The 288358-nt window shown below is 44.5% G+C and overlaps 1 protein-coding gene across 3 annotated transcripts; it reads right to left on the bottom strand.

Annotated features, from left to right (window-relative positions):
• Positions 1 to 61191: 61191 nt before the first annotated feature.
• On the bottom strand, positions 61192 to 242724 carry S1P (membrane-bound transcription factor site-1 protease). Of its 3 annotated transcripts, XR_006773386.2 has the most exons (17): positions 242649 to 242724; positions 209996 to 210641; positions 184031 to 184182; positions 167503 to 167937; positions 167175 to 167292; positions 147247 to 147470; positions 146733 to 146917; positions 129657 to 129773; positions 125407 to 125544; positions 124813 to 125188; positions 103988 to 104550; positions 103501 to 103742; positions 96209 to 96492; positions 78727 to 78827; positions 78149 to 78297; positions 72166 to 72267; positions 64161 to 64299 (listed from the first exon to the last, which is right to left on the bottom strand). XR_006773386.2 is itself a non-coding variant. In XM_045749653.2 (16 exons), exons 2-16 carry the CDS (start codon positions 210594 to 210596, stop codon positions 64115 to 64117), a joined length of 3870 nt encoding a protein of 1289 aa, XP_045605609.1. In that variant the 5' UTR covers positions 210597 to 210641; positions 242649 to 242724; the 3' UTR covers positions 61192 to 64114. The 3 variants fall into 3 exon arrangements, 2 of the variants coding, with proteins under 2 accessions (XP_045605609.1, XP_069158297.1); XM_045749653.2 differs by lacking the exon at positions 72166 to 72267 and having other exon boundaries at positions 61192 to 64299; XM_069302196.1 differs by lacking the exons at positions 72166 to 72267; positions 242649 to 242724 and adding an exon at positions 240324 to 240455 and having other exon boundaries at positions 64030 to 64299.
• Between the last annotated feature and the right edge of the window lie 45634 nt (positions 242725 to 288358).

Genomic DNA, 288358 nt, shown 5'->3' with positions numbered 1-288358 from the left:
AATGTGTAGAGGATCGATTTGTGAGATTATGAGATTATTGCAGAAATACAGTCCACTTATCATTATACAAATTGCTATCGAAGTATATAAATTAACGTAAATATAAATTCATATAAATTAAATAAATATAAATCTCACAGGTCGGTTCCCACATTATTTGGTCATCTTCGAACCGGATGACGGATTATTTGATCCTTTGAACCCACATTTGGTCATCTTAGTACCGGATGAACCAGTTAACCAGTGGATTCATTAAATAAACTAGTGCAGTGTGATTTAAACAAAAGCCAGCAGTCAAAGACGGCAGCGTAGCCTCGTGGGAGCTCAGGAGCCTCCCTCAGCCCAGATCAGCTTCGTCAGCGGTTTCATGTACACCCACAGATTTGGTGGCGTGTTATTCTGTGAAATGACAGCGCTAATATAGAAGCCAGCCAAATTAGTGACTGTGTCTTCGCGATATTGTTCACGGATTTCGTGGTGTTACATTTCGCGAGAGATTATCTACGAATTTTGTGGACTTTATTTCGCGAGGTCACTAATAATATTTAATACTTCTAGATAATATTAGAAGTTTCATAGAGGCTAATTAAGAGGCTATTATCAATAATTGTGTATATTATTTCTTCAAAATAGAGAATTATTTAATATATATTGCACTAGTGATCACAGTATAATATTTACTAATTGCCAACCCACAACAGGGTAGGATATGACTAGTTGAACTATTATTGTTCATCCTAGTCCCATTATTACCATAGTCAGTTGTACTATATTGATTAACCTAACACCATTAATGAATGGTGCAGACCCTATTTTGGGTGTAATTTTTATCAACTCAAGTTGAGTTGTGTATATATAATAATTTACTTATGATCATTACACCTTTGAGTGATTAATTAGTGTCTCTACCATCCTAGGGTGATATAGAGGAGCTAACCTAAAGGTACTTCCAGTGACACTGGTTTATCACTCAAATCATTAGTGTGTATGATTGTATATATATAATGTGTATTAATTTTAAGTGCTAACCTCTAGTAGAGGTAGGATTATTGCCTAGTGAGTGCATTTTACCCTAGGCTACCATTAGTGTTTGTTCAGTATTATGAGCAGCCCAAGTACAAGTCCCACAAGGCTTTACCAACTAGCCAGTATGGATAATGCAGGGAGAATGAAAAGAACCCTTGCAGGTCTTAAAGGCCACTTAACAAGACAGATCAAGAAATGTGAAGATTTGTCACAACAATCAACAGTTGATTATGCTGACCTGGAAAGCTATTATCAAGCAGCTACAGGTAAATTTGAGCAAATCAAATGTCAAATAGCAACATATGTGGCTGAACTTGCCAACACTAATTTATCAGAAACAGAAATAGACGACATTATGGTTGATCTTGCGAATTATGAAGATCACACTCAGGCCACGTTACAGCCTTATGTCAAATTAATTGCCCAGAACAAGGCAACAGCAACAACAACAACAGTTGCATCTAATACGAGTCAAGCAGAAGCTCGACTCCCTCCAATTAATTTACCCACTTTCTCAGGAAAAGATGAGGAAGATTGGGACGAATTTTGGAACAAATTCGTTGACCTTGTAGACTCAAAACAATCTTTACCAAAGAGTAGTAAATTCTCTTATTTGCAAGGCCAATTATCAGGTGAGGCTAAAACAGTAGTATCCCATCTGAGATTAACTAATGACGGCTATGATCTGGCAGTAAAACTCCTCAAGGATAATTATGCTGATCCAGAAGTAAGAACATCACATTTAGTTCATGAGCTGTTGCATTTACCCCCACCGGAGGCTTCAGCTGATTCACTCCAAGTCTTCAAGCTGGAGGTAGAATCATTGATCAATGCCCTCAGCCTGACAGCAGATACAAACGGGGCTGAGTGGGTCTTGAAAATAATTGTCCAGGAGAAAATACCTAGGGACATATTGAGACAAATGAGTGCTCATTACAATAAAAGCATCTTATCCATGAATGAAATATCTGAAGGTTTAAAGTCAGTAGTTCATCAATTACGAACACATGACAAATTAAAACCACCAAGTAAACCCTCAGAAACCAATAATAGTAAACCACAGAGTACCAAAGGTACTCCAAATCAATCTAGACAATATAATTCAACACCAAAGTGGAACAGTAGCAGTGTGGGCGTATATGCAGTGGGACCCTCCAAGCCTATAGTTACTGTGTCACCCAAGAACGTGACACCAAAGGGTACTGGAAGCTATGGAACATGTTTGTTCTGCAATGAGAAACATTCAATGTACCACTGCTCTAATTTTCCTGATAGTGACGCCCGTATTGAGCGACTCAAAGATTTGCAACATTGCACGAGGTGCCTCAGGAAACATAACATCAACGACTGTGATACCCAATTACACATCTGTAATAGGTGTAACAAAGGTCAGCACCATGCAGCATTGTGCAGAGACACCAAAACAACGTCTCCAAACCCCAAGGTGGAAGATAGCATTCCCACCTCAGTACAGTACTGCAAGGTGCAACAAACAAAGAGTGTCCAATCGGCAAAGTCTAAAGGTAATACGACTTTGCCTACTGCCCAAATTACCATCCTGAATAAGAGGGCCAAGGTCCATACCCGTGGGTTGTTTGACCAAGGATCCCAGAGAACATTTGTCACTAAAAAGTTGGCAGATGAACTACAATTAAGGCCTGTAGCCCAGATGTCATTCAATATCTCAGGGTTTGTAACAGATGCAGGACCTCAAGTCTACCAGGTGGTACAACCATCAGTACGTTTAGGCAGGTACGTCTGTCGAGTACAAGCCATTGTGGTGGACAAAATACCAGTAGACCTACAAGTTCAAGGTCTGAGAGCAACAGCCAAATTCCTGAGAAATAGAGGAATAAAATTGGCAGATAATATTAAGTCTGATCACCTCACCGACTTCGGTCTCCTTATTGGGACAGACTATTGTCATCGATTCATCGGTAACCCTACTAAATATCAGGGTATAACCACGTTAAACTCTGCAGGAGGTAAATTACTCTCAGGCCCAGTATCAAGCCTGAGGAGACCTATGCCTGCAGATAAACAATACCAGTAGAAATCTAAATTTGTCAGCTGATTATATTTCTCCAGTAGCATTATACTAAGGAGATTACAGCTGACTATACCAACAGAGGTTGATGTTAGTATCATCATTTGAAGCTGAAGATGAGTTCATGAGGCCTCAGTGGCAAATCAGTGAACAGTAGCCTAAAACAGCTACAAGTCACTGCGACCAATGTCACTGAACCCACTGCAGTCTCAGAACCATACTTTACTTTAATGATGAGCTATTCAATCTTCTGAATCAATTAACTAAATTAAACCCCAATAAATCTGATGACTGATTTGATACATTTATTATTTAATCAAGATGTATTCCATGGGCCTCAGTGTTTATATATCAGTGACCAGTTACCTGAAGAAACTTCAAGTTATATCTAATGTCACTGATCTCACTGCAGTCCCTGAATCATACTTGACTGTAGTACTTGATCACATCCAGTCTTCTGGGTTAAATAATATTTAATAAGGCTTGAATATTAGCCTTTCAAGAGTTAACAGGGAAATGAAATCGCATTAGACTTCTAACCCCTGCAACTCTAGTACGGGACATCCGTCCTGTACGAACAGACACACAAATGTGTGATTACTAACTACTAACATCAAATTAATCAAATAATTCGAAGGAGGAGTATCGGTGTTCGTCTGTTCTAAATAGGACTTCGACCCGTGAGCAGCCCCTGGGGAATTATGTCGGAAAATCCGACACCATTTAATAATATACAGACAGATAATAAGTGCTGCTGTATTACCAACAAGTAACCTATAGAAAACGTAACTTGTAGTGGAATTACCGTCTAAAGAAAACGGGATATCATCACCACATACTATTATAATTCACCAGCTATTCTGCTGGGAATTATTCTTAAATACATTAGTCTTTGGACTTTACCATCATAAAAACATCTTATATAAATTAACTTAATTATCAATATTAAAGTAGAGTAAATGTGACCCTTCTATCACTTTCTGAAATCTGGACAATGTAAGCCAGGCGTCAGTGGAGGGTGAGGAAGGGGAGCCATTGTTGTGTCACATCCGAGACGCGTGGAGCAAATTCGGCTCCTATCATATCTGGACAATGTCGGCCAGGCGTCAATAGTATGGAGTGTTAGACGCAGCCATTGTTGAGACTAGACCAGAGGCTCACACGGGAGCAAATTCGGCTCCTGTTAATTTACTTGGACGTAGTGTTATGGAAACTAAAGGTGTACCATTTTCAACACGCTGTCTACAAATCAAGTTAAGTGTTCTTTCCGAAACCCATTATCTATCATTAGTGGCCATTAATGTCATTGTGTAGGGTGACCCGGTTAGATCACGAAATCGCCTCAAACTAAAGGTCAAGACGAGGAAGCAAGACTTTGTGCACCAGTTACTGGGTGATGGAAGCTACCTCAAAGAGGATAATTTGGTGTCTACACCCTAGTTATACCTGGTGGACTAACCTGCTGTACTATAAGATAAGGAACCTTTTCAATGTATGTAGTCTATTCCTGTAGTTTGATTGGCTGCATATATACAAATTTAATTAATATAAACCCCCCTAATGTGTAGAGGATCGATTTGTGAGATTATGAGATTATTGCAGAAATACAGTCCACTTATCATTATACAAATTGCTATCGAAGTATATAAATTAACGTAAATATAAATTCATATAAATTAAATAAATATAAATCTCACAGGTCGGTTCCCACATTATTTGGTCATCTTCGAACCGGATGACGGATTATTTGATCCTTTGAACCCACATTTGGTCATCTTAGTACCGGATGAACCAGTTAACCAGTGGATTCATTAAATAAACTAGTGCAGTGTGATTTAAACAAAAGCCAGCAGTCAAAGACGGCAGCGTAGCCTCGTGGGAGCTCAGGAGCCTCCCTCAGCCCAGATCAGCTTCGTCAGCGGTTTCATGTACACCCACAGATTTGGTGGCGTGTTATTCTGTGAAATGACAGCGCTAATATAGAAGCCAGCCAAATTAGTGACTGTGTCTTCGCGATATTGTTCACGGATTTCGTGGTGTTACATTTCGCGAGAGATTATCTACGAATTTTGTGGACTTTATTTCGCGAGGTCACTAATAATATTTAATACTTCTAGATAAAATAAATAAAATAAAATAAATATGTTTATTCAGGTAAGGTACATACATACAAGTGATGTTACATTAATGGATTGATATATAGATAGAGCTAGTACATACAATGCCTAAAGCCACTATTACGCAATGCGTTTCGGGCAAGAAAAACATTAATATCTAGAACTTAATACTAATTGAGCATAAAGAATAAAAAGTGTTGAAAACAGATACAAATAAAGATAAAAAAAAAGGGGGAACATGACTGAAAAAGCAGCACAAATACAATAGGTTGACAAACAGTGTTGATTAAAAAAAAAAAAAAAAAAAAAAAAAATAATAATAATAAAATAAAATAACAGACATGGGTTGACAATAAAGGAGTGAGGTGGGTTACAGGGAATTTATTAGGTAGTGTTTAGTTTTTATCTTAAACTGGTTGAGAGAGGTACAGTCTTTAACATGGTTGGGAAGGTCATTCCACATTCTGGGTCCCTTGATTTGTAGAGCATTTCTAGTTTGATTAAGTCGTACTCTAGGAATATCAAAACTGTATTTATTCCTGGTGTGGTGCTCATGGGTTCTGTTACAACCTTCAATGAAGCTTTTGAGGTCAGGATTGGCATTACAGTTCAGCGTTTTATATATGTATAATACACAAGAGAGAATGTGCAGTGACTTAATATCTAACATATTCAGAGATTTGAGTAAGGGTACCGAGTGATGTCTGGGGCCAGAGTTGGTTATTGTCCTAATAGCAGCTTTGTGTTGGGTAATGAGAGGACGTAAATGATTTTGGGTAGTAGAACCCCAAGCACAAATACCATAGTTGAGGTATGGATAGATGAGGGAGTAATAGAGAGTAACCAGGGCAGGGCGGGGTACATAATATCTGATCTTAGAAAGAATGCCAACAGTTTTTGAAACTTTTTTTGATATATTTAGAATGTGACCCTGGAAATTCAGCTTGTGGTCGATGAGAACGCCAAGGAATTTGCCATCTAATTTGTTACAAATTTGGGTATTGTTTATTTTGAGATTTATCTGATTAGAGGATTTATTGCCAAACAGAATATAAAACGTTTTGTCAATGTTAAGGGTGAGTTTGTTGGCAGTTAGCCAAAGATGGACTTTCTCTAGCTCAGTATTTACTGTGGCATTTAGAGCAAGGGGGTCAGGACTGGAGTAAATGAAGGTTGTGTCGTCAGCAAATAGAATTGGTTTGAGGTGTTGGGAGGCATTTGGAAGGTCATTAATGTAGATGAGAAAGAGGAGAGGGCCAAGTATGCTGCCCTGAGGAACACCAATGTTGATGGGTAGGGTGGGAGAAATTGTATTATTCACAGAAACATACTGGAGCCTGTCAGTAAGATAAGATTTGAGGTATTGCAGGGAGTGTCCTCTGACTCCATAATGATGTAGTTTAAGAAGAAGGTTTTGATGGTTGACAGTGTCAAAAGCCTTACGCAGGTCCACAAATAACCCAACAGGAAACTCCTTTTTATCAAGAGCTGCGTGAATTACGTTAATCATACTAATAAGTGCATCGTTAGTGCTTTTTTTGGGTCTGAAGCCATATTGACAAGAGCTAAGTATATTGTGTTTGGCTAGAAAAGAGTAAAGCTGCTTGTAGATTAGCTTTTCGAATATTTTTGACAAGTTAGGCAGGATTGATATAGGTCTATAGTTGTTAACATCAGTGAGATCACCACATTTGTAGACAGGGGTTACTCTTGCTTTTTTTAGAATGTCAGGAAAGGTTTGGAGTTCAAGTGACTTGTTGAAGAGCAATGCAATAGCAGGGGCTAGAGATCTGGAGGCTTTTTTGTAAATTAAAGTTGGTATCTCCTCGAGGGCACTAGACTTGGTTTTAAGGGAAAGGATTATTTCATTGACATCAGTGGAACTAGTAGGCTTTAGGTACAGAGACTGTGGATAGTTACCTGTAAGATAGTCCTTAACATCAGTACAGGAAGATGGAATATCATTTGCAAGGGATGACCCAATGGAAGAGAAGAACCTATTGAACTCAATAGCAGAATCAGAGGCTGAAAGCTGACCAACGTTATTGGAAAGGAGTGCTGGTTTGTTATTTAAAATCTTCTTTGATCCCAATATTTGTGAAATTGTGCTCCAAGTTTTTTTAATGTTGCTCTTTATTTGGGTAAATTTATCTTCATAGTATTTAGTTTTGGCTCGTCTAATTATTTTAGATAGCAATAACGAGTAATTCTTTGAGAATTCTTTGGAGACTGTTCCTAGCCTATACTTCTTCTCAAGGTCGTGTTTTTTGTTAATGGATTTAAGTATTCCCTTTGTAAGCCAAGGATTGTTAAGTCTTTTGCTTGTGACTTGTTTTGTAAGCATAGGACAGTGGGTGTTATAAAGGCTAAGAGTTGTTTGTAGAAAAGATTTCACTGCTAGGTTGATGTCCCCTATGTTACCTAACTCGGACTCCCAGTTGACATTATCAGCAGCAGTTATAAAATTGTTTATAGCAGTTTCATTGTGCAGCCTAAAGCTTAACTCCCTTGTCTCTAGAGGTGGTTTGCTAATGTTAGTTAAGAGAAATGTGGGGTAATGGTCTGTAGTGCTATCAGTGATTATACCTGAAGTAAGCGGAGAGGTTATGTTGGTCCAGATGTGATCTAGAGTCGTAGCAGTACTATCAGTGATTCTAGTTGGTCTAGTGATTAAGGGTATGAGGAAGCAGGAATTCATACAGTTGAGGAAGCTAACAGCAGTAGGGTGTTCAGGCTCGCAGAGGTCAATATTAAAGTCCCCTGCGATAATTAGATGGTTTTTGTTCAATCTGTTATCTAGTATTAGATTTCTAAGGTTTGAGTTGAATTCAGACACATCAGTGTTAGGAATTCTATAGACTGCACCCACAGACAGGACAGACTCGGCACCCTTGACTCTGAAACTGGCGAAGATATACTCCCCACAGCAGTCTCTAGTTCTAATTATTTTTAAGCATGTTAGTTCTTGGTGGTAGTAAAGAGCAGTACCACCACCTCTCTGCATTTGACGACAGTTGTGAATTGCCGAGTAGTTAGGCATGTTAAAGAGTTGAGTATTATCCTCTTTCAACCACGTTTCAGTAAGTATAATAAAAGAGAATTTGTTGTCAATAGTTTCAATCAAGGCACTAACATCATCGAAGTGTTTACCTAGGGATCTAACGTTCAAGTTGATTACAGAGATATTGAGATTATCTGTTAATACATTGTTTACATCATGTGCTGTAAAATATCTGCAATTTTGATCATTGAAGTGATGATTGTCATAGATAGTGGATAAGAGGTTTAGTTCTGGGTCTATACTTGTCTGCATAAAAAGGCTGATTGCAGGAAAACAAGGTAAGAATGGCAAATTACAAAATAGAAAACAAAGAAAAAAGCAGATTAAAAATTCTAAAGTAAAATAAACTTAATGGTAATTTTAAGTAAAAAGAAAAAAAAAACTTAATGGGAACTAGGAATGTAAAAAATTAACTAGAATAATTAATAACAATAGATGACCAAAAAAGTAAAAAAAAAAAAAAAAAACAATTATGAAATCTATAAGATAATAAGCTTGCTTACTATACTATTATAAGTACACTATAATTGAATACTAAAGTTACACTAAAACAAACTGAGGTAGTTTAAATAGAGATACACTCAGGAACATTGGATAATGAAGTTAATACTAGAGGACACAGGCAAAGCCAGTGTACTATGGAACATGGGAGTAAAAAGAAAAAAAAAGACAATAATAAAGATGACAATATTATTCTTTTTATTATTTTTTTTTCTTTTTTAAACTAAAGTTAAAACCTTTTGAAGGGAAAGGCAGAGCTAGAGTACACAAAGGTAGTTATATGAGATTATAATCTGAATTCAGGCTATACAGCAGCTAACCCACAGTCACTGAGGAAAGAATTAAGGTGAGCTTCTGTGGTTATTGAATAGGTTTTTCCAGTGTCAGTCCTCCTAGCTATAATTTTACCATCTCGCACAAAACAGTGTTTAATTGTAGGGGAATTTTTGCAGAAGCCAATATTCTGGTAGATAAGATAATATTAAAAGTTTCATAGAGGCTAATTAAGAGGCTATTATCAATAATTGTGTATATTATTTCTCCAAAATAGAGAATTATTTAATATATATTGCACTAGTGATCACAGTATAATATTTACTAATTGCCAACCCACAACAGGGTAGGATATGACTAGTTGAACTATTATTGTTCATCCTAGTCCCATTATTACCATAGTCAGTTGTACTATATTGATCAACCTAACACCATTAATGAATGGTGCAGACCCTATTTTGGGTGTAATTTTTATGAACTCAAGTTGAGTTGTGTATATATAATAATTTACTTATGATCATTACACCTTTGAGTGATTAATTAGTGTCTCTACCATCCTAGGGTGATATAGAGGAGCTAACCTAAAGGTACTTCCAGTGACACTGGTTTATCACTCAAATCATTAGTGTGTATGATTGTATATATATAATGTGTATTAATTTTAAGTGCTAACCTCTAGTAGAGGTAGGATTATTGCCTAGTGAGTGCATTTTACCCTAGGCTACCATTAGTGTTTGTTCAGTATTATGAGCAGCCCAAGTACAAGTCCCACAAGGCTTTACCAACTAGCCAGTATGGATAATGCAGGGAGAATGAAAAGAACCCTTGCAGGTCTTAAAGGCCACTTAACAAGACAGATCAAGAAATGTGAAGATTTGTCACAACAATCAACAGTTGATTATGCTGACCTGGAAAGCTATTATCAAGCAGCTACAGGTAAATTTGAGCAAATCAAATGTCAAATAGCAACATATGTGGCTGAACTTGCCAACACTAATTTATCAGAAACAGAAATAGACGACATTATGGTTGATCTTGCGAATTATGAAGATCACACTCAGGCCACGTTACAGCCTTATGTCAAATTAATTGCCCAGAACAAGGCAACAGCAACAACAACAACAGTTGCATCTAATACGAGTCAAGCAGAAGCTCGACTCCCTCCAATTAATTTACCCACTTTCTCAGGAAAAGATGAGGAAGATTGGGACGAATTTTGGAACAAATTCGTTGACCTTGTAGACTCAAAACAATCTTTACCAAAGAGTAGTAAATTCTCTTATTTGCAAGGCCAATTATCAGGTGAGGCTAAAACAGTAGTATCCCATCTGAGATTAACTAATGACGGCTATGATCTGGCAGTAAAACTCCTCAAGGATAATTATGCTGATCCAGAAGTAAGAACATCACATTTAGTTCATGAGCTGTTGCATTTACCCCCACCGGAGGCTTCAGCTGATTCACTCCAAGTCTTCAAGCTGGAGGTAGAATCATTGATCAATGCCCTCAGCCTGACAGCAGATACAAACGGGGCTGAGTGGGTCTTGAAAATAATTGTCCAGGAGAAAATACCTAGGGACATATTGAGACAAATGAGTGCTCATTACAATAAAAGCATCTTATCCATGAATGAAATATCTGAAGGTTTAAAGTCAGTAGTTCATCAATTACGAACACATGACAAATTAAAACCACCAAGTAAACCCTCAGAAACCAATAATAGTAAACCACAGAGTACCAAAGGTACTCCAAATCAATCTAGACAATATAATTCAACACCAAAGTGGAACAGTAGCAGTGTGGGCGTATATGCAGTGGGACCCTCCAAGCCTATAGTTACTGTGTCACCCAAGAACGTGACACCAAAGGGTACTGGAAGCTATGGAACATGTTTGTTCTGCAATGAGAAACATTCAATGTACCACTGCTCTAATTTTCCTGATAGTGACGCCCGTATTGAGCGACTCAAAGATTTGCAACATTGCACGAGGTGCCTCAGGAAACATAACATCAACGACTGTGATACCCAATTACACATCTGTAATTGGTGTAACAAAGGTCAGCACCATGCAGCATTGTGCAGAGACACCAAAACAACGTCTCCAAACCCCAAGGTGGAAGATAGCATTCCCACCTCAGTACAGTACTGCAAGGTGCAACAAACAAAGAGTGTCCAATCGGCAAAGTCTAAAGGTAATACGACTTTGCCTACTGCCCAAATTACCATCCTGAATAAGAGGGCCAAGGTCCATACCCGTGGGTTGTTTGACCAAGGATCCCAGAGAACATTTGTCACTAAAAAGTTGGCAGATGAACTACAATTAAGGCCTGTAGCCCAGATGTCATTCAATATCTCAGGGTTTGTAACAGATGCAGGACCTCAAGTCTACCAGGTGGTACAACCATCAGTACGTTTAGGCAGGTACGTCTGTCGAGTACAAGCCATTGTGGTGGACAAAATACCAGTAGACCTACAAGTTCAAGGTCTGAGAGCAACAGCCAAATTCCTGAGAAATAGAGGAATAAAATTGGCAGATAATATTAAGTCTGATCACCTCACCGACTTCGGTCTCCTTATTGGGACAGACTATTGTCATCGATTCATCGGTAACCCTACTAAATATCAGGGTATAACCACGTTAAACTCTGCAGGAGGTAAATTACTCTCAGGCCCAGTATCAAGCCTGAGGAGACCTATGCCTGCAGATAAACAGATTCAGATTCAGATTCAGATTCAGATGTTTATTCAGGTAAGGTATATACATACAAGTGATGTTACATTAATGGATTGATATATAGATAGAGCTAGTACATACAATGCCTAAAGCCACTATTACGCAATGCGTTTCGGGCAAGAAAAACATTAATATCTAGAACTTAATACTAATTGAGCATAAAGAATAAAAGATGTTGAGAACAAATACAAATAAAGATAAAAAAAAAAAAGGGGGAACATGACTGAAAAAGCAGCACAAATACAATAGGTTGACAAACAGTGTTGATTACAAAAAAGAAAAAAAAAAAGAAAATAACAGACATGGGTTGACAATAGAGGAGTGAGGTAGATTACAGGGAATTTATTAGGTAGTGTTTAGTTTTTATCTTAAACTGGTTGAGAGAGGGACAGTCTTTAACATGGTTGGGAAGGTCATTCCACATTCTGGGCCCCTTGATTTGCAGAGCATTTCTAGTTTGATTAAGACGTACTCTAGGAATATCAAAACTGTATTTATTTCTGGTGTGGTGCTCATGGGTTCTGTTACAACCTTCTATGAAGCTTTTAAGATCAGGATTGGCATTATAGTTTAGCGTTTTATATATGTATAATACACATGAGAGAATGTGCAGTGACTTAATATCTAACATATTAAGAGATTTGAGTAGGGGTACCGAGTGATGTCTGGGGCCAGAGTTGGATATTTTTCTAATAGCGGCTTTGTGTTGGGTAATTAGAGGACGTAAGTGATTTTGGGTAGTAGAACCCCAAGCACAAATACCATAGTTGAGATAAGGATAGATAAGGGAGTAATAGAGAGTCACCAGAGCAGGGCGTGGTACATAATATCTGATCTTAGAAAGAATGCCCACAGTTTTTGAAACTTTTTTTGATATATTTAGAATGTGTCCCTGGAAATTCAGCTTGTTGTCAATGAGAATGCCAAGGAATTTGCCATCTAATTTGTTACAAATTTGGGTATTGTTTATTTTGAGATTTATAAGACTAGAGGATTTATTGCCAAACAGAATATAGAAGGTTTTGTCAATGTTAAGGGTGAGTTTGTTGGCAGTTAGCCAATGATGGACTTTATTTAGCTCAGTATTTACTGTGGCATTTAGAGCAAGAGGGTCAGGACTGGAGTAAATGAAGGTTGTGTCGTCAGCAAATAGAATTGGTTTGAGGTGTTGGGAGGCATTTGGAAGGTCATTAATGTAGATGAGAAAGAGGAGAGGGCCAAGTATGCTGCCCTGAGGAACACCAATGTTGATGGGTAGGGTGGGAGAGATTGTATTATTCACAGAAACATATTGGAGCCTGTCAGTAAGGTAGGACTCGAGGTATTGTAGGGAGTGCCCTCTGACTCCATAATGATGTAATTTAAGAAGAAGGTTATGGTGGTTGACAGTATCAAAAGCTTTACGCAGGTCCACAAATAACCCAACAGGGAGCTCCTTTTTATCAAGGGCTGTATGAATCGAGTTAAGCATACTAATGAGTGCATCGTTAGTGCTTTTTTTGGGTCTGAAGCCATATTGGCAAGGGCTAAGTATATTGAGTTTGGCTAGATATGAGTAAAGCTGCTTGTATATAAGTTTTTCAAAAATTTTTGACAAGTTTGGCAGGATTGATATAGGTCTGTAGTTGTTAACATCTGTGGGATCACCACATTTGTGGACAGGCGTTACTCTCGCTTTTTTTAGAATATCTGGAAAGGTTTGGAGTTCAAGTGACTTGTTGAAGAGCAAAGCAATAGCAGGGGCTAAAGATCTGGAGGCTTTTTTGTATATTAAAGTTGGTATCTCCTCAAGGGCACTAGACTTGGTTTTAAGGGAAAGGATTATCTCATTGACGTCAGTGGAATTAATAGGCTTTAGGTACAGAGACTGTGGATAGTTACCTGTAAGATAGTCCTTAATGTCAGTACTGGAAGATGGAATATCATTTGCAAGGGATGAACCAATGGAAGAGAAGAACCTATTGAACTCAATAGCAGAATCAGAGGCTGAAAGCTGACCATCGTTATTAGACAGGAGAGTCGGTTTGTTATTTAAAGATTTCTTTGATCCCAATATTTGTGAAATTGTGCTCCAAGTTTGTTTAATGTTGCTCTTTATTTGAGTAAATTTATCTTCGTAGTAATTAGTTTTGGCTCGTCTAATTATCTTAGTTAGCAATAATGAGTAATTCTTTGAGAATTCTTTGGAGACAATTCCTAACCTATACTTCTTCTCAAGGTCGTGTTTTTTGTTAATGGATTTCAGTATTCCCTTTGTAAGCCAAGGATTGTTAAGCCTTTTGCTTGTGACTTGTTTTGTAAGCCTAGGACAGTGGGTGTTATAAAGGCTAAGAGTTGTTTGTAGAAAAGATTGCACTGCTAGGTTGATGTCCCCTATGTTACCTAACTCGGACTCCCAGTTGACATTATCAGCAGCAGTTATAAAATTGTTTATAGCAGTTTCATTGTGCAGCCTAAAGCTTAACTCCCTTGTTTCTAGAGGTGGTTTGCTAATGTTAGTTAAGAGAAATGTGGGGTAGTGGTCTGTAGTGCTATCGGTGATTATACCTGAAGTAAGCGGAGAGGTTATGTTGGTCCAGATGTGATCTAGAGTCGTGGCAGTGCTATCAGTGATTCTAGTAGGTCTAGTGATTAAGGGTATGAGGAGGCAGGAATTCATACAGTTGAGGAAGCTAACAGCAGTAGGGTGTTCTGGCTCGCAGAGGTCAATAACCTCAGAGGTCAAACAATACCAGTAGAAATCTAAATTTGTCAGCTGATTATATTTCTCCAGTAGCATTATACTAAGGAGATTACAGCTGACTATACCAACAGAGGTTGATGTTAGTATCATCATTTGAAGCTGAAGATGAGTTCATGAGGCCTCAGTGGCAAATCAGTGAACAGTAGCCTAAAACAGCTACAAGTCACTGCGACCAATGTCACTGAACCCACTGCAGTCTCAGAACCATACTTTACTTTAATGATGAGCTATTCAATCTTCTGAATCAATTAACTAAATTAAACCCCAATAAATCTGATGACTGATTTGATACATTTATTATTTAATCAAGATGTATTCCATGGGCCTCAGTGTTTATATATCAGTGACCAGTTACCTGAAGAAACTTCAAGTTATATCTAATGTCACTGATCTCACTGCAGTCCCTGAATCATACTTGACTGTAGTACTTGATCACATCCAGTCTTCTGGGTTAAATAATATTTAATAAGGCTTGAATATTAGCCTTTCAAGAGTTAACAGGGAAATGAAATCGCATTAGACTTCTAACCCCTGCAACTCTAGTACGGGACATCCGTCCTGTACGAACAGACACACAAATGTGTGATTACTAACTACTAACATCAAATTAATCAAATAATTCGAATGAGGAGTATCGGTGTTCGTCTGTTCTAAATAGGACTTCGACCCGTGAGCAGCCCCTGGGGAATTATGTCGGAAAATCCGACACCATTTAATAATATACAGACAGATAATAAGTGCTGCTGTATTACCAACAAGTAACCTATAGAAAACGTAACTTGTAGTGGAATTACCGTCTAAAGAAAACGGGATATCATCACCACATACTATTGTAATTCACCAGCTATTCTGCTGGGAATTATTCTTAAATACATTAGTCTTTGGACTTTACCATCATAAAAACATCTTATATAAATTAACTTAATTATCAATATTAAAGTAGAGTAAATGTGACCCTTCTATCACTTTCTGAAATCTGGACAATGTAAGCCAGGCGTCAGTGGAGGGTGAGGAAGGGGAGCCATTGTTGTGTCACATCCGAGACGCGTGGAGCAAATTCGGCTCCTATCATATCTGGACAATGTCAGCCAGGCGTCAATAGTATGGAGTGTTAGACGCAGCCATTGTTGAGACTAGACCAGAGGCTCACACGGGAGCAAATTCGGCTCCTGTCAATTTACTTGGACGTAGTGTTATGGAAACTAAAGGTGTACCATTTTCAACACGCTGTCTACAAATCAAGTTAAGTGTTCTTTCCGAAACCCATTATCTATCATTAGTGGCCATTAATGTCATTGGGTAGGGTGATCCGGTTAGATCACGAAATCGCCTCAAACTAAAGGTCAAGACGAGGAAGCAAGACTTTGTGCACCAGTTACTGGGTGATGGAAGCTACCTCAAAGAGGATAATTTGGTGTCTACACCCTAGTTATACCTGGTGGACTAACCTGCTGTACTATAAGATAAGGAACCTTTTCAATGTATGTAGTCTATTCCTGTAGTTTGATTGGCTGCATATATACAAATTTAATTAATATAAACCCCCCTAATGTGTAGAGGATCGATTTGTGAGATTATGAGATTATTGCAGAAATACAGTCCACTTATCATTATACAAATTGCTATCGAAGTATATAAATTAACGTAAATATAAATTCATATAAATTAAATAAATATAAATCTCACAGGTCGGTTCCCACATTATTTGGTCATCTTCGAACCGGATGACGGATTATTTGATCCTTTGAACCCACATTTGGTCATCTTAGTACCGGATGAACCAGTTAACCAGTGGATTCATTAAATAAACTAGTGCAGTGTGATTTAAACAAAAGCCAGCAGTCAAAGACGGCAGCGTAGCCTCGTGGGAGCTCAGGAGCCTCCCTCAGCCCAGATCAGCTTCGTCAGCGGTTTCATGTACACCCACAGATTTGGTGGCGTGTTATTCTGTGAAATGACAGCGCTAATATAGAAGCCAGCCAAATTAGTGACTGTGTCTTCGCGATATTGTTCACGGATTTCGTGGTGTTACATTTCGCGAGAGATTATCTACGAATTTTGTGGACTTTATTTCGCGAGGTCACTAATAATATTTAATACTTCAAGATAATATTAGAAGTTTCATAGAGGCTAATTAAGAGGCTATTATCAATAATTGTGTATATTATTTCTCCAAAATAGAGAATTATTTAATATATATTGCACTAGTGATCACAGTATAATATTTAATAATTGCCAACCCACAACAGGGTAGGATATGACTAGTTGAACTATTATTGTTCATCCTAGTCCCATTATTACCATAGTCAGTTGTACTATATTGATCAACCTAACACCATTAATGAATGGTGCAGACCCTATTTTGGGTGTAATTTTTATCAACTCAAGTTGAGTTGTGTATATATAATAATTTACTTATGATCATTACACCTTTGAGTGATTAATTAGTGTCTCTACCATCCTAGGGTGATATAGAGAAGCTAACCTAAAGGTACTTCCAGTGACACTGGTTTATCACTCAAATCATTAGTGTGTATGATTGTATATATATAATGTGTATTAATTTTAAGTGCTAACCTCTAGTAGAGGTAGGATTATTGCCTAGTGAGTGCATTTTACCCTAGGCTACCATTAGTGTTTGTTCAGTATTATGAGCAGCCCAAGTACAAGTCCCACAAGGCTTTACCAACTAGCCAGTATGGATAATGCAGGGAGAATGAAAAGAACCCTTGCAGGTCTTAAAGGCCACTTAACAAGACAGATCAAGAAATGTGAAGATTTGTCACAACAATCAACAGTTGATTATGCTGACCTGGAAAGCTATTATCAAGCAGCTACAGGTAAATTTGAGCAAATCAAATGTCAAATAGCAACATATGTGGCTGAACTTGCCAACACTAATTTATCAGAAACAGAAATAGACGACATTATGGTTGATCTTGCGAATTATGAAGATCACACTCAGGCCACGTTACAGCCTTATGTCAAATTAATTGCCCAGAACAAGGCAACAGCAACAACAACAACAGTTGCATCTAATACGAGTCAAGCAGAAGCTCGACTCCCTCCAATTAATTTACCCACTTTCTCAGGAAAAGATGAGGAAGATTGGGACGAATTTTGGAACAAATTCGTTGACCTTGTAGACTCAAAACAATCTTTACCAAAGAGTAGTAAATTCTCTTATTTGCAAGGCCAATTATCAGGTGAGGCTAAAACAGTAGTATCCCATCTGAGATTAACTAATGACGGCTATGATCTGGCAGTAAAACTCCTCAAGGATAATTATGCTGATCCAGAAGTAAGAACATCACATTTAGTTCATGAGCTGTTGCATTTACCCCCACCGGAGGCTTCAGCTGATTCACTCCAAGTCTTCAAGCTGGAGGTAGAATCATTGATCAATGCCCTCAGCCTGACAGCAGATACAAACGGGGCTGAGTGGGTCTTGAAAATAATTGTCCAGGAGAAAATACCTAGGGACATATTGAGACAAATGAGTGCTCATTACAATAAAAGCATCTTATCCATGAATGAAATATCTGAAGGTTTAAAGTCAGTAGTTCATCAATTACGAACACATGACAAATTAAAACCACCAAGTAAACCCTCAGAAACCAATAATAGTAAACCACAGAGTACCAAAGGTACTCCAAATCAATCTAGACAATATAATTCAACACCAAAGTGGAACAGTAGCAGTGTGGGCGTATATGCAGTGGGACCCTCCAAGCCTATAGTTACTGTGTCACCCAAGAACGTGACACCAAAGGGTACTGGAAGCTATGGAACATGTTTGTTCTGCAATGAGAAACATTCAATGTACCACTGCTCTAATTTTCCTGATAGTGACGCCCGTATTGAGCGACTCAAAGATTTGCAACATTGCACGAGGTGCCTCAGGAAACATAACATCAACGACTGTGATACCCAATTACACATCTGTAATAGGTGTAACAAAGGTCAGCACCATGCAGCATTGTGCAGAGACACCAAAACAACGTCTCCAAACCCCAAGGTGGAAGATAGCATTCCCACCTCAGTACAGTACTGCAAGGTGCAACAAACAAAGAGTGTCCAATCGGCAAAGTCTAAAGGTAATACGACTTTGCCTACTGCCCAAATTACCATCCTGAATAAGAGGGCCAAGGTCCATACCCGTGGGTTGTTTGACCAAGGATCCCAGAGAACATTTGTCACTAAAAAGTTGGCAGATGAACTACAATTAAGGCCTGTAGCCCAGATGTCATTCAATATCTCAGGGTTTGTAACAGATGCAGGACCTCAAGTCTACCAGGTGGTACAACCATCAGTACGTTTAGGCAGGTACGTCTGTCGAGTACAAGCCATTGTGGTGGACAAAATACCAGTAGACCTACAAGTTCAAGGTCTGAGAGCAACAGCCAAATTCCTGAGAAATAGAGGAATAAAATTGGCAGATAATATTAAGTCTGATCACCTCACCGACTTCGGTCTCCTTATTGGGACAGACTATTGTCATCGATTCATCGGTAACCCTACTAAATATCAGGGTATAACCACGTTAAACTCTGCAGGAGGTAAATTACTCTCAGGCCCAGTATCAAGCCTGAGGAGACCTATGCCTGCAGATAAACAATACCAGTAGAAATCTAAATTTGTCAGCTGATTATATTTCTCCAGTAGCATTATACTAAGGAGATTACAGCTGACTATACCAACAGAGGTTGATGTTAGTATCATCATTTGAAGCTGAAGATGAGTTCATGAGGCCTCAGTGGCAAATCAGTGAACAGTAGCCTAAAACAGCTACAAGTCACTGCGACCAATGTCACTGAACCCACTGCAGTCTCAGAACCATACTTTACTTTAATGATGAGCTATTCAATCTTCTGAATCAATTAACTAAATTAAACCCCAATAAATCTGATGACTGATTTGATACATTTATTATTTAATCAAGATGTATTCCATGGGCCTCAGTGTTTATATATCAGTGACCAGTTACCTGAAGAAACTTCAAGTTATATCTAATGTCACTGATCTCACTGCAGTCCCTGAATCATACTTGACTGTAGTACTTGATCACATCCAGTCTTCTGGGTTAAATAATATTTAATAAGGCTTGAATATTAGCCTTTCAAGAGTTAACAGGGAAATGAAATCGCATTAGACTTCTAACCCCTGCAACTCTAGTACGGGACATCCGTCCTGTACGAACAGACACACAAATGTGTGATTACTAACTACTAACATCAAATTAATCAAATAATTCGAAGGAGGAGTATCGGTGTTCGTCTGTTCTAAATAGGACTTCGACCCGTGAGCAGCCCCTGGGGAATTATGTCGGAAAATCCGACACCATTTAATAATATACAGACAGATAATAAGTGCTGCTGTATTACCAACAAGTAACCTATAGAAAACGTAACTTGTAGTGGAATTACCGTCTAAAGAAAACGGGATATCATCACCACATACTATTATAATTCACCAGCTATTCTGCTGGGAATTATTCTTAAATACATTAGTCTTTGGACTTTACCATCATAAAAACATCTTATATAAATTAACTTAATTATCAATATTAAAGTAGAGTAAATGTGACCCTTCTATCACTTTCTGAAATCTGGACAATGTAAGCCAGGCGTCAGTGGAGGGTGAGGAAGGGGAGCCATTGTTGTGTCACATCCGAGACGCGTGGAGCAAATTCGGCTCCTATCATATCTGGACAATGTCGGCCAGGCGTCAATAGTATGGAGTGTTAGATGCAGCCATTGTTGAGACTAGACCAGAGGCTCACACGGGAGCAAATTCGGCTCCTGTTAATTTACTTGGACGTAGTGTTATGGAAACTAAAGGTGTACCATTTTCAACACGCTGTCTACAAATCAAGTTAAGTGTTCTTTCCGAAACCCATTATCTATCATTAGTGGCCATTAATGTCATTGGGTAGGGTGACCCGGTTAGATCACGAAATCGCCTCAAACTAAAGGTCAAGACGAGGAAGCAAGACTTTGTGCACCAGTTACTGGGTGATGGAAGCTACCTCAAAGAGGATAATTTGGTGTCTACACCCTAGTTATACCTGGTGGACTAACCTGCTGTACTATAAGATAAGGAACCTTTTCAATGTATGTAGTCTATTCCTGTAGTTTGATTGGCTGCATATATACAAATTTAATTAATATAAACCCCCCTAATGTGTAGAGGATCGATTTGTGAGATTATGAGATTATTGCAGAAATACAGTCCACTTATCATTATACAAATTGCTATCGAAGTATATAAATTAACGTAAATATAAATTCATATAAATTAAATAAATATAAATCTCACAGGTCGGTTCCCACATTATTTGGTCATCTTCGAACCGGATGACGGATTATTTGATCCTTTGAACCCACATTTGGTCATCTTAGTACCGGATGAACCAGTTAACCAGTGGATTCATTAAATAAACTAGTGCAGTGTGATTTAAACAAAAGCCAGCAGTCAAAGACGGCAGCGTAGCCTCGTGGGAGCTCAGGAGCCTCCCTCAGCCCAGATCAGCTTCGTCAGCGGTTTCATGTACACCCACAGATTTGGTGGCGTGTTATTCTGTGAAATGACAGCGCTAATATAGAACCAGCCAAATTAGTGACTGTGTCTTCGCGATATTGTTCACGGATTTCGTGGTGTTACATTTCGCGAGAGATTATCTATGAATTTTGTGGACTTTATTTCGCGAGGTCACTAATAATATTTAATACTTCTAGATAATATTAGAAGTTTCATAGAGGCTAATTAAGAGGCTATTATCAATAATTGTGTATATTATTTCTCCAAAATAGAGAATTATTTAATATATATTGCACTAGTGATCACAGTATAATATTTACTAATTGCCAACCCACAACAGGGTAGGATATGACTAGTTGAACTATTATTGTTCATCCTAGTCCCATTATTACCATAGTCAGTTGTACTATATTGATCAACCTAACACCATTAATGAATGGTGCAGACCCTATTTTGGGTGTAATTTTTATCAACTCAAGTTGAGTTGTGTATATATAATAATTTACTTATGATCATTACACCTTTGAGTGATTAATTAGTGTCTCTACCATCCTAGGGTGATATAGAGAAGCTAACCTAAAGGTACTTCCAGTGACACTGGTTTATCACTCAAATCATTAGTGTGTATGATTGTATATATATAATGTGTATTAATTTTAAGTGCTAACCTCTAGTAGAGGTAGGATTATTGCCTAGTGAGTGCATTTTACCCTAGGCTACCATTAGTGTTTGTTCAGTATTATGAGCAGCCCAAGTACAAGTCCCACAAGGCTTTACTAACTAGCCAGTATGGATAATGCAGGGAGAATGAAAAGAACCCTTGCAGGTCTTAAAGGCCACTTAACAAGACAGATCAAGAAATGTGAAGATTTGTCACAACAATCAACAGTTGATTATGCTGACCTGGAAAGCTATTATCAAGCAGCTACAGGTAAATTTGAGCAAATCAAATGTCAAATAGCAACATATGTGGCTGAACTTGCCAACACTAATTTATCAGAAACAGAAATAGACGACATTATGGTTGATCTTGCGAATTATGAAGATCACACTCAGGCCACGTTACAGCCTTATGTCAAATTAATTGCCCAGAACAAGGCAACAGCAACAACAACAACAGTTGCATCTAATACGAGTCAAGCAGAAGCTCGACTCCCTCCAATTAATTTACCCACTTTCTCAGGAAAAGATGAGGAAGATTGGGACGAATTTTGGAACAAATTCGTTGACCTTGTAGACTCAAAACAATCTTTACCAAAGAGTAGTAAATTCTCTTATTTGCAAGGCCAATTATCAGGTGAGGCTAAAACAGTAGTATCCCATCTGAGATTAACTAATGACGGCTATGATCTGGCAGTAAAACTCCTCAAGGATAATTATGCTGATCCAGAAGTAAGAACATCACATTTAGTTCATGAGCTGTTGCATTTACCCCCACCGGAGGCTTCAGCTGATTCACTCCAAGTCTTCAAGCTGGAGGTAGAATCATTGATCAATGCCCTCAGCCTGACAGCAGATACAAACGGGGCTGAGTGGGTCTTGAAAATAATTGTCCAGGAGAAAATACCTAGGGACATATTGAGACAAATGAGTGCTCATTACAATAAAAGCATCTTATCCATGAATGAAATATCTGAAGGTTTAAAGTCAGTAGTTCATCAATTACGAACACATGACAAATTAAAACCACCAAGTAAACCCTCAGAAACCAATAATAGTAAACCACAGAGTACCAAAGGTACTCCAAATCAATCTAGACAATATAATTCAACACCAAAGTGGAACAGTAGCAGTGTGGGCGTATATGCAGTGGGACCCTCCAAGCCTATACCCGCCAAACACACACTGAAACTACGACGTTGGTACAACGTTCGAACAAGTTTTAACACCTCCTAACCAGTTATAACAACCAATATAGCAAGTTGTAACAACGTTCTAATACGTCATGAACACGTTAAGCCAAAATGTAACAACTTTATTACAAGTTGTAACAAGCGGAAAATAGAGACAGTTTTGGTTTGTGTTTCCAGGGTAGTTACTGTGTCACCCAAGAACGTGACACCAAAGGGTACTGGAAGCTATGGAACATGTTTGTTCTGCAATGAGAAACATTCAATGTACCACTGCTCTAATTTTCCTGATAGTGACGCCCGTATTGAGCGACTCAAAGATTTGCAACATTGCACGAGGTGCCTCAGGAAACATAACATCAACGACTGTGATACCCAATTACACATCTGTAATAGGTGTAACAAAGGTCAGCACCATGCAGCATTGTGCAGAGACACCAAAACAACGTCTCCAAACCCCAAGGTGGAAGATAGCATTCCCACCTCAGTACAGTACTGCAAGGTGCAACAAACAAAGAGTGTCCAATCGGCAAAGTCTAAAGGTAATACGACTTTGCCTACTGCCCAAATTACCATCCTGAATAAGAGGGCCAAGGTCCATACCCGTGGGTTGTTTGACCAAGGATCCCAGAGAACATTTGTCACTAAAAAGTTGGCAGATGAACTACAATTAAGGCCTGTAGCCCAGATGTCATTCAATATCTCAGGGTTTGTAACAGATGCAGGACCTCAAGTCTACCAGGTGGTACAACCATCAGTACGTTTAGGCAGGTACGTCTGTCGAGTACAAGCCATTGTGGTGGACAAAATACCAGTAGACCTACAAGTTCAAGGTCTGAGAGCAACAGCCAAATTCCTGAGAAATAGAGGAATAAAATTGGCAGATAATATTAAGTCTGATCACCTCACCGACTTTGGTCTCTTTATTGGGACAGACTATTGTCATCGATTCATCGGTAACCCTACTAAATATCAGGGTATAACCACGTTAAACTCTGCAGGAGGTAAATTACTCTCAGGCCCAGTATCAAGCCTGAGGAGACCTATGCCTGCAGATAAACAATACCAGTAGAAATCTAAATTTGTCAGCTGATTATATTTCTCCAGTAGCATTATACTAAGGAGATTACAGCTGACTATACCAACAGAGGTTGATGTTAGTATCATCATTTGAAGCTGAAGATGAGTTCATGAGGCCTCAGTGGCAAATCAGTGAACAGTAGCCTAAAACAGCTACAAGTCACTGCGACCAATGTCACTGAACCCACTGCAGTCTCAGAACCATACTTTACTTTAATGATGAGCTATTCAATCTTCTGAATCAATTAACTAAATTAAACCCCAATAAATCTGATGACTGATTTGATACATTTATTATTTAATCAAGATGTATTCTATGGGCCTCAGTGTTTATATATCAGTGACCAGTTACCTGAAGAAACTTCAAGTTATATCTAATGTCACTGATCTCACTGCAGTCCCTGAATCATACTTGACTGTAGTACTTGATCACATCCAGTCTTCTGGGTTAAATAATATGTAATAAGGCTTGAATATTAGCCTTTCAAGAGTTAACAGGGAAATGAAATCGCATTAGACTTCTAACCCCTGCAACTCTAGTACGGGACATCCGTCCTGTACGAACAGACACACAAATGTGTGATTACTAACTACTAACATCAAATTAATCAAATAATTCGAAGGAGGAGTATCGGTGTTCGTCTGTTCTAAATAGGACTTCGACCCGTGAGCAGCCCCTGGGGAATTATGTCGGAAAATCCGACACCATTTAATAATATACAGACAGATAATAAGTGCTGCTGTATTACCAACAAGTAACCTATAGAAAACGTAACTTGTAGTGGAATTACCGTCTAAAGAAAACGGGATATCATCACCACATACTATTATAATTCACTAGCTATTCTGCTGGGAATTATTCTTAAATACATTAGTCTTTGGACTTTACCATCATAAAAACATCTTATATAAATTAACTTAATTATCAATATTAAAGTAGAGTAAATGTGACCCTTCTATCACTTTCTGAAATCTGGACAATGTAAGCCAGGCGTCAGTGGAGGGTGAGGAAGGGGAGCCATTGTTGTGTCACATCCGAGACGCATGGAGCAAATTCGGCTCCTATCATATCTGGACAATGTCGGCCAGGCGTCAATAGTATGGAGTGTTAGATGCAGCCATTGTTGAGACTAGACCAGAGGCTCACACGGGAGCAAATTCGGCTCCTGTTAATTTACTTGGACGTAGTGTTATGGAAACTAAAGGTGTACCATTTTCAACACGCTGTCTACAAATCAAGTTAAGTGTTCTTTCCGAAACCCATTATCTATCATTAGTGGCCATTAATGTCATTGGGTAGGGTGACCCGGTTAGATCACGAAATCGCCTCAAACTAAAGGTCAAGACGAGGAAGCAAGACTTTGTGCACCAGTTACTGGGTGATGGAAGCTACCTCAAAGAGGATAATTTGGTGTCTACACCCTAGTTATACCTGGTGGACTAACCTGCTGTACTATAAGATAAGGAACCTTTTCAATGTATGTAGTCTATTCCTGTAGTTTGATTGGCTGCATATATACAAATTTAATTAATATAAACCCCCCTAATGTGTAGAGGATCGATTTGTGAGATTATGAGATTATTGCAGAAATACAGTCCACTTATCATTATACAAATTGCTATCGAAGTATATAAATTAACGTAAATATAAATTCATATAAATTAAATAAATATAAATCTCACAGGTCGGTTCCCACATTATTTGGTCATCTTCGAACCGGATGACGGATTATTTGATCCTTTGAACCCACATTTGGTCAACTTAGTACCGGATTAACCAGTTAACCAGTGGATTCATTAAATAAACTAGTGCAGTGTGATTTAAACAAAAGCCAGCAGTCAAAGACGGCAGCGTAGCCTCGTGGGAGCTCAGGAGCCTCCCTCAGCCCAGATCAGCTTCGTCAGCGGTTTCATGTACACCCACAGATTTGGTGGCGTGTTATTCTGTGAAATGACAGCGCTAATATAGAAGCCAGCCAAATTAGTGACTGTGTCTTCGCGATATTGTTCACGGATTTCGTGGTGTTACATTTCGCGAGAGATTATCTACGAATTTTGTGGACTTTATTTCGCGAGGTCACTAATAATATTTAATACTTCTAGATAATATTAGAAGTTTCATAGAGGCTAATTAAGAGGCTATTATCAATAATTGTGTATATTATTTCTCCAAAATAGAGAATTATTTAATATATATTGCACTAGTGATCACAGTATAATATTTACTAATTGCCAACCCACAACAGGGTAGGATATGACTAGTTGAACTATTATTGTTCATCCTAGTCCCATTATTACCATAGTCAGTTGTACTATATTGATCAACCTAACACCATTAATGAATGGTGCAGACCCTATTTTGGGTGTAATTTTTATCAACTCAAGTTGAGTTGTGTATATATAATAATTTACTTATGATCATTACACCTTTGAGTGATTAATTAGTGTCTCTACCATCCTAGGGTGATATAGAGGAGCTAACCTAAAGGTACTTCCAGTGACACTGGTTTATCACTCAAATCATTAGTGTGTATGATTGTATATATATAATGTGTATTAATTTTAAGTGCTAACCTCTAGTAGAGGTAGGATTATTGCCTAGTGAGTGCATTTTACCCTAGGCTACCATTAGTGTTTGTTCAGTATTATGAGCAGCCCAAGTACAAGTCCCACAAGGCTTTACCAACTAGCCAGTATGGATAATGCAGGGAGAATGAAAAGAACCCTTGCAGGTCTTAAAGGCCACTTAACAAGACAGATCAAGAAATGTGAAGATTTGTCACAACAATCAACAGTTGATTATGCTGACCTGGAAAGCTATTATCAAGCAGCTACAGGTAAATTTGAGCAAATCAAATGTCAAATAGCAACATATGTGGCTGAACTTGCCAACACTAATTTATCAGAAACAGAAATAGACGACATTATGGTTGATCTTGCGAATTATGAAGATCACACTCAGGCCACGTTACAGCCTTATGTCAAATTAATTGCCCAGAACAAGGCAACAGCAACAACAACAACAGTTGCATCTAATACGAGTCAAGCAGAAGCTCGACTCCCTCCAATTAATTTACCCACTTTCTCAGGAAAAGATGAGGAAGATTGGGACGAATTTTGGAACAAATTCGTTGACCTTGTAGACTCAAAACAATCTTTACCAAAGAGTAGTAAATTCTCTTATTTGCAAGGCCAATTATCAGGTGAGGCTAAAACAGTAGTATCCCATCTGAGATTAACTAATGACGGCTATGATCTGGCAGTAAAACTCCTCAAGGATAATTATGCTAATCCAGAAGTAAGAACATCACATTTAGTTCATGAGCTGTTGCATTTACCCCCACCGGAGGCTTCAGCTGATTCACTCCAAGTCTTCAAGCTGGAGGTAGAATCATTGATCAATGCCCTCAGCCTGACAGCAGATACAAACGGGGCTGAGTGGGTCTTGAAAATAATTGTCCAGGAGAAAATACCTAGGGACATATTGAGACAAATGAGTGCTCATTACAATAAAAGCATCTTATCCATGAATGAAATATCTGAAGGTTTAAAGTCAGTAGTTCATCAATTACGAACACATGACAAATTAAAACCACCAAGTAAACCCTCAGAAACCAATAATAGTAAACCACAGAGTACCAAAGGTACTCCAAATCAATCTAGACAATATAATTCAACACCAAAGTGGAACAGTAGCAGTGTGGGCGTATATGCAGTGGGACCCTCCAAGCCTATAGTTACTGTGTCACCCAAGAACGTGACACCAAAGGGTACTGGAAGCTATGGAACATGTTTGTTCTGCAATGAGAAACATTCAATGTACCACTGCTCTAATTTTCCTGATAGTGACGCCCGTATTGAGCGACTCAAAGATTTGCAACATTGCACGAGGTGCCTCAGGAAACATAACATCAACGACTGTGATACCCAATTACACATCTGTAATAGGTGTAACAAAGGTCAGCACCATGCAGCATTGTGCAGAGACACCAAAACAACGTCTCCAAACCCCAAGGTGGAAGATAGCATTCCCACCTCAGTACAGTACTGCAAGGTGCAACAAACAAAGAGTGTCCAATCGGCAAAGTCTAAAGGTAATACGACTTTGCCTACTGCCCAAATTACCATCCTGAATAAGAGGGCCAAGGTCCATACCCGTGGGTTGTTTGACCAAGGATCCCAGAGAACATTTGTCACTAAAAAGTTGGCAGATGAACTACAATTAAGGCCTGTAGCCCAGATGTCATTCAATATCTCAGGGTTTGTAACAGATGCAGGACCTCAAGTCTACCAGGTGGTACAACCATCAGTACGTTTAGGCAGGTACGTCTGTCGAGTACAAGCCATTGTGGTGGACAAAATACCAGTAGACCTACAAGTTCAAGGTCTGAGAGCAACAGCCAAATTCCTGAGAAATAGAGGAATAAAATTGGCAGATAATATTATGTCTGATCACCTCACCGACTTCGGTCTCCTTATTGGGACAGACTATTGTCATCGATTCATCGGTAACCCTACTAAATATCAGGGTATAACCACGTTAAACTCTGCAGGAGGTAAATTACTCTCAGGCCCAGTATCAAGCCTGAGGAGACCTATGCCTGCAGATAAACAATACCAGTAGAAATCTAAATTTGTCAGCTGATTATATTTCTCCAGTAGCATTATACTAAGGAGATTACAGCTGACTATACCAACAGAGGTTGATGTTAGTATCATCATTTGAAGCTGAAGATGAGTTCATGGGGCCTCAGTGGCAAATCAGTGAACAGTAGCCTAAAACAGCTACAAGTCACTGCGACCAATGTCACTGAACCCACTGCAGTCTCAGAACCATACTTTACTTTAATGATGAGCTATTCAATCTTCTGAATCAATTAACTAAATTAAACCCCAATAAATCTGATGACTGATTTGATACATTTATTATTTAATCAAGATGTATTCCATGGGCCTCAGTGTTTATATATCAGTGACCAGTTACCTGAAGAAACTTCAAGTTATATCTAATGTCACTGATCTCACTGCAGTCCCTGAATCATACTTGACTGTAGTACTTGATCACATCCAGTCTTCTGGGTTAAATAATATGTAATAAGGCTTGAATATTAGCCTTTCAAGAGTTAACAGGGAAATGAAATCGCATTAGACTTCTAACCCCTGCAACTCTAGTACGGGACATCCGTCCTGTACGAACAGACACACAAATGTGTGATTACTAACTACTAACATCAAATTAATCAAATAATTCGAAGGAGTATCGGTGTTCGTCTGTTCTAAATAGGACTTCGACCCGTGAGCAGCCCCTGGGGAATTATGTCGGAAAATCCGACACCATTTAATAATATACAGACAGATAATAAGTGCTGCTGTATTACCAACAAGTAACCTATAGAAAACGTAACTTGTAGTGGAATTACCGTCTAAAGAAAACGGGATATCATCACCACATACTATTATAATTCACCAGCTATTCTGCTGGGAATTATTCTTAAATACATTAGTCTTTGGACTTTACCATCATAAAAACATCTTATATAAATTAACTTAATTATCAATATTAAAGTAGAGTAAATGTGACCCTTCTATCACTTTCTGAAATCTGGACAATGTAAGCCAGGCGTCAGTGGAGGGTGAGGAAGGGGAGCCATTGTTGTGTCACATCCGAGACGCGTGGAGCAAATTCGGCTCCTATCATATCTGGACAATGTCGGCCAGGCGTCAATAGTATGGAGTGTTAGACGCAGCCATTGTTGAGACTAGACCAGAGGCTCTCACGGGAGCAAATTCGGCTCCTGTTAATTTACTTGGACGTAGTGTTATGGAAACTAAAGGTGTACCATTTTCAACACGCTGTCTACAAATCAAGTTAAGTGTTCTTTCCGAAACCCATTATCTATCATTAGTGGCCATTGATGTCATTGGGTAGGGTGATCCAATTAGATCACGAAATCGCCTCAAACTAAAGGTCAAGACGAGGAAGCAAGACTTTGTGCACCAGTTACTGGGTGATGGAAGCTACCTCAAAGAGGATAATTTGGTGTCTACACCCTAGTTATACCTGGTGGACTAACCTGCTGTACTATAAGATAAGGAACCTTTTCAACGTATGTAGTCTATTCCTGTAGTTTGATTGGCTGCATATATACAAATTTAATTAATATAAACCCCCCTAATGTGTAGAGGATCGATTTGTGAGATTATGAGATTATTGCAGAAATACAGTCCACTTATCATTATACAAATTGCTATCAAAGTATATAAATTAACGTAAATATAAATTCATATAAATTAAATAAACATAAATCTCACAGGTCGGTTCCCACAGAACGAGAGCACACACGACGGCCGTTAGGAGAGCGATGGACATCCGCCCGCACTGACAGGCGGTGGGGAGAGCCGATAGATGGAGGAAGAGGATGGGAAGGAGGATCGGAGGGGGACGAGGAAGAAGACACAGGAGACACGACAGACCGGGTAGAAGGAAGGGGAACCCCAGACAGAGGACCAGGAGGAGGATCCTTCGGGAGAGAACCCAAAGGAACGAAGGAGGGGGCAGTGGGCGCATCAGGGTCCAAGGCCTGGAAACAGTTGTGAGTCTGAGGAAGGCGGGAAGGACGAGGAGAGGAAGAGCGCAACACGCGAGCATAAGAGATATGAGCAAAAGGCGGGAGCCGGCGAACCTGGCGCCTCGCCTCAGGAAAAGATAAACGCTCCCGGTGCTTCAAGTTGAGGACGGCTGCCTCAAGCTTGTAATGGACACACGCACGGGAGAAGGTAGGATGGGCCTCACCGCAGTTGAGGCAACGAGCCTGGGGAGAAGTGCACTCCGACTTAGAGTGACCTTCACTCCCACACAAAGGACAGAGAGAGACAGTCCCAGAGCAGCGGAGGGCACCATGCCCAAACCTCCAGCACTTGTTACAAAGTCGAGGAGAAGGAATATACTCCTGGACAGAGCACCTAGCACCAGCAAGAATGACAGAGGATGGAAGGGTCCTACCATCAAAGGTGATCTTCACAACCCGGAGGGGTTGACGGCGACGACCACGAGGGGGACGAGTAAACGAGTCAACCTGGAGGACAGAATGGCCTTGGGCATCAAGGATATGCCGAATATCATCGTGGCAATCCTGCAGATTCCGAACACCGGTTGCAACATGGGGTGGGAGGAGAATAGGCCAACACTGGCATTCATCTGAACGTTCTTGGAGACCCGAACAGGGATCTCGCCAAGGCAAGATAAGGCAGCCAAGCGGGAAGCCGCATCCAGAGAAGGAGCAGCAACGACACGTGTACCGAGACGAGTGGGGTTGAAAGTAACAGACGCATCCACGGAATCTACAAGATGCCGATGGAGGGAGAAATCGTCAGGAGGCGCAGAATCAAGAGGGAGGAGATCAAAGTATTTGGCCCATGAAGCAGGACCAAACAAGGCCTGATACGCATCAGCACGGGAAGGAATCGAGCGAGTGCGGTTGGGGCGCGAACGGCGTTGAGAACCCCTAGAGAGAGAGGGGTCAAAAGGCGCAGTAGTCACAACGAAAGACTTAGCCACACCAGGGGACGAAGTGGTCACCACCGGGGGCTGGAAGCTCGACCCAACCACAGAGGAGGGAGGGGAGCTGGGGGAAGAAGTCAGGACGGTCAAAGGAGGAGCAAGGTCGGGGCCCAACGCAGCGGGAGCTACAGAGCCTGGTCTTCCAATACAGGCCGACTCGGGGGCTTGGTCGCCCACCCCACGAGCCTGAGAGGGTACAACGGAAACATTCAACGACATAGAGACGAAAAGTGACAAATTCATCCACGAATGTGCCCCCATACCCACCATGGAGCCACAATTAGAGGCAGGACACCCAACAGGAAGCTATCGCCGATCATGCCGGGGCCCCCTAGGGGTGCGTCGTGAGTATACGCCCCACAAACGCCACCTTAAGAACCGTCAGTCCGTCGAGATCGGGTTCAGCGACGAAAGGGGGATTGACAATAAAAGGTTCCCCTCGCTCGAGACGTTGGGTACTACAGTTCTACGGGTGCAAGAGTATGCCTCCTCCAGCACCCGGGCGTCAAAATAGAAGAAGTCCAAAGAAAGAATCCAAAACAAGCAAAAGGTCGGCAGGAAACGACAAGCAGATAGGAGAAGAGGGGAGAAAAACGAAACATAAGGAAAAGGAAAAGCGATCCGGCACAATTGGAGAAGACAGCAGCAGGAGTGCAAGGCCAGAAAAGGACAGAGGACTGCCCAACGGAGCATTGGAGGGCTTGAAAAATTGCAGAACGAAGCCTTGAGGATAATCCTTGGGTGCCCTCGTACCACAAAAATACTTAATATGAGAAAGGAACTTAATATTCTGAGCGTTGTTGATCGTGTTACTGAAATTAACTGTCAAATTGGTATAAAAATGCTTAGGCTAACTCATCCTAATCCTTGCACAGAAGCCCTCCAGAATTTCTTTATTGAAGATCAGCATTGTTCCAAATGGATAACAAAAACTGGAACTCAACTCAGAATGTATGGGGTTCATGATTTGTACCAAGAGAAACAATAACAGCACTTTCCTGCACCGTGGGAGGTTACACCCTTTCCAGTTTTAATCCCTCCCTTTCCACCCAAGAAGCAAATTAGAGATCAGCCCAAGCTTCGTCTTGAGGCAAAGCTCAACGCCTTAAGCCATATTGATGCTCTGTCCACAGAGCATTCTCTCTCTCAAATCATATACACTGATGGTTCCCTACACCGCACCACGGGTGCAGCTGGAAGTGCAGTTGTTCTGACAATGGGCGATGGCTTGTACTTTGAGTGGGGAGTCCGTATAAACAACTGGGCCTCTACCCTTTAGACTGAACTATTTGCCTTGATCCTTGCACTGAAATGTGTACAAGTCTCCAAACTTGATACATTAATTGTAAGTGACTCCTTATCATCCTTAAATGCTCTCAACTCTTTAAGACATAACTGTAACATGATCGTGTCCGAAGCTAGACACAAATGCAACAAAATTATTAAGGATGGTAATTCAGAGTCCATTTCATGTGGTCTCCATCTCATGTTGGCCTCCGAATGCATGATAGAGCTGATAAGTTAGCCAAAGAATCTGCCTTTAAAGGAGCCGTTGAGTGTAACCTTGGATTGTCAATGAGCAATCTGAGAGCAGCAGTACACCGAGAACTTCAACAAGATCTTGTAGATCTGAGGCAAAGTGAAATTGACACCAGTAATTTCATCTATCATCATACTATCATGCAAGAGGAGCCACACATCTATGGATCATCCAATAAAATCAGCAGACTTCTAGATGTTACTACTGCTCGGCTTAGACTCGGTTACAAGTATCTCTGGGAATTCTCATTATCTGCTGATGTAGACCTGACCAAATGTAAACTGTGTCAACAAAATTATTCACACACCCTCCGTCACTACGTGATGGAGTGCGATAAGATACGTGAATTTAGAGACAATTCTATAACCAATGTTCCAGCGATGTGTAAATATTTCATTCAAAATGATCTGCTACCAGAAATTTTAGCCAAATATCCCCAGTTTGCTAACTGTAGGTAGTAACTGAGTGATTGTAACCTATCCACCGCTGCCCACTGCATGGATGGGGGGGGGGGGGCGGTGTGCAGGACAAACATATAAATTTTGACACTAGCTCTCCACATATGTCAGTTGCTTAATTTAGAATCTGTACTTGAGGTCGATCTCGAACCCATTGTTGATGTGACGACTTACATTGAATTTTGTAACTAGCTCATCAAGATTGTAACTTGCTTAGCTAAATGAATTGTGGGGTTTAGTCCCTGAGCCCATTATGTGCCTCTGTAACCCTTACCACTACCGCCCACAAGTTGGGTATGGGGTGCATAATAAATGAACTAAACTAAACTATCTAGCCTACTCACACAAGGGGTAATGGGAGGGAAAATTGATCTACCTTACATTCCTGGCTCACGACACCTGTCCCTCGATGGTGTGAGGTTCCCACGCTTCCTGAGTCGATCTTTGACGATCCAGGAACGTTCCACAGGTCTTCTGGTGACGTGAGGCCTTCGCGTCGTCGCCGTTCCAATCCCAGAGATTCAGCTATCCCAATCCTGGTTCACCAATGGGCACTGAGCTAATCACTATATTCACACACTTGTCCCTTCCACAAGGCGTTGATCCTCGTCCTAGGAACGGTGTCGTCCCTCAAAACCCTAAGTGGACGTGACCCAGTCACAGCTAGGCGTGCCCGCCGCGCCTTCCAGACCTCATCGTCCAGCGGCGCCGCCCAGCGTCGTCGCCGACTATTTTCCAAGTTTGGCACTCCTCTGCTCAATGAACTTGGTTCCTTTTTGCTTCCCAGAAGCGCAGGGTCTCCAATAACTTATGGTGGGCTGCGATGGCTAGTTTAATCCACTGAATAAGGCTTGTAGAGCCTCAAATCCTCGAGAGCTGACCGAGGCGCATCCTCTCGCCTCCACAGTCAGGTCAACTCTGACGTTGGCGCCGCCCGGGGCACTCGGTGACGTCACGGCGGGCTCTGATTGGTCGCCCGCGACCTAAGTCGGCCAATCTGCGATCGGCTAGTGTCCCTTACAAAACGTCATATCTGCAGTAGGGGATACTCTTTCATTTTATATCAGGGCGCCACTTTCCCCTTACCTACAACTTATAATGTAAATTTCTCCCTTATCCGGCGGCCGGTCTGGTCGCCACATATATCAACAGACTCCCTGTACCTCAGAGAATCAGTAGGGAGAGCTGATATGACTCTTAAAGCAGGCAAACGAAAGAAATAGGAGAGGGCACCATAACAATATATATAGCACAAATAACTTGGGCCCTGGTTTGCTGCATCCAGGCGCGGCTGCGTTGTTGACCCAGTGATGCCACCGCCAGAGTCCTCAGTCTTCCTTGAATACTCCCTCCCAGTACTAGGAGCTGGGGCTGAGAACCCGTTACCGGACGGGCCCTTCGTAGAGGCAGGCACGATGAGCGGCGGTGAGCAGGCCAAAACGATTTTAGAATACATTAGGAGAACGTAACAAAGATAACGACAATGTGCCACAGATTAGGATTTTTGAAAATGACAAATTTAATACATGAAAATACGCAATAATCCAGTACTATGAACTAGGATAAGGATAAGCGCAAATACTGACAGTCAGTCAGGTGCTGTCACAGTGAGAGGTTGTGTTAGCTGGAGCTCTGGAGTAACATTATTATTGCAATAATGGAAGGATTAGTGAATGATTTGGTGAGTTTGGTTGGAGCTCTGAGAGCAGAGATGGATTCCCTGCGGGAGGAGGTACGACGGCTGAGACTTCGAGAGGAAACGAAGGAGGAGACCAGTGTTGACGAGACCTCATCGTGGAGAGTAGTGAAAGACAGGGGTCTTAAGAAGACCTTGACAAGGCCGCCTACAGACGCCCTAAGGACGGCAAATTCATTTGCCGTGTTGGAGGACGAGTGCTGTAGTGCGCCTGCAGCGAGGAACGGCGGAGCGCAGGTCCCTCAGGCTGCTCAGAAAGTTAGGGCGGTACCGAAGCGAATTTTGGTTGTGGGAGATTCCCAGGTGAGGTATTTAGACAGAACGTTTTGTGCCAGAGATAGGGGGAACAGATTAAGGGTTTGCTATCCGGGAGCTGGAATTGGTGATATTGTTGAAAACATGAATGATATTATGACGGGAAATGGGAACAAACCCATTATTTGTATTAGTGCAGGGGGTAATGATGTTGGGCGAGTTAGGAGTGAGGAACTAATACAGAGATTCAGGACAGCCATTGAATTAGTTAGGAGCAAGGGAGGAATCCCGATCATATGTGGCATTCTTCCAAGAAAGGGAGTGGGAAATGAATGGATGTCGAGGGCACTTGGTGTCAATTGCCGGCTGGAAAGATATTGCAAATCAAATGCAATATCTTTCATAGACAACTGGGAACGCTTCTATGGAAGAAATGAAATGTATGCTCGTGATGGGGTGCATCTATCGAAGACTGGGGTTGTTGCTGTTGCGAACTCGTTGGAACCAGTGGTTAGAGGTGTTTGTTTGGGTTTAAACTGTTAGTAGATAGTGGTATGGGAATTGATTTGGAGGAAGGAGGTAATAAAAGTATGTGTTCGTGGGAGAAAAGAATTGGCAAAATGATCAGGGAAAGAAAAGGGCCTCAAAATAACAATTCACTTAGGATATATTGCACTAACAGTAGAAGTCTAAGAAATAAAATTAATGAATTAAATGCTCTTGTCTGCACAGAAAAAATAGATATTATTGCACTTACCGAAACGTGGATGAATGTAGAAAATAGAGAACTATTAGCTGAATATCAGATAAATGGATTTAAACTATTTCACACAGATAGATATATTAGACGAGGAGGGGGAGTAGCCATATATGTTAGGGACAATTTGAAATGTATTCTCAAAGAGGGAATCAAAACTGAGCCACACACAAACTATTTGGATAGAATTAAACGAAAAAGCAAATAATATTATAATAGGAGTTATATATAGGCCACCAAATTTAGACAGAATGGAAGCAAAGCATCTATGGAATGAAATATCTAGAGCATCTAGATCTAACAGTATTTATGTCATGGGTGACTTTAATTTTAGTGGAATAAACTGGGTGAAGAAAACAGGGAATAGTGAAGCAGAAGATTTTTTAGAATTAATTGACGATTGCTTTCTTACGCAACACATTAAGGAACCAACGCGGGAAAATAATATTTTAGATTTAGTGTTAACTAACAGGGAAACACAAATTAATGACATCGAAATAGGGAGTGAGCTAGGGAACAGTGATCACAAAGTAATCAGATTTAGCATAGAATGGAATAGACCTGTAGGAGAAAATTCTGTTAAAGTGCCAGATTTTCGAAAAACTGATTTTAATAGCCTAAGAAATTTTTTGGGTCAAATAGATTGTAAAGTCTTGGGTATGGGGTATGGGAACCCAGCGACAGGTGACGTAAAAGGGGATTACGATGTGGATTTAATATATAACTTATTTAAGAATATTCTAAACAAAGCACAGGAACGTAGTATACCATACAAATTGAATAGATCGAATACTAATGACCCAAAGTGGATAACAAATAATTTAAAGAACCTTATAGGTAAAAAGAGAGCTTGGTACAAAAGGATTAAGAATGGGGAAGTCAGGTTAGAACAGGAATTCATACAACTGGTTAGAATTGTTAAAAAAGAGATTAGAAAAGCAAAAAGAAACTATGAAGTTCGCATAGCAGAGCAAGCAAAGTCAAATCCTAAAGGGTTTTTTCAGTTATATCGAACTAAGACTAGGGAAAGGATAGGTCCATTAAAATCTGAGACAGGTCAAATAACGGATAATGACAAAGAGATGAGTAGTATTTTTAACAAATATTTTATATCTGTATTTACTAAAGAAGAACTTAACAATATGCCTTCAGCCGAACAAGTCTATGTGGGTGGGGATGAGGACAGGTTGACTAGTTTAGCAGTTACCAGGGAGGATGTAATTAAATAATTAGAAAAACTAAAACCAAACAAATCCCCAGGGCCGGATGAAGTGTTTGCCAGGGTGCTTAAAGAATGCAAAGAGGAGCTTTCCGAGCCACTGTCTACCATAATAAATAATAGAGTCAGGCAGAGTGCCAGAGTCATGGAAGGTAGCTAATGTGGTACCAATTTTTAAGAAAGGAGATAGATCACTTGCGTCAAACTATCGGCCAATTAGCCTAACATCTACTGTGGGAAAGTTACTCGAATCAATAATTGCAAATACAATTCGTCTCCATCTTGAAAAATATAAATTAATAAATGAGTCACAACATGGTTTTACAAATGGCCGTTCATGTTTAACAAATTTGCTAACTTTTTATTCCAGCATAGTTGAGGCAGTTGATAGTGGTAAGGATTGTGATGTTGTGTACCTTGACTTTAGCAAAGCTTTTGATACAGTGCCACATGAAAGACTAATTAAAAAAATAGAAGCTCATGGTATTGGGGGTGCTATAACAACTTGGATTAGGGCATGGCTATTCCAAAGGAAACAGAGAGTTAGTATAAATGGGGTTAAGTCAGAGTGGGATAATGTTGTTAGTGGAGTACCTCAGGGCTCTGTCCTGGGACCTCTGTTGTTTATAATATATATAAATGATTTAGATTCAGGTTTGAGTAGCAACATTTGCAAATTTGCCGATGATACAAAAATAGGTAGGGAAATTAATTCGGAGGAGGACTCGCTATCACTTCAAGTTGATCTAGATAGGGTTTTGAAATGGTCAAATGATTGGCAAATGCAGTTTAATGCTGATAAATGTAAAGTTCTGAGGCTAGGTAATGATGATAGAGTTACAAGATACGAGCTAGATGGTGTTGAGATTGCGAAGTCGGATTGCGAAAGGGATCTGGGAGTTATGATTAGTAAGAATTTAAAACAAAAGGATCAATGCATAAATGTTCGTAATAAGGCAAATCGGACACTTGGATTTATTAATCGCAGCGTTAGTAACAAGACACCTGGTGTGGTTCTCAAGCTATATCTTGCTCTATTTAGGCCCCATTTAGATTATGCAGTTCAGTTTTGGTCGCCATATTATAGAATGGATATAAATTCACTTGAACGTGTCCAGCGTAGGATGACTAAGTTAATTCCCCAAATTAGAAATCTTTCACATGAAGAAAGATTAACAAAGCTTAAGTTGCATTCACTGGAAAGGCGAAGAGTTAGGGGTGACATGATAGAGGTTTACAAGTGGGTGAATGGACATAACAAAGGGGATATTAATAGAGTATTAAAAGTATCAACACAAGACAGAACACGAAACAATGGGTATAAATTGGATAAGTTTAGATTTAGGAAAGACTTGGGTAAATACTGGTTCAGTAACAGGGTTGTTGGTTTGTGGAACCAATTACCGTGTAACGTGCTGGAGGTGGGGTCCCTCGATTGTTTCAAGCGCGGGTTGTACAAGTATATGAGTAGGATTGGGTGGTTATAAATAGGAGCTGCCTCGTATGGGCCAATAGGAAAAGTGATATTTACCCTAAATGAGTGGGATATAAGGGAAGATAAGTTGGAGGCACCCTTGGGAATGAGTGATCACAGTGTTTTGATCTTTGAATACCTTTTGGTACAATAGAATGGATATAAATTCACTTGAACGTGTCCAGCGTAGGATGACAAAGTTAATCCCTCAAATTAGAACCCTGTCATATGAAGAAAGATTAACAAAGCTTAAATTGCATTCACTGGAAAGGTTAAGAGTTAAGGTGACATGATAAGAGGTTTACAAGTGGATGAATGGACATAACAAAGGGAATATAAATTGGGATATATATTAAAAGTATCAATATATATTAAAAGTATCAACACAAGACAGAACACAAAACAATGGGTATAAATTGGATAAGTTTAGATTTAGGAAAGACACAGGTAAATACTGATTCGGTAATAGGGGTTGTTGATTTGTGGAACCAATTACCTCGTAAATTGGTGGAGGTGGGGTCCCTCAATTGTTTCAAACGTGGGTTGGACATGTACAGGAGTGGAATTGGGTGCTTATAAATAGGAGCTGCCTTGTATGGGCCAATAGACCATCTGCAGTTACCTTTGTTCTTATGTTCTTATGTCATATTAAAAAGGTGCACAGCACATGGGTTCAATCACTTGAGCTCATAAGCCTACAGAAAACCTTTAGTATGAATAGAAGGCACTGTGTTACATTGGAATAAATGAGTATCAAGTACTTGACTGAAGAGCTTTAATATGCTTCCAATATGTTTTATCTTCTGATAAAACAAAAACATACAGGCTATAATTTAAAAAAGATCAATGTGTTAACATATTGATGTTACACTGCTGGAGATTTATTTACAGAGATGACATTACTGAAATATGCATACAAGAGTTCCCATTGTAATCCAAATACATAAGATAACCTCTATCAATTGTAGATAAAATGACAATGAGGTAACCTTCCCACGAGTATTCTACAATATCCCCACAAGCAACATATCACACACAAGGAAATATTAACACATTTTATAATTCAGTAAGGTTTCGGTTTGAAGGTTTAGTAAACTTTCAAGTGAAAAATATTGTTCTAGTCTCATGACCATCAAGAAAACATTTCCTTGAGTCTTAATTTGAATTAGATTTATTGATGCTGACAAGGATTTATCAGGCTTTATAAATTACATTTTATTGAATAGTCATACAATCTAAACTATGAAAGACTGCTGCAGAAACTTGTCTTAACAAAACAAAAATTTTGAGATTGAGGTAATTCTCAGTCAATCTACGATGAAATATTGTAATCTTAATAAATATCAGAGGAAAAAATCCTGTTTCCCTGGAATAGACACCTTGTGACCTATTTTCACAGTACACACACATGATATTTATACATGCATATACAATGCAATGTTCATTTAGGGAATTTAATCAAACCCAGTAAAATTGGTCATTATAGGCAGCAGGCTAGACGAGTTTAACTACAAATGAAAAAAGTACTGTGCTTTAAATACACCAGTTTCAAATTAAATATTCTTTCATCCAAGAAACTAAACAATGGCAGTATAAACCTTAAACAGTAAAATAAATTGTTACATTTTATTTCTTAATATAAGGCAATCAAATGATGCTTCGTACATGCAACATTTATAATTTGTTGCCAAATGTTACAAGTACTTAATGTGTGATACTTACCTACATGAATTTTGAAAGAATGTAGAGTGCAAACAAGCAACATATAGCAATCACTGTTGACATTTTTGGTATATACTGTATAGGCATTAATGTGTACTGTATATACTATATTATTCACTAGAGTAAAATATTTGCCAATTTGGTCGCCCATCAATGCTTTTCTTCAACCTGTCATAATCACTTTCTTAAAGACAAGAACTACCATACTGTACTTGCTAAATGTTTTGGCAAGTACTGCATTCAATTATTTTTTAAATACCAGTTAACTACCATTAGTGCTATTTTGATAATAAATAATTCACACATATAAGGCAGCACCAATTTAAAGCTGCTTAAACTCATTCATGCACGCCTAACCAACAATTACGCTACATAGCAATTTGTTTCATAAATCAACAACCCTGTTTTCAAACTAGTAATTACCTAGATTTTCCTGTATCTAAACTTCTCCTATTCATATAAAATATCTTGAGTGATAATTTGTGATGATATACTGTACTTAAAATCTAGTTTATATTCCCCTTTGTTATACCTTTTTGCCCTGGTATACTGAATATTCCATTATCCAGGAAGGCGGCCTGGGTATACTAAAATAGGTCCTTTTCCATCAGGACAGCTCCAGGTATACTGAATATTTTGGTAACCAGCAGGGCAGCCCCTGGTATACCAAATATTTTATTATCCAACATGGCAGCCCCTGGTATATTAAATATTCCATTATCCAGCAGTCCAGCCCTGGGTATACTGAATATTCCATTATCCAATAGGGCAGTTCATGGTATACTGGACGTTCCATTATCCAACAGGGCAGTTTCTCATATAGAGTATTAGATACAGGCTACATAAGAAGCTTTCTGTATTACTTTTACATTTTTAAACATTCATATTTGAACTGCCCTAATCATCTAAATTTACAATTCATTAATTTTCATTTAATTTTTGTTCTTTCCCAATTTTTGTTGTTACTTGACTAACATATTCTTTTATGAGGGCCTGAATCCTTTCTGTATCTATTACAGTATTTCCAAATAGGAGAAAGCCATATTATAGCCATATTATAAAATTATACACACACACACATCAGGTTTTGAGTTTTGGTAACCTCATCTTCCAAACTCATACCAATGACAGCCTCTTCCTTGTTATCACAGGTAAATGAAATTCCAGTAACATGCCGAATTATGGATGTATTATGGATCCTGGTAGTGCAGTCGGCTTGAGGTTGTTCTCGACTCACAATCAAGAATTCTGGGTTCGAATCCTGGGAGGGACAAAAATGGTTGGGCACATTTCCCATCACCTAATGCACCTATTCATCTAGCAGCAAGTAGGTACCCAGGAATTTGTTAGCTAGCTTGTTGTTTGGTTACAACCTGCAGGGGTCTGTAAATCAACCTTGGGGGGGGGGGGAGGGCCTTGTCATAAGCCTAACATGTATAAACACACATTGGCTGCCTGTCCCCCGACACAATGAATTATTAAGTATTATTATACATGTCATAGATATACTGGGATGTTTCCTCACTTAGCTCTGATGCTTGGAATTGTTCATAAATTTTTTTTATTTTTGGTCCTCTGGTAGGTTAGGAGAGGGGACTTTAGTACGCCAGTTTCTTGACACGGAAACATTAGGAGGATGGGCTGGGGAAAGGCACCCAGAAAATAAGAAGGACAAAGTAAACCACTGCTGGCTTAAAATGAGACTGTAGCCTCTAGAACCTACAAAAGAACTTCTCAAACAATGTAAACAAACTATCAAAATCTCTTGAAACTAGTGCAATGCTCATTTGGTCCACTTATTTGTGGGGAGGAGGGAGACAAATTGAAAGAAGGCAGAAATGAAAGACCATCAGCCAGAACCCAAGAAGGCTGGAGGTGAAAAAAACATGAAATAGCTCACGAAACGGAGAAGTATCAACATTCAGGGTATCAACCCTGAATGCCAGCTGTAGCAGCACCGTCAACACTGAGAGAACTGGAACAAGGAACAAAGAATGCACCAATCCAGATACAAGAGGTTGAAGAAGAACCAAAAAGCCCAGGAAGGCCTGGTTTTTGACCGGGGAGAAAGCAGAGTCGACCACGCCAGATGATACCTAATCCGAGATGACCCGACGGAGGCGAGGAAAGGAGGCCCACCAGGAGCAATCTGAACCCTAAGAAGAGGAAGGGAGCAATGAACCGCACTGCAAGACATGGGAAATGAATAAAATAAAAAAAAAATGTGGGACCAGGAGGCAGCAAACTGGGTGAGCTGCCCATTTGATGCCCTGACATACGGGGAAAAGCGAAAAGGCCAGACACCTTGAACCTGAAAGGGCCAGACACCTTGCACCTGAAAGGGCCAGACACCTTGAACTTCCATTATTAGTGAGAAAAGACCCAAATGCAAAAGAAGCAAGAGTCCAAAAATGAGGCGGAAACTGAGTCATGGAGGTGAAACAGAAAAAGCACCACATGAGCCATTGGAACAGGAACCTGAGAGGCAGGAACCTCCAGAAGGATGATCTTAACAAGCCTAAAAGGATGAAGAATTGAACTACAGGAGGGCCCCACACACAAACCAAAAGCACACAAGGAAGGTGGTTATGAATACCCACACCCACTCCCTGCAATAAGGACTCTTGTCGAGTTGAACAGGACCCAGCCCACATCCAATACCCCCAATCCCCGGAAGCCACAGACAAGGGTGCCAGGATGGAGCCTGCGTCCGTGCCCACTGCCTGGTACAGAAAAGTGAAATCCAAGCAAAGTCTTCCAGAGGAGGGGTTGACTGAAAATAAAGCCTAGAAGCCCCGGTGGGACAAGCAGATTCAACTTCCTCCACACTCAAATTAAATGAGGCAACACCCTGAGCTGCCCGAGCCACATCCTGAGCTCAATCCAGTCCCCCTAACAGGAAACACTCAGATGCCCCCCCGAGACAGAAACAGGGGGGGGCAAAATACAAGAGGGGTGAACCCCCCATCTATGAGGGAAGAAGAAGAGGTACAGATGGAACCAACATAGAAGCTACCAAACACTCTGAAACCCAGGTTCCTAACCACCAATGAGGCAGCTCTGGGGGAACCAATAGGACACAACTCAGACTGCTATAACTTAGAAAACTCAAGACACAAGAGTGATCGCTGCCTAAGAAGCCCCAGCAGGTGGGCCACAAGGAAGAGTCATATTGGGAGAAGAAGTCCCAACAGGACTCAGGCCAAAGGTGCCACCGACCTAGCAGGCAGCACAGCAGAGGCAGATGGACTGAACACCGTAACATAGCATGGATGATAAGTAATCCTGAAGCTTGCACAAGGTGAGAGAAGGTTTGGTGGAAATATCTAAAGGACCATCTAACCTGCAGAGGATTTCCAGGGGCTCAAAGGAATTGATCAAGCAGGACACCCAAGCATGTGGGGATGTGATGCTGGGCCTACAATGAAAGGAGTTGTATGAAACTACATTGAATATGAAAATAGAAATGATAGTAAGCCAACAGTAGCTGCTCACATGGTTTCAAGGGCTTACCACAGCATTGCTATACTGTAGCATGTGAATACCCAGTGCACCCAATGTCACTCCCGACTCAAAAAAAAAAAAAAAGTAGAAATATCCCAAGATACCTGACTCACCCTGGGCGAGTACCACCTCAAGCAAGGAGAACCTCTAAGGTAGTGACCCCTGAACACCTGACGGAAGTGCAAGGGGCAGTAGTAAGGAAAAACAAGTAAGATAATCCTGCACACATACAGCTCCAACTCCTCATGATGTCCAGACTCTTGCAACACTGAACAGTGTACAAAAATGCTCACAAAGGTATAAACCACCACTTAGCTGTACGAGCAAAACACTGGAGTCCAAGCAGAGAGGCAACCAGACGCACAATATGATGACAAAATTACACATCAGAAAATGAAGAAACAACGACGTTTTGGACCCTCCTGGACTATTATCAAGTCCTGTGATAGAAGGACAGGCAAATAAATAGGGTAAGTGTGAGATGAGAGGTGAGGAGCAGGTAAGATAAAAAGGTAAGAATAAGATGAAAAGTAAGAACAGGATGAAGATAAAAATAAAAGGAAGGTAAGAATAAGAGGAGAGGCAAGAATAAGAAAAAGATATGAGAATAAGATAAAGAGGCAAAGTTTTAGTCAGATCACATTTCTTAAGAAGGTTAGAGCACTAAAGTATGTACTACAAAAGGGAAGTCAACAACAACAACAGATACACACACACTACACACATCAGCATAGAACCGAGGGTGAAGGAGCTGGCTGATTAGGAGTTGCCTCCTTCCTACCTGCAATATGAGTGGGGGAAGGTGGGGGCAAATAAGCACTGCAGAAGTTTCAAAATACAGTATTTTAATCGATTGTTTACGTTGTTGGGAGGACTTTTTTCAATGGTTCTCGAGGCTGCAGTCTCACAAGACGCCAGCAGTAGTTTGTTTTATCTTGCTATCTTTCTGAGTGCCTTCCCCAGTGGTGGTATAAATAAATACTATACATATATGTCACCACTCCCTGCACATCTGAGGGGGATGGTGGGGGGGGGGGGGGGTTCAGGTTCTGGTGCTGGTCCCTGGTAGGTCTATACAACTCTGTGGCTGATGTGATCTACTAGATGGTACTCTCATTATCAGTGATAGTAGCTTCAGGAAGCCACAAGGGGCTTTACCCCCCTGAAAAAGTTTTAAAATAAGGAAATATTGATGAATTTTTAACTTATCAATACTGTCAATACATAACATTTTTACAGCAGAAATTTTCTCCCAAATTAACACCTATGTAATATGATCATAAAGCTTGTAATGCAAGAAAACGTGTCTAATGTGTATCTTATTGCAAACATTATGACCATTAAAACATAATTATCCTTAAGGTGTATACTATACAATACATTACAGTACATGCCCCTATTTAATATGAAAACAATTTTCACCTTATATTTACAATATCTCAATTTACAATATCTCAATTTAAGTGATACAAATTTTGCTAGATATATTAACACCATATTTCCTATCCTAAGAAAGAACGTCATAAATATAAATCCCAAGCATTACATTAAAGATATTTTGACATGCACATTTGTAAGAAAAAAGTAACTTGATACTTTGAATCATGTGGTACCTATTTCACACTAATCAATACAAAATAGGTACATGCATATATGACCATTATATATATATATATGTCGTACCTAGTAGCCAGAACGCACTTCTATGCCTACTATGCAAGGCCCGATTTGCCTAATAAGCCAAGTTTTCATGAATTAATTGTTTTTCGACTACCTAACCTACCTAACCTAACCTAACCTAACTTTTTCGGCTACCTAACCTAACCTAACCTAAAAAGATAGGTTAGGTTAGGTTAGGTAGGGTTGGTTAGGTTCGGTCATATATCTACGTTAAATTTAACTCCAATAAAAAAAAATTGACCTCATACGTAATGAAATGGGTAGCTTTATCATTTCATAAGAAAAAAATTAGAGAAAATATATTATTTCAGGAAAACTTGGCTTATTAGGCAAATCGGGCCTTGCATAGTAGGCTGAGAAGTACGTTCTGGCTACTAGGTACGACATATATATATATATATATATATATATATATATATATATATATATATATATATATATATATATATATATATGTCGTACCTAATAGCCAGAACGCACTTCTCAGCCTACTATTCAAGGCCCGATTTGCCTAATAAGCCAAGTTTTCATGAATTAATGTTTTTTCGTCTACCTAACCTACCTAACCTAACCTAACCTAGCTTTTTTTGGCTACCTAACCTAACCTTACCTATAAATATAGGTTAGGTTAGGTTAGGTAGGGTTGGTTAGGTTCGGTCATATATCTACGTTAATTTTAACTCCAATAAAAAAAAATTGACCTCATACATAGAGAAAAGGGTTGCTTTATCATTTCATAAGAAAAAAATTATAGTAAATATATTAATTCAGGAAAACTTGGCTTATTAGGCAAATCGGGCCTTGAATATTAGGCTGAGAAGTGAGTTCTGGCTACTAGGTACGACATATATATATATATATATATATATATATATATATATATATGTCGTACCTAGTAGCCAGAACGCACTTTTCAGCCTACTATGCAAGGCCCGATTTGCCTAATAAGCCAAGTTTTCATGAATTAATTGTTTTTCGACTACCTAACCTACCTAACCTAACCTAACCTAACTTTTTCGGCTACCTAACCTAACCTAACCTATAAAGATAGGTTAGGTTAGGTTAGGTAGGGTTGGTTAGGTTTGGTCATATATCTACGTTAATTTTAACTCCAATTAAAAAAACATGACCCCATACATAATGAAATGGGTAGCTTTATCATTTCATAAGAAAAAAAATAGAGAAAATATATTTATTCAGGAAAACTTGGCTTATAAGGCAAATCGGGCCTTGCTATGCAAGGCCCAATTTGCCTAATAAGCCAAGTTTTCATGAATTAATTGTTTTTCGACTAACTAACCTACCTAACCTAACCTAACCTAACTTTTTCGGCTACCTAACCTAACCTAACCTATGAAGATAGGATAGGTTAGGTTAGGTAGGGTTGGTTAGGTTCGGTCATATATCTACGTTAATTTTAACTCCAATAATAAAAAATTGACCTCATACACAATGAAATGGGTGGCTTTATCATTTCATAAGAAAAAAAATAGAGAAAATATATTAATTCAGGAAAACTTGGCTTATTAGGCAAATCGGGCCTTAAATATTAGGCTGAGAAGTGCATTCTGGCTACTAGGTACGACATATATATATATATGTATACAGTATTATATATATATATATATATATATATATGTATATTATATATATATGTCGTACCTAGTAGCCAGAACGCACTTCTCAGCCTACTATGCAAGGCCTGATTTGCCTAATAAGCCAAGTTTTCCTGAATTAATATATTTTCTCTAATTTTTTTCTTATGAAATGATAAAGCTACCCATTTCATTATGTATGAGGTAAATGTTTTTTTATTGGAGTTAAAATTAACGTAGTTATATGACCGAACCTAACCAACCCTACCTAACCTAACCTAACCTATCTTTATAGGTTAGGTTGGGTTAGGTAGCAGAAAAAGTTAGGTTAGGTTAGGTTAGGTAGGTTAGGTAGTCGAAAAACAATTAATTCACGAAAACTTGGCTTATTAGGCAAATCGGGCTTTGCATAGTAGGCTGAGAAGTGCGTTCTGGCTACTAGGTACGACATATATATATATATATATATATATATATATATATATATATATATATATATATATATATATATATATATATATATATATATATATACTGTATATATATATGTCGTATCTAGTAGCCAGAACGCACTTCTCAGCCTACTATGCAAGGCCCGATTTGCCTAATAAGCCAAGTTTTCATGAATTAATGATTTTTCGACCACCTAACCTACCTAACCTAACTTTTTCGGTTACCTAACCTAACCTATAAAGATAGGTTAGGTTAGGTTAGGTAGGGTTGGTTAGGTTTGGTCATATATCTACGTTAATTTTAACTCCAATAAAAAAAAATTGACCTCATACATAATGAAATGGGTAGCTTTATCATTTCATAAGAAAAAAATTTGAGAAAATATATTAATTCAGGAAAACTTGGCTTATTAGGCAAATCGGGCCTTGCATAGTAGGCTGAGAAGTGCGTTCTGGCTATTAGGTACGACATATATATATATATATATATATATATATATATATATATATATATATATATATATATATATATATATATATATATATATATATATATATATATATATGCGAACAAGCCTGAATGGTCCCCAGGACAATAGTTATATATATTTATATATATAAATAGTTAGTTAGTTATATATATATATATATATATATATATATATATATTATTAAATATGACCGAAAAAGTAAGATTAATAATTCTAACACGAATTTTCTCAATCTTTCGTACATTACGCTTCACTGTTGGAGGCAAATCAAAAATCACTTCTCCAAAATTCATTTTTATTTCTAGTCTGACGCGACACGGGCGCGTTTCGTAAAACTTATTACATTTTCAAAGACTTCACAAATACACAACTGATTAGAACTTGCGTTTCCCTGATTTTATATCTACATTTGAGTGAGGTGGGAAGGGTGATGTGGCATTAACACAAGACAGAACACTAGGGGATATTAATAGGGTATTAAAAGTATCAACACAAGACAGAACAGAAACAATGGGTATTGAATAGAAGTGTTTGTAGAAAGCCTATTGGTCCATATTTCTTGATGCTTCTATATTGGAGCGGAGTCTTGAGGTGGGTAGAATATAGTTGTGCAATAATTGGCTGTTGATTGCTGGCAATCAACAGCCAATTATTGCACAACTATATTCTACCCACCTCAAGACTCCGCTCCAATATAGAAGCATCAAGAAATATGGACCAATAGGCTTTCTACAAACACTTCTATTCAATACCCATTGTTTCTGTTCTGTCTTGTGTTGATACTTTTAATACCCTATTAATATCCCCTAGTGTTCTGTCTTGTGTTAATGCCACATCACCCTTCCCACCTCACTCAAATGTAGATATAAAATCAGGGAAACGCAAGTTCTAATCAGTTGTGTATTTGTGAAGTTTTTGAAAATGTAATAAGTTTTACGAAACGCGCCCGTGTCGCGTCAGACTAGAAATAAAAATGAATTTTGGAGAAGTGATTTTTGATTTACCTCCAACAGTGAAGCGTAATGTACGAAAGATGGAGAAAATTCGTGTTAGAATTATTAATCTTACTTTTTCGGTCATATTTAATAATATATGTCTACAGGAAAGACTGCTACCAAAATATACTAATATATATATATATATATATATACATATATACTGTATATATAAAACACACGGTATATTTTTTCTAAGAAAAACAAAGTTCTTTGGTTTGATTAAAATTGTAGACAAAACAAACTCCTATGAAAACACAGAATACAAATACTACAACACATACCAAATTGTAAATCAATTATTCCAGTGTAGGTAGAAAGAAGCTTAACAATAATTTAATTCAAATTAAAATGACTCGTGTACAAAGCTCTCCCAATGGATAAAGACATTTACATTATTGATTAAACTCTTATTAAATAAAAATACGTAGTGGAAGTATCACCTCTTACATTACTATGCACACTGAGCCTGACCAGTTAACATGCCATAAAACCTGGGCATCATTATCAAGTTTCAAACTGACTTCACATCAGTCATTTTCTTGTACAGTACTGTAATCCAAACTTAACTCACAAAGATGAGAGAAGACCCAACTTTATTCAGGTATGCGACATCAGGCAACAGCTACACCTAACATCAAACCTCAAATCACAAACTAGACAAGTTAATAACTTGCTTTGCACATGTATAAATATGATAACAATAACATTGCACACAAAATCTTCCACTAGATTGGTCAACATCAGCACCTCATTGGTTTCCTAGCTGTTGGACCACACTATACCACTATTGATTGATATTTTCTACTTCACTTTGCAAATAATTTTTGTCATCGCTTCAGCTTTACTACCATAACCTGACCATACAGGAAACTAATTAACAAAATACATTGCTAGAGTTGTTAGCAGTCAACAGTTCACTATCCCATCTCACAAAATGGTAGATTTATTTATTAACTTTAGTGCACCAAAGACACAATACGAGTCATCTGTGCTTATACTGTAAATGTCCCGGAAGATGCTGACACATGTCATCTGATTGCAAAAATTTGAGGCTTCACTTCCTTAGCCATTTTATTTGCATTTACATGGCACAAATCATTTGAAATATACCAGTAGAGTGCAAGTGGAGCTACAGTTACTATCTTGGGCATGAGGGGACCAACCACAGAACTTCCTGTTCACCCATGGGGCTACACCATGTGGGTGTAGCCCCATGGGTGAACACCACACACTACAGACTTCCAGATTTTGCTCTCGTGATTCCAAGTGTCTTTTTGCATCACTTGCAGTATATTTTGAACTGGACCTATTGTGATACTCTAAATAAAATAATAATAGTGGGCAAAGGTTAAAATGTATGGGAAGAATTATCAAGAAAGTGAAGGGTACGAGTCCTCGAAAATGCCTTTTGCCATGAAAACACATGCCTCCAAGAAAAGCTTGACTCCATATAAGATTTCTCTTACACTGTAAAAGAAAGTTCAAATTCAGAAACTCAAGAAAGCAAAGCTGACTTTTGTGACAGCAGTAATGATAAATCGCAAACCTCATCAGAAGAGGACGAAGCGTCCAAAATTTCACCGAGATTGAAATCGTCTTGTTGTATGGGTTCACATTCCTATCTGAATACATGTTTAAGACATGAACAAGTACAACTTATGAAGAGTATGTGCCTGTATTTATACCACAATAAGAAAAGAGCTGGTAGGATGATGAGTGATTCCTTCCCCAATCTCCTCCACCATATAACATCCAAGAGCACCAACAATATCTACAACTACTGTAATTGAAGATGGTGGAAGGACATGCTTAGATGCTTTGTAACATCTACAGGTAACAATAGCAAACAATTTGTTTTTATCATATTATGGCTTGTAGTATTTCTATGAACATATTTCTGTGAATAGTAAGCAGAAATGTGTGGCTGGAAAATGTAAGTTTTAAGTGCATGGAGTATATTTTAAATATTAGCCACACAAAACTGTCTTGAATAATTCTTAATTTTACAAGATGTAACCGATTGTGAACATTTATAAGACGGTAGACCTCTTCGGTGCAGGAATTATTATTTTTCATCTGTTATAAGAAATTTTAATGATTTCTCAAGATTTTTTCATAAGAAAGTATAATCATTTGTAGACGCACACATGTAAAACATCAGCATTGAATGTAATGAAATGCTTCATTCTGGAGGTGCCTCAGTGGCTCTATATTGTTAGCCACACTTTTGTTAGTTCAACACCTTATGATTCCTCAATAGCCTACCAGAGATTAGAGGCCAAAATCTGACCCCTGTACATAGGCACGGGGAGAAGGGGATTCACGATCATGCTCACCGAAGAAACAAACCCCCAGAAAGGAAGCAAAACAAAACAGACAGCTGCAAGGTTACAAGAAAGTAAATAACACAGCAGATGATCCACTCAAAAGTTAGGTCATACCCACTCATAGTAACAGCTGGCCACTACCAGGTGGCAGCATCACAGTGGGCTGCTGGCTCCAAATGTCAACAATCATCAGTCCATATTCTAAGAAAACCCAGCTGATGCACCTGGTAGGGAGAGGAGGATGCAAGGAGCCACCAAGCTCCTCCCTAAGTAAAAGGTGCTTCATTACATTTAATACTGGTTTTCTGAAAGGGCAGAACAGTTACTCTGTTGTTAATGTTATGATCTAATAACAGTCCTTTCCGGCCTCAAGAGTCATTTTTACCCACCTAGAAAGATCGTAGATGGCCAAACTGTAATTTAAGTTGAAAAGGTGCAAGTCTTAACCAATGCACTGCGCAACGCACCTGGAGGCTCTCGATGGGTGGTGCACAACAAGCCTCAGGGCTCTCATAGGTATAGCGTATCATTCAAAACTCCTGTGGCTACACGGGGTTCACATCAGCTTCCTCAGAGCTCTTCCAAACAGATACCATTTTTTTTTTAAATTGTTGTCAACATTCCCAGGTGTGAAGACCTCAGAACTGAGTGGGCAACCAAGGCTGGTGCACGCAGCATGAGCTAACAGCATTACTGCTCAGCTTGTGACCACAGCATAACCTAAAAATGTTAAAATAAATATGTATCTGGTATTATTTAGCCATGATAGTAATACAAAAAGAGCCACACTCTGATAAAGACTGTGTACAAAGTTCAGATATCAGTGAATAAATGCTGTTCAAGATGTTCACAGCACTAGCCACAGCACACTGCCATTATTTCGTCCATCTAAAATTCTTCAAACGACTTCTCATGTTCCTTTACAAAATAAACATGTAAAAAGTTATTCATTTACATGATTTAGTAATCAGGATTCTGATAGTAGCAGGATTGGGGTGAGAATTAGCGATGTGGGGGGAGGAGGAGGGGTAGTATTGTTGGCAAGGGAGGGACGGAGATAGTGTAGTCTGCTAGTTGTTGTGTGGCAACATGTTATTGTCTGGAATCACCATACCAGCTTAGTGGTTTGCTATGGTGAACACAAATGTAGATACTAATATAAGTAAGTAATTATCAAAAGAAGGCACCAAACTGGGATACTAATATATATATAACATCTGTATAGTGTAAAATAACAGCAAAAGGAGTTTGTTGGGAGGAGCCATTTTGGCGAGGGAGTGAGGGAGTCAGTAAGCCTGTTGTCTGCTGGCTGCTGTGTGACTTGTCATGCAGTGGCCACTATGCAGTTTGGACATCATACCAGCTTAGTTGTACAGTTATGGTGAATAAAACATGTAGATACTTACATATATAATATGTGTATATAGTATAACACCACCACAAACAGCATGGATGTGGAGGAATGTTAGTGGGTCTGACCTTGAACGAGTGAGGGAGGCAGTCGTTAGCTGAGTGTGTGTGTGGGGACGACCTCTCTTATTGCCTGAACTCGCCATACCAGCTTAGTTGCACAGTTATGGTGAACAAAACATGTAGATACTTATATATAATGTGTGTAATAAAAACAATAACAGTATGGTGGGAGGTGGAATGTTTGTGAGTGGGTGTTGGAGGGAGGTGCTGGCTGCTGTGTCACAGTCACTCTTATTGTTTTGGGCTCGCCATACCAACTTTGTGGTTCGTTATGGTGAACACACATGTAGATAGGTATATACAATGTGTGTATATAGTGTAATAACAGCAAAAACACAGTTTGATTGATCATAGAATATAATATAGATCATAGAATATAATATATGTGTCACATATATGAGCCCCATAATTTTGAGCATAGCGATGTTCCACACACATTAAACTATATAAATTATACAAGTTACACACGTTGAATAATATTACAGCAAAAAACCAGAGAAGAAACGAATGAGAAACATCTAAATAATTGTGAAACATTATATTTGCAGCAACTGCCGCCCCACGGGGTGGCGGGGCCTAGTGACCTTGAGTGGTTCATTGCTCAGTGCCCATAATTTATTCAACTTCCCAGCTCCATCGCTGTTAAAATATGTCCCATACAATTTTTTTTTTAGTTTCCCGTAATCAGGACTGCATTTTAACAATATAAAAAGAGAAAATAATTTTTTGAAAGAATTTATTTTTGGCGCATCACAGGTTTGTCATATTTTAATGCAGAACAGTGCAGTGGTTAAACACAATCTTGCATAAATATTTGAATGTAATTTTGTGGCAGATTGCAAAACAAAATGGCACCCAGGTAGGCGGTGACACATCCGGGAACTTTTGGGTGCAACGACACATGTCTAGAGCTCATGCAACGAGAGGGGTGAGTGGCAGTGGATCAGGTGCTCAGCCAATCAGCAATGAGCTTTCTGTGACGTCATCGGCGGGCACCGAGCCCGCCCCCAGGGAGTGGAGCCAAGCTCACTGTCCAGCTAGACTTCAGACGGGGAAGTTGTGACCTTTGGCACTCTCTCGAGGATTGGCAGATTTGGATCTTAAGTGGCAAGTTGAGCCTAGGAGAGAGGCAACAGGACTCTGGCCATATTGCAGTGCCAAGGGAACCTTTCTGGATAAGGTCGTATGAGTATCATCGACAAAGGGACCTGCTGAGAGTAGAAGAGACTCAATAGCATACCAGATTCAGTGGAGGGAGCTGCAAGTACCTTCATTTGGATGTTAGTGGGTCAACGTGAATGGACTTACTGATGAAGCCTAATGACAGTCCCGACCAGTGAGCATTGGAAAAGGTAACGACTCAGTGTGTGTGAATCCATAAGTAGCTGTTGAAGAGGCTATTGAAGACATGACCTAGGTCATGGTAAGCAAGTGCACTTTTTTATTTTTGCCTGTGAAAAGGCAAGTAGAATGTTGGCTGTGACCCTGGAAAGGAAGTGCTTTATTTAACTGTGCCAACGAAAAGGCTGTGGACAATCGTGCATTGATGTTAAACAAATTTACATTAATCAGTGAGGTGAGCATATGTGGTACAAATTGATATCTCTGGTTACCCTATAAAGACAGTGAATACAGTGAACAGACTGCGACCCCGTATCGAAACTGTTCCAAACAGTGAAGTCGACAGTCGTAATATCTTCTTCCATGGCAGTGAATCAGTACACTGGGCACTGACATAAGGCTGCCAAGACACGGTACATCCCGCGAAGAGAAGAGACTCGAGGGAAATCTCGTGTCGACACCAGCTTTGAACACCCCACTGAACGTGTTCCCCTAGTGTATCTAGAGGATCTGTGCCACATTTGTGTTAACCAAGGAAGGAAGGACTACATGTGAGCATGTAGCAGCCAAGGATGTGGTGATGGAACTTTAGTGAGCTGGCAGTTCATGGAAGCTACAAACCACTGAAGATATTCAGTGGTTTGTGGTTCATGGAAGCTACAAACCACCACATCATTTCCTAGCTAAGTAATCTGCCCTCCACTCCCCCCCCCCCTTGTTGAATAGGCAATTCCCAAATGAACCTGTAGGAATTTATTATTATACATGTATACACTCATGTGGTAGGATACTTTGAGACTATACATGTGAATCAAGTAACGTTAGTGTTAATGAAGGTCGAGAGCAGCCATAGATGGCAGACTTGATTGAGACTATCCAAGACAAATCATTATTTATTTTTGTGAAAATTTTTGGTCATTAAATATTCTTTTTAGTTTTAAATGCTGTGTTTATATAACTTCATAATGGTTATGCAACATCACATATATACTGTATGTGTGAAAGCCTGACAATAGGGTACTAGCCACATGAGTACAGGAATAAAGGCTAAATGAAACTGGGGAACGTAGCCTCATGTTCAAGAGGACTAGAGGGAAGTATTGAAGTCATTTCTTCTGCACTAGGCGTAGGTGAGAATCCCGATGATTGCAGGAATGGCTGGATAACCAGGTGTCTGAGATAGACACCTGCCACTGTACCTCCAGCTCCCTGGGGGACAAAGTAGCCTGGTGAGTTCCCAGAGATGCTGTGAGGTCTGTGGGTCTGGTGTACACGGGTTAAGTGTTGACTTCATCATGAAGGAAAGTAAGTACAGATTCATCACTGCTCCCTTTACAGTAAGAATACTGTAAAGAGAGCAGTGACGGAGGTCACTGGTGGAGCTCGACGAGGCTCTGCCCTTTGTCTTCCCCTGTGACACTAACCATAGAGAATAGGGAAGGGAACTATCAGGGGGAAAGTTCCAAACCATTACGACTATATAGCACAGGGAAGGAGCCAGGATAAGGATAAGGGATGGGACGGGGAGAAAGGAATGGTGTCCAACCACTTGGATGGTTGGGAATAGAACGCCGACCTGCAGGAAATCACAGAATAGAAAAACTGGACTCACCAGGAGAGGAGTATAAGATCAAACCCCAAAGGGGAGGAGACCAGGATTTAAAACCCTCTTAGACCTCTAAAACCCATATCCCCTGACATGAGCCCAAGACATGTTATAAAATACAGTGTCAAAGTCGCAAACTTCCAAACTTCATAGACCTGACGATAGATCGCAGGCTGGTAAGATTTTAGGGTACTGTGGACGACATGAAACAAATGAGCCTAGGAATAGGGTAATCATAGAGACTGGATCAATAGTGTCCTCTGAAGCAGGCCAGATCATGTACAGAGGTAGCAGCAAATAGCCGCAACTGGACACAATAAATGATGCACCCTGGCTGAGCAAACTAATAACCAAAGTACCCACCTCCGAAAACAAACCATCACATTCTTCGCCAGAAAAGGAGAAGTATTCCCTTCGACAGGGTTTGACTTGGGAGGTTGTTTTGGTTTCTCTGGAGCCAGCTCTTCTGCTGCAGCTGCGATAGCTGGGTGTGGACTTCAGGAGCATTTTGCTGGCTTCCTATTTGGGTTTTTCAGGGTTCGGTTCCCTGGTGCCTTCCTCCACCCTCTCTCGATGTCTTCACAGATGCTTCTGATCTTGGTTGGGGTTTTGTGACCAGCTCTCACCAAACTGGTCAGGGGCCATGGTCCCTTTGCCTTTGTTAGGCTCACAGCACTGTGTGGGAGATTGAAGCCATGTGGCATGTGCTTAAGAGGGTTCGGATCCCTCTGGGCTCCAAAGTCCAGCTCCATTCAGACTGTCTATTCATGGTTCATTGTCTGAACCTGAGGTTTATTTGGTTCCCTTCTCTTTGGAGCTGGACTCTGCATGCAGTTCGTCTTATGGTTACTCGGGATTTAACTCTCCATGCCATTCACATCCAAGTGATGTCCAACATCCTGGCCCATCACATTGGATTTGACCGTCAATGCTGACTCCTTCCTTTGGCTTTGCCAAACATTCTTGTGCAGTTTCCTGACTGCGAAGCTACTTCGGTAGATGCTTTTCGGCTGGACTGGTCGAGGTCCTGGTGAAATTACTCCAGCTCTTACTCCAGGTCCTGATGAAACTGAAGTCCTACATGGGAAGGGTGATCTTTCTGGTAGATGGCCCATCCTTGGTTTCAGGCACTGCTTGTTCAATGTCTAAACTTGGCTATTTTCCTGCAGTTCCACCTCTTTCAGAAGGTAAGTTCAGTGATGTACCTTGCTTGTTTCACCGCCTCCTCCAACCTTCATGGCTAGAGTTTCTGATGAGTGTTTATTGCCATCTCTATGGTGATCAGGTGGCTGATTTGCTGTTGATATCCTATCTGCAGTTCTCCTCTCGACAACAGAATGAAGTCTGTGTGCTTTTTGTAATTTCTTCTCCCATTGTTGTTGCTCTGCGGTGTTAGTTTCAGTTGTTTTTTTCTCTTCTTTCCTGGCTTTTTCTGGATCGGCATCTTATGCCAAATACTGTCGCCTTGTATCGTACAGCGCTGATGGAGCCTCTTCAGCTTGCTTTTAGGGTTGATACTTCCTCGGCTCTGTTTTGTAAGCTTTCTTAGGTGCTGTTTCACCTCTGGCCTGCTCATGCACAACCTGAGCCTACTTTAATACACACAGAAATCACAATAGCGTGATACATCAAATGAACAAATCCACAAAACCTGGTAACACATCTGGAGAGAAGGGACTTCGTGACAAATCGCCAACATGGATTCAGGGAGGGTAAATCTTGCCTTACAGGCTTGATAGAATTCTACGATCAGGTGACACAGATTAAGCAAGAAAGAGAGGGCTGGGCGGACTGCATTTTCTTGGATTGTCGGAAAGCCTTTGACACAGTACCGCATAAGAGGCTGGTACATAAGCTGGAGAGACAGGCAGGTGTAGCTGGTAAGGTGCTCCAGTGGATAAGGGAGTATCTAAGCAATAGGAAGCAGAGAGTTACGGTGAGGGGTGAGACCTCCGATTGGCGTGAAGTCACCAGTGGAGTCCCACAGGGCTCTGTACTCGGTCCTATCTTGTTTCTGATATATGTAAATGATCTCCCGGAGGGTATCGATTCATTTCTCTCAATGTTTGCGGACGATGCTAAAATTATGAGAAGGATTAAAACAGAAGAGGACTGTTTGAGGCTTCAAGAAGACCTAGACAAGCTGAAGGAATGGTCGAACAAATGGTTGTTAGAGTTTAACCCAACCAAATGTAATGTAATGAAGATAGGTGTAGGGAGCAGGAGGCCAGATACAAGGTATCATCTGGGAGAGGAAATTCTTCAGGAGTCAGAGAAGGAAAAAGACTTGGGGGTTGATATCACGCCAGACCTGTCTCCTGCAGCACATATCAAGCGGATAACATCAGCGGCATATGCCAGGCTGGCCAACATACGAACGGCATTCAGAAACTTGTGTAAAGAATCATTCAGAACTTTGTATACCACATATGTCAGGCCAATCCTGGAGTATGCAGCCCCAGCATGGAGTCCATATCTAGTCAAGGATAAGACTAAACTGGAAAAGGTTCAAAGGTTTGCCACCAGACTAGTACCCGAGCTGAGAGGTATGAGCTACGAGGAGAGACTACGGGAATTAAACCTCACTTCGCTGGAAGACAGAAGAGTTAGGGGGGACATGATCACCACATTCAAGATTCTGAAGGGGATTGATAGGGTAGATAAAGACAGTCTATTTAACACAAGGGGCACACGTACTAGGGGACACAGGTGGAAACTGAGTGCCCAAATGAGCCACAGAGATATTAGAAAGAACTTTTTTAGTGTCAGAGTGGTTGACAAATGGAATGCATTAGGAAGTGATGTGGTGGAGGCTGACTCCATACACAGTTTCAAGTGTAGATATGACAGAGCCCGATAGGCTCAGGAATCTGTACACCTGTTGATTGACGGTTGAGAGGCGGGACCAAAGAGCCAGAGCTCAACCCCCGCAAACACAACTAGGTGAGTACAACTAGGTGAGTACAAGGGCCCGTGATGAGGGTTCGAACCCGTGTCTGAGATAATCCCAGATGTACCTTAGTCGATTGCACCACGACATAGTCAAAAGAATTGCAAGCGGGAGTGCTACTGCCCTCACATTGATCCTGCAGCCTCTCCGAGACAAACCAGCGTTTTACACAATTCCCCCCCATGTACCCGGGTTCTGTCAACATTTGATGTACCATTAACATTTGATGTATCACGCTATTGTGATTTCTGCGTGTACTGAAGTAAGAGCGAAGAGGTAGAGCAGCTTGTTGACAGAGCCTGGGTGCATGGGGGAATTGTGTAAAACCCTGGTTTGTGTCTCGGGGAGGCTAAATCCTGTAAATGAATAATTTTCCACAAGTTTATTTTGTAAAGGAACATGAAAAGTCATTTGATGATTTTTAGATGGACAAAATAATGGCAGTGTGCTGTAGCTAACGCTGTGAACATCTTGAACAGCATTGATTCACTGATATCTGAACGTTGTACACAGTCTTTATCACAGTCAGGCTCTTCTGTAATACTATCATGGCTAAATAATACCAGTTATATATATTTTTAAATTTTTAGGCGATGCTGTGGTCACAAGCTGAACAGGAGTGCTATTAGCTCATGCTGCGTGCACCAGACTTGGTTGCTCACTCAGTATTGAGGCTCTCACACCCGGGAAAGTTCCCTGCGATTTTGTTCTTAAATAGTGTCTGTTTACGAGAGCCCTGAGGAAGTTGATGTGAACCCGGTGTAGCCGCGGGAGTTTTGAATGCTACGCTCTACCTACGAGCACCCTGAGATGTCTTGTGTACCACTGATCGAGCGCCTCAAGGCGCGTTGCGCAGTGAGGTGATTAAAGAACACCATGACTGATGGCACCTAGTAGTTTGATACTATATCAACATTGTAGCTTCAGGGAGCCACTGGGGCTCACCAGAAATAGGTGTTTCATTACATTCAACGCAGGTTTTTAAATTGTTTTTTTCTGTGATCAGGAAGAAGATTTTGACAAATAATAGAAAGAAAAAATTTGGAAATTTTTTCTTGTGCACAGCAGCATTATCATCTATAAACAAAGGTGCTGTGCAAGGGGTTAAGGATTTGCAAGGGCTGATGTGATAACTCCACACCTACACAGTAGGTGTGGAGTTATCTCAGTGTGGCTAGCTACAGGGAGCCACCATTTGGCTGCTCCAGAAAGTGTTTATATATGACTAATCAAATCCTTGCCAAGAAAAGATCTGAGAAAACAGTTTTTGAAGCATGTCATGGCATACACTCCGTAAATTCCAGTCTAAATTACTAGCGACTTTGCAAATTATTTGATAGAAAAATTATGTAAGTTGAATTTATTTTAATTTTACAGTTATAATGATCGATCATGTTCACACATTTCTATTTTGACACCAAATAAATGTTTTTAACCCCCAAAAATAACTTAAAAAACATAAAAGTCATAAACATTTTATGCATCGTTAATCGGGGTCCCAAGAAACCTGGTTAGGCACATGGTGAGGGACCGGAACACTAATGTTTTAACTGGCAAATCACACAGCTGATTGGTGATGGTGAGCAATCAGCCATTCACTAATTGATGTCCATCTAAATCATGTCTCACAAAGACAGTATTTGCACATTATGTTTCACAACAAATGCATGAATCTGAATTAGATAGATCATTAATTCAGTGCTTGATTTTTTGTGTGTATTAAATGACCTACGGCAATAGTCAGCGATACCACATTTGATATTACAAACAACTGGCTTTCTGCCCACTAGTTTGTCTTCAACCATTTTTGTTAACAGCCAGAAATATACATGGTTAATATTCCCAACATCTCCAGCAGCCATTAACTGATTATCACAATAACTATCACTCTTGGAGGCAAAACAAAAGAATCTATTAAAATTTGTTACAAATCAAAGTATTTATCACCTTGACTTTTGGATAATAATTTTACAATGATATTTTCTTAAATTGCCTAAAATAGACTTGGTCACATCTGGTTTGTATAATAATTATTTACAATTATTTATTAACTATTCTCTACAGTATTTACATTAATTAATATATCTTTACCGGTATGAAATTTATTAAGTGAAACACATTGATGATTCACACAAAATCTAATAATGATAAGTCAAATAAGATTCTTTAATTAAACAATATTTAATTGCTAGCAAGTAAAAAATAGTGTCAAGTGTAATGAAATTTTTTAGTTCATAATGAGCCTGAGTCCATCTAGGACTTGTAACTCCTCCTAGGCCCTCGTTCACTTTGCCCTCAGCCACATTAACTATCTTTTTGGAAAATGAGTTCACAAAGAAAAGGAATTAAGGAAAGCAGTGGCAAGTCTAACTCAAGCCATCACCAAGGAGCCAGTTCGCTATTATGACGTATGGAAGAGTGGAACAATAGTTTCAACATCATCTGCAACAAGGAATGCCTATTACTGTACAGCAAACTAACAAATATGATTAAGGAACTAAGCTACCCTAACTTCAATCAGGCTACTGCACCCATCATCTCAACAGAACTAGTGAAGCTGGCAACCTCATTTTAAGTCACTGAAGGAAGCTCAGCCAAAAGAAAACAAACTAGGCAGGAATGGTTGAATCTGTGACATAGACTTGGAAAGATGTTTTACTATACTGAACACCCTATTTCTGAGTGGAGGCTTCTCACATGCTTCCAGAGCATGCACCTAACTTACACTAAGCCACAGCTTAGTGTAAGTGTATTGGAATATTGTATTGGACTTGGTGTATTGGAATAAGAGGCAGGGAGTGGAAGACCCCCGTGGACAATAGACAAACCAGAGTAGACTCGACAATTAACCAGCCGCCCAACAGAACCCAACAAAGACAAGCAGCCCAAGGCTACAGAGTGACACCAAGGCAGGAAAGAAAGCCATAGAAGTAACAAAAATTTCAGAGGTCATGAAAATGCAGGTAAGCACGGGAGCTGACTAACCCTAGCCACCTGGCAGAGAAGCTGTGAGTGGCAAACCTTGGAACTAGATGCCAATATGCATGACTTTAAAAATAGTGGCAGAACAAGAGGTGTGAGAAGCCAGGAATTACTGGCATAAAATGGTCAAGGGAAAAAGGGTAGTATGTACAGTATATCAGGGAGATTGAACCATGTTGCAATGAGACGAAGACAGAATACAGCAACCCATTCTTACTCAAGACTGGAGGAGGTGGTGGTGGTGGTGGTGGTTTCAGCCGCACAAACTTGTCACTGAGACCAAACGACAAACCCTCCAGCTACTGAAGAATAATATCAAGCTTGACAACTGAAGTACCATTGGGTAAGAACAAACCGATTGGAGGACAAAAATCTAGGATGATGTTCAACATTAAAAAAAAAAAAAGGGCTCTTAAGGAACACAGGAGGGATGAATGCAAAATAATATATTTCCCCAATTTAAAAAAAAGAGAGGACAGATCCAATCTAAGCAAGAGATATGCAATCAAAATAACATATTGATTAACCAAAAAGAGCCCTAAGATCTGGAACAAGCCAACCTTTTTCAGTTTTAGAAGGAGACTACAAAGTATTGAGACCTAAAGACACAATATCAAACCTTGTCAGGAGGAAAAAAAGAAAAAAAAAAAAAGAGCCCAAAACTGAACCACTGCCTGATATGGAGCAAAACAAAAAAGAAGGTATGGACAGGATTGACATCCACACCCAATGATATTCACAGCCACAGGGTAAAAAATAGACCCTACAATCAACAAGAGGATTAGAAGAGGCAGTAAGGATGAGTGCCTGACTCATGAACCTCAGTGTTGTACTTAGGAAACTTGCACATAACAGAATATGACTCAAGAACAGTGAAACAAAATCCAGTGCCCAAAACAGATCCCAGGGAGAAAACCCATTCATAATAGATGTGTTCTATTATAAGTACAGTACATTTACCCTACCCTGTACAACAAAGAAAAGGTAAGGTGAAGACAACCCAGGGTTAAACAAAAGTTACATTACACACTCAACTATCACCCGAAAGATTAAATCTATCTCACAATCCTCGCATATAAAAGAGTGGAAAACATTCTCACTAGTGTTTGTCTCCTAAGAAGAAAGCTCAAGCCTTAGGTAGAAACTATAAAGCATGGAAATCCCTTGCTACGGTAAATCTCAAGAAAAAACAAGGAAAAATCTCAACTCTCTCAGCCTTGCAGTGTCAATAAGATATGTTTGTTGGTACCAGAGAGCCCTAGAGCTTTGTTGCTTTGTTGAGCTTTGTTGAGAGAGCTTTGTTGGACTACACATAAGGGGCATAACTGGCCGACCCCTCACAGTGTTCAAGAGAGAACTGGATAAGCACCTCCAAAGGATACTTGATCAACCAGGCTGTGACTCATACGTCAGGCTGCGAGCAGCCGCGTCTAACAGCCTGGTTGATCAGTCCAGCAACCAGGAGGCCTGGTCGACGACCGGGCCGCGGGGACACTCAAGCCCCGAAAGCACCTCAAGATAACCTCAAGGTAACCAGACCACGAAGGGAGGTTGTTAGCTTCACCAAATCAGTTTTGGTGACAAGTCCTGTCACCTGGTGGTAGCTTAGTTAATCAAGCAGAAATTGTCATTCATCATGCTTTCAATTACAGTATTAATTTCAGGAGCAATGAGTGTTGAAAACAATGCTCAATCATTTGTACAAGAGCAAGCTGGTCTCTCAGTGGTGGCTTGAGTTAGACTTGCCACTGTCTCCTTTTTCCCTGGTAAGTCCATTTACAAAGATATTTGTCACTTAGGGAACAAGATCAAGGTGATCCCTAGTGATAGATTTCAGTCCTACATCGGCCATAATGGCTCAGACTCAAGGAGCATCTGAGAGAAATAATAATTTTTGAATTTTAACTACAAAAACGGAAAACAATAATAGAGTGAAAAGTCACTATAACAATTAAAAATTATGTAATAAATTAACAATTGCTTTTTACATTTAATATTTATAAATTAAGATACTGTACTGCAAACCATGCCCAACACATTCTTAATACATGTGGGTGGGGTCACACCGATGGCAGACGACCGTTAATGGCAGCCATGACCACTTTACGTAATTTGTTGCGTCTACGCTTAGGGCGGTGGCGTGACCTGTACCAATAACACACTAGTAGCACAACCATCAGCACGGACAGAACAGCAAATGCGGGAATCCTTTCAGTTGAGTACGGGAGAGTTCCCAATGCACCACCTACAAAAATGTAAAACAAAACATTTGTTTAAAATGTTAAACATTTTAAAATGTTTAAAATGTAAAAATGCACACAAAAATGTATAAACATCAATTATTGAAGTTTCACTAATAATAGTCATTAATTGGATGAAAATTAGATACTTGAACTATTGTGATACAACATACAGTATTATCAACAGAACCCAAAAAGAAAATACATTTTTGACTTGGCCATATTAAAACACTAAATTTCTGTGGGGAGCCCCTCTGGCTCCCTAGAGCTAACAGGCTAATATGTGATACATTAGACCTGGGCATTATTCAATTGAGTTCAGCTTACTGGGGACCACGACCCAGAACCTGGCCTCCTTAGAGAGGCACAGGGAGCAATGGCCCCTGGAAACCCCCCTGTGGTTGGCGGTTTTCCTTACCTGCTATCGACCGGGGTTAGGCACCAAGAAAGGTAGGCATAACAAAACAGACCCCACATGGTAAGAAAATTGCAAATGAAATCGGAATAGAGAGGCAGAACTCCCTCAAATCTCAAGGAAACACGCAAACAAGAAAACGTCACACCTCGCCGCTCATCCATGCAGCCTTCCTTTCCCCGGGAGGGGGAGGGGGGATTCCTGCCTCCCCCGTCGCTAGCTACCCAGCAACTCCAGTTCATTGGCTAATGCAATCCAGGGTGGTCGTCAAATCTGGCCTTGGTTTCCTGGCAGTGTTTTGCCTTAGTGGGTGTCCTCTGCTGTTCCTGGTGTGGTGACCAGGTGTACTTAAGTGTAAGGAGGCTGCATGTGCTTAGTCCAGCCTTCTCTAAGTGCCCTCTGAGTACTAACCTTGGGGGTGTCAGGGTTCTCTTTCCTGGTGCTTTCGGGACGCCATTTTCATAGGGGTTTTCGCTGCTTGGCATATACCCCGCCCTTGGGGCCAGCTGGGGTTTCGTGGTCTTTGTATGGCCTTGGTTAAGGAGTGGTATTGTTGCTGGTTGGGGTGGGATCACTTATAATATTTTAGTGTCCCTCTGCTAGGCTCCCGTGATTGAACATGTCGCAGGGGTTTCAGTGTTTTGATCTCCCCCTTGTTAGCTTCAGGTCTAACCGGTTAGCAACTTCTTGCTTGGGCTTCCCGTAGCAGTCAGCCAACGGGCGCTGGAAAAACCCTCTCAGGGCTCGGTGGACCTATGGATGCGTCTTCCTAGTTCTAGCTTGCCTCGTGTGAGTTTGAAGGTTGCTGTGTGCCCTTGTCTAAGGGTGACAGTCACCTCTTTTGCCTCTGTTATGCTGCCTGTTGGGCCCCTGACACCTTTGACCCGGAGTCTTGCAAGAAGTGCCCTGTGCATGTTCTCCAATTTACCCATTCTGATGATATTGATATTTGGGTATAGGCAGCATCTGCGTTGTATGCTAGGTTTAGGTTGCTGCAAGGCACTAGGCTGGTTGCCCTCCCGGATGCCCTGAGGCTGCCTCATTTTGGTTATGAGGAGCCCAGATTTCGGCCCATTAGCCACTTCCACTTTGGTTGTCCGTACTTCCTGGTCCTTCCCCCTGTTGTTTGTCCTGCCCCCAAGGCTTCTGGCTCCCAAACGTCTGAGAGTTTCGGAGTTGGAGTGGGGTTTAGTTGGTAATAGAAACTTCCGGGGCTGCCCCATTCGGGTTGAGGACAGAGGCATTTGAGCCGATTCCTCCTGCCGAGGCTTGTGGGTCCCACCAACAGGCCCCCCCCCCCCTTCTTTTCTGCCTTTCCCCTGGACTGCCTTTTCTTCAGGGGTAGAGGATATGGAGGACTGCTCTGCCCAGGGGTCCCAATTTGGGGGATCCCAGGGCTGGGAAGGAATTGATCTGGGGGTCTTGGGGCCCCGTTGACCCCGCTTGGGTGTTGGAGCCCTCTTTGCAGGGCTTGTTGTTGCAGGGAAAGGGGTTTTCTTACCCCCCCTTTCTTGTACAAGTATGATTTGGGGGTCGGCTCCTCCCTGGGTACGGTTCCAGGTTCCCTTGGGTTCCTCAGTTCCTTCCTTCCAGAGGTTCTCTCTCTCTCTTATCTCACCTAAGGAGATTCGGAAGGCGCTTGCTCCATACCTCCTGCGAGACCTGGATTCTGCATCTGGCTTCGATCTTGCGCCAGATAAAGGCGCCCACAGATCTGTGGGCATCAGAAGCCAGATGCCCACAGATCTGTGGGCATCTGGCTTCGGTCTTGCGCTTCTTTTCCCTTCTCAAGCTGTCCTCGGACTGGCTCGAGGAGGATGTGTGCCGGGCCGACGTCTGGGGAGCTGGCTTCAGCCGCACTGTTGAGGCTGTTTGCGCCAATTCTGAAGGAGTCGGTGTCTCTTCTTTGCTTCTCGTCTCGTGTGCCAGCAGGCTGTGCTTGCTCTCTCTTTGGAATCTGCTTGGGCCCTGGCTCTTAGGTTTTTGTCTCCGTATTGTCCGTTGCTTTTAGCAGAAACTGCTGTCACGTAATTTCTGCAGGCGGCTTCATCTAGTTGTCGTCCTTTGTCGAACTTGTTGGTTCTCCGGGGTGGCCGTTTTCAGCCTGTTCAGAAGGGTCATGCCAGGGCTCGGGGTTCCGTAGGTCCATTGGTGACAGCTTCTGAGCCAGCATTTCCTTTAGAGCCAGCGTCGTCTGGTCGGTGCGATAATCACTCTGCTCGTCGGCTGGCTTCTCGTAAGGGGCTTCAGTCCTTTCGCAGGGTCGCCACGCTGACGGGGCAATATGGGGGAGGTTCACACTGTTTACTCACACCTGGTCCCATGATTCGTGGGCATTTCGGATCATATCCTCCGGCCTGAGGTGGCATTGGGCAGCTCCTACTCCTTTAGGGGGTTCTAGGCTGGCGGGGCAGGCGTCTTTCCCTGCGCTCCATCAGGTCATCTCAGAGTGGGTGTGCTTGGGCGTGGTCAAAACGATCCCGCCCCTCAGGTGGGTTTCCCGCCTGTTTCCAGTGCTGAAACAGGACTGTATGGATCTGCAGTTCATTCTGGACTTGTCCTGTCTGAACCCCTGGATTCCTTGCCCCTCCTTTCAGATGACCACTCACTCCTGGATGGTGTCTTTGGACCTCAGGGACGCATATTGGCATATTTCTATTTATCCGGGGGTCAGTAACTAATTAGGTTTCATGGTGGGGTGTTAGGCTTACCACTTTCGTTGCCTTTGTTTTGGGTTGAATATGGCACCTCGCGTATTCACGCGTCTTACCTGGGTTCTGAATCTGCTAGGGGTTCGGGTTCTGGCCTACCTCAACGACTGGCTGGTGTGGGCTCCCAGCCGACCTGCTTGTCTGCTCACCAGGGGTGTGGTTCTTTCCACACAACTCTGAACCCAGCTCGCCGGGTTCAGGTTCCTGGTGAACTGGTAGACATCCCATCTAGTTCCGTCCCAGGTTCGGACCTGGCTGGGTCTTGTTTGAGACTCTCAGATCTCCTCCATGTCTCTCCCTCCGGAGGCATTGCTGCGGCTGCGGTCCCACCTTCAGCTGTTTTTGAGGGGGAGTGGGAGGGGGAGGGTCCCAGGTCACTCGATGGTTGCTTGAACAGTTGTGCGGGAGTCTGAACTTAGCTGTGCTGGTTTACCCGCTGGGTCAGGTTTGGCTTCAGCATCTGTTCTGGTTCCTAAGGGGACGCTCCTTCTGCCTCTCTCGCGATCACTGGGTTCGGCCTCTAGGGGCCTTGCATCAGTTGCTGTGTCACATGCTTCCTCTTCGAGGGTTTTCAGGGTTTAGTGCCTTAGCGCGATCCGAGCCCTCGCTCGATGTGTTCACGGACACGTTGTCTCTTGACAGTGGGGTCCATCCTTCTGTCAGGTTCAAAGCACAGTGCGGGAATTCGCAACGTGCTGTGTTTGGCTGTTGCTTTGAAGGGTTCGGGTCATTCAGGGTTCGGCCATCCAGCTCCATTCGAATTGTTCTCCGGTGGTTCATTGCCTGAACTGCGAGGGTTCCCTTCGGTCCTTGCCTCTTGCCTCTGGGGCTAGTCGCTTCGAGTGGTTGGTCTACTGGTTTTTCGGGGCTTGGCTCTCTGTGTGGTTCATATCCGGGGAGTGCTCGACATCCTGGCAGAATGCCTGTTTTGGTTCACTCCCCTGTCCACGGAATGGACATGGACAGGGGACCACGCCGAGACCATGCATCGGCATGGTCTCTGTGTCTCCTGATGTATATGGCGCCCTTCCCCAACTGCGGAGCCTTCGCGGTGGATGCCTTTTGGCAGGACTGGTCGAGGTGGGGTTACCTATACCCCTTTTCCCCAGTCCAGCTGTTGCTTCGGGTTCTAGCACAGTTGGAGTCTTACCATGGAAGAGTAGTCCTCGTGGTGCCTTAGTGGCCAGCCCAGCCTTGGTTTCAGGTACTGCTTGCTCTGTGCCCGAACCCAGGGCATTATCAGTGGCTCAGCCTCTTCCAGCAGATCGCACCGGTCCGGTACATGGCTGGTTCGGTCTTCCACTCCGCTCTTCGTTTCTGGTCTTTTTTAAATGGGTTTATCACCATTTGTATGGTGGTTAGGTGGCTTTGTTGATGGTGTGCCAATTGAGAGCTTTGTCACGGTGACAGTATGAAGTTTCCTGGTATTCTTTCCACCATTTTCTATTTCTTCATAGGTTGTCTTCTATTTCTGATCGGGTTGTGTTGTCCTATTTTTCTTGGCTTTGTCAGGACCGTTGTTTGATGCGGAATATTGTCACCTCATATCGTGTAGCACTGGCAGAGCTGCTCCAGCTTGCATTCGGGGTGGATATCACATCTGTTTTGTTCTGTAAGCTTTCTTGTGCTTTGTTTCACCTCCGGCCTGCTCGGGGGCCTCGTAGCCTGGTGGATAGCGCGCAGGACTCGTAATTCTGTGGCGCGGGTTCAATTCCCGCACGAGGCAGAAACAAATGGGCAAAGTTTCTTTCACCCTGAATGCCCCTGTTACCTAGCAGTAAATAGGTACCTGGGTGTTAGTCAGCTGTCACGGGCTGCTTCCTGGGGGTGGAGGCCTGGTCAAGGACCGGGCCGCGGGGACACTAAAGCCCCGAAATCAACTCAAGATAACCTCAAGAACCTCATGCGTCACCTGAGCCGTCCTGGTCCTTGGATAGGGGTGCTCATCTATCTTCTCCTCGGTTCGTGGTGGCCCCTTCAGTTCAAGATTGATTTTGTAAGGCTCTCTTTCAGTTGGCATTGGCCTCTGGGGGTTGGGTTGGTCAGCTTCATGCTCTCCTCCGGCGCAGGGGTTTCTGCTCTTTCAGTCCCGGTAATTGGTTAGTTCGTTTGTAGCCTCCTCCTTTTCAGGCGAAGAACGAGACAGCTGCTTTCCGGAGGGAACCTTGGGTCATTGATTCTTGGTTGGTCAGGTAGGGGGTGCATCATGTGTTGTGTCCGGTTGCGGCTCATCGCAGTTACCTGCACGCCTCGGCTTCTTGGCCGGGGGATGCACTTTGGGTTGATCCGGTTTCCCTCGGTTTTCCCAGGTAATCTGCAGGGTTATTAAGTCTAGCCAGCCTGCAGTCTATCTTCGTGCTCATGACGTTCAGAAGTTTGCGGCTTTTGATACTGTCTTCGGCAACATGTCTTGGGCTGATATTTGGGCACAGGGATTTTGGAGATCGAACAGGGTCCTGGCCACTGGTTATTTGATCAACATTCCTAGTCTTAGGTGTTCGTGTGTGACTTTGGGTCACAGGTTGTACCCAGTTGTTTTACCTTTGTGTTGAGGAGAGTGTGGTGGCCGCCTCCCAGGTAAGTCCCTCTTTTCCTTATCTTTGGTTATGTAGTTCCAGGGAGCCAGAGGGGTCTCCCCACCACAGAAAACCAGCGCCGAATGTAATGAAACGCCATTTTCTGGGTAAGCTCCCGGAGGCCATTGCTCCCAGTGCCTCTCTGAGGGGAAGGGGGGCCCAGGTTCTGGAACATGGTTCCTGGTAGGCTGAACTCCATTGACTAATACCCTGGTCTAATGTATCACATATTAGCCCGATAGCTCCAGAGAGCCTCCGGGGCTCACCCAGAAAATGGCGTTTCATAACATTCAAAGCTGGTTTTAAAACACACAATGAAATTGGCATAACATGGCATATCTACAAGAAATTCCTTTGAAGTGCGATGGTTCATTAGCAAGATCTCCATCTGAGGTGACCAAAGATGCTGGTTCCATCCCACTGTCCTACTCCAAAAAGAGATTTAATGAGGTTGTCTCATTAAATTAATATATTTACATAACAAAATATTATGTACTCCTTTACCTTGCAACCACTGAAGTCCAGTCCAGTCTTTAACAAGGAAATTTATGAATATAACATATACAGTACAGTGTGCATTAAATTTTTTTAAATATATTTTATGAATGAGAAAAGATTTTGAGTATGGTAGTTTCCTTCAGACACATTGACAAAACGACACATACAATTTGTACAAATACAAATACTCCACAAGTAACATTTCTCCATTGTGATACATTACCTATGATTACTGACCTAATTTTTGTGTTAGAAAATTGTTCATCAATGTCAGAAGTCTTCCTACCACCCCTCCAGCATATTTCAGCTTCCAGAACAACCTCTTGTCGTTCGACTCTTGACCTCTTAAACTCTGTCAAGTCTTTTTTTTTCAGGTCCAGATAAATGTAATCAACTCAACCATCTCTTTACTGAAAGATCTGTATGGCTCTCATAAAAACTATGTAGATTTATTACACAGGATCTTCCTGTTCAATACTATACTCTTTGTTATTATGCCATAATTTCTTTACAGGTATTGTACCCATTTGGTTTTAATGATTTTTCAGGTATTTTGACTGTCAGCGATATAGGTTTATAATGTAGAGGGGTCTTTCCTGCTACCAATTTGTTAATTGGAAAGGAACTTTGCCCTTTTTCCGTATATCTGCTAAGATTCCAGAACATAAATATGCTATTTATTTAGTGTTTCACACATTTCCTTTTCATTTCCTGTGAATCTGTTACCATTTTCAACCTCTTAGATTTTATCTTTACATGCAATTTTCTTTTAGAATATTTATAGAATAGGCCTAATTTTGTTTTACATTTGTTCACTACGCCATTCTCAAAAGTTTCTTTTTGCTTCTCTTTTCACTGCTGTGTAGTTGTTTTTGTTGATTGTACTGCAGGAATGTTTGAACACTAGGCCTCTTTAAACATTGATTCAATTTTTTGCCTTTTATTCTCTGGCCTTCTTGCAATTTCTGTTGAACCAATACTGTTTTCTAGTTCTGCATCTCTGTTTGGAATAAATATTTGTTGTGCCTTCACCATATATCTAAAAATTTGGCATTCATCTCATTTACTTCTTTGCCTAACAGGTTCTTCCATTACTCCTAGCCTAACAAGTTTTCCAATCAAATTAATTAAAGAACTTGCTAAGTTCCTCACAGTGTTCTTTCTTGAAATAAAGTTTTTCAACTGTTTCATTTCCCCATTCTCTTCTAGATTATGACATGTTGTATATTAGATTTCTGAAAGAACATGATCTCTCTTAGGAGGAAGGTACAGTACTGAATGTCAAATATCTTTTCTTGTTATTGATAACTGGTGCTCATGCACTGGCAGCACAGACACTTTAACAGAGGGGTAATTTTTCGAAGCCCTCTTCCTTTAAGATGCCTTCCAAGACAATAAGGAAAAGTGAAGAAATATTATTTATGGTTTAACCAGATGAGGCTTCACAATCATCAAATTTTTTATGTATTTATGGATGATGTTACTTAACATTTCTGATATTAATAGTCTTCTGTTGTCTACTACCTATGCAAAGACACAGAAGGCTGAAGTGCCCTGCTGGCACTCAATTCTGTTTGACATTTTTCCACAAGCTCAACTAGCATAATCTCTCATCGACTTCTCCAATGATTTATTTTGCAATAATACGTCTGGTCTGAGTTTTTAACTCACCTGTTTTTAAAGACATCATATGCTTGGCAAGTTCTTACACATTAAAAAACATTCTCCCATGAACTTGTTACAAACTTGTGTGAATCGTGCCATCTTCACTTTCTGTAATGCACATCACAAGAACATAACGTAATTATTCAAAATATAGGCAAATATCAGCTACTTAAGCTGAAACTTTGAGTTATTTTAAATAATAATAATATAATGAACAAAACTATGATTAGAATAAATTTCTGAGCAGTTCAAAAGGCAGTTCAAAATGTACCACTTAATATATCCATGTAGAAGCAAAACATACCCAAAAAACCAGCGTTGAATGTAATGAAACACCATTTTCTGGGTGAGACCTGGAGGTTTCCCGGAGCTATCCAGGCTGATATGCATATATTAGATTTCTGGCATCAGTCAACCAAATGGAGTTCTAGGCCTACCAGGGACCATGAGCCAGAACCTGGCCCCCCCCTCAAAGAGGCACGAGGAGCAATGGCCTATAGAAACTACAGTATGGCTGGAAACATTCTAAGTTTTGCCATCAACCAGGTCAGGCACCCAGAGAGGTAGGCACCCCAAAACAAACCCTATCTGGTTAAAATATTGTTATTGAAAGCCGAACTATTGGCATAACTCCCCCAAACGAAAAACAAGCAAACGAGCATGACATCACAACTGTCACCGCGCCGCTGTCTGCGCAGCTCCCCCCGACCCAGAAGGGGAAAGGGGAAGCCCCAGACCCCTGCGCCAGCTATCCACACTTTCAGTTCTGAGGCTGGATGTCAAAAAAACACGAAAACCGGCGACGGATGAGAGGGAGGGTTGCCGGGGAGCCTCCGGGTCTCATCCAAACTTTTTTTTCATTACATTCAATGCTGGTTTTTTAGGGGGAGCCCCTTCAGCTCCCTGGAGCTACTTAACCAAAGATAAAAACAAGAGGGACTTACCCGGGAGGTGGTCGCCACTCGCTCCTCAACTCGAAGGCGAGACAACTGGCTGCAACCGCCGACCCAATGAGACACATGCCCGATTAGGGCCAGGAACACTGACTGACCCTGTTAGACCTCCAAAAACCCTTGCCCAAATGTCAGTCCAAGACATATTACCGAAGACAGCAGCCAACTCAGAAAACTTACGGACGTCATGGGCATAAGGATAGACCGCAGACTGGTTGGACTGAATAATCCAGTGGACGACCTGGGAAACCCAAACTCTGCAACAGGGAAGAAGAGAAACCGGGTCAGCCCAAAGCGTGTCCCTGGCCACCGAGGCCATGGTGCACAGGTAGAGGCGAAGAGTCGCAACTGAATATAACACATGATGCACCCCTGGCAGAACCAACCAAGCATCAACAATCCAAGGCCCCCTCTGGAAAGCAGCAGTCTCATTCTTTGCCAGAAATGGAGATGGCTGCCAATGAACAAACCTAACAGGACCAAAAGACAAGAAATCCCCTGCGCCGAAAAAGAGCATGAAGCTCCCCCAACCCGACACCCAGAGGCCAATGCCAACAGGTAAAATGCCTTCGCAAAACAATCTTGAACCGAAGGGGCCACAACAAACTGAGAAGACAGAAAAGAGAACACACAGTCTAACGACCAGGAAAGCTCAGGTGGCGCATGAGCAGGCCGACGGTGAAACAATGCATGAGACAGCTTGCGGAATGGAGCAGAAGTAACATCCACCCCGAACGCAAGCTGAAGCGGCCCCGCCAGCGCCGCATGATACGAGGCGACAGTATTCGGCATATGACGATAGTCCTGAAACGACCAAGAAAGGAAGGACAAGACAACCTGATCCGAAACAGAAGCAAACCTATGGAGGGAAAAGAAATTATGAAAGGACCACCAGGTAACTTCATACTGCTGCCGAGATGAAGCCAGCAGGTGAGACACCATCAACGATGCCACCTGCTCACCATACAGGTGATAGACCCCTGTCAAAAAGACCAGACGCAAAGTCTTGAGAAGATTGAGCCAGCTATGTAACGGACTGGCGCGATCTGCTGAAAGAGGCGGAGCCATGGGAAGACCCCGGATTCGGACACCGAGCAAGCAGCACTTGAAACCAAGATTGAGCTGGCCAACAAGGGGCCAAGAGGACTACTCTCCCTTGGTAAGTCTCCAAGTAAGCCAGGACCTTGAGCAACAGCGGAACCGGGAGGAAGTGGTACAAATAACCCCACCTCAACCAGTCCTGCCTGAAGGCATCGACCCCGATGGCCTCTCAGTCGAGGAAGAGCACCACATGTATCGGTGAAACTCCTCGACTACACCGATGCAGAGAGATCCACCTCTGGGAGCCTGTATGTCCAGCAAACAAGAGCTCAAATCAAACCCTGAACGAGTTGTCATCAACCATCCATTCCGTGGACAGGGGAATGAACCGGGACAGGCTGTCCACCAGGACGTCGAGCACCCCCCAAATGTGAACGGCCAGGAGAGCCAAACCCTGAGAACTCGGCAGACAAGTCATCCGAAGTGACCAGCCCGAAGAGCCAAGGACCACATCGAACCCCTGTGGTTCAGCCAATGAACCATGGGAGAGTTGTCTGAACGGAGCCGGATCATCGATCCACGAGCGACCCGAACCATCCGAAGTGACATCCACACCGCAGCGAACTCCCGCACCATGCTGTGGACCCGACAGAAGAACAGACCCCACTGCCCCTTGCTGGTCTGGTGAGCACTGGTCACAAAGCCCCAGCCAAGAGACGACGCATCCGATCGAGCAAGGGTTCGAATAGGCACCAAGGCACTGAATCCCGAAAAACCCTAAGAAGAAGCTGGCGATGCAGCAGCCAATGTAAGGCACCCTGAGGCCGAACCCAGCGGTCGCGAAAGAAGCAGAAGTGACGTCCCTGAAGGAATCAGAACAGCCAACAAAGCCACACCCGACCCAGCGTGTAGACCATCATAGCAAAATTCAAGCTCCTGCACAAACCCTCGGGTGACAGCCATGTGACCCGGCAGCCCCTCAGGATCAGACGACGGCAGGAACGCAGGCGAAGCATAGCCACTGGAGGAAAAGACAAGGAAGTGGTCCGAGCATCCCACACAAGACCCAGCCTAGACCGAATCTGAGAGGGAGCAAAATGGAACATCCGCCATTTCAGTAGGAACCAGAGTCCGGCGAGCTGGGAAAGAACCAAATCCCTGGCGAGCAGACATGCGGACTGGATGGGAGCCCAAACCAGCCAGTCGTCGAGGTAGGCCAGAACCCGAACACTTAACAGACGCACGCAGGCAGGCAACCCCAACCCGAGTAAGGCATGAAAACGCGAGGCGCCAAATTCAAGCCTCTCAAACACTCAGACATTTGGGAGACGGAAGCAGGGAGGAAGGAGCAGGGCAAACCATGCCTACCTGAGAACAAAGTGAGGCATGGACAAAGGTCGAAGCGACCAAAGCCCCCCAAATCCTGGTCCCGAAACCCAAGCTGGGCAGTTCCAGGGCCTTCAACCCGGCAACCAACCTGGCCCGTTGTAATAATTAGAATTGAGCATGCAACGCAGCCGCTGTTTGATTACTGAGATCAACAGACAAGGAATGAGGAATTTGAAGTACAAGCGGGAAACAAGACTCCGCAAGACTTCGGGTTGTAGGTGTTACCGACCCAACAGGCAGCAGGACAGAGGCAGTACGGAAAATCGTCTCCCTGAGGCAGGGGCGACAAACAACGTTCAACTTCGCACAAGGCAAGAGAGGACTCTGAAGATGCATTCATGGTTACTGAGCCCACTGGGGTTTCCTAGGGGCCCACAGGATGAGTAAGCCCTATGGGAAGCCCAGGCACTGGGCTAGCTAAGCTGGTAGAACCCTGTCTGTCAGCAGACAAACTGACTACCAGTAGTAGCCGTGAAATCTTGGGGGCAGCAGAGGAGGACCACAACACAATTTAGGCTTGCCTAATAAGCTAGGCAGATCTCCAGGAACAAAAAGCCAAAACGTGCTAGAAAAGGAAAAACAAAACCCCTGAAGACACACAACAAACTGGCAGCCAGAGAGAAACGGCAGCTGCTGCGCGTGCAAGCTGTGCCGGGCGCAGTGCGCCCCACCCAGCCAATAACCCCCCCCCCATGGGGTAATACGGAAACCCAAAACCCCCCGATGCACTCCAAGGGCAAAGACAATGCCAAGTGACGAGCTCCTCAAACGGGAGTGATTCCCAAACGCCCCAGGAAAGATAACCCTGAAATGACAGAGTAGTACAGTACTTACAGAGCACTTAGGGAAGATAACCCTAGGCACATGCTGCTCCTGTACACTAAGATACTTGGGCACCACACTATACACAATGCTGGAACAGCCACATAGGGCAAAATCCAGAACAAGAAATTAAGGCCAAAGGTCTGACCACTGATGTGACCTCCAGCACATATTTCAAGAACTGAGGTGGTGGGCTGCCGGCTCTCCCTTCAACCTTATGGGAGGGAAGCTGGCTCAGGTGACCCCAGGTAAGCACTAGGAATGGGGGTGGGGTAGAGCTAATGAGTGCGAGTGCTAGTTTAATGAAGTCTTGTTTGTTTGGATGTACAGTGGTACCTCGGAATGCGATTGTCCCTGTATGCGAGGTTTTCGGAAGGCGAGCAGTATTTACTCCAAAAATTTGTCTCAGAAGGCGAGGGTTACTTCGGGACGCGAGTTTGTTGATACGCGTACAGGCCGACCTAGCGCGTGGTGGTTCGGCGATCGTCGCCCCTCCGCCCCGCCGCCCCTCAGTTTACCATTGTCTCGCGCTCAGTGACTACCCCCACATCAATTCTTCTCACGGATTTACAGTGTTTTGTTGGATTTTTGGTGATTTGTCTATACAATTTGTTGTTATATATCTCACCATGGGTCCCAAGAAAGCCAGTGGTAAGGATAAAGGCCAGAAAGCTCATGTGAGGATGACAATAGAGGAGAAACAAGAGATCATTCGGAAGCATGAGAACGGTACACGTGTTGTTGAACTTTGTAGGCAGTACAACAAAGCCACATCAACAATATGCACTATACTTAAGAAGAAAAATAAGATTATGGGTGCTAAAGTGGCAAAAGGAGTAAGAACATTAACGGCACAAAGACCACAAATACTTGAAGAAGTGGAAAAGTTGTTATTAATTTGGATACACGACAAGGAGTTGAGGGGTGATAGTGTTTCGGAGGCCATTATTTGTGAGAAAGCCAGGGTGTTGCACGAAGACCTTCTAAAGAATACCCCTGCAACGAGTGATGCAGATAAGAAAGAGTTTAAGGCAAGCAGGGGCTGGTTTGAAAAATTTAGAAAGAGAAGTGGTATCCATAGTGTTACAAGGCAGGGGGTTATGTGATGTGATTATGGAAGGGGACTCCCCTTCCAAACAGTAACTCCTCTCCTCCTCCCCCCTCCTCACCATCTTCCATACGCCTACAGCACTCGACAGCAAGGTAAGTAATAACTGGAACACAGTTTTGTAGGTTTATTTAGATGAATTAGGTAAATTAGGTATAAAAATTTAGTTTGATGTGGGGTTTTTGGGGTAGTCAGGAACGGATTAATTCATTTCCCTTTATTTCTTATGGGGAAATTAACTTCGGAATGCGAGTTTTCGGAAGGCGAGGCGTCTCCAGGAACGGATTAAACTCGTATTCTGAGGTATGCCTGTAGGTCCCAATTTTTACCAGATTGTAGTCCGTTTTGTTTCGTCTATCTTTCTGGGTGCCTTCCTCGGTCGATGGCAATTATGACATACTTTAAATGTAAAATACTCATAGGCCAGTGCTCCCTGTGCCTCTCTGAGGGGGGCCAGGTTCTGGCTTGTGGTCCCCAGTTGGCATAAGAACTCCTGTGACTGATGATCCCAAACTAATATAGCACATATCAGTTCAAATAGCCTCAGGGAGCTGATGGGGGCTCCCAACAGAAATGAGAAATCTACTAAAAACACAGTATTTTGTGGCTTGAGACATACATTCAAATACATGTCTCTTAGAAACCTCCTTGCTATATACTTAGAAATATGGTGTACCTGCATTGGAAGAGCCAGCAGCAGCAGCATCCCCTTGGCTACCACCTTGAGTGTCCAGGGGCAATGGCTGAACATCAACTGGTGCTACCTTCACTGCTGCTACAATCTCTGGTTGAGACAGCAACTTCAGACCCACATGGATGTTAAGACTGAAGACACAAAACATGATGCTTTAATGTTCTAAATTGTAAATTATTTTCTTATGAGCCATATTTTTATTAAATATGCAGCTTATATGCAAAGCTACTTGTTCATATATTTCTGGGTAATTTCCAAATAATCTAACATTTTCATTAGCTTCTCCAGTAAACAATGCACTCATAACATACTGTAAATGTACTACTCTTTTATGACTAGAGTTGTTCAATATAATAGCTTACTCAATCTGTTTGCACTTCTATGTTTAAAATGCTTGACTCATATCTCCAAGTTTATTATTACATATTAACTTGCTGTATTTACACAGTATTTAACATATTGAACTATCATCATAGTTCAGATGGCACGAGATCTATCATCATCATGAGAAATTTGATTAAAATATAAAATTCAAACAGTGTGACACCACAATTCCTTACTTTTTGTTGGATACATTAAGAGGCTGTGGTGTGACGGGCAGTAATGTAGGACATTCGGGCAGTGGTCGCATTTGTTCCATCCCCAGCGTGTGCTCAACAACCTGTAGAGTCGGGGTTTAGCATTAGGTATTGGGTAAACATGTTGGACAATCATGACAAACATTTGGTTTGACCATCTACAATAAGGACTGGATGATGAGGGTGATGTACAGTTGGCAGAAGTAGAGGACAATTACACCTCCCTGCACCCAGTGTGCCAAACACAACCTGGTAAAACAGTAACTATCAGCAATACATTAGCACAATACACTGCTTGAAATACTGGCCAACCTGCACTAAAAAACCAGCGTTGAATGTAATGAAACGCCATTTTCTGGGTGAGCCCCGGAGGCTTCCTGGAGCTTATCGGGCTAATGTATGTTATGTTAGACCGGGACATTAGCTAAGGAGTTCAGACCTACCAGGGACCAGCGCCAGAACCTGGCCCCTTCAGAGAGGTTTCAGGGAGCAATGGCCCTGGAAAACCCCATATGGTTGGGGGTTTTCCTTATCTGCCATCGACCGGGGTTAGGCACCCAGAAAAGTAGGCGTAACAAAACAAACCCCACATGGTAAGAAACTACAACAAAAACCGAACAGAGAGGTAGAAAACTCCCTACAATCCCAAGGAAACAAGCAAACAAGCAAACATCACACTTTACTGCCGCGCCGATCGTCCGCGCAGCCCTCCCCACCCCGGGAGGGGGAGGGGGGAGCCCCGGACCTACCGCGCCGGCTGCCAAGCTCCAGTTCGGAAGCTAAACTTCAACCAACGCGAAAAAACCGCCGACCGGTGGGAGGGAGGGTTTCCAGGGAGCCTCCGGGGCTCACCCAGAAAATGGCGTTTCATTACATTCAACGCTGGTTTTCTGTGGGGAGCCCCTACGGCTCCCTGGAGCTTCATACCCAAAGAGAAGGAAAAGAAAGGGCTAACCCGGGAGGCGGCCGCCACAAACTCTGCAACGCAAAGCCAAGACAACCGGTCGCAAACCTGCGACCCAAGGCAACAAGAACGCCCAAGAACAGACGCACATATGGATGGGCGGCCAAAAACCTGTGCGACCCACAATTCCCTGCGCCCGAAATGAGCCCGAGACGTCACCAACACAGCAGCAATTGCTGCAAACGTCTGAACAGCACGGGCGCAAAGACAGACCGCAGGAAGAAGGAAAACACTGCGGACGACCCGGGAGACCCGAGCCCTGAAAACAGGGAACGAAGGAACCGGATCAACCACAGCGCATCCCCAGGCACGGTACGCCGGCAACAGCAAAAAGCACAACTGGACAACACAGGACGCACCCCCCGGCCAAACCAAACAAGTACCAATACCCCAAGAACCCCTCCGGAAAGCAGCCGTCTCGACCATCGCCAGGACAGAGAAAGGCTGCACACCAATAAAGCTACCACCAGTACCAAAGAGGAGGAAACTGAAACCGAAGGGGCTACCACAAACTGAGGGGAAGAGAAGAAGGCACCCTGAACCAGGATGGCTCAGGCGACTCATGAGCAGGCCGGAGGGGAAACAAAACGCGAGAAAACGTAATAAACGTCATACAGTCTCCAAGACGAAGCTTGCAGGTGGGACACTGTCAACAAAGCCACCTGAACACCATAGAGATGGCGATACCCGCGTCAAAATACCAGACGCGAAGAGCCAAAGAGAAGGCCGAACCAGTCACGGACAGGACCGAGTCGGCCTGCTGAAAGAGGCGAAGCCTCAGGAAAAACGCCCCGGGTATGGACACCTAGCAAGCAGCGTCTGAAAAGAAGGCCGGGCCGGCCACCGTGGAACCATAAGGACTGTTCTCGTGGAAATGGGCTGCAACCGAGCCAGAACCCGAAGCAACAGCTGGACCGGGAGAAGAGGTACAGGTACCCCCCACCTCGACCAGGCCTGCCGAAAGCCTCCACCGTGAAGTCCTCGCAGGTGGGAAGGGCGCCACAAAACGGGCGACGCCTAGACCACGCCGACCCAAAGACGTCCATGGCCAGGAGTCCATAAGCCCAACAGAGCCAACAAAACGAATCGGCGACGACTGGCCAACCCACGAAGAGGAATGAACCGAGACAGCTGTCCACCAGGACGCAGGACACACCCCGGACACGAACCACACGGTTAACCAAACCCCCTGTGGTTCCGGCAAGAACCACCAGAGAACAGTCCAAACAGAGCTGAATGGTAGAGTACCTAGTGACCCAAACCCTCCGAAGCGCAAACCAGACAGCCATGAACACCTGAACCGGGCTGTGAGCCCGACGGACAGACAGACTCCATCAACCTCGGCCGACCTGGTGAGCACTGGTCACAAAGCCCCAGCCGAGAGACGACCCGTCCGTGAACACATCGAGCGAAGGCTCGGGGAGCTGCCAAGGCACGGAACCCCGAAAACCCCAAAGAGGAAGCTGGTGACGCAGCACCAACACCAGATCCCCAGAGGAACCCAAGGAATGCAAGAGGCGGAAGTGAAGTCTCCGTAGGAACCAACCGACGCCGGAGCCAAACCCGACTCCGCGGGCAGACAAGCACGCCGAAGTGCAAACTCCCGCACAACCGCCCAAGCAACCGCTGAGCAACCCGGGACCCCCTCCTGAACAACCAAAGGCGGGACCACAGCCACAGTAACACTTCTGGAGGGAAGACAATGAGGGGCCCAAGAGCCTGAAACAAGGCCCAGGTCCGAACCCGGGACGGAAACAGAAGGTAAAACCTCCAGATCACCAGGAAACCAAACCCAGCGATCTGGAAAGAACCATCCCCTGGCGAGCAGACAAGCGGACTGACTGGGAGCCCACTCCAGCCAGTCGTCGAGGTAGGCCAGACAACGAATCTCAGACGCAGACAGGGCACTAAGATCCGGTAAAGATGCAAAGAGTAGACAAAGTGCCCTTCACAAAATAGGGAATGCAATAAAAACAGCAAACCTGAAGCCCCACCACCAAAGCATTGTATGACAATCATATTAAGACATATTATGACATATGACAATCATTATATGACAATATGACAATTATAATCAAAGCATTATATGACAAAGAGTGCTGGGAAGACGGGACACCACGAGAGTAGCTCTCATCCTGTAACTACACTTAGGTAAGTACACATAGGTAATTACCAACCGTGCTAGCCCCAGAAAAACTGGAGAGGAACGTGCCAAGAAGTGACCTGGAGGTCCAGGTCCACCATCCATGCACCCGGCCCTAACAGAATCCGAACAGGAGACAACAGTCCTCCGAGCAGGGCAGAGGATCCAGGGCGCAGACGGAAGTAGTCCAGAAGAACTGCAGACTGGAAAAGCTCATGACTGCAAAGAGCAGACGGGAAAAGCTCATGACTGCAAAGAGCAGACGGGAAGCCCAGAAGGATGGGGCGGATCGACCACGCCCCACGCACCCACGAAGAGGAAATGACGAAGCGCAGGGAAGAAGCCCACCCCGCCAGCTCTGAACCCCCCCCAAGGGGGAGAAGCCGTCCTCCGACGCCAGCAGAGGCCGGAAGACAACCCAAAGCGCCCATCAACAGCGGGACCAAGCGAGAGGCAACAGAGCAAGCTGCTCCCCCAGCGTCCAGTCAACAGAGAAGGGAACAGAACCCCTTCAGAAAGAAAAAGTACACTACCGAAGTCATGAGGAGAGACTACGGGAATGAAACCACACTTCGCTGGAAGAGGAAGTGAGGGGAGACCTGATCACCACATACAAGATACCCAAGGGAATCGACAGGGTTGAGAAGGACAGGCTATGTAATACAAGGGGCACACGCACTAGGGGACACAGGTGGAAACTGAGTACCCAAAAGAGCCACAGATAGAATTAAAGTTTTTTTTTTTTTTTTGAGTGTCAGAATGGGAACGGGAAAGCACTAAGAAGTAATGTGGCGACTCCTCACACAAGTAACGAGGCTGACCCCCATACAATGTCACATGTAGACATGACAGAGCCCAAGAGGCACAGGAACCGATACACCTATATATGACAAAGAGTGCTGGGAAGACGGGACACCACGAGCGTAGCTCTCATCCTGTAACTACACTTAGGTAATTATAAAATTAATTACCTGTTGACGGACGGTTGAGAGGCAGGACCAAGGAGCCAGAGCTCAACCCCCACAAGCACAACTAGGTGAGGACATATATTGTAAAAGCACAAGCCGCCGACTAGTGGCAAAGAGCACTACGCCGGCCAGGCAAAGAAGGCACAAAACTGCATCAAAAGGCCCACCTCGACAGCAAAACCACAAAGTCCCAGCACAACCACAACATGTGCCAAGACCCAAAAAGCTCAGTCTGCAAGCCAGGAAGACCCCGGAACCCCAAAAGGCAGAACCGGGTCACACGAGGAAACAAAGTCCCCTGAACCCACAAAAGGGGGGCCCAAGAGGAAGAAACCTCCAGAACGAAACCAAGGAACCCAAAGGAACCCAGAATCGAACCAGGGGGAGCCCAAACCACCACATTTGCCGGCGGAGAACACCACTAAAAGGCAAAGCACAGACCCCAGCAGAACGCCCTGGGAAAACGGTCCCAACAGACCGAAAACCGAGGGGCAAGGTGTGGGAGCAAGCATACCAGCCAGGGGCACTGAGCCTAAACCCAGAGGCTCAGACCCAAAATCAACACCCAAACATTCCCAGAGGAACAGGCAACGGCAAGAAAACACCAGAAAAACAAAGAAACGACAACAGGAGAACAAAAACCCTGCAAATTTTTTGAAAACTCACCAGAGACGCTCGCTTGCACACCCAGACGCATGTAAACAAACCGCAACGCCGCCCTGGTGGCCACGCCGGGAAACCGGCAGACGAAAATGGCCGCCAGCAGGGGCTGTGACTGACGCTTAATACACAAAAACACGCCAGCAAATGTGGGTAGCTAGCAGACTGGAAGGACGAAAAACGACGCCCAACAGCAGAAAAACCCCTGAAGGGGCAAAACCGCCCCAGAACTGCTAGCAGGCAACCCCCACAGCCCCGGGAACCAACAACAGAGGCCCCGGGGCAGAGCCGTCCTCCAAGCCCTCCGCCCTTAAAGAAAAGCAAGAGCCCATGGGAAAGGCAACAAGAAAGAGCCGCTGGTAAGACCCAGAAGCCTTGGCAGGAGGCACAGGCTCAAACCTCCGTCCCCAACCCGAACGGGGCATCCCCCGAAAACCGCCCGAGTCTCTGCCGCAACTGAACCCCGCCCCGACCCCGAAACCCGCAGACGGTCCGGAGCCGGGAACATGGAGAGAAAGGGGCGAGCAGCACCTAACCAAACGGGGCGGCCACGGGGCATTCGAGTGGGAAACCAACCTAGCATGTTGCAGCAACCTAACCTAGCTTGCAACACAGATGCCGCCTGTACTCTGAACAGTAATAACATCAGGAGAGTACTGGAGAACAAGCAGAGAATCACTCGCAAGACTCCGGGTCAAGGGGTCAGTGACCTAACAGGCAGCATGACGGAGGTAAAAATGGCGACTGTCACCCGGAGACAAGGGAACAGCAACCAACGATCCCGTTCAAGACGGGTTGGAACCCGGAAGACACATTCAATGGTCCCCCGAGCCCAGACAGGGGTTTCCAGGGCCCGTAGGGTAACAACTACGGGAAGCCCGGGCAAGGTGTTGCTAACCGGTTAAGAAACCCAAACATAACAAGAGGGTAGATTATAGCACTGAAAACCCCTGAAACGTGTACAAGCACGGGGGCCTAGCAGAGGGCCGCCAAACACTACCAGTGGAACTATAACCACCTTAGGCAGACCCCCACCAGGCAAGAAAATGAAAAACAAAAGAAAAACCCCGCAAAAGTACACCGTCTCCAGAGGCAACAGAAACCGGCCGCCGCTTAGGTGGCAGGCTGCGCAACACCTTGACGCCCTAACCAGCACAATACCAATCCCTACCCAGGGCCAAACAAGGGCCCCAAGCCCCAGCTGGCCCCAAGGGCGAGGCAAATGCCGAGCAGCAAGAACCTCTACGGGAATGGTTCCCGAACGCCCCAGGGAAGATAACCCTGTTACGCAAGGGCAGTACTCACAGGGCGCTTAGGGAAGTCAGCCTCTAAGCACATGCAGCCCCGGCACTGATGAAGTACTCCTGGCCACCGCACACCACAACACACGGCAGTGAACGCCACACAAGGCAAACACCGCCTAGGAAACTGAGGCCAGAGAAGCGTCAATCCCGGTTGACATTAGCGAACGAACTGGAGCTTGGCAGCCGGCGCGGTAGGTCCGGGGCTTCCCCCTCCCCCTCCCGGGGTGGGGAGGGCTGCGCGGACGATCGGCGCGGCAGTAAAGTGTGATGTTTGCTTGTTTCCTTGGGATTGTAGGGAGTTTTCTACCTCTCTGTTCGGTTTTTGTTGTAGTTTCTTACCATGTGGGGTTTGTTTTGTTACGCCTACCTTTCTGGGTGCCTAACCCCGGTCGATGGCAGATAAGGTAAACCCCCAACCATATGGGGTTTTCCAGGGCCATTGCTCCCTGAAACCTCTCTGAAGGGGCCAGGTTCTGGCGCTGGTCCCTGGTAGGTCTGAACTCCTTAGCTAATGTCCCGGTCTAACATAACATACATTAGCCCGATAAGCTCCAGGGAGCCGTAGGGGCTCCCCACAGAAAAACCAGCGTTGAAAGTAATGAAACGCCGTTTTCTGGGTGAGTCCCGAAGGCTCCCCGGAGCTTATCCAGGCTGATATGGATATATTAGACTTTGGCATCAGTCAGTGTGAATGGAGTTTTTAGGCCTACCAGGGCCCACGAGCCAGAACCTGGCCCCCCTCAAAGAAGCAAGAGGAGCAATGGCCTAAAGAAATGCACATGTGATTTGGAGTATGCTGTGTCTGCCATCGACTGGGTCAGGAACCCAGAAAGGTAAGCATCCCAAAACAAACCCCTATTCTGGTTGAAACTACTACTAAGAGTCAAACAAGTGGACAGAACTCCCCCAAAGAAAAACAAGCAAACGAGCATGATATCACCACATTGCTGTGCCACCGTCTGCATAGCTCCCCTCTCCCCGGGAGGGGAAATTGGGAGCCCCAGATCCCTCATGCTGGCTACCCACACCCCAGGTCAGAGGCTAGATGTCAAAAACACACACAAAAACTGCCGACCAGAGGGAGGGATGCTGGGGAGCCCCCTCTGGGATTCGCCCATAAAAAGGTGTTTCATAACATTCAACGGTGGTTTTCTGGGGGGAGTCCCTTCTGTTCCCCGGAGCTACTTACCAAAAGACGAAAACAAGAGGGACTTACCCACGAAGCAGTCGGCACTCGCCCCTCAACGCGAAGTCGAGACAACTGACTGCAACCACCGACCTAGAGCGACAGGCCTGACTAGGCCTCGAAACATTGACCAGGAAGTGCGCAGCCAGGACCCTGTTTGACCACCAAAGTCCCCATGCCCGAATGTCAGCCCAAGACATGTTACTGAAGATGGTAGCAAGAGCAGATAACTTACGAACGTCGTAGGCACGGGGATAGACCGCAGGCTGGCTAGACTGAATGACCCTGTGGACGACCTGGTAGACCGGAACCCTGGAACAGGGAAGAAGGGAGACCGGATCAACCCAAAGCATGTCCCCGGACACATAAGTCGTGGTGCGCAAATAACGGCGGGGAGTCACAAGAAGACACAACACATGATGCACCCCCGGCCTGACCAACCAAGCATTAACAACCCAAGGACCCCCCTCCGGAAAGCAGCCATCTCATTCCTCGCCAGAAAAGAAAGACGGCTGCAAACGAACAAACTTATCACCAGAGCCAAAAGAGCAGAAACCCCTGCACCGAAGGAGAGTATGAAGCTCCCCAACCCAACCCCCTCAGAGGCCAATGCCAACAGGAAAAAGAGCCTTGGAGAGAGAATCCAAGGGGCCACTACAAACCGAGGTGAAGAGATAAGAGAGCACCCTGTCCAACGACCAGGATGGCTCAGCCGGCGCAAAAGCAGGCCGGAGGTGAAACAATGCATGAGACAGCTTGCGAACGGCTCAGAAGTAACATCGATGCTGGAAGCAAGCTGCAGCGGCTCTGCCAGCTCCGCACAATACGAGGCGACAGTATTCAGCATAAGATGATGGTCCTGAAACAGCCACGAGAGAAAGGACAAGATCACTTTAACAGAAAGCGAAGTATACCTACGAAGAGACAAAAAGAAACAGAAGGACTGCCAGGAATCATGTTTGGACCTAGACCCGAACCCGGCGAGCTGGGAAAGAACCAGATCCCTGGCGAGCAGAAACACGAACTCGCTGGAAGCCCAGACCAGCCAGTCGCCGAGGTAGGCCAGCACCCAAAGACCTAAGAGACGCAGAAACCTAAAGGACAGATAAGGGGCAATAAACCAAAGGCAGACCTCCCCACTAGGCAGGAAACAAAAACAAAATAAAAAAAAACCCAAGAGGACAATGTACCCAAACAGAACAGAGACAGTCACTATAATAGGTGATAACTAGCTGTGCAGTATCCCATGCCCCTACCAGTGCAAACTACCCCTTACCCTAAGGTAAACAAGGAAGGAGGAAAACCCCCCAGCACACTCAGGGCGGTCAATTACCGAGCAGCAAAAGACTAACAGAGGTACATCAAAAGGTGACTTGTGGCAGATGGCCCCAAGCCTCAAGGGCGGTACTTACAGGGCACTTAGGGAAGAGAACCCTAAGCGCATGCAGCCCGAGTACCTGTGAAGATAACTCCCAGCTTACGCACCACCCTGAAGACAGCACTAGAATATAAGGCACAGCAATGGGAACAAGAAACAGGAGCTGGAGTCACACGACCAAGCCTCATACACATCAGCAAAGAATAGGGGTGTGGGTAGCCAGCACAAGGTGTCTGAGGCTCCCCCTTCCCCCTCCCGGGGAGGGGGGTAACTGTGCAGATGGAGGCTTGGCAACGTGATGATGTCATGCTCGTTTGCTTGTTTTTCTTTGGCGAGTTCTGTCCACTCCTTTGACTTTTATTAGTAGTTTCCACCAGAATAGGGGTTTGTTTTGGGATGCTTACCTTTCTGGGTGCCTGATCTGGTCAATGGCAGACATAGAATGCTCCAAATCACATGTGCATTACTATAGGCCATTGCTCCTCGTGCCTCTTTGAGGGGGGTTCAGGTTCTGGCTCGTGGTCCCCAGTAGGCCTAAGAACTCCAATCACACTGACTGATACCAAAGTCTAATACACTCCCGACCTAACTGCTGGACCTCAATCATTTGTTTATTCCATCTATTCGTTTAAGATCCGACCAGTGACCACCTATGTAGTTTCGCGGCCGGCAACCGATGTAGCCGGTGCCGCCGCTGTTTGTTTTTGTTTACCTGTGGCGGAAGAAACCCTCCCCCTCTCTCTCTCTCTCACTGTTTTATATCAGTGCATATTTTTTTGCATCCTGCAACTAGTGTGTCTGGAAATGCAGGAAATATGTTGTTTAGGGCTTCAACTAGCAGTGAAGTCAAGAGAAAATATATTTTGATGATCTATTATCAGAGCATTCAGCTTATAAAGGATGATGAAACTGGAATGTCCCCTGTGTGGTGGTGGTGGTGGTGTGGTGTGGTGCGATAGACCTGCAGAAGAATGTGTGTCCAAATTTGAGATTGTGATTCACTCTCTCCTGACCAAATTTATAATGTCAACGAAACAATTTTGTACTGGAGTATCTTAACCTAACCAAACCCAACCAAACATAACCTAACATAACCAAACCAAACCAAACCTAACTAAACCCAGCCAAACCAAACATTACCAAACCAAATCAAACCAAACCAATGTTAACTAAACTTAAACAAACCAAAGCTAACCCAAGTAAACCTGACTTAACCAAATCAAAGCTAACCTAACCTAACCAATGCAAAGCAAACCAAACAAAAGCAAACCTAACCAGACCCAACCAAATCAAACCAAAGCTAACCAAACCTAACCAAACTTAACCAAACTTAACAAAATCAAAGCTAACCTAACCAAAGCTAACTAAACATAGCCTAACCAAAGCTAACCAAAGCCATCCTGACCTGATCTAACCAAAGCTAGCCAAACCTAACCTAACCAAAGCTAACTAAACATAACCCAAGCTACTCAAACAAAACTCCAACCCTCCCCTCAACACATGTGCCTCAACCCCCAGTTAACACCACCATACTCACGTACACATCATTCCAAGATCATAATTATTAATTATTATAATACGTAGACAAACATGTGGACACTTTGTGAGTACCCATATTCACTGATGCTGTATTACCAGTATTCTGTGGCATTTTGTTTGAAGTATCTAGTGAAACAACAATGAACTGTTACATACTTTTATACATAAAGATATTATTTTTCGTGCTACGGGGTGAATTCGACTACTTATCCAGACACGACCACATATCCAATCACAGTTGGGCCCGAGGTGTCTGGGTGATAGGGTGTCGAGTGTATATCCATATCAGCCTGGATAAGCTCCGGGGAACTGAAGGGACTCCCCCCAGAAAACCAGTCTTGAATGTAATGAAATGCCATTTTCTGGGCGAGACCCGGAGGCTCCCTGGAGCTATCAGACTGATATACACTATATAAGTCTGGGGCTTCAGTCAATGGAACTCTGCATACAGGGGACCATTAGCCAGAACATGGACCCCTCACTCAGAGAGGTGCAGGGAGCAATGGCTCCCCTAGGAAAACTCCCTTGTATTTGGGGGTATTCTATCTGCCATCGACCAAGGTTAGGCACCCAGAAAGGTAGGCATCTCAAAACAATCCCCACATGGTAGGAAATTGCAAAAGACCCAAGACCGAACAGAGAAACAGAACTTCTCCAAAGAAAACAAAGAAAACAACCAAACAGGCAGACATCATTCACCACCGCCATGCCACTTGTCCGTGCAGCCCTCCTCTCCTCGGATCCTTGCGCCAGCTACTCTCACCTCAGTTCGGAGGCTGAGCATCAAAAATGAAAGCGCCGATCAGAAAGAAGGAGGGTGCCAGGGGAGCCTCCGGGGCTCACCCAGAAAATGGCATTTCATTACATTCAATGCTGGTTTTCTGCGGGGAGCCTCTTCGTCTCCCTGGAACTACATACCCAAAGATAAGGAAAATAGGGATTCACCCGGGAGGCGGATGCACAGCGTGCCTCAACTCGAAGATGAGACAACTGCAACCCAAGGCAACACAGGAACGACTGGGACTAGGAACATTCACCAAATAATGGGCGGCCAGAATCTCCAAAATTGCCATGCATGAATGTTAGCCCAAGACGTGTACCCAAACACAATGTCTAGAGCAGCATACTTATGAACATCATGGGCACAAAGGTAGACCGCAGGCTGGCTAGACTTAATAACCCTGTGGACGACTTGAGAGACCCGAGCCCTGGGTGTTCCCTGGAACAGGGAATGAGGAAAAGCAGGTCAACCCAAAGCACGTCCAAAGCCACAGAGGCCGAGACACACAGGTAACAGCGTAGAGCCGCAACCGGACACAACACATGATGCACCCCAAGCCTGACCAACCAAGCATCAATAACCCAAGGGCTTCTCTGGAAGCCCACCACCTCAGTCTTCGCCAGAAAAGAAAAAGATGGCTGCAACCGAACAAAAAGTACACCAGGACCAAAAGAGCAGAAACCTCTGTGCTGGAGGAGACCATGAAGCTCACCGATCTGACACCCAGAGGCCAATGCCAATAAAAACGGAGCTTTCTGAAAGCAATCTTTAACCAAAGAGGCCACCACGAACCGAGGAGGAGATAGAACCCGGTCTAAGGATCAGGCTGGTTCAGGCGGCGCATTAGCAGGCCAGAGGTGAAACAAAGCACAAGAAAGCTTATGGAATGGGGCAGAAGTAACATTCACCCAGAATGCAAGCTGGAGTGGCTCCACCAGCTCCGCACGATACGAGACGACAGTATTCGGCATAAGATGACGATATCAGCATAAGAATGGACAAGACAACCCAAACATAAATAGAAGATAACCTACGAAGAGATAGGAAATGGTGAAAAGAACGCCAAGAGTCTTCATGCTGTCACCAAGACGAAGACGTCAGGTGGGACACCATCAATGAAGCCACCTGATCACCATACAAGTGGTGATATACCAGTGTCAAAAGGACCAGATGCGAAGAGCTGAGGAGAAGACTAAACCAGTCATGTACTGGACTGGCCCGATCTGCTGGAAGAGGCAGAGCCACAGAAAATGCCCCGGGTTTGGACCCAAAGCAAGCAGCGCCTGAAACCAAGACTGGACTGGCCACCATGGGGCCACAAGGCTGATTCTCCCATGGTAAGACTCCAACCGAGCCAGAACACAAAGCAACAGCTGGACCAGGAGGAAGTTGTACAAGTAACTCCACCTCGACCAGTTCTGCTGAAAAGCGACCACCGCGACGGCGCCACAGTCATGGAAGGGTGCCACATATATATTAGGAGACGTCATGACAACGCTGATGCAAAGAGGTCCACCTCCATGGGCCCGTATGTCCAACAAAGCCAACTGAAGAGGTTGCTATCTGCAAGGATGTTGAACACTCCCTGGATGTGAACCGCATGGAGAGATAAACCCCCCTAGAATCCAGCAGACGCGTCACCCGAAGTGACCAGCCCCAAAGAGCCAAGGACAGAAGAGAACTCCCGTGGTTCAGACAATGAACCACCGGAGCGCAGTCTGAATGGCGCTGGATCGTAAAACCCCCTACCAACCCGATCCCTCCGCAGCGAAAGCCAAACCGCCGCAAACTCCCGCACTGTGCTGTGAGCCAGACAGAAGGAAGGAGCCCACCGCCCCTGGCCCACCTGGTAAGCATGGGCCACAAAGCCCCAGCCAAGAGACGAGGTGTCCGTGAACACATTAGGGCAAGGGGAGGGGTCAAGGCACTGAACTCCAAAAAACCCGAAGAGGAAGCCAGCAATGCAGGAACTGACCCAAGGCCCACGAGGGTCAAACCCAGCAGTCGCGAGACAGGTGGAAGGGACGTCCCCGAAGAAGCCAGAACAGGCACCGAAGCCAGACCTAACCAGGCGGGTAAACCAGCACGGAAAAATTCAGACACCCACGCAACTGCTTGAGCATCCGCCGAGTGACCTGGGACGAACAACTGAGGGCAGGACCACAGATCACACTCGCAGCAACGCCACAGGAATGAGAGACATGGAAGTGGTCCGAGAGTCCCACACAAGGGCCAGCCAGGTCCGAACCTGGGATAGAACCAGACGGGACTTCCTCCAATTCACTAGGAACCCAAACCCAGTGAGCTGGTTAAGAACCAAACCCCTGGCAAGAAGACAAGCGGGTTTCATCCCACCTGAGGGAAGAAGTCGTCTCAACCACCCCCAAGCGTACCCACTCTAGGATGACCTGACAAAGCGAAGGGAAAGAAGCCTGCCCCGCCAGCCCCAATGCTCCAAGAGGAGGAGGAGACACCCAATGCCACCACAGGCCAGAGACACAACCCAAAACACCCACAAATCATGGGAACAAGCATGGGCAAACAGAGCAGGCCTCCCAGTCTCCCTCCCAGGCAAAGTCTGGGTCTCGCAGGATGTACGCGCTAAGGACCTCCCAAACCTTAGCAGGGAAAATCTGAGAGGTGGAAACCCTCTGGAAAGACGAAGCCGTGGAACCCAAACGAACCCGGAAAGGAACACGGGGAGGCATCGAACCCACATCAAACTCATACATGGAAGGGGGATACAAAAACTCCGAACCTCGCAACAGCAAACTCCGCCCTGAAGGCACCAAGGCATAGGCAGGATCGAACTGGGATCAAGTCGTTCCTCCCCAGCCCCAGAAGCCTCATAACCAGGCTCTGGAGCAGAGCTGACCTCCACGCCCTCCTCCTTAAAGAAAAGGCAGAGTCCAGGGACAAGGCATCAAAGAAGGGGGTCTGCTGGTAAGACCCAGGGGCCAGATTCACGAAAGCACTTACGAACCTGTACATCTTTTCTCAATCTTTGGCGGCTTTGTTTACAATTATTAAACAGTTAATGACCTCCGAAGCACCAGGAGGCTGTTTATAACAATAACAACAGTTAAATGGGACGTTTTCATGCTTGTAAACTGTTTAATAAATGTAACCAAAGCCATCAAAGATTGAGGAAAGATGTAAACGTTTGTAAGTGCTTGCGTAAGTCCTTTCGTGAATCTAGCCCCAGAAGCCTAGGCGGGAGGATCAGGCTCAAAGGCCTCCATCCTTGCATCGAATAGGGCAGCCCCTGGAGCCGCCAGAGTAGATCCCGCAGCCCTAGCGCATTTAAGCGGGCAACCAACCTAGCTCATTGTAATAACCTGAACCTAGTATGCAACGTGACAGCCACTTGACTCCCCTAACATCTCCCGAAGAAGAAAGTAATTATCCATTACTAGTTGGATAATGAGTGGGGAACGAGTCTCGCACAATTCCGAGTCGAAGGTGTCGTCGACCCAACAAGCAGCATGACAGAAGCTAAACAGATCATTGTCACTCTGAGACAAGGACAACAAACATCCCTCAAACTCGCACAAGGCGAGATGGGACTCTTAACATATCCAAGGTCACCCGAGTCCTGACAGGGGTTTCAAAGGCCTGCATGGGGAGGTGTCCCTACGTGAAGCCCAGGCAGTGGTGCTGCACAGCAAGCTGAACCCCATTTAAATACAGGGAAAACTGACCCAGGAGAAAGGGAGCAATCTCGGGGGCCGAGTGGAAGACTACCAAACGGAACCTAGGCATACCTAATGGGAAGCCAGGCGTACCTAATGGGAAGCCAGGCAGACCTCCACCTGGCAGGATAGAATCTAAAAAGAATAAAAAGAAACCCCAAGAGTGCACCACAACAACAGGAGGCCAGAGAAAGAGGCACGGCAACTGCTAGTAGGCGAGCTGCGCAGCACCATGTGCACCGACCAGCAATAAACACTCCCTACCCACGACCAAACGAAAGCACCAAGATCACTGCTAACCCAAGGGCGAGGCCGATGTCAAGCGACAGCAACCCCTACGAGACTGAGAACCCGAAAACCACAGGGAAGATAACCCTGAGACCCAAGGGATGTACTTACAAGGCACCTAGGGAAGATAGCCCCAAGCACATGCAGCCCAAAGTACCGGGTACTCCTGGCTAATGCCCCAACACACAGCAGGTACAACCCCTAGTGGCAAAATGCTGACAGGAAATGGTAGCCAGAGTAGACGTCAGCCCCAGCCGACTTCAGTCGACGAACTGGCGGTCTAGTGGCCAGCTCACTGCGGCAGGGACCTCCCCCTCCCTCTTTGGGGCCGGCACAAATGAGTGGCACGTCGGGTTGATGACGATTTGCTTGTTACCTTGTTTCTCTCAGGGGAAGTTCTTGAGCTCTGTTCGGTCTTGGGTTGGACTTTTCTATCAGTTGGGGTCTGTTTTGAGGGGTGCTTACCATTCTGAGTGCCTAACCAAGGGTCAATGACAGATATGAATATACAGTGACATCTTGGCTTATGAATGCCCCTCTTTACAAACTTTTCGGGTTACGAGCCAATTTCTTTGTAAAATCCAAATTAGGTTACGAACTTTGCCTTGGGAAATGAAGTTTGTTGATACGCGCAAGGCCGACCTAGCGCATGGTGGTGCGGTGACCGCACCTCAGTTTACCAGTGCCTCCTGCCTAGTGACAATCGTGCCAGAATTCTTTGTAAAGAATTTCAGTGTTTTTCGGATTTTTGGGTATTTGAACATAAGTTATTATTATATATCTCGCCATGGGTCCCAAGAAAGCCAGTGGTAAGATTCAAGCCAAAAAAACACACGTGAGAATGAACATAGAAGAAAAACAAGAGATCATTCGTAAACATGAAAATGGTACACTGGTTGTTGATAAGAGGCAGCTGAGGAAATGTCTTCAGGGGAGGAGGAGGCAGTACAGAATGCCCCTTCCTCAATAATTAGGAAGTGGTGTAGACTGTGGGAAGAAATGCAAACTTTTGTTGAAATGACTTGCCCAGAGCAAGCTGTAGTAGGTTCTTGCATTAACCTTTTCAATGACACTGATGCCTCACTACGGACATGTGTTACAATGAAGGGAAAACAATCCTCTATGGATAGATTTTTAGTGAGAAAATCAAGCAGTGAGCCACAAGCAGGTCCTAGTGGTATTCAGGCAAAACGTATGTGTGTGTACCCCCCAGAGAAATCATCACTGCCTGATGTTATAATGGAAGGGGACTCCCCTTCCAAACACTAACACCTCTCCTCCTCCCCCCCCTCCTCACTGTGCCTCCATACACCAACAAGAGTCATCAATAGAGGTAAGCAATAACTTGTACATACAGTACTTTAGTACTAAAGATTTGGGTGAATTTGGGATAAAATTTACTTTGAAGTTAATTTTTGGGGGAATGTGGAACGGATTAATTCAATTTACATTATTCCTTATGGGAAAATTCGCTTCCGTTTACGAATTTTCGGCTTACAAACCGTCTCTGGGAACGGATTAGATTCGTAAGCTGAGGTACCACTGTTCTAACGAGTGGAGTTTTCATAGGCCATTACTCCCTTCGCCTCTGTGAGGGAACCAGGTTCTGGCTCGTGATTCCTGGTAGGCATAAGAACTCCGTATGACTGAAGCCCTAGACTAATATAGCTAATATCAGTCCGATAGCTCCAAGAAGCCGACGGGGCTCCCCTCACAAAATTACAAAATAATAGAAGAATTTTTTTCTTGGGACATGGTTAGCTATTACAATTATATAGTGCTATAATAACCATATGTATATAAGTGGTGTACAAACTGGGCACTAATAAAGAAAATTGTAAAAGAACACTAACTGCAGTGTTCCAGATCAAGAAGTGATGACGGCCACATTTTAAGGGTTACATTTACTTGAATATGCAATACTATACACTCTTCACCATACAAGCTCACCATAGCCCGTGCTACTTGGAACTTTTTGTTCCAAGTAGCTGAATCTAAAGCAACAACAACAACTCTTTCACCAGTGTATCACCTGTTTATTAAACATCACCAAATTATCCCTGTAATTTCAACCATATGATATAATTACTTTTATCCTACACATCTTTCCATGCCATTTTCATTTCTTATTACACAGGATTCTCAAATTATAAAATACTACTGTAATTCTGAAATTCTTAATTTTTCACGTTCACATGTACACAAACTTATGCATCTCTACTCTGCACGAGGTATTTCCAAAAGTATCCCCCTTGCGTAACTTGAAGGGCTGAAGTACTACACTGTCTAAACATTCTCTTAAATTTTGATAAAGCTAGTATTTTATTTTGTTTTGTTTTATCAAAACAATAACCCTCACTCTTCTTTTTATAAAATCAGTTTAATCCTTACAATATTATTAAATGGAACTTGAAGTTCCATTTAGTATCACTATGGTTTGTCTAGTTATGTACCAACCTCTCACGCAGCCCTGATGCTACTGTACACAAATCAACAAACTTTCACATAATCAAGAGAATGTACTGTAAATTCACATATATAATATAAGACTTAAAGCATACCTTTGAATGTTTATGTAAGTTGCTATTTTCCATCTTGGTGGGTAAGTCTGTTGTTGGAGGAACTGGCAATCCAGCACTTGAAGTAAATACCCCTGCCAAGTGCCCTGTGGTGGTGAACTCAAGCAGGGCATCAAGCATCCAGAAACAATCTTTCTGAAGGTGGCTGTTGTCTAGGCAATTAGAGTCGCCATACACGACCAAGCGACCACAATGATGCTGACTGTTATCACCTACTTCTTCATTAGTGTTACCTTTGGTCTGGAGCAAACCTAAGATTGGGACATCTGAAATAAAGAGATGACTAGAAATGCACAGAACAAGGAAATTGTACAATAAATATGTTCTTAAAATTATTAGACTAACAATTACAAAATTATAAACAACATAAACCTAATATAGATAATTCCAAGATTAAGTTCATAAACAGCTTCTGCACAGAATCTAGTTCACCACTCAGCATTAAACATATCTTCACATTAAGTGCTTCCCCCCACCCCCCAAGAAAAACAAACATGGCAGAGTGATTATGATCCTCTATTATTATCAAAGCTATACAGTATAAGCTAACCACATTCTCAGTGTAAAACTTAACATATTGTAGCTCTTTATTATAAGTTACAGTAAGGTATAGCTCAATGGTAATATATTTTGCATTAAAAGCTATATTACAGTGCAGTACAACCTCGATTCAACGTACCCCGATTCAACGAATCTCCGGCTAGTTCGCACACTTTTCAGGCCGGATTTACTCACCCGGTTCGACAAACAATGATTCGCCGAAGCGGGGGATGTTCGGATTTGCTTACAACGTCGAGACAGAGTTCACAAACTGGTGGAAAACTTTCCCATTCTATCACAGATTACAATTATTAATTCCTTCATATGACAAGTTCTATCACACAAGTGGACCACACAAGTGGACTACACAAGTGGTCCACAAGCTTACGATGTTGGGACAGAGTTCACAGAGTGGTGGAAAACTTTACCATATATCACAGATTACAATTAATAATTCCTTCATATGACAAGTTGGATCACACAAGTGGACCACACAACAAGTGAACCATATGAACCAAACACCAGCCAGAATGGTCCACACAAGAAGTGATGCATATTAACCAAATACCAGCCAGAGTGGTCCACACAAGTGAACGACGGAGTTTCAATGATTTTCGTTCACCAATTTGTGGCACACGTATCTTTGTAAATTAATTTAAAGGCTGAAGCGTGAATAGCTAGCTAATGTGTTGAAATCTACTTATATACATTTTCTGTAATGAAACAAGATGAGTGAAAGTGGACAGATAAGGGAATACTGTACAGTAAACCTCACTGTACAGTGAGGTTTCACTCACTTTCGTCTGTGTTGTCATAGTTCAGTAACCCATGACTTTGAATGTTTCACATTAAATCATTTCTAAAACTGGTGTTTTAATAACTTTATTATTCTAATTAAACTAAACTAAATAAAACCAAAAATATACTGTAATATGATAGATATCTGCTATTTGAGAAATTATTCACGTTATTGGTGGCACAACTCCAGCACGAGTGGACGGGTCTAATCCCTGTCCACACAACGCCATGCTTATTTTGTTCGATTTCGTCGCAACAGTTCAGTGATCTACGGCTTCGAAATAATAAAATTAATAAATCAGTTCCAAAGTAAGTACAGTGGAACCTCTATTAACGAGTTTAATCCGTTCTGGCACCGAGCTCGTTACCTGGAAAACTCGTCTTAAGAAACAAATTTCCCCATTTAAAATAAAGGAAATAAATTTAATCCGTTCCACTCCCAAAAACATCCATACTTGTATGACTTTTTTTTATGTAAATATAATACTGCACATGTAAATATAAATGTTTTGTTGTAGTGTTTTAATATTTACTTTACCTTATGAAGAGTCGTTGCTGGCTTGAGGGAGACGATGGGGAGGTGGGAAGGAGGAGAAGGGTTATGGTGTGGAAGGAGAATCCACCTCTGAGTCAGGCGGACTCTCTGTTCTTGGGAATTTCACTCAAATTTCATTTCAAATTATCACAAAGTGATAAATTAATTAAACATTTTCACACACCGGGTTGTCACTGCTTTATCAGGGCAGCTTTTCCAAGAATGCGTTCATCTTTTCAAACATTCCAAACACTTCCCTGATCTCAGTGGAAGAGGCAGCATCCTCCCTTACCTCCTCATTCCCTTACTAATGGTGTAAATTGTTGATGAGGACCTGCCATACTCCCTTGTGAGATCAGTCACACAGACACCACACTCATGCTTTGCTATAATTTCCTTCTTTAAATCCACAGTAATTGTGTCTTTCTTCCTCTTGACAACACTATCTTTAGCAAGCAGCTTCTTTGGAGACATCGTGTGTTACACATTGTAGTCGCAAAACCACTAAAAACCCAAAGAAAAGCTCAAATAAATCTAGAGGGATGCTTGTCGTGTGTGATACAACAACAACACTGGCGCCGGAGGCGTCCGAGAATTTGTGAGAACCCGCGAGATGCTAGGAAGCACCATGTGGTTTTGCTCGTTAATAGAGGCGAGCTCGTCAATAGAGACAAATTTGCTGCGAGTGGCTTGCTCGTTACTGGAAAAACTCGTTAATAGAGCCACTCGTTAATCGAGGTTCCACTGTATTTTTTATAGCTCTTATTACCGTAATAATGTTGCTAAACTGAACATGTAACCTAAAAATATATAATTTGATGTAAATCGAATATTTGGGAGAAATTTATGTTACTGGAAATCGAACACAACACCAGGTGTGTTTTGTTCGATTTCGTCACCACAGTTCAGTGACCTACGGCTTCGAAATAATAAAATTAATAAATCAGTTCCAAAATAAGTATCTTTTATAGCTCTTATTACTGTAATAATGTTGCTAAACTAAATATATAACCCAAAAATATATAATTTGATGTAAATCGAATATTAAAGAGAGGTTTATGTTACTGGATCTGGCGTAAACACCAGCCTACTGAAGGGTGTACGTATAGACTTAGTCTGCGTTCGTACAGTATGCACCCTTAGCTTTGTCTGCGATTGACATACAGTATTTATCCGCCGGTGGAAGAATAATTGTGGAATTGATCAGTTTTTTACTACAGCTCTTTGGTTATAAAGCAAAATGTCTCAGGGGCTTACTAATAGTGCCTTATTAATGCCAAAAATGAAGCAATATTTTGCAAGAACTAGTAGCAGAAAATCAACCAGCCCGAGCACAGCCGTGCCCAGCACGAGAACAGCCGTACCCAGCAGGAGAACAGCCATACCCAACACAAGAACAGCCGTACCAAGCACGAGAACAGCCGTACCAAGCACGAGAACAGCCGTACCAAGCACGAGAACAGCCGTACCCAGCTCGAGAACAGCCGTACTCAGCAAGAGAACAGCCGTACCAAGTACAAGAACAGCCATACCAAGCACGAGAACAGCCGAACCCAGCACGAGAACAGCGGTACCCAGCACGAGAACAGCCATACCCAGTACGAGAACATCCGTACCCAGCACGAGAACAGCCGTACCCAGCACGAGCAGAGTTGTACCCAGCACTGGTACAACAGCCGTACCAAGCACGAGCACAGTTGTACCCAGCACTGGTACAACAGCAGCCAGCACCAGCTCAGAAGCAGCTGAACCCACAGCTGCAGCGAGCACCAGCAAAGCTGATGCAAACATCTCAAAACATCGTGTGCGGCATGAACAGTTAGAACAAGTGTTAAATTTAAGTGTGTACACAGTGTTAAAATTAAAGTTGCAGTAATTTTAGTGTACAATAGTTTTCACAAACTGTATTGTAGTACTCAACATACAGCAGAACTACTTTTAATCAACACAGTGCTAACGGCATAATGCACTAAAGCACGTATTTACTGTAGAGCATTCACAACTTCACAAAACATCAAGATGGACATAACTCCAACAATAAAGTAAATATTATGAATTACAGTATTTTTTAGTAGAGAAGTAATATATAGGTACAGTATGTAATATGATAATGCATTTTTATTGTGTACAAGAAAAAAAAAAAAAGACAGACACAAACGCCTCCTGAAGGTCACCTCTTGCAACGAATCCAACGCTCCAACGAACTGCGGTTGGTCCCATATAGTACGTTGAATCGAGGTTGTACTGTATATGAATTGTCTTATTATAATGATTATTTTTATTACTTTATTATTATTATTATTATTAGTATATTTTGTTATTGCTGAAATCAGTAGGAGCCGTGAGGAGAATTTGAACTTATACTCTGGGTACTCCCAAGCAAATGCCTTAACCCTTAAACTGCGCAACGTGCCTGCAGGCCCACGTCTGGTTTGCACAACGCGCCTCCGGGTATTTTTTTTTTTTTTTTTTTTTTTTTTTTTTTTTTGAGATATATACAAGAGTTGTTACATTCTTGTACAGCCACTAGTACGCGTAGCATTTCAGGCAGGTCCCTTGAATACGATCCCTACCGCGAAGAATCGTTGTTACAACCAAGTACACATTTTACTGTTGTGTTAAACAGAGGCTACAGTTAAGGATTTGTGCCCAGTAAATCCTCCCGGCCAGGATACGAACGCATGACAAAGAGCTCGCGGAACGCCAGGCGAGTGTCTTACCACTACACCACGGAGACGTTTTATTTTTCATGTTCCATTCAAAACTCCCGTGACTACATGGGGTTCACATCAGCTTCCTCTGGGCTCTTGTAAACAGACACCATCTTTAAAAAAAATCATGGTCCACATTCCTGGGTGTGAGAGCCTCAGTACTGAGTGAGCATCCAAGGCTGGCGCTCGCAGCATGAGCGCACAGCACTGTTGTTCAGCGTGTGACCACAGCATCAGCTAATAATGTCAAAATATATATATATTGTATTATTTAGCCATGATAGTATTATAGAAGAGCCTGAGTGTGATAATGACTGGGTACAATGTTCAAATATCAGTGATTCAATGCTGTTCATGATGTTCACAGCGCTAGCCACAGCACCACAGCATTATTTCGTCCATCTAGGAATCTTCAAATGACTTCTTAGGTTCCTTTTCAAAATAAACGTGTGGTCAATTATTCATTTACAGGAATTAGTGACAAGGACTGTGATAATAGCAGGATTGTGGTTATAATTAGTATTGTGCGTAGTATTGTGAAAGGAGGAATTTTAGTGAGGAAGGGAGGGAGAGAATTGAGGTAGCCTCACTGTGTGTGTGTGTGGCAGCCACTCTTGTTTTGCTCACCATACTAGCTTAGTGGTTCACTATGGGGAACACATTTGTACATGGGTATATACAGTGTGTGAATAGTGAATATAGTGTAATAACAGCAACAGGAGTATGTTGAGAGGAGCTATTTTGGTGAGGGAGGTGACGTCATAATCGTAGTGTCGTCTGCTGTCTGCTGTGTGATTTCTCATGCAGTGTATGGTGGCAACTGTACTGTTTGGACACAATACCGGCTTACTTGCAGTTCTGGTGAATAAAACATGTAGATAGGTATACGTAACATATGTAAATAATGTAATAAAAATAGTAAGAGTATGGTGGGAGGAGGGGTGATGGTGAGTATGATGTTGGAGGAATAAGGGAGGACTGGCTGGCTGGATGTGGCAGCTCACACTTGCGGAGTTCTGAGTGTGTTTATGGTGTGTGACAGTGTAGTGTGTGTAAATGTGTTGTAAATATAAATAAATGAACCTGAAACATTGGTGTGAATAACAGTATGATGGGAGGAGGGGTGATGGCGAGTACGATGTTGGAGGAATAAGGGAGGACTGGCTGCCTGGGTGTGGGTGCTCACACTCGAGGAGTTCTGTGTGTGTTGATGGTGAATGTATATACTGTGTGACAGTGTATAGTGTGTAAATAGATTGTATATATACATAAATTAGCATGATATATGGTAAATATGTGCAACATATGTGTACACAAGTGTCATGCAGGTAACACAGTGTATTCGGACAGTACAAATGTTTTACTGCCATAATATAGTGTACATGTTCATTATACATAGGATTAGCACTTAAAAACAAATAAAATGTATTTGGAATTTGGAAGTGTGCGCAAAAAATGAACAAAAAAATATTCGCGGCAGCTCGCGCGCCCCTCCCCTGGCGCCCTACTGGCCCCGGGAGCGTACGTCACGGGCAAATGGGGAATGATGACTTCACGCACCAACTTACGGACCCTATAGCAGCCAAAGTACGTACAATGTCAAATTTTTTTTGACATACCCATACTGAGGGAAAGGTTTTTGACACTTTAAAAAAACAAAAGAATTTTTTACAGAGAATTTATTTCCTGCACACTGGGGGAGGGGGGGGGGGGGGGGTGTCATATTTGGAAGCCGAGCAGTTAAGGGGTTAAGACAGTGTAGTTGTCTGAGGCATTTGCTTAGGAGTTCCCAGAGCATAGGTTACAATCCTCCTCACGGCTCTTACTGATTTCCTCATTGATACTACCTGTACACGTTAATGTGATCTTTGGGGGCATTTCAAGCGGAGCGTTGGAAGGTAGAATTCCTGGACTACAAAGCAAGAGTGCATGGGGGGGGGGGGGAATTGCACAATACACTGATTAGGCTTCAGTGGAAGCCTCAGGAATCCTATAGGATTCAGCTGAATCCCAGGTAACAATTCTTTAGTTATGCTGTGGTGTACTTGTCTAGGACATTTGCTTTGGAGTTCCCAGGGCATAGGTTCGGATCCTCCTCCCGGCTCCTACTGATTTTCTCATTGATACATCACATTAATGTGATTTCTTTGTGCATTATTATTATTATTTAGCAGTATTATTAATATTATTATTATTATTATTATTATTATTATTATTATTATTATTATTACCATGCACCAACTGTAATGATTTCTTTTTCTTTTTAATATCATTTGACATCGAACCCATAAATCTAATAATAGAGGAATTGTCGATGTTTCGGTTTGTCCTGGACCATTATCAAGTCACGTAAATGAGGGATGTATCCTTATCTTGTATACTGACTGACTTTTATCACTTTCTCTATCACTCTTCACACAACTTGATAATGGTCCAGGATGGACCGAAATATCATCAATTTCTTCATTTTCAAATTTGTGGGTTGAGTGTCCAATTTTTTGCTACATTATCATGACTCATTATCTGCTCATAGTTTCATTATTCATGGTATTAGTAATTTTTCATATGATATTATCCTGTGTATCTAAAAAAGCCCAATTCACATCTATAAATCCACCTATAAAAACAAGAATCCCTTCATGTTATATTCTTTATTCACTTTATATGAAAAAAATATATTCTTAATTTACCTGGTACACTCTCACTTTCTGCTTCCAGCATCTCTTTGGCATGATCACTGAGTGTCTTACGAACAACAGTGCCCTCCCGTGGAAACTGTGCAAGTGAAGTTCCCGTGGCGTAGTACATGTCACGATCACCAAGTGTAAAATCACCTTCATACACACCATCACTTAGTGCCACTCCCCAGGAGGCCAGCAGGTAGTTAAGAGCAGGAATGTTGCTTCCACCTGTAACTGGCATCCACAACTGCCTGCAAGAGCATATACACACACACACACATTAGTAAATATGCTCATATTACTATCATCTATACCTTCTTTTCCACAACAATTAATGGAATAATATAATATAATCCCAGAACAAAATGTCATAACAAGCTAATATACTTCTAGTCATTTCATTGTGACCATACAGTACTTCAATAGATTCTAAAATGTTGCAATTATCAAGGATGATCATTTTCATTAAATTATATTGTTTAGAAATAACACTTACTTGGTATTTTCATCATAAAACTTCACTTTCTTCATGACATTAACATTGTACCAATCAGCAAAAACTATTACAGATAATCCTTTCTCTACATCTCGTCGTAATTTTGTCACTTCCTCTGGAAAATATTCTTCTTCAGGGTCAACAATCATTAGTGTTCCATATTTGCTGGCATCAAAACAAGTAAATGGAGAACCCAAAACTTCAATGTAATAACCACTGTTGCGCAAGTGCTGGTACATATCCTTAAAATTGGTATGAATATGATCAGCATTCCAGTCAAGAGGATCATTAGTCATCCGTAAATTGTCTCTGGGAAAGTATCCAGGAGGATAACGCAGATTATGGAACTGATCCCAGAGAACGCGCTTGTGTCGTGGTGGTGTCGGTATCATCTTGGCTTTAACAGGAAGTTTGACATGTGAGGTCCTTGGCTGTGTCTCCCCCTCTTCTGGAGGAGATTCAATGGTAACAGAAATATGACCCCGAGCAAAACCTTCCCACTCCTTGCCACTCTCTGCAACGGTAATCCAAACTGCAAGATGACCTGACCATGGCCATAATACCTGCAGTATTAAAATATCATCTTAGTATACTATACAGTACATTGAAGTTTTGCATAACTTTACAGTTTCTTCTTCACATCGGATATTGTTTTAAGTAAGCATCATTACAAAATAAATACATCACCAGTACGAAAGGTACAGTATTCATGGTGAATTTTAAAATTGAATTATGTAATATTTATACTGTAAAATATTTAGCTCCACAGCAAAGAATATAATAATAATAATTATAATACAGTATGCAAAAAAATCACATATAAAGTGATAGAGTATATCAACTATAAAATCAAGCGAAGCACTGAGGTGACTTGAACCAGCAATCAAGGAGCTCCAGACTTCCTGTGGATTCTGTGGAAAAATATCCAACTCTGCTAAGTTAGAATATAGCATATACAAGTTATAGCCATAGGCCGCATGAACAAAGCATATGGGCTTAGCCAAGATATTTTTAGATCCTATACCAATAGGACTCTTGGTGGTAGTAAAGGAATCGTCGATACAGTGAATTATGACGTCATATGATGCTATACAAAATATAGGTGTCAGTTGTGGTTCCTTTTTAGGGTACATAAATAAAACAAATTGTCACTTAAACATCAATGTTTAAAAAAAAAAAAAAAAAGCGTTGAATGTAATGAAATGCCATTTTCTGGGCGAGACCCAGAGGCTCCCTGGAGCTATCCAGTCTGATACTGCTAATACCAGACTTTGTCATGTGTATGTCATGACATGGCTTCAGTGTCATGTGTGTATGGAGTTCTTTGGGTCTACCAGCGGCCACGAGCCAGAACCTGGCCCCCCTCACAGAGGCACGAAAAACAATGTCCTTTACAAACCCCCGTGTGGTTGAAAGCATTTTATGTCTGCCATTGACCAGGTCAGGCATCCAGAAATGTAGGCGCCCCAATATAAACCCCTATTCTGGTGAAAATTGCTACAAAAAGCTGAACTAGTAGACAGAACTCCCCAAACAGAAACGAGTAAACGAGCATGACGTCGCACGTTGCCACACTGCTGTCTGCGCAGCTCCCCCCCCTCCCTGGGAAGGGGAAGGGGGAGCCCCAGACCCCTCCCTTGGAGGGGAAGGGGGAAGCCCCAAACTCCTCCCACTGGAGGGGAAAGGGGAAGCCCCAGACAAACCCCACGCCGGCAATCCACATCCCAGTTCTTAGGGTGGATATCAAAACACGTGAAAAAACGCTGACCGGGGGAAGGGAGGGTTGCCGGGGAACCTCAGGGATCTCACCCAGAAAATGGCATTTCATTACATTCAACGCTGGTTTTCTGGGGGAAGCCCCTTTGGCTCCCCGGAGCTACATACCAAAAGATGAAAACCAGAGGGACTTACCTGGGAGGTGGTCGCCGCTCACTCCTCAATGTTAAATCAAGACAACTGGCTGCAACCGCCGACCCAAAGCGACACAGGCCCGACTAGGCCCAGGAACATTCACCAAGTAATGCGCAGCCAAGATCCTATTCAACCTCCAAAAACCCCGCGCCCGAATGTCAACCCCAAGACACGTTACGAAAAACAGCAGCAAGTGCAACAAACTTATGAACGTCATGGGCACAGGGAAAGACTGCAGGCTGACTAGACCAAATAAAAGAAGGAGACGGCTACAAACGAATAAACCTACCACCAGGACCAAACCAACAGAAACCCCTGCACCGGAGGAGAGCATGAAGGTCCCCTACCCGACCCCCAGACGCCAATGCCAACATGAAAAGAGCCTTAAAGAAACAGTCCTGAACCGAAGAGGTCACAACAAACCGAGGAGAAGAGAGAGATAAGAGAGCACCCTGTCCAGTGACCAGGACAGCTCAAGAGGCGCATGAGCTGGCCGGAGGTGAAACAACACACAAGACAGCTTGCGAAACGTTGCAGAAGTAACACCAATACTGAAAGCAAGTTGTAGCGGCTCCACTAGCGCCACACAATAGGAGGCGACAGTTTTCTGCATTAGACGACTGTCCTGGAAGAACCAAGACAGAAAGGACAAGTCAACAGACAGCGACGCACACCTATGAGGCGAAAGAAATGGAAGGACCACCAAGAGACCTCATACTGCCGCCAACACGAAGCCCGCAGGTGGGACAACATCAACAAAGCCACCTGACCACCACAGAGATGATGATAGACCAGAGTCAAAAATACCATACGCGAAAACAGGAGGAGATCGAACCAGCCACGTAACATACCGGACCGATCAGCTGAAAGAGGCGGAGTCGCAAGGAAAATCTCTGGGTTCGGACACTGAGCAAGCAGCAGCTGAAACCAAGGCTGGGCCGGCCACAACAGGGCCAAGAGGACTACTCTCCCCTGGTAAGTCTCCAAGCGAGTCAGGATCTGGAGCAACAGCGCAACCGGGAGGAAAGAGGTACAGGAATCCCCACCTCGACCAGTCCTGCAGAAAGGCGTCGACCCCAACATCCTCGCAGTTGCGGAAGGGTGCCACATACATCGGAAGGCGCCGCGACCACGCCGACGCGAAGAGGTCCACCTCTGGGCGCCCAAACATCTGGCAGAGCCAACTGAATGAGTCGGCGTTGATCATCCATTCCGTGGACAGGGGAACGAACCGAGACAGGCCATCCGCCAAGACGTTGGACACCCCCTGAACGTGAACTGCCAGGAGAGCCAAACCCTGAGAACTCAGCAGACTAGTCACCCAAAGCGACCCGCCCCAAAGAGCCAAGGACCGTATCAATCCCCCTCGGTTCAGACAATGAACCACCGGGAAGCAGTCCGAATGGAGCTTGATCATTGATCCACAGGCGACCCGAACCCTCCGAAGATAAAACCACATCGCCGCCCACAGCACCATGCTGTGGGCAGAAGGATGGATCCCACCACCCCTGGCCGGCCTGGTGAGCACTAGTTACAAAGCCTTAGCCGAGAGACGATGCGTCCATGAACACATCGAGCGAGGGCTCGGGTAGGCGCCAAGGGACTGAACCCCGAAAAACCCAATGAGGAAGCCGGCGACGCAGCAACCGACATAAAGCCCCCCCAGGGGCCAAACCCAGCGATTGTGAGAGAGGCGGAAGGGACATCCCTGAAGGAACCAAAACAGCCGACGAAGCCAAACCCAACCCAGCGGATAGACCAACATCGCAAAGTTCAGGCTCCCACATAGACCCTCGAGCAACCGTCGGGTGATACGGGAGCCTCCCAGAAAACTGCAAAGGCAGGACCACAGGCGAAGCAGAGATTCCGGAGGGAGAAACAAGAAAGCAGCCCGAGAGTCCCAAACAAGACCCAACCAAGTCCAAACCTGGGAGGGGACCAGATGGGACTTCCTCCAGTTCACCAAGAACCTGAACCTGGCAAGCTGATAAAGAACCAAATTCCTGGCAAGCAGAAAAAACGGACCAGCTGGGAGCCCATGTCAGTCAGTCGTCGAGGTAGGCCAGCACCCAAACACCTAAAAGATGCAGACGAGCTAACACGACCCATGTTAGGCGTGTAAAAACGTGAGGTGCCAGGTTCAACCCGAACGGGAGACAACGAAAGTGGTAACTCTAACACCCCACAACAAAACCGAGCCAGTCCCTTAACCCTGGATGAATCGTGACATGCCAATACGCGTCCCAGAGGTTCAGGGACACCAACCAAGCGCCCGGCTCCAGCAGAAGGACCAGGGACAGCGTAGTCATCCTAAAGAAGGGGATATGAACCCAGAGGTTCAGATGGGACAAGTCCAGAATGAACTGCAGGTCCGCACAGTCCTGTTTTGGGACTGGGAACAAACGGGAAACCTATCTGAGAGATGTCGTCGTTTCGACCACGCCCAAGTGAACCCACCCCCAAGACAACCTTACAGCGCAGGAGAAGAGGCCTGCCCCGTCAGCCACGAGCCCCCTGAAGGAGAACTGGTCACCTAACGCCACCGCAGGCCGTCGGAAATGACCCGAAAAGCTCACAAATCGTGAGACCAGGCGTGAGCGAACAGAACAAGCCTACCCCCTGTGGTCCCGTTAATGGGACAAACCGCGAAAGGGCCGGCAACCCTTACGAGAACTCGAGCTTCGCACAGAGCGAACACCACGCCGACCAGACGAAGACGGTTCCGAAGGCAGCGCCGCCTTCGAAACTGGCACCAGTGGCCTACCTAGACGAGCGGAACCCCGAGCCCTGGCATGACCCCTCCGGGAAGACCTCCTCCCCCCCCCAGGGACCCCCCCCAGAGAACCAACAAATCGGACATCAGACGACAGCTAGCTGAAGCTGCCTGCAGATACTACGCCACTGCAGATTCAGCAAACAGCAAGGGACATAAGGGCGAAGACATTCTAAGAACCAGGGCCCAGGCAGATTCTAGGGAGAAAGCCAGCACCACCTGCCGACATGCAAGCAGGCATAAGACAGCGACACCTCATCCCGCAGGATCGGCGCAAACAGCTTCAACAAGGCAACAACGAGCTAGCCACCAAGCCCAAGGCACCAGATCCAGGAACAGCCCCAAGTGCCTCTACATCCTCCTAAAGCCAGTCAGCAGACAACTCCAGGAGGGAAAAGAAATGCGAGGCCGAAGCCAGTAGGCCACGAGCGCGCAAGTCCTCAGCAACATGCACAGCTGAAAAGGAGGGAACCTGCACATGAAGCTGCACAATGCCAATGTCCTGAGGAAGGGCAGGGGTAAACAAGCACTCATTGAGGTACTCAAACTCGCCCCCCCAGGAAAACCTGGACCACTGTCAACGCCTCACGCCACTCAACCATGCGGGAACAATAGAAGGTATGCCACGCCCCCAAACCAAAAACAGGACCGTCCATTAGCCAGGACGACTCTGGAACCTCATAACGGATCCAGTAGGGAAATAAAGACCCGAACCTAAACGAAGACGGATCCATAATAGAGGTGTAATCCGGGCAGGAGCTAAGCCGCAAAGGCCTCCCGCACCACATGAGGCTGGATGCGGGAAGCCAAAAACCTCCGGAAAGACAGGACGGAAGCACCCGAAGGGAAACTCAATCGAACCCGGGGAGGGGCAGACACCAAATCTAATTCGTATGCAAAGGAGGGAAAGGAAAACCCCACTCCTTGTAACAGTAAGCCTCTGGGTAAGAAAAACCCAGGCAGGGTCCAACGGGGCCCAAGGCCCCCAAGTTAGCCCCCTCCCAACCCCCGGGATCCTTCACATCAGCCCGGGGCTGAGTCATCTACCAAAGCCCCGGCCTCAAAAGAAAAGGGCGGCGTAGCTGTAAAAGCCAAACGGATGGGGTCCCATTGGTCAGACCCAGACCCTTCGGCAGGGAGAACCAACTTGAATGCCTTCATCACACACCGGAAGGGGCATCCCGCGAGACTGCCTGAGTCTCAAGACCATCTAAACCCTGCCCCGACTCCGAAACCTTTCTGGGTATCCAGACCCAGTCGATGGCAGACATAGAATGCTTCCAACCACACGGGACTTCTATAGGCCATTGCTCCTCGTGCCTCTCTGAGGGGGGGGGGGCCAGGTTCTGGGTCATGGTCCCTGGTAGGCAAGAACTCCATGCACAGTCACTGATGCCAGAAAGCTAATACCTGTACTGTATATCCACATCAGCCTAGACAGCTCCAGGGAGCCAATGGGACGCACTCCCAGAAGCAATAAGTTAGGAGAAGGAATTTGTAGTGTGAAATGATGTCGTTTGCTGGCTGTTGTATGGTGGTGCTATGCTGTTAGGACACACTATACCAGCTTAATGGTTTCTTATGGGAAACAGAACATGTAGTTACATATAACATGTGTGTATACACCCGTGTATTGAGTAATAACAGCAAAATTATTCTTTTATTGTTTATGAACATAATAATTGAATCACTAATATGCACACCATACTTTTGAATATAGCAATGATTCACACATTTTATTATAGAAATATATCACACTACACACTATTGAATAATATTACTGCAAGAAACCAGAGAAAAAATCAGACATTTAAATAATTAGGTAATAATATCTTTGTGGTAACTCCCGCCTGTTTGCTCAGTTGAGGAGACCGGCCCTGGATGTGCACTCTTTCAGCGCGTGTATCTTACCAGATTTCCCTCGCCCTATCACAGCCGAAATGCATCACCTACCTTGAGGTTACCTTGAGGTGCTTCCGGGGCTTAGCGTTCCCGCGGCCCGGTCGTCGACCAGGCCTCCTGGTTGCCGGACTGATCAACCAGGCTGTTGGACGCGGCTGCTCGCAGCCTGACGTATGAGTCACAGCCTGGTTGATCAGGTATCCTTTGGAGGTGCTTATCCAGTTCTCTCTTGAACACTGTGAGGGGTCGGCCAGTTATGCCCCTTAGTTATGACCTATGATTTTGTTTTTTCCCGTGATCAGAAGCACAAGCTTAGGAGAATTTTTTTTTTAAATATTGTGTTCTTGTGCACAGCAGTGTTGTTGGCTATTTATATCTGTGCCATCCAAGAGTTAAAGCTGGCTCTCTTCTCTCCAGCCTCGGTTTCCTCTGATGCCCCTGATATAGATACCTGCTTGATGGGGTTCTGGGAGTTATCTGGTTGATACCTGGTTGATGGGGTTCTGGGAGTTCTTCTACTCCCCAAGCCCGGCCCGAGGCCAAGCTTGACTTGTGAGAGTTTCGTCTACTAGGCTGTCATACGACGGATCATATGAGGGACAGGATGGGTCTAGGAAGGGGGTACCAGGACCTGGGGTAGGATATGGTGTTGGGGGGCTGGGAGGATATGGTGTTGGGGGGGCTGGGAGGATATAGTGTTGAGGGGCAGGGAGGATATAGTGTTGGGGGGCTGGGAGGATATGGTGTTGAGGGGCGGGGAGGATATGGTGTTGGGGGGCTGGGAGGATATGGTGTTGGGGGGGCTGGGAGGATATGGTGTTGGGGGGGCTGGGAGGATATGGTGTTGGGGGGGCTGGGAGGATATGGTGTTGGGGGGCTGGGAGGATATGGTGTTGGGGGGCTGGGAGGATATGGTGTTGGGGGGCTGGGAGGATATGGTGTTGGGGGGCTGGGAGGATATGGTGTTGGGGGGCTGGGAGGATATGGGAGGATATGGTCTTGGGGGGCTGGAGGTCTGGGTCTGTGATTGGTGGGGCAAAGTGGGCATGGGATGGGGGATTCAATTTCTTTCTTTATTATGCACCCCATACCCATCCCGTGGACAGTAGTGGAAAGGGTTACAAAGGCACATAATCTGTTCAGGAACTGAACCGATTATGAATTTCGAGCGGGAAGATCGTGCCTCTCACAGCACTTCAGTACTCACTCACGTTCAGTACTTGATCACTACGACAAAGTCACTGAGGTGTTAGAAGAAAAACAGAATACTGATGTGGTATACATGGACTTCGCAAAGGCTTTCGATAAATGAGATTAAGGAGTGATAGCATGCAAAATGAGGTCAATGGGAATAACCAGTAAAGGTAGGATGCTGGATACTCAGTTTTCTGTCAAACAGAGCACAACGAGTAACAGTCAATTACAGTGGAACCTCTATTAACGAGTGGCTCTATTAACGAGTTTTTCCAGTAACGAGCAAGCCACTCACAGCAAATTTGTCTCTATTGACGAGCTCGCCTCTATTAACGAGTGAAACCACATGGCGCTTCCTAGCGTCTCGCGGGTTCTCGCAAATTCTCGGACGCCTCCGACGCCAGTGTTGTTGTATCTCACACGACAAGCATCCCTATGGATTTATTTGAGCTTTTCTTTGGGTTTTTAGTGGTTTTGCGACTACAATTTGTAACACATGATGTCTCCAAAGAAGCTGCTTGCTAAAGATAGTGTTGTCAAGAGGAAGAAAGACACAATTACTGTGGATTTAAAGAAGGAAATTATAGCAAAGCATGAGTGTGGTGTCTGTGTGACTGATCTCACAAGGAAGTATGGCAGGTCCTCATCAACAATTTACACCATTAGTAAGGGAATGAGGAGGTAAGGGAGGATGCTGCCTCTTCCACTGAGATCAGGGAAGTGTTTGGAATGTTTGAAAAGGTGAACGCATTCTTGGAAAAGCTGTCCTGATAAAGCAGTGACAACCCGGTGTGTGAAAATGTTTAATTAATTTATCACTTTGTGATAACACTTTATGAAAGTGTTATCACTTTCGCAGGTATATGTCGCTTGAACGTAACACACTTTTTTTCTCTTGAATGCACCCAAACACCGCGCTCAAGCTTCATTTGAGCAAATATTTCTATAAAATCCAATTCTTATCCGATCGACTTGGGGATTGTATAAATGTTTGCCATGAAATTTCCGTTTTCTTTAATAACCACATTGCCTATTTGAGAAAACGGCATTGTATTGTATCTTCGTGGTAAGACTATTATATTGTTGACACAACGAGTGTAATCAACGTAGTTTTTTATTTGGTGCTGGTTTAACGCATCCTTGTGTGACATTTGAAATGAAATTTGGGTGAAATTCCCAAGAACAGAGAGTCCGCCTGACTCAGAGGTGGATTCTCCTTCCACACCATAACCCCTCTCATCCTTCCCACCTCCCCATCGTCTCCCTCAAGCCAGCAACTACTCTTCATAAGGTAAAGTAAATATTAAAACACTACAACAAAACATTTATATTTAAATGTGCAATATTATATTTACATAAAAAAAAGTCATACAAGTATGGATGTTTTTGGGAGTGGAACGGATTAAATTTATTTCCTTTATTTTAAATGGGGAAATTTGTTTCCAAAGACGAGTTTTCCAGGTAACGAGCTCGGTGCCAGAACGGATTAAACTCGTTAATAGAGGTTCCACTGTATATAAAATCGAGTCCAAGCGCAGTTAAAAGCTCTGTACCTCAGGGTACAGTCCTTGCACCACTGCTTTTCCTTATTCTCATATCAGATATAGACAAACATACAAGTCACAGCTTCGTATCATCCTTTGCAGATGACACAAAAATCAGCATGAAAATTACCTCGACTGAAGACATTGAAAAACTTCAAGCAGATATTAATAAAGCTTCGACTGGGCAACAGAAAATAACATGATGGTTAACAGTAATAAATTCCAGGTACTCAGGTATGGTAAAAATGAGGACCTTAACCACGGTGCTGCGCCGAGTTTATTGTGAAATTCCCCCAGTGCACATGAAATAAAGTGTTCCCAAAAAATTTCTTTTTTCTTCGTAAAATGATAAATTCCCTTCCCTGAAGTTCCCTATGTAAAAATAAATACCAAATTCCACTTACTTTGGCTGTGGGGACGTGGACAAGGTGCGCTGTGACGTCATAAGAGCCTGGTCGTCCGTGCGTGAATCGCCCAGACACTGTCGCGCAGGCCTTTCAAGCACCGGGTGTTGCCACAATTATATTTTCAATTATTTGTTTTATGTATTTCCAATGCGGTTTTATTTGTTTTTTATCATATATGATGAATATTTGTATCCTTTACAATATGTATACAGTAGAACGTTCATAATGTTTCATGGAACTGTGATACATGTGTCAGTAATGTGTCTACAATATATGTTTATTGTCGCAATATTACCTGTTAAAAATTAACTAAAATTACAATATGTACAGTTTCACACACTATTTACACAGTAACATACTGTATTACACACTCAGTACTTCGGAAGTGAGTAATAATCAATGAAGTAGTCCATGGTACACAGCACGACTTCGCTCTCAGTGCACCAGGTACAGATAAATTTTCGCTTCCTGTTTCTTCATTCTGTGTGCTTGCAAATAACGCACTCACGTACACCCTTGGCTTTAGTACTTGTAGGTTGTATGTAGCCAAGCTTGTAAAGCATAAGGTAGTATAGAAAAGATTATAGGAAAAGATCAATTTGTAAGGTAGTCTTGAAAAGATCGCTTTGTATGGTCCCACACAGGAAGAGATTAAGCCTGCCTCAAAGAGTGTCCGTCATTCAGAAAGAGATTCAGCTAGCCTCAAAGAGTGTCCGTCAGGAAGAGATTCAGGTATTCTTGAAAATATCTATGGAAAACACCACCATGGAAGCCGCTAACACGGTTCATCTATACTACTTGTATCAGAAGCATCATCACTGAACGTAGAAAACGATTCATCTATGTATCAACTAAATAAATTGTAGATAGCATAGGATTGCAAGGGTGACGCTCAGAGCTAACCCTGGATAACCCTTCAGAGCAGGAGAGATCGCTGTATCGTCCTCATAGGTGCTGTATCACTTGCATCCGACCTTTGTGTTAGATCCTTATTGCCCCTAGCTTCACCATTATCATGACCCTTAAGTTCTTCAAACAATAAGGTTGGAATTTCACCGACAGAGCGTCATCTATCAACACCGCGTCGGACAGGTGTTTGGGAGCCAGAGGCGCGTGCGCCACCCATGGTTGCTCATTCAGTACTTACCCAGCCAGCAGCACTAGAGCATCCTGGGAATTTTTTCCAAGATGGCTGCCTCTGACTGGAGGTCCTAAGAGTTCATTTCGTACACAACCAACCTTGTACACATTTAGAATTGGTACCGAAAAATCAAAAAGAGTTTTCTCGGTTGGCGCAGAATCCCGCCGACCGAGAATACTCGGTTGGCGCAGTATCCCGCCGACCGAGAATACTCGGTTGGCGCAGTTAAGTGGTTAAACATAATACAGGGTACAAAACACAGTCAAATGTGCACATAGTAGGAAAGCAGCATGTAAAGGATTTGGAAATAATGATGTCTGACGACCTAACGTTTAGGGAGCATAACCCAGCAAATATTGCGTCAGCCAGAAAGATAATCGGATGGACTACGAGAACTTTCAAATCCAGGGATCCCATCACAATGGTTGTACTCTTCAAGTCACTTGTGTTGTCCCATCTTGAGTACTGCTCAGTACTCCCTTCCTCCCTTCAGAGCAGGAGAGATTGCTGAAATAGAGGGAATACAGAGAACATATATGGCATACATAGATGCAATAAAGCACCTAAATTATTGGGATCGTCTCAAAGCTCTCCAAATGTACTCATTAGAAAGAAAACAGAGATATCAAATAATATACACGTGGAAGACACTGGAGGGCCAAGTACCAAATCTACACAGTAAAATAACAACATACTGGAGTGAACGATATGGAAGAAAATGCAGAATAGAACCAGTGAGGAGCAGGGGTGCCATAGGCACAATCAGAGAACAATGTATAAACATCAGAGGTCCATGGTTGTTCAACTCCCTCCCAGCGAGCTTAAGAAATATTGCCGGAACAACCATGGACATCTTCAAGAGAAAACTAGATCATTTTCTCCAAGGAGTGCTGGACCAACTGGGCTGTGGTGGATATGTGGGCCTGTGGACCGCTGCAAGCAACAGCCTGGTAGACCAAACTCTTACCAGTCAAGCTTGGCCTTGGGCAGGGCTTAGGGAGTAGAAGAACTCCCAGAACCCCATCAACCAGGTGCCCGGAGCAGGGCGGGCATAGGGTGGGGGTGGGGGGTTATCTTGAGATGATTTCGGGGCTTTTTTAGTGTCCCCGCGGCCCGGTCCTTGACCAGGCCTCCACCCCCAGGAAGCAGCCTGTGACAGCTGACTAACACCCAGGTACCTATTTTACTGCTAGGTAACAGGGGCATAGGGTGAAAGAAACTCTGCCCATTGTTTCTCGCCGGCGCCTGGGATCGAACCCAGGACCACAGGATCACAAGTCCAGCGTGCTGTCCGCTCGGCCGACCGACTGGGGAGGTCAGGGACTGGGGTAGGAAGAAAATACAGTGTGAAGCCTGCTAAGAAAGCTATAGAAAGTCTTAACAAAACAACAGAAGACTTTGCATACCCAGATTTTTACCTTAGGGTCTAAGAGATGGTTCGAGGTTATCTTGAATTGATTTTGGGGCTTAGCATCCCTGCGGCCTGGTCCTTGACCAGGCCTCCTTTTTGTTACACACCCCCAGGAAGTAGCCCATAGCAGCTGTCTAACTCCCAGGTACCTATTTACTGCTAGGTTAACAAGGGACATCAGGGTGAAAGAAACTCTGCCCATTTGTTTCCGCCTCCATTGAGGATCGAACCCGGAACCTCAGGACTACGAATCCGAAGCACTGTCCACTCAGCTGTCAGGCCCCCCCTCAGATGGTACATCAGATGGTATATCTGATGGTACTTCAGATTTTTTGTCATGATCCTTGCAAAAATGTTATATTGTACCATTAATCATTTCTGTTTCAGGAATCTGGTAATAACGTGGGTTTAACACCCATAAAGAGGTTTGTGTAAATAGAGTTTTGTGGTAGAGTAACACCTCGGCTTGCGAATGCCCCTATTTATGAACTTTTTGGGTTACAAGCCCAATTTCTTTGTAAAATTTTAATCGGGTTACGAGGTTTCCCTCTAGTAATGTTGTTTAGTGATACGAGTATAGGCGGCCTAGCGCGTTGTTCCTGGTAGCACGGTCAACCACGCTTCAGTTTACCAGTGCCTCCCACTTAGTGATGATCGCGTCTGAATTCTTTGTAAAGATTTTCATTGTTTTTTTGGGTTTTGAACATAACAGTAATTATTATATATCACACCATGGGTCCCAAGAAAGTCAGTGGTAAGGTTCAACATAAGAAAATAGTTGTGAGTAATGGCAGTAGAGGATGTCCCTTTCTCATTAAGAAAATGTGTTAAGTATGGGAAGAACTGCAAAGTTTTGTTGAAAACACTCGCCCAGATACAACTGTAGCAGGCCATTGCATTGACCTTTTAAATGACAATGTGATGTCTCACTACAGACAAGTGTTAAATTGTAGGGAAAAACTAATGTCTTTAGACAGATTCTTAGTAAGACAAGCAAGCAAGCAGTGAGCCACAACCTAGTGATATGCCTGCAAAATGTAGGAGAGAGTACCCCAGAGAAGTCATTACTGCCTGATGTTATAATGGAAGGGGACTCTCCCTTCCAATAAGTAACACCTCTCCTCCTCACCATCTGCAATACGCCAACAAGAGTCATCAATAGAGGTAAGCTATAACTTGTACATACTATAGTACTAAATATTTGTGTGAATTAGGTGTGAAATGTATTTTGAAGTTAATATTTTTAGGAGTGTGGAATGGATTAATTCAACTTACATTATTTCTTAAGGGAAAATTCATTTTGGGTTACAAACCATCTCTGGGAATGGATTATATTTGTAAATGGAGGGGCCACTGTAATTAATTGTACTAGCTAGGTCAATTAATCTTTAAAAGCAATTCCTGCAATTGGATAAATTTGTGATATATTGCAATAAACTATTTTATCTCAGCGATAGTTAATGCACTGAATAATTCCATTTAATTAATAACTAATTATTTTTTAAGGTTAGGCTAACCAGAAACTAATTTAATCACCACTGTTTGCTCCATTTAATATTATTTAGTCTTTATTACAAGATCTTAATTTAGATACTGGTGACAGGTTGGTGAGAGCAGCACACCTCCTATTTTGACCTTCCTCACTCCCCATCTTAAACCACTCAAAGAGGGAAATCTTAAGTGCTAATAACTATCTACTACCAACTAGCACTAAGCTGTTTTGTTATTTGTATTTTTTTTTAATTTATAGAAGTTAGTACATAACCTCCTCCTCCTCCTCCTAGTTTTCCTAGTATTTGTGAAGAAGTGTTTTAATAACTAAATTTGCAGAGTCAATGGAATCCCAGATTGTATAAGTTATACAAAGTTGTGGTATAAGGGTACAAGGTGCACAGCTGGGCATTCCTTGATTGCTGTTTTGAGTCACCTCAGTGCTCCAAATGATTTTCTCAATACCTGTAATAATAATGATAATTAAAATAATATTAATCAATCATTCATTATTATTATTCTCTTTTCCACTTTCATTGGCAGCCCAGTGAAATAGGATTATTATTATAGTGCAAGAAGATCATAGAAATTATTTAAAGTCATTAGCCCATTTATCATCATATACAGTATGTGTGTGTATGTGTATATGTATGTATATGTATATGTATATGTATGTATATATATTGTGACGATAATCTCCTTCAAGAGATTGAGCCTGCTCTTCCCTCCAAAATTACGTCTTCACAATTATATAAAAAGACTATGGAAGAAATGTCCAACAACGACAACAACACCAGCACCAGCAAGGCTTGCCAGGGTGAGCAGAAACGTATGCAACCAGCCACCTGTTCGAACTCCAACCACCAAACTACCCGTTGATCGCTACGACTCCGCTGATTGGTCGCCGGTCTGGCTGCACCTGCACTCGCCCCCCAATACTACCCGATGTCTGGGGTCGCCCCAACATCAGTCTTCAGAATGTTCCGTGCTTTCGTAGCCAGCACACCTCCCAGCTAGACTCTAGAGTGTACTGAGAGAGGTGGTGGCTTTAAGCCAATATTCCAGCACCTCCCACTTACTGTTGTATTGCACTTCTTGTTATTTTGCCTTAACGTAACTTTTCATTGTGTCATTTAAGTATTCTTATTATTTTGATTGATTTTATTATAAGAATTTGTTTGTGCATTATTTTCATGTTTTAATTTATTTAACGTAATTAAAATTTCATTGTTAAAGTTTACTTGTGTTTTGTGTGTCTTCTCCTTACCTTACCACAGACGAAGTTCCAGTTTTTCTATTTTTTTTTATAACTATGTGACGAGGCCATACCCCTAGCCTTAAACAGCCGAACACCAACGCGTTACCGTCACAAGTTATATGGGGGCCTGTCCTAGGAGCCTCACTCAGGTACTGGTGCCAAGTGGTAATTTATGGTAAGCGTATTTAACTCTGTTAACGTAGCTTTACTATTTTTCATTCAATTTCATTTTTTATAAGGTGCGGTGTATTGTGCATTACGAGAGTAACATATAGTGAAGGTGAGACAACTTTGGATTACGTGGTGACTGTAGGCCTCAGTCATACTCTTAATTGGTCATCTCTCCCTCCATGTTATTACTCGTATTTACCATCTATGTCCCTTGAATATTTCTCATTCTGACAGATCATCATATTGGTACCCTGGTACTGTGGTCTGCCCCGGGTCAAGAGTACCCAATCTTCTGCAATCTGACTGTAGGAGGACAAAGAGGGCCATAGTTCCTCTAGCTCGAACTTTAGTTGCTGAATTGGGACCTCAGCAGCAGTTCTCGTCACCAGTTGACACCTCGCACCCCTACACGTCAGTCAGAGATGATGATACATACAACGGTAGGGAATTAGCTTATTTTTTCAGAGCACAAAAGTTCGCTAATTCTGTAAGTATCATATTAAATTCAGTAGGAAAAACTTGCTTTATGTCCTATAGAGACTTGGCAAGGTATGCCTACATCCTTGGACTACCAATTTTACTTTTGAAGCATTTAACTGTTTCATTTGTTTTCGAAACTCTGTTTCATTTGTTAGTAGGATTTTCTTGCCCTTATTCTCTTACATGAGTACCGGGTACAAGATTTCCTGCGCCCTTGATTTAATTTAATCATTTAATATCTTTCACTTAACGTTAATTGTTAAAGATCACACAGGATAGGTACCAGTTGCCACGTTGTCCTGTTTCTGACATTTCATTATTGAACATTCGTGTACCTTTATTTGCTAATTTCACCATGTTTCGTCTCCAAACTTTCCGTGCAAATCCAGCAGGTGAAATAGGGACTTTAAGTCGTGCCAAGAGGACTGAACTACAAACTCTTGCACATGAGTATCAACTAGAAGTTCCCTACCAAGCCAACAAAAATGACCTACACAACCTGTTGCTGGATTACTATTTAGAGCAAGGTAAGATAGACTCTGAAACTCATGAAACTTACTATATTGCAGATAAAACTGATTTGGCAACGCTGAAACTCAAACTAGAGCTGGCCAAGATTGAACGTGAGCAGCAAAGGGAAGCCCGCGAACAGCAAAGGGAAGCAGCTGACATACGAAGGGAAGAGATCGCCCTCAAGGAACGTGAGTTTGCAATGCTCCGTGAACGTGAACGCTTACAGCTTGAAACCAAACAACGCGAGTTGGAAATACAACGCGAACATGACAAGCAACAAGCGACTCTGGCTCTTGAGTGTCGTCAACGGGAATACACGTTGGAAACTTCACACCTCGCTCAACGCCAGCAAGCTACTGCCAATCTTCCCGTCAGTTTTAATATATCACATGCAAGTAAGTTAATGCCATCCTTTGTAGAAGCAGAAGTTGATGTGTTCTTTACCACCTTTGAAACCCTTGCTAATCAACTCAGTTGGCCTGTCGACCAATGGGCAACACTTCTCAGAGTCCATCTTACAGGTAGAGCTGCAGTCACACTCAGTACTTTGGCGTCTGAGAATGACTACTACACTTTGAAACAAGCAGTGTTGGACGCCTACCTCCTCTCTACTGAAAGTTATAGAAGGAAATTCCGTGACCACCTGAAGGCAAGTACCACTACCTTCCTCGAGTTTGCTAACACGAAACGGAGGTATTTCATGAAATGGCTAGAAGCAGCACATGTCTCTACTTTTACAGAACTCGTCAACCTGATGCTTGTTGAAGAATTCTTGAGACGTGTGCCGCCTCCTGTCCGCCTCTACTTAGCAGATAAAGAAGAAACCGACTACCTGAAGTGTGCTAAGTCGGCTGACACTTACAGCCTCATCCACCGGCTGACACCTGAACCATCCTCCAGTAAGAAGTCGTGGTACAGTTACGAGAAGGTGAGCCCCGATCAAGCTGGTTCACAACTGTACTGCAAGTATTGTAGACTCTATGGACATACCATAGACAAGTGTGGTAAGTCTCAATACAAGGGAACCACTGACCAACAACGACCCAAACCAACTCCTCCTAAGTCCGGTAAGCCTGTGATGAATGTTGGTGTTGATGTTAATGATCTTTCTCTTTTCAGTAACCACCTGTATACTGGAACTGTCTCTGCCAACGGTTCAAATCCGGAGGGACGTTTCAAATTGAAGATCTTGAGGGACACAGCGGCTCTACAATCGATCATCTTGAAGTCGGCTGTGCCCAACATAGTCTACACCGGGGAAACGGTCTTCATCACTGACCTCACTGCTACTACTCCATACCCTCTCGCCAGAGTCCACCTGGATTGTCCCTACGTGAACGGGGAAGTCCAAGTCGCCGTCAGGGAAAAGCCCTTTCCCATGCCTGGAGTGCAACTTCTCCTAGGCAACGACTTGGCAGAAGACCTGCAACCAACCAACCTGATCGTCATGGACAAACCCCAGGTGTGTAACTCTGTGCCAAGTAACCCTATTCTTGAGTATGTTCCAGCAGAGGTTCAAGAGAGTGATGATGTTTCTCCTCCGGTTCTCGTGACCACCCGTGCACAAGCCGCACGTCCACAGCCAGCTGACTCTACTGCTACCGCTGTCCCTCAAGACCCTCAGAAACTACCCCCGCATCTGACCAAGTTGGAGTTCCGTAAGTTGCAGAGGGAAGATCTTACTTTAACACCATTGTTTTTCCAGGCTGAGACTCAACCCGACAGTATTCCTGGGTTCTTCCTAGAGAACGACTTGCTCTACCGCAGATATAGACCCAGTAAACTGAAGGAGGAGGACGATTGGGCCAACACCGAACAACTTGTGATTCCCACCAGCCTGCGGCCCACTATTCTACACCTGGCCCATGGAGCATTCTCCCACTACGGCTTCAACAAGACTTACCATGGGATTCGTCAAGACTACTACTGGCCAGGTATGGTAAATAACGTCAAACAGTACGTAAAACAGTGTCATACATGTCAGATGGCAGGCAAACCGAACGTCTCCATTCCCAGAGCACCACTGATTCCCATACAGGTGCCTGCGGAACCTTTCCACAGACTCATAATAGACTGTGTTGGTCCTTTACCTCGGACCAGTTCAGGTAACGCCTACATCCTAACCATCCTGTGTCCTACCACCAGATTTCCCATAGCAGTTCCAGTGAAGAACATCACGGCTGCTACGGTTATCAAACATCTACTGAAGATCTTCACTCAATACGGATTTCCCAGGGAGATCCAAAGTGACTGTGGCACCAACTTCACCAGTGATCTCTTCAAAAGGACACTGGAGGAGTTCAACATCAAACAGGTATTGTCCAGCCCCTATCATCCTGCTTCACAGGGTTCTCTTGAACGTAGTCATCAGACCATCAAAGCACTCTTGAAAAAGTTTTGTAGTGAAACCTCAAAGGATTGGGATAAGCAGATTGACCTAATAATGTGTATTTTCAGAAGTCTCCCCAATGAGTCCCTAGGAGTATCTCCTTATGAGATGCTCTACGGCCGTAAGTGCCGTACTCCCCTTAAGGCTTTCAAAGACTCTCTCAGAGATGCCACCTTCAGTGAGCATCAGAATGTGCCCCAGTTTCTTCAAAACCTTCAGCACATTCTAGAGAGAGTCCACCGCTTTGCCCATGATAATCTATTGAAAGCCCAGGTGAGAATGAAGACTCATTACGACCAGACCAGCAAAGTAAGAAAATTCAAGCCGGGAGACTTCGTCCTTGCTTATTTCCCTATCCCAGGTTCACCTTTACAAAACAGATTTTCAGGACCCTACTGCGTCAAAGAGTGCAGGAATAATAATAATTATGTGATAGAGACTCCAGATAGGCGGCGGAAGACCCAGCTGTGCCACGTCAACCTCCTGAAGCAATATAATGGTACTCCTCCCACTGTCTTGATTAATTGTTCTACCTTCACAGAACCCTACATCCACAGTGAGACCATCCCGGCTTCTTCTCCCGAAAGCACTGACAAGGAGTCGGCGCTTTCTAATTCCAAAATCCTTAATGATCTTCCCAAATGCTTTCAGGATAATAATCGTGCTCCTATGCCCTCTTCTAATTCCACTCTCACCTCGTCAGATAAGCCCTTCATCCTCCATGTCGACGCCAATGGTACCGACGTGGGTGGTGTCGTGATGCAGCAACGAGGCGAGAAGAATACACCTGTCAGCGACTACTGCTACAAGGATCTACGGAACAATTGGCAAGGAGCTACTCTTCCTCATCCTGAAGCTTCAGCACTTCACTCCACACCTGAAAAGTGCTCGGTCCACCATCAATACGGACCACACCACCCTACACCTCCTGCAGCACGCCCACTTCTCATCTCAACGTCTTCTACTATGGGCTTGCTACCTGCAGAAATTCAACCTGGAGACACGCTATACCAAGAGTCTGACAACATCTTAGCCCATGATCTCTCCAGAGTTTATGAAGTAGAAGCAACTCCATCCATTACTCCACCACATAACGACGTACTTCTTCCAGAACCGCAGGCTTCGGGGGAGAGTTGTGACGATAATCTCCTTCAAGAGATTGAGCCTGCTCTTCCCTCCAAAATTACGTCTTCACAATTATATAAAAAGACTATGGAAGAAATGTCCAACAACGACAACAACACCAGCACCAGCAAGGCTTGCCAGGGTGAGCAGAAACGTATGCAACCAGCCACCTGTTCGAACTCCAACCACCAAACTACCCGTTGATCGCTACGACTCCGCTGATTGGTCGCCGGTCTGGCTGCACCTGCACTCGCCCCCCAATACTACCCGATGTCTGGGGTCGCCCCAACATCAGTCTTCAGAATGTTCCGTGCTTTCGTAGCCAGCACACCTCCCAGCTAGACTCTAGAGTGTACTGAGAGAGGTGGTGGCTTTAAGCCAATATTCCAGCACCTCCCACTTACTGTTGTATTGCACTTCTTGTTATTTTGCCTTAACGTAACTTTTCATTTTGTCATTTAAGAATTCTTATTATTTTGATTCATTGATTTTATTATAAGAATTTGTTTGTGCATTATTTTCATGTTTGATTTATTTAACGTCATTAAAATTTCATTGTTAAAGTTTACTTGTGTTTTGTGTGTCTTCTCCTTACCTTACCACAGACGAAGTTCCAGTTTTTCTATTTTTTTTTTTATAACTATGTGACGAGGCCATACCCCTAGCCTTAAACAGCCGAACACCAACGCGTTACCGTCACAATATATATATATATATATATATATATATATATATATATATATATATATATATATATATATATATATATATATATATATATATAAATATATATATATATAAAATACAGTATGATATACTATACTATACTATACTATATTATAAAGCATCATGGATACAAAGGCACCACCACACTCCAACAGTCATTTGCAGCAGTACTCAATCTCTTCAGATGATCAGGTATAGAGTACTCAGAATAAATTGTCATGTGCAGAACAAATACATTCATTCTCTCCTCGCAAACCACTTCCACCCACCCTTGTCCCTTACCATATCTAGTTCATTGTTCGCATGCAATCTTTGCTGCCTTATTCACTTGCTCACCATATTCATACCGATAAGCTAATGATATAGTACACCTTCAAAAATATACATACCTCAGAATAGGTAAAAGCAATATCAAGATGATGGCCATACTGAGGCGTATAAGGATGCCATATCGGTTTCTCAACAATGCGTCCTGACACCCCCATACCATTCAGTATTGTGACGTTCACAATGACTGGCATAGCACCATAGTAAAGTGGTTGTGTACAGTATGGCCACATATACTGACACTCAGTAAGATCTATATAGCTGGGACTCAACGATGCCTGTGGTTTGTACTTAGAAAGGACTTGATATGCTTTCACTAGATCCAGTTTGCCATGTCCCTGCTCAAACATGTTAACACCCGGTAGCCTACGAGCAGAGGCCATCAATGCTTGCTTCATACTGGCAGGGTTAATAATGCCTCCTCGATGAAGAACACCACTGAAAGTTAATAAATTGATTGATTGAAAATATCACACAAATTGTTATAATCAAAGATACTTTAAGAATGCAAATCATAACTAGTCTCATCTATTTGTATGACAGAATATTTTATGCATAAACCAACATTCTTTTAATGGCTGATCATATTCAGATCATGTGTACAAAACATGTGTACAAACATGTGTACAAAACATTACCAAATAAATCGGTCCCACCTTGCCAGAAGGGTGACAGCTCCAGCTACCACAGGCGACGCTACTGAAGTGCCAGACAACTGCCGACACTTCCCTTCCATGCTTGAGCCCTGCACTAAAGAGCCATATGTAACAATGTCTGGTTTGACACGACCATACCTGTTGTAAAAATTAAAAACAATGATTTAATTTTGCAGCAATTGCATACCGAACCTTATTTATTAAAAAATATTTGTTTTAAAAAGATTTATATACTGCATTTTATACTTATCTTCTGATTCCATGTATGACTGGCCATCCTGTGAGGTGGGAATATTGGATGAGATTGTAGCTGGTTTTTATCTACACTGTATGGTCCTTCATACAGAATAGGATATCAGCACATTACTGTGTATACCTAAGCATGTTAAACAAGAAATGACATTGAGAGGAGTCTTGTAGAAACTGGTAAAAGTACTGTAATTATAATGCAGTAGAACCTCGGTTTTCGAATGCCCATTTTCAATTTTTTTGGTTCTTGAGCTAAATTTCTTCAAAAAATTAGACTCGGTACTCGAGGTTTGCCTCGGTGCTCGAGTTTGTTGAAACAGGTATGGGCCGACTGGGAGCATGGCGCACTTCAGTTTACCAATGTCTCCCGCCTAATGATGACCTCACTTGAATTTTTTGTGAAGAATTTAATTGTATTTATACTTTTTTGGTTTGTGAACATGAAAAGTTCTTCTTATACAGGGGTACCTCGGTTTAAGAGTTTAATCCGTTCCTGGCGACAGCTCGTATTCCGAAAACTCGTATTCCGAAGCTAATTTCCCCATAAGAAATAATGGGAAATAAATTAATCCGTTCCTGACTACCCCAAAAACCCCACATCAAACTAAATTTTTATACCTAATTCATCTAAATAAACCTACAAAACTATGTCCAAGTTATTACTTACCCTTGCTGAGGACTGCTGTTGGTGTATGGAAGATGGGAGGAGGAGAGGTGTTACTGTTTGGAAGGGGAGTCTCCTTCCATTATAACATCAGGCAGTGAGGACTTCACTGGTATGCACACTCTGGCACATTTTGCCTGCATACCACTAGGACTTGCTTGTTTTACTAAGAATCTGTCTAAAGACACTTGTTTTTCCCTACATTTTAACACTTGTCTGAAGTAAGACATCACATTGTCATTTAAAAGGTCAATGCAACGGCCTGCTACAGCTTTATCTGGGTAAGTTTTTTCAACAAAACTTTGCAGTTCTTCCCATACTTCACACATTTTCTTAATCAAGAAGGGACATCCTCTACTGCCTCTACTCACAGCCATTTTCTTAGGTTAAACCTTACCAATGGCTTTCTTGAGACCCATGGCGAGATATATAATGACAACTTTTATGCTCAAATGGCCAAAAAAACGACAAAAAACTGTAAATCCTTGTGAAGAATTCAGGTGGGATAGTCACTGGGCGCGAGACACTGGTAAACTGAGGCGCGATCGCCATGCCACCATGCGCTAGTCGGCCTGTACACGTATCAACAAACTCGTGTTCCGAGGTAACCCTCGCCTTCTGAGGCACAATTTCAGAGCAAATCCTGCTCGTATTCCGAAAAGCTCGTATTCAGGGACACTCGTATTTCGAGGTACCACTGTATATCATGCCATGGGTTACAAGAAAGTCAGTGGTACAGTTCAACCTAAGAAAATAGTTGTGAGGATGACAATAGAGGAAAAACAAGAGATCATTCATAGTGAAACAATGTGATGTCTCACTACAGACAAGTGTTTAAAATGTGGGGAAAAACAAGTGTCTATAGACAGATTCTTAGTAAGACAAGCAAGCAGTGAGCCATAACCAGGTTCTAGTGGTATGCCTGCAAAACCTAAGAGAGAGAGTACACCAGAGAAGTCATCACTGCCTGATGTTATAATGAAAGGGGACTCCCCTTCCAAACACCTCTCCTCCTCCCCCACCCCTCCTTACCGTATTCCATTCATTAACAAGAGTCCTCCATAAAGGTAAGGTACCTATGAGTAGTTTTCTGTATAAAATGTATTTTTTAGTTAATATTTTTGGCAGTGTAGAACGGATTAATTCAATTTACATTACAGGGGTACCTCAGTTTACGAATTTAATTCGTTCCTGGAAACGGTTCGTAACCCGAAAATTCATAAACTGAAGCGAATTTCCCCATAAGAAATAATGGGAAATGAATTAATCCATTCCTGACTTTCCAAGAAATTCACTTCAAAGTAAATTTTATACCTAATTCACTCCAAGTCTTCACTACAAAAGTATGTACAAGTTATTACTTACCTTTACTGATGACTCCTGTTGGCACATGGAAGACAGGGAGGAGGAGAGGTGTTAATGCTTTGAAGGGAAGTCCCTTTCCATTATAACATCAGGCAGTGATGACTTCTCTGGGGTACACATTCTGGCACGTTTTGCCTGCATACCACTAGGACCTGCTTCTGGCTTGAGGTTATCTTGAGATCTTGAGATGATTTCGGGGCTTAGTGTTCCCGCGGCCTGGTCCTCGACCAGGCCTCTACCTCCAGGAAGCTGCCCGTGACAGCTGAATAACTCCCAGGTACCTATTTACTGCTAGGTAACAGGAGCATCAGGGTGAAAGAAACTCTGCCCATTGTTTCTCGCCGGCACCCGGGATCGAACCCGGGACCACAGGATCACTCATACAGTGTTCTGTCCGCTCAGCCACCAGCTCACTGCATGATTTTCTCATTGTTTTTCTTGAAGATTGTTTTCCCTTCTTTGTAACACTTGTCTGTAGTGAGACATCACATAGTCATTAATAAGATCAATGCAACGGCCTGCTAAAGCTTTATCTGGGTGATTCTTTTCAGCAAAACTTTGCAGTTCTTCCCATACTGCACACATTTTCTTAATTAATGAGGAAGGGACATCCTCTACTGCCTCCTCCTCCTCCCCTGAAGATTTGTTATACTGCCTAGCTAGTTCTACAACACGTGTACCATTTTCATGTTTACGAATGATCGCTTGTTTTTCCTCTATGGTCATTCTCACATGTGTTTTCTTGCCTTGAACCTTACCACTGGCTTTCTTGGGACCCATGGCGAAATATATAATAACAACTTTTATGTTCAGCCGAACTTGAGTGGATAGATCTCCCCAAACAGAAACGAGCAAACGAGTATGACGTCAAACGTCACTGCGCCGCCATCTGCGCAGCTCCCCCTTCCCAGGGAGGGGGAAGGAAGAGCCCCAGACCCCCACGCCAGCCATCCACCTCTCAGTTCTGAGGCTGGACATCAAAAAACTAGGGTTGAATGTAATGAAATGCCATTTTTCTGGGTGAGTCCCAGAGGTATCCTGGAGCCATCCATGGCTGATATGGATACCCTAACTATTTTGCATCAGTCGATGTGGGTGGAGTTCTAGGCCTACCAGGGACCATGAACCAGAACCTGGCCCCAATCACACAGGCATGAAGAGCAATGGCCTATAGAAATGCACATGTGATTTGGAGCATTCTATATCTGCCATCAACTGGGACAGGCACCCAGAAAGGTAAGCGCCACAAAACAAACCTCTATTCTGGTTAACAACAAAAATTGTCAAATGAGTGGACAGAACTCCCCAAAAGAAAAACTAGCAAACAAGCATGACATCACACGAGCTGTGCCGCATGTATGCGCAGCTCCCCCTCTGTGCCGCATGTCTGGCACCCTCCCTCCCTCTGTTTTGATACTCATCCTCCAAACTGAGGTGTGAGTAGCCGGTGCAAGGGAAGGGCTGCGCAGACAAGCGGCGCGGCGGTGGTAAATGACATTTGCTTGTTTGCTTGTTTCCTTTGTTTTCTTATGAGAAGTTCTGTTTCTCTGTTAAGTCTTGGCTTTTTTTGCAATTTCTTACCATGTAGAGGTCTGTTTTGAGATGCCTACTTTTCTGGGTGCCTAACCCCAGTTGATAGCTGATGGAATACCCCCAAATACAAGCAGGTTTTCCTAAAGCCTTTGCTCCCTGCACCTCAATGTGGGGGTCCATATTCTGGCTAGTGGTCCCCCAGTAGGCAGAACTCCATTGACTGAAGCCCCAGACTAATATAGAGTATATCAGTCTGATAGCTCCAGGGAGCCACTGGGGCTCACCGAGAAAATGGCATTTCATTACATTCAACACTAAGTTTTATACCTATAAATTGTTGTATGAACCTCAAAATACATATGTTCATCACAAATCAAGTTTGAATAGTAATTAAGTATTGATAGGCTTGCTTCATAAGGGAACATACAATACCACTTACCCCTGAGGGAGCTCCCAAGTTGTCATACCCCTCGATGAAAAGCGTGCTATTTGATCTTCAAAATTTATGCCACCAACCCCAATCACATCCATCTGATCCGCTGGATTGTTAAGGGTTCTGGAATAAATCAAACAACCTGTGAACTCAGACAATTCCCATTAAGAAGTATGGGCCACCGACCAAAATTTCAAAGCATGACTGACATGGCATGACTGATTAGCAGTCAAATATGCACCCAAAACAGTGCACAATAGACAAATAATACAAAAGCAGTGAATGAGGACAAAACTCTCCCTGATGAATCATTGTAGAGATCTGAACTGAGAGATATTCATAGTCAAGTAATGAAATATTTAAAGCATCTTGAATCTATAGAATTTTACAGAAATGTTATACAACAGATATTTTGGCTTACTTTGAGATACCGAACATTTGCTTTTGAAGTTTAACAATGATAAATTGTTTATACAAATATTGTAAAGACTGGTATAAGGTATATAAAATTTGCAAATAATATAAGAGAAAATTACATAACACAACAGAAGATATGGAATATTTCCCTGCAACTCTAGCTGTTGGGGCTGTGCTAAGCAATAATGGTCGACTCACAAAACAAGGACCTAGAAAATGATAAGCGAAGTGATCTGTCAACACATACCAAGTACAATGTTTGCAAATCATGTTAACTTTGACCAGGTCCTCTGACCTTGAAAACAGGCTCCAGGACCTATAAATGCTGCCAGCAGTTGGTGATGAAATCAAATATCACCCCCCCCTTGCATTTGTACCAAACTTCATAAATTATACCGATGTTTAAACACAATTAAAAACATTAGAGTCATTTAACAAGTTTGGAAAATGCTTTCCTCTGTATGTAATGTAAATGACTTCATCTTTTTGTTCCAAGTCTCTTCCTTAACCACCGTGCTGCGCGAGTTTATTGTGAAATTCCCCCGGTGCGCATGAAATAAAGTGTTCCCAAAAAATTCTTTTTTCTTCGTAAAATAATAAATTCCCTTCCCTGAACATGTCTATGTAAAAATAAATACCAAATTCCACTTACTTTGGCTGTGGGGACGTGGACAAGGTGCGCTGTGACGTCATAAGAGCCTGGTCGTCCATGCGTGAATCGCCCAGACACTGTCGCGCAGGCCTTTCAAGCACCGGGTGTTGCCACAATTATATTTTCAATTATTTGTTTTATGTATTTCCAATGCGGTTTTATTTGTTTTTTATCATATATGATGAATATTTGTATCCTTTACAATATGTATACAGTAGAACGTTCATAATGTTTCATGGAACTGTGATACATGTGTCAGTAATGTGTCTACAATAAATTTTTATTGTCCCAATATTACCTGTTAAAAATTAACTAAAATTACAATATGTACAGTTTCACACACTATTTACACAGTAACATACTGTATTACACACTCAGTACTTCGGAAGTGAGTAATAATCAATGAAGTAGTCCATGGCACACAGCACGACTTCGCTCTCAGTGCACCAGGTACAGATAAATTTTCGCTTCCTGTTTCTTCATTCTGTGTGCTTGCAAATAACGCACTCACGTACACCCTTGGCTTTAGTACTTGTAGGTTGTATGTAGCCAAGCTTGTAAAGCATAAGGTAGTATTGAAAAGATTATAGGAAAAGATCAATTTGTAAGGTAGTCTTGAAAAGATCGCTTTGTATGGTCCCACACAGGAAGAGATTAAGCCTGCCTCAAAGAGTGTCCGTCATTCAGAAAGAGATTCAGCTAGCCTCAAAGAGTGTCCGTCAGTTAGGAAGAGATTCAGGTATTCTTGAAAATATCTATGGAAAACACCACCATGGAAGCCGCTAACACTGTTCATCTATGCTATTTGTATCAGATGCATCATCACTGAATGCAGAAAATGATTCATCTACAGTATGTATCATCTAAAGAAATTGTAGATAGCATAGGATTGCAAGGGTGACGCTCAGAGCTAAAACTGGATACGCTTGCTGTATCGTCCTCATAGGTGCTGTATCACTTGCATCCAACCTTTGTGCTAGGTCCTTATTGCGCCTAGCTTCACCAATATTATGACCCTTATGTTCTTCAAACAATAAGGTTTGAATTTCACCGACAGAGTGTTATCTTTCAACACCTCGTCGGACAGGTGTTTGGGAGCCAGAGGCACGTGCGCCACCCATGGTTGCTCATTCAATACTAACCCAGCCAGCAGCCCTAGGGCATTCTGGGAATTTTTTCCAATATGGCTGCCTCTGACTGGAGGTCCTAAGAGTCCATTTCGTACACAACCAACCTCGTACACATTTAGAATTGGTACCGAAAAATCAAAGAGAGTTTTCTCGGTTGGTGTAGTTTCCTGCCGACCGATAATACTCGGTTGGCGCAGTTAAGTGGTTAAACAACTGCACTGCCCACCTGTTTCATATAACAACTCAGTAGTGCATACAAAAAAAAAAGAGAAAAGCATTGAATGTTGACCAAACCACACACCAGAACGTGAAGAAACAATTATGTTTCGGTCCATCAGCTACTTGGAACAAGTTCCTGGTACAGGAGCGGGCAAGTAGCATGGGCTATGGTGAGCCTGTAGTAGACTTACCTGGCACAGGAGCGGGGCTGTAACTGTCAGTGATGTGATGAGAGGAAGGAGGCAATGGCAATAAATAGGCAAGAGAGAGAGAGAGAGAGAGGTGAGGAGAAGGAAATCTCAGAGGAAGAAAAAGCAAGGCAACAGAAACGGAAGGTAAGGTGTAATAAAGGGGGTAATAATAGGAATAAGGAAGGGGATCATAAGAGAAAACATGAGAAAGAAAAAGATAAAAGGAAGGGTAGGCTTATGTTGGGTCACGTTTGTTAGAAAGTTTAGAACATTTGAGTATATACTGTGAAAGGGAAGAGTCAACAGCAACAAAGCCAGGACTCAGGTTCATGTTGGGTAGGTTGTGTATTGGAGCCGATTCGACAAGACAGCGTCTGTGTAGAGGTAGAAAAGATTATTTTGGAGGAAGACCAATCAATAGGATGATAGAATCCCTAACATGACAGAAGAGAGCATTATTTGTGTCTGCAAACTTAACACTTCTTTTGTGTTCCTTAAGTCTGTCATTAAGTGTACGGCCAGTTTCATCAAAGACAAGACAAACAGGAAATAGAGTAGACACCAATAACCTTCTGACGTAGGAGGAGCAGTGTGAACTAGATTGCTATGAAGAGTGTTAGTTTGTTGAAAGGCGAGCTTTATGTCAAGAGGACGAAAGGTATTAGTAAAGGTTTTTAGTTCAGATATGAAGGGAAGGCAGAGCACAGTAGGTTTAGCTTGAGAATAGGCACAATTGATAAAATGTAAAGGGTAAACAAGGCGAGAGAATGATTTGTAAATAAAGGAAATTTCAGAGTCCAGAAACTGAGGGTCGCTGATATGTAGAGAGCGGAGGAAAAGAGAGACGAGGACACTTTTCTTAACAGAAGGAGGATGGTAGGTAAAGAAGTGAATGTACATGCCACTATGCATGGGTTTGCGATAGACAAGAGAAAGAGAACCCGGACACAGAGCTGTGAACATGAACGTCAAGGAAAGGAAGGAGGGAATTAGATTCCCATTCAACTTTTAAATGGATGGAAGAAGCCAGATTGTTATGAGAGGAGAGGAAAAGCTGGAAAATACTAAGGTCATAAGGCCATAAAGCAAAAATGTCATCAACACAGCGAAGCCAGAGAGAGGGATGAGTATCAATAGAAGGAAGAAAAGTAGTCCATGTAGAAATTGGCAAGAACAGGGAAGAGAGTGTTATGATCCCTTCTAATGAGTTCGAGGAAAACATCAGTAGGAAGCGAGAGAGGAAGAAGACCCTCAGTCGCCTTCTGTTTAAGGAAAGAGAGAACGTCATCAGAGGGGAATATTAGTAAACAGAGATTAAGCATCTTGCAGGAGGGCTGCAGGTGCTGTCTTTCTGTGACAAAGATTGGCTGGAGAAAAAGGGTCAAGATAAGGCATCAGAGTTTTTGCTAGCCAGTAGGCAAGAGGATAGACGACAGAACCCCTTGAAGAAATGATAGGCGAAGAGGAACACCAGGACCCACCGACCAGGTCAAGTACCCAGAAAGGTAAGCATCCCAAAACAAACCCCTATTCTGATTAAGAAATTGCTACTGAGAGCAGAACTAGTGGACAGACCTCCCCAAACAAAAACGAGCAAACGATGTCATCGTCGCATGACATCGCCGCCTTCTGCGCAGTTCCCCCCTCCCCGGGAGGGGGAAGGGGGAGCCCCAGACCCCTCGTGCCGGCTACCCACGACTCCAGTTCTGAGGCTGGATATCAAAAAACCAGCGTTGAATGTAATTAAACGCCATTTTCTGGGTGAGCCTCAGGGGCTCCCTGGAGCTTATCGGGCTAATGTATGTTATTGTAGATCGGGACATTAGCTATAAAGTTCAGACCTACCAGGGACTAGCGCCAGAACCTGGCCCCTTCAGAGAGGTTTCAGGGAGCAATGGCCCTGGAAAACCCCATTATGGTTGGGGGTTTTCCTTATCTGCTATCGATCGGGGTTAGGCACCCAGAAAGGTAGGCATAACAAAACAAACCCCACATGGTAAGAAACTACAACAAAAACCGAACAGAGGGGTAGAAACTCCCCACAATCCAAAGGAAACAATCAAACAATCAATTTACTGCCTCGTGGTCGTCTGCGCAGCCCTGCCCTCCCCTCCCCTTGAAGAGGAGGGGGACCCCCGTACCTCACTGCGACGGCTGCCTTCATTTCGAAAACTAGGCTTCAACCAACGCGAAAAAACCCCACCGACCGGATAGGAGGGAGGGTAGTCAGAGAGCCTCCGAGGCTCACCCAGAAAAACGCGTTTCATTACATTCAACCCTGGTTTTCTGTGGGAAGCCCCTACAGCTCCCTGGAGCTACATACCCAAAGAGAAGTAAAATAGGGACTTACCCGGGAGGTGGCGGCCACAAACTCCTCAATGCGAAGTCGAGACAACTGGCTGCAACCTGCGACCCAAAGCAACACAAGAACGCCGAGGAGCAGGGACGTTCACCAAATAACGGGCAGCCAGGACCCTGTTAGACTTCCAAAATCCACGCGCCCGAATATGAGCCCAAGACATGTTACCAAACACTGCAGCCAAAGCTGCAAACTTCCGAACATCATGGGCACGTGGATAGACCGCAGGCTGGCTAGACTTAATAACCCTGCGGACAACCTGGGAGACCCGAGCCCTGGAACTGGGAACAAGGGAAACCGGATCAACCCAAAGCACATCCCCAGCCACCCCAGCTGAAGCGCGCAGGTAACAGCGAAGTGCTGCAACTGGACACAAAACATGATGCACCCCCGGCCGAACCAACCATCAATGACCCATGGACCCCTCCGGAAAACAGCTGCCTCGTTCTTCGCCAGAAAAGATGGAGAAGGCTGCAAACGGACAAACCTACCCCCAGGACCAAAAGAGCAGAAACCCCCTACGTCGGAGGAGAGCATGAAGCTCTCCTACCCGGCCCCCAGAGGCCAATGTCAACGAAAACAAAGCCTTGGAAAAACAATCCGGAAGCGAAGGGCCACCACAAACCTAGGAGAGGAAAGATAGGAGAGCATCCTGTCCAAGGACCAGGACGGCTCAGGAGGCGCATGAGCAGGACGTAGATGAAACATAGCACGAGAAAGCTTATGGAACGGGGCAGATGTGACGTCCAACCCGAAAGCTAGTTTGAGCAGCTCCGCCAGCGCCACACAATACGAGGCGACAGTATTAGGCATCAAATGACGGTCCTGAAAAAGCCAAGAAAGAAAGGGCAAGACAACCTGATCCAAAAGAAAAGACAACCTACGAAGAGCCAGAAAATGGCGAAAAGAACGCCAGGAAACTTCATACTGTCACCGAGACGAAGCTCTCACGTGGGACACCATCAACAAAGCCACCTGATCACTATAGAATTTGTGATACACCCACGTCAAAAAGACCAGACGCGAAGAGCAGAGGAGAAGGTCGAACCAGCCCCGTCCCGGACTGGGCCGACCTGCTGAAAGAGGCGGAGCCACGGGAAACGTCTCGGGTTCGGGTACCGAGCCAATAGCACCGGAAACCAAGGCTGGGCCGGCCACCAAGGGGCCACAAGGACTACTCTCCCTTTGAATGTTTCCAACCCAACCAGAACCTGAAGCAACAGCTGGACCGGGAAGAAGAGGTACAGGTAACCCCACCTTGACCAGTCCTGCCAAAAGGCATCCACCGCGAATGCCTCGCAGACGGGAAAGGGCGTCACCATAGATTGGGAGATGCCAAGACCACGCCGATGCGAAAAGGTCCACATCTGGGAGACCGTACGTCTGGCAGATCCAACGAAACGAGTCGTCGTCGACTGTCCAGTCCGTGGACAGGGGATGGAAACAAGACAGACCGTCCGCCAGAACGTTGGACACTCCCCGGACATGAACCGCATGGAGAGCCAAACCCCGAGAATCTAGCAGACGAATCACTCGAAGGGACCAACCCCAAAGAGCCAAGGACCGAAGAGAACCCCCGTGGTTCAGGCAATGAACCACTGGAGAACAGTCCGAATGGAGGCGAATGGTCGATCCCCGAGCAACCTGAACCCTCCAAAGCGTGAACCAGACTGCAGCGAACTCCCGAACAGATGGGACTTCCTCCAGTTCACTAGGAACCCGAACCTGGCGAGCTGGGAAAGAACCATATCCCTGGCGAGCAGACAAGCTGACCGACTGGGAGCCCACACCAGCCAGTCGTCGAGGTAGGCCAAAATCCAAATCCCTAGAAGACGCAGACATGTCATCACAACCCGGGTCAGAAGTGTGAAAACGCGAGGTGCCAGATTCAAGCCAAAAGGTAGGCATTGAAAACGGTAAGCGTGATGCCCCACCACAAAACCTAACCAGTCCCTGAACCCCGGATGAATAGGAACGTGCCATTAGGTGTCCTTGAGGTCCAGGGACACCATCCAGGCACCCGGCTCCAACAGAAACCGGACCTGAGACAGAGTAGTCATCCAAAAGGAGGGGCAAGGAATCCAGGGGTTCAGACAGGACAAGTCCAGAATGAACCTCATATTCGCACAGTCCCGTTTTGGCACTGGAAACAGATGGGAAACCCACCTAGGGACATAGTCGTTTCGACCACGCCCAAGCGCACCCACTCCAAGACGACTTGACGAAGCGCAGGAGAAGAAACCTGCCCTGTTAGCCCCGAACCCCCCAAAAGAGGACGAGTCGCCCAACGCCACCGCAGGCCGGATGACACGACCAAAAAGGCCCACAAATCGTGGGACCAAGCATAGGCAAACAGAGCGAGCCAACCCCTCCCCCCCATCGCGTGCAGAAACTGAGACACTGCAGTCTCTGCAAACAGCAACGGACAAAACGGAGACGAAAACCTAAGAGCCAGGGCCCAAGCGGATTCCAAAGAGAGGGTGAGCACAGCCTGACGGCACATGAGGCAAGAAGCAAAAAACAGAGACACCGCTTCCTTCAGGATTGGCGCAAAGAGCTTCAACAGTGCAGCCGACGCCCTAGCTGCTGAAGTCAGCGCCCCAAACGAAGGCCCTTTACTCAACGCTCCCACATCCTCCTCAAGCCAAGCAGAAGACAGCTCAAGAAGGGAAAAGAAACGTTAGACCGAAGCCAATTGCCCACAGGCGCGCAACTCCTCTGCAACCAACGAAGCTGAAAGCTGAGGAACCTGCACGTGAAGCTGGAAAAGGCCAACATCCCGAGAAAGCTCGGGAGCGAACAAGCACGCATTAAGGTGCTCAAACTCGCCCCCCAGGTAAACCTGCATAAAAGTAGAAGTTTCCCGCCAATAAAGCATGCGGGTCCGACAGAACCCATGCCACACCCTCAACGAAAAGAAAGGGCAGTCTGCCAGCCAGGAAGACTCCGGAACCTCCAAACGCACCCAAAAATGGGAAGAACCAAACTCAAACGAGGACGGATCCATCGCAGAGGCATAACCCGGGTCTCGCAAGAGGTATGCAGCAAGAGGTTCCCGAGCCACCTTTGCGGAGATACGGGAAGTAGAAAACCTCTGGAAAGACGGATGTGAGGTACCCAAAGGCACCCGGAACCGAATCCGGGGAGGAGCCGAACCCATATCATACTCATACAGGAAAGGGGGGTAAGAAAATCCCTTCCCCTGCAACAATAAGCCCCGCGAGGAAGGCAAAAGCACCCAAGCGGGGTCAAAGGGGGCCCAAGGCCCCCAGGTTGATTCCTCCCCAGCCCCAGGATCCCCCACGTCAGGACCCGGGGCAGAGCCGTCCTCCAAACCCTCTAGCCCTGAAAAAAAGGCAGACAAGAAGGGGGTCTGCTGGTGGGACCCAGAAGCCGTGGCAGGAGGAACCGGCTCAAATGCCTCCGTCCCCGACCCGGATGGGGCAGCCCCTGAGGCAGCCCGAGTCTCATTACCAACTAAACCCTGTGCCGAGGCCGAAACCATCAGGCGTTTTGGAGCCGGACACAGGGGGGGAGGTGCAGGAAGAACCACAGGGGAAGGACCAGAGGACGCGGCAGGAGCCAAAGCGACTAACGCCCCCAGGTCAGGGTCCCTAAAACTAAAACAGGGCAGCCTCGGGGCATCCGGGTGGGAAACCAACCTAGCTCGTTGCAATAACCTAAACCTAACATGCAATGCTGATGCTGCCTGCACCCTAACAGGAACATCCTCAGAGTAAAACTAGGGCACAAGCAGAGAACATGACTCGCAAGATTCTGGGTCAAAGGTGTCATTGACCCAACAGGCAGCATGATGGAGGCAAAACAGGTGACTGTCACCCTGGGACAAGGGCACACTGCAACCTTCAAACCCGCACAAGGCAGGCTGGAAATCGGGAGACGCATCCATGGGTCCACCGAGGCCCGACAGGGGTTTCCAGGGCCCGTAGAGTAACAACTACGGGAAGCCCGGGCAAGGTGTTGCTAACAAGTTAAGAAACCCAAACAAAACAAGGGGTAGATGATAACACTGAAAACCCCTAGGACGTATACAAGCACAGGGGCCTAGCAGAGGGCCACCAAAACAATATCAGGGGGAACTATAGACCCATGAGGCAGAACCTCCACCAGGCAAACAAAGCAAAAGAAAAACCCCGCAAAAGTACACCGTCCCCAGAGGCAACAGGAATCGGTCTCTCAATACCTTTATGCCCTAACCAGCACAACACCACTCTCTACCCAAGGCCAAACAAGGGCCCCAAGCCCCAGCTGGCCCCAACGGCAAGGCAAATGCCGAGCAGCAAGAACCCCTACGGGAGCAGTTCCCGAACGCCCCAGGGAAGATAACCCTGACACGAAGGGCAGTACTCACGGGGAGCCTAGGGAAGGAAGCCCCTAAGCGCATGCAGCCCTGGCACTGATGAGGTACTACTGGCCACCGCACACCACACAAAAACAGCAGAGAACGCCACACGAGGCAAACACCGCCCAGGAATTTGAGGCCAGAGAAGTGTGTAACCCGGTTGACACTAGCTTACGAACTGAAGGCAGCTGGCGCGGTGAGGTCCGGGGCGTCCCCCTTACCCTCCCGGGGAGGGGAGGGCTGTGTGGACGACCGGCACAACAGTAAATTGATTGTTTGATTATTGTTTCCTTGGAATTGTAGTGAGTTTCTACCTCTCTGTTCGGTTTTTGTTGTAGTTTCTTACCATGTGGGGTTTGTTTTGTTATGCCTACCTTTCTGAGTGCCTAACCCCAGTCGATGGCAGATAAGGAAAAACCCCAACCATAATGGGGTTTTCCAGGGCCATTGCTCCCTGAAACCTCTCTGAAGGGGCCAGGTTCTGGCGCTGGTCCCTGGTAGGTCTTAACTCCATAGCTAATGTCCCGGTCTAACATAACATACATTAGCTCGATAAGCTCCAGGGAGCCATAGGGGCTTCCCACAGAAAAATCCTCCATTTCCACAGAAACAAAATAAGGAGCATTGTCTGAGACCACCATGTCTGGTAATCCAAAAATTACAAAATGTTTTCCTTAGTAATTCACAAGTTACAGATGATGATGTGGAATTACACACATGAACATCCAGAAATTTTGTGTATGAATCCACCATCACTAGGTAATATTTGTTATCCATAGGTCCCGCATAATCTATATGAAGTCTAGACCAGGGTTTTCCAGTGTATGGCCAAGAAAGTACTGGGGCCTATGGTTTCTGATAATTCTTAAAGCAAATATGACAATTTTTTGTTACCTCAGCAATATCCTGATCTATTTTTGGCCACCAAACCCAGCTTCTAGCTTGTTTTCATAGCATTTATGCCATTATGGCCTACATGCATCTGTTCCAAAATCTTACATCTTAGTTCCCCAGGCACCACCACTCTATTCCTATACAAGAGTACATCCTGATGAATACTAAGATCAGCCTTTACTGACAATAATAAATTATCATTCCAACCATATTTGACATATTTCATCAACAGATTTAATTTGGGATCTCTACCAGTGGCCTTCCTAATAGTCTGGAATGAAATATCCTCAAAAGACATAGATTCCACCAGGTTAACATACACCACTGGAATACTGGAATTTAATTCTTCTGTCACAGGCAATCTACTAATGCATCAGCTACATTATCCTTGCCTGGCTTAAACTCTAAATCATACTCAAACTGCGAGAGTAGTAATGCCCATCTTTGAATTCTAGCATTGGCATTAACTGGAATCTGCTTACCTCTGCCAAACAATCCTAGCAGAGGTTTATGGTCTGTTCTAGCAAGAAATAATTCTGTTCCGTAGGAGATAATTTCTTGCCTGCAAAATACTACTTTATCCTGACCAGCTACTTCCTGCAATAACACACAACCCACTCTTACTGGGGAAGCATCTACCTCCAGTTTTAACGGGAGTCTACCAGTAAAATTAGTGAGCACTGGAGAATTGATAAATTCCTGCTTAATATTCCTGAAGGCATTTTCCTCTCTTGTTGCCCACTTAAATCTAGCCCCTTTTTTCAACAATTCATACAAGGGTGCTAATTTTGTTGAAAAGTTCTTCACGAACTTACAAAAATATGTAACCATCCCAACAAAAGACTGTACTTCCCCAACTGATGTTGGGGCTGGGGCATCTACTATTGCCTCTACATTTTTGTGAGAAGGAGTAAAGCCCTTACCTGAAATATGGTACCCCAGGTATTCAAAGGCCTTGGTCTTCAACGTTGTTTCTCCCTTATTAATCTTCACATTGTGCTTTTGCAAAAGATTCAAAACTTGTTCTAATCTAGCATCATGCACTTCCTCATTCTCCCCACATACAATAATGTCATCTAAAAAACTAGCCACACCTTCAATGTTAACTAACAACTGGGACATGAATCTCTGAAAAATTGCTGGAGACGAGGAGAGTCCAAAAGGAAGTCTTTTATACTTAAATAACCCCTTGTGGGTATTGATCACTAACAATTTCTGGCTCTCCTTCTCTACAGGAATTTGCAAGTAAGCATCTTTCAGATCAATCTTAGAAAAAATTGCCCCTTGCAGACCACTGACAACAACTCATTATCTTAGGTAAAGGGTACTTCTCACAGTGTATGCAGTTGTTCAGTTCCTTGAAGCCTGCACGGATTCTCAAGGATTTCCGATCTGCCTTCAACACTGGTACAATTGGGGCTGCCCACTCACTATGTGTAATTGGCTCTAAGATGCCTTCTGCCACATGCTTTTCCAGGACCGATTCTACCAATTGCTTGTAATGAAACGGCACTGTTCTTGCGTTGAAAAATTAAGGTGAAGCCCCACTTTTCAGGTGAATTTTTGCCACCATGCTATTAATTGGCTTATCTGCCTCCACTGAATATTTGTCTAACATTTGTTCGGCACTTTTAATTGTTTTAACTATTGACAATTCATCTAGACCCGCCAAGAAAATTCCCACTTTTTCCATGAGATCCTTACCACATAGACTAGGATTATGTGAATCCACTACATAAAAATCCTGGACAATTTCTTTTCCATTATAACCTACTTTTGCTGACACCTTGCCATAGACCTTAATCGGTACATTATCATATGCACTTAATGATTTTTTACCTGGTTTTACATTCAATTGCAAGGTATCTGCCCAATCTCTAGACAATGTTGACACTGCAGCACCAGTGTCCAGTTCCAAGGGAACTTTGCCTGTCCCTACCTCCTCATCACAATCGACTTGAGAATGGTCCAGGACGGACCGAAACGTCGTCGTCCCTTCAACTTCTAGTGTGTGGTCTGGTCAACATACTTCAGCCACGTTATTGTGACTCATCGCCTCCAAGGGAACTAACTTCCCATTAATTACAAAATTCACCACTTGTGACTTCACTGGACATACCTTTTCTTTCACCGAATATAGTCTGCTTTCCTCACCTGCAGCTTCTTCAGATGGGTTACCTTCCTCTACTGCCTTGACCACAGTACCACTACCTCTTCTTCCTGCATTCCCTGGTCATCTCCTCTCCCAGGCCTTGCTGTTCCTGTTCAGATATTCCCTACACACTCTCTGCAAGTGTCCCTCCTTGTTACAAAAGTTGCATATATAGGCACTAAACTTGCACTTGCTACTTATGTGATTGTATCCACAGTGTTTACATCTGGTCTGGCCCTGTACGACCATAATTTCCTGAGTAGAAGTCTTACTTCCAAAAGCCCTTTCCAGGTTCAATATCTTCTCGAGCACTGTCCATGATGTCATCAATTGTATATCCAAGTTTTCTGCCATCAGGTTAGGGAAATAATTCTCCTTTTCCACTGCCATGAACAACTGGTCCCTAACCCTGCCGTCCAACTGTGCTCCGAAGTTGCAGTGGTTAGCCAAAGCCTTCAATTCCGCGTATAAATCCTGTACGGATTCCTGCTGCTTTTTCGTCCTCTTCTGGAAATCCATCAAACTCCTGTGATATGACGGTTTCACCACATACTGACGTTTAAGCAGGGCAATCAGGTCTACATAGGTCTTCGTGTGGGGTAGCTCAGGTGCACACAAATTTCCGAGAACACTATACGCTTCAGAACCCAGTGAAACTTAGAGTACCGCTTTCTTGTTGGCGTCCTCCTTAATCTCCCGGTACTGAAAGTTTGCTTCCAGCAGGCTGAGCCACAGGTCCAACAAGATCTTGGCAGTGTTTAACGGCTCCATTGATATGAGCGGCGTAGCCATGACCACGGTGGTAGCACACTCGACTGTTGTATGCGAAGCGTCCACTCGTCCACACAACATACCCTGCTCTCACTTGATCCTCACACCACGTCTCGTACCCAGGCTCTCTGCCGGATATGTTTAATCCTCGTCGCCACTGTTATGGTTGAAGGCTGAAGAGAAACAATCTTCGTCCACATGGTTTTATTCTCAACTAATAACAACAACAACAAAACAATTATCAGGTACACGAAATATTAACAAGATCATAAACAAAAGAGCATCTGCTCCAAACATGCTACCTCCAACATCTGTAGTACTCAATCCCAACAGTTAGCTTGTTTGTATGCTTTTCCTCTTGCCTCTGTTTGATTCATACGAGATGATAATATTACCCTGCATACTGATAACGAGAGATTCAAATAAACTTAAATGGGAACTGATAATGGAGTAAGGATCGAGAAGACGACACTTGAGCACACTGGGAAAAGAAGTCACCTGTATGCTCAGTGGTGGGCGTAAATTCACGGCACCAGGTATATACTGAGCTGAAGTTCCCGCTTGTATGTTGTGACTTCTTTCCCCTAGAATTACAGATGCAGCCGAATAATTTTCTACAATGGTTGCTAACAAGATGGGTGTCTGTGGAGGTAGCAGCATGGGTAGTGTCTGCTTGTTAAATTCTTGCTAGTTTAATTTATTTTATTTAATTACCACCATCAGTGTGGTACCCAAGAAACAAAATGTAGTGATACTCAGTAGGAAGTGATTGCTCAACTACCACCACCATCAGAGCAGTCCCTGCATAAGGCCCAACCTCACTCAAAGAATCACCAACCCCAGACTCCTGAAACTCTTAAGACATTTCAGAGCCCAGAGCAAGGGAAGCGGTACCTGGACTCACTGAACAATGCCTGTCAGACCTAGGGAAGGAGACAGATTGGCAGCCTCCTGATGAGCTGAGTCCTGAGAGGAAGGCTCAACTAAACCCGAGACCTAACATCAACACGCGTCCCGGGCCTCAGGGTGGAATGTATCCCCCCACCCAGCAGGCAGCATGGCAGAGGCAGTAACAATAGCCATCAGAATACAGCAAGACTTTAAACCCTCAATCAGTAAGGACAGAATCTGGGGGCCAGTCCACATATAAAAACTGAAAAGGTCTTACTAGATTCCAAAGGAATTGGGGCAGCTTGCTGAATATCACAGAAAACAAAGACAACTTAGGGGCATAAGAGGCACTCCATAAAACGAATACGCGAGCACCCTGAGCTACTTTGATAAATGAAAATCCCGACTAACCCTATCCACAAAGACTCACAGAGAAGTCAAAGACCAATGCACTGCTAAGGGTGAGGCTTCTTCCTCAGGAAGACAGCCTCTCAGACAGCCACCCAAATCTACTAGGGAAGAGAATCCTGGCTGAGCAGAGGCAACATAAGTGAACATCTAGAAATGGTCACTCTAGGCACAAGCAGCTTGAGGAGAACAGTTAGTCGAACAACCCGTCCTCAGACCAAGTCCATTCCATCCAGCGGTCGATCCCAAAGACGCATTCATAAATTTTAACATGCTGTTCATTCAAAACAGGAATTTTCTCAAATATAAATTAATATTATTATATATTAGCATACTGTGCATATTTAGGCATTGGTTAGGTTACATGAGGTGTTTAGGATCTGTTGGTGATTATTTGTACAGTGGCACCTCGATTAACGAGCGGCTCTATCTACGAGCATTTTGAGTAATGAGCAAGCCACTCGCAGCAAATTTGTCTCTATTGACGAGCTTCACCTCTATTAACGAGCAAGATCACATGGTGCTTCCTAGCGTCTCGCGAGTTCTCGCAAATTCTCGGACGCCTCCGATGCCAGTGTTGTTGTATCGTGCACGACAAGCATCCCTCTGCATTTATTTGTGCTTTTCTTTGTTTTTTTGTGGTTTTGTGACTACAATTTATAATGCATGATGTCGCCAAAGAAGCTGCTTGCTAAAGATAGTGTTGTCAAAATGAAGAAAGACACAATTACTGTGGATTTGAAGAAGGAAATTATAGCAAAGCATGAGCGTGGTGTCTGTGTGACTGATCTCAGAAGGAAGAATGGCAGAGCCTCATCAACAATTTGCACCATTAGTAAGGGGATGAGGAGGTAAGGGAGGATGCTGCCTCTTCCAGTGAGATCAGGGAAATGTTGGGAATGTTTGAAAAGGTGACCGCATTCTTGGAAAAACTGCCCTGATAAAGCAGTAATAACCCGGTGTGTGAACATGTTTAATGACAATTTGCTGTCTCGGTTTAGGAACATCCTAAAACAAAGACAAAAGTAATTGTCAATAGATACGTTCTTTGCAAAGGTAGAGAAAAGAAGAGCCAGTGATAGTGAGCCACAACCCGGTTCCAGTGGGGTGAAATTCCCAACAAGAGAGAGCCCGATTGATTCAGAGGTGGATTCTCCTTCCACACCATAACCCCTCTCCTCCTTCCCACCTCCCCATCGTCTCCCTCAAGTCAGCAATGACTCTCATAAGGTAAAGTAAACATGAAAACAGTACAACAAAACATTTATAACTACATGTGCAGTATTATATTTACATTATAAAATGTCATACAAGTATGGATGTTTTTGAGAGTGAAACAGATTAGATTTATTTCCTTTATTTTAAATGGGGAAATTTATTTCTTAAGACGAGTTTTCCACATAATGAGCTCGGTGCCAGAACGGATTAAACTCGTTAATCGAAGTGCCACTGTATTTGTAGTATGCAGGTGAAGCATTTACAACGTTGTGGTTCGAAAAAAAGTCATCAATGAAACACTTGTTCCAGAAGTGTTAGAATGTCATCAGTTGTGAGTCATGTGTAAACCGTTGTTTATTCATTAACATGGGGTTTGGCGAGTGCATAAAATGGACTTTGGCCTTTGTTTATGAGGACAGGCTGAATCGAAGTCCACACAAGAATTGAGGCATAAATATGCCATATGAAGCAAATACTAAAATAATGAGTAGACAAACAAATGGCCCCATCAAGATAAAGAACTTTTACCTAAATAACCAGGACTGGAAGAACATTTAGCACACAGGAATGAGAAGCGTAATCACAATGTCTTGATGCATCCCGCCAGACAAAATGAAATGATTGTCAAAACTAAGGGATTGAGGAGCTGGGTGTGCAGTCACCTGGTAATGTGCAGATGAAACTAACAAATAAACTGTTTGGTTTATTCAGTTTGGTGTCTAGTTTCCAATATTCTGTTTACCTTGCTGATTACTGTATTCACCTAGTTGAGTTTGTGGGGGTTGAGCTCTATCTCTTTTAGCCCGCCTCTCAACTGTTAACTAATCAACTTTTTTTTTTCCACACCCCTTCCTCCACAGGAAGCAGCCCTTAACAGCTGTCTTAACTCCCAGGTACCTATTTACTGCTAGGTGAACTGGAGCATCAAGGTGAAAAACTCTGCCCATTTGTTTTCCCCGGCGCCGGGGATCGAACCCAGACCCTCAGAACTATGAATCCCAAGTGCTGTCCACTTAGCCACCATGGCCCCATGGGTATTTCTTGGTTAGTGATCTAGTATCCTCTGTTCCTTGTGCCAGGTTTTCTCTGGTCCCTAGAAGGATTACAATGCCTCATAAAGGCCTGGTAAGGTTTTGAAATGAGTAGTGCTATTCAGGTATGTACCAACAGTCACTTAGCAGCTCTTCCAGAAACACACATAAGAACCTTACACCAAAAATTGGAACAAACACAAGACAGAATCCAAAGCATAACCAATACTTATCTGAGAAAGTGGTAAGGACACGATGAGCTCATGGCTTATTTGGTATCACCGAGTGGACCCTGAGCTTCCAGGGCTTCCACCTGGCAGATGGAGCGGTAACACTCAAAAAATGGTGTCACATCCAAAGGATTAAATATGCAAGAATTTACTTACCCATACAAAGGCCCATCATTCCCAATAGCTGAAACCATAATGACTCGGTTGGCTGTCAACTCCCACACTTTATCAACGAAGGGATGATCCATAAAATCTGGCCCTCCAATGCTTAGATTCAGCACATCCACCTTTTTCAAGATAGCATAGTTGAAGGCATCCAGGAACCAAGATGTGTATGAAACCTAAAAGACAAAACATCATAAATTTTTTAAATAAATTAAAATTGTTTTACCAATAATAATAATATACTGTATTACAAATGTTTACACATAATATTTGTCAAAACATTATACAACAAATTATGTATTTTTACTATATTGTATTATCTATCTATTCAATATTATTCAACACCAACCACAAATAACACATTTCATTATATTTCAGTAAGATCGTAATGACCCTGAAGATCACCACTGCAAACTCTCTCTGAGTAATTGGTTATCCAATCCAGGTGTATATGACCTTAGAACATATGTAAAATATATACTGAACTCATGACCCCTTGCTTCACCTGATTATTAGTAAAGACACGATAGATGTGCAACTCAGCATCAGGGGCAAACCCAAGACACGTTTTTCCACTTGATGCTATTACACCTGCCACGAATGTGCCATGACCCAGCCCATCATCTAAAGTTTTTTCATTGGTCCAGTTAGTGCGTTCCTTAATGCGCTTGAAGTGAGGGTGAGATTTTGAGAGTCCAGTGTCAAATACAGCTACTCTGACCCCAGCACCTGAAATGAACCAACGTTCTGAGCAGACTATTTTAAACAATGTTAGAGCACTACATTGTATTCCACCATTACAGTATGATATAGCTGAACATGAACCCATCCCAGCCTCCATCATCAGTATGCTCAAAGATAAATACTTGCAGCATGAGAAATTTGTAAAATTCAAAAAATGGTAAAATATTAAAAAGCCAGCATTGAATATAATGAAACGCCATTTTTTGGGCAAGCCCCGGAGGCTCCCTGGAGCTTATCGGGCTAATGTAATTTATATTAGACCGGGACATTAGCTATGGAGGTCAGACCTACCAGGGACCAGCACCAGAACCTGGCCCCTTCAGAGAGGTTTCAGGGAGCAATGGCCCTGGAAAACTCCCTTGTGATTGGGGTTTTCCTTATCTGCCATCTACCTCTCTGGCACCCAGAGAGGTAGGCATCTAACAAAACAAACCCCACATGGTAAGAAACTAAAACAAAAAAAACGAACAGAGAGGTAGAAACTCCCTACAATCCCAAGGAAACAAGCAAACATCACACTTTACTGCCGCGCTGCTCGTCTGCGCAGCCCTCCCCTCCCCGATAGGGGGAGGGTGGCCTGGACCTCACCGCGCCGGCTGCCTAGCACCAGCTCAGAAGCCAAGCTTCAACCAATGCGAAAAAAACGCTGACTGGTGGGAGGGAGGGTTGCCAGGGAGCCTCCGGGGCTCACCCAGAAAATGGCGTTTCATTACATTCAATGCTGATTTTCTGTGGGGAGCCCCTACGGCTCCCTGGAGCTACGTACCCAAAGAGAAGGAAAAAAGGGACTTACTCAGGAGGCGGACCCCACAAACTCCTCAACGCGAAGTCGAGACAATTGGCTGCATCCTGCGACCCAAAGCAACACAAGAACGCCCAGGAGTAGGGACGTTCACCAAATAACGCGCAGCCAAGACCATGTTCGATCTCCAAAATCCACGTGCCCGAATATGAGCCTATGACATGTTACCGAACATGACAGGAAAAGCTGCAAACTTCTGAACATCATGGGCACGAGGATAGACCACAGGATGGCTAGACTTAATAACCCTGCGGACAACCTGGAAGACCCGAGCCCTGGAACAGGGAACGAGGGAAATCGGATCAACCCAAAGCACATCCCTAGCCACCCCAGCCGAGGCGAGCAGGTAACGGCGAAGAGTCGCAACCGGACACAACACATGATGCACCCCCTGGACGAACCAACCAAGCATCAATGACCCAAGGGCCCCTCCGGAAGGCAGCCGTTTCGTTCTTCGCCAGAAAAGACGGAGAAGGGTGCAAACGTACAAACCTACTCCCAGGACCAAAAGAGCAGAAACCCCTGCTCCGGAGGAGAGCATGAAGCTCCCCTACTCGACCTCCAGAGGCCAATGCCAACAAAAACAGGGCCTTGGAAAAATAATCTTGGACCAAAGGGGCCACCACAAACCGAGGAGAGGAAAGATAAGAGAGCACGCTGTCCAAGGACCAGGACGGCTCAGGTGGCGCATGAGCAAGCCGGAGGTGAAACATAGCACGAGAAAGCTTACAGAACAGGGCGGATGTGACGTCCACCCCGAACGCAAGCTGGAGTGGGTCCGCTTGGGACGGCAGCTAGTCTTGCAGATACTGCACCACAGCAGAATCCGCAAACAGCAAGGAGCAGAAGGGCGAAGACATCCTAAGAGCCAGGGCCCAGGCAGATTCCAGGGAGGAAGCAAGCACTGCCTGCCGACACACGAGCTGGGAGGCATGAAAAAGCGACACCGCATCCCGCAGGATCGGCGCAAAGAGCTTCAACAAGGCAGACAATGAGCGAGCCGCCAAGCCCAAGGCACCAGACCCAGGAACAACCCCAAGCACCTCCACATCTTCCTCAAGCCAGTGCGAAGACAGCTCTAGTTGGGAAAAAAACGCAAAGCCGAAGCCAAGAGGCCACAAGCGAGCAAGTCATCAGCAACCTGTGCATTCGAAAGGGAAGGAACCTGCACATGGAACTGCACAATGCCAACATCCCGAGGAATGGCAGGGGCAAACAAGCACTCATTGAGGTGCTCAAACTCGCCCCCTAGGAAAACCTGTACCACTGTCAATGCCTCACACCCCTCAAGTGTGTGGTAACGACAGAAGGAATGCCACGTCTCCAAACCAAAAACAGGACAGTCCACCAGCCAAGACGACTCCGGAACCTCATACCGGATCCAGTAGGGAAATGAAGACCCAAACCTGAACGAAGAAGGATCCATGATAGAGGCGTAATCCGGGTCGCACAGGAAGTAAGCCGCAAAGGCCTCTCGCACTACATTAGACTGGATGCGGGAAGCCGAAAACCTCCAGAAAGACAGGACCAAAGCACCTGAACCCGGGGAGGGGCAGACACCAAATCCAATTCATACACAGAGGGAGGGAAAAGAAAACCCCACTCCTTGTAACAGTAAGCCCCGTTCAGAGGGCAGAAAAACCCAGGCGGGATCCAATGGGACCTAAGGCCCCCAAGTCAGCCCCTCCCCAGCCCCGGGATCCTTCGCATTTGGACCCGGGGACGAGTCATCTCCCAAAGCCCCGGCCTCAAAAGAAAAGGCCAGTGCAACCGTAAAAGCCGGACGGAAGGAGGGCCTTCAGAAGGAAGGTTCAGAACCAGAGGTTTCAGCAGGGAGAGAGCAGACTCGAATGCCTCCATCGCCACACCGGAAGGGGCATCTTCCCGAGACTGTTCGAGTCTAAGATCGTCTAAACCCTGCCCCGACGCAGAAACCCTCAAACGTTTCGGAGCCGGAAGCATGGGGAAGGCCAGACCGTACCGCAGAAAGTGAAGGACGAGGGGGTGCGGACAAAACCAAGGCCGAAGTAACCATTACCCCCCAAGTCCGAGTCCCTATAAACAAAATGGGGCAGCCTTGGGGCATCCGGCGTAGCAACCAACGTAGCGTGTTGCAACAACCTAAACTTAACACGCAAGCTTGTGCTGCCTGTACCCGAAGTATGTCATCATTAGACTGGGTAAACTGAGTCACCAGCAAGTAACAAAACTTGCAGGACTCCGGGTCAAGTGTCACCGACCCAACAGGCAGCGTGACAAGAGGCAAAAACAATGAGTCACCCCGAGACAAGGGGACAGAGCAGCCCTCGAACTCATACAAAGCAAGGGGGGGGGGGGACTCAGGGGTCACATCCATCGGACACATGCGCCCCCTTGAGGTTTCCCAGGGTCCTGAGACGGAACTCACACTCAGGGAAGCCCAGGCAGGGTAATGCTAACCGTCGCCCAAATCTACCAAACGAGTTTCTAATAGCTGAACCCCTGGGATGGGTACACTCACAGGGACCTAGCAGGGGGTACCACCTGAAGAGAAAACAGTGCCCAGTACTTGTTCATGGGGGGAAGGGGGGGCAACAACCAAGGCAGGCCCCCCCCCCCACCAGGCAGGGAAACAAACAGAAAAAGAAAACCCAGCAAGAGGACAGCGTACCCAGACGGAACAGAGTCGGCTGCTATGAGTGGTAAAAACAAGCTGGGCAGTACCCTGCAATGGCTTTGGGGGAGGGCAATAGTGGGGAGTACGGGGGGACGGGAGGGTTGCTGTAGCTGTGCAACATGCATGCGTTGCTGAGCCACAGCAATGCATGGCTGGGTACAACTAGTGTATATATATATGATGTTGGTTTAAAATTCAATGAGTTTGTGATTTGTGTATGTAGTATCTGAAATAGTAATGTCCCTGATTATTTCTTCAGTACAGTGGTACCTCGGGTTATGAACGTCCCTGTTTACAAACTTTTCGGATTACGAGCCCGATTTGTTCAGTAAATGTTAATCAGGACACGAACTTTGCATCGGGATATGAGTTTGTTGATACGCGTACTGCCGACCAAGCGCGTGATGGCACGGAGATCGCGCCTCAGCTTACCAGTGCCTCACGCCCAGTGACTATCCTGCCTGAATTCTTCACAAGAATTTACAATTTTTTGTCGGATTTTTGCCCATTTGAGCATAAAAGTTGTTATTATATATCTCACCATGGGTCCCAAGAAAGCCAGTGGTAACATTCAAGGCAAAAAATCCCATGTGAGAATTACCATAGAGGAAAAAAAAAGAGATCATTCGTAAGCATGAAAATGGTACTCGTGTTGTTGAACTAGCTAGGCAGTATAACAAATCTTCAGGAGAGGAAGAAGAGGCAGTAGAGAATGTCTCTTCCTCATTAATTAAGAAAATGTGTGCAGTATGGGAAGGACTGCAAAGTTTTGCTGAAAAGAATCACCCAGAGAAAGCTGTAGTAGGTCATTGCATTAATCTTTTCAATGACAATGTGATGCCTCACTACAGACAAGTGTTGCAAAGAAGGGAAAAATAATCTTCAAGGGAAGGGGACTCCCCTTCTAAACAATAACACCTCTCCTTCTCCCCCTCCCCTCCTCACTATCTTCCATATGCCAACAGGAGTCATCAGCAAGGTTAAGTACTGTAATGCATATCGTTGACATGGATTTGTTGTACTGCCTACAAAGTTCAACAACACGTGCACCATTTTCATGCTTCCAAATGATCTCTTGTTTTTCCTCTATTGTCATCCTCACATGCGATTTCTTGCCTTGAACCTTACCACTGGTTTTCTTGGGACCCATTGTGAGATATACAATAACAACTTTTATGCTCAAATGGCCAAATATCCAACAAAACACTGTAAATCCTTGTGAAGATTTCAGGCGGGATAGTCACTGGGCGCGAGGCACTGGTAAACTGAGGGGTGATCGCCGTACCACCACGCGCTAGGTCGGCCCGTACGTGTATCAACACACTCGTTACCCGATGCAATGCTCGTATCCGGATGCAAATTTTTTTACCAAATCCTGCTCATAACCCAAAAATCTCGTAACCAGGGACGCTCGTAACCCGGGGTTCCACTGTATAAAAATTGGCCTCTCCAAAATAAAAACATCATACATGCTGGTGATGTACATGACAATGAGACAATTGTCATGCACATAGTACAAGAATTGAGGTGAGAAAACTTAAGAGAGTATACACACTTTAGTGCGCTTGCATGCTCACGGATAACGCTCGGCCGATTTTCGGGTTTGGTGCGGGGGGCCATGCCAGGCTTTTTGACCTTATATGCATACTGTTGACACTAGATTATCCGGGATTTGAATATCCAGAAAACGCCCTTATATGGCCAAAATCGTGACCAGATAATGTTATCTCAATATCAGGCCAAAATGTCCATAGGAGCCAGAAAATCGGGTGTATGGCTGGATCAGTAGCCTAACACTCATCGTACACCACCACACCACTCCCACCCTTCCCACCAAGAAGGGAGTGAGGGAGCCACCCCTCACTGCTGTTCACTTCCTCTGTCCTGCCCACATTCACTTTCCCTCACTCCCTCCCTCCCTCCCCAAAAGATCCTTCTGTAGGTGGCAGTAGATTGCCAGCCTGAAGAATTTCCATCTAATACAATAAAGCATTCATGAAACAAGTATTTTTATAACTTTTTATTATCCTAATACAGTAATATTGCTAAACAAAATCTGTAACCAAAAATATATATGATCATGTACTGTACATCCAGAATTTATGATAAAAAATTTAAGAAACAATTGTGGCTACCGGTGACGAGTGTAGGGTTATCTGAGTGAGCCCGTCCCTCCACCCACCTGCCCCACATCACATACACACACTGCTTAAAGGTCACAGTTCAACTGTCCATAATTCCCTCCCTAAGGGAAGGAGAGAGAGAGTCGATCAGGAAGGGAAGGGACAGAGGTAGGGAGAAGTTTTGAGTGTGTGGGGTAACAGATGTGACTCGCTTAAGCATACCAAGGAAGGTGGCATTGGAGGTGTTGCAAGAATTATATTGTTTTCTTATTGCTGTGGAGAGCTAGTTACGAATATTAAATAACACACTATAATAGTTGAACAGTACAGTAGAGTATTAGGTTTGTTATTTATTCATTTAAATATTTACAAGAAAATAAAATGGGATTTAACAGAACTTAAGGTGCACATGTTAAAAGTCATCGTACGGCGTGTCAACACCCACGTGTCAACACACGTGGGTGTTGTCAACACACCACCTGCAGAGGGATATGACAAGGGAAGAGAGAATACATGCAGCAGAGGCGAGGAAGGAGCGCAGGGAGAAAGAAAGGATTCAGAGTACCACAACCCAGAACCCTACAATCCCAGAGGGAAATGGAGAACCCTCCTCAAACAGTGCAACAGCCACAGGGATTGGGGCACCACCCCCACATTCTACCCAACAGACACCCAACCTGCCCCATCCCCTGTCAGCCCCCCACTAAGTACCCACCTAGGGCACCCATCCCCCCCCACCCACCCCCCTCCTCCCACTCACCCCCTCCCACTCACCCCTCTCCCCAGGACCTCCCTTCTCCCCCATCCCCCAAGCCCTCCCTTCTCCCACATGCCTTCCCGTCTCTCCCACCCCCAAGCCCTCCCTTCTCCCCTGCCCCCCTAAGCCCCCCATTCTCCCCCACCCCACCTAAGTCTTCCCCTCTCCCCCACTCCCCTAAACCCTCCCCTCTTCCTCACCCACCTCAGCCCTCCTTTTTCCCCCACGCCCCCCAAGCCCTCCACCCTTTTCTCCCCCCCCCCCAAGCCCCCCCATCTCCCCAATCCCCCAAAGCCTCTCCTCCCCCCATGCTTCCCCAACCCTCCCTCTCTCACCCCCCAACCCTCCCCCTCTTACCCACCCCCCTTACCCTCCCCCTCTCCCCCACCCCCCCAAGCCCTCCCTCCTCCACCAGTCTCCCCGTGCCAGGTCCCCCCAGCTCCCACTCAACCCAGATCCCAAAGGTCCCCCCCAGAGGAGAAGCAGAAGAGAGTCAGTTTCAGGGTGATGTACTCGAACATAGATGGGATCACAAGCAAGACAAGTGAACTAAGGGAAAGAGCACAAGAAGTGAACCCAGATGTAATCGGACTCACTGAAACAAAACTCTCTGGAATCATAACGAATGCCATGTTTCCCCAAAAGTACACAATAATAAGGAAAGAGAGGGAAGGTAGGGGAGGAGGCGGAGTGGCCCTACTCATGAGAAATGAATGGAGTTTTAAGGAGATGGCCATCCCGGGCTGTGAGGAGTTCAGAGACTACATAGCAGGCACCATGACAATGGGAGGACCAAGTATAGTAGTAGCAGTAATATACAACCCTCCACCAAATGACAGAAGACCCAGTCAAGAGTATGAAAACAACAACATGGCAGTTAACACTATAATTGAGAGGGCAGCCTCTGCTGCCTGCAGAAATAGATCCCACCTGCTCATCATGGGCGACTTCAATCACGGAAGGATTGACTGGGAGAACAAGGAACCGCATGGACGCGAGGATATGTGGAGAGCCAAACTATTGGAGGTGGTGACAAGAAACTTTTTTAACCCAGCATGTCGGAGAACCCACAAGGATGAAAGGCAATGACAAACCAGCGAGACTCGACCTAGTCTTCACTTTGAACGACTCCGACATAAGAGAAATCGGTTTTGAGGACCCAGTAGAAATGAGCGACCACAGTGTACTGGTGTTTGAGTACTTGATTGAAGAAGGGTTATTGAACTCGAGGAGGGATACCGAAACCAAAAGGTTAGCATACTGAAAGGGAAACTATGAGGGGATAAGAAAATTCCTAACAGATATAGCATGGGAAACAGAGCTCAGGGGAAAGACGGCCCAAGATATGATGGATTACATCACGCAGAAGTGCAAGGACGCAGCAAACAAGTTTGTCCCAGTCCAAAAGGAAAACAGAGAAATGAAAATGAGAAATCCATGGTTTAATCAGAGATGTAGGCTAGCTAAGCAGCAAAGTAAAAGGGCATGGAGAAACTATAGGAATAACAGGACACTGGAGAGCAGAGAAAGATACCAGAATGCCAGGAATGAATATGTCAGGATGAGAAGAGAGGCAGAAAGACAATATGAAAATGACATCGCAAGCAAGGCAAAGACTCAGCCTAAATTGTTGCACAGCCACATCAGGAGAAAAACAACAGTAAAGGAACAGGTTATGAAATTAAGGATAGGGGTGGAAGGATTCACTACAAATGACAAGGAAGTGTGTGAGGAACTGAATAAGAAATTCCAAGAGGTCTTCACCTTAGAGCAAGGAGAAATTCCAGAGGTAAGTGAGGGAATAGCTAACCAGGAACCATTGGAAGAGTTTGAGATTACCAGCGGGGAAGTAAGGAAGTGTTTATTAGAGTTGGATGTGACAAAGGCTATAGGCCCAGATGGAATCTCCCCTTGGGTTCTAAAGGAAGGAGCAAGAGAACTGTGCCTACCCCTCTCCATAGTGTATAACAAATCACTGGCAACAGGGGAACTGCCAGATATTTGGAAAGCAGCTAACGTAGTCCCGATATACAAGAAAGGGGATAGACAGGAGGCACTGAACTACAGGCCAGTGACCCTAACCTGCATACCATGCAAGCTGATGGAAAAGATTGTGCGAAAAAAACTAGTGGAGCATCTGGAGCGAAGGAACTTTGTAACACAGCAACAAGATGGGTTCAGGGATGGCAGGTCCTGCCTCACAGGGTTACTTGAATTCTACGATCAGGCAACAAAAATAAGGCAAGAAAGAGAAGGGTTGGCAGACTGCATATTTTTGGATTGTCAGAAAGCCTTTGATACAGTGCCACACAAGAGGCTAGTGCAAAAGTTGGAGATGCAGGCTGGAGTGAAAGGGAAGGTACTCCGGTGGATAGAGGAGTACCTAAGCAACAGGAGACAACGAGTCTGTGTGAGGGGTGAGGTCTCAGATTGGCGAGACGTTACAAGAGGAGTCCCGCAGGGGTCAGTCCTTGGACCTATACTGTTTTTGGTATATGTAAATGATCTCCCAGAGGGTATAGATTCGTTCCTCTCAATGTTTGCCAACGATGCAAAAATTATGAGGAGGATTGAAACAGAGGATGATAGTAGGAGGCTACAAGATGACCTAGATAGACTGAGTGAATGGTCCAACAAATGGCTGTTGAAGTTCAAACCGAGTAAATGCAAAGTAATGAAACTAGGCAGTGGAAACAGGAGGCCAGACACAGGATACAGAATAGGAGATGAAGTACTTAATGAAACAGACAGAGAGAAAGATCTAGGAGTTGATATCACACCAAACCTGTCTCCTGAAGCCCACATAAAGAGAATAACGTCTGCGGCATATGCGAGGCTGGCTAACATCAGAACGGTGTTCAGGAACCTGTGTAAGGAATCATTCAGAATCTTGTACACCACAGATGTAAGACCAATCCTGGAGTATGCGGCCCCAGCATGGAGCCCGTACCTTGTCAAGCACAAGACGAAGCTGGAAAAAGTCCAAAGGTATGCTACTAGACTAGTCCCAGAACTAAGAGGCATGAGTTATGAGGAAAGGCTGCGGGAAATGCACCTTACGACACTGGAAGACAGAAGAGTAAGGGGGGACATGATCACAACCTACAAAATCCTCAGGGGAATCGACCGGGTAAACAAGGATGAACTATTCAACACTGGAGGGACGCGAACAAGGGGACACAGGTGGAAACTGAGTACCCAAATGAGCCACAGAGACATTAGAAAGAACTTTTTCAGTGTCAGAGTAGTTAGTAAATGGAATGCACTAGGAAGTGATGTGGTGGAGGCTGACTCCATACACAGTTTCAAATGTAGATATGATAGAGCCCAGTAGGCTCAGGAATCTGTACACCAGTTGATTGACGGTTGAGAGGCGGGACCAAAGAGCCAAAGCTCAACCCCCGCAAGCACAATTAGGTGAGTATAATTAGGTGAATACACGTGGAGGGGAGATGAGAAGGCCAGCATGAGGTTGTGGGGGGGAGGGGGCGACCAGGCAGGATGTGTGATCTGTCTCTGTCCAGTCTCGCCCACCCACCCACTTGTCTGGATGCCCACCTACCCACCTGCCTGAATGCCCACCTACCCACCTGCCTGAATGCCCACCTGCCAATCCACCCACCTGTTCACCCACCTTCCTGCTCGCCCACCCACCTGTTCACCCAGCCACCTGCCTGATAGCCCACCCAGCCACCTGTTCACCCACCTGCCTGCTTGCCCACCCACCTGTTCACCCACTTTCCTGCTCGCCCACCCACCTGTTCACCCAGCCACCTGGGTGAACAGGTCATCAGGCAGGTGGCTGGGTGGGCCTGATAGCCCACCCAGCCACCTGCCTGATAGCCCACCCAGCCACCTGTTCACCCACCCACCCGCCTGATAGCCCACCCAGCCACCTGTTCACCCGCCTGCCTGCATGCCCATCTGCCAACCCACCTGCCTGCTCACCCATCCACCTGCCTGCTCACCCATCCACCTGCCTGCATGCCCACCTGCCAACCTACCCACCTGTTCACTCACCCACCCACAATCTTTAAAGAATTCTGATAAAGAAAGAGATCTAGGGGTGGTTCTAAATAGAAAGCTATCACCTGAGGACCACATAAAGAATATTGTGCAAGGAGCCTATGCTATGCTTTCTAACTTCAGAATTGCATTTAAATACATGGATGGTGATATACTAAAGAAATTGTTCACGACTTTTGTTAGGCCAAAGCTAGAATATGCAGCTGTTGTGTGGTGCCCATATCTTAAGAAGCACATCAACAAACTGGAAAAGGTGCAAAGACATGCTACTAAGTGGCTCCCAGAACTGTAGGGCAAGAGCTACGAGGAGAGGTTAGAGGCATTAAATATGCCAAAACTAGAAGACAGAAGAAAAAGAGGTGATATGATCACTACGTACAAAATAGTAACAGGAACTGATAAAATCGACAGGGAAGATTTCCTGAGACCTGGAACTTCAAGAACAAGAGGTCATAGATTTAAACTAGCTAAACACAGATGCCGAAGAAATATAAGAAAATTCACCTTCGCAAATAGAGTGGTAGACGGTTGGAACAAGTTAAGTGAGAAGGTGGTGGAGGCCAAGACCGTCAGTAGTTTCAAAGCGTTATATGACAAAGAGTGCTGGGAAGACGGGACACCATGAGCATAGCTCTCATCCTGTAACTACACTTAGGTAATTACACTTAGGTAATTACCTGTTCACCCACCTTCCTACTCACCCACTCACTTGCCTGATAGCCCACCCAGCCACCTGTTCACCCACCTGCCTGCCTGCATTCCCACCTGCTCACCCACCTTCCTGATAGCCCACCCAGCCACCTGTTCACCCATCTGCCTGCTTGCCCACCCACCCACCTGAATGCTCACCCAGCCATCTGTTCACCCATCTGCCTGCTCGCCCAACCATCCCCCTGTTCACCCACCTACCTGCACACCTGCTTGATACCTGCTTGATGGGGTTCTGGGAGTTCTTCTACTCCCCCAAGCCCGGCCCGAGGCCAGGCTTGACTTGTGAGAGTTTGGTCCACTAGGCTATTGCTTGGAGCAGCCCGCAGGCCCACATACCCACCACAGCCCGGTTGGTCCGGAACGTCTTTTAGGAAACAGTCTAGTTCCCTCTTGAAGTTTTCCAAGGTTGTTCCGGCAATATTTCTTAATAGTCACTGGGAGGACGTTGAACAGCCGCGGGCCTCTGATGTTTATACAGTGTTCTCTGATTGTGCCTATGACACCTCTGCTCTTCACTGGTTCTATTCTGCATTTTCTACCATATCGTTCACTCCAGTACGTTGTTATTTTACTGTATAGATTGGGGACCTGGCCTTCCAGTATTTTCCATGTGTATATTATTGGTATCTCTTTCGTCTCCTTTCTAGTGAGTACATTTGGAGAGCTTTGAGACGATCCCAATAATTTAGGTGCTTTATCGCGTCTATGCATGCCGTATATGTTCTCTGTATTCTCTCTATTTCAGCAATCTCTCCTGCTCTGAGGGAGGAAGTGAGTACTGAGCAGTACTCAAGATGGGACAACACCAGTGACTTGAAGAGCACAACCATTGTGATGGGATCCCTGGATTTGAATGTTTTCGTAATCCATCCTATCAATTTTCTGGCTGGCGCAATATTTGCTTGGTTATGCTCCCGTTATATACGTTAGATCGTCGGATATCATTATTCCCAAATCCTTGACATGCTGTTTACCTATTATAGGCATATTCGATTGTGTTTTGTACCTTGTATTATGTTTCAGGTTCTCATTTTTGCCATACTTTAGTACCTGGAATTTATCGCTGTTAAACATCATGTTATTTTCTGCTGCCCAATTGAAAACTTTGTTGATATCTGCTTGTAATTTTTCCATGTTTTCAGCAGAGATAATTTTCATGCTGATATTTGTGTCATCTGCAAAGGATGACACGAAGCTGTGACTCGTATTTTTATCTATATCTGATATGAGAATAAGGCACAGCAGTGGTGCAAGGACTGTACCTTGAGGTACAGAGCTTTTAGCTGCACTTTGACTTGATTTTATTTGATTGATTGTTACTCTGTGTTCTGTTCAATAGGAAATTGAGTATCCAGCGTCCTACTTTACCAGTTATTCCCATTGACCTTATTTTATGTGCAATCACTCCATGATCACATTTGTCGAATGCCTTTGCAAAGTCTGTGTATACTACATCTGCATTTTGCTTCTCTTCTAGAGCTTCTGTGATTTTGTCATAGTAATTGAGTAACTATGACAGACAGGATCTTCCCGCTCTAAATCCATGTTGTCCTAGGTTGTGTAACTCATTATTTTCCATAAAACTAGAAATTTGATTCCTAATCACTTTCAAAAACTTTTATTATGTGTGATGTTAGTGCAACTGGCCTATAATTTTTTGCCAAGGCTTTACTTCCCCCCTTGTGCAAAGGAGCTATATCTGCAGATTTAAGTGCTGCTGGTATCTCCCCTGTATCTAGGTGCTCTCTCCATATTACGCCAAGTGCTCGCGCTACTGGTACTTTACATTTCTTTATGAATATTGAATTCCATGAGTCAGGTCCAGGAGCTGAGTGCATGGGCATATTGTCAATTTCTCTTTCAAAGTCTTCCGTGTTCATGTTAATATCCATTATATTATCTACAGCTTGAATGTCATTCATATAGAAGGTGTCTGGGTCATCAACTTTCATATTGTTTATTGGTGTACTAGACATAGCCTCATACTGGCTTCTTAGAATTTCACTAATTTCTTTGTTGTCCTCTGTGTACGTACCTTCAGTTGTAATTAAAGGTCCAATACTGGAGGTGGTTTTTTATTTTGATTTTGCATATATGAAAAAATATTTTTGATTTTTCTTTATCTCTTGTACAGCTTTCTGTTCCAATTCCATTTCCACAGCCTCGTATGATCGCTTCAACGTTTGTTCTATTTCTTCAATCTCCCTGTTTAGGTTTATTTTCGTTGCTTGTGATAGTCGTGTCTGCCTAAGCATTTCCGTTATTTTTTCCTTCTCCTGTACAGTCGTCTGCGTTCTCTTTCTAGAGTGGTCCTCTTTCTAACCCTCCTTATAGGCACGTGCTTCAGGCAGACCTTGTATACTTCAGCTGTCGGTTGATCTATGTGAATGTGAATGCTGTACAGTAAATACATATTGTAGTGTATTATGCCGTTAACACTGTGTTGAGTAGTTGTTGTATGTTGAGTACTACAATACAGTTTATGAAAACTATTGTACACTAAAATTACTGCAACTTTAATTTTAACACTATGTTTCGATTTGTCAAGAGGTTGGATGCAAGGAACATCCGTGCACCAAGTCGGCTCCAAACGCACTCATTGTGTCAGTGATGGCTGATTGGTGGGTGGATGGGCAGGCAGGCAGGCAGTAAGAGGCAGGCAGAGCTTGGGAGGGAGGCAGGCAGGCAGGCAGAGCTTGGGAGGGAGGCAGAGCTTGGGAGGGAGGGAGGGAGGCAGGCAGGCAGGCAGAGCTTGGGAGGGAGGCAGAGCTTGGGAGGGAGGGAGGCAGGCAGGCAGGCAGAGCTTGGGAGAGAGGCAGGCAGGCAGGCAGAGCTTGAGGAGGAGGCAGGCAGGCAGAGCTTGAGAAGGAGGCAGGCAGGCAGAGCTTGGGAGGGAGGCAGGCAGAGCTTGGGAGGCAGGCAGGCAGAGCTTGGGAGGGAGGCAGGCAGGCAGGCAGAGCTTGGGAGGGAGGCAGGCAGGCAGGCAGAGCTTGGGAGGGAGGCAGGCAGAGCTTGGGAGGGAGGCAGGCAGGCAGGCAGAGCTTGGGAGGGAGGCAGGCAGAGCTTGGGAAGGAGGCAGGCAGAGCTTGGGAGGGAGGCAGGCAGGCAGAGCTTGGGAGGGAGGCAGGCAGGCAGAGCTTGGGAGGGAGGCAGGCAGAGGCTGGGAGGGAGCCAGGGAGGGAAGCAGGCAGGCAGGCAGGCAGAGGCTGGGAGGGAGCCAGGGAAGGAGAGGATGGAGATGGATTGAAGGATGGATTGATGAATGGATTGAAGGATGGATGATTTTTGGGAGGAAGCGATGGAGGGAGGGAGCAATGGAGGTATGGGTATTGAGGTGAAGCAGAGTGTGTGTGTATGGGCTGTAGGGGAAGGGTGAGGGGGGGGGGTGTCGGTGGTGGGGGAAGGACCTGCTCACTGATAACTTACTTGACCCAGTTAACTTTTTTTTTAACTTGATTTGTTTCTTAAATTCTAGATGGATGGAGGGAGAAAGGGGGGGGGGGGAGAGGGAGGGAGGGGAGGGAGGGAGGGAGGGGGGAGGGAGGGAGGGGGAGGGAGGGAGGGAGGGAGGGAGGGGGAGGGGGGGAGGGAGGGGGGGGGAGAGAGAGAGAGAGAGAGAGAGAGAGAGAGAGAGAGAGAGAGAGAGAGAGAGAGAGAGAGAGAGAGAGAGAGAGAGAGAGAGAGAGAGAGAGAGAGAGAGAGAGAGAGAGAGAGAGAGAGAGAGAGAGAGAGAGAGAGAGAGAGAGAGAGAGAGAGAGAGAGAGAGAGAGAGAGAGAGAGAGAGAGAGAGAGAGAGAGAGAGAGAGAGAGAGAGAGAGAGAGAGGGAGGGAGGGAGGGAGGGAGAGAGGGAGAGAGAGAGAGAGAGAGAGAGAGAGAGAGAGAGAGAGAGAGAGAGAGAGAGAGAGAGAGAGAGAGAGAGAGAGAGAGAGAGAGAGAGAGAGAGAGAGAGAGAGAGAGAGAGAGAGAGAGGGAGGGAGGGAGAGAGGGAGGGAGAGAGGGAGGGAGAGAGGGAGGGAGAGAGGGAGAGAGGGAGGGAGGGAGGGAGGGAGGGAGGGAGAGAGGGAGAGAGAGAGAGAGAGAGAGAGAGAGAGAGAGAGAGAGAGAGAGAGAGAGAGAGAGAGAGAGAGAGAGAGAGAGAGAGAGAGAGAGGGAGGGAGGGAGGGAGGGAGAGAGGGAGGGAGAGAGGGAGGGAGAGAGGGAGGGAGAGAGGGAGGGAGGGAGGGAGGGAGAGAGGGAGGGAGGGAGGGAGGGAGGGAGGGAGGGAGGGAGGGAGGGAGGGAGGGAGGGAGGGAGGGAGGGAGGGAGGGAGGGAGGGAGGGAGGGAGGGAGGGAGGGAGGGAGGGAGGGAGGGAGGGAGGGAGGGAGGGAGGGAGGGAGGGAGGGAGGGAGGGAGGGAGGGAGAGAGGGAGGGAGGGAGGGAGGGAGGGAGGGAGGGAGGGAGGGAGGGAGGGAGGGAGGGAGGGAGGGAGGGAGGGAGGGAGGGAGGGAGGGAGGGAGGGAGGGAGGGAGGGAGGGAGGGAGGGAGGGAGGGAGGAGAGGGAGGGAGAAATGGATGAAGAGAGGGAGGGAGGGATAATAAGAGAGGGAGGATAATAAGAGATAAAAAACTTATTTTAGAACTGATTTATTAATTTTATTATTTCGAGGCCATAGTCACTGAAATGTGACGACGAAATCGAACGAAACACGCATGGTGCTGTGTGTACAAGGATTAAACTCATCCACTCACGCTGGAGTTGTTCCAATAACATACAGTAATTTCTCAAATAGCAGCTTCTATCATATTACAGTATATTTTCGGTTTTATTTAGTTTAGTGTAATTAGGATAATAAAAAGCTATTAAAACACTGGTTTTATAAATTATTTATTACAGAGCACCACTTGGTTCCCGAACTTTAGTTATCCGAAACTTCCAGTTTCCCGATCGGGGTTGGGGAGTCACGCTACACGAACTAAGTTCGGGTAGGAAGTAGTCCGCCAAGCTCCTCGCCGGCCGATGTTGGGGTTATCTTACACGAACCAAATTCGGGTGAGGAAGCTGTCTGCCAAGCGTCGTGCCGGCCCGTGGTGGTGGGTGGGTGGGTGGGAGATGGTTTAGTTTGCCCACTGACCGTGTCGGGCGCCACCACTCTGGCGCCTGCTACCCTGTGACATCACAGATTTACAGCCTATTGTTCCCATTGTTTGAATTTGTCACAAGACTGGAGTGTACATTCCGTGACTTTGTTTTACATATCAGCACAATCAAGGAACATCCGTGCACCATGTCGACTCCAAATGCATGCATTGTGACAGTGAAAGCATCTACAAGCGGGTTATGTAAAAGAAAGAGGTCAGTGATGACATTTGAGAAGAAAGATGAAATAATTAAGGTGGAGAGCGGTGTCCCGAGAAATGTCGTGTGCGCTGAATATGGCATTAGTAAAAGTACTGTTTTTGATCTTCTTAAGGCTAAACCTATCACTTTTTACTATTTCTCTAGAAGTGAAAGTGATAAGGCAATACAAAATAGAAAGGTAGTAAGTAAAGCAAAGGTGGAGGGTGTTGATAACGCAGTGTGGGAGTGGTACAAACATAGACGTGAGGTGACGAAAAAGCCAGTGGCAGGCTGGCTGCTAGTGGAAAAGGTGCGTGAATTTTACCAAGCAATGAAAATTACTCAAAAGTTACAGCGAGTATGAAACTAAGGATATGATGAGTCAGTACAATTTGTATATGAAGTTTTTAAAAACAAGATCCAAGGGAATGAAACAAATGTCAATTAAAGAGTCTTTTGCAATGACTTCCAAGAAAGCTCGCATTGCATCACCTGGACCTGACTCATTGCATGTTGACCCAGTCAACCCAACAACTTCAGTCAACCCCAACAACTTCAGTCAACCCAACAACTTCAACATCCACCACCACCTCTTCCTTGTAAATAACTATGCTTCATCAACATCGATCATCAACATAAGCGGATCAGGACTTCAATTATTGGTGAGTACAAACAAAATACGGTCGCATTTATGCTATGAACCTGTCGATTTTTTCCCTAGAGTTTTCATAAATTTTTCTAATTTTTTTCTCCATTTCTCGTATACGAATTTACATGTTAACTGACGGGTCTCGTCCCCAAGGGGTTCGGAAACCAAGTGGTGCTCTGTAATATGAAACTTTCAAAGTCATGGGTCACTGAACTATGACGACACAGACGAAAGTGAGTGAAACCTCACTGTAAAGTGAGGTTTACAGTACAGTATTCTCTTATCTGTCCACCCTCACTCATCTTGTTTCATCACAGAAAATGTCTATAAGGAGATTTTACCTCATGTAGCTAGGTAATCACGCTTCAGCCTTTAAATTAATGTACAAAGATACGTGTGCCACAAATCAGTGAACGAAAATCATGGAAACTCAGTCATTCACTTGTGTGGACCACTCTGGCTGGTGTTTGGTTCATATGGTTCACTTGTTGTGTGGTCCACTTGTGTGATCCAACTTGTCTTATGAAGGAATTATTAATTGTAATCTGTGATAGAATGAGAAAGTTTTCCACCACTCTGTGAACTGTCCCCACATCGTAAGCTTGTGGTCCACTTGTGTGGTCCACTTTGTGGTCCACTTGTGTGGTCCACTTGTGTGGTCCAACTTGTAATATGAGAGAATTATTAATTGTAATCTGTGATAGAATGGGAAAGTTTTCCACCAGTCTGTGAACTCTGTCTGTACATCGTAAGCAAATCCAAACATCCCCTGCTTTGGCAAACCACTGTTCGTCGAACCGGGTGAGTAAATCCGGCCTGAAAAGTGTGCGAACTAGCCGGAGATTCGTTGAATCGGAGTACATTGAATCGAGGTTGTATTGTACTGTATTCAACTTTCCTATGAGTCACTATGCACTTTGTGTTCACTGTGGTTCGTAATCCATTGTTGCAATCCTAGAAAACCCTGGTTTATTTTGAGTTTTTTCACAGAGCGTGACGACACATCTGACCCCCTCCCTCTCGGACAGACACTCACCTGCCTGCTCACCCACCCACCTGCCCGATAGCCCACCCACCTGCCTGCTCGAACCTGTTCACCCACCAAGCTCATCTGCTTGCCATCCACCCATCAAAAACCCACCTGCCTGAACCCACCTTTCCCTGCTTGCCCACCCACTTTCCCTGCCCACCTACCAGCTAGGCAGCTAACCACCCACCCAGTCCCACACACTAATTGGTGTGTCAATTCAAATCATGAGTGTGGAATAAACATTGTTGGAAATGGTCCCTTTTGGACTCAGAGGTGAAAAAGTACTCTTATCCAGGAAAATGTGATTATGTGGCTGGGGGGGGGGGGGCCTTTCTATGTAGTCCGGATAATTGAGTGGAGACAGTATATCCCTTTACAGAATTCTATTACGAACAATTTGATACCAAAATGAACGATGTAACACAAAAATTTAGGTTATCAAACTAAAAAAAAAAGAGTATACACATTTTAGTGTTTAATATTAGATCCTCTAATATTTATTGTAAATAAAATATTATTGTAATTGTAATAATAATAATAATAATTTTTATTACTGTTATTATCATTATTATTTTTATTATTAATACTGTATTAGAGTTTAAATGATTTATCAAATTTTTACAAGCCATTTTAAATTTATAACCTGTTTATGCATGAGCTTTATGATAATCATTTATCTTAAAATTTAATTTATATCATCTATATTGTACAAGAATCAAATTCAACTTAAAGTCCATACAATGATGCAGATTGCTCAATGTTTTTAGGTATCCATACAAGAATACAATTAGGAAATATAATTCAACAAATGGAATACATATTTATTTTCATATGGTGTAACTGTTAAGCAGCACATCAACACTGGCATCATCAGTCATGCCGAAATGGTTTACACATGTACAAAGGGTGCATCAAGTTCAAAACTGTTTAGTGAAACTGCAACAGTATCAATGCAAAACAAAGGTGTGCAAAACAGCTTCTAAAATGGCTGACACAATAGCAAGGGTTAAACTGTCCTATTTCCTTACGAGTTAGCTATTTACTAGTCATGCTAAGCCGACATGTGGTTTATAAACCACAAATTGTGTCAAGTGGCATTTTTTGTTAACCTTATATAATACAGCATAAACATGCAAATGATAAGAATGTTTTTCAATTACGAAGTGTGTGTATCATTATGAAATCAGTTTAAGGTTAAATTTTCAGCAAAGCAAAACAAAACAAAAATGTGCATTTTCCATAATAGCTTGATGTACAGTATGTAGTTATGGAGTGAGACAGAGGCTATCTTGAGGTTATCTTGAGATGATTTCGCGGCTTAAACCGGACATGAATAACCGACCTAAAACGCCAAGCTCCGAAAACATCTCAAAGTAACTTCAAGGTAACCTCAAGGTAGGCAAGGTAAAATAATGGTAAGAAATCTTGATTGGAAAACAGTTTTACATATTTAATATTTATAGCGGTTCCATAATTACAAACAAAAACTGGTAACTTATAACACACAACTGCTTCATAAACATTATAAATCTACAAAGTTAACTTATTTATCCTGAATATGATAATTTTAGAAACTGAATCACAAGCAAAATCTCATATAGTTTAAGTTGTCTCACCTGTTATACCCATACTCCAAAGCACATCAGCTTGCAAGGTGGATGTGATCTGCCTTGGAATTGTACGTAGGAGGCGGCGGCTAGAGTGCCGTCCAGTCGTCTGCCAGAATGCTGTCCCCTAAACAATGGAAATTCTTTAATACCTGTACAATAATTATTTATCCCCACACATAAAACTAATATAATACACTGCTATATTTTATTTTATTTTATTTTATTTTATTGCATTAGAAATTAGTTATAGAACAATCTTTGCCACAAAAGCAAGTCTTTTTGCCACTGATAATAAGTAACCGGTACTGTTTATAAAACTATAAACACAACTCACTAATGTTAAAGATGAACGTCGAAGGGGTCTTGAGGCAGGCCAGGTGCCCTTTTCATCTTCTTGGCCACATTCAGCTCCATTACATTGTCTATCTTTCTTCTTTTGCTCAACCTCAATCTTGTTAGAACTTATCTCTGATAAATAGCTATCATAATCTACATCTGTCTCTATTTCACCTGTGTCATCCACCTCTGCCTCATCAGATTCATCAGCTATGACAGTACTATCTGTGCCACTAATATTATACATAATAATTCTTTCATCAACCTCCGAAATATTTGCAAAAAGAATTTCATCCCACACATCAGCGGCATCATCATCTGTGTCATTAACAAAATGAAGGTGTCGAATGACCATGCGTTGTGCAGTTACTCTCTTCACAGCTGGATGATCCTTAAGGGCATCTAATCCACCATTCCTATGCAGCTCTTGAATCTAGAAGAAAAGAAAAGTAATGTGTGGCTGCTCTTGCCTCCTCTACACTACAAATGAAGACCTTCCCAATGTTCTCTCATAAATGAAAGAGATATACAGTAATGATATTTTAAGTCATCCCTATATGAGATCTCACTAATTTTATTCCAATTAATTAGTTTATTTTCCAGCATGGTTGTTGAACAAATATTCGTCTTGTATTAATTAGTTAATAGCTGTTTGATGACAATCTTTACAGAACATACATTTTAACCAGTTTCCCCTAGCTTTTGTGCTGTACATTGTGTAAGTTTTATAAAAAATCACATGAGAATAATGAAATTGCATCCATTTATCCCTTGAAGTACACATTATCTGTCAGCTGGACATATCCACATGTGCAAATCCACTCTTAAAAACGAGTTCTTCTTCGCAAATGAGTTACATATGAAAACATTACTAAAAAACCAGCATTGAATGTAAAGAAACGCCATATTCTTGGTGAGCCCCCAGACTCCATGGAGCTATCAGGCTAATATGCAATATATTAGACTAGGGCATTAGTCAATTGAGTTGAGCCTACCGGGGACCACAAGCCAGAACCTGGCCCCCCTCAGAGAGGGGGCCAGGGGCACAGGGAGCAATGGTCCCTGGAAAACCCGCCTGTGGTTGGGGGTTTTCCTAATCTGCCATCGACCAGGGATAGGCACCCAGAAAGGTAGGCATAACAAAACAAACCTTCATGGTAAGAAAATTGCAACCGAAAACCAAACTCATGCAAATCCAAAGGAAACAAGCAAATGTCATACCTCGCCGCCGCGCCGCTTATCCGTGCAGCCCTCCCTTCCCCCTGGGAGGGGAAAGGGGGGAACCCCGGACCCTATGCACCAGTTACTCAGCAATCCTTGTTCGGAGGCTAAGCATCAACCTACATGATACCTACTTGATGGGGTTCTGGGAGTTCTTCTACTCCCCAAGCCCTGTCTTGTGAGAGCTTGGTCCACCAGGCTGTTGCTTGGAACTGCCTACAGGCCCACATACCCACCACAGCCCAGTTGGTTCGGCACTTCTTTTAGAAAACAATCTAGTTTTCTCCTGATGTCCTCCACGGTTCTTCCTGCAATATTTCTTATGCTCGCTGGGAGGATGTTGAACAACAGTGGACCTCTGATGTTTATAGTGTTCTCTGATTGTGCCTATCACAACCCTGCTCTTCACTGGATCTATTCTGCATTTTCTTCCATATCGTTCACTTAGTATGTTGTTTTTTACCGTGTAGATTTGGTATCTGGCCATACAATATATTCCACATGTATATTATTTTATATCTGTCTCGTTTCCTTTCTAGTGAGTACATTTGGAGAGCTCTGAGATGATCTCAATAATTTGGGTACTTTATCGCGTCTATGCATGCCGTATATGCTCTTTGTACCCTATTCCCTCTATTTCAGCAATCTCTCCTGCTCTCTGAAGGGTACCGAGCAGTACTCAAGACAGGGTAGCACAAATGATTTGAATCCACTAACTGAATCCACTAGTACAACCATTGTGATGGGATCCCTGGATTTGAAAGTTCTCGTAAGCAATCCTATCATTTTTCTGGCTGACGCAATATTTGCTCGGTTATGCTCCCTTAACGTTAAGTCGTCAGACATGATAATTCCCAAATCCTTGTCATGCTGCTTTCCTACTATGGGCAGATTTGATTGTGTTTTGTGTATTATGTTTAAGGTTCTCATTTTTACCATACCTGAGTACCTGGAATTTATCACTGTTGAACATCATGTTATTTTCTGGTGCCCAGTCAAAAACTTTATTAATATCTGCTTGTAGTTTTTCAACATCTTTCAATCAAAACAGCGTGGGAAAACCTCCGACCGGGAGGGAGGGAGGGAGGGAGGGTGCCAGGAAACCTCCGAGGCTCATCCAGAAAAATGTTATTTCATTACATTCAATGCTGGTTTTTCTGTGGGGAGCCCTTTTGGCTCCCTGGAGCTACATAACTAAAGATTAGGAAAAGAGGGAATTACCCGGGAGACAGCAGCCACACGCTTCTCAACTCGAAAGCGAAAAAACTGGCTGTAACCTGCGACCCAAAGCCACACATGAACGCCAAGGATCAGGAATGTTGACCAATTAACGGGCGGCCAGGACCCTGTTCGACTTCCAAAATCCCCTCGCCTGAATGTCAGCCCAAGTCATGGTGCAGAAGACAGCAGCCAAAGCTGCAGCGGCAGCAAATTGGTGGCGGCTTCAGGAGGGGCACGCCATGGTTTTGGATATTATATGCATATACTCCTGTAGGGAATTTCATTGCGAATACATTGATACCAAAATGAAAGCCCTAGGACCAGAATTGAGGTAACAAAGTTGAACATTACTGCGTGCTCCCGTGAAACGCCGAGGCCCACCCGGGGTAGTGCAGGTCTCGTGCGCGAGGTGCGTCACAGTGTTAAATTAATAACCGTGCGGATGACTTGGGAGACCAGAGCCCTGGAACATGGAACGAGGGAAACTGGATCAACTCAAAGAGCATCCATGGTCACAGAAGCCGAGGCGCACAGGTAATGGCGAAGAGTCGCAACCGGACACAACACATGATGCACCCCCGGCCTGACCAACCAAGCATCAATGACCCAAGGACCCCTCCAGAAAGTAGCCGTCTCGTTATTTGCAAGAAAAGGAGAAGACTATTACTGAACAAACCGACTACCAGGACCAAAAGAGCATAAACCCCTACACCAGAGGAGAGCATGAAGCTCACCAACCCGACCCAAAGAGGCCAATGCCAACAGAAAGAGAGCCTTGGAAAAACAATCTTGAAATGAAGGGGCCACCACAAACAGAGGAGAAGAGAAAAAGGAGAGCACTCTGTTCAAGGACCAGGATGGCTAAGGTGGTGCATGAGCAGGCTGGAGGTGAAACAAAGCACGAGAAAGCTTATGAAATGGGGGCGGAAATGAACATCCGCCCCGAACACAAGTTTGGAGCAGTTCTGCTGGAGCAATACAACACGAGACGAAAGTATTTGGCATCAAATGACGGTCCTGAAAAAGCCAAGAAATGACAAGACAACCCTATCAGAAATAGAAGACAACCTACGAAGAGAGAAAATAGCAGAAAAAACGCAAGGAAACTTCATTCTGTCGAAGAGACGAACCTCTCAGGTGGGACACCATCAACGAAGCCACCTGATCACCATACAAATGGTGATAAACCCGTGTCAAAAAGATCAGACGCGAAGAACGGAGAAGACCGAACCAGCTGTGTACTGGACCGGTCCGATTGGCTGAAAGAGGTGAGGCCTCGGACAACACCCCTGGTTCAGACAGTGAGCAAGCAGCGTCTGAAACCAAGGCTGGCCTGGCCACCAAGGGATCACTTGGATGACTCTCCCATGGTAAGACTCCAACTGAGCCAGAACCCAAAGCAACAGCTGGCCTGGGGGAAGAGGTACAGGTAACCCCACCTCGACCAATCCTGCCAAAAAGAACCACACCCCAGGCGAGCAGACAAGCAGAACGGCTGGGAGGCCACACCAACTAATCGTCAAGGTAGGCCAGAACCCGAACCCCTAACAGACGCAGACGGGTCACCATGACTCGGATAAGACACGTGAATAGGCGAGGTGCCAGATTAAAGCCAAAAAGAAAGGCAACGAAAGCTGTAAGCCTGACACCCCACCACAGAACCTAACCAGTCCCTGAATCCTGGATGAATGGGAATGTGCCAATACTGGTCCCTGAGGTCCAGGGACACCATCCAAGCACCCTGCTCCAACAGAAGTTCGACCCGAGACAGAGCGGTCATCTGAAAGGAGGGAGCAAGGAATCCAAGGGTTCAAGTCCAGAATGAACCACAGATCTGCACAGTCCCGTTTTGACACTGTAAACTGGCGAGAAACCCACCTGAGGGACGGGGTCATTTCGACCACGCCCAAGCGCACCAACTCTGAGATGATCCGATGGAGCACAGGGAAAGAGGCCTGCCCTGTGAGCCCCGAGTTCCCCAAAGAAGAAGCCTCTCAACACCACCACAGGTCGGAGGAGACGACCCGAAACACCAACGAACCGTGGGACCAAGCAAGAGCAAACGGCGCAAGCCTAACCCCCCCCATCACCCTGTCAATGGGGCAACCCGCAAAAGGACAGACAACCAATAAGAAGCCGTCCCATGAGCAGAGCGATTATGGCACCGACCAGACAACGCTGACTCTAAAGGAAGCGCCGGCTCAGAAGCTGGCACCAACGGCCCACCCTGACCAGCAGAACCCCGAGCCCTGGCACAATCCTTCCGAGAACGGCCACCCCAGAGAACCAACAAGTCTGACATAGGACGACAACTAGACGAAGCCGCCTGTAGAAACTGTGTGACAGCAGTCTCAGCAAACAGCAAAGGACAAAATGCCGACAATAACCTAAGAGCCAGGGCCCAAGCAGCAGTTTCCAAAGAGAGCGAGCACAGCCTGCCAGCACGCGAGGCAGGATGTAAGGAACAGAGACCAAAGCAACCAAAGACGCGAAAGGATAGGAACCTGCATGAGCAGCTGCACAAGCCCAACATGATGAGGAAGCACAGGGCCGAACAAGCACGCATGAAGACACTCAAACTCGCCCCCTCCAGGTAAACCTGCAGAACGGTATAAGTTTTCTGTCATTTCAAGCGAGTGGGTTCAACAAAACCCATGCCACGCCTCCAATGAAAAGAATAGACAGTCTGCCAGCCAGGAAGACTCCAAACCTCCAAACGCACCCAATACGGGGGAAGAAGAACAGAACTTAAACAAGGCTGGATCCATCGCAGAGGATGGATCACCTCCTGAACCTCCTTAGAGGAGATACAAGAAGCAGAAAACCTCCTGAATGAAAGGGACCGAGGAACCCAAGGGAACCCGGAACCGAACACGAGGAGGAGCTGACCCCAAATCATACTCATACAGGGATGGGGGGTAAGAAAACCCTCCCCCTACAACAACAAGCCTTGCAAAGAGGGCACCAAAACCCAAGTTGGATCAAAGGGGTCCAAGCCCCCCAGGTCAAGTCAAGCCCAGGCAAGGTACAGCAAAACCGGCTGGGCCCAAACTAACAAGGGTATCTGCTAAAGCTGAATCCCTGTGACGTGTACAATCTTGGGGGCCACCCAACCAACAGTAGTGGACTAATAGCCAAACCAGGCAGACGAGGAGAAACAAGGAACAGAATTTCCCTAGACAAGGAAAACAAAAATAAAAGAAAAAAAAACACAAGTACGTCTTCAGAGGAACAGAAACTGGTCGCCACATAGGTGGGCAAGCTGCTCTGCACCTTGCACCCCTACCAGAAAACGATTCCATTATCTATCCAAGGCCAAACAAAGGCCACGAAAACCCCTGCTGGCCCTAAGGGCGGGATAAGAACCGAGTGGCAAAGACCCCCTATGGAAGTGGTCCCTGAAAGTTCTATGGAAGGGAAACTTAGAACCCAAGGGTAGTACTTACAGGGCGCCTAGGGAAGAGAACCCTAAGCACATGCAGCCCCCTAGTACAGTGGTATTATACCTTCTTTTTCGTAGTTCCCAGAGACGGTACGAAAACAGAGACGGTACGAAAACAGAAACAACGAAAACCGAAACGAATTTTCCCATAAGAAATACTGTACAGTGGTACCTCGGTTTACAAATGCCCCTCTTTACGAACTTTCCGGGTTACAAGCCCGATTTCTTTGAAAAATTTGCATTGGGATACGAGTTTGTTGATACGCGTATGGCCGACCTAGTGTGTGGTGGCACGGCAATCACACCTCAGTTTCCCAGTGCCTCCCGCCTAGTGACTATCCCGCCTGAAATCTGCAAGGATTTGCAGATTCTCTCCGGATTTTTGGCTATTTGACCATATAAGTTATTATATATCTCGCCATGGGTCCCAAGAAAGCCAGTGGTAAGGTTCAAGGCAAGAAAACACATGTAAGAATGACCATGGAGGAAAAACAAGAGATCATTCATAAACATGAAAATGGTACACGTGTTATTGAACTAGTTAGGCAGTATAACAAATCTTCAGGGGAGGGGGGGAGGGAGGGGGAGGAGGAGGCAGTAGAGGATGTCGCTTCCTCATTAATGAAGAAAATGTGTGCAGTATGGGAAGAACTGCAAAGTTTTGCTGAAAAGAATCACCCAGATAAAGCTTTAGCAGGCCGCTGCATTGATCTTATTAATGACTATGTGATGTCTCACTACAGACAAGTGTTACAAAGAAGGGAAAACAATCTTCAAGAAAAACAATGAGAAAATCATGCAGTGAGCCAGAAGCAGGTCCTAGTGGTATGCAGGCAAAACGTGCCAGAATGTGTACCCCAGAGAAATCATCACTGCCTGATGTTATAATGGAAGGGGACTCCCCTTCAAAACAGTAACACCTCTCCTCATCCGCCCTCCTCACCATCTTCCATATGTCAACAGGAGTCATCAGAAAAAGTAATAACTTGTACATACTTTTGTAGTGAAGATTTGGTGAATTAGGTATAAAATTTATTTTGAAGTGAATTTTTTGGGGAATCAGGAACAAATTAATTCATTTCCCATTATTTCTTATGGGGAAATTCGCTTCAGTTTACGAACCGTCTCCAGGAATGGATTAAATTTGTAATCCGAGGCACCCCTGTAATGTAAATTGAATTAATCCGTTCCACACTGCCAAAAATTTTAACTAAAAAATACATTTTATACAGAAAACTACTCATAGGCACCTTACCTTTATAAAGGAATCTTGTTAATGTATGGAAGACGGTGAGGAGGGGGAGGAGGTGTTTGGAAGGGGGAGTCCCCTTTCATTATAATATCAGGCAGTGATGACTTATCTGGTGTACTTTCTCTTATGTTTTACAGGCATACCACTAGAACCTGGTTGTGGCTCACTGCTTGCTTGTCATACTAAGAGTTGTCTATAGACACTTGTTTTTCCCACACATGTTAACACTTGTCTGTAGTGAGACATCACATTGTCTCACTATGAATGATCTCTTGTTTTTCCTCAATCATCATCCTCAACTATTTTCTTCAGTTGAACATTACCACTGACTTTCTTGGAACCCATGGTGTGATATATAATAAGAACTTTAATGTTCAAAAACCACAGAAGCACAAAAACAATTAAATTTTCACAAAGAATCCAAGCACGATCATCACTAGGCAGGCAACCCGTTCTCACACTTTCTTCTTGTCAATATTGACTTATTAAATACGTGCATATGTGACATACTAAACATACTAGTTTACCTTGAAAAGCTTCATAGAAAACACCGACCTTACCTAACCTTCTTAGTATGTTAACACTTTCCGGCCCCCTTCGATGGTAAAAAAAAAAAGCGGTATGTGCGCGCGGCGTTTTTGCTGCGTAAGCGTAAAAACAAGAATGTGTATACTCTTTTTACTCTCCTTACCTTAGTTCTTGAGCTATGTATTTCATTTTGGTACCAACGTGTTTGCAATAAAATTCTCTAGAAGAACATCAGTAAAAAAAGTCACGAAACGTATAGGGATACCAGCACCAAATAAATAACTACGAAGATAACTCGCCGTGAGCGCCCAACAGCAACAAAATGTTTTTACTCTTGGGATTGTTATCACCTCCACACTTGTCCTACAGCGTTAATTTTGGTATCAATGGACTCGCAATGAAATTCCCAACACGGTGATATGAATATAAGCGTAGAATAATGATTGCGGCCCGCCCGCATGAGTGTGGGAAGTGGTGAAATTGTTACCCGGTATCGGTGATGGGACGACGCACGGCGCTTTGAAAGTTTATACTTATTTCATTCTCATGACATTATTATTCTATGTACGTCATTCATTTTTGTGTCAATGTGTTCGCAATAGAATGTTCTATGAGCCCGTAGGTAAAAAAGATCAACAAAGCGTAAGATAGAATAGCGCCAAATATAAAACAACGCTGGAACATATCAGTGAGCGTCAAACACACACGAAATGTTTTTACTTTTGTTATGTTTGTCAAGTTTATACTTGTTGCACACAGTTATTTTTGGTTGTACATTGATCGGAATAAAATTCCCTAAACAGACATATGCATATAATACATGATATGGGGGGAAGCATTACCAGTATAAACGGCTAAAGTCACCCACCTGCAACCCGTTTGGGACATAATACCATTTGATCGAAGTGGTCCACACCTTTCATGAACTTATTGTACCATGCAGCCTAGTGGTGAGAAAGAGAGCCTCATGGCGCGCAGTTTGAAACAAACCCAAAGTAAATCGGATAAAAATTGAATTTTATACAAATATTTTAAAAGAGGACATAAATTTATGTCCACCATGCGGGAGCGGTTGGCGAAACAGGACTCCGGGAGGAGTCCTGATCCCGTAATTACCTAAGTGTAATTACCTAAGTGTAGTTACAGGATGAGAGCTACGCTCGTGGTGTCCCGTCTTCCCAGCACTCTTTGTCATATAACGCTTTGAAACTACTGACGGTCTTGGCCTCCACCACCTTCTCCAACCAACTTGTTCCAACCGTCTACCACTCTATTTGCGAAGGTGAATTTTCTTATATTTCTTCGGCATCTGTGTTTAGCTAGTTTAAATCTATGACCTCTTGTTCTTGAAGTGCCAGGTCTCAGGAAATCTTCCCTGTCGATTTTATCAATTCCCGTTACTATTTTGTATGTAGTGATCATATCACCTCTTTTTCTTCTGTCTTCTAGTTTTGGCATGTTTAATGCTTCCAACCTCTCCTCGTAGCTCTTGCCCTTCAGTTCTGGGAGCCACTTCGTAGCATGTCTTTGCACCTTTTCCAGTTTGTTGATGTGCTTCTTAAGATATGGGCACCACACAACAACTGCATATTCTAGCTTTGGCCTAACAAAAGTCATGAACAATTTCTTTAGTATATTGCCATCCATGTATTTAAATGCAATTCTGAAGTTAGAAAGCATCGCATAGGCTCCTTGCACAATATTCTTTATGAGGTCCTCAGGTGATAGTTTTCTATCTAGAACCACCCCTAGATCTCTTTCTTTATCAGAATTCTTTAAAGATTTCTCACATAATATATAGGTTGTATGGGGTCTATGTTCTCCTATTCCACATTCCATAACATGACATTTATTAACATTAAATTCCATTTGCCAGGTGGTGCTCCATATACTTATTTTGTCCAGGTCTTCTTGAAGGGCATGACAATCATCTAAATTTCTTATCCTTCCTATTATCTTAGCATCATCAGCAAACATGTTCATATAATTCTGTATACCAACTGGTAGATCATTTATGTACACAATAAACATCACTGGTGCAAGAACTGAACCCTGTGGTACTCCACTTGTGACATTTCTCCATTCCGATACATTGCCTCTGATTACTGCCCTCATTTTTCTATCAGTCAGAAAATTTTTCATCCATGATAGAAGCTTACCTGTCACCCCTCCAATATTTTCCAGTTTCCAGAACAACCTCTTATGTGGAACTCTGTCGAAAGCCTTTTTTAGGTCCAGATAGATGCAGTCAACCCAACCATCTCTTTCCTGTAGTATCTCTGTGGCTCGATCATAGAAACTGAGTAAATTCGATACACAGGATCTTCCAGATCGAAAACCATACTGTCTGTCTGATATTATATCATTTCTCTCCAGGTGTTCTACCCATTTAGTTTTGATTAGCTTTTCCAATACTTTCACTATTACACTTGTCAATGATACAGGTCTATAATTGAGGGGGTCTTCCCTGCTGCCACTTTTATAGATTGGAACTATGTTAGCCTGTTTCCACACGTCTGCTACGATTCCTGTACACAGGGATGCCTGAAAGATCAGGTGAAGTGGAATGCTGAGCTCAGATGCACATTCTCTCAGAACCCATGGTGAAACGCCATCTGGGCCATCTGCTTTGTTCTTCCCGAGCTCCTTTAGCATATTTTCCACTTCATCTCTAGACTCCTCTATCCGCTCTATGTTGTTCTCTGGAATTTTTATTGTGTCTGGTTCTCTGAAGATTTCATTTTGTACAAACACACTTTGGAACTTTTCATTTAATGTTTCACACATTTCCTTTTCATTTTCCGTGAATCTGTTTCCCATTTTCAACCTCTGGATATTATCCTTTACCTGCAATTTGTTGTTTATGAATTTGTAGAATAGGCCCGGTTCTGTTTTACATTTATCTGCTATCCCTTTTTCAAAATTTCTTTCTGCCTCTCTCCTTACTGCTGTATAGTTGTTTCTCGCATCTTTGTATCGCTGGTATGTTTGGGGGTTTGGCCTCTTCCTATACTGATTCCATTTTTGTGTCTTTTGGTCTCTTGCCCTCTCACAATTTCTGTCAAACCAATCCTGTTTTCTGGCCCTGCATCTCTGTTTTGGTATGAATGTTTGTGTGCCTTCCTCGTATAGTTTTAAAAATTTGGCATACATTTCATTTACTTCCCTGCCTAGCAACAATTCTGTCCAATTACACTCATTAAAAAAATTTTGAAGTTCCCCATAGTTGCCTCTCCTTAAATCGAGTTTATCAACTGTTTCAATGTCCCCATTTTCTTCTAGATGATATCTTAAAGCATATTTAATGTCTAACAGGACGTGATCACTCTTTCCCAAGGGAGGAAGGTACTGGATGTCAAAAATCTCTTCTTCTTTCCTGGTGAATACTAGATCCAGTACTGACGGTACATCTCCTTCCCTCATTCTTGTGGCTTGCTTTATGTGTTGATACAAGAATGTCTCCAGAATGAGGTTCACAAATCTGCATGTCCAAAAGTCCTCCGTTCTTGCTTCATAGGCCTCCCAGTCTATTGCTCTAAAGTTGAAGTCCCCCAGTATCAACAGTCGTGATTTATCTTTATCTGCTTGTACAATAATATCTCTCATGACCATTATGAGGCCCTCTCGTTTGTCATCCAGTTCTTCCTTTGTCCATGTGTTGCTTGCTGGTGGGCTGTAGGTATCTACAATTATCAGCTTATCATCCTGATTCCAGACCTGCAATGCCATTATGTCAATATCTCGAGGGTTTTCAAATATTAACTCTTTTACCTTCAGGTGTTTTTTCACCAGTACAGCCACTCCTCCTCCCTTCCTAGTTTTCCTGTCACGTCTCCAAACTGAGTAGCCTCTTGGGAATATGACTTCATTTATTATATTTCCTTCAAGTTTCGTCTCTGATAATGCAACAATATCTGGGACCCTAAGCTGGATTATATCTTGCAACTCCAAAGTTTTTGACCTCACTCCATCTATGTTGGTATATACAATTTTCAGGAACATGTTCCCTTTTCCTTTGCTCTTTACTCCCCCTTCCACTACTGATCTTGTTGCTTTGTTTTTATGTACCATTTCACAAGCTTTCCAGTCCCTGTCACTTTGTAAAAAAAAGAATTTCTGTCTTCTTCATTTCTATCCCCATTTAGACGTTTTGCCTCAATTAGGTTCATTTTCAGCTTTTCTCTGTCTTCCTTGGAGAGGTCTTGTCTTATTGACCAAAATTTGCCAACCTCATCACTCTGCAGTTTCCTGGCATTTCTTAGCACTTCCATCATGTTTTTCACTCCATTAAACATCACCCTCAAGGGGCGGTTCTTTTCTTTCTCATATTTTCCTATTCTTCTAAAGTGTGAGTATTCTCCTAAAATCCGTGAAAGTGTTAAGATAAGCATCTTATTGCTTCGCAATTACAATTATTACTTAACACTTTATGCGGATCAGGACATAACCTGGAGTCCTGTTTCACCTACCCGCTTCCGCAATGTGGACATAAAATGATGTCCTCAAAAAAATATTTGTATAAAATTCAATTTTAATCCGATTTACTTTGGGTTTGTTTCAAACTGCGCGCCATGAGGTTCTCTTTCTCACCACTAGGCTGCATGGTACAATAAGTTCATGAAAGGTGTGGACCACTTCGATCAAATGGTATTACCATCTTACCAGGAAAACTCACAAGTGGACCAAAAAGAGAACGTTTTATTTCCTGCAAATGGCATTGCATAATGCCTTTGTTTTGTACAAATACAACACAACTGATCAAAAAAAGCTAACATTGCTACAGTTCCACGAGGTGGCAATTTGGGCCCTATTGCGCTGGGACCCGGAAGATTGGCCTCAAACAGCAACAGTATCTCAACACTTGCGGCACGCTCCAGACATAAATGATGACACAGGTCCTGCCTATGCTGATGCCATGCAAACTCCCGGACCATCTGGTGTGAGGCGGCCCTTGTTCACTTCAACACCTCAAGCTGAAGCAGCAACCGAATCAGAACCCGAGATGTCTGGCACACTGCCATTTGACGAGACGGTTTTGTCAGATGACTCTGACTGACTCAAATGTTGAACCTCCAGCGATTCAGTTGATTCTGAAAATCGCATGAACTACAAACTGAAACGAGTATTTTGATACCAGAATGAACACTATCACATAAACTGCCGTGAGTAGACTCGAACCTTCATAGATTTTTTTTTTGGGTGTAGCGTGTGTCTGCATGAGTGTCCCAAACGGGTTGCAGGTGGGTGACTTTAGCCGTTTATACTGGTAATGCTTCCCCCATATCATGTATTATATGCATATGTCTGTTTAGGGAATTTTATTCCGATCAATGTACAACCAAAAATAACTGTGTGCAACAAGTATAATCTTGACAAACATAACAACAGTAAAAATATTTTGTGTGTGTTTGACGCTCACTGATATGTTCCAGCGTTGTTTTATATTTGGCGCTATTCTATCTTACGCTTTGTTGATCTTTTTTACCTACGGGCTCATAGAACATTCTATTGCGAACACATTGGCACAAAAATGAATGACGTACATAGAATAATAATGTCAGGACAGTGAAATAAGTATAAACTTTCAAAGCGTCGTATCGCACATGTGTCGTTGCATCACCGATACCGGGTAACAGTTCCGCCACTTCCCACACTCTTGCGGGTGGGCCACGACCATTATTCTACGTTTATATTCATATCACCGTGTTGGGAATTTCATTGCGAGTCCATTGATACCAAAATTAACGCTGTAGGACAAGTGTGGAGGTGATAACAATCCCAAGAGTAAAAACATTTTGTTGCTGTTGGGCGCTCACGAGAGTCATCTACATAGTTATTTATTTGGTGCTGGTATCTCTATACCTTCGTGACCTTTTTTACTGATGTTCTTCTAGATAATTTTATTGCGAACACGTTGGTACCAAAATGAAATACGTTGCTCGAGAACTAAGGTCAGGAGAGTAAAAAGAGTATACACATTTTTGTTTTGACGCTTAATCGACAAAAATGCCGCGCGCACATACCGCTTTTTTTTTTAACCTTAGCCGGGCGCGCGAAACTGTTAACCTATACCTATAATAGGTTAAGTAATAATTAAACCTATACCTATAATAGGTTAAGTAATAATTGTAATTACAAAGCAATAAGATGCTTATCTTAATTAACATACCAAGAAGGTTAGGTAAGGTCGGTGTTTTCTATGAAGCTTTTCAAGGTAAACTAGTATCTTTAGTATGTCACATATCTTGAGGTTATCTTGAGATGATTTCGGGGCCTTTTTTTTTTTTTTTTTTTTTTTTTTAGTGTCCCCGCGGCCTGGTCCTCGACCAGGCCTCCACCCCCAGGAAGCAGCCCGTGACAGCTGACTAACACCCAGGTACCTATTTTACTGCTAGGTAACAGGGGCATAGGGTGAAAGAAACTCTGCCCATGGTTTCTCGCCGGCGCCCGGGATCGAACCTGGGACCACAGGATCACAAGTCCAGTGTGCTGTCCGCTTGGCCGACCGGCTCCGACCATACAAGTATTTAACAAGTCAATATTGACTATACGAAAGTGCGAGAACAGGTTGCAACAGGAGACACTGGTAAACTGAAGCGCCACGCTCACAGTGGACCCGTACGTGTGTAAACAAATGAACAAATACACAAGGGCCGTGATGAGGATTCGAACCTGCATCTGAGAGCATCCCAGATGCTGCCTTAATCAACTGAGCTACGACATGGTCAAAAGAGTTGAAACCAAAGTTCTACTGAATTTACTGGATCCTGCAGCCTCTCCGAGGCACAAACCAGGGTTTTACACAACTCCCCCATGCACACTAGCTATGTCAATACACCGTTCTCCCTCTTCGCCAAATCCACAAATCCACAAGGATTTGTGGCTTTGTTCATTTGATGCATCACACAATTGTGATTTCTGTGTGTAATGCAGTAAGAGCAAAGAGGGAGAACGGCCTATTGACATAGCTCGTGTGCATGGGGGAGTTGTGTAAAAGCCTGGTTTGTGCCTCGGAGAGGCTGCAGGATCCAGCAAGTTCAGTAGAACTTCGGTTTCCACTCTGTTGACCATGTCGTAGCTCAGTCGATTAAGGCAGCATTTGGGATGCTCTCGGACACAGGTTCAAATCCTCGTCACGGCCCTTGTGGATTTGTTTACAGGAGGAATAAGTTTCTGTGGTTGAAAGTCTGGTCTTCAAGCTCTTGAAAACTTCTCCCACAATATCAACAGCAAGAACTTCATGATACCAATTATAAATACACTTGCTCACTGCACAGAATAAAGGGTTTAGAATACTTTTTGTATGAATGACATCTCAAATAAATATAAACCATTATTAGGACACTGTGCAGCCAAATTAATGTGTAACAAGACCTAGTAAGGTCTTGTTACATCATCCCCATCTCTGTTGTTAAGATTATATTGTTCCCAACACTCAAGTCTAATAATAGAGAAATTACAACTCCCAAAGGCCTGAATGCATCAGTATAAAAAGCCATGATTTGTTTAGATCTGAAACCTAAGTACTTGGGCACTATAAAATGTCCACCAGATAGTGCGACACAATGGTTATCAGGATCAGGTTGTTCTGCCGTTACCTGGCAGGTGGCTACAAGTAACAATTCTCCTACCCCAGAGCACTTATTATATACATGGTGAAACACTAAAGAAACTGTTCATGACATTTGTGAGACCAAAACGGGAATATGCAACAGTTGTAAGGTGCCCAAATCTCAGAAAGCACATCAATAAACTGGAAAAGGTGCAACGGCATGTTAAAAAATGACTCCAGGAACTGAAAAACAAATGTTACGAGGAGAGACTAGAGGCATTAAACATGCCAAAACTAGGAGTAGAAGAAATAGAGGTGATATGGTTACCACTTACAAAATACTAACAAATTTGCTAGTATTGTCAAAGAAGAATTCCTGAAACCAGCAACTTCACGAATAAGAGGCCACAGATTCAAGCTAAGAAAACAGAGGTGGAGAAAAAATATTAGAAAATTTTCTTTTGCAAACAGAGTGGTAGACAATTGAAACAAACTAAGTGAGAAGGTGGTGGAGGTCAAAATCTGTCAGTAATTTCACAGCGTTATACGGCAAAGCGTACTGGAAAGACGGGACACCACGAGCATAGCTCTCAACCTATAACTACACTTAGGTAATTATACTTAAGTGGTGCAAACTCTGGTGCAATTTCAGGTGCAAACTCTGTAAGCAGGAGCTGGTCATGGTCTCACTTTACATTATTAAATGCCCAGTTGTCAGACCCTTCAGACCTGCCAGCATAAGGCACCTGGAGTGTTCTTGAGGACAACCACATAATGCATACAAAATTTGCCAGTGCAGGCTACTGATCATATAGCTCTGAATGACTAAGCATCCTGCAAGACAGGGATTTTTTGTATCGTTGCAACTTTATTCACTTTCGTGTTCTTGATGTGTTTGTGTTCTTCATAATGCATCCAAAGTTTGCCAGTGCAGGTTACTGATAACGTGGCTCTGCATGACTAATCATTCTGTGAGACGGGGATTTCCTTTTAGCATCACATATAAATTATATGAATCACCTTCATATAGTCTTGAATAGTTGCATAAATGCACATGTACCTAAACAAATTAATAAAATAAAAGTATCAAAGACATGGGTAGTCAAGACAAATTCCTCACTATTTGTAAACATATTTGGAGACATTTTAAAGTTCTTATACTGATATTAATGGTTATGATTTAACAAATAAATTTATCACCCATGGTCCCTTGAAATTTTTTAAATTTAAAAAGCATAATTATAATTAAGAATAATGTAATCCTGCTAGTACAGTATAACAAGACAAAAAAAAAAAACGAAAATTCATACCTGAACAACATCAAAATCACTTGGGTAGTCACTAGCTGGATTATCACGTGGCAGGACCTCCCACCGAACCACATTGGATTCATTTAATGCAGCCTCAATAAAACGTTCACGTGCCTCTTGCCTGTAGTATCCTTTAAATGCTACGATGTATTCTGAGGGTAATATATCTTACTTTAAAATTACAGACTTTACCTTCCAGAAAATGTTTGTTAAAGAAAACCAATTATACAAATTTAAAATGTACTTACTACACTGCTCTGTGTGTGTGCTGATTTTATATTTCCCTTTAAAAACATACCGCTGAAACGCCAGTTTCTGGGTGAACCCCAGAAACTCCCTGAAGCTTTGTATACTGATTAAGTGCCATACTACTGGGTGTAATCAGTTGTGGAGTTCTATTGGCCTACCTGGTACCACTAGCCAGAACCTGGCCCCCTCAGAGAGGCAAAGGAAGCGATGGCCTATGAACACAGAACATTTAAAGTTTATCATATTTGCCACTATCCAAGGGAAAGCACCCAGAAAGACAGGAAAATCAAAACAGGTTACTGCATGGTTAAAATGAAACCACACCCTCAAAATTGGCGAAAGAACTCCCCCAAAATGAAAACCAAATTTTATGAAACCAGCCTCCCGCTAGTTTGACCCCACCTTCCCCCTCGCCTGAGGGAGGGAGGGAGGGAGGGAGGAAGCTGGCCCGGGTGAACTGGGCTCCACACAGGCCAGTTCTACAATGATAAAACCTGCCAATGACCTGGGGGGAGGGAGGATGCCAGGGAGTCTCCGGGGCTCACCCAGAAACTGGCTTTTCATTACATTCAAAGCTGGTTTTCTGTGGCGAGCCCCATCAGCTCCCTGAAGCTAACCACAGAAAAGAACAAAAAGGGTCACTGACCAGGGAGATGGCAGCACCTCAGGTATCGAGTCGAAGGAGAGCCCGCCACGATACACGATCCTCCAAAAAAACCTGCGCCTAAATATCAGCCCATGACATACTGTACTACCAAAAACGGCCGACAGTGACATACTTATGGACATCATGGGCATGAGGGTAGACCTCAGGCTGGCTAACTTTAATAACACTACAGATAACCTAAGAAATATGAGCCCTGGAACAGGAAACCAGGGCAACCGGATCAACCCACACAGAGTTCACCGAAACAGAACTGGTGGTTTGAAGAACAGAACTGGTGGTTTGGAGGTAGCTACGTAAAGCTGCTACCGGACAAAGTCCACGATGCACCCCCAGCCGAATCAATTGCGGCACACGAGCCAAAGTCACATAAGGCCGCTGAGGATTGGGAACAGTCACGAGATATCAGGCCACCAAGACCGTAATCGACCGCAACACCCCACACTCTAATAACAACCCAAGCCATATTGGCAACGACAGCCAACAGAACCACATACAGTATTTGTACACATCATGGGCACGATGGTAGACTGGCTAATTAAAGACACTGCAGACAATCTGAGAAATACAAGCCCTAGAACAGGGAAACAGGGGAAACTGGATCAACCCACAAACAGCCCACCAAAGCAGAACCAGCGGTACGAAGGTGGTGGCGCAAAGCCACCGCCAGACAAAGCACATGATTAACCCCCAGCTGAACCAACCAATCATCCATGACCAAGGGACCCCTACAGAAGCCAACAGACTCATTCTTCTCCAGAAGAGAAGGTGCCAGCCGCAAATAAACAAATCGCCCACCAGGGTCAAAAGAAAAAATCACTGACCTCAAAGGAGAGCATGAAACTCACCCACTCAACAACCAGAAGCCAGAGAAATAAAAACAATGCCTGTAGAAAACAAACCCAGACCAAAGGAGGCCACAGGAAAACCAAGCAGACGAAAGAAAAGAAAAAACCCAGTCCAAGGACTAGGCAAGCATAGGCGGCACATGAGCAGACTAGAGGTGAAACAAAGTGCGAGAGAGCTTGCAAAATGGGGCTGAGGTGGGATCAACCCTGAACACAAACTGGAGCAGCTCAGCCTATGCTGCACTATAAGAAGCAACAGTACTCAGCAGAAGATGCCAATCAAAGAAAACCAAGGAAAGAAAAACAGAACAATCTGTTCTGAAATAGACGAGCCACAACACACACACACACAAAACAGCACAAGGCACACCAAGAACGATGTACAGTGGCCCCCTCCGTTTATGAATTTAACCCGCTCCCAAAGATGGTTTGTAACCCAAAAATTCACTACCCGAAACAAATTTCCCCTAAGAAATAATGTAAATTGAATTAATACATTCCACACTCCCAAAAATATTAACCTCAAAATATACTGCCTATCTAATTCATGTAAATATTTAGTACTATAGTATGTACAAGTTATTACTTACCTTTACTGATGACTCCTGTTGGCACATGAAAGATGGTGAGGAGGGGGGAGGAGGAGAGGTGTTACTGTTTGGAAGGGGAGTCCCCTTCCATTATAACATCAGGCAGTGATGACTTCTCTGGCACAACCATCACACTGCGACCTGTTGAGGGTGTGGACACATTGCGACCCAAACGTCTAAAGGTTAGAGCTACCCCTCTTAACGGTCATGCTTTCAGGAGAAGCAATATTCTTAAGTTCCTGAAGGACGTTACCAGCATCACACCCAATGACATTAGTCAGGAAGGTGATGATATCGAGCTATTCTTTTCATGTGAGGAAGAGCTAGAAAAACTCTTGACAACGATGCCATAATTCCCAAGGAACACCACCTACATCCTCACTACCCACGTCAGTTCCTGGCCGGAAGAACTGTTTTTACTAGCAGGACCAGCCAGTGGATCGCTTCTGCAGCACCAACAAATCATTAATGAAGATTACTTTCACCACCATAACTGCTGCCACTCAGGCTGTCACACAAGATTTCTACTGCTTCGGCTTACAAATACAACCACACCAAGTAAAAAGTAAAAAAGGAATGATACTATAAGAACCAAAAGTGCTACGAGCTCTCCCACCCCACTAACAAGTGTCAGCACCCTGTCCAGAAGTGCAGCCTGTGTGGCTGGACCATCACTACTCCAAATGCAAGGCAACAGCCCATTGCTGCTTGCTCTGTGATGGCAATCACTCTGCAATTTCCTACCGCTGCCCCAGCAGACAGGAAAACATCAAGGCCTAAGTTGAAGCCAAGAGAAACAACCCTTCTACCTCTGCAGGCATCATTCCTGGTCTTATTAGACTAGCGGAAAGGCTTGCCGGACCAGACAACCACCGTTTTGTCAGTGAGCTGAACATATTATATCTAGCCAATGGCCTGGACCCCATCATAGCCCCTGGCACAAGTCTCACTGCCTCCACTACCACTTCAGAGACTACCAACAGAACGACAATGAGGTCGACTTCAACACAGACTCTAGAACCACCCGTGACCTGGGCAGCACAGAGGTACAGGAGTACCTCGGTTTAAGAATTTAATCCGTTCCTGGAGACGATTCGTAACCCAAAAATTTGTAAACCGAAGCAAATTTCCCCATAAGAAATACTGTAATGGGAAATGAATTAATCCGTTCCTGACTCCCAAAAAATTTCACTTCCAATTAAATTTTAGACCTAATTCACCCTAATCTTCACTAAAAAAGTATGTTACAGTTATTACTTACCCTTGCTGATGACTCCTGTTGGTGACTTTGATGACTCCAAAAAGACTCCACCCAGAGAAAAAATGATTGTCTGGTAGTCAGAAAGACTCTTGAACCTCATAATGCATTTAATAAGAAGACCCAAATTCAAAAGAGGCAGGAGGCATCAGAGGCAAACTCTAGGACTCACATGAGGTACAGGAAAAGATCCTCCCAAGCCACCAAAGGAAGCAGACCAAAGAACATAAGAATAAAGGTAACTGCAGAGAGCCAATTGGCCCACACACAAGGCAGCTCCTATTTATAACCACCCAATTCCACTCACATACATATCCAACCCACGTTTGAAACAATTAAGGGACCCCACCTCCATCACGTTACGCGGTAATTGGTTCCACAAATCAACAGCCCTGTTACCGAACCAGTATTTACCCCGGTCTTTCCTAAATTTGAACTTATCCAATTTATACCCATTGTTTCGTGTTCTGTCTTGTGTTGATACTTTTAATACCCTATTAATATCCCCTTTGTTATGTCCATTCATCCACTTGTAAACCTCTATCATGTCACCCCTAACTCTTCACCTTTCAAGTGAATGCAATTTAACACTTTCGCACGCGGAGCGTGAGCGCACACACTTTGACTCTCCCGCACTTCGGTGCGGGCGAGTGTGCGGCGACACCGAAATGTGAATACTCGTTTCAGTTTTCTCATCTTAATTCTTGTGCTATGCCGTTCGTTTTGGCATCTTTGTATTCACAATAGAATTCCTTACAGGTGTATATGCATATAATGTCCAAAAGCCCGCCGTGACTCCCCACAGCAAAGCCTAAAGTCAGTAAAAGTTACCCATGAGCGCACAAAATCAGTAAAATGTGTATACTCGTTTCAGTTTTCTCGGCTTAATTCTTGTGCTACGTCATTCGTTTTGCTATCATTGTGTTCGCAATTAAATTCCCTGCAGGTTTATATGTATATACGTAATGTCCAAAAGCCTGGTGTGACTCCCAGCAGCAAAGCCTAAAGTCGGCCCATGAACGAGCACTAATTGGCACACCGCAACCTAATGCGTATACTCAATCAGTTTGATAACATCAATTTTCGTGTTACATCTTTCATTTTGGTATAAAATTGTTTGCAATATAAAGGTGAGTATTTTAAAACTAGTCCCATAATAATAGAGCAATAAATGGAATTTTAACAAATATTTTAAAATTTGGACGCTCATCATCATAAAATTATTTATATCTTTCCAGTGTTCTGACATCAACTTTCGTGTTACATCTTTCATTTTGGTATCATTGTTCGCAATCTAAAGGCGCTCATTTTAAAACCACTTCCAGATTGATCGGATAAAATTTAAATTTTTAACAAATACTGTACAGTGGTACCTCGGCTTATGAGCGCCTCTGGTTACAAGTTTTTCGGGTTACAAGCAGGATTTGCTCAGAAAATTTGTATCGGGATACGAGGGTGTTGATATGCGTACGGGCCGACCTAGCGCATGGTGGCACGGCGATCGCCGCTCAGTTTGCCAGTGCCTCGTGCCCAGTGACTATCCTGCCTGAATTCTTCACAAGGATTAACCGTTTATTTTCGGAGTTTTTGATATTTGAGCATAAAATTTGTTATAATATATATATCGCAATGGGTCCCAAGAAAGCCAGTGGTAAGGTTCAAGGCAAGAAATCGCATGTGAGGATGACAATAGAGGAAAAGCAAGAGATCATTCGGAAGCATGAAAATGATGCATGTGTTGTTGAATTTGTAGACAGTACAACAAATCCACGTCAATGATATGCACTATACTTGCCAAGAAAAAGGACATTATGTGTGCTAAAGTGGCAAAAGGAGTATCAACAATCACGAAACAAAGATCACAAATACTTAAGTGGAAAAGTTGTTATTAATTTGGATACACAACAAGGAATTAGCGGGTGATAGTGTTTCAGAGGCCATCATTTGTGAGAAGGCCAGGGTACTGCACGAAGACCTTGTAAAGAAAACCCCTGGAACGAGTGCAAATATGAAAGACTTTAAAGCAAGCAGGGAATGGTTTGAAAAATTTAGAAAAAGAAGTGGTATTAATAGTGTTGCAAGGCATGGGGAGGCAGCCAGCTCAGACAAACCAGAGGCTGAAAGATTTATTGAAGAATTTAAAGAGTTTGCAGAGGCTGAGGGATACCTACCGCAACAGGTGTTTAATTGTGATGAGACAGGACTGTTCTGGAAAAGATTGCCTAAGAGGACATACATTACCAAGGAGGAAAAATCATTGCCCGGACACAAGCCTATGAAAGATAGGTTTACGCTTGTGCTGTGTTCAAATGCGAGTGGCAATTTGAAAATTAAACCCTTGCTAGTGTATCATCCTGAAAATCCAAGGGTTTTCAAACAGTATAAAGTGCAGAAAAAACAAATGTGTGTGATGTGGAGGGCTAATAATAAGGCATGGGTGACTAGGATTTTTTTTTCGGAGTGGGTGAATGAAGTGGTGTTCCCTGCCATAGAAAAATATCTGCAGGAGAAACATTTGCCACTCAAGGCCCTGCTTCTCCTCGACAATGCTCCTGCTCATCCTCCAGGCTTGGAAGATGAATTGTTGCACAGATACAGTAATTTTCTCACAGTAAAGTTCCATCCCCCTAACACCACTCCTCTAATTCAGCCTATGGACCAGAAAATCATAGCAAATTTTAAGAAACTTTATGAGAGGGCACTTTTCCGGAAATGTTTTGAAGTGATTGAAGCCACAAACCTCACCCTCAAAGAGTTCTGGAAACACCATTTTAACATTTGAAGTTCTTTAAAACTCATTGACAAAGCCTGGCAAGAAGTGACTCAAAGAACCCTGATCTTTGGCTGGAGAAAATTGTGGCCTGAATGTGTGACAGAACTAGACTTTGAGGGGTTTGAGCCTGTAAATGATGTGCCTATTGTTGAGGAATTTGTTACTCTGGGCCGGCAAATGGGCTTGGAATTGGATGATGATGATGTGAAGGAGTTGGTGGAAGAAGACAACGAAGAACTGACCACCGAAGAACTCCAAGCCCTTCAAAAGGAACAGCAAGAAGATCCAGCTGAGGATGTTTCTCCAATGGATGAGGATGAGGCAGCAGTGAATGTCCCTTCCACAACCATTAAGAAGTGGTGCCAGATGTGGGAAGATATGCAAACTTTTATTGAAAAAACTCACCCAGTGTTGGAAATATCCAACAGTTTCATATATCTCTTGTATTTTTATACAACCTTTGTATTAACCACAAGTAGTTACTAAAATTACTAACTTGCAGAATTAATCATCATCATGATTTATAATAGCCATATTGCCAGATTCTTCCTAGTCAGAGTGACGACGTGAGAAACGACAGACTAAAACATGAATTCTTTCCACATTTAGTTGGATTTATAACAGAGTCCAGTTTATCATTTCCTTTACTAAGGATAATTACTTACTAATAAGTTGATTTTCGTAGCACACTACTGCTTACTGAACTCCTTTATTTAGTGGTTATTAAACATTCCAGTGGAAATTATTTGAATGTAAAATAATTCCACTTTATATTCCTCATTTAGTTACGTAGCTTTAATAAACCGACTTACGCTATGAGGAGTTATATTATAACATGAAAGAATTAAACGTGACACAAATACTCGTTACAATTTCTTCTTTCCTTAGTTAATTCCAATATATATAAATCCATTTACGCTCGAGATGCCTATCGAGAGCCGCGCATGCACAATTGGGAGGAGGAAGAAGACGAGAGAACATCGCTAGCCACCATGTGACTCAGATGCCATTAGCCATTATTATAAGGGGCCTCGTAGCCTGGTGGATAGCGCGCAGGACTTGTAATTCTGTGGCGCGGGTTCGATTCCCGCACGAGGCAGAAACAAATGGGCAAAGTTTCTTTCACCCTGAATGCCCCTGTTACCTAGCAGTAAATAGGTACCTGGGAGTTAGTCAGCTGTCACGGGCTGCTTCCTGGGGGTGGAGGCCTGGTCGAGGACCGGGCCGCGGGGACACTAAAGCCCTGAAATCATCTCAAGATAACCTCAAGAAGAAGAAGCCACGTGCAACAGAGAGTAACATCTCGATCTTGTTAAGTGTCTTTAATTTTCGCTCCTACAACCACAAGAGCGGTGCCACGTTATCTTGGCACATCACGGCAGTGTCCAAGGAACTAATCATTACTCCAACCCACAATTGACGTCTTATCACAGCAGCTGAAGACGAGGGACCTGGAATCGTTCCTTATTCAACAGACATTCGCTCCGGCAACTATTAATCACCAATATTATGACAATGTGCACATGTTTATATTTAGGCTAGTTGTCATTAGGCTGTTTAATTACCATTAAAATCCAGCACAGTCACTCTCTATTCTTATTTCGTATTTTATTGGAACATAAATTGCACAGATGTCTGCAGAAGATTTCTGCAGTGATAGATATATCCTTTAGGAAGAATTCCTTAATCTAGGATGTACTGGTAGTTACTTAAGTAGTAGATTTCTATAATGTAATTGCCTTCCAGCTCCCGAGTCCACGTCAACCGAGGTGTTAGGCTTCCCCACCTACACGTGCAACAATTTGCCCGATGCAACATGTCGTTAGTGGAGTGTGGCAACCGATTACATCTCTCTAGATTTACAGCCAAGCTGTTAATGTTTATTTGTAGAAATAACCATGTAGTTATATTAATGATCTCCTAATGAGATCAATTATACTAACCCATTGATTTACCATATACAATTTCATATTACTGTAGTATATTGAGGTACATTTACCTCTAATTATTATATAATCTACTTAATTTGCATTCATATTATGATTACTCTGGCAAAGAACCAGCGCCAGAATAATGCTAGGGATGTATTAATCTTTTAGCATGTAACCTCCCAATTTGGGTGAGTGAATTTGACTCATAATACAGTCCCTTTAATATTCAATGTAATATTAATTTAAACATCCATAGGACACTAGTTCATGGAGTACTTGCTCTACCCTTGTTTTCCACTTTTTCTCAAAAAGTGGCGGTCCTTCGTAGCTATCGAAATAGTATCAATTTATATGATTTACACGAGTCAAGTTTTCCCACATCCAGAGAAAGCTGTAGTGGGCCGTTGCATTAATCTTTTCAATGACAATGTGATGCCTCACTACAGACACATCTTGCGAAGAAGGGGAAAACAATCATCAATGGACCGCTTTGTTGTGAGAACATCGAGCAGTGAGCCACAACCAGGACCTAGTGGTATGCAGGCAAAACGTGCCAGAGAATGCACCCCAGAGAGGTCCTCACTGCCTGATGTTATAATGGAAGGAGATTCCCCTTCCAAACAGTGACACCTCTCCTCCTCCCCCCTCCTCACCATCTTTCATGTGCCAACAGGCGTCATCAGTAAAGGTAAGTAATAACTTGAACATAGTTTAGTATTGTAGATTTTGACGTATTAAGTATCAAATTCAGTTTGAGGTGAGGTTTTTGGGTAGTCAGGAACGGATTAATTCATTTCCCATTATTTCTTATAGGGAAATTAGCTTCGGTTTACGAGTGTTCGGGTTATGAGCCATCTCTAGGAACGGATTAAACTCTTAAACCGAGGTACCCCTGTATTTTAAAATGATGGACGCCGCTCGCGTCAACGACTCGGACTCAAGAGAATAATTATGGACTTCATAGGCGTTCACCGAGTGCAATTAGTGTTAAGCTTTGTTAATCTTTCTGCATATAACGGTTTTCTAATTTGGGAGACTAACTTTGTCATCCTATGCTGGATACGTTCAAGTGAATTTATATCCATTCTATAGTACGGCGACCAAAACTGAACTGCATAATCTAAATGGGGCCTAACCAGAGCAAGATATAGCTGAACACCACCACCAGGTGTCTTGTTACTAACTCTTCGATTAATAAATCCCAGTGTCCTATTTGCCTTAATACGAACATTTATGCATTGATTTTTTTAGTTTTAAATTCTTACTAAACATAACTCCCGTATCCCTTTCGTAAATCCGATTTCGCAATCACAACACCATCTTGTAACTATCATTATTACCTAGCCTCAAAACCTTACATCTGTCAGTATTAAACTGCATCTGTCAATCTTTTGACCATTTCAAAACCCTATTTAGATCGCCTTGAAGTGACAGCTAATCTTTTTCCGTGTTTATTTCCCCGACGATTTTTGTATCATCGGTAAATTTGCAAATGTTGCTGCTTAAACCAGAATCTAAATCATTTATATATATTATGAATAACAAAGGTCCCAGGACAGAGCCTTGAGGCACTCCACTTACACCATTTTCCCAGCCTGACTTAACCCCAGTTATACTAACCTTCCTTTGGTACAGCCATGACCTAATCCAACTTAATATAGCACCCCCAATACAATGAGCCTCTAACTACCCCTTCTCTTGAAGCAAAAGACCTTTGCCAGATAGGAAAAAGACCCAATTGGTATCCAAGGGAACCCCAAAGCCCTTTAACTGACCCCCTCCCCCCCCCCCCCAAGCTCCAGAAACTGAACAAAGGCTTCACGGCAAAGCCAGTGTCCTCACCCACTGCCCGGGATAGAAAAGCAGAGTCCAAGAAAGAGGCCTCAGAAGAAGTGGTTGGGTGGAAGGAAATCCCCAAAACTTTGGCAGGACAAGCAGGCTCAACTGCCTCCACACCCAAAGTGCAAGGAGCCACTTCTGGAGACAGTCATGCCACATTCTGAGCTAAACCATGCCCGACCCAGAAACCCTTGGAAATTTCAGAGCCAGAAGCAAGAGGAGGGCAGGGGAAGATCATAGCAGGATGAACCATACCCGAAACGGAAGGAAGTGGTGGTGCAGACAAAGCCAAGGTGAAGTCCATCAACACCTCCAATTCTAAGTCCCTAAACACAAAGCTAGCCAGCTCCAGGGCATCCAAACCTAGACTGATGAAAGTATGCAAAAAAAAGTGTTGAATGTAATGAAACGCCATTTTCTGGGTGAGATCCGGAGGCTCCCCGGAGCTTATCCAGCCTGATATGCTAATGTCAGACTTTGGCATCAGTCATGTGTGTGGAGTTCTGTGGGCCTAATGGGGACCACAAGCCAGAACCTGGCCCCCTCAGAGAGGCATGAGGAGCAATGGCCTATAGAAACCCCTGTGTGGTTGGAAGCATTCTGTCTGCCATTGACCGGGTCAGGCACCCAGAAAGGTAAGCGTCCCAAAACAAACCCCTATTCTCGTGAAAATTGTTACCAAAAGCCGAACAAGTGGATGGAACTCCCCTAAAAGAAAAGAGCAAATGAGCGTAACGTCACACATCGCCACATCACTGTCTGCGCAGCTCCCCCCTTCCCCCTCCAGACCCCCACCTGGCTATCCACCCTTCAGTTCTGAGGCTGGATGTCAAAACACGCGAAAAACCCGCTGACCGGGGGAAGGGAGGGATGTCAGGGAGCCTCCAGGTTTCACCCAAAAAATCCCGTTTCATTACATTCAATGCTGGTTTTCTGGGGGGAGCCCCTTTGGCTTCCGGGAGCTAACTACCCACAGAGGAAAATTAAAGGGACTGGCCCGGGAGGCAGTCGCTGCTCACCCCTCAACGCGAAATCAAGATAACTGGCTGCAACCACCAACCCAAAGCGACACGGGCCTGACTAGGCCCAGGAACGTTCACGAGATATCAAGCAGCCAGAACCCTTTTCGACGGTAAAAATCCCCATACCCGAATGTCAGCCCAGGACACGTTGCTAAAAACTGAAGCAAGAGCAGAGAACTTGGAAACATCATGGGCACGGGGATAGACCACAGGCTGGCTAGCCGTAACAACCCTGTGGACAACCTGGGAGACCCGCACCCGCGAACAGGGAAGAAAGGAAACCGGAGCAACCCAAAGTGCGTCCCCGGACACTGAGGCCAAGGCTAATTGATTGACGGTTGAGAGGTGGAACAAAAGAGCCAAAGCTCAACCCCTGCAAGCACAATTAGGCAAGTACAATTAGGTGAGTATACAATTAATGGCGGAAGGCCACAACTGGACACAAAAATGATGCACCCCCGGCCCGACCAACCAAGTATCACACAACCAAAGGACCTCTCCGGAGAGCAGCTGTCTCAATCACTGCCAGAAAAGAAGGAGACGGCTGCAAACGAACAACCTATCGCCACGACCTAAGGAACAGAAAACCCCTGCGCCGGAGGAGAGCATAAGCCCACCAACTCGACCCCTAGAGGTCAATGCCAACAGAAAAAGAGCCTCCGAGAAACAATCATGAACTGAAGAGGCCACAACAAACCGTGGAGAAGAAAAGAAAAAAGTGCACACTGTCCAAAGACCAGGACGACTCAGGCGGCGCACGAGCAGGCCGGAGGTGAACAACGCACGAGACAGCTTGCGAAACGGCACAGACGTAACACCAATACTGAAAGCAAGCTGAAGCGGATCCGCCAGCGCCGCAGGATACAAGGCGAAGTTCCCGAACCTCCACAAGAAAAGGACTAGACCACAACAAATGCAGCCACCGAAGAAGGGACAGAAGGAAAAGGAAGGACCGCCAAAAAACCCCACACTGCCGCCAAGAAGCATGCAGGTGGGACACCATAGATGAAACCACCCGACCACCAACAGAAGGCGAGAGAATCGAGGTAGAACCAAACCAGCCCCGTCATGGGCCAATCAAGCCTAGGAAGAGGCGGAGCCGTGGGAAGATCTTGGGTGCGACCACGAAGCCAGCAGAGCCGGAAACCCAAGCCGGCAAAGGAGATAGAATATCTGCTGTACAGAAAAACATCCCAACCCCAGTGAGCCCGCCAGGAGAGCGGAGACGACGGCTCCGACGCGAGACTCCAGAGAAGGGACACCAAGAGACTGTAAAATGCCAACAGGCAGGGAAGCCAGGAAACCAGAACCCAAACCTGGCAAGAGGAAAGCCAAAAGGACCAAACAAAACCCACAACAATGTGTAGCAAACGGAATGAAAGGTGCAAAGGTAAGCCGCCAGACCCGTACCAGAACCAAGGAGTGCGAGCAACGAGGACAAGATCACAACATCCAATACCAAAACAAACTACCACGGTACATGCGCAGGCAAGGATGTCAGATGTGGGTTGCAAGAAGTCGCAAGCTGATGAAAGAAAATTACAAAATGACTAGAGAACTAGACAATATAGTGTCTTAACGATTGAATCACTTTTCAGAGTACACAGGTACAGTAAGTTGTTAACAGGAGACGAAAATAGCAGTAAGTAGCGAAACATACATAGCATAGCCCTTCTGTGGCTACAAGTAGCCCAATCAGGCTATAAGGAGCCCATTCTGGCAACCCTGTGCAGCGCAAGACAGTGCACGGAGAGAAGATATAATCACGAAAGAACTAAACAGGACCGAAAACTGAGAAGCACAGAGGAGGACTAACAAACCCTAAAAAGGACCGGAGGGGAACCACACCAGAAGACGACAGATGTTCCAATAATACGGGAAGAAGCAAAAACCTTCTCGAACCCACTAGAACACATAGAAGCAAGCATAAAGCACGAAGGCACAGAAGACTCAGTCGCACCCGAGACCAAAGGTCATGCAGAACCCCGAGAAGAAGGGAACATGACAGTGCCGACGGATTCAAGGGACAAGGAACCAAACCCGGGGAGGAGCGAACTCCCAACAACACGTATGGAGAGGGGGGAAAGAAAAACTCCACTTCTCGTAACCGCAAGCCTTGCCCAGAGGGTAGAAAAACCCAGGCGAGGTCCAATGGGCCCCGAGGCCCCCCAAGTCAGCCCCCTACCAGCCCCAGGAACCCACAAGGCAGGTCCTGGGCCGAGCCGTCCCCCCAAAGCCCCAACCACACAAGTAAAGCCGGAGCAGCCAAACAAGTACTAAGAAAGGGAGCCCACTAGCAGACTCATACAACACGGCTGGAGGAACAGGCTCGAATGCCCGTCACTACCCCGGAAGGGGAAATCCCCGAGACTGCCCGAGTCTCAAGACCACCAAAGCCCCATCCCGACTTCGAAGCCACAGACAGTAAGGATCTGGATGCAGGGAGGAAGTGGTGAAAATAACGGGAAAAACAAGGGGACACGGAAGGAAACAAAACCGAAGCAACCAATACCCCCAAGCCCCGTCACACCAACCAAAATGGGGCAGCCTCGGGGCTTCCGGGGAGCAAACAGTCTAGTGCCTAGCCATCAGCGAAACGCAACGTGCAACGCCCGTGCTGCCTGTACCCGCATAGTCCGCATAAGACTGGGTAAACGAGTCACAAACAAGCAACAAAACTCGTAGGACTCCGGGCGAAAGGTGCCACCGACCCCACAGGCAGTAGACGGGGGCAAAGACAGTGAGAGTCACTCTGAGACAAGGGAACAGAGTAACCCTCAAACTCGCGCAGAGTGAGGAGGGGACTCCGGGGTCACATTCATCGAATCCATGCGTCCCTGTGGGGATTCCCAGGGCCCTGAGACTGAATCATGCTTGGGGATGCCCAGGCAGGGTACTGCTAACAGGCGCCCAAGTATACCAAGCAACCTTCTAAGAACTGAACTCCCGGGGACCTAGCAGGGGAAACCACCGGAAGAAGGAAGAGTACTCAGTACACAGAGGGTAAGAACCAAGGCAGACCCCACCAGGTAGACAAACAAAAAGAAAAAGAAAACCCCGCAAGAGGGCAGTGTAACCAGGTGGAATAGAGCCGGGCGTTATGATTGGTGAAAACAAGCTGCGCAGTACACTGCGCCCCTACCAGCGCAAAACTACCCCTCACCCTAAGGCTAACAAGGGAGACAGAACACCCTAGCACACAAAGGGCGGCCGAAAACCTAGCAGTAAATAGCCTAGCAGAGGCAGAACCCAAGGAACTTGTTAAAGGTAACCCCAAGCCCCAAGGGCAGTACTTACAGGGCACCTAGGGAAGGAAATCCTAGGCGCATGCAGCCTGAGTACTGGGGAATCACTCCTGGCTCACGCACCACCTAGAAGACAGTCACCACACTCTAGGTACAGTGCTGAAACAACCACTGGAGTACACGACCATTGCCCATAGCATCAGTCTCAGAACTGAAGGGTGGATAGCCGGGCGGGGGTCTGAAGCTCCCCCTTCCACCCCCACCCCCCCACCCACCCTGCGGTGACGTGTGATGTCATGCTCGTTTGCCCGTTTCTTTTTGGGGAGTTCTATCCACTTGTTCAGCTTTTGATAGCAATTTTCACCAAAATAGGGGTTTGTTTTGGGAGGCTTACCTTTCTGGGTGCCTGACCCAGTCAATGGCATAGAATGCTTCCAACCACACGGGGGTTTCTATAGGCCATTGCTCCCCATGCCTCTCTGAGGGGGTCAGGTTCTGGCTCGTGGTCCCCAATAGGCCCACAGAACTTTATCCACATGACTGATGTCACAGTCTGACATTAGCATGTCAACCTGGATGAGCTCCAGGGAACCAAAGGGGCTACCCCCCCAGAAAGAACCTGCAAGGTGGAAGGTGCCCCAATATGCTTTAACATCGTATGGATGGTCTGAGAGAAGAGCCACATGGTGAGAGCAAACTCAAGGTTGTACGTATCACCGATCCAGCAGGCAGCTGGGCGAAGGCAGAAAGAATGATCATCGCCCTGTGGCACAGACTATAGAGAATAAAGAATATCTATAGGCTACACCTAAGCCACAGGAAATCCCCAGGGTTCCATCACAATCATAATGCTGTACTATTCAAGTCACTTGTGCTGTCCAACCTTGAGTACTGTTCGATACTCACTTTCCTCTTAAGAGCAGGAGGGATTGCTGAAATAGAGGAAATATAGAGAACATATACAACATGCAGAGATACGATAAAACACCTAATCTATTGAGATGGTCTCAAAGCTCTCAAAATGTACTCTCTAGAAAGAAGACGAGAAAGGTACCAAATTATGCATACAAGGAAAATACTGGAGGCCCAGGTCCCTAACTTGCATAATTAAATAGCAACATACTGGAGTGAATGATATGTAAGGAAATGCAGAATAGAGAGTGTGAAGAGAAAAGGTGCCATAGGCACGATCAGAGAACACTGTCTGAACATCAGAGATCAACAGTTGTTCAATATTGATCCACAGTTGTTCAAAAAATTGGAAGTCTTCAAGAAAAAGCTGGATAGGGTTCTGCAAGACGTACCAGACCAACTGGACTGTGGTGATATATATGGGCCTGAAGGCAGCTCCAAGCAACAGCTTGTTGGACCAAGCTCTCATAAGTCCTGAGGAGTATAAAAACTCTCAGAACCCCATCCAGGTACAATCCAGATACAAGCTAACACAGCCTGGGCTACCAGGAGTGGTAGTCGTGGTAGATATTAAGGAACAAGAAGGTTTCAGTCAGGAAGAGTGGAGGGCTAAGAACAAAGCTGCAGTGTCAAGGATCCTGAAGGAGAAACAAATGAAAAGGGCTGAGCAATGCACAGAGAAGGTTTTCAGGCTTGGCCAGTACAACAAAAACAAAAATTTATTAATAAAGGTAGTACTGTATTCAGCAACATGGCCACCAAAGAAGACATTCTATTTAAAAGAGCTAACTACAAAATGTAATGGAATACAGAAAGGTATTCCTTCTAAGCAGGACATGACCAGGGACATAATAAGGCAAGCAACAAATAAGGCAGGCAGGCAGTAGATGCAAGGAAAAAGTGCAGGGAGAGGGAAGGGAGACAGGGAACCTCAGCCTCCAACCCAACAACCCCAGAGGGTAGTGGAGAAACCCAAACCAGTAATTCAGAAACCCAAGAGGGGACACAACACCCCCCATCTGCCACCCCGTAGCAGCCCCTCCCCCCTCCCAAGCCCAAACCCTCCCTTCCTCCTACACAATGCCTACCATGCCACCAAAATCCTCCCCCCTCCCCCTGAGCACCCCTATTCCCCCATCCCCTGGCCTTCTTCCTGTCCCAAGCAGGTTCAGGCAAGATCTAAGCCCTCCATCCCCCACCCCACCTCCCTCCAAACCCCTGGTAACTATGCCATAGGAGAACGAGCCTGCACCCCCTGAACCTGGACTTCTTCCTGTCCCAAGCAGGCCCAGGCAAGATCTAAGCCATCCATCCACCACCCCACCTCCCTCCAAACCCATGGTAACTACCCCACAGGAGGATGAGTGTACCCAAGTTACCCTGACCATGGAATGACATTCTTCACCAGTGGAAAGTATGTATGATAATGGATATAGGAAAGTGAGCTTCAAGGTAATGTATTCAAACATCAATGGGATTACTAATAAAGCAAGTGAACTGGCCGAAAGGGCACAGGAAGAAAACCCAGATGTAATAGGACTCGCAGAAACAAAATTGTCAGACATCATAACAAGTGCAGTGTTTCTGCAGAACTACTATATAGTAAGGAAAGAGAGGGAGAAGTGGCCCTGCTGATAAAGAAGGACTTGAGTTTTGAAGACATGCATATCTCAAGCTGTGAAGGATTCAGAGACTTCATTACAGTAACTATGACAGAGGGTGGACCTAAGATAATAGTAGCAGTCATGTAGTAAGTAGCAGACATTTACAACCCTCCATTAAATGACAGAACACCCAGACAGGAGTTCATAGGAAACAACATGGCAACCATTAACATAATAGAGAGAGCAGCTTCAATTACCTACAGGAATGGACCCAGACTCTTAATCATGGACAAATTCAATCACAGAAAGATAGACTGGGAGATTGGAGAACCACATGGAGGTACAGATACATGGAGAGCTAAACTCTTGAACGTGGCAGCAAAAAACTTTGAGCCAACATCTCAAGGGACCTACAAGAATGAGAGGCAATGACGAACCAGCTAGACTCGACCTGATATTCACCTTGAATGGTCAGACATAAGGGAAGTCAAATTTGAAGTCCCCGTGGGAATGAGTGACCACAGCGTATTGACATTTGAATATCTAGTGGGGGTAGGAATAACCTATCCAAGGAAGGGATGGGAAAGGAAAAGGCTGACTTACTGAAGGGGAAAATATGACAAGATGATGACCTCCCTAATTGGAATACCATGGAAAACAGAACTTGGAGAAACGACTATACAAGATATGATGAACTACGTCACCCAGAAGTGCCAGGAAGCTGCACAGAGGTTGATCCTGGCCCAAAAGGTGAAAATTGAAAAGCAACAGAAGAATCCATGGTTCAATCAGGAATGTAGGGTAGTGAAGCAATTGAGTACAGTACAAGAACATGGAGAAACTACAGAAATAACAAAACACCAGAGAGCACAGAGAAATACCAGAGGGCGAGGAATGAGTACCTCAGAGGGAGGAAAGAAGCAGAAACAGTAGGAAAATGACATCACAAGCAAAACCAAGACCCAACCAAAACTGCTCCACAGCCACATCAGGAAGAGAAGAGCAGTGAAGGAACAAGTGATGAAAATGAGAAAAGAAGAGAACAGGTACACAGAAAATGACAAGGAGATGTGTGAAGGACTCAACAAGAGATTCCAGGTCTTCACAATATTGCAAGAAGCCCCTGTACTAAGAGAGGAGGCAGTAAACCAAGCATCCTTCGAGGAATTTAAGCTCATCAGAGATGAGGTCAAAAGGAATCTGCTGGAGCTGAATGTGACAAAGGCTGTTGGGCCTGACAGAATCTCACCATGGATACTAAAAGAGGGTGCAGAAGCACTAAGTGTGCCACTCTCTATGGTGTATAACAGGTCACTGGAAACATAACCTACCAGAAAGCTGGAAGACAGCTAATGTAGTCCCAATATACAAAAAGGGTGACAGGCAAGAGGCACTAAACTACAGGCCAGTTTCCCTAACTAGTATACCATGCAAGGTGATGGAGAATATTGTGAGGAAAAGGCTTGTAGAACATCTGGAGAGAAGGAGCTTTGTAACACCCCACCAGCATGGGTTCAGGGATGGTAAATCGTGCCTCACAGGCTTAATAGAACTCTATGACCAGGCTACAAAAATTAGGCAAGAAAGCAAAGGGTAGGCAGACAGCATTTTCTAAAACTGTCAGAAAGCCTTTGACATAATACCACATAAAAGGCTGTTACAAAAGATGGAGAAACTGGCAGGAATTAAAGGTAAGGTGCTCCAGTGAATAAGGAAGTATCTAAGCAACTGGAAACAGCGAGTAACTGAGGGGAGGGAGACATCAGAGTGGCGAGATGTCACCAGCAGTCCCACAGGGCTCTGTACTTGGACCCATCCTATTTCCAATATATGTAAACAATTTTCCAGAGGGTATAGACTCATTCCTCTCAATGTTTGCTAATGATGCAAAAATCATGAAAAGAATCAAGACAGATGAAGATAGACAGAGACTACAGGATGACCAGGACAAATTTAAGGAATGGTCTAGAAAATGGCTACAAAATTTAAACTCAGGAAAGTGTAAAGAAATTAAATTAGATAAAAGGAGCAGGCAAACACAAGGTACCATCTGGGAGGTGAAATCCTGCAAGAGTTAGAGAGAGAAAGATCTGGGGGGTTGATATCACACCAAACCTGTCCTCAGAAGCCCACATCAAAAGAATATCAGTGACATATGCTAGATTGGCCAACTTAAGAACCGCCTTTAGAAATTTGTGTACGGATCCTTCAGAACCTTGTACAGTGGAACCTCGGTGTCTGAATGCCCGTTTTTTCAATTTTTTTGGTTCTCAAACTCAATTTCTTCAAAAATTTGACTCAGTACTTAAAGTTTGCCTCGGTGCTCAAGCTTGTTGGTACACGTATGGGCCGACAAAGCACATAGCGTGCTTCAGTTTACCAGTGTGTCCCTCCTAGTAATAATCGTGTTTGAATTCTTTGTGAAGAATTTCATTGTTTGTGCGTTATTTTTTTTTTAACATAGAGGTTCTTATTATATATCACACCATGGGTTCCAAGAAAGTCAGTGGTTAAGTTCAACTTAAGAAAATAGTTGTGAGGATGACAATAGAGGAAAAACAAGAGATCATTCATAGTGAGACAAGTGTTAAAATGTAGAGAAAAAACCCAGCGTTGAATGTAATGAAACGCCATTTTCTGGGTGAGTCCCGGAGACTCCCCAGGGCTATCCAGGCTGAATGGATATGTATAACTTTCTATCATCAAAGTACTTGGAGTTCGTGCCTACCGGGCACCACGAACCAGAACCTTGCCCCCTCAGAGAGGCAAGAGAAGCAATGGCCTATAGAAACCCCCCTTCCCCTGTGGTTGGGAGCATTCTAAGTCTGCCATCGACCGGGACAGGCACCCAGTTAGGTAGGCGCCCCAAAAGAAACCCCTATTCCAGTGAAAATATTGCTACCGAAAGCCCAACGAGTGGACAGAACTCCCCAAACAAAATTATCAAACTAGCTCAATGTCATCACGTCGCCGCACCGCCGTAATTCAACTCCCTATTCCCCCCCTTCCCAGGAGGGAGAATGGGGAGTTGAATTACCCTCCATGCAGGCGATCCAACCGGCAGTTCTTAGGCTGGATGTCAAAACACATGAAAAACACCGCGGACCAGAGGAAGAGAGGGGAGCTGTGGAGCCTCCGGGACTCACCCAGAAAATGGCGTTTCATTACATTCAATGCTGGTTTTCTGGGGGGAGCCCCGTCGGCTCCCCGGAGCTACTGCACCAAAGATAAGGAAAAGAGGGAAGGATCCGGGAGGCAGACGCCACGTGCCCTAACACATAAACAAGACCACAGACGAAACTTAAGGACCCTGCAGATGACCCGGGAGACCCAAACCCCAGAAAAGGAAGGAGGGAAGGAAGTGAACTCGGGCAATCCAAAACGCATCCACGGCCCCAGAGGCTAAGACACGCAGAGAACAGTGAAGAGCCGCAACCGAACAGCAAATGAAGCACCCCTGACCTGACCAACCAAGCAGCAACCCAAGGACCCCTCCGGAAAACAGCAGACCCAAACATCATCCGAAAAGAAGGAGACTGCAGCAAACGAACAACCTACCTCTAGGACCAAACGAGGCAGAAAAAAACGGAAACCGGAAACTCCCCGATCCGACTCCCAAAAGTCAACGCCAACAAAAATAGGAGACCTGAAAAACAAAACAAAAACACACCAGAACCGAAGGGATCAGAGACAGCAAGCGGAACGGAGCAGAAGGAACAGCAACACTGAACACAAGCTGGAGCAGCCCCGCCAGCTCCACCCTAGACGAGGCGACAATACACGACACCAGACGACGGTCCCGGAGCAACCCCAAAGGGAAAGACAAGACAACCCTATCAGAGACCAAAGAACCCTTTGCAGTGATAGGAAAACCGGAAGGACCGCCAGGAAACTACACACACTGCCGCCGAGACGAAGCACGCAGTTGGAAGACCAACAACAAAGCCACCAGTGCCCACAGAAGCAACGAGAAACTAGAGACAAAAACCCGAGACGTGAAGACTCGAGGGAAAGAACTAACCAGCCTCATACAGGACTGGATCGATCCGCAAAAAGAGGCAGAGCCGCAGGAAGATCCGCAGGATCAGAAACCGAGTAAAGCAGCGCCCTCAACCAAGACTGCCAAAGAACCAGAAGGAACAGCCGCCAGGTAACCAGGAAGCCAATCCCGGCGAGCCGGAAAGGAACCCAGGCGAGCAGACATGCCCCGTCCAGGAGGAACCCCCTCCCCTGAAGGACCAACAAGGCCAAACACCGAAGAGCCAGGGCCCAAGCAGAGGCCAACAAGGAAAACGAGCACCATGAACTAAAGCATGAGATGCGAAGCGAAAAACTGCGACCCCGCAACCCGAAGGAGCCACGCAACCCGAAGGAGCCACGCAACCAGCTCCAGCAGGGAAGAAGGACACATGCATCTCTGAGGTATACACGAGAACTACGCAGGACGTGTACCACACGAAAACAAAACGTACGTTCTGGAAAAAGAATAAAGAACAGCCGTAGCCAGGACCGGAATCCTAGCAACCCCTCTCCCAAGAAAAGGAACCAGTAGGGCAGGAGTGGCTGACCAGAAGTCCACAACCACCCACAGACATCGCAACATAGAAGCCTGCAGTGAGAAACAAGGAAAAAGTGAAAGAACTCAGTACCAAAACTGAACACTGGGGTAGCCCAATATCAGGGAACTGAACATGGACAGAGGCCCATTCCAGCGCCTATCATCAGTATAGCTGATAAGCACCGACCAAGATACACAACCATGTGTAGCATAGAGGGAGGTAAAATGCAAATAGGTATGGAAAAGACCCGAAATATGGACCAAGTAGCAGCCGGTAATGCAATGGACACGACCAACCACATCGTGCGTTGTGGTAGGTCGCACATACACAGAAGGACACCATGGATGTAAGGGTGTAGCCAGGCACCGAAGATAGGCAAGGAAGGAGTGTCCAGAGATCAGAGACCGAGTCAATGAATGAGGACACAGAAAGCATGGACCGAGGGAACGATGGAGTGTCCAAATATTGAGAAAAGACCCAGGTGCTGAAAACTAAACAAAAAGCACCAAAATTCAGGGCTGTGCCCCAAAGTACAACAAAGAACAAGACACACGGACAAAGTAAAGTCACTGCAAGACACACGCAAAGTGTTCAAGCAAAACATCTAACACCTCACCAAAAAAGCGAGAACAAGCACCTGGCCAACAGATTCGCCAGACAGTACAATCTCACTTGCAGAACACACACACTACTGTGTCACGACATAGCTAAGCCGTGCAATGTAACAGGAGCATCCCTAGTGGAGAATGTCCAGAAGTGCGTGCCCAGTATGAGAAGATGAGGTGCATGCAGTACAGAGGCAGAGGAAATGCCACTCAGAGCCACCCAACACCCACAAGCCGAGAAAAGAACTAGAAGATCACTCCACACACAAATCCAGAACACCCCGAGTATCCAGGGGGGGTTATGACCGAAGATAAGAGTAGCGAGAATGGCGTAGAATCCGCAAGAAAAGATGCGGAACAACAACACGTGTGCGCACCGCCCAAAACAATAACAACCTCCCCCTCCGCGCCTGAGAACCGAACCGCACACCCGTCTTCTGGGGAGGGCGCCAGCAAGGCAGATGTTATGAATAATAGGAATGGCGAGACAGGAAGGAAGAAGAAGCACGGAAGAGGACCAACAAGTCCTAGGAAGGACTAGAAGGAAGCCTCACCAGAAGTCAACAGATGCTCCATTAATATTGGAAGTATGGAAGAGTTCCGCAAACCAACAAGAACTGTGAGAAGCAATCGCAAATGCACAGAAGCACGTATGGCCCAAAGAGACCCTCCTGACCCGGAGACACGCAGGGATCCCGATACGAAAGGAATATCAATGCGACATTATCACAAAAAGGAGAGAAAAGGGGAGAAAAGCATGCCGAGGAATGACGGAACCGACGGACCCGAAGGGACACAGAACCGAACCCGGGGAGGGGTAGACCCGAAACCAACACGAACGCAGAAGGGGAAGAAAAAACCTTACTCTGAGGAACTGCAAGCCCAGCCCCAAGGGTACAAAAACCCAAACAGGGTAAAATGGGGCCTAGGCCGCCCAGGCATCCCTTATCCATCCCCGGGAACATCTACGGCAGGACCCGGAGCCGAGTCATCCCCCCAAAGCCCCAGACCCACAAGTAAACACCGGGGCAGTCATACAAAACACTAAGGAAGGGAGCCCACTGGTCAGACCCATATGGCACGGCTGGAGGAACAGGCTCGAATGCCTCCGTTGCCACCCCCGGAAGAGCAAAACCCCCGAGACTACCCGAGTCTCGACCAACCAGACCCTGCCCGAACCCCGAAACCCGCCGACGGTTCAGAACCGGAAGCAAGGGGAATGAAGTACTGTATGCACAGCAGAAGGGGAAGGACTAGGAGGAGCAGACGGAACCAGAGCCAAGCTACTTCCACCCCAAAGTCCCAAACCTGATAACCAAAACGGGGCAGTCTCGGGGCTGGGGCCGCAACCAACCTAGAGCGTTGCAGCAACCTATACCCTAGCATGCTACGCCACAGCTGCCTGCACCCTGCATATCATTATCAGCGGCAAGGAAGAATGTGAACACGTACATACAAAACACGTCGCACGACTCCGGGTCAAAAGAATCACTGACCCAGCAGGCAGCATGATGGAGTCACAACCAGTAAGTGTCACCCTGAGACAAGGGGACAGAGCAACCTTCAAACTCGCAAGATGCGAAGGGGAACTCAGGGGTCACATTGTTCCTCCTCCCCCCTTCCTCACTGTAATCCATATGCCAACAATAATCCTCAATGAAGGTAAAGTGCCTAAGAATATTATTCTGTATAAAATGTATTTTTTAGTTAATATATTTGGAGGTGTGGAACGGATTAATTCAGTTTACATTATTTCTTATGGGAAAATTTGTTTCAGTTTTCTAATTGTCTCTGGGAAAGGATTAAATTTTAAAACTGAGGTACCACTGTATACCACTTGCAGCAGGCCAATCCTGGAGTATGCAGCTCCAGCCTGGAGTCCATACCTAGTTAAACTTAAGACAAAGTTAGAGAATATTCACAGGTATGCCACTAGACTAGTCCCAAAACTGAGAGATATGAGCTAAAAGGAAATGCAATGGAAGCTAAACCTTACGACCCTGGATGACAGAAGAGTAAGGGGAGACATCATCACCACCTACAAAATTCTAATAGGAATTGACAGGGTGGAAAAAGAAACTATTTAGCATGGGTGCAACACGAACAAGAGGGGACACAGGTGGAAACTTAGAATCCAAATGAATCACAGAAACATTGGAAAGAATTTTTTTAGTGTCAGAGTAGTTAACAAATGGAATACGTTATTCAGTGATGTGGTGGAGGCAGATTCCATACACAGTTTCAAATGCAGATTTGATAGAGCCCAATACGTAGGCTCAAGAATCTGTACACCAGTTGATTGACAGTTGAGAGGTGGGACCAAAGAGCCAAAGCATAACCCCTGCAAGCACAACTAGGTGAGTACAACTAGGCGAGTACAGCTAGTACTCAAGCTGATGGGTATGAGCTACTAGGAGAGACTACGAGAACTAACCATCATGTCAATGGAAGACAGAAGAGTTAGGGAAGACATGATCACTACATACACAAGATTCTCAGAGAAATTGATAGAGTAGATAAAGACAGTTTAACACAGGGGGCACATGTACTAGGGAACACAGGTGGAAATTAAGTATGCAAATGAGCCATAGAGACATTAGAAAAAACTATTTTTAGTGTCAAATGTAGATATAATAGAACCCAATTGGCTCAAGAATCTGTACACCGCTTGATTGACAGTTGAAAGGTGGGAGCAAAGAGCCGAAACTCAACCCTCGCCCTCCAAGCACAAGTAGGCGAGTACAGCTCTGAAGGCCGACCTCAAAGTGCCATGAGTACAAGTGCACAAACCACCAGTGCACCCCAAAGAGCCAATGCTCACTCCTGATCTGGGACATAGACAGAGGAGCAATGAGACTCTTGATTCACCCAGGCTGAGTGTCCTCTCAAGTGGGATAGACCTCTAACAGAGAAAGCTCCCAAATGTACCAGAGAAAAAAACTACCAGGGCAATGGAACACACAGGAAAAATAGCTCTGAGCACATGCAGCTACAAGTGCACTAAGAGCCAAGTCCACACAACACAAACAATGCACAACCAAAAGGCAACAGAATGAAGTCCTAGTAAGGCTGGCATTTGGCTGAAATGTACTGGGACCAGCCACAGCTGGCAGACGACCCCAGGAACCCTACAAAAGACAATGGAAACATTGTTTCCAATCTGTATCAGCGACAGAACTGATGGCATTAGCCAGCAGACAATGTGAGCCCCCTCCCTCAAGTAGCAGGAGGGGTGGTGCACGACTGGTGAACGACTGCACTCTTGTTTCAAGAGATTCAATCATTTGTTTACACTGTTGGGGGAGTTCGTTTGAAGGTTTTGAAGCTTCAGTCACTTTTAATCCAGCAGTCCTCTGTATTGGTTCACTGACTTTTCCCTGGATGCTTTCCCAGTGTGGGGGGCAGAGTATCACCTGACCTCTGTGAGGGGGTGCCAAGTTCTGGCACTGAACCCCAGTAGGCCAAACAGAACTCCTCAGCTGATATAATCTAGTAGTTGGGAGCCATCTCAGCTTCAGGAAGCCACCAGGAGCTCCCCCCAGAAAGGACTGTCCTCTATATAATCACAGAGGACTGTGATTATAATGATATGTAATATAATGATACCTGATCAACCAGGCTGTGACTCATACGTCAGGCTGCGAGCAGCCGCGTCTAACAGCCTGGTTGATCAGTCCAGCAACCAGGAGGCCTGGTCGACGACCGGGCCGCGGGGACACTAAGCCCCGGAAGCACCTCAAGGTAGCCTCAAGGTAGAGATAAACAGCCAGCATTTACACGACAGCTTCTTTATCATACAGGCATACCTTTCATTATTTAATTGTTACTAAGCATACTGATGCATTAAAATGTTAATATATATTTACCATTTTCCACAATGCTAGAAGAATACTGGATTTTCACTTGCTGGCCTCGACTTCTGCCACATGGTTCTCGTGTTGGTCTATTGCTTAGCTTATCCGAATTATCCTTTACACTATCTTTCACTACAGGCTCGTGATCTACATCATTTATGTAATCAGCCTGAGTCACACTACTGAGTCTTCTTGCTACAAACATTATATTGTCTTCACTGTCATGGGTGTCACCACTGTTGATGGAGGTAGTATCAAGTGCTCCGTGAGTTACTCTACTTAACACACACAAGACTAACAATAACCCTAAGCTAATCCTCCAGTCATGCCTCCACTTCACCCTCCACTTATGAGTCCACCAATAGCTTTCATTTCTAGTTCTAGAATTCACTACTTTTGAACTACATGAACACATTTGACTTTTCTTTTGTTCTGAGCTTTCTCTCGATGCATATTGTAATTGTATTAGGAAGTTATCCGATTCAGTATCTTCTGTTATTCTTTCTGCTGCAATGGTTTGTACAGTTCTTAGTTGTTCTGATGTGGAGGAGTTGCTCTTGGGTGAAGCTGTTTTCCTGCCACCACTCTCCTTCCACCGAAAGTTTGGCTTCATTTTGTGATAAGGCTATTCCAAATCACTTAAATATTAGTTTTTCACCTGTAAAAAAAAATATGCAAAATCAATTATATGGTACTGATTACTTAATTTGTTGCAATTGTACATGAATAGGAATTTCAGTGATTCTAAGGTATAAGTACAATTGGTGGTTTCATTATATCAATTATACGGAAAAGATACTGTATCGAAATATAGTTAGGGAAAATTTAATTACTGTATACAGTGTAAGAGTCAACAAAAGTACAGTACAAATATTTCAGCAATGTTAAAAAACTATATTTACATGGCACAAGTAACTGTCATATAAAGCGTATGCTGTGCAGATTAAAACAGTACAGTTTTAATCTGCACAGTTTTACAAATCCTAGTTTTACAAATCTCATAGTATTTACATAACATTGTAAACCCTGATGATCCATTTATTTAGAGACCATGAATTTGGACTTATCAGGCCAATTAAAAAATTCAGTCCTTATACAGAATGTGGTCATTTATCAGAATAAACATCATCAAAGCTCAACACACACAGACTTACTTACAGTATTTAAAGTCTTTCTAGAAATACCCAACTATATTTATATAAATACTATTATTGTACCATGCACCACACACAAATCTACATAAAATACTGTTTAACTGTATCAAATCCAGATTCTGTTACTATTCTCAGCCAATATACTCGGCCACCTAAAAAAACTAAAGCGAACTAATTTTTTAAACAATCACAACTTTAGTTTGTACATACCAGTATAGTATTGCACTGTAATTACAGAAACCAAGTCAAGGTTTCAAGACTTGGGCCAATTCAAGGGGGGCCCAAGTCAACTTTAGAATGATATATTTCAGATTGATCTTTCTTTGATATTTAGCCTTTTAAACATAAATTATTGGACTGATATTATTGCTAATATTAGTATGGGCCTTCAGGCATATGGAGTTGTAAAGCCTACCAGGGACAACTAGCCAGAACATGGTCCCCTCAGAGAGGTACAGGGAACAATGGCCCATGAAACTCATGTATGAGAGTATTCATGTCTGCCATCAACTGGGATTGAGCACCCAGAAAGGTAGACACTCCAAAACAGACCCCTCCTGGTAGAAAAATTGCAACCCGAGACCAAACAGAGGCTAGAAATCTCCCAAAGAAAACAAGCTAACAAGCAACACACTGCGCGCTGCTCGTTTGCGCTGACCCCCCCCCTCTCCCCCTGGGAAAAGGGGGGGTCTCAGCCCACTGAGCTGGCAGCTGAACCATCAGTTTGGAGGCTGAAAACGGAAACAAAGCCCGCAGACTGGGGGAAGGGAGGGTGCCAGGGAGCTTCCATGGCTCAACACAGAAAATGCCGTTTCATTACATTCCACACTGGTTTTCTGTGGGGAGAAAAGCTCCCTTTAGCTAACTACCCAAAGAGCAGAAAGAGGGACTTGCCCCAGGAGGCGGAACACCGCACCACTCATGATGAAGACGAGACAACTGGCTGCAACCGCCGACCCAAGGGGACAAGACCACAGAGGTCTTGTCCCGGCAGAGGTCCTGGCAGAGGTCCCGGCACATTAACAGGGAACGGCCAGGCCCCCTGTTCAATCTCCAAAATCCCCGTGCCTGAATATTCGCCCAAGACATACAGGTATTGCCAAACACAGCAGCCAAAGCTGCAAACTGATGAACATCATAGGTGCAAGGGTAGACCGCAGACTGGCTAGACTTAATAACCCTGCGGACGACCTGAGAGACCCGAGCCCTGAACAGGAAACGAGAAAAACCGGGTCAACCCAAAGCATGCCCCCATACACAGAAGACGAGGCATGCAGATAATGGGGTAAAGCGGCAATCAGACACAAAACATGATGCACCCCCAGCCTGACCAACCAAGCATCAATAACCCACGGAACCCTCCAGAAGCCCACAATCTCGTACTTCACCAGAAAAGGAGGCAACTGCAAATGCACTAAACGTCCACCACGACTGAAAGGGCAGAAATTCCTGGGTCGGAGATGAGTATGAAGCTCACCAACCAGATCCCTAAGAGGCCAAAGCCAACAGAAACAAAGCCTTTTGAAAACAATCTTGGCCCGTAGGGGCCACAACAAACCAAGGAGAAAAGAGAGCACCTGGTCCAAAGACCAGGACAGCTCAGACGCCGCATGAGCAGGCAGGAGGTGGAAAAACGCATGAGAAAGCTTACGGAACAGAGCCGAAGTGACATCCACCCCAAATGCAAGATGGAACAGCTCCGCCAGTACTGCACGATAAGAGGTGACAGTATTCAGCATAAGATGTCGATCCATCCAGGGAACTGGATAGATGGATTGGATAGTGGGGGAACTGGATGGATGGGAGGACTGGATGAATGGACAGAGGGACTGGATGGATGGTGGGAGAGGAGAATGAATGGATGGATGGTGGAGGATTGTTTGAATGGTGGGGGACCGGATGGATGAAGGTAGAGACTGGATGGATGGATTGTGGGGGGACTGGATGGATGGTGGAGGGGACTGGATGGATGGATGGAGGGACTGGATGGATGATGGTTATTACACCATCCATTGTAATCATTGACCATTGTAATCATTCTCTGTACTCTGTGATCGTCTCTCTCTTCACTCAATACTCCAGCTTAACACTGTTACAGTCCAGTATGACCCCTCACTGGACGGCCACGAATATAAACTGAATATTAAATGAGGAGGACATAACAAGGATAGGGGTTATTAATTTGTTACTAATTATAAAATAAAAACATTAAACACTGCCACCACCTTCCAAACATAAATGTGTCTAAAATTATTGGTCCCCAGGAAGGAAGGGACTCAATAATCAGGGAACTCAAAGGGTAAGTCAATGAATCTTCATGGATTAATACTGTAATCTTACTGAACTGAACGGGAGATCCTAGAACGATTTTACTATTCATAAGATGGAGGACACGGGGGAATTTCTAACACAGCAATTGGAAATCACAAGAATGAATAACACAGTCATTAATCAAAGGGAATGGATAACTAAACACAAAATAAAAACAATTAAAATTATTTTATTATTTGAACCAGTATATTTAAATCAAAATTGAAATATAGCCTACTCTAAATAGAAAATATCCTATGAGACACTGTCATGTACTACCAATGTTACACAATTCAAAGTGCACATCTACCTTCAATACTGCAGCTTGCCAAAGGATGTTGATTGGCTGCCCGCAGGTCCTTTGACCTGTACCTCAGTCAAGGTCCCAAGACACACTAACATTTCTTTATTAAAAACGCTTACCAGTGGGACAGGCTCCACCCCCTAGTTCTTAGGCCCAAATTAACTCCGCCTATCACAAGCCTATGGCCAATGGATTTAAACATGACTAGGTGATCTAGAAACCGGGCCAATGGATTTAAACATGACTAGGTGATCTAGAAACCGGGCCAATGGCATGGGCAGGCACTACCCAGTGAGGCCCCGCCTCCCCAGGCCTACATGTCTTTAACCAATCCGGATCAGGCTTGACCATAAGGGTCAATTCCTCTTGACAGAAAACTCCAAAAACTGAGAAGACACCAACGACTTTCCTGGCTGGGCACCCACGTGTAACTTGAGATCACAAGTTTATTAGCCCTGGGGTACTATTTTCAATTTGTCACTGGACAGGAGGACAGGAGAGAGAGGGGAGCAAGTGGCTTCAAGCTGTTTATGACCCCGAGGGTTAGACCGTGACATGAGACAGGGATGACCCAAAGGGAGGGAAGGCAAGTGAGGGAAGGGAAGAGGAAGAGGAAGGAGAAGAGAAAGGGGGAAGGGGGAAAGGGGGAAGGGGAAGGGGCTATGGTGTGCATATACCATTACAATGGGGGGACTGTATGGATGGATGATGGTACTGGTGGGGATGGTGGGGGGGGGGGACTGGATGGATGGAGGATGGGACTGGAAGGTTGGATGGTGAAGGGGGGACTAGATGGATGGCAGGCGAGTGGGAGGAGGAGACTGGTGGGGGTGGGGGGTGGCAATGGGGAAGAAAATCTTTTAGAAACACCAGAACTAGAATCATGTAAGGGAAGAACATATGGAGGGCGAATGGGTGAGCATGTGGTAGAGTGAGTGGATGGATGAGTAACAGAGCAGGCGATAAAGTGGGTGGATGGGTGGGTAGCAGTGGTCGGGCACGTGTCAGTGTATGCAGCAGCACGAGCAGGTGGCAGATGGTAGACTAAGGAGGAGGGTGGCAGGAGCTCAGAAGACAGTGGGTGGGTAGGTGAGTAGTAGGACAGGCGGCCAAGTGGTTGGGAGGGTAGCAGTGGGCAGACAGGCGGTGGTCTAACACAGGAGCTGGTCACCCTCGGTCACTCCCTAAGACCCATACCTGGCCCTACCTGCTACTTCCATCCCCCCACTGGACCTTCCCCCCCCCCCCCCCCACCTGTACCTTCCCAGCCATATCTGGACGGTATTAATACGGTAAGCTTCCTTGCTACCAGCTGCTGGATCGGGAGGTAGATTGCCTGAGCGCACGACATTAAACTCTTATTGTTTACTAACTGATTAGTTTTGAGTGTGAAAGCCTGCTTGACTGTTAGTGGCTGATTGACTGTGAATGCCTGAATGACTGTAAATGCCCGATTGATTATAAATGCCTGACTGACCATAAATGCCTAACCAGTTTCTATCACAACTGTGAATGCTTGACTGCCTGTGAATGCTTGCCTGACTGCCTTTGGTTATGACTGCCTGTGAATGCTTACCTGACTGCCTTTGGTTATGACTGCCTGTGAATGCTTGCCTGACTAACTTCTTGTGACTGGAAATACCCAACTGCTTGCTACCACAACTGTGAATGCTTGACTGACTTTTTGTGAAAGTAAGTAACTGGTTCTGACTGGCTACTACATAACAGAGGCAGTGAAATGTGTGAAAGGAAAATCTGGAACCAGTGATGCAGATATGAATCACTGGTTCAAGGGAAAAATATCAGAACGAGGGAAACTGGATCAACCCAAAGCGAATCCCCGGCCACAGAAGCCGAAGCATGCAGGTAACGGTGAAGAGCGGCAACCAGACACAAGACATCATGCACCCCTGGCCTGACCAACCAAAGCATCAATGACCCATGGACCCCTCCTGAAAGCACCCGTCTCATTCTTCTCCAGAAAAGAAGGAGAAGGCTGCAACCAAACAAACCGACTACCAGGTCGAAAGGAACAGAAACCCCTGTGCCGGAGGAGAGCATGAAGCTCACCAAACTGACCCGCAGAGGCTAAAGCCAACAGAAACAGTGCTTTGGAAAAACAATCTTGAACCGAAGGAGCCACCACGAACCATAGAGAAGAAAGATAGGAGAGCACCCTGTCCAAGAACCAGGATGGCTAAGGCAGCGCATGAGCAGGCCGGAGGTGAAACAAAGCATGAGAAAGCTTACAGAACAGGGTAGAAGTAACATCCACCCCGAATGCAAGCTGGAGCGGCTCCGCCAACGCCACACTATACGAGGCGACAGTATTTGGCATCAAATGACGGTCCTGAAAAAGCCAAGACAGAAAGGACAAGACAACCTGATCAGAAATAGAAGACAACCTACAAAGAGAGAGAAAATGGTAGAAAGAATGCCAGGAAACTTCATACTGTTGCCAAGATGAAGTTCTCAGGTGGGACACCATCAATGAAGCCACCTGATCACTATACAAATGGTGATAAACCCGCATCAAAATGACAAGAAGAGAAGAGCGGAGGAGAAGACCAAACCAGCAGTGTACCGGACCGGTCCAACCTGCTGGAAGAGGCGGAGCCACTGAGAATGCCCCAGATTCGGACACCAAGCAAGCAGCGCTTGAAACCAAGGCTGGGTCAGCCACCAAGGGGCCATGAGGACTACTCTCCAGTGCTAAGACTCCAACTGAACCAGAACCCGAAGCAACAGCTGGACTAGAGGGAAGAGGTATAAGTAATCCCACCTTGACCAGTCCTGCCGAAAGGCGTCCAAAGCGAAAACCACGCAGTCGGGGAAGGGCGCCACATATATTGGGAGAAGCCGAGACCACGCCGATGCAAAAGGGTCCACTTTTGGGAGTTCATACGTCCAGCAGAGCCAACTGAAGGAGTCGGCATCAACCGTCCATTCCGTGGATAGGGGAATGAACCGAGACAGGCCGTCCGCCAGAATGTTGGACACATCCCGGATATGAACAGCATGGAGAGTCAAACCCCGAGAAGCCAGCAGACGAACCACTCAAAGCGACCATCCCCAAAGAGGCAAGAACCGAAGGGAGAATCGAAGAGAAACTGGACAGTTCAGGAAATGAGCTACTGGATAACAGTCCAACCACCAACACACTGTGCTGTTGTAACGGCTGATTGTGAGTTGTAACGGCCGATTCTCTCCTTTCCTCCCAATCTCCCCCCCCCCCTTAGCCCATTTGTCAAGGACCAAGAGGTTGACCTGAGGGTGGTCTTGCTAGCTGTCCCTCTTGGTGCCTATGCTTCCCCACTCAATTCTCCCCACTCAAGATTCCCTCTCCATCCACCTCTCATTCCCTCTCTCCCCCTCTCACTGGTTCCTCCCCCATACCAGGCGAGTCAAATGTCCCTACCTTTTATCGTGGAGGAGACAGGGTTGAACATAAATTATCAGTTTTGTAAACATTGCTTGGAGGTGCACTAGGCTCGGGTGGTCCACTATAGAGGCGCCTTGTCCCCTTCCAATAGCTGGAGAGCTGACTCAATCTTCAAGAATTTCATGTATCCTTCCACCGCAGATCATGGAAGGTGATTGGCGGTAGATAAGTGCCAAGTCCTTATTGGCCATAGAGAGCCAGACCTCAGGCCTAGCTTTAAATGGTTGGCCATAGCCAAAAAAATAAGGGGTGGAGCCCTGGGGCTGTATTAGATGGTGGGAGGAGTAATCATTCCACCGGTAAGCTGGTAAAACAAAATTTCAGTAGTGTGTTCTGGGAGTGTATGGGGGATAGGAACTCGGTCCGGCATCAAAGGGGCTGAAGGCAGCCATCGACATCTTTGCCTAAGTGTGGTTTTAAGGTATTGTGCACTTGAGTATTCATGTCCTCGATAGATATCCACTTTGCCTTTTAGGGATAATAGAGTAGGGTATATGTTCATTTGATTTCAATATATGTGTTAAATAAAATAAAGTATTAATTGGTTTTGATTGTTTAATAACAAAAGGGACAGAGATAACTAATGTGGAGCAGTTTCTATATATAGTATATATATGTGCGGCATTTGGAAAATCTCCTGCACTCCTCCATTTAATGGATATTAAAGTTGCCCTTGGACCTAAATAAGCAAAGTAAATTAAACAAACTCATTCTCAAGATTTATTACTGAAGTTCCTATTGCCCGGGAGTTCCATGATTACCGATTCCTTGCCTTCCTGGGGGATCGGTGATAGACACATTCAGGTATGTATATCGGGAAGGTGGTGGCAGTGTCTAATGAGTTGTTAATTATTAGTTATAAATTAATAACCCCCTATTCTTGTTGTGTCCTCCTCATTTCATATTCAGCTTATATTCTTGGCAGTTCAGTGAGGGGGGGTCATACTGAACTGTAACAGTGTTAAGCTGGGGTATTGAGTGAAGAGGGAAGAAGGAAACAGTAGAGAGAGAGAGAGGGTTATTACAATGGTAGATTGCAGTCCTGTTACACTGTGAGCCCAATGGAAAAACAGACCCCACCGCCATAACAGACGCCGAAGCTAAACCCGATCCAGCAGGTAGACCAGCACAGCGAAGTTCAGACTCCCACACAACTACTTGAGCAACCGCCAAATGACCCGGGCCCCCGTCCCCAGAAACAGTTGCAGGCAGGGACCACAGCCGCAGCAATGCCTCCAGAGGGAGAGACGTGGAAAAGGTCCGAGGGTCCCAAACAAGACCCAGCAAAGTCCAAACCTGGCACAGAACCAGATGGGACTTCCGCCAGTTCACCAGGAACCCGAACCCGGCAAGCTGGCATAGAACCACGCCCCTGGCGAGCAAACAAGCAGACCGACTGGGAGCCCACACCAGCCAATCGTTGAGGTAGGCCACAACCCAAACCCCTAGCGGACGCAGACAGGCCACCACGACCCGGGTAAGGTGTGTGAATATGCGAGGTGCCAGATTCAAGCCAAAAGGAAGGCAACAAAAGCGGTAAGTTAGATGCCCGACCACGAAACCCAGCCAGTCCCTAAACCCCAGATGAATAAGAACGTGCCAAGAAGCGTCCTTGAGGACCAGGGACACCATCCAGGCACCCGGCTCCAAAAGAAGCTGGACCTGAGACAGAGTGGTCACCTGAACCCAGGGCTTCAGACGGAACAAATCTAAAATGAACCGCAGATATGCACAGTTCCGTTTCGGCACTGGAAACAGACAGGAAACCCACCTGAGGGATGTGGTCTTTTCGACCACGCTCAAGTGCACCCACGCTGAAATGACCCGATGAAGTGCAGGGGGAAGAAGCCTGCCTCGCCAGCCCCAAACCCCCAAAATAGGAGACGCAGCCCAATGCCACCACAGGCCTGATAACATGACTTGAAATGCCCACGAAGTGTGGGACCAAGCATGAGCAAACAAAGCGAACCTTCCCCCCATTACCCCATCAACGGAACAAACCATGAGAGGGCTGATGCCCCTTACAAGAAGCCGACCAGACAACACCAGCTTAGAAGCTGGCACCAATGGCACACCCCAACCAGCAGAACCCCAAGCCCTGGCACAACCCTACTGAGAAGGCCGAGAATGGTCACCCCAGAGAACCAACAAGTCTGACATAGGACGACAACTAGATGAAGCCGCCTGCAGAAACTGCACGACAGCAGCCCCTGCAAGCATCAATGGACAAAACAGTGGCAAAAACCTAAAATCCAGAGCCCAAGCGGATTCCAAAGAGAGAGCAAGCACAGCTTGATGGCATGCGAGATGAGAATCAAGAACAGAGACACTGCTTCCTTCAGGATAAGTGCAAACAGCTTCAATAGCGCGGCCAACGCCCAAGCCGCTGAGGCCAGCACACCCGACAAAGGCCCAGCACTCAACGCCTCCACATCCTCCTCAGGCCAGGCCAAAGACAGCTCAAGAAAAGAAAAGAACGGCAAGACTGAAGCCAAATGCCCACTGGCGCGCAAATTCTCAGCAACCAGGGATGCCGAAAGGGTAAGAACCTGCACATGCAGCTGTACAAGGCTAACATCCCGAGAAAGCACAGGGGTGAACAAGCACGTATTCAGGTGCTCAAACTCACCCCTCAGGTAAACCTGCAGAGCTGTAGAAGTGTCTCGCTACTCAAGTGTGAGGGGTCCGACAGAACCCATGCCACACCCCCAATAAAAAGAATGGGCAGTCTGCCAGCCAGAAAGACTCCAGAACCTCCAAACACACCCAATATGGGGAAGAAGAACCTAACTCAAAAGAGTTCGGTTCCAAGTGAAAGGCCGAAAAGAAGGGGGCCTGCTGGAGGAACCGGCTCGAATGTCTCCATCCCCAATCCGAACAGGGCAGCCCCTGAACCTGCCCAAGTCTCATTACCAACTAAACCTTGCCCCAACCCCTCAGACATTTGGGAGCCAGAAGCAGTGGAAAAGGTGCAGGATGAACAACAGGGAAAGAACCAGGGAGCGCGGACTGATCCAAAGTCGAAGCAATTAACGCCACCAGCTCCAGGTCCCTATAACCGAAGCGGGGCAGCTGCGGGCATCTGGGTGGGAAATTAACCTAGCGCATTGCAACAACCTAAACCAAGCATGCAATGCGCATGCTGCCTGTACTTGACACTTTCGCAGGATCAGGACTCCTCCCGGAGTCCTGTTTCGCCAACCGCTCCCTCATGGTGGACATAAATTTATGTCCTCTTTTAAAATATTTGTATAAAATTCAATTTTTATCCGATTTACTTTGGGTTTGTTTCAAACTGCGCGTCATGAGGCTCTCTTTCTCACCACTAGGCTGCATGGTACAATAAGTTCATGAAAGGTGTGGACCACTTCGATCAAATGGTATTATGTCCCAAACGGGTTGCAGGTGGGTGACTTTGGCCGTTTATACTGGTAATGCTTTCCCCCATATCACGTATTATATGCATATGTCTGTTTAGGGAATTTTATTCCGATCAATGTACAACCAAAAATAACTGTGTGCAACAAGTATAAACTTGACAAACATAACAAAAGTAAAAACATTTCGTGTGTGTTTGACGCTCACTGATATGTTCCTGCGTTGTTTTATATTTGGCGCTATTCTATCTTACGCTTTGTTGATCTTTTTTACCTACGGGCTCATAGAACATTCTATTGCGAACACATTGACACAAAAATGAATGACGTACATAGAATAATAATGTCATGAGAATGAAATAAGTATAAACTTTCAAAGCGCCGTGCGTCGTCCCGTCACCGATACCGGGTAACAATTTCACCACTTCCCACACTCTTGCGAGCGGGCCGCAATCATTATTCTACACTTATATTCATATCACCATGTTGGGAATTTCATTGCGAGTCCATTGATACCAAAATTAACGCTGTAGGACAAGTGTGGAGGTGATAACAATCCCAAGAGTAAAAACCTTTTGTTGCTGTTGGGCGCTCACGGCGAGTTATCTTCGTAGTTATTTATTTGGTGCTGGTATCCCTATACGTTTCGTGACTTTTTTTACTGATGTTCTTCTAGAGAATTTTATTGCAAACACGTTGGTACCAAAATGAAATACGTAGCTCAAGAACTAAGGTAAGGAGAGTGAAAAGAGTATACACATTTTTGTTTTTACGCTTACGCAGCAAAAACGCCGCGCGCACATACCGCTTTTTTTTTTTACCATCGAAGGGGGCCGGAAAGTGTTAACTGTAATGTCATCAGAATAGTACTGAAGAACAAGCAGAGAACACGACTTGCAAGACTCTGGGTCAAAGGTGCAACAGACAGCATGACAGAGGAAAAGATAGTAACAGTCACCCCAGAGACAAGGGCACACAGCAACAATCAAACCAGCACAAGACGGGCTGGAACTCGGAAGACGCATCCATAGGTCCACCTAGCCCTGACAGGGTTTTCCAGGGCCCATAGACTGACTGCTATGGGATGCCCGGGCAAGGTTTTGCTAACAGGTTAAGATCCAAAACTAACAAGAGGGAGAGATCAAAACTCTGAAACCCCTGCAATGTGTACAATCACGGAGGCTTAGCAGAGGACCACCAATACAAGTGGAACTATAGCTACACCAGGCAGACCCCTACCAGGCAAGGAAAACAAACACAAAAGGAAAACTCTACAAAGTATGTCCCCAGAGGAAACAGGAACCGGTCGCCGCATAGGTAGGCAAGCTGCACAACACCTTGATGCCTCAACCAACACCATACTAAACCCTACTCCAAGGCCAAACAAGGGCCACAAAACCCCAGCTGGCCCCTAGGGCAGGATAAGTGCCAAGCAGCAAAAACCTCTACGGAATTGGTTCCCGAATGCACCAGGAAGGAGAACCCTAATACACGAGGGTAGTACTCACAGGGCGCTTAGGGAAGGATGCCCCTAAGCGCATGCAGCCCCGGTACTCTTGAGGATACCTAGCCACCACACACAATGACACTGCAGAGGACACCACTAAGGCAAACACTGCTTGGAAAGCCAGAAAAAGATCTAACGTAATAAGAGAACGCAGACAACACTATGAAAGAAGGAAAAAACCAGCGTTGAATGTAATGAAACGCCATTTTCTGGGTGAGTCCTGGAGGCTCCCCGGAGCTATCCCAGGCTGATATGCTAATGTCAGACTTTGGCATCAGTCATGTGTATGGAGTTCTTAGGCCTACCGGGGACCACGGCCAGAACCGGGCCCCCTCAGAGAGGCAAGGGGAGCAATGGCCTATAGAAGCCCCCGTGTAGTTGGAAGCATTCTATGTCTGCCATCGACCGGAACAGGCACCCAGAAAGGTAAGCGCCCCAAAACAAACCCCTATTCTGGTTAAAATTGCTACCTAATACCGAACTAGTGGATAGAACTCCCCAACCGAAAACAAGCAAATTAGTGTGACGTCACACACTGCCGCGCCGCTGTCTGCGCAGCTCCCCCCTCCCCGGGAGGGGGAAGGGGGAGCCCCAGACCCCCCGCGCCAGCTACCCACACCTCAGTTCTTGAGGCTGGATGTCAAAAACGCGAAAAACTGCCGACCGGAGGGAGGGAGGGATGCCGGGGAGCCTCCGGGACTCACCCAGAAAATGGCGTTTCATTACATTCAACGCTGGTTTTCTGGGGGGAGCCCCGTCGGCTCCCCGGAGCTAACTACCCACAGACAGAAAAAGAGGGACTTACCCGGGAGGCGGTCGTCGCTCACCCCTCAACTCGAAGCCGAGACAACTGGCTGCAACCGCCGACCCAAAGCAACACAGGCCCGACGAGGGCCAGGGACATTCACAAGGTAACGAGCAGCCAGGACCCTGTTCGACCGCCAAAATCCCCGCGCCCGAATATCAGACCAAGACATATTCCCAAAGACGGCAGCAAGAGCCGCGAACTTACGAACGTCATGGGCACGGGGATAGACCGCAGGCTGGCTAGACCTAATAACCCTGCGGACGACCTGAGAGACCCGAACCCGCGAACAGGGAAGAAGGGAAACCGGATCAACCCACAGCGCGTCCCCGGACACAGAAGCTGTGGCGCGCAAATAACGGCGAAGCGCCGCAACCGGACACAAAACATGATGCACCCCCGGCCTGACCAACCAAGCATCAACCACCCATGGACCCCTCCGGAACGCAGCAGTCTCATTCTTCGCCAGAAAAGAAGGAGACGGCTGCAAACGAACAAAACTATCACCACGACCAAAAGAGCAGAAACCCCTGCGCCGGAGGAGAGCATGAAGCTCCCCTACCCGACCCCCAGAGGCCAAAGCCAACAAGAAAAGTGCCTTGGAAAAACAATCCTGGACCGAAGGGGCCACAACGAAACGAGGAGATGAAAGGAAAGAGAGCACTCTGTCCAAAGACCAGGACGGCTCAGGCGACGCATGAGCAGGCCGGAGGTGAAACAATGCACGAGACAGCTTGCGAAACGGCGCAGACGTAACATCGATACCGAAAGCAAGCTGAAGCGGCTCCGCCAGCGCCGCACGATACGAAGCGACAGTGTTAGGCATAAGATGACGGTCCTGAAACAACCACGAGAGGAAGGACAAGACCACCCGAACAGACAAGGAGCTAACACGACGAAGACGCAAAAAGAAACGGAAGGACCGCCAGGAAACTTCATACTGCCGCCGAGAAGAAGCCCTCAGGTGGGACACCAACAAGGAGGCCACCTGATCACCATAGAGATGATGATAGACTCGAGTCAAAAAAACCATACGCGAAAACTCGAGGAGAAGATCGAACCAGCTACGTGACGTACCGGCCCGATCTGCTGAAAGAGGCGGAGCCGCGGGAAAACCCTCGGGTTCGGACACCGAGCAACCAGCGCCTGAAACCAAGGCTGGGCCGGCCACCAAGGGGCCAGAAGGACAACTCTCCCCCGGTAAGTCTCTAAGCGAGTCAGGACCTGGAGCAACAGCCGAACTGGGGGAAAGAGGTACAGGAACCCCCACCTCGACCAGTCGAGCCGAAAGGCATCGACCCCGACGGCCTCGCAATCGGGGAAGGGCGCCGCATAAACGGGAAGACGCCGCGACCATGCCGACGCGAAGAGGTCCACCTCGGGGCGCCCGAACGTCTGGCAAAGCCAACGGAAGGACTCGTCGTCGACCGTCCACTCCGTGGAGAGGGGAACGAAGCGAGACAGGGCGTCGGCCAAGACGTTGGACACGCCCCGTACGTGAACCGCCAGGAGAGCCAAACCCCGAGAACTCAGCAGACGAGTCACCCGAAGCGACCAACCCCAAAGAGACAAGGACCGCATCGAACCCCCGCGGTTCAGGCAATGAACCACCGGAGAGCAGTCCGAATGGAGCCGAATCGTCGATCCGCGGGCCACCCGAATCCTCCCCAGAGCAAACCACACTGCCGCGAACTCCCGCACCGTACTGTGAGCTCGACGGAAGGACGGATCCCAACGCCCCTGGCCGGCCTGGTGAGCACTGGTCACAAAACCCCAGCCGAGAGACGACGCATCCGTGTACACATCGAGCGAGGGCTCGGGTAGGCGCCAAGGCACTGAACCCCGAAAAACCCGAAGAGGAAGCCGGTGACGCAGCAACCGACGCAAGTCCCCCGGGGGTCGAACTCTGCGATCGCGAGAGAGGCGGAAGGGGGAACCCCGAAGGAACCAGAACAGCCGTCGAAGCCAAACCCGACCCGGCGGGTAGACCACCATCGCGAAGTTCAGGCTCCCGCACAGCCCCTCGAGCAACCGCCGGGTGACCCGAGGGCCCTCCAGAAACAGACGAAGGCGGGACCGCAGCCGCAGGAGAGACTCCGGAGGGAGAGACAAGGAGGCGGTCCGAGAGTCCCACACGAGACCCAGCCAAGTCCGAACCTGAGAGGGAACCAGATGGGACTTCCTCCAGTTCACCAAGAACCCGAACCCGGCGAGCTGGGAAAGAACCAAATCCCTGGCTAGCAAGCAAGCTGACTGGCTGGGAGCCCAAACCAGCCAGTCGTCGAGGTAGGCCAACACCCGAACACCTAGGAGACGCAAACGAGCCACCACAACCCGTGTAAGGCGTGTGAACACGCGAGGTGCCAGGTTCAACCCGAACGGGAGACAACGAAAGCGGTAACACAGACGCCCCACTACAAAACCGAGCCAGTCCCTGAACCGCGGATGAATCGGGACATGCCAATAAGCGTCCCGGAGGTCCAGGGACACCATCCAAGCACCCGGCTCCAAAAGGAGCCGAACCTGAGACAGCGTAGTCATCCGAAAGGAGGGGCAATGAACCCAGGGGTTCAGACGGGACAAGTCCAGAAATGAACCGCAGGTCCGCGCAGTCCCGTTTCGGAACCGGAAACAGACGGGAAACCCATCTGAGGGACGACGTCGTTTCGACGACGCCCAAGCGTACCCACTCCAAGACGACTCGACAGAGCGCAGGGGAAGAAGCCTGCCCCGCCAGCCCCGACCCCCCAAAGGGGGGAGGGGCCACCCAACGCCACCGCAGGCCGCGAGACACGACCCGAAAGGCCCACGAATCGTGGGACCAGGCGCGGGCGAACAGCGCAAGCCGCCCCCCCATCGCCCCGTCAAAGGGGCAAACCGCGAAAGGGCCGGCGACCCTTACGAGACCCAGAACCCCGCACAGCGCGAACACCGCGCCGACCAGACGAGGGAGGGTCCGCAGGAGGAGCCAACCCCAAACCTGACACCAGAGGCCTACCACGACGAGAGGAACCCCGAGCCCTGGCACGACCTTTCCGGGAAGACCCACCCCGGGACCCCCGGAAAACCAACAAGTCCGACATCGGACGACAAGCCGCCGACGCAGCCTGAATAAACTGCGCCACGGCCGACTCCCCAAACAGGAGAGGACAAAAAGGTGAAGAACGCCTAAGAGCCAGAGCCCAAGCAGATTCCACGGAGGAACCCAGCACCGCCTGCCGACACGCGAGACGGGAAGCATAGAACAGGGAAACCGCATCCCGCAAAATCGGCGTGAACAGCTTCAACAAGGCAGCCGACGAACGCGCAGCCGAGGACAAGGTGCCGGACCCCGGGACGGACCCAAGCGTCCCCACATCCTCCACGAGCCAATCCGAAGACAGCTCCAGGAGGGAAAAGAACCGCAAGGCCGAACACAAAAGGCCCCGAGCGCGCAAGTCCTCCGCCACGAGCGCCGCCGAAAGGGAGGGAACCTGCACATGGAGCTGAATAACGCCCACATCGCGGGGAAGGGCAGGGGCAAACAAGCACTCATTCAGGTACTCAAGGTCACCCCCCAGGAAAACCTGAAGCACCGTGGAAGCTTCCCGCCACTCCAGCGTGCGGGAACGACAGAAGGAATGCCAGGAATCCAGACCAAACAAGGGGCAGTCTGCTAGCCAGGATGACTCCGGAACCTCGTAACGGAGCCAGAAAGGGAACGAAGTCCCAAACCTGAACGTGGACGGATCCATTTCCGAGGCATAATCCGGGTCACGCAGGAGGTAAGCTGCAAAAGCCGCTCGCACCACACCAGGTTGGATGCGATAAGCCGAAAACCTCCGGAAGGACGGAACCGACGTACCCGGGGGAACACGGAACCGTACCCGGGGAGGGGCCGACACCAAATCCAACTCGTACGCAGAGGGGGGGAAAGAAAACCCCACTCCTTGTAACAATAAGCCCCGCTCAGTGGGAAGAAAAACCCAGGCGGGGTCCAGCGGGGCCCAAGGCCCCCAAGTCAGCCCCTCCCCAGCCTCGAGGTCCGTCACCACAGGACCCGAGGCCGAGTCCTCTCCCCAAGCCCCGACCCCACAAGACAAGGACGGAGCAGCCGGAAAAGCTGGAGGAAGGGGGGCCCACTGGTCAGACCCTGAAGCTTCGGCCGGGAGACAAGACTCGAATGCCTCTGCCGCCCCCCCGGAAGGGGCAACCCCCGAAGCTGCCCGAGTCTCGAGATCAAGTAACCCCTGCTCCGACCCCGAAACCCTCAGACGCTTCGGGGCCGGAAGCAGGGGCGGGGGACCAGAACGAACAGAAGGGGAAGGACGAGGAGGTGCGGACTGAACCAGGATCGAAGCGACCCCCACCCCCAAGTCCGGGTCTCGAAAAGCAAAGCGGGGCAGCCCCGGGGCATCCGGGGAAGCAACCAACCGAGCGCGTTGCAACAGACGAAACCTAGACTGCAACGCACGTGCCGCCTGTACCCGAATAGAATCATCAGAGGATTGGGTAAATTGAGTCACAAGCAAGCAGCAACACTCACAGGACTCAGGGTCGAAAGTATCACCGACCCAACAGGCAGCGTGGCAGAGGCAAAAACAATGAGGGTCACCCTGAGACAAGGGGACCGAGCAACCCTCAAACTCGCACACAGCGAGTGGGGACTCCGGGGTCACATCCATCGGACCCACGCGCCCCCTAGGGGATTCCCAGGGTCCTGAGCGTTTACTTTAAGAGGACTCGCGCTCAGGTAGTCCCAGGCAGGGTGCTGCAAACCGGCGCCCAAAACTACCAAGCAAACTTCTAAAGCTGAACCCCAGGGACGTGTACACTCACGGGGACCTAGCAGGGGGCGCCACCGAGGAGAACAGTGGAAGGGCAAAAACAAACTGAATAAAATGACAGAACCCCCCACCAGGCAAAAACAAAAAGAAAAACAAAACCCCGCAAGAGGACAGCGAACCCCAAGGAAGAGAGCCGGCCGCGATGTCGGGAATTACAAGCTGAGCAGCACCCTGCGCCCCTACCAGTGCAAACTGCCTCTTACCTGCCGGTAACAAGGGAGAACAGAACACCCAAGAGCCCAACAGGCGGCCGAAAAACCGAAAGGTAAAACGGACCAGCAGAGGCAGACCCCGAGGAGCCTGTGGAAGGTGGCCCCAAGCCCCAAGGGCAGTACTTACAGGGCACCTAGGGAAGGCAGCCCTAGGCGCATGCAGCCCGAGTACTGAAGATAACTCCTGGCTCTCGCACCCACAAAACTAACACCACACTCAAAGCACAGTGCAGTAGCGACACCGGAGCCAGAGCACACGACCATCGCCTATAGCATCAGCCTCAAGAACTGAGGTGTGGGTAGCCGGCGCGGGGGGTCTGGGGCTCCCCCTTCCCCCTCCCGGGGAGGGGGGAGCTGCGCAGACAGCGGCGCGGCAGTGTGTGACGTCACACTAATTTGCTTGTTTTCGGTTGGGGAGTTCTATCCACTAGTTCGGTATTAGGTAGCAATTTTAACCAGAATAGGGGTTTGTTTTGGGGCGCTTACCTTTCTGGGTGCCTGTTCCGGTCGATGGCAGACATAGAATGCTTCCAACTACACGGGGGCTTCTATAGGCCATTGCTCCCCTTGCCTCTCTGAGGGGGCCCGGTTCTGGCCGTGGTCCCCGGTAGGCCTAAGAACTCCATACACATGACTGATGCCAAAGTCTGACATTAGCATATCAGCCTGGGATAGCTCCGGGGAGCCGACGGGGCTCCCCCCAGAAAATAATGGAAATGCTTAACCACTGGACTGCGCCAACCGAGAAAACTCTTTTTGATTTTTTCATACCGATTCAAAATGTGTTCGTGGTTGGTTGTGTACGAAATGGACTCTTAGGACCTCCAGTGAGAGGCACCCATCTTGGAAAAAAATCCCAGAATGCCCTAGGGCTGCTGGCTGGGTTAGTATTGAATGAACAACCATGGGTGGCACACGCACCTCTGGCTCCCAAACACCTGTCTGATGCGGTGTTGAAAGATCGCGTGCTGTCGGTGAAATTCCAACCTTATTGTTTGAAGAACATAAGGGTCATGATATTGGTGAAGCTAGGCGCAATAAAGACCTAACACAAAGGTCGGATGCAAGTGATACAGCACCAATGAGGACGATACAGCGAGCGTATCCAGTTGTAGCTCTGGGAGCCACCCTTGCCCACCTATGCCATCTCCAATTTATATAGATGATACATAGATGAATTGTTTTCTGCATTCAGTGATGATGCATCTGATACAAGTAGGATAGATGAACAGTGTTAGCGGCTTCCATGATGGTGTTTTCCATAGATATTTTCAAGAATAGCTGAATCTCTTCCAGACTGACTGACACTCTTTGAGGCTGGCTGAATCTCTTCCAGAATGTCTGAATCTCTTTTAGATTGATGGACACTCTTCGAGGGTGGTTGAATCTCTTCCTGTGTGGGCTCTTACAAAGCGATCTTTTCAAGACTACCTTACAAATTGATCTTTTCCTATAATCTTTTCAAGACTACCTTATGCTTTACAAGCTTGGCTACATACCACCTACAAGTACTAAAGCCAAGGGTGTACGGGAGTGCGTTATTTGCAAGCACACAGAACGAAGAAACAATATGCGAAAACCTATCTGTACCTGGTGCAACAAGAGCGAAGACGCGCTGTGTGCCATGGACTACTTCGTTGATTAATACTCACTTCCGAAGTACTGAGTGTGTAATACAGTGTGTTGCTGTGTAAATAGTGTGTAAAACTGTACATATTGTAATTTTAGTGAATTTTTAATAAGTAATGTTGCAACAATAAACATTTATTGTGGACACATTACTGACACATGTATGTTACGAACCCGGATCCAGCGTCCGAGCACGGAGCAGTAACGACCGCGCCATCTGTGGGTCAGCTCCCAAACCCCCCCGCCAAACGACGACGACACCTGGTGCGGACGGCGAATACCGGCCACAAGGGCCAGTTTCCAGTCCTGTGCAGCTCATAACACAGCCGCTGCTGACCTCTGGTGAGGTGGTGCTCAGACACCAGCGCCATCTATGGAGTGGATAGGTGGGCGTTTGTGTCTGAGCCTGTGAGGTGCCTTAGTGTGTCCCAGTTATTGATGACGTGTCTGCTTACAGAGTCGACCTGGGACTGCTGTGATGGGAGTTGAGTCAGTCTACCCGAGGCAGCCGTCTCCATACCTTGTACTTTGCTGCAGCAATTGTGAAGTCGTCCCCCCGGAAGAACACTGTGGTGTGTTAGCCTGCCAGTGGAGTGGCAGTAAAAGGATTTACCTGGGACCGACTGTTGGAGACGATCATCCACTGGGGTACTGAGGACAGGAGAGTGATTTGTGGTGTCACACGAGGCTCCTGTCTAGGGCGTTCCCCTTATATCGTTCGTGGAGTGGCCTGACCAGCTTGGCTGATTCAGAACCTGCCAGCAGACCAGCTGGACGTGTGGTTGACGGCCTCCACGGCGGTGCCCCCAGTGGACCTGTGTTTTGGCTGACCTGTGGCCAGGGTAGGCTCAACTTCGCAGAGAATTCGTTGTGTGGCCACGGAAGCACCGAGGACTCGGCACCAAGAGCGAGGATCCATAGTCTTCAGCAGAAGACTACCGTGTATTTCCCCTGTAAATAAGTGTTTATACCCCTCCCCCTGTGAACTCTTTTATATCTTATTTATTTATTTGGTGACGGTGAATTATAATCTTAAGTTCTTAACTTTCTTTCCCTTCCCCCTTTAAGTTACTTGCGTCACGGATCACATCCCTTGATAGCCACTACAGTATCCACTCAATTTAACGGCCTCTTTTATACCGATCTGCCGGTATTAACGACCGGTTTGGGAGACCGCTATCTGGAGCCTGCTATACCGGTCTGCGGTCGATATTACCGACGGTCTGCGGTCGATATTACCGACGGTCTGTCGGTATTGGGTTTGTTGTGGCATCAGCGTCCCCTCACATGGCGACCAGGCCACCGACCTGGATCGTCCAGAGTCATATATTACATTTTAATTTTCTTTTAAAATGATTCACTTTAATGAAGAAAATTGTAAATTATTATTAATAAAATATTTTGAAACAGTTTTTATTAAGCAAAAGTCTTTGTTTTCTTATTAAATACCTTTTATAGTATAGGCACTAGGTATTTTTTTTCCCACAGACCTAGAATGTACTCCGGCGGGCCATGTGTTCCCATTGTTTACTGTGAACTCGCGCGGCTAGCTTCAATTGTGAAGGATATTACTGTACTGTAATTGTGATCTTCTTTTTAATTTACAAAAATGCCAAAAGTTACCCAAAGGAAGCGCCTGACGGTTGCACAGAAGCTGGAGTTAATTAAAAAACTTGATAAAGGATATTCTCATGCACGAGCAGCAGCAGAGTTTAACATCGGGAAAAGTACAGTAAGTGACATCAAGAAACAGAAGGATACTCTTAAAATATGCCTGAAAATAAGTGTACATACAGTATGTACCCTGTATACAATATAAACAATATAAAACAAGCGCTGCAGAGGATGACGTAATCTTCACAGCTTCGTAATCTTCAGCTTCATTAAAAGTAAGTCAATTTACCAATTTTATTATAGTATTACAAGATATTAATTGTTTTTTTTCAACAAAAGCTACATATTAGTCTCTGCAAATGTATATTCTATCGTCAGCAGAGAATAGGTGAGCTCAAAATATTTCGTCTTGGCTAGCTCTCAGTGACAAGGCTCGATCGCCATTGTTATGGCATGGCCGCCACAGCCTGTGTTGTAACATTAAAAATACATTACCTGCACTGTTCAGGGTAAATCAAAACACATCTCTAAAATATTATTGAGAAAATATTAACTTGCTGATTGATACATGAAATATTTTGCAATACAAAGGAATGAATCAATTTTTCCCACCCATCTGGGCTTGATCAGATCGTGTTCACACATCATCCATGCAGCAACCAACAACTGGCTTAATCGTCGGTGTGGCACTAAATTGGAATGCAATTACACAATGAACTTTATTTAATTTTAGTTATACAGTATAAAATATATCCTACCTGAATGTTACTTGAAAAATTACCCGACCCGACTTAACTTCGGAAATAACGGAGCTCCGGAAATAACGACGAGGGCTCAGCCCCATATAGGCCGTTAAAATGAGTGGATACTGTACTGGCTTGGGAACGGATATATATCTTCCTCTAACAACATCAGAGTAAGAACCCCGTTGCGTCCCGAGAGGGCCGTAACAATGTACCACAGTGCCATGGAACATTATGAACGTTCTATTGTATACATATTGTAACGGACACAAATATGCATCATATACGATAAAAAAAACAAATCAACCCGCATTGGAAATACGTACAACAAATTGAAAATATATTTGTGGCAACACACGGAGCTTGAATGGCCCGCACGACTGTGTCTGGGAGCTTCACACACGGGTGACCAGCTCCTGATGACGTCACAGCGCACCTTATCCATGTCCCCACAGCCAAAGTAAGTGGAATTTGGTACAGTATTTATTTTTACATAGACATGTTCAGGGAAGGGAATTTATCATTTTACAAAGAAAAACGAATTTTTGGGGAACACTTGATTTCATGAGCACAGGGGAAATTTCAAAATAAACTCAGCTCATCACAGTGGTTAAACAGACACGACTTTCCCGTCAAAGAAGGAATAATTTAAATAGGGAGATTGAAGAAATTGAGTGGAAATTGAAACACTCATATCAGACTGAAGAAAGGCCGTTAGAACAGAAAGGAATTCAGGAAATAAAGAAAAATCCAAAATATTTCTTCACATACGCGAAATCAAAAGCAAAAACCACTGCCAGTAGTGGGCCTATTCGTACGAGTGAAGGTTCATACACGGAGGATGACCAAGAAATTAGTGAAATCCTAAAAAAGCAGTACTGTATGAGGACATGTTTAGCACTCCAATAAACAACATGAAAGTAGAAGATCCAGACAATTTCTTTGTGTGATATCCAAACCCCTGTAAATATAACTAATATCAACACGAGCGTACTAGATTTTGTAAGAGAAATTAAAAACATGCTCATGCACTCAGCTCTGGGTCAAGATTCATGGAATTCAATATTTATAAAGAAATGCAAGGTGCTGGTGGCATAGGCACTCAGTATAGTGTGGAGGAAGAGCTCGGACACGGGGGAGATACCAGATGTACTTAAAGTAGCAGACATAGCCCCTCTACACAAGGGAGGGAGCAAAGCACTGGCAAAGAATTATAAATCAGTTGCACTAACGTCTCAGATTATAAGAGTATTTGAGAGAGTGATTAGGAGTCAGGTCACCAATTTCATGGAGACCAATGACCTTCACAACCCAGCCTAACATGGATTTCGAGCGGGAAGATCGTGCCTCTCACAGCTACAGTATTTGATCACTACTACTAAGTCACTGAGGCATTAGAAGAAAAAAAAAAATGCTGATGTGGTATACACGGACTTCACAAAGGCTTTCGATAAATGTGACTATGGAGTGATAGCACGCAAAATGAGGTCAATGGGAATAACCAGTAAAGTAGGACGCTGGATACTCGGTTTTCTGTCAAACAGGACGCAACGAGTAAGTCAATCATATAAAATCGAGTTCAAGCGCAGTTAAAAGCTCTGTACCTCAGGGTACAGTCCTTGCACCACTGTTTTTTCCTTATTCTCATATCAGATATAGACAAAAATACAAGTCACAGCTTCCACAGCTTCGTATAATCCTTTGCAGATGACACAAAAATCAGCATGAAAATTACCTCAGCTGAAGACATTGAAAAACTTCAGATATTAACACTTTCGCACTTTAGATTAGACATAGCTCGTCACCGTTTTTTCTTACGATTCCGCATAACAGACTACGCCTGTAGTCCATCGAAAAAATATTTCTATAAATTCCATTTTCTAACCGAAATGGATGGGGATACTCTCAGATTTTTCTCCATGAAATTCCCGTTCTCCCTCACTGAAAATTTTCAGAAAAATTTGAATCTGTATTTACAGTGTATCCCCAAAAAAGAATTGAGTCTCGATGAGGGTACAATGGGATGGCGCGGCCGCCTCTCTTTCAAGGTCTACAATCCCAACAAGCCTGATAAATATGGTGTAAAATTATATATGTTGGCCGAAGGGAAATCAGGCTACATATATAAATTTGATGTGTATTGTGGAATTGGAAAAACGACAGTGGAAACCGTGATGGGGTTGATGGCGCCCCTAGTCAACAAGGGTTATCATTTGTATATGGATAACTACTAAACTACTAACTAAATTAGCGATGTAGGACAACTGTAGGCTTCGCAACCATTAAGAGAGTGGAAACATTTTGTTGCTGTTTGGCGCTCTCGGCGAGTGATCTGCATAGTTTTTTTATTTGGTGTTGATACTCCTTACGCTTGGGCGGCATTTTATAGGTATGTTCTTATAGACAATTTCATTGCGAACACAGTAATACCAAATTTAAATACGTGCGCCTTCAATTATTGTCAGGACAGTCAAAAGAGTGTACACTTTTTCGGTCTTACCGCGTAGGCGCGCGAAGTGCCGAAAGCATCTGGGGTATTGTTTTTTTTTGAGCGCCGAGAGTGCGAAAGTGTTAATAAGATTTTTGACTGGGCAACAGAAAATAACATGATGTTTAACAGTGATAAATTCCAGGTACTCAAGTATGGTAAAAATGAGGACCTTAAACATAATACAGGGTACAAAACATAATCAAATGTGCCCATAGTAGGAAAGCAACATGTAACGGATTTGGGAATAATGATGTCTGACGACCTAATGTTTAGGGAGCATAACCAAGCAAATATTGATTCAGCCAGAAAAATGATCAGATGGATTACAAGAACTTTCAAATCCAGGGATCCCTTCACAATGGTTGTACAGTACTATACAAATCACTTGTACTGTCCCATCTTGAGTACTGCTCAGTACTCATTTCCCCCCCCCCCTTTCAGAGGGGGAAAAGATTGCTGAAATAGAGGGAATACAGAGAACATATACGGCATACATAGACACAATAAAGCACCTAGATTATTGGGATCGTCTCAAAGCTCTCGAAATGTACTCACTAGAAAGAAGACGAGAGAGGTATCAAATAATATGCAATCCTGCAGGGCCAAGTACCAAATCTACACAGTAAAATAACAATATAAAGTACTGAAGTGAACGATATAGAAGAAAATGCAGAATAGAATCAGTGAAGAGCAGGGGTACCATAGGCACAATCAGAGAACATTTTATAAACATCAGAGGTCCACGGTTGTTCAACATCCTCCCAGCGAGCATAAGAAATATTGCCAGAACAACCGTGGACATCTTCAAGATAAAACTAGCTCATTTTCTCCAAGTAGTGCCAGACCAACCGGGCTGTGGTGGATATGTGGGCCTGTGGGCCGCTGCAAGCAACAGCCTGGTGGACCAAACTCTCACAAATCAAGCCTGGCCTCGGGCCGGGCATAGGGAGTAGAAGAACTCCCAGAACCCCATCAACCAGGAATCAACCAACCAGGTAAGGAGGCATGGGAATAGAGCTATAGCCCAGAGGAAGGGGAATCCTCCTCAAAGCATGCGATACAGCTGCCAACTTGTGCACTATCCTATGTGCCCAAAGGAACAGACCCGACTACTGACCCTGGGCAGCCTGGTGTTCCATGGTCATGAAACCCCCACCACAGAGTTGAGGTGGCCATAATTACATCACGTGACAGGTGAGGATGGTGTGACGGAACCACTGTATACTCTGATAACCCCAAAAGGGGAAGTCGGCAAAGCAAGAGCCAATGAAGGGCAAAATGTGTCTGAACTCACTAGTCTCAGGAGAGGCAGAATAGGGTCTTTCCAGAGAAACCTGAGCATGAGAAAGATGAGACAGGCAAAGGTCAGGCTCTGAACAACTGCTCAACCACCTGAGACAGGTGGAGGGGTGACAGGGAGACTTCTGACATGGATGAAAAATGTTCTAACTGACTAATAGATGAGGGCAGTAATCAGAGACAATGTAAAATGTTCTAACTGACTAATAGATGAGGGCAGTAATCAGAGACAATGTATCTGACTGGAGGAGTGTTGCTAGCGCAGTACCACAGGGTTCAATTCTTGCACCAGTAATGTTCGTCTACATAAACAATCTACCAGAAGGAATACAGAATTACGTATATGAACATGTTTGCATATTTTTTTTATATTCACAAATTGAGATTTAACCACAGCAGAAATGCTATGCATATCCAAGGTCCCAAATTATGGAATAACTCTCAAATGTCTCCTAACCATTTACAAAAAACAAAAAAAAATCTAACATTGTGTAATAAACTTCTAATTTTATTTACTAAAAATGTATGCCTTTCATCATTATTTGTCATCTAATTCATATATTTATTTTGAATAAATTGTTATTCAGGTCATATTTTACCTTACTCTTGTTTATTATTAAGTATTTACCCCATTAAGCCTTTGAATTTTACCAACTTTATTCTGCGGTATGTTAAGTTCGTTACTTTTTTTTAAATTCCCCTTTGTTTATCCTTGCTGATATTAATAATGTTAACCATGTTACTTAATGATGGTTTTCCATCTTGCTTAACTTAAATGATAACAAATTTACAAAAATTAATAAATTCAATAGAAAGTTCATTAAAGACCTTTGTGCTAAATGTCAAGGGTGTCTAGTTTTTTGTTTAAAGTGTACGTTTTGTGCGTGCCCACCACCTGTGAGATGTAAGCTACACTTTTATATATACTCTGTGCAAGTCTTAGCATTAATGCTATTGACTTAAGCCATGTACTTTAAAATAATGTTTAATTTAAAGAATGATAAAAGTTTAATTAACAATTAATTTTGAAATTGTATATTACAGTTGCACTAATAGAACTTTATATTATTTTGAAGTAAATAGACTCTAGAATTGGAAATATAAGTACACTACAATAATAAGAACATAAGAACATAAGAACAAAGGTAACTGCAGAAGGCCTATTGGCCCATACGAGGCAGCTCCTATTCTATAACCACCCAATCCCACTCATATACTTGTCCAACCCGTGCTTGAAACAATCGAGGGACCCCACCTCCACAATGTTACGCGGCAATTGGTTCCACAAATCAACAACCCTGTTACTGAACCAGTATTTACCCAAGTCTTTCCTAAATCTAAACTTATCCAATTTATATCCATTGTTTCGTGTTCTGTCCTGTGTTGATACTTTTAATACCCTATTAATATCCCCCCGGTTATGTCCATTCATCCACTTGTAAACCTCTATCATGTCACCCCTAACTCTTCGCCTTTCCAGTGAATGCAACTTAAGCTTTGTTAATCTTTCTTCATATGAAAGATTTCTAATTTGGGGAATTAACTTAGTCATCCTACGCTGGACACGTTCAAGTGAATTTATATCCATTCTATAATATGGCGACCAAAACTGAACTGCATAATCTAAATGGGGCCTAACTAGAGCAAGATATAGCTTGAGAACCACACCAGGTGTCTTGTTACTAACGCTGCGATTAATAAATCCAAGTGTCCGATTTGCCTTATTACGAACATTTATGCATTGATCCTTTTGTTTTAAATTCTTACTAATCATAACTCCCAGATCCCTTTCGCAATCCGACTTCGCAATCACAACACCATCTAGCTCGTATCTTGTAACTCTATCATCATTACCTAACCTCAGAACTTTACATTTATCAGCATTAAACTGCATCTGCCAATCCTTTGACCATTTCAAAACCCTATCTAGATCAACTTGAAGTGATAGTGAGTCCTCCTCCGAATTAATTTCCCTACCGATTTTCGTATCATCGGCAAATTTGCAAATGTTGCTACTCAAACCTGAATCTAAATCATTTATATATATTATAAACAACAGAGGTCCCAGGACAGAGCCTTGAGGCACTCCACTTACAACATTTTCCCACTCTGACTTGATTCCATTTATACTAACTCTCTGTTTCCTTTGGTATAGCCATGCCCTAATCCAGCTTAATATAGCACCCCCAATACCATGAGACTCTATTTTTTTAATCAGTCTTTCATGTGGCACTGTATCAAAAGCTTTGCTAAAGTCAAGGTATACAACATCGCAATCCTTACCACTATCAACTGCCTCAACAATGCTAGAATAAAAAGATAACAAATTTGTTAAACATGAACGGCCATTTATAAAACCATGTTGCGACTCAATTATTAATTTATGTTTTTCAAGATGAAGACGAATTTTATTTGCTATTATAGATTCGAGTAACTTTCCCACAATAGACGTTAGGCTAATTGGTCGATAGTTAGACGCAAGTGATCTATCTCCTTTCTTAAAAACTGGTATCACATTAGCAACTTTCCAAAACTCTGGCACTCTGCCTGACTCTATTGATTTATTAAATATGGTTGACAGTGGGTCACAAAGCTCCTCTTTGCATTCTTTAAGCACCCTAGCAAACACTTCATCCGGCCCTGGGGATTTGTTTGGTTTGAGTTTTACTATTTGTTTAAGAACATCCTCCCTGGTAACTGCTAAACTCGTCAACCTGTCCTCGTCCCCACCCACATAGACTTGTTCGGCTGAAGGCATATTGTTAAGTTCCTCTTTAGTAAATACAGATACAAAATATTTATTAAAAATACTACTCATCTCTTCATCACTATCTGTTATTTGACCTGTCTCAGTTTTTAATGGACCTATCCTTTCCCTAGTCTTAGTACGATATAACTGAAAAAACCCTTTAGGATTTGTCTTTGCTTGCCCTGCTATGCGAACTTCATAGTTTCTTTTTGCTTTCCTTATCTCTTTTTTAACATTTCTAACCAGTTGTACGAATTCCTGTTCTAAAGTGACCTCCCCATTTTTAATCCTTTTGTACCAAGCTCTCTTTTTACCTATAAGGTTCTTCAAATTCTTTGTTATCCACTTTGGGTCATTAGTATACGATCTATTCAATTTGTATGGTATACTACGTTCCTGTGCTTTGTTTAGATTATTCTTAAATAAGTTATATATTGAATCCACATCGAAATCCCCATTTAAGTCACCTATCGCTGGGTTCATGTCTCGCTCCAAGACCGGCCCACACCCCATACCCAAGCCTTTCCAATCAATTTGACCCAAAAAATTTCTTAGGCTATTAAAATCAGCTTTTCGAAAATCTGGCACTTTAACAGAATTTTCTCCTACTGGTCTATTCCATTCTATGCTAAATCTGATTTCTTTGTGATCACTGCTCCCTAGCTCACTCCCTATTACGATGTCATTAATTTGCGTTTCCCTGTTAGTTAACACTAAATCTAAAATATTATTTTCCCGTGTTGGTTCCTTAATGTGTTGCGTAAGAAAGCAATCGTCAATTAATTCTAGAAAATCTTCTGCTTCACTATTCCCTGTTTTGTTCAACCAGTTTATTCCGCTAAAATTAAAGTCACCCATGACATAAATACTGTTAGATCTAGATGCTCTAGATATTTCATCCCATAGATGCTTTGCTTCCATTCTGTCTAAATTTGGTGGCCTATATATTACTCCTATTATAATATTATTAGCTTTTTCGTTTAATTCAATCCAAATAGTTTGTGTGTGTGGCTCTGTTTTGATTCCCTCTTTGAGACTACATTTCAAATTGTCCCTAACATATATGGCTACTCCACCTCCTCGTCTAATATATCTATCTGTGTGAAATAGTTTAAATCCATATATTTGATATTCAGCTAATAGTTCTCTATTTTCTACATTCATCCACGTTTCGGTAAGTGCAATAATATCTATTTTTTCTGTGCAGACAAGAGCATTTAATTCGTTAATTTTATTTCTTAGACTTCTACTGTTAGTGTAATATACCCTAAGTGAATTGTTATTTTGCGGACCTTCTCTTTCCCTGATCGTTTTGCCAATTCCTTTCTCCCACAAACACATACTTTTATTACCTCCTTCCTCCAAATCAATTCCCATACCTCTATCTACTAACAGTTTAAACCCAAACAAACCCCTCTAACCACTTCTTCTAGCGAGTTCGCAACAGCAACAACCCCAGCTCTCGATAGATGCACCCCATCACGAGCATACATTTCATTTCTTCCATAGAAGTGTTCCCAGTTGTCTATGAAAGATATTGCATTTGATTTGCAATATCTTTCCAGCCGGCAATTGACACCAAGTGCCCTCGATATCCATTCATTTCCCACTCCCTTTCTTGGAAGAATGCCACATATGATCGGGATTCCTCCCTTGCTCCTAACTAACTCTATGGCTGTTTTATACCTCTGAATCAGTTCCTCACTCCTGACTCGACCAACATCATTTCCTCCCACGCTAATGCAAATAATGGGATTGTTCCCATTACCAGCCATAATATCATTCATGTTGTTTATAATATCACCAATGCCAGCTCCGGGATAGCAAACCCTTAACCTGTTCCCCCTATCTCTAGCACAAAACGTTCTATCCAAATACCTTATCTGGGAATCTCCCACAACTAATGTTTGCTTAGGTACTTCCTTTACTTTCTGAGGGGCCTGCGCTTCCTTTCTCTTCGTTGCTTTCCCTTTTGCGCGATCCACAGTCTCTCCACAGCACTCGTCCTCCAAAACGTCAAATGAATTTGAAGTTGCTATGGCGTTTGAAGGCGGCTTTATCAAAGTCTTCTTAAGGCCCCTGTCTTTCGCAACTCTCCAAGACGAGGTCCCTTTACTGCTGGTCTCCTCCTTCGTTACTTCTCGTTGTTTTTTAAGCTGACGCACCTCCTCCCGCAGAGAGTCCAACTCTGTCCTCAGGGCTCCCACTAGAGTCACCAGGTCCTTCACTACAACTTCCATATTGCTATGATAATATATGAATAATAGGTATTGTATATTTGTATAAAAACATAAGAACAAAGTTAACTGCAGGCGGCCTATTGGACCATACGAGGCAGCTCCTATTTATAACCACCCAATCCCACTCATATACATGTCTAACCCACGCTTGAAACAATCAAGGGATCCTACCTTCACCACGTTATGCGGTAATTGGTTCCACAAATCAACAATCCTGTTACCGTACCAGTATTTACCCAAGTCTTTCTTAAATCTAAACTTATCCAATTTATACCCATTGTTTCGTGTTCTGTCTTGTGTTGATACTTTTAATACCCTATTAATATCCTCTTTGTTATCCCCGTTCATCCACTTGAAAATCTTTATCCTGTCACCCCTAACTCTTCGCCTTTCCAGTGAATGCAATTTAAGCTTTGTTAATCTTTCTTCATATTAAAGATTTCTAATTTGGGGAATTAGCTTAGTCATCCTATGCTGGACACGTTCAAGTGAATTTATATCCATTCTATAGTACGGCGACCAAAACTGAACTGCATAATCTAAATGGCGCCTAACCAGAGCAAGATATAGCTGAAGAATAACACCAGGTGTTTTGTTATTAACGCTTCGATTAATAAATCCCAGTGTCCTATTTGCCTTATTACGAACATTCATGCATTGATCTTTTGGTTTTAAATTCTTACTAATCATAACTCCCAGATCCCTTTCACAATCCGACTTCGCAATCTCAACACCATCTAGCTCGCATTTTGTAGCTCTATTATCATTACCTAGCCTCAAAACTTTACATTTATCAGCATTAAACTGCATCTGCCAATCTTCTGACTATTTCAAAACCTTAGATAGACTTGAAGTGACAGCAAGTCTTCTTCCGTGTTTATTTCCCTACCGATTTTTGTATCATCGGCAAATTTGCAAATGTTAAGAACATAAGAACATAAGAACAAAGGTAACTGCAGAAGGCCTATTGGCCCATACGAGGCAGCTCCTATTCTATAACCACCCAATCCCACTCATATACTTGTCCAACCCATGCTTGAAACAATCGAGGGACCCCACCTCCACAATGTTACGCGGCAATTGGTTCCACAAATCAACAACCCTGTTACTGAACCAGTATTTACCCAAGTCTTTCCTAAATACTGGTTCAGTAACAGGGTTGTTGATTTGTGGAACCAATTGCCGCGTAACATTGTGGAGGTGGGGTCCCTCGATTGTTTCAAGCATGGGTTGCTACTCAAACCTGAATCTAAATCATTAATATGTATTATAAACAATAGAAGTCCCAGGACAGAGCCTTGAGGCACTCCATTTACAACTTTTTCCAACTCTGACTTAACTCCATTTATACTAACTAACTGTTTATATCATTTATACTAACTCTGTTTCCTTTGGTATAGCCATGCCCTAATCCAACTTAATATAGCACCCCCAACACCATGAGCCTCTATCTTTTTAATCATCTTATAAAATGCATGCCTGAATAGCATGAGTGAAGGAGAGCCCAAGTGATGGATTACCTTACTGGGGTGAGTAGCCCAGTACTCACTCAGACAAGCATAGGTTATCAAGTGTTTATTTCTTATTTATTACTGTAAACCTACAAAGAAAATTGAGCCCCTCCACAGTCAATAATGTACCAAGACATTACATTATCAGTATATTTTATTTCAATTAATTACTGTCTCAGGTACAAGATTAAATATTAAAACTTCCAAAGCTTCATATAAAATACTAATTGATAACATAGGCCTTTAGGTCGGCTGCCTCATTCCTTGTAAGGTCATCTCGGCCTCAAGCTTCAGGAAATTGCTGATAATTATATATGAACCCAAATCTTTCACCAGTACTTCTTTCTCGTGACTGATAATAAACATTTAACTTCAGCCTTCATGCTTAGTAAAACACACAAGACGTAGTTACTTTTAGTATCTTGTAGGCAACAAATTGCATCTACACTCACCGATTGTGAACCACTTGCCTCATCTGCACAGACGTCTCAATGTTTTGCTTTGCATCGTAACAGAAATAAACATTTGCTAGTGGTATATTTTACCTACATTTCCCCTTTAAATAACAGAAAACGATCGTATCGTGACTACGTGCTTTAGGATCATATTATCCTATTGTTTATGAATGCAGACTAAGGAATCGGATCCTTGTATGTGGCAGCGTGTTGTATCGCTTATGTTCTCCCGAGTGAGAGAAAACGGAGGCACTCGTGTCAACAAACCTTGGTGCAGGCGGCGTGACCCTCGCACTAAGTACTGTTAGGCCGCAATTCGCACTCATCTCATCTTTATTATTATTATACCGTACAACTGACCTCTAGTCCACCATTTTTATAAGACGAATAACATAAGCTTTAAAGTATTTTTCTTGCCGTATTACGTCTGTTTTACGGTGAGCCAAAGTTCATTATAACGGAATGTTTCCACTTATAAGTTTTACTTGTCATTCTGTACCTAGCATTTTGGTAACTAAACAGAAAACAATTATTTTTTACCATTTTAATCGTTGTTTAGTAAGTCTTGAATCGCGCAGTTGCCAGCATAATTAATTCACAACCGAAAGGGTCCTCCCGCGCAGGACGGAGACGTTTGGGCACCTTTCCGTACATACCCTGGGCAGGGAGTTAGGCATTTCTTGTGGGTTAATCGTTAGCCTAGAGATACAAGTCTGGTCTTCTATAGCCTGCACTAGCAAAGTCTAGATAAAACACAAGACTATCTTGCAAATATTCGTGAGTGAATGAGTAGTTACAGCGATCAAAGTATCTCATACTACAGTATTTACTTTAAATTTAATTGATAACTGGGAATTCACAAATATCGTGTTGGAGAGTATGTCCCAGCTCTTGCTCATATAGTTTACAAATGGAATGTTCACCATAGGAAGATTCATTACCTGCAGCCACCTACCATAAAATAGCAACAAGAGCTCAGAAGAAAACTACTGTCCGATCAGCTTGACATCACAAATCTGCAAGCCCATGGAGAGAATCCTAAGGAAGGGAATCATTCACCACCTCACAGCAAACAATCTTGTAAAATCAACGCAACATGGGTTTATTAAAAACAGATCCTGCCTTACAAACCTGCTCACATTTTTTGTAAACTGTAACAAGCTACTCAGACAAAGGACTTCCGGTAATATAGATGTAGTACACACGGACTTTACTAAAGCTCATGATGAGGTACTATTTAAAAGACTATCAAGGAAATTACAGGCACATGCAATAAATAGTAGAATACTAGAATGAATAAAACAATGGTTAAAACAAAGAAAACAAAGGGTCATATGATAAGGTGGGTGGGGGCGAGTAACAGCAGCGGGTGACGGTGGGTGGGCGGCCAGTAACAGCAGCGGGTGACGGTGGGTGGGCGGCCAGTAACAGCAGCGGGTGACGGTGGGTGGGCGGCCAGTAACAGCAGCGGGTGACGGTGGGTGGGCGGCCAGTAACAGCAGCGGGTGACGGTGGGTGGGCGGCCAGTAACAGCAGCGGGTGACGGTGGGTGGGCGGCCAGTAACAGCAGCGGGTGACGGTGGGTGAATAAAACGATAGTTAAAACAAAGAAAATGAGTGGAAACATTTCGTAATGTTTTGTTCGTAAATTTCGTATCGTATCGTAAATCCATAGGGTTGTAAACCTGTGGAACTGCCTACCCGCCGAAACCATTAACGCCAAAACTCTGCTGGGTTTTACATACAGCTTTAAATACAGCTGGAAAAGATCATCAGGGCAAATGGGGGACCTTTGACAAGCCTCCATCTTCCTGTCCTTATCGAGGCTACTAGTATTATTGGACCTCAGGTAAATTCAGATAAAAATAAGCGGAAATGAATCTGACTGGAGAAATGTGGTGAAAGGGGTGCCACAAATAAGGTCCATAAACTTTGTAGATCTGATGCAAAGTGAAATCGACACCAGCAATCTAATCTGTCATCATACTATCATGCAAGAAGAGCCACACATATAACGTGTACATATTTGATTTTTTTAAACAAGACTTCTTACATTCTTGTACAGCCACTAGCACTCATAAGCGTTTCGGGCAAGTCCTTAATCTTATGTTCCTGGGAGTACGACCTGCCAAATCGTCTGAACAACCAGGTACCTATTTTACTGTTGGGTAAACAGAGGCTACAGTTAAGGATTGACGCTCAATAAATCCTCCCTGACCAGGAAACGAACCCAGGACAAAGCGCTCGCGAAACGCCAGGTGAGTGACTTACCACTACTCCACGGGGATTTATTTACTTATTTATTTCGATGAAAACGACAGAAAGTTTTAAATTTATGATTCTGGCACGAATCTTCTCGGTATTCCTTTTGTTTTTCTTAACTGAAGCAGGAAGTTGAAAAATTAACTATCCAAAGTTCATTTTTACTTTTTATTTGGGTCTAACGCCTAGTAATGCATTTCGTAAGGTCTTTCCTCACATTCTCAAAGACAAATTCTACTGTGCTTAGCATCTGGTTATATCCTCTTATGGTGAGGTGGTTAGGTAACATATATAAAATAAATAAATAAATAAATAAATGTTTATTTAGGTAAGGTACATACATGCAAGAGATTTTACAAAGATTGATGGAATTATAGATAGAGCTAGTACATACAATGCCTAAAGCCACTATTACGCAAAGCGTTTCGGGCATGAAAAACATTTATGACTAAATCTTAATACTAATTGAGTATTAAGAATAAAATGTGTTGAGAACAAATAAAAAAAGAGATAAAAAAGGTGGGAACATGGCTGAAAAAGCAGCACAAATACAATTAGGTCGACAAACAGCGTTGTTTAAAAAAAACCAGACATGGATTGACAATAGAGGGGTAAGATAGGTTACAGGGAATTTATTAGGTAGTGCTTCGTTTTTATCTTAAACTGGTTGAGAGAGGTACAGTCTTTAACATGGTTGGGAAGGTCATTCCACATTCTGGGTCCCTTGATTTGTAGAGCATTTCTAGTTTGGTTAAGTCGTACTCTTGGAATATCAAAACTGTATTTATTTCTGGTGTGATGCTCATGGGTTCTGTTACAACCTTCAATGAAGCTTTTGAGGTCAGGATTGGCATTACAGTTCAGCGTTTTATATATGTATAATACACATGAGAGAATGTGCAGTGACTTAATATCTAACATATTCAGAGATTTGAGTAGGGGTACCGAGTGATGTCTGGGGCCAGAGTGGGATATTGTCCTAATAGCAGCTTTGTGTTGAGTAATTAGAGGACGTAAATGATTTTGGATAGTAGAACCCCAAGCACAAATACCATAGTTGAGATAAGGATAGATGAGGGAGTAATAGAGAGTCACCAGGGCAGGGCGGGGTACATCATATCTGATCTTAGAAAGAATGCCAACAGTTTTTGAAACTTTTTGTTGATATATTTAGAATGTGTCCCTGGAAATTCAGCTTGTGGTAAATGAGAACGCCAAGGAATTTGCCATCTAATTTGTTACAAATTTGGGTATTGTTTATTTTGAGATTTATTTGATTAGAGGATTTATTGCCAAACAGAATATAGAAAGTTTTCTCAATGTTAAGGGTGAGTTTGTTGGCAGTTAGCCAAAGATGGACTTTATTTAGCTCAGTATTTACTGTGGCTTTTAGAGCAAGGGGGTCAGGACTGGAGTAAATGAAGGTTGTGTCGTCAGCAAATAGAATTGGTTTGAGGTGTTGAGAGGCATTTGGAAGGTCATTAATGTAGATGAGAAAGAGGAGAGGGCCAAGTATGCTGCCCTGAGGAACACTAATGTTGATGGGTAGGGTGGGAGAAATTGAATTATTCACAGAAACATACTGGAGCCTGTCAGTAAGGTAAGATTTGAGGTATTGCAGGGAGTGTCCTCTGACTCCATAATGATGTAATTTAAGAAGAAGGTTTTGGTGGTTGACAGTGTCAAAAGCCTTACGCAGGTCCACAAATAACCCAACAGGGAACTCTTTTTTATCAAGAGCTGAATGAATCAAGTTAATCATACTAATAAGTGCATCGTTAGTGCTTTGTTTGGGTCTGAAGCCATATTGACAAGAGCTAAGTATATTGTGTTTGGCTAGATAAGAGTAAAGCTGCTTGTAGATTAGTTTTTCAAATATTTTTGACAAGTTAGGCAGGATTGATATGGGTCTGTAGTTGTTAACATCTGTGAGATCACCACATTTGTATATAGATGAATGACATTACATGGGGGAGGGGATATTAATAAGGTATTAAATGTTGACCAAACCACACACTAGAAAGTGAAGAGACGACGACGTTTCAGTCCGTCCTGGACAATTATCAAGGTATTAAATGTATCAACGTAGTTTATGTTGGCAGCTTATATTCTTCTGGCCGCTTCCGTTCTCGTTGAAGGGCTATTCGGTCCAGCTTCTGCGTTGGCCCGGGATCTTGAAGTGGGTAGAGTGTAATTGTGTATTAGCTGGTTATTGATTGCTGGTCTAGATTTCTTAATATGCAGCGCTTCAGTGATGTCTAATCTTCTATTGTCATTGTATCTATCAATTATTTCGGTGTTGCTTGTTAAAATATCCCTGGTGATCGTTTCATTCGGCGATCGGGAAAAAGTCCGGACTGCACCTATCAAAAATCACGGGAGAATACAAACCCGGTGTAACGGTTCTATTGTTACGTAAAGTATGGTGACAAATAAACACAGACACTAAGATACTATATATATATTTGGTCGAATATACAGAAGTACACAGGTGATACTTTGGTGTGAGTTGAGCGCACTGAGCGTCGGTACAGTATCTCGCAAGTGTCTGCTCTAGACCACACTTGAAAGTAGACTCTGGTTAATGTTTGCTATTGCTGCTTATATGCCCGGGCAACGCCTCACCTCATTCATCTCCAAAGGTTGACAGGAATATTAACAAAGCATTTGGAGCGAGTATATTATTGGGATAATCTACTCGCTACAGAACTCCCCCTCCCAGGGGATGAAAGGAAAAATACTTGATCAAGGAACTTAGCTGGTCGGTGAATTGTACGCCCTGCTCGCGTTACATAACCATCAAAGTTAATTTCCTCCTCTTCGCTGATGTCATCTAACTGGGGTCGTAGGGTGGGAGGTCGCACAGGATCGTCCGTCGTCGTAGGATCAGGTTGTGGTGCGGCTGGTAACTGGGGTTGTAGGGTGGGAGGTCGTACAGGATCGTCCGTTGTCGTAGGTGGCGGTGCTGCTGGTAACTGTGGTCGAAAAGTGAACTGTGTAGTCGGCGGATATGTATCTGGATTTAGCAGTGTTGCAGACGTTGAGACGAAGCCTGGAGCAGAGCAGAGAGCTGAGTGAGGCCGGAGTCGTGGAGCTCTATGTGGGAGAGCGTGGCGGCTCGATGCGGTCGTAGTCTGCTGTCTGCTCTGTGTCGAAGCTGTAGCGTCTTGGGTTGATTAGGACTGTACACGCCGAGTACTACATTGTTGACTGTGGAAATTGTAGTCTGGTACCAAAAGATGTAGGCAGTGTGTGGACAAGCTCGGTGTAGCAGGAGAGAAGAATGTGCATAATTGTTGCGTCCTTGGGTCGCTGGTGGAGCATTTAGATCCGGGGCGGATGGGCTCGGGCACCAGGACATTAGGAGGTAATGTAGGCACGTAGTTAGGACAATGAGGTAATCACATCTAGAGCTGAATTGTCCTGAAGGCGACGAAGTGTCAGAAACGCAAGCTGTAAGTCCTGTACTGCGCAAAGGGCTTGAGTCGGCCGAGTATCAAAATGCAGTGAACGTGTAGATGAATCTGACGAAAGAGCAGCTGTCGTGGGAGTCCCTGTAGAATAAGCAGTGCCCTGGCAGCGACGGAGAGGAGGCTGTAGATCCCACATGATGTAGTTGCTGATGAAACTGTCAGATGAGTAAGTAACACTCGCTGTGCAGCAAGCTGTAGTTGATGAAAATGCCGAGATGATCGCGATGTAAATCATAGCTGTGGCGAGGGTGTTGGCAGCGTTCCATGACAGGTGGCTGCGGTCCACAGCAAGCAGCAGCAGTAGAGGTCCAGTGAGAGTCCATGTTGTAGTCCGTCGTGGCTGGGTATCGTCGAAACTCTCTGGGGTCACCAATGTAACGGTTCTATTGTTACGTAAAGTATGGTGACAAATAAACACAGACACTAAGATACTATATATATATTTGGTCGAATATACAGAAGTACACAGGTGATACTTTGGTGTGAGTTGAGCGCACTGAGCGTCGGTACAGTATCTCGCAAGTGTCTGCTCTAGACCACACTTGAAAGTAGACTCTGGTTAATGTTTGCTATTGCTGCTTATATGCCCGGGCAACGCCTCACCTCATTCATCTCCAAAGGTTGACAGGAATATTAACAAAGCATTTGGAGCGAGTATATTATTGGGATAATCTACTCGCTACACCGGCTACGCATACGGAAACTTAAAAAACCCACAAACCTGGGAACCCACTGAGGCTAATCATCAGCCAGATACCAACGTCCACGTACTGGCTGGCTAAGCGACTCAACTCGCTGTTGGCATCCTACGTACCGAATGCGTTTAGCCTAAGGTCGCCGAAGAAATTCATTGACCTGTTGAGAGGATCACGGGCTGCAGGTGTAAGAGCCTCCCTAGACGTGGAGTCTCTGTTCACTAATGTGCCCGTGGACGAGACTATTAGTTAAGTTTATTTATTATGCAGCCCATACCCCTCTTGTGGGCGGTAGTGGAAAGAGTTACAGAGGCACATAATGGGCTCAGGGACCGAATCCCACAATTCATTTAGATAAGCAAGTTACAATCTTGATGAGCTAGTTACAAAATTCAATATACGTCGTCACATCATCAATGGGTTCAAGATCGATCAAAAGTACAGTTTCTAAATTAAGCAGCTGACATATGTGGAGAGCTAGTGTCATAATTTATGTGTTTGTCCTGCACACCGCCCCCCATCCAGTGGGCAGCGGTGGATAGGCTCCAATCACTTAGTTATTACCTAAAGTTAGCGAACCGGGGATATTTGGCTAAAATTTCTGGTAGCAGATCATTTTGAATGTAATATTTACACATCTTTGGAACATTTGTTATAAAATTGTCTCTGAATTCACGTATCTTTTCGCACTCTATCACATAGTGACGGAAGCTGTGCGAATAATTTTGTTGACACAGTTTACATTTGATCAGGTCTACATCAGCAGATAATGAGAATTCCCAGAGATACTTGTAACAGAATCTAAGCCGAGCAGTAGTAACATCTAGAAGTCTGCTGATTTTATTGGATGATCCATAGATGTGTGGCTCCTCTTGAATGATAGTATGATGATAGATGGAATTACTGGTGTCGATTTCACATTGCCTCAGATCTACAAGATTTTGTTGAAGTTCTTGGTTTACTAGTTCTTGGTGTACGATTGCTCTCAGACTGCTTATTGACTATCCAAAGTTATACTAAATTTCTCCTTTAAAGGCAGATTCTTTGGCTAACTCATGTAATGAACTCTGTTACCATCATTAATAATTTTGTTGTAATTGAGTCTGGCTTCAGTCACAAGCATGTCACAATATGTCTTGAAGAGTTTATAGCAATTAAGGACGATAAAGGGTTACTTACAATTACATATCAAGTTTGGAGATTCTTTGGCTCAAGGGGAAGCTTAGGCTGATCTCTAATTTTCTTCATATCTCTTATTTCTGATCTTTACTATCTTTACTTCTGATCTTTACTATCTTTACTTCTGATCTTTACTATTGTGACGATAATCTCTTTCAAGAGAGATTGAGCCTGCTCTTCCCTACACATTTACGTCATTCAAGTACAAGATACTATATTGAAGATACGTCCACCAGTATCGCCAAACGTTTTGCCCAGGAAGCAAAGCGTACCATGCACAACTCGACTCACCGGCTACCGCCCGCCGTCAAACCAGCAAACTGCTCATTCTCCGCCTGCCTGTTGCTGATTGGCTGGTGTGTCGCCGCACCTGCACTCACGCCACTACATGAGTCGACGTCTGGGCCAGCAGCACGCCGTCTCCTCAGAATATCCCTGTGCTTCTTGGAGTTGACATCTCTCTATAGTAGACTAAGCCCTGGCTGTCGTGTACTAAGGGAGGTGGCAGCTTGAAGCCAGTATTCTCAGCACTTCACTGATTTATTTTACTTGCACTTACTTGTCATAGAGTAACCTTTTCACTGCCAGTAATTATTCATGTTTTGTTTGTTGACTTGTTTTGAATTTTTCGAGATTGTCTTTATTCATATCTTGTTTTCTAGAGTAATTAAAATTTCATTGTTTATACTTTGTGTTTTGTGTCTTCCCATTACCTTACCACAGACAAAAGGACAAACTTCTCTTTTTTTTTGTTATGTGACTAGGCCCTGCCCCCAGCTTTTGAAACAGCCGAACACCAACGCTTTACCGTCACATTTCATGGGGGCCTGTCCGGGAGCTTCACTCAGGTACTGGCACCAGATCGTAAATTTGTGGTAAGCGTATTTGGCTTTGGTAAAGTAACTTTTTACTATTTTCAATATTCAATTTTCTTTTCATATGGTGTTGTGTGTATTGTGCATTCCGAGAGTAGCATATGGTGAAGGTGAGACGACTTTGGATTACGTCGTGACTGTAGGCCTCAGTCATTCTCTTAATTGGTCATCTCTCCCTCCGTGTTATTACTCGTGTTTACCATCTTTTGTCCCTAGGATATTTCTCATATTTTCGGCAGATCATCATATTGGTACCCTGGTACTGTGGTCTGTCCCCGGGTCAAGTGCACCTAATCTTCTGCAATCCGACGGTAGGAGGATAAAGAGGGCCATAATTCCTCTCGCACGAACTTTAGTTGCTGAATTGGGACCTCAGCAGCAGTTCTCGTCACCAGTTGACACCTCGCACCCCTACACGTCGGTCAGAGATGATGATATTTACATTGGTAGGGAATTGGCCATCTTTTTCAGAGCACAAAAGTTCGCTAATTCTGTAAGTATCATATTAAATTCAGTGGGAAAAACTTGCTTATGTCCTATAGAGACTCGGCAAGGTATGCCTACATTCTTGGACTACCTAATTCACTTTTGAGGCAATTAACTGTTTCATTTGTTTTAGAAACTCAGTTTCGCTTATTTAGTAGGATTTTCTTGCCCTTATCCTCTTACATTGAGTACCGGGTACAAGATTTCCTGCGACCTTGATTTATTAATCATTTACCATCTTGAAATTAACATTAATTGTTAACGATTCCACAAGATAGGTACCAGTTGCCACGTTGTCCTGTTTCTGACATTCACCATATCACAACAATATATTCGTTGCACATTTATTTGCTAATTTCAGCATGTTTCGTCTCCAAGCTTTCCGTGCAGATCCAGCAGGTGAAATAGGGACCTTAAGTCGTGCCAAGAGGACTGAATTACAAACTCTTGCACACGAGTATCAACTAGAAGTTCCCTACCAAGCCAACAAAAATGAACTACATAACATGTTACTGGATCATCTCTTAAAGGAAGGTAAGATAGACTCTGAAACTCACGAAACTTACTTTATTGCAGATAAACCTGATTTGGCAACTCTGAAACTCAAACTAGAGCTTGCCAAGATCGAACGAGAACAGCAAAGGGAAGCAGCTGCCATACGAAAGGAAGAAAAAGAACGAGAAGCTGCCCTGGCAAAAGAAGCTCTACAAATGAGGAAAGAAGAACAGGAACGTGAAATCGCCCTCAAGGAACGTGAGATTGACATACTCCGTGAACGTGAGCGAATACAGCTTGAAACAAAACAACGCCAATTGGAGATGCAACGCGAGCATGACAAACAACAAGCAAATCTGGCTATGGAATGTCGTCAACAAGAATTCGCGTTGGAAACTACACACCTCGCTCAACGCTAGCAAGCTACCGCAAGTCTTCCCGTCAGTTTCAATATCTCGCATGCAAGTAAGTTAATGCCACCATTCGTAGAGACAGAAGTTGATGTATTTTTTACCACCTTTGAGACCCTTGCTCATCAAATTAGTTGGCCTGCCGACCAATGGGCAACCCTTCTCAGAGTACATCTCACAGGTAGAGCTGCAGTTACACTCAGTACTTTGGCGACTGAGAATGACTACCAGACTCTGAAACAAGCAGTGTTGGATGCCTACCTTCTCTCCACCGAAAGTTATCGAAGGAAATTCCGTGACCACCTGAAGGCAAGTACCACTACCTTTCTCGAATTTGCTAATACCAAAAGGAGATATTTTATGAAATGGCTGGAAGCAGCACATGTCTCTACTTTTGCAGAACTCGTCAATCTCATGCTAGTTGAAGAATTCTTGAGGCGTGTGCCGCCTCCTGTCCGTTTATATTTAGCAGATAAAGAAGAAACCGACTACCTAAAGTGTGCTAAGTCGGCTGACACTTACAGCCTCATCCACCGGCTGACACCAGAACCACCTTCCAGTAAGAAGTCTTGGTACAGTTACGAGAAAGTGAGTACCGATCAAGCTGGCTCGCAATTGTACTGTAAGTATTGTAGACTCTATGGACATACCATAGATAAATGTGGTAAGTCTCAATACAAAGGAAATACTGAATCCACTAAACCCAAACAGACTCCTCCTAAGTCCGGTAAGCCTGTGATGAATGTTGGTGTTCATGTTAATAATCTTTCTTTTCAGTAAACACCTGTATACTGGAACTGTCTCTACCAACGGCTCAAATCCGGAGGGACGTTTGAAACTGAAGATCTTGAGGGACACAGCGGCTCTTCAATCAATTATTTTGAAATCGGCTGTGCCCAATATCACCTACACCGGAGAAACCGTCTTCATCACCGACCTCACTGCTACCACTCCTTATCCTCTCGCCAGAGTCCACCTGGATTGTCCCTTCGTGACCGGAGAAGTCCAAGTCGCCATCAGGGAAAAGCCTTTTCCCATGCCTGGAGTGCAACTTCTCCTGGGCAACGACTTGGCAGAAGACCTGCAACCGACCAACCTGATCGTCATGGACAAACCCCAGGTGTGTACCTCTGTAATGGATAATCCCATCTTTGAGTATGTTCCAGCAAAGGTTCAAGAGTGATGAAGTTTCTCCTCCGGTTTTAGTGACCACCCGTGCACAAGTTGCACGACCACAGCCAGCTGACTCTACTGCTACCGCTGTCCCTCAAGACCCTCAGAAACTACCCCTGACTCTGACCAAGTTGGAGTTCCGTAAGTTACAGAGGGAAGATCTTACCTTGACACCATTATTTTTCCAGGCTGAGACTCAACCTGACAGTATTCCTGGGTTCTTCCTAGAGAACGAGTTGCTCTACCGCAGATATAGACCCAGTAAACTGAAGGAGGAGGACGATTGGGCCAACGTCGAACTAGCGATTCCTGCCAGCCTGCGGCCCACTATTCTACACCTGGCCCACGGAGCACTTTCACACTACGGATTTAACAAGACCTACCATGGAATCCGTCAAGACTACTACTGGCCAGGTATGGTAAATAGCGTCAAGCAGTACGTCAAACAGTGTCATACATGTCAGATGGCAGGTAAACCGAACATCTCTATCCCCAGAGCACCACTGACTCCCATACAGGTGCCTGCGGAATCTTTCCACAGACTTATTATAGACTGTGTTGGTCCTTTACCTCGGACCAGTTCAGGTAACGCCTATATCTTAACCATCCTGTGTCCTACCACCAGATTCCCCATAGCAGTTCCAGTAAAGAACATTACGGCTGCTACGGTTGTGAAACACTTATTGAAGATCTTCACCCAGTATGGATTTCCAAGGGAGGTTCAGAGCGACTGTGGCACCAACTTCACCAGTGATCTCTTAAAGAGGACACTGGAAGAGTTCAACATCAAACAGGTATTGTCCAGCCCCTATCATCCTGCTTCACAGGGTTCTCTTGAGCGTAGTCATCAGACTATTAAAGCACCCCTGAAGAAGTTTTGTAATGAAACCTCTAAGGATTGGGATAAGCAAATTGATCTGATTATGTGCATCTATAGAAGTCTTCCCAATGAGTCTTTAGGAGTGTCTCCTTATGAGATGCTCTACGGACGTAAGTGCCGTACTCCTCTCAAAGCTTTCAAAGACTCTCTACGTGATGCCACCTTCAGTGAGCATCAGAATGTGCCCCAGTTTCTTCAAAACCTACAACACATTCTAGAGAGGGTACATAGTTTTGCCAAAGATAATCTATTGAAAGCACAGGAGGATGAAGACTCATTACGACCAGATCAGCAAAGTAAGGAAATTTAAACCGGGAGACTTCGTGCTTGCCTATTTCCCTATCCCAGGTTCTCCTTTGCAAAACAGGTTTTCAGGACCCTACCGCATCAAGGAGTGCAGAAACAACCACAACTACGTTCTAGAGACTCCAGATAGGCGGCGGAAGACCCAGTTGTGCCACGTCAACCTCCTGAAGCTATATAACGGTACTCCTCCCACTGTAATGATAACATATTCTTCCTTCAAAGGGCCATACATCCACAGTGAGACCTTCCCTGCTTCTCCTCCCGAAAGCACTGACACGGAGTCAGCGCTTTCCAATTCGGAAATCCTAACTGATCTTCATAATTATTTTCAGGACAATCATAGTGCACCTCTCATAAAGATCTTCAAAGAACATCAGGAGTTGTTCCGAGATGACCCACAAGAGTGTAATGTTACCCAGCACGACATCCAACTGCTCCCTGACACCCGGCCGATTCGTCAACCCTTCTACCGAATCAGCACTAGCAAGAAGGAAGTCATGCGTGCTGAGGTGCAGTACCTCTTGGATCATGGACTGGCTACACCTTGTGAGTCCCCCTGGGCCTCACCCTGTATCTTGGTGCCAAAACCCCAAGGTAAGGTTAGACTTTGCACGGACTACCGTAAATTAAATAATGTGACTGTCAAGGATGCATACCCCTTGCCACGGATAGATGACATTCTTGACGCCATTGGTAATGCCCAGTACTTTTCCCAAGTGGACTTGCTCAAGGGGTATTATCAAGTGTGTCTAACAGAGCGAGCCAAAGAAATATCTGCCTTTATCACTCCCTTTGGACTTTTCAGGTATGAACGCCTTCCTTTTTGACTATGTAATGCCCCGGCCACCTTTCAGAGCTGTCAACCGCGTCATCCAGGGCTTGGATAACACCTACGCCTATTTGGATGATATCGTCGTAGCATCCAACACCTGGAGCGAACATCTGCTCCAGCTGCAGCGACTGTTCGCCAAGCTCCTGACAGCCGGCCTCACCATCAACCTGGGCAAGTCCACATTTGCCAAAGGTAAAGTGCGTTATCTGGGTCATGTAATAGGGAGTGGCAGCCTAGCTCCGTTAAACACACACTCAAGCCATCCAGCATTATCCACAGCCTACCACCAGGAAGCAGCTCTTGCGCTTCCTTGGTCTTGGCTCCTACTACCGTAGGTTTGTAAAGAATTTTAGTACGGTAGCAACACCATTAATTACTTTAACCAGTCCCAAGCAACGGTATAATTGGACCATGCAGCAAACCGTTGCTTTCGAACAACTCCAATTCCTCCTCTGTTCTAATCCTATTCTCGCCTCGCCAGATATCACAAAGCCTTTCATCCTCCATGTCGACGCCAGTGGTATCGGCATCGGGGGTGTCCTGATGCAGCAACGAGGCGAGGAGGTTCTACCTGTCGGCTACTACAGCTACAAGTTGAAACCCCACCAGAGGAACTACAGCACTATCGAGAAGGAGCTACTCTCCATCGTCCTGAATCTCCAGCACTTTGCTCCATACCTACAAGGTGCCAGGTCTACCACCATCTTCTCAGACCACAATCCTCTCCGCTTCTTACATCAAGCCCAATTCAATAACCAACGTCTTCTACGATGGGCTTTATATCTGCAAGATTTCAACCTGGAGATCCGCTATATCAAGGGTTCTGACATCATAGCCGACGCCCTCTCCAGAGTCTATGAAGTAGAAGCAACTCCAACTATCACTCTACCACATGAAGACGTAACTTCTTCCAGAACCGCAGGCTTCGGGGGAGAGTTGTGACGATAATCTCTTTCAAGAGAGATTGAGCCTGCTCTTCCCTACACATTTACGTCATTCAAGTACAAGATACTATATTGAAGATACGTCCACCAGTATCGCCAAACGTTTTGCCCAGGAAGCAAAGCGTACCATGCACAACTCGACTCACCGGCTACCGCCCGCCGTCAAACCAGCAAACTACTCATTCTCCGCCTGCCTGTTGCTGATTGGCTGGTGTGTCGCCGCACCTGCACTCACGCCACTACATGAGTCGACGTCTGGGCCAGCAGCACGCCGTCTCCTCAGAATATCCCTGTGCTCCTTGGAGTTGACATCTCTTTATAGTAGACTAAGCCCTGGCTGTCGTGTACTAAGGGAGGTGGCAGCTTGAAGCCAGTATTCTCAGCAGCTTACTGATTTATTTTACTTGCACTTACTTGTCTTAGAGTAACCTTTTCACTGCCAGAAATTATTCATGTTTTGTTTGTTGACTTGTTTTGAATTTTTCGAGATTGTCTTTATTCATATCTTGTTTTCTAGAGTAATTAAAATTTCATTGTTTATACTTTGTGTTTTGTGTGTCTTCCCATTACCTTACCACAGACAAAAGGACAAACTTCTCTTTTTTTTTGTTATGTGACTAGGCCCTGCCCCCAGCTTTTGAAACAGCCGAACACCAACGCTTTACCGTCACACTCTTTCCTTCTGATCTCTTATTTACTAATTTAAGATCTTGCAAATCTTATGTTACAATGACTTGTGACGTCGACATAAGTAAAGTTCTGATGTATACAAAATGTTAATTTTCGATCTTGATGAATGATTTTTAACGTCGGTCTGTATCGTATACGATTTTGGGGCTTTTTCTACACTTGAGTATTGTCTTATGACCAAGGTAAAGCCACCTTGTAAATTACTGAGCAATAAGTCGTACAGTTTTGGTTCAGAGATGGTGTTCAATATAACTTGACTCTTCAGCAAAAAAGATGTTCCATGCAAAACTTGACAACGACACATAATGTGATGTTCAACTTGTGTAGCTCATGCATAGTTTTACACTAAACAGTAAAAACATCACACAAGTCCCGAATCAGCTATCAAATAAAACTTCAAGAACTCCCCTAAATTTGTACCTTTTGCCAATCTAAAGATTTCTTTAGCTCGGTCGTAATCTTTTTGACTAACGGTCAAAATGCTTCAAACTATTGTAAAATGGTTGGTGAGGAGGAGGAGTAGTAGTTTCATTTAGTTAGAAGAGTAGTTTCATTTAATTTATCTAAAGATGTTACATAACCATAATAGAAGATTTGCTTGTCTGTCTTTATTAATTAGTGAGCAACTGCTGGGATGCCATCTAACATAACAAAGGTGTAATGGGTAGTTTTACCACTTAAAATGTTTATCTGCCAGTTTACCTAGTCTACCATTTAATAAAGCAAAACTATCCATAAACCTGAGTTTACCAATATCTACTTTTATGAATTTAAATCCACTTTTGGATGTAATATAACTTGCAGTTAGGAAGGTTGGACAATTCATTTATAATTACCATGAGATAGTAAGCCACAATATATGAAAATATATATAAATATTTATAACTAGCTGTACCCAGCCACGTGTTACTGTGGCTCGGCAACGCATGCATGTTGCACGGCCACAGCAACCTTTCCCTGTCCCCCCGTCCTCCCCACCATTGCCCTCTCCTCCATCCCTTCGTCCTCCCCACCATCCCCTACTCCCCCGTCCCCTCGTCCTGCCCCACTCCGCCATCCCCTCATCCTTCCCACCATCCCCCATCCCCTCGTCCTCCTCACCATTCCGCCCTTCCCCGTTCCCTCATCCTCCCACCATCCCCTACTCCCCTGTCCCCTTCTCCTCACCATCATTCTCCACTCCCCCGTCCTGATGAACGCTATGGTAAACAACACAGCTCAATTCCAGCGCAATCACACAAAATATTAAATCAAAATAAAAATAAATTGATATCTATGAAAATTCAATTTATCAATGCAATCTGAAACATTGAAATGGAATCGTAACATATTTAGTATAGCGTGTGTTTCTTTTACGTGCAACAAATGGTGCCTTTTTTTTTTTTTTAAACATATTTTAACCTGTCATATGTGTCTGGCATCCATATAGTAGGTATATACGAACACGTGCGTATTCGAATGGAGCATTGTGTCAAAATTTCAAAGCAATCGGTAAAGAGGTTTTGGAGATTTCCGCTCACATGAAAAGCCCAGTTTTTCAAAAAAGCATGTTTTTGCCTGTCACAGACGTGACAGGCAAAGACATCTATATAGTATGCATATATAAACATGCTCGTATTCGAATGAAACGTTATCAAAATTTCAAAGCAATCGGTGAAGAACTTTCGGAGATTAGCAATTTTGAACAAACAAACATTTACATTTTTATTTATAGACTAACAGTAGCCGGCCATGCGTTGCTATTGGCTCAGCAACGCATGTGCGTTGCTGAGCCACAGCAACCATCCCTATCCCCCAGTCCTCCCCACCACTCTCTCCTCACCCGTATCCTCGGCCTCCCAACCATTTCCCACTCCACCGTCCCCCTCGTTCTCCTCACCATTCCCCACTCCACCATCCCCTCTTTCTTCCCACCATGTTACTGGTAACAAGCTACGTACTCTTAAATGTTGTGTTTCCTCGTGGCCGTCCTCCTTCCACCGTAACCGGCGGTGGGAAACAGCTCTGGCGAGGTTGCGTATTGGCCATACTCGCTTAACCCATGGTCACTTGATGGAGCGCCGCCCTGCTCCTTATTGTCCTAGTTGCATTGTCCCTCTTACGGTCGTGCATGTCCTTCTTGAATGTCCTGACTTCCAGGACGAGCGTGTGTCTTGCTTTCCGACCGCCCCTCGCGGTCACCTGTCCCTCGATAGAATTCTTGGTGACTCGGATACTTTTGATATCGTTCGCCTTATGCGTTTTTGTTCTCGTATTGGCATCCTTGGTGATATTTAGCGCCCTCTGATTATTTTGCGTATTTGATGGTGCTACATAGCCTTCCCGGTTTGGTGCCTTCTTTTGATAATTACTTACTTACTTTCTTCCCACCATGCCCCACTACCCTGTCCCTTTGTCCTCCCCACTATTTTCCATTCCTCGTCCCCACCATCCCAAACCCCTCATTCCCTCGCCCTTCCCCACCATTACCCCTTCCCTTGTCCCCTTGCCCTCCCCACCATCTCTCAATTCCGTCCCCTCGTCATTCACACCATTCCCCACTCCCTCGTCCGATGCCTTCCCAAATGGTCTCATGTTCCTATCAGAAAATTGACAACATCAAGTGATCTGATGTTCCCATCACTGAAATATAAGTAAAACTGTTAAAAAATGAAACGAAAATATAAACAAATAAATAAATAAACTATACTCACGAAATGAGTGGTATGGTAAACAACACAGCTCAATTCCAACGGAATTCACACAAAATATTTAAATCAAAATGAAAATAAATAAAAATCTATGAAAATTTAATTTATCAATGCAATCAGAAACATTGAAATGAAATTTTAACATATTTAGTATAGCATGTGTGTTGCTCTTACATGCAACAGATGACGCTGTTTGTCAAGAAAACTTAGTTTTACCTGTCACAGGTGTGGCATCTATAATTATACTTAGGAAAGAACGGTATGGTAAACAACACAGCTCTATTCCAACACAATGTCACACAAAATAATTCAATGTAAAATAAAAAAATAAAAATCTATGAAACTAAAATTTATCAATGCAATAAGAAACATTGAAATGGAATTCGTGACATATTTAGTATAGCATGAATGTTGCTATTCTGTGCAGCAGATGGCGCTGTTTTTCAAAAACGCATGTTTTTACCTGTAACAGGGGTGGCATCTATATTGAAGGTATATAAAAAGACGCGCCCATTTGAATGCAACGTTGTGTCAAAATTTCAAAGCAATCGGTGAAAAACTTTCGGAGATTACAGCGTGTGTTGCACTTACGTCCAACGGATGGCACTGTTTATTAAAAAAAGCATGTTTTTTTCCTGTCACAAGTGAGGCATTTATATAGTAGATATATAAAAAGACACGCCTATTTGAATGCAACGTTGTGTCAAAATTTCAAAGCAATTGGTAAAGAGGTTTCGAAGATTTCCCTCACATGAAAAAGACAAGAAAAACACAGTTTTTCAGAAAAAGCATGTTTTTTTATCGTCACCGACGTGACATCTATACATTATGTATATCAAAACCTGGCCGGATGCGAAAGGAACATTATGTGAAAATTTCAAAGCAATCAGTGAAGAACTTTCGAAGATTAGCGATTTTCAACAAACGAACATTTCCATTTTTATTTATATAGACTAGCTGTACCCGGCCATACGTTGCTGTGACTCGGCAACGCATGTGCGTTGCTGAGCCACAGCAACCTTCCCCTGTCTCCCAGTCCTTCCCACCATTCCCCACTCCTCCCGCCCCCTCATCCTCCCAACCATTCTCCCACTCCCCCGTCCCCCTCGTCCTTCTCACTATTCTCCCCCCTTCCCCCGTTCCTTTGTCCATACCCACCATCCCCCACTTCAGCGTCCCCTCGTTGTCATAACCAATCCTCACTCCACCGTCCCCTCGTCCTTCCTACCATCCCTCCTCCCCCATCCCCTTGTTCTCCCTGCCATCCCCCACTCCCCTGTCCCCTTATCCTCCCCACCTTTCTCCATTCCCCTGTTCCTTCGTCCCCACCATCCCCAACTCTCCCGTCCCCTTTTCCTCCCCACCATCCCCCACTCCTGTATTCTCATCCTCTCCACCATTCCCCACTCCTTTGTCCGATGCATTCCCAAATGATCTGATGTTCCCATCGGAAAATTGGGAACATCAAATGATCTGATGTTCCCGTCACTGAAATATAAGAAGAAGTTAAAAAAACGAAATGAAAATCAATTAAAAAATAAAAAAAAATAAACTATACTCACAAAATGAACGGTATGGTATGTGACACAGCTCAATTCCAATGTAATTTCACACAAAATAATTAAATCAAAATTAAAATATATCAAAATCTATGAAAATTCAATTTATCAATGAAATCGGAAGCATTGAAATGAAATAGTAACATATTTAGTACATCATGAGTTGCTCTTATGGGCAACAGATGACACTGTTGAAAAAAAAGCACAGTTTACCTGTCACAGGTGTGGCATCTATACTTATATTAACGAAATGAACGGTATGATAAACAACACAGCTCAGTTCCTACACAATTTCACACAATAATTAAATCAAAATGAAAATAAATCAAAATTTATGAAAATTCCATTTATCAATGTAATCGGAAACATTGAAATGGAATCGTAACATATTTAATATAGTCTGTGTTGCTATTACGTGCAACAGATGGCGCTGTTTTTTTTTAAAAAGCATGTTTTTACCTGTCACATGTGTAGCATCTATATAGTAGGTATATAAAAACATGCGCGTATTCGAATGGAATGCTGTGTCAAAATTTCAAAGTAATCGGTAAAGAGGTTTCAAAGATTTCCCTCACATGAAAAATATAGTTTAAAAAAAGTTTTTTCCCGTCACAGACGTGACATCTATATAGCATGTATATATAAACCTGCTCGGGTACGAATGGAACGTTGAGTGAAAATTTCAAAGCAATCGGTGAAGAACTTTCGGAGATTAGCGATTTTGAACAAACGAACATTTACATTTTTATTTATACAGTATAGATAAAGATAATTTTTACATTGCACAGCACACCGATGGCTCGTTGGTAGCTAAATGATTGTTAAATACAACAGAATGGTCATGGTGGTGATGCTTATCTGTAACTGTAAATTGAATAGATTATGGCACAATTCACAAGTTGTTTGGCAATTTTAAGCCTAGCAATACTCATGAGTCAAGGAAATTTTATATTTAGGCAGGGTAAACCTAATTCTTTTCCATGAACTCTCCAAAGTATTTATGAAATGATCAGTGGGTTTAATCCCCAAATCCCAGATTTCTCTACTTCAAATTCTCTATTGATAATGACATTGTGTACCTGATCTGAATGACCGCGCATATTGCGGACGTATTTATCGAAATCTTTAATGAGTGTAAAATGCTGTCCTTTCAAGCATGAGGAAATTAACTTTAGGAGCTGCATGTTCCCTGCCTGTCGTTGCTAAACTAATATATGTTATCTTCATTAGAAATCACATCAATAAATATACTTAATTTATTCATACTTTCGATATCATTTATGTTGTCAAAAGTTATAGATATGTCTATATTCTCACTCCAGTTAATAAATCTTCAACACTACCTTGTAGGCTTGGAAGGTGTTCACATATTATCTTAATGCATCCTTGGGAGAAGATTGTTGGCACTTCTCGATGCATATGATGATGATCAAATTATCAGTAAGAATCAACCAACGCAAATATATGGAGGAGTCCTAGATAGGTGTATTGGCTTTAACCTGTCGTACACTACTCATGAGACTGACATTATGGATGACTTAATGTCTGACCATTTAGCCATAACAGCTAACATACACGTGGCTAATGTTGACCTACCTGGTACTAAACTGAGTAGACGCAGGCTAACAGTAAGGAAAGATATTTTTTTTTTATAGACAGCATAGCACATTGGTATAACAATTATGAGCCTGAGAATGTACAAAAGTTTTATGATGACCTCGTGAATAAAACCTATGAAGCCATCAAATATAGTGAGTCACACCAAACAAAAAGACGTACTGGTAAGCAGGTCAGACACAACCAGTACTATGATGATGCTAAACTGAAAGAACTTAAATCAATTGCAAGACAGACAAGTAAAGCATATAAGAGCCTTAGAACTCCTCAAATGTTAAAACTGTTTCAGGCCGCGCTTGCAGCGGCAAGGGAGAGAATGACTGAACTGAGACAAAATGAATGGGAGGGTTTTGTAAGTGGACTTAACCTGCATACTCCCCTGGACAAAGCCTGGAAAGGCATAAACAAAATTATTGGCAAAAGTAATAGACAAGTTTCACACCCAAACCTGCTGCAGAAAGCCAATCAGTTAATTACAAAATGGGCTCAGGTTTCCAGCTTTGGAATGTTACCAGCTAGCACTAGGGAGAAATTGCGGGAGAGGTCCACAGACAGAAATGCTCTCATAGATTTCACGTTGAGCAAGCAACATGATGAATGTGATGTTCCATATACAGATTATGAATTGGATGCAGCCCTCTCCAGGGGCAGTAGCACTGCTCCTGGTGAGGACGGTATCACCTATGATATTCTAAGACTCCTACATCGTGTACCCGGTAACCCATTATTAGAATTGTTTAATGCCAGCTATGTCACTGGGCAGTTGCCTGTATCATGGACCACCAGTCTTACTGTACCTGTACCAAAGCCTGGCCAACCTGATGCTTTCCGTCCCATCTCACTGACCAGTTGCATGTGCAAAACCTTTGAGAGAATGGTGCTTAATAGATTATTGTATAGAGTTAAAGAGCACATGTCACCTGATATCAATGGGTTCACACATGGTAAAAGTGTACACAACTGTATCACAACCTTTCTCACTGTTCATGGAGATAAAAGGCACAAGTACACTACATTTCTTGATTTAAAAAAGGCCTTTGATATTGCTAATAGGGAAGTGGTTATGTATGAATTAGCGAGAATGGATATAGGGGGACAATTATCACAATGGATACGGGGCTATCTTACCAACCGGAAGTCCTCTGCACTGTTCTAAGGCTACAAGAGTGAAACTAAATTAATGCAACTAGGCGCCCCACAAGGGGGAGTACTCAGTCCTAGCTTGTTTAATGTTCTAATTAATGCCTTACTAAAATCAATCCCAACTAGTCCGGCAAACATCACTATCAGCTATGCACATGACATCCTTGTACATACTAAAACCCACCGCGAAATGCAAACAGTCTTAAATTGTATACATACAGCCTGTGAGAGCCTTGGTCTTGTAATCAACGCTGCTAAAACTCAGGTATTTAACAGACAAATTGGCAACCGCAAAAGTGGACCACGAAACTTAATTAAGATAGATAACATACCAATAGACTATGTCTCTTCTTACAAATACCTTGGTGGCTCTGTCCCTTGTACCTCAACTGCAGTCAATAAGTTACATCAACAGTGTAGAGACAGGCTCAGGGCTCTCAGAACTGTAGTGGGGTAGAGCCCTAAGTACGGTGTTAATATTAGAATAGCAAAAATGATGTATTTAGCATATATAAGGTCTCTGATAGAGTATCATGCACCAGCTTTGGTCCTGCAAAATGGCAAAAGTATTGATAGACTGGAAAAAATGCAAAATGAAGCACTCAGAATTATACTTGGCTGTCCTATAACTACCAAAGTTCTCAACATGCGGAAAGAATTAAATATACTTAGCATTCGAGACAGAATATTTGAAATTAATCTTATGATGGGACTAAAGCTTCTGCGTGATAACAAAAACAACATTGTGTCAGTTGCACTGTTAGAACACATACGAAAAGGAACTAGCGAGTCTAAATGGATTCAAAGAACAGCCACTCATATTAAAATGATGGGACTGCACGATGTATATACAGATGAAAGAGTACACCACTTCCTTCCACCCTGACAGATAGTACCTTTTGACATCCTGACCCCTGCAGACCCCACCAAGAAACTAATCACAAACAACCCTCATGCTTAGCTTGCTGCTAAATTAAGCACCATAGAACACATTCACAATATACAAGCTGAAAACAACATAGCACAGACCATATACACTGACGGATGATTCAATACAGCTACAGGGAGGGCAGGAAGTGCTGTTATTGCTCATCAGCCCGATGGCAGCACAATTAGAAGGAATATCCGAATTAGTAACTGGGCATCCACAATGCAAGCCGAGTTGGTAGCAATACTAGTAGCACTCGAAATTATTGACAACAATGAAGTAGACAGCTTAATTATTCTTAATAATCAAGCTTAATCGACTCCCTTTCCTCACTACGAGCAATAAACAGTTTGCAATCAAGTAATAACGTGCTTGTCTTGGAAGCTAGACGTAGATATATAACAATACTTAGCAAGAGGGTAAATATAAAAATGTTGTGGATTACTTCTCACATTGGTCTGCAGGAACATGACAAAGTTGACGCCCTTGCTAAATTTAATTTTTTTTTAAATTTTGCCCCGAGGGGCGAGTTTATTGGGTAGCGCCACTCATCTTGTGAGTGGACACACCGCCATAGCAGCATGTACAACACTCCCCAAAAGGAAGAAAACCCGCTGGGTTGTTTATCCTGTCACTTGTACCCAGACACAGCTGGGACTTGCTTAACTGTCTCTAGTGAACAGCTCCTCAAGCAAGAAGATTATAACATCGTCAACCGTTGAAAGCTTACGTTATCTTGCGGGTGCAAAATGCGGAAATTTTTAAGAACAGTATCAATATTTGACAAATAGTGTTTTCCTAACTCAAACAATGTGGGGTTTATTATTCTACACATACTTCTGATGTCTCTCAGGTGTTCACATTCACGTAGATAGTGGTCAAGGCGGTGTCCATCACTCTCATCACAGATTCTGCAACTTCGCTAATCAACTGTTGTTTCCATTCCGTATCTCCATGGATATTTGTATCCAAGACGGATTCTCGCTATTACTGACTCTCTCCCGCATCCACCTCCTCTTCGTCCATAATGATTGGGATTGCCAGCTGCAACCATATTGTACCATCGTACAGATTCACTGGTTTGTGCTTCTATCCTCCTTTCCTCAGTTACCTTGTCACGGTGATGTTGCCTGAAAATACCTCTAATTTGTAGTAGAGTCTTGAGTATAAAGTATTCAATATGGTCTCCTTCAGCAGCCAGCACATCTGCTCGTTCATTCCCACATATTCCAACATGGGAGGGGATCCACAGAAACTTGACGACTCTTCCCTGATTGGCAGGTACTCTCACAGCTCTCTTAATTTCAGCGACTATTGCAAGATTTTCTGCCCGATTTTTACTTAGGCTTTGAAGTGCTGCTTTTGAATCAGTGTAAATCACTGCACCATTAGTGTTCCGTTCAAGAAACCTTAACGCCATAACAATGGCAGTTAGCTCTGCTTGCGTTGAAGAGGCATAGTTCTCAATACACGCATTTTCTTCATTTCTGCGTTGGAAAGCATTATCCTTAATTACAGTGTATGCTGCACCAGCCCTTCCATTGACAGGATTAGATGACCCGTCAGTGTAGATTTGATCTACTTCATCTCCGGCTTCTTTATAAATTTCCTCGTGATACTTGTGCCTCATTTCTTGTGGTATCATGTTGGATTTTTTCATTGCCATTTCATTGATGATAATCTTGCATGAGTCATCCTCCCAGGGAGGTAACCTCTCTACAGGCAGGAGCTCACGGGCTTGCTCAAGCAGGTGAAGTTCTTCGAGGTAGCAGACTGATCTGTGATGCCATTTTTTACTTCTCCTGTTTCTCCCTGAAAGTAGCACAGAGCTCAGTTTTTTCTTAGCAATATCATTGTAATGGGGATCTCTGGCTATCCTAATTGCAAGCTTAGCATTCAGCTCCTTAATTCTGCTTTTAACACTGCGGAGGGACAACTCCTCTCGTAGATTGGACGTTTTGGCAGTTCTTGGAACTCCAAGAATGATTGTCATGGCTTCATTCTGAATGCTTTCGATCCTTTTCATATCGCTTTGGGAGTAGGTGCATAAAACTGGTGCTGCATAGTCTATGACGGAGCGCACATAGGCTGTGTACATCATTTTTAGCACTGCAATAGAGGCTCCATGCCCATTCCAGGTCATGGTGCCCTATTTTCAGTGCCCTAAGTCGACTTTTGCATGTTCCTATGAGTTGGTTGAGCTCCTCTTTCTTCCCCTTGTTAGAGCCGACAGTGACGCCAAGGTACCGATAGTGGTCAACCCATTCAAGTGTTACACCATTAATTTGTAGTTCTTCATTTTCTCTCCGCTTGTGATGGGAGTATGCTTTTGTCTTGTTTGTGAAGAGAGTGAAACCGAACTCAATACATTTCTTTCCAAGGAGTTCAATGGACTGTTCCATTTTTCCCAAGGTGGGAGCTTGTATTAGAACATCATCTGCATATCCCACTTGTTGTGTTCCTTCCGGAAAATCAATATTTGCAATGAAATTCATAAGTACATTGAATAGTGTAGGGCTTAAGACTCCTCCTTAGGGGGTCCCGAGTTCCATATTCATCGTTTTTGAGATTGCTCCATTGAAGCAGACCTTGGCTGATCTCTCTGTGAGATCGTCTTCAATCCATTTCATGAGTCTCCCCTTGACACCCATGCATGCAAGCTCGTCCAGGATCGCAATCCCCAGTGCTTTGTCGAAAGCTCCTTTGATGTCGACAAATACAGAGTACTTAGCTGTGTCATTAGCCAGGTAATTAACTATACAATTTGCTGTGCTCCGTCCTTTAACAAATCCATTGACCCCCTCCCCTAACCTGCCTATTTTGTGCAACAGTCGGTTGAGGATGATCCTTTTAAGCATCTTGCAGGTGCATGACACGAGACTGATAGGTCTGTAATTGCCAGGGTCATTGGGCTTCGGTATGGGAACAATTATTGCATGTATGCAACATGCCCTTGCTAAGGCTGCAGTAAATGAAGACAGTATTGAATGGAATCTTGAGTTATCAAATAGGGCCCTTAAAAGTGTCATTAAACAAGAACTCCTGGATGGATTTGAAGAAAGTAGAACTGTGTAAACTGGAACTAGCAGGTCCATTGTTTATCACGATGAAATGTGTGAAGTAAAACATGTGTATGAGGCAAGTAACAAAGTCAGTAGAGTAACAGATGTTGTCACAGCTCGTATAAGACTTGGCTACAAGTATCTCTGGCAGTTCGGCTTGTATAGGGATCTAGATGAAGTAAAGTGTAAAGTGTGTGGACAAAGACAGGGACACACACTCAAACACTATATCTTGGATTGTAGTAAAATTGAGCCATTTAAAGATAAATCTAAGCTCACTCTGTATGATATGGCAACCTATCTTATTACCAAGGATAAAATACCTGAAATCCTTGCGCTGTATCCATATTTCGCTTCCAGTAGATAAACGACATATGTGATGAAGAAACAAGTAGTGTATTGTGAAGACTAATAATAATAAGAAGCTACCCTATGACTACCTCCATTGGTCAAACTATTATGTATTAGCGATAAGACCTACCATTAATGTATAATGACTTACTGTAAATGTATAGCTCTTGAAATAGCACTTTCTCTGTAACTAGCTGACATTGTAACTATAAGGTGTGAAGGATAGATGAAATTGTTGAAATTGTTTATGTAATAATCTAAGATGAGGTCTGATAAAGACCTTTTGTGCCCTCTGTAATGCTTTTTGCGCTACCGCTCACAGGATAGGTATGGGGTGCACAATAAACTAGCTGCCTCCAGCAGCAACAATAAAAAATCCTTGTGCTTGACATTTATAAATGTTGGGTTAAACATGTCGTATGTTCTCCTTTATGGTTAAATATAAGTTGCATGCCACAAAATGTATAATATTAATTCAATGTGTCGGGGGACAGGCAGCCAGAGTGTATTCATTCATACACGTTAGGCTTATATTGAGGTCCCCCCCCCTCCTCCAAGGTCGAATTACTGTCCCCGCCCAGGATGCAACCCCACAACAGACTAACTTCTGGATACCTACTTACTGCTAGGTGAACAGCCCCCTTAGGTGGTAGGAAATGAGCCCAACCATTTCTCTCTTGTCCGGGATTCGAACGCGGAATTCTTGATTGTGGGTCGAGAACGAACCCCCACTGTACTACAGAGACTCTTTAACCTGGATTAGAGACAATGACTGACAAAAAGGATGCTAAACAACAATTTCATTAATGTAAAATCCACAAATGCTTCGAACACCTAGACTTAACTCGTGTAACCAATTGTTCAGTTTCAGCAATCCATAATATACAAGATCACCTGCCTCATCTCTAGCGATAGTGCGTCATTATAGGAAACTCTCCCCCTTAAAATCAGGTTAATTTTCTACATTAAGCCGCTGTAAAGTGAAAGTAAAATCATGGTAAATTAATAGGGCAGGAGGGAAATTGGGATGAACGGCATCAAACAGTGACCCTTTCTGCCGCACAAAATAATCACGACACGTATTTAAATAAAGGGCAGGATCTCCTTGTACATGAACATGGATGGTATATGAATGAGGGATATATTCACCAATAGAGTTAGTGATGACCTCTAGAGCATGAGGATGAGGCGGTAACACATCCACCTGTGGTGGGGGTGGTGGTGTGGGAGGTGGGGGTGGTGGTGGTATAGAAGGGGGGGGTGGTATAGAAGGTTAGTGGTGGTGGTGGTGGGGGGGGGGGGTTGTGGTATTGGTGGTGGGGTTTGTGGAGGAAGGTTCAGCTGGAGAATTTGGACGTGGCTAACTACCCTCTTGAGTCACTCGGCGGAGTCAGGCTGCCAAGCAAGATGCACAGTCATGGCTGGAGGTCTAGGAGAAAACAAAATAATTATTTATATAATAATAATAATAATAATATTTATAATAATCATGTTTTTTTAATATGATGTTGCTACTATTGACATATAGTTACAACAATAAGGATAATACTCATGACTTGGGCTTTGCCAGGTGTGTAGTGGTGACGGCGCGCGAGCTCCACCTGTGCTGGGTACTGGCTCACCACCTCCCCCTCCAAGTGGGTAGTCCTCCACAAACTGCCGAATTGCTTCTCCTAAAATTTTTATTAAAAATTGTTGTTATGGATAATAATAATTTGCAATATTATTTTAATTTTTTTATTTATGTATACAAGAATTCTTACATTCTTGTACAACCACTAGCACGCAGAACGTTTCGGGCACGTTCTTAATCCTAATTTTCCCCGAATACGACCCACCAAATCGTCAACAACTAGGTACCCATTCACTGCTGGGAGAACACGAGAACACAGGCTACTGTTAAGGATTGGCGCCCAGTCAATCCTCCCCGGCCAAGATACGAACCCAGACCAAAGCACTCGCGAAACGCCTGGCGAGAGTGTTACCACTACACCACGGAAACTGCATAATAATATGACCAGTAATGTGGAATAATGTAAATAATGAGGAATAATTGCAATAACAATAATATTACACAAAGACATACTTTTATATTGGGTTCTCCGAGGTGGAGAAAAATCTAAGACACTAAGCTGGAATAATTACCCAACAGCTTGGGGTCGACCAGATGCACTTCACGGCCTCAACTACAGCTTACGGTGATTTGTATAACTATGAAAATGTACTTATATATTTGTATTGCTTAATTACTGTGATGATTGCTATTAATTAATTTATACAATTATTAAATTATAAAGGATTATATAATTTACATAGATTAAACATAATTCATATTACTGCTGCTGATGAGTATATTATACAAGTATTAATGAGCAGAATGGAATGTGCTATTTCCTATGGAAAGTCTGCACATTCCACAATAATCCTTACTATGGATACTTAAGAAATGTTCAGTAGACTTTGGAGTAGATGACGCTGATTTTGTCATAATGCTCACGAGGGATATTAATCAAATACAACAATTCACACAAAAAAATACAGTTGTACCAGTTCCACTTCAGCAAATTAAAAACACAACTTGTATAAATACACTATTTGCACAAAATCTATTGTAAGTCATGGACAATTATTACACAAATTGTTTAATTAATACAAATCTTTGCACAATTAATACAAGCAAACTTGCTATATAATTACACAACTTGCGCAATGACAATCAACACACAAAGGTATAAATAAACAATTCGTCCATATACAATTACACAACATGCACAGTTAATACACAACTTGCACAATTATTGCACATCTTTCATAATCATTATACAACTTACATAAATACATATCGAGCACAAATACACACAATACATAACTAGCCCAAATATGAACACAACTACTCAATTCCACAAATACACATACAAAACATGTACAATTAATACACAACTTGCACAAACAATACACAACTTGTGGGAATATAATCAATTCATAATTGCAGTCATCATACAACGTACGCAAAATACATAACCTGCACAAATTAATACACAACTTGCATAAGTATAATAATTGTGCTATTTGCACATATACAATCACAGCCAACTAGGCCAAACATTACACAATTTGCATAATATTTTTCTAGGTATGTTTAGGACATTATTTATAATATGTTGAGTTTGACCAACTCCCCCAAAAGTCAGAATTTCACATGAATGAATAATACATCTGACATCCTATGAGCTCAATATAAAAACGCATACTTTTCCATTAATGTTTCAATATTATTAGTGTTAGACTATTCATCTTACATATGTCTATTGTTTTTATGGCTTATTAATGCCCCCTTGTTAGATGCTCTTCAATCATGTCACCCATATTTATTTAGGTAAACCATCCAACAGACGTATTGGTTCTAGCCTTAGTTATGTTAGGGGTAGGTGGAGTTAGTTGAAGTCAGTAATTTCTATGTTAATTTTAGCAAATTTACTATATGCTATCAAAAATGCAACCAATTAGAACCTAAATTCATCTAAATCTATCAAAAATTATACTTATACTACACAAATTTAACCAAATTCAACCTAGCAAAAGCTAAACTAGCTAAATATGAGCAACCCATATCCTCACATACAAGCCTATGTCACCTCTGTTCATACATTACATAAGTTAACTATAGCTTGAACCCCCCAAATAGGTAAATTTACACTATTTTATGATCATGCTAGTTTATTACCCTTAATATATTATATATCCTACCCTATACAACCTCACCTAACATATCCAGAGCTAGATTTGATTAAAGTTGGTAAAATTTCAGCTATTCCCACCTAAATTCAACCTAATTTAATTAAATTTTCACCAAATATACCCAAATAATTTATAACATAGCACAGCCAATGCCCATTTTTAACCACATTTTCATCTATTCCAACCTACCCTACACAACCTAACCTAACCTAACATATCCAACGCTAGATTTCAATAAAAGTTTTTGAAATTTATGCTGTCCCACCTAAATTCAAACTAATTTAACCCAATTTCCACCAAATATACCCAAATGTTTTGTAACATAGTACAGCCAATGCCCATTTTTACCCCACATTTTCACCTATTCACCTACACTTTACCTAACCTGACAGCATATCCAAAGCTAGATTTGAATAAAAGTTTGTGAAATTTATGCTGTTCTTCCTAAATTCAACCAAATTTTACCCAATTGCAAATTGCGAACAAACCTGTTCGCAAACAGGACAAATCATGCCTAACATGTATAATTGATTTCTATGACCAGGCAACAAAAATCAGGCAAGAGAGAGAGTGGGCTGGGCAGACGGCATATTTTTGAACTGCCAGAAAGCTTTTGACACAGTACCACATAAGAGACTAGTGCACAAACTGGAGATGCAGGCAGGAGTGAAAGGGAAGGTACTCCGCTGGATAAGGGAGTACCTAAGCAACAGGACACAGCGAGTCACCGTGAGGGGTGAGGTCTCGGAGTGGAGGGGAGTCACCAGTGGAGTCCCATAGGGGATCAGTCCTTGGACCTATACTGTTTCTGATATACGTAAATGATCTCCCAGAAGGAATTGATTCGTTCCTCTCGATGTTTGCAGATGATGCAAAAATTATGAGGAGGATCAAGACAGAGGAGGATAGTATGAGGCTACAGGAAGACCTAGACAAACTGAAGGAATGGTCCGACAAATCGCCACTAAAGTTCAACCCAAGTAAATGTGAGATAATGGAACTAGGAGGCCAGTCACTGGATACCGAATGGGAGATTAAGTCCTTCACGATACGGACAGAGAGAAAGATCTAGGAGTTGATATCACACCAAACCTGTCTCCTGAAGCCCACATCAAAAGAATAACATCAGCGGCCTATGCGAGGCTGGCTAACATCAGAACTGCTCTCAGAAACCTGTGTAAGGAATCCTTCAGAACCTTGTATACCACATATGTCAGGCCAATCCTAGAGTATGCAGCCCCAGCATGGAGCCCGTATCTAGTCAAGCACAAGACGAAGCTGGAAAAAGTTCAGAGGTATGCCACTAGGCTAGTCCCAGAACTAAGAGGAATGAGTTATGAGGACAGACTACGTGAACTGCACCTCACGTCGCTGGAAGACAGAAGAGCTAGGGGAGACATGATCACCACATACAAAATTTTCAGGGGAATTGAAAGGGTAGACAAAAATGGATTATTTAACACGGGTGGCACATGCACAAGGGGACACAGGTGGAAGCTGAGTACCCAAATGAGCCACAGAGACATTAGAAAGAACTTTTTCAGTGTCAGAGTAGTTAGTAAATGAAATGCACTTGGAAGTGATGTGGTGGAGGCTGACTCCATACACAACTTCAAATGTAGATATGACAAAACCCAGTAGGCTCAGGAATCTGTACATCAGTTGATTGGTGGTTGAGAGGCGGGACCAAAGAACCAGAGCTCAACCCCCGCAAGCAAAATTAGGTGAGTACATAAGAAATATTGAAAAGGTTCGTGTTAGAATCATTAATCTTACCCATTTGGTCATATTATATACACACACATATATATATATATATATATATATATATATATATATATATATATATATATATATATATATATATATGTATGTATATATGTATATATATGTTTATGATAGCTTGGAGGCCCTGACTGATATTCTTGTGGGTTCAAGCTTGGGGTGGATTTGAATGTACTTGCTCGTTCAATCTTTGATTTAGAGCACTTACGTGAGATGGTCATTGGGCCTTCTGCAGTGTTTATATAGGTATCGTGATTAAAACGTACGAAATAGTTCTAGACATTTGAAGAGGTTTTAGGGATCAATAAATAGGTGCTGAAGATCAGATAAGAACTGATACCGGCGTGACGGACGAGATTGTAAACACTTACTTTACATTCTATAGATGGGCGCCCAGTTTAGCGTAAAATGATAGGATAAATAGGTGTAACAAAGGGGTAAGAATAAACAATTTAATATAATAAAACAATGGATATAATTTGCATAAATTTAGATTTTAGTAAAGACTTGGGTAAGTCTGTGAGCAGAGGTATGAAGGGAGAGAGATTGACAACTTAATTTACATTCTATTGATGGGCGAAGAGTAAACGGTACAATGGTTGAAGAGTAGAAGTGGACGAGTATAAACAGACTCAGCTAAGTATGGGTCAACAGGCCTACTACAGTGTCCTCTCTTCAATGTTCTAACATATATGATGTTGACTGGATGTATTAGTGGCTGGATATGTGAGCCTTCTGCTCTCTCTTATAGTCATATTGGTGAGAGGATTAAACAGTAATGGTAATATAAAACAATTGGCTAAATTGGTTAAGATTTCAATCTGGGGCGGAACTACGAGTGGCCTCGGTAGCTCAGAAACGTGTGGGACTGGAGCAGACCTATGGCTAGGTCACTAAGGACGGCCGGGGCTCGAACCCTGCGTCGGGAAAAACATAACGCGCGGTCGTAGCCCCATTTCCCATCACCCATATTATCCTCCCAACCCTAGCATTCCCTCCCCTTTATCCCCTCCTAACACCGCCTCCCCTACATCTCCACCCCAACATCCTCACTGACACATTCCCCCTCCCCTTTATCCCCACTCCAACATCCTCTCCCAAACATCCCCACGTCAATGTCCTATTTCCAACATCCCCCTTATAATCGTCAATTCCCCAATATCCCCTCACTAACATCGCCTCCCAAAGATCATTTTCACTAACATCCCCTCCCATTCCATCCCACCCCAACATCCCTCCCATTCCATCCCACCCCAACATCCCTCCCACGCCATCCCACCCCTAACATCCCCACTCCAACATCCACTCCCCTAACATCGCCTCCCCAATATACTCTCCCCCAACAGCGCCTCCGCAACATACACTCCCCAACCTGTGCTCCCCCAACACTGACTCGCCAACATGGCGTCCCCAGCATGCGGTGCACCACATGCGCTCCTCCACAGATGATAAGGGAAATATTGAAGTAAATATAGTGGAGAGAGAGATAATAAAAGTCAATACGATAAGATAGGAGGCCAGTCTGGGAGGCCTGACGCCATCGTCTTCACCACCCGCCCTCACAGACACCTCTCGTTACCTTGTAAGACATTTCCGGGGCTCTGATTGGTGCAGTGGGGCCGTATATATATGACTATTTTACAATACTAACAACTATTGCATGTCTATGGCTTCTATTCAAGCTATATACACTATAAGATTTTAAGACACTATTCTCTCACTCAGAGATCACCAGTTATATTATTGTCAACGACATCGTTAATATTCCCGTGCTTTAGTGAATTCATTTCTACAACAATATTGACGCATCCTCGGAGTAATTAGCCATCGATAGATAAGGTTGAAGTGTTTCTTGACTATAGACAAATGCTGTGGTGTTAGTGTCATATGGTGTGTGGTTAAATTTTATGGTGTCAAATGGTGTGTGGTTAAATGTGTCAAATATTGTGTGGTTACATGGTGTCAAATACTGTGTATGTAGATGGTGTCAATACTGTGTGTATAGGTGGTGTCAAAAGCAATCAAGTTGAAAATATTTGAGTTTCTCAAAGCAAACAGTTTTGAAATAAATTAGAAGTATTCTTGTCTAAGTATGTACGACTATTACCTGTATACTATTACTATTACCTCTCATTATATATTACCGTTAATTGGCAATTATGTTTTGTATAGGAATTACTCAAATAAAATAATTTATTAGTAGTTAATGAAATATAAATAAGTATATTTCTATAGCAATACTTTTTTTAAGTTCTTCTTTATAAGATTTAAACATTATTATTTAAATGTAGATAAATTAACACGAACACTTTAATGATATTAATATGTATTATAACCGTCAACTAAGCGCCAGTTAACGGGGTGAGAATTGCTTGAGCTACGTCATCCGTTTGTGTGTATTTTTACCGCAATAAACTTATTTCAATTCAGTTCAGTTTCAATTTCAAACGCAAGTTAGAAAATAATTTATTGTGACCCCTGGAAAATATGTGTAAATGTCTCGTTTTCTGTGGTGTTGGCTATTCTGATAACTAACCGCTGCGGGCGGACTGAATTATCTAATTATTAAGCCTGAATTAACAGTAATATATAAATGACACTACACACATATTTCTTTTCTTAACAATAATAATATATTTCGGTACATGTAATTGAATAATGTAAAATAAATATTTTAGTTTTGAACAACGGTACTTGATCCCTCTTCCGTTGAAGATAATCCCTTTCTAAATTACTATTCGACCCTTCCCTCCCAAGAAAACGATTAAAAAAGTCATGCTATGACCTCAAGTAACGAACAATGTCTTAAATTAATTAGGCCAAATTCACGCGTGCGTCATGGAGCGATCTCTCTCCATAACTATTTACACAGATGGTCCCTTCACCCTGGACTGGTGGCTGGTGGCGAGGAAGTGCACAACACAGGTCCCCTTCACCCTGGACTGGTGGCTGGTGGCGAGGAAGTGCACAACACAGGTCCCCTTCACCCTGGACTGGTGACTGGTGGCGAGGAAGTGCACAACACAGGTCCCCTTCACCCTGGACTGGTGGCGAGGAAGTGCACAACACAGGTCCCCTTCACCCTGGACTGGTGACTGGTGGCCAGGAAGTGCACAACACAGGTCCCCTTCACCATGGACTGGTGACTGGTGGCCAGGAAGTGCACAATACAGGTCCCCTTCACCCTGGACTGGTGACTGGTGGCCAGGAAGTGCACAACACAGGTCCCCTTCACCATGGACTGGTGACTGGTGGCCAGGAAGTGCACAATACAGGTCCCCTTCACCCTGGACTGGTGACTGGTGGCCAGGAAGTGCACAACACAGGTCCCCTTCACCATGGACTGGTGACTGGTGGCCAGGAAGTGCACAACACAGGTCCCCTTCATCATGGACTGGTTGCTGGTGGCGAGGAAGTGCACAACACAGGTCCCCTTCACCGTGGACTGGTGACTGATGGCCAGGAAGTGCACAACACAGGGGAAACGTCTGAGTGGGAGCTCGTATAAATAACTGAGAGTCCATGCTGCAGACAGTATGTGTGTGTGTGTTTCTCCAGTGGACTCATTAATTATGAGTAATTCTCTGTCATTCGTGACTGCACTCACCTCCAAAAACCTGACTGAGACGTGCTCGTGTCCTAGGCTTGGCACCAATAACTAAATATTGTTATGGAATCAGTAGCGTCTCCTATGGATCAAATCCCATATTGGCCACCGAATGCATGATTGAACTGATGAGTTAGCCAAAGCATTTGCGCTTAAACAGGGTGGTGATTACCACCTCGGAGTGCCTTTGAGCAGCTTGGGGGGGGGGGGGGGGGGGCAGTAAACCGAAAACTCAAAAAAAATTTAATGAAGTTGAAGCAATGAAATTTACAACAACTTTTCCATCTATCATCATATTACTTTGCAGGAAGTATTTACCTACAGAGTAATATTACATTATATTTGTTTTTGTTTTCTTCCTGACTCCCTAAAATAAGGAACTAACTAGCCACTAGGAAACTGTTGTTTTCTTCGTGGGGTAGTGGGTATCATTGTTAACAACATGAATGATATTATGGCTGGAAATGGGAACAAACTCATTATTTGTATCAGTGCCGATGGAAATGATGTTGAGTGAGGCACTGATACAGAGGTTTAAGATAGCCATAGAAATAGTTAGGAGCAAGGGAGGAATCCAGATCATATGTGGCATTCTTCCAAGAAAGAGAGTTGGAAATGAATGTTGACCAGACTACACACTAGAAGGTGAAGGGACGACGACGTTTCGGTCCGCCCTGGATCATTCTCAAGTCGATTGTGATGAGGAATGTTGTTGTTGTTGTTGTTTCAGATTTAGCTACTCAGAACGAAGTGTCCATGTAGCACGGGCTATGGTGAGCCCGTAGATGAGTTTGGTTATACGCGATAACCTTGTTTCTGTGATATTTGGGTCTAAGTTTAAAATGGAGGAGGGGATACCTCCTTTTTCCCCTGCTTATTTATCGCTTCTGTTTTAATCATGTTTTATTAACATTATCTTGGTGGTGGATGTAGATGCAGAATGTTCACTAGTGAGTCCCATTCCTCAACGGCTTTTCTAATCATTGTAGTCGCGGTGGAATGTGCATCTAATGCAGCTGCTGTCGTTGGATTAATGTTGAGTTTGATGCGCAGGGCTTCAGTAGCTTCACATTCCAGTAAGTAGTGCAATAGTGGCGCCTCTGCTTCAGTTTCACAGATGTGACACTCTTTAACTATTGGGTTCATTACCTCCCAGCAGCACTTGTAACCAAGTCTGAGTCTGTGTATGGCTACTGCAATGTCTCTGGATATTTTTTTGCCAGGCTTGAAAGAGGAGTAACCAGTGGCTTGTTCGTACCATATCGCAGTGGATCTTCCTTCCGCTACTTTGGGTCTGTGGCGACTTTTGATAGTTGAGAATATTTTCTTCTTGATTTGCTCCTTTATCTGTGAGAAACTTGGAGGTATTTGAACCTGTACAACAGGTAGAGCAGTGGCAGTTTTTGCTATTGAGTCTGCCTTTTCATTACCATCTATGCCAATGTGACTTGGTATCCAATTTAGGGTGATTGACAGCCATCGATTATGGGCTTCTTTTCCTATATGTTGAATTTCTGTGAGGAGTTGTATATTATCTCTGTGCTGACTGGATAACATTTATCTTTATTTAACTTTACGTTTATCAGCATTAAACTGCATCTGCCAATCTTTTGCCCATTTCAAAACCCTATTTAGATCAACTTGAAGTAATAGTGAGTCTTCTTTCGTGTTCCCTACCGATTTTTGTATCATCGGCAAATTTGCAAATGTTGCTACTCAAACCTGAATCTAAATAATTTATATATATTATAAAGAGCAGAGGTCCCAGAACAGAGCCGTGAGGAACTCCACTTACTACATTTTCCCACTCTGACTTAACCCCATTCATGGGGTTAAGTCAGAGTGGGAAACTCTGTCGGCTTTTAGTTTCAGCATCAGGCGTTGCTCACACTCCACTCACTGTTTATGGTAAAATACACCGTTATTTCACATTAAACAGAGTGTCTTGATGTTTATACACATTTATGTGTAGTTTACACCACCAACTAGAGGTTCACGGAGGATAAACGGCTAAAACTAAGCTTGTATGACCGTGGAGTGTTGTTGGTGTTGTCGATTTAGGGGCGACGACGATCGTGGGATTGGATGCTCCCCGGCGTACTCGTGTAGGGTTAATTGCGAAGCCCGGAAAGGGTGAAACGCTAAGCCTAATCATGACACGAGTGACGCCAATCATTGGAAACTAATGTACCTCGCGGCAAAGAAACGCAGACATGCAGATGATTGGGGTGCTCCAGGAGTCCCTCAGGGTGACAAGCACCGGCCCCACCCCACCAGGAGCCCACCAAGACCCACCAACTCTCGGCACCTCTCTGCCAAGCCAGTGCCAGACACCGTCACCGCGCCGGGACAACCAGCAAGAACACGTCCAAAAAAATCTACCAACAATCCCGTGACCCAAGGCGATATGTGCGTCAGGCATCGTAAAACTGGACCGTGGAATAGGGATGCCAAACGGCAGTATCAAATCCAAATAGCGAAAACAAAACGTGATCCGGCGGGTCCCAGGCGGAGGAGGTGTCCAGACGTCCGCTCGTCGTCAAGGTTGAACCAAGAGTCTCCTCCACAATGGAGTGTCCCCATGAGGTGGTAGTGTCTTGTTTATTAAAGTGTCAGCGTCTGGACACACATGCAATTCACCCTAAGGCAAGTATCATTGCCTTGCCTCTTTTAATGAACCATTTATTATCGTTAACCAAATGTATGTGGCTAAACTAGTACTTGTTAAGTATCAGTCTAGCCCCACCTGGTCCTGATCCAGGTTGATCATGAGAATCTCCTCAATGGTTGAAACACTTTGAGGTACTCCTAGGGTCCTCATCACATTTATAGATTAGTGAATAATAGGCAACTCGGTGTTGAAGACACCTGGGGCTGAAGGCTTAAGTAATAGTTGGCAGTATTCAGAAGTGGTTCAACGGAAACACCGCAATCACTAACGTGACAAACCTAACCACCGGTGTGCAAAGGGTCACAGGAGTTCCAACTGGATACTCGGGCAATGATGATGCACAGTAAATCAACAATGATACTGTCAATGTGGCAGGCAATAATCATGCACAATAATTATGTCTCACAATAACTAAATGTGTGGTGTATGTGAAACTCACATTCACAGATGAGAGTAATGTGATACCACACAGATAAACATTCATACACCGGCAGATGTCTTGGTCTGCACCTATACCTGTGTCAGGTATGAGAAGGTGAGAACTGGGGTTGACCACTCAGATCAACATACAGACAGACACAATAAAGAAACAAAATCTTGTACTTACAGGTATGGCTACCTCTCCTATTCCCTCACTTATGCATTCATGCAAGACCTCGTAGGTGGCCTGACAGCTGGTTTTGCTCGTTACGTCGTGAGAACACTGACGACAGGCTTTCCCAACACCACCGTACTTGACACAGAAGGTACTCGCAGGAGGACGTGCTCTATGTCTAACAGACACACATGCCCTTGATGGCACTTGCGGTGAGTATGGTTGTGACGGGCGGTGACGCCACATAGTACAGTGAGGCAGGACGGCTGGCAGCGGCAGCTGGCTACACGCTCTGATCTGAGTGGCGGCGGCGGCGGCTACGGTTATATTGTACCATGCAAGTACACTCTGGTAAAGTCACACACACACAGATTACTTAGGCGGTGGCACTTAGTTCACTCTAGACCACTGATTTACTTACAGACGATCTCAATTTCACAGATGTTACCTGATACCAGTCTGTTTTGCACTGATGATTCACAGACGGACATGTCAACCACGTACGGAGTTCCTCACAAGAATTATCTTGAAAAGGATTGCACGATTCCTTGGGGCACAAACACCAGGTCTACCACGTGACCAATGGTGTTGCAGCGAAGTTGCCGGAACCAATGATATTGATCGTTACATGATCGGTAGAAGAGTGACGTCATGATCATGTCACGACTACGTCACTGTTGTTACTCTCCATCGCATCGGTTGAGATTGACCCTAGAGGTCAGAGCTTATCTCTCGCCTTGCTGGCGTCCCCTCTCTCTCACGCCTGGCACTTTCCACTGTGTACCCTGACTCTCATTTGCGATGACACAATTGCTTAACTCCCCTGTATCTACTTTCTGCCCGGAGATACGGCGGCCAGTGTGTGATGCCAGTATTCCTGGTTATGTGGGCATCCTGGGACACCCAAACAGGACAGTTTCCATCCAGGGTTACCAGAGATAGGGCTTGTGCACGAGATAGGTGCACTGTGCACTGCAATGAACTATTCGTCACCTGTGGGAGAATCTTGAGAGACCATACTGTCACAGACATATTCTATCTGGCGAGAGTTTGGCTTGTTCTATAAAAAGCCATGCCTGGCCCCATGTGCTTCCATAAACCATGTACTCAAACATGTCATACTATAATTTTGGTGGAAAATTTTCCACATCTTCGGGGGCGGGAAATGACGACTCGGAGTCCATTATTAAGGCCAGACGCCAGACAAACATTGGCCACGTCTACTCCCCATAGTTCTGAGAGTAGAGACGCAAATTAATGTTTGCACCTCTGTGTGGCTGATCTGTGCCATACTGTACCATACGACGGAAGTGCCATACTGGGGTCTGAGGATCGACATTTGTTGATGCTGGAGTTTGCCCAAGTTCTATCCAACCCACGAACTCCAAGAGTACTAGTTTGTCTGGTGCTTACAAGGATGTAGTTACTTTAGACTGAACTTTACCTATCCTCAAAATAAGCTGAATGTCTGGTCCCTTAGTCCGTACTTCATACTCCACCTGTGTATCGGCAGAATGAATTTCTTTAGCACAGGTGGGGAGGCACGAAAGGTCGGTCAGTGGGTGGGGAAGCAAGTAAGGTCTACGGGTGGGTGGGGAGGAAGATAAGGTCGGTGGGTGGGTGGGGAGGAAGATAAGGTCGGTGGGTGGGTGGGGAGGCAGGTAAGGTCGGTGGGTAGGTGGGGAGGAAGATAAGGTCGGTGGGTGGGGTGGGGAGGCAGGTAAGGTCGATGGGTGGGCGGGTAGGAAGGTAAGTTCGGTCGGTGGGTAGGGAGGAAGGTAAGTTCGGTCGGTGGGTAGGGAGGAAGGTAAGGTCGGTCGGTGGGTGGGGAGGAAAGTAAGGTCGGTCGGAAGTGGGGAGGAAGGTAAGGTCGGTCAGTCGGTGGGTGGGGAGGCAGGTAAGGTCGGTCAGTGGGTGGGGAGGCAGGTAAGGTCGGTCAGTGGGTGGGGAGGCAGGTAAGGTCGGTCTGTGGGTGGGGAGGAAGGTAAGGTCGGTCTATGGGTGGGGAGGCCGGTAAGGTCGGTCGGTGGGTGGGGAGGCAGGTAAGGTCGGTCAGTGGGTGGGGAGGCAGGTAAGGTCGGTCAGTGGGTGGGGAGGAAGGTAAGGTCGGTCAGTGGGTGGGGAGGAAGGTAAGGTCGGTCGGTGGGTGGGGAGGCAGGTAAGGTCTGTCTGTGGGTGGGGAGGCAGGTAAGGTCGGTCGGTCGGTCGGTGGGGAGGAAGGAAAGGTCGGCTGATGGGTGGGGAGGCAGGTAAGGTCAGTCGATGGGTGGGGAGGCAGGTAAGGTCGGTCGGTGGGTGGGGAGGCAGGTAAGGTTGGTCAGTGGGTGGGGAGGCAGGTAAGGTCAGTCAGTGGGTGGGGAGGCAGGTAAGGTCGGTCAGTGGGTGGGGAGGCAGGTAAGGTCGGTCAGTGAGTGGGGAGGCAGGTAAGGTCGGTCAGTGGGTGGGGAGGCAGGTAAGGTCGGTCAGTGAGTGGGGAGGCAGGTAAGGTCGGTCGGTGGGTGGGGAGGAAGGTAATGTAACACCGTAAGGTCGGTCGGTGTGTGGTGAGGCAGGTAAGGTTGTTCGTTGGGAGGGGAGGCAGGTAAGGTCGGTCGGTGGGTGGGGAGGAAGGTAAGGTAGGTTCGTAGGTGGGGAGGCAGGTAAGGTCGGTCGGTGGGAGGGGAGGCAGGTAAGGTCAGTCGGTGGGTGGGGAGGCAGGTAAGGTCGGTCGGTGGGTGGGGAGGCAGGTAAGGTCGGTCGGTGGGCGGGGAGGCAGGTAAGGTCGGTCGGTGGGTGGGGAGGCAGGTAAGGTCGGTCGGTGGGTGGGGAGGCAGGTAAGGTCGGTCGGTGGGTGGGGAGGCAGGTAAGGTCGGTCGGTGGGTGGGGAGGCAGGTAAGGTCGGTCGGTGGGTGGGGAGGCAGGTAAGGTCGGTCGGTGGGTGGGGAGGCAGGTAAGGTCGGTCGGTGGGTGGGGAGGCAGGTAAGGTCGGTCGGTGGGTGGGGAGGCAGGTAAGGTCGGTCGGTGGGTGGGGAGGCAGGTAAGGTCGGTCGGTGGGTGGGGAGGCAGGTAAGGTCGGTCGGTGGGTGGGGAGGCAGGTAAGGTCGGTCGGTGGGTGGGGAGGCAGGTAAGGTCGGTCGGTGGGTGGGGAGGCAGGTAAGGTCGGTCGGTGGGTGGGGAGGCAGGTAAGGTCGGTCGGTGGGTGGGGAGGCAGGTAAGGTCGGTCGGTGGGTGTGGAGGAAGGTAATGTAACACAGTAAAGGTGTTTGGTTTAGTTTTGTATTTAATATGTAAATACAACATGAGTTAGCTATACAGAGTTTGAGAGGCGACAGTCTGTCGGCCTGTAGCTATTATAAAAGTCACACTTTTAAAGTGTTAATGACAACAAACTGACCCGTGGTCAGGTCGTGTGGTCTGACCTGGCATCTGCTAAGCTGGAAATTGTAGCCAGGCAGCCGGGTGTGTCCTTCAAATAAGCCTCCGTTTAAGGTGTGGCTTAGTAGATGGCCTGGGGATATCTACTTCTGGGCGGAGTTTAGCTCCTAGGTACGAAATAAATACCCAGGGAACTATACATTGGCGAGCACAGCAGGAGCAGCAGAGCAGAGGACAGCAGACAACAACCGAAACAGGCTGTCGGCTGGGACTCTGCCTGTCAACTGTAGATAATCCCCCCCCCCTCACTATTTAACTTAGATACTTGGTGAGTGGACGGTCAGGTGACTTATTTCGTGGTTCCCAAACTAAGATGTTGTGTGATTACCAGGGAGGCAGTCAGCTGTAGTGTCCTCAATGTCTTGTGTGGTGACTCACCTTGTTTATTAATCTGGAGTTCGATATTTTGAATTATGATACTCATCATGAATTTATTGTTTAAATATATATTTTATTAACTTACTTTTAATTAATCTGATTTTAATTATGTTCCTAGATCTTGGATTTTCGGATATAATATGTAAACTAGAGTGCAGAGTACTGTTGAGATTATTGACCTGAAGAATCTTGCATCTTTTTATCTTGAGGTTATCTTGAGATGATTTCGGGGCTTTTTTTTTAGTGTCGCCGCGACCCGGTCCTCGACCAGGCCTCCACCCCCAGGAAGCAGCCCGTGACAGCTGACTAACACCCAGGTACCTATTTTACTGCTAGGTAACAGGGGCATAGGGTGAAAGAGAGACTGCCATTGATTCTCGCCGGCGCCTGGGATAGAACCCAGGACCACAGGATCACAAGTCCAGCGTGCTGTCCGCTCGGCCGACCGACTCCCAGTTCATCTTTATCTTGCATGGAACAACATACAGATGAAACATGCTAGTAATAACATCTTTGATAATTTTGTGATACAGACAAGTTCCATTCCTTGTCTTGTATGTTCTGACTAGAATTGATGGTGGCAGCCATTTCTACTTCTACTTATCTACCCTTCTACCTCTACCACTACTTCCTACTCATCTCCGTACTCTCTCTCCTCTCCCTCCGCCTCTCATCCACTTTCCCTTTCAACTAACTTCTCGCTCCCCCCCTCACCCCAAACCCTTACTCAGTAATTCATTATTCATTTCTTTTTTATCGTTTCTCTTATACGGTGGTGGCATTGAAATGTTCTAGAGATCTCTAGAGTTGCTGGTAGCTGATCAGGTACAATGTCTTGTTGGTATAGTACCTAGGTAATCAAATACCTGGGTGACAAGGTGTTCAACGTGAGAGGTTGCAGTGGTAACTCTGGGGGGGGGGGGAACTCTAGTTAACCAAGGGCGTGATAATGGACAAAACAGAGCTACTTACCCCGTCCCCGTTTCAGTAAGGTCGGTCGGTGGGTGGGGAGTCAGGTAAGGTCGGTCGGTGGGTGGGGAGTCAGGTAAGGTCGGTCGGTGGGTGGGGAGGCAGGTAAGGTCGGTCGGTGGGTGGGGAGGCAGGTAAGGTCGGTCGGTGGGTGGGGAGGCAGGTAAGGTCGGTCGGTGGGTGGGGAGGCAGGTAAGGTCGGTCGGTGGGTGGGGAGGCAGGTAAGGTCGGTCGGTGGGTGGGGAGGCAGGTAAGGTCGGTCGGTGGGTGGGGAGGCAGGTAAGGTCGGTCGGTGGGTGGGGAGGCAGGCAAGGTCGGTCGGTGGGTGAAGAGGCAGGTAAGGTCGGTCGGTGGGTGAAGAGGCAGGTAAGGTCGGTCGGTGGGTGAAGAGGCAGGTAAGGTCGGTCGGTGGGTGAAGAGGCAGGTAAGGTCGGTCGGTGGGTGAAGAGGCAGGTAAGGTCGGTCGGTGGGTGGAGAGTCAGGTAAGGTCGGTCGGTGGATGAAAAGGCAGGTAAGGTCGGTCGGTGGGGAGGAAGGTAAGGTCGGCCGGTGGGGAGGAAGGTAAGGTCGGTCGGTGGGTGAAGAGGCAGGTAAGATCGGTCGGTGGGTGGGAATTCAGGTAAGGTCGGTCGGTTTGTGGGGAGTCAGGTAAGGTTGGTCGGTGGGGAGTCAGGTAAGGTCGGTCGGTGGGTGGGAATTCAGGTAAGGTCGGTCGGTGGGTGGGAATTCAGGTAAGGTCGGTCGGTGGGTGGGAATTCAGGTAAGGTCGGTCGGTGGGTGGGGAGTCAGGTAACGTCGGTCGGTGAATGGGGAGTCAGGTAAGGTCGGTCGGTGGGTGGGAATTCAGGTAAGGTCGGTCGGTGGGGGGGGGAGTCAAGTAAGGTCGGTCGGTGGGTGGGAATTCAGGTAAGGTCGGTCGGTTTGTGGGGAGTCAGGTAAGGTCGGTTGGTGGGTGGGGAGGCAGGTAAGGTCGGTCGGTGGGTGGAGAGTCAGGTAAGGTCGATCGGTGGGTGGGAAGTCAGGTAAGGTCGGTCAGTGGGTGGGGAGGCAGGTAAGGTCGGTCGGTGGTGGGGAGGCAGGTAAGGTCGGTCGGTGGTGGGGAGGCAGGTAAGGTCGGTCGGTGGTGGGGAGGCAGGTAAGGTCGGTCGGTGGTGGGGAGGCAGGTAAGGTCGGTCGGTGGGCGGGGAGAAAGGTAAGGTCGGTCAGTGGGCGGGGAGAAAGGTAAGGTCGGTGGTGGGTAGGTAAGGTCGTTCTGTGGGTGGGGAGGCAAGTAAGGTCGGTCTGTTGGTGGGGAGGCAGGTAAGGTCGGTGGTGGGTGGGGAGGCAAGTAAGGTCGGCCTGTTGGTGGGGAGACAGGTAAGGTCGGTGGTGGGTCGGAAGGCAGGTAAGGTCGGTCTGTGGGTGGGAATGCAGGTAAGGTCGGTCTGTTGGTGGGGAGGCAGGTAAGGTCGGTGGTGGTGAGGCAGGTAAGGTCGGTGGTGGTGAGGCAGGTAAGGTCGGTCGGTGGGCGGGGAAGAGGGTACGGTTGGAGGGTGGGTGGGGAGTTAGGTAAGGTCGGTCTGTGGGTGGGGAGGCAGGTAAAGTCGGTCAGTGGGTGGGGAGTCAGGTAAGGTCGGTCTGTGGGTGGCGAGACAGGTAAGGTCGGTCTGTGGGTGGGGAGGCAGGTAAAGTCGGTCAGTGGGTGGGGAGTCAGGTAAGGTCGGTCTGTGGGTGGGGAGGCAGGAAAGGTCGGGGGGGAGGTGGTGAGGTAGGTAAGTTCAGTCAGTGGGTGGTGAGGCAGGTAAGGTCGGTCAGTGGACGGGGAGGCGACATGGGACCATGCACAAGTGTGGGCGGAGAGGCGGTGGGTGGGTGCCGGTAGGTATCTATTCGACCGTGATCGTTTGATCGATAGATAAGCTGACAAACCAACAGCTGGGCGGGCGAACCACGGGCCTTGGGGGGGGGGGGGGCACTACATGGTCCGCCGGGGGGAGGCTGTGTCTGTGAGAGCCAGAGAGTGAGTGGTAAAGAGGTGAGAGCCACACTCAAATGCTAAGGCAATGAATGAGAGAGAGAGAGAGAGAGAGAGAAAAGAGAGAGAGAGAGAAAAGAGAGAGAGAAAAGAGAGAGAGAAAAGAGAGAGAGAAAAGAGAGAGAGAAAAGAGAGAGAGAAAAGAGAGAGAAAAGAGAGAGAGAAAAGAGAGAGAGAAAAGAGAGAGAGAAAAGAGAGAGAGAAAAGAGAGAAAAGAGAGAGAGAGAGAGAAAAGAGAGAGAGAGAGAGAAAAGAGAGAGAGAGAGAGAAAAGAGAGAGAGAGAGAGAAAAGAGAGAGAGAGAGAGAAAAGAGAGAGAGAGAGAGAAAAGAGAGAGAGAGAGAGAAAAGAGAGAGAGAGAGAGAAAAGAGAGAGAGAGAGAGAAAAGAGAGAGAGAGAGAGAAGAGAGAGAGAGAGAGAGAAGAGAGAGAGAGAGAGAGAAGAGAGAGAGAGAGAGAGAAGAGAGAGAGAGAGAGAGAAGAGAGAG

Source organism: Procambarus clarkii, chromosome 47 (assembly GCF_040958095.1).
Source record: "Procambarus clarkii isolate CNS0578487 chromosome 47, FALCON_Pclarkii_2.0, whole genome shotgun sequence".
NCBI lineage: Eukaryota > Metazoa > Arthropoda > Malacostraca > Decapoda > Cambaridae > Procambarus > Procambarus clarkii.
Note: the sequence above shows the minus strand (reverse complement) of the source record. Positions and strands in the feature narration are given on the sequence as shown.

Bases quoted from the DNA above. Each gene is read 5' to 3' on its own strand.
- S1P (XM_045749653.2), bottom strand. From the start codon at position 210,596: ATGAAGCCAAACTTTCGGTGGAAGGAGAGTGGTGGCAGGAAAACAGCT. The intron at 184,183-209,995 runs GTAAATATATAT...TATTACCCTCAG, and splicing joins TTCTAGCATTGTGGAAAATG to AATACATCGTAGCATTTAAA. The intron at 96,493-103,500 runs GTAAATTAAGAA...TCTTTATTTCAG, and splicing joins AGAAAGTGAGAGTGTACCAG to ATGTCCCAATCTTAGGTTTG.